Raw genomic sequence first — 288358 nt, 5'->3', positions numbered from 1 at the left:
GTCGACCATCAAGGCGCTCAGCTGGAGTCGTCCTCCTTCTTTGGTTACCCATCCTCTGGCCCAGTGCATCATCTGTGAAGTACTTTTCTCACTCCAGATGAATTATTTCCATTATAAGGGAAAAGTACTTTTTGACTGTGGTTGATAAGGAAGGGAAAAAGCAACAAAAACAGATGAGCACTAAATGAAGATGATCCTGTTGACTATACAAACTATCTTTGAAGATTTCTAAACAATCAGAAACTTCAGTTTGTTTTCAGCATATGCTCCCAGGGGAAGGTCATCTGATTCATATCCGTCAAATGTTGAAGGGATGAGTCACAGTCAAACAAATCACACTTTTCTAACTTGTCTTTACACATACGGGAAGGAATAATCTCTCTTCATTTAAAAAGAATTTTCTTTTTTTTTTTTCTTGGTAGACAACGCTCAATAACTTAGCCCCATGTTATCTGTTTTCCTTGAATTATGAATATTTATTCCCCTCCATATCCATAAATAATACATAATCTACAGTTGCCTCATTTTTTTTTTCCTCTTATGACCTTTATACATATCCTGTACACTACAATAAACTCCCTCACAGTTATGAAAAGCTCTAATTTCCAATTGAAACTTAATTCAACACCTACAAAGAAACCTGTCTTCAAATAACAAGCACTAGATGTTATATTCCTTACCAGCAGGCAGCTAACACTGGACATGAGCAGAAATGCGCTGCTAAAGAAACAATCTGTTTATGCCACAGAGTTAAGATGTGATAAAATGTACATGTTCCTGTTCCTTGTCTCACTAATCCCATTAATGTAGAGCTGTGAATAGTGCCCACTGTGTGCAATACCCCTGACAGGAGGCTGTGCAGATGCAGCACCTACTTTTTTTGCTCCAAAAAAACATTCAAAAGAAGACACGATTGACCTTTGCGTCCTCCAGAGCCTGTTCCAGGATGCATCATCCCCTAGGTGAGTTTTCACTTGGCATTTACATTTACTTTGCTTTGTAAGTTCTAGTGGTCAAATACATTTCAAGACCGGCATTTACTATAGTTATATATTTTGAGGCAGTATTGTGCATTGCAGCATACAAGGGTGATCATTGCTGCTCCTTTGTCAGAAGAGGTGGTTTTCCATTGTACTGTGCCCAGCAAAACAAATAGTACTGCTTAGCCAGATTCCCTCCTGGAGCAGCTTAGTTTGCAGCCACCCTGGGGTAAACGTGTGAGGGTGGACATACCGGGGTGGCTGCTGAGCACTGATGGTTTGAGCCAGGTGAAAAGCTATAACAAAGAAAAAAGCTTCCAGAAAGACGGTATGCTCTGCACTGTGATCTGAATATACAATAAGGGCATCTGCAAGAAGTGTTCAGGAAATGAAATTAACATTTTCTTTTTTTCTTTTCTTTTTTTTTTTTTCATTTTTTTTTTTTTTCCAGGAAACTAAAAACTTTATTTTCTTGCTCTCCTTAATTAGTAGAAGACAACTGTTTTAACAATCAACATCTCTTACCATTTGTAAAATACATGAATGCAATTTTGTCCCCGTGCACCCCAAACAGTGCTCAGGGAACATCTCAGCTACTACACATTAAGAATCTGGACTGTTGTCAGAAACCTAAACTATTCTGAGTTAGACAAATATCCCCATTTTAGAGAAAAAAAGTATCCTGATGCACAACGAATGAATCCAGGACAATTAATCATAGGACATATCTGGGGCCACAGCCAGATCCTCTGACTCACAGTGCTTCTTTTCAGTTGAGTTTAAAAAAAAAAAGGAAAAACTGATTTATTTTTCATAATTACATCACATAATTATTTATAAAAAGTCGTGCAAAAGACCAGTTAAAAAGTTGATGCAAACTTTCTAGAGGAGTTGTTTTTTAGTTTCATCACCACGCATGTTTTTAAAACATGAATATCATGCATTTGTGTAGTAAACAGTTGTGTGTCTCTTTAACGTTTTTGTTTTGGAGTCTGAATGAAATATTTCTATGTTATTTAAAAACCTTTGAAATTTAATCCATTGGAAATACTGCTTTTTTCACATTTCCTTCTCAGTTCTGAGCTTCCACATTTCCAGAAAACTGGATGATTCTGCAAAGGGATTCAAAACTCTTCCCAACTCCTCTGGTTTATGAATGGCCATTTTCCAAGACAAAAAGTGATGCGCTTAAGATAGGAATGTAACTTCTAATGATATTAAAACATAGGAGAAAAGATAGTGCTTAAGTGTGGGTTTGGCCATGGGACATTGGAAATGCGGAAGAATTTTAGACTTTTCAATGCAAATAGGCAAGCTGTATCATTCCAAGGTGAGTATGGAGCCATTTTACTAATTTAGATCCTTCTGTCAATCCATATGAAACAGAGATAGTGCAGTACCCATCTCTGTTCTGGAAATATCATTTTTCTCTAATAATTATTTTTTAAATGTTCTTTGTACATCTTTCATCATTGTGTTCTCCTTTATGTTTCTTCAATCTCTGAACAACAATAATTTTGTCTGTAGGTCTCAGGTTTCATTTTGATTCTTGTCCTGTTATTCTTTTTTTATCTTCAAGCCCAGACTAAAATCGTATATCAGTTCTTCTTAAAAATGAGCTAAACAGAACTTTCTTCTACTCAGCAGCTGCTGCAGCTCTGCAGTACACAAGTCCCAGAGCGCTTGCTGCTGGCTGTTGTGCTATTGGGCATTCAGTAGCCCAAACAGGCAACAAAACATGGTCACAGTGTTGAGGATTTTGAAACCTCACCCAAATGGAGAACTGACTTCCAGCAGCAATCAAACCTAACTGTAGATACTGTGCTTTTGGCAATATAATCATTTTATATTGTATAAAATATCACAAAGCCTTATTTTTGCGTGTGATATGCCTCGTGAATGTAAATTTCTCTGATGTAGTTGTATTTACATTTTAGAAAGACTTAAAGACCACTTCACCCAACGAGTTCACAAAACCCATCCCAGAATTGCTGTACAATTGTACCAGAGTATCATATGAAGACATACAAAGACCTTTGGAGTTGTAATGCCTACAGCCAAATTCCTGGACCAGTGTCTTTTCAGGGAAAAGCATCTTGCCCCAAGTTTTCTCCCCGACTGCACAACGCACTTTTGATAGAGTGAATCAATATCTTGTTATATGAGGAAGACCTCCAGTGTGATTTCTGAAGCACCAAGAATACTGTGTTAAAAATAACGTTTCTTTCTCTCTTTGTTTTTCTCTTCTTGGTTCATTTAGAGGCATATATTGAAACAACACAGAGCAATGCAGATAAGCAGTCCAAATCACATGTCAGATGGCTTTACAACAATGGATGACTTTCCCTAGTGCCACTCTGTCTGCAAGGAATCCTTCTGGAGCACTGCTTAGAGCTGCCACAATATCAAGTTAATTCATGTCGATGGCCACTGCCTATTAGTCACTACTTTGAGAAGGAACAACAGCAAAAGGATACTTGAAAAGAAGCACTGCAGCTGATGATTTGCATGATGAAAAATGCCAACATCTGATCCATTTTGATGTCCTTGAATATCTGATCTTTGGAAAAATTACATGTGAAGTTCAGTATGTTGGGCATTTGCTCCCTGAGTGATGGAGCCCAGAATCTGTTTAAAGATCCCAGCAGCCCACTTCTATTTCATAAAAGACAATCCCTTGAGTGACAAAAACCTCTTAGAGGGGAAAAATAACATGAACAATTCTATTCCAACCATGTTGGAAGGAGACCACCTAAGTTGTTGCTTTAAGCTGTTCCTGTAGAATCTGTTTCCCAGGTAATCTTCATGTTTATTTAAGAGAGAGAGATCATCCTGCTCTTTCACAGAAGCTCTCTCTTAGCATTTTGAGGATGCTCCCGGCTAATGTATGGAGCCTAGAGGGTGGAATTCATAGTTAGAAATCTATAACCTTATCTCCTAGTGGTTGCTCTGAGCATCAAGAAATGTAAGAAAAGAAGGGCCCCCCATCTCCTTCACCGCTGTTGCTGCTCAGCTCCACACAGAAGAGCCTATTTCTGCAGAAAGGCAGGAGCAGAGCTGTGAGTCACAAGTGAGTCAAAAGGACAAAAGCTTAGTGGGCAAAGACTGGCATTCTTATGATATAAAATCAGACTTTTGAGAATTGTCTATTTAAGTTTAACATCCTCCATAATTCTTAAGTGGGATTAAGGTGTCCAAAACAAGATTTCTTCTTCTTTTCATTATTACCTACAGACATTTGTTACAGAGGTTACTATCTGTGTATGAGTTAGGCACAAGGTGAGGAGTTATCCTAAGCAACAGCTTACAATGGAGAGCAGATTGCCTATCCCTGTAATGGACGTACACGTGTAAAAGATTTTTAAATGGCAAATAACTAGCAGAGCCTTGATTATTCATACCAAAACATTAACTGCTCTTGTACTTATTTTTATTTTTATTTTTTTCAGATGAGTTTTCTGTTTGAATTCATTGAAACTTTTTCATTAAGTATATTAGAACCAGAATATTGAATTAATTTCCCTAAAAATTTACAGTGGAATGATTATATATATTATAGTATATATAATATATATATATTTACAGAAGCAAGTGGGTCATCCTTGTGTCTCAGGGGAGTAGATACTTAGGTTGGTAGCATGGGAAAGTTAAGGGAAGGAAAAGAGAAAGACAACTCTAATAATCTTGAATAATAGTAGACAAACCTGCCCCTGTTCCTTTTCTCTTTCTTTCTCGTCCTCTCTCGATTAGTACAACAGCTATAGAAATGTCACTTCAATACATTAAATTCATTTCGATCAGATGAATGGATGTATTTTAGAGCCCAGTTTTTGTGTAAGTGCTTATATGTGTAGTCAGAGATAAAGAAGCCAGCAAGGAGCATCACGCCATTCAGGCGAGATACTTTCAGGTAAGTAAGCTGAACTGGTCATGCATGACATTGAATGCTGCTGAGGTCCTCAGCAAACTCTCTTCCTCCTTTTCTCCCTGCAGACATGCAATAAGTTCTCCATACATTACACATTCACCTTGGTAAAGAAGTCTTCAAGCCACTGTCACCTAAGCAGTGTTGAGAATAGACTCTAGTTAAAATCCTTTGGCTTTCACATTGATAATGAGCTGTAGGCACTTCTCTGTTGCTCTTGTTATTTTTGTAAAGCTGTCTGGGAGCTCCCCTTAGAGAATCTCCCCCAAGAAAAAAATACTGTTCTGCTTCCACCCTCTGCACATCAGTTGTCACATTCAAAGTTGTGTGCCAACGCAGCTCAGCCTTTTGTAGTCAGAAATTCATTTTCAAACAATGCATTCCAACTCCTAGCTAATCTGGTGTGTGTTATCCAAACCTCTAATATATGTAATTTCACAGGGATCAGCGTACACAGAAGCTTAGAGCTGGCACGTCAAACAAAACGTTCTCTGTTAGAAGTAAATATGATTTCATTGTGATTGAATAATCAGTGTTTTGAGTGTTACTGTCTGTAGTTTTGCAGTGTATTTCAAAGCCTAATTTAAAAAGTACACGCTAACACTTCCTGATTATATCTGTAGAGCAGCTGTTGTGTGCGATTTAATGGCAAGTGTGAAAACCTAGTTCTGCTTAAGCCAGCTGCACGAGCCTCTGGAGTTTCTTTGGTTTGGCAGTTTCCCACCATCTCCTTCAGGATACAGCCTTCTTCACAATGGGACTTTCAACACCATCGATTCCAATATCTAGTTATGTTTTAATCTTGCAATGACGTGTCTATAAAAGGATCTCTTGACATTTTTTTCTTGGTTAACTTGGGCCAAGGTCACATGGACATGATGTGGCCTACTGATTCTCATGATTTCAGTAAGATCCAGCTGTCTTTCAGGAAAACCTCCCTCAAAAGATCATGACAGAGATGGCTGGTGAACCGGTCATCTTCTTTTACAGTAGTTGGTAAGTCAAAACAAGACCACAGAAGCCATAGCTTCACTCATTACTGATGTTGGAGCTTAAATTTGCAACTGCCTGCCCTTGGGTCAGATGTTTTGTTTTGGGAGGTGTAGATGTTTTGATACAAGGCTAATGAGGCTGAACTCCTTAATCTCCTGTGAGGCAAAAGTCTCACTCAGATGATAAATCTTTGAGCAAGCTGTTGCCCCACACTCTGATTAATTTACTCTGTAAAGTGTTGCTGTGCGATATGGTCTAAGAATCATTTTCTACCTAATTCTTTCCTGTGCCTGGCACCAACCTTCCCTTTTTCAAAACAGCAAAAGGAGGCTGGAGCTTTACCTTTCTGTGCTAGGGAAGGGCAGATGTGTGCAGCACAAAAAGGGACAAGACTCCTCTAATTATCCACAGTATCAGTTGTTTATCTTCACTGCCTTTCACTCACTACCCTGCAAAAGTGTCATTCTCTCACTAAGCAGTGTGCAGTGCCTACGTTAGTCTTATTTCAGACAGCAGGGCTTCTAGGGTGGTGTGCAGCAGCAGGGTTTGGAGCTGAGTATGGTTATTATAGATGGGCTATGCACTTTGGGCTCGCATGATGAAAATTCATGACAAGGATTTAGGAGATCCTATTACACAAAGCACTTCTGTTCCATTTAAAATATAAATATGTATATGGTTACCATGTGTGATGATGATGATTACTGTCAGAAGTAAGGCTGTCTTCATCAGTAATAAGACAAATTTTGAGGGAGAGAAGAAGTGAAATGACTTATGCAGTGAGAAGGCCAGTCCTAGACTGACTGAAAGAATCTTTCCAGCCTTTTCCTCAGCTGTACGACAATTTAATAAACACCTGTTTAACACTGCAGTTCACCCAGTCGGGCTTCAAGACCTTGGACACCTGTACAACACGCTGATGTTGATAACAGTACCTGGAGATTGATTTCATTAGGACATAAGCCTACAAATCCAAGTTAATAGGTCTTGTACCCTGCACAGAACCCCTGGCTGGGTTGTACCAAGGCTGGCATCCCAGTATCACATGTGCTGCTGCTGCATGGCCCTGCTCTCCCCAGGTAGGTCAAGGCAGTGATGGCAGATAGGCCGTCCCTGTGAGATTCTCTTGCTTATAAAGTGGCCCTCATCTCCATTATCTGTGTTACAGTAGCATCTAGAGGTACTTTTTATTGGGCTTATAAGACCCCGCTATTCTACCTTGTGTGTCCTATTGCTGAGCTATAATACAACACAATCTCTTGGGCATGAAATTTTTTTTAATTAAGCAGTTAGAATACTGCATTATTTGAGGATCATTCAGCTTCTTTTAATCCTTATTTGATTTAGCTTTATTTCGCTAATGTACATTTTGCTGCTTGTTGTTATCTTTCTGTTTGAATCTGCTTAGAAATCCATTTACTCTGGGTAATTGCTCCTTCACAAGGCACTTTTCAGTAATGTTCAGCACAATGATTTCATGTTAAAAGATGATGTTAAAATAAAGTGGCTGTCATGATAAAGACTGTTTCAAAAAAATAAAAGAATCAAAATCTACCATTTGTTCCTGTTTCCAATTATCCTCCATTACAGGTAATGAAATAATGTGAGTAAAAGTTACAAGTGTCATGCTTAAAGGGAACTTGGATGTTCATCAATAGTATCAGAGATGACAAACCTAATCTTGTTTAGTTGCATACACTGCTGCAGTTAGAACTCACATGTCTGATTACAAGACAAAGAGGAAGCATCAGTATTATTACTGAAGTCTGAAAGTCATTTTATTCCTAAATTAACAGCATTGTTGATACAGCTGAATATACTGAGTGTACATTTCCTTTGTCAAAATAATTTCTGTGCAGTAAACAGAATTTGAATGTACTGCCTCAATTTGACACTTTTTGTATCTGAATGACTCTTATGTAGAGTCGTTATATTATAGTGATGGTTCTATCATTTCTCATTCAGGTCCATAAAATGAAGCCTTGCTTTGCAGACTTCCATGCCAGTACAGTGACCAGTAAAAACGATATATGCCTGATGGTTTCCCTTCTCAGTAAATGGCCAGGCAGCTCCTGACTCAGCTGAACTTTAAAATTCAGGCTTGAGAATACCAGCCCACATTACATTACATTTTCATGCCTCCAGAGGCAAGCCAAGGGCCTTGAAACTGGATACATGGAAAAGAGGACACAATCTGTTTTATGTCATTTATGTTTAGGATTTGTCTAACTGGTAGCTTAGATTTGAATAAAGCATCTTAGTCTCCGTTTACAGTATAGTAGAATCATAGAATCACCAAGGTTGGAAAAGACCTCCAAGATCATTCAGTCCATCCATCCAATCCATCTACTACCAATATTTCACTACTAATCATGTCTTCAAGCTCAGCCAAGTGTCTGAGATGAAGACAGGAAGATGTTACTTGATATGTAAATGACTATTAGAGGAATCTGGGTACTTACAGATTGAGACTAGCAGGCTAATCCATTATCTCATTTGTTGAACATCTCTAATTTAAATTTTTCTGTGATTTATTTCTAGCAAGAGCGACCACATGATACATCACAGAAACCTGCAGCAATGGCAACGTGGGTGACCAGGTAGAAGTCAGTGTGTGTTTCTGAAGGTTTCAGCTTAGCGAGTTCAACTCCTGGTAGTCACATCTGCCATACCACACGTATTTGTTGTTTTGAGGAGCCTGTTAGCTTCCACTGCAGGTCAGGAAAGATTCACTGCTTGCCTTTCACGTGGATCCTGAAAATATGCTGGATTGACAGTGAGAGGACAAGGGGGAAATAATGGCATTGTCCCATGGGCAGCAGATTCCAACTCTGTCAGGAAAACTCCTTTCCATGTTGCTGCGCTTGGGATGCACCTCTGTCCCAAGAGGGGTAAATGTGGTCTCCAGAAACGTCGTGAAACAGCAGTGGGCACAAACTTTTGGCCTACACTTTTGACAGTATAATGGTGGCGGTGGGGGGGGTAGGCTGTAACTTTTTCATCATTTTCCTTTGTTTGTATGCTGTGTTATTATTCACGCCTCACCCTGGGAGAAGCAACAGAAAACTTTCCTTAAATGAGAGAGGCTTGTTAATGTAACCATCATCTGATGCTAACGGTCTTGACAGGAACCTGTTTTTTGTAAGTGATCCTAGCTAGGAAATGTGATTGCGAAGGTGTCATGATTCAGACTTCAGCTGAATTTCTTAGGTCGTTATCAGCCTAGTCATAGGGACATTTTACAATACAGAGCAAGGTAGATATTAATGTCTGTGGTCAACGATCTGCTTGTAATAGACAAAGTGTTACACGATAGTTTCATGGAGAGATTGATGCTGCAGTCCCTGAGATGTTGCTGACTCATCTGTGGCATCTAATGGATGCACTTCCCTGAATTAATTCCCGCTTCCAGTTCCATAAATACAGCAACACTAAGAGATTCCTCTTAGGAAACATCCTGTATTCATCTTAGTACAGCTTACTCCCATGGTTAATTACTCTTACTGTTAAGCATTTGCATCTTATTTCTAGCCTAGATGTGTCTAGCGTGAGATTCCAGTTATAGCTTACCATCACATCGATACTTTTTTTCAAAAAGCTATTTTCAATTCAGAGGGCTTGAAATTATCCAGTCTTTTTTCAGTAAGATTTTCAAGATAACGATGCCAGTCTTTTCAATGAAACAGTTTTTCCCCATTCAGAGAAAGTCTCTTTTCACAGCAAGGGAGCTTGGTGAAATAATTAACAGATTTTTGGAATTTAATTTTTAAAACAGTGCTAATGCTTTAGCTTTGATGTTCCAAAGATATGAGGGAGGCCGGGTCTGCAGTGTGTGGTCATATATCTTACTAGACCAACTGCTAACTCACAGGAAAAAGAAAAATGACTTAGAAGAATTTCATGAGATGAGGAAAGGCTTTTGTGATCAACAGCTTACCTATTTATCAGTCAGTTTAATAAGAGATATGACTTCTCATCTCAAGTCTTGTTCCTAATATCCAACCTGATTCTCCCCTGATGCAACTTGAGACCTGAAGGAGGGCTGTAGTGAGGAGTGGGTGGACCTCTTTTCACATGTAACTAGAGATAGGACAAAAATCAACTTAAAATCATTAAAATATTTCCTAACTGTATTGGGGAGTACTCTGTTCTCAACTCTACCAATGTTGGAGTAGGCAGGAAATTGCACCAATTACTCAATTACTCAAAAAGAAAAATGCTTTTGTTTAAAATAAGGCAAAGAGGTGTTGATTCTTTCTCATTCACAACATTTGCTATGTATTTGACATTTGAGCTGCTATAACTGGGAAGAGATGAATCCATCCTGAGGGGAAGGATGTTATTTCTACAGCTAATTGGCTGGCTGATACCTTAATTCATAAAGCTGTGTGCCTGCACTCATTTACCATGGCTAAAGACTGCAGCCATTTATAGCAGGCAATGAGAACGAGAATGGTTATTTTTCCTGCTTTCTTTGAAGTTCATTCTTAAAAACCACTGAGATATAAAATTCCTTTTCAATTCATTCTTTCAAAACTCAAGCACCATTAGAATATATCTAATATCAAACCCTCCCCAAGAAATCTGTCACACAGTGACTGAGAACAGCTTCAATTAAATCTTCTTATTAAGTGAAGAAGTAATTTACACTCAGGTTTCACCAGATGAGGTTGATGTAATTATACTAGGGATGTTCCAACAATTGACAGCTCCCCGTAGCCTTATAATCATCTGCAAATTAGAAGACGAAGAGCTCCGAGTTCCCATTTCTCCCATGCACAATGCATATAGAAAGCTAAATAAGGACGTTTCCAAAAGAAGCCACACCTTTCTCATTTTTTTTCTTCTCTTTAAAAATTTTAATGTAATAGTTGACCCCATTTGTATTTTTTTAAATCATTTTCTATGTTCTCACTGCCACCTGAGTCCCTTTACCAGTATCCCTAGAGTTTGTGGCAGAGACAGAGCACAGACAGCTGCTGAAAGGAGGCAGGGGAGCCAAGCTGGGTCCAGCCCTGGTTCTGAGCATCCTGAACCCTTCCTTCTCCTTCACTGCTCTGGGTTACAAGCAGCAAGACTACACTTCAACCACTCTTCCCCACAGTGAGGTTTCTCCTCCCAGAATTTCTGCACTAAGCATTGATGGATATTGTAACTGAAGTGCATGAATGTTATCGTTCCTCCTTGCCTCGCTCCTGTTTGATTTTATTTTTCTCTGTTTCTTATTACTGATTTTTAACATTTAGTGTTAAGAACTGAACAGAGATTTAGCTAAAAAAATAAAGCAAATCCCAATGTTGAATATTAATATATGTGTATATAAAGATCTTTATGTTACCTGTGTACTTCAATATATAATTCAGAGTGTTTGTTTCTTCTAGTTAAAAGAAAAAAATATTTCAACTAGTTAGAAGATCCTTTAGGGATTTTGTCCTTCCCAACCAATAAAGCTACTTTATGTTCCTAACATGAACAAAGACTTTTCTAAGCTGAGGTCTACATATAAGTCAAATGAAACTTCAAAAAAATGTTTGGCTTATGATCATTGAAAAAGCTCGTGTCTGGGGAAAAAAAAATATATGAGCAATTCATAGTTCAGACATAAAATGAGCAAACTGATGTGCGCTTCAGTGCTTAAAGCAAAGGTGCCAAGACTGTCTCGAAGAATAAATTATGCGGTAGATTTAAGTCTGGTCCATTCAAGAAATTCCCTTTACACAGCATAGCATGCAGAATTTTAACTGTTCTGAGACACATGTATTATTAATGCTCACAGTGACCAGATATTTGTGTGTTAAAATAAAAGATACAACTGGCCAAATACCTTCTTCAGTCAATCTGCTGTCAATGGTGTGCAAATGTTTTTACAATTATACGGTGCTATTTATTCATCTCCTGAATGGCAGTGTCTTCTCTTTGTGAAGGTGGAAGATCGAGGGAAAATGTGATACGGCAACTTGAAGTCTTCAGGTATGAATATTGGAATAGATAAATATTATTTTTATATTTACATTTTGTACCAAAAAGTCATTTACTTATGCATCCAGTATCCAGCAGATTAGCTATGCTGCATAAGAAAAAAAAAAAAAAATCTAGGCTGAAAGAGGTCTTTGAGGTACTGATTTTCTCCTTGATTTCCCTGATGCACCACAGCAGGACTTTTTCTTAGTAATATTTTATTCATTTTTCTCCTCTTCTAATTATCTTTGATATATTTTTTTTCCCCTGTCTTTCCTTCCATGCTACACCACAGAAAGTGCGTTTATGGTGAGCAGGGGGGAATTCCTTCCACATATTTCAGGGAGCATGAAATTCAACCTGGGATTTTGCTGTGAAGGCTAGAGATGAAAAGTGCTAACCAATGAAATATGCTTGAGGGGAAAGCATTTTCTCACTTTCATAATGAAATATTCATATTGTAACACTTTTTTTTCCCCTATGACAGTCACAGGTGAATCCCAGACTGAACTTTCATGATCTCTAGATGTGGAACCTTGGCCATATCCCTTCTGTCAAGCTTATTCATCTCATAGCACTGGTTGCAAAATGTACTGAGCCAGCTGCATCGTTAGTGACTCCTACTCGTACACTTTGTACTTCGTGACTCAGAATGACACGCTAAGATCCTTCTGCCACAGGCCTAATTGACTGGTAGCATCCCCTGGAAGGAATCTGAACCTCAGCTCCCTGCCCCTGTAAGCCTCCATCACACCGAGAACACAGGCTGAGGTTGCACCAGCAGTTTCATATAAGCAGTGCAGAGTGTATGTGCTGCCCATCTACGTGCTGCAGCTCAGCAGAACAGAAGGTAATCCTACCCTATCCTATGACCTGACTTCATTTTATTTTATTTTATTTTATTTTATTTTATTTTATTTTATTTTATTTTATTTTATTTTATTTTATTTTATTTTATTTTATTTTATTTTATTTTATTTTATTTTATTTTATTTTTTCCAAATTGAGAGGTAGTGAAATAAAGCTACAGAACTGGAAAGGGGGCACAATAGCAAAAACAGATGATATTTGGATGTTAGAAAAATGATTTATTGCTCTCATCTGGTATCAGATTTGTTTGCTGGGCCACTGAGGAGCATATAGCTTGTGACACAGTTACATTTCATGCAATTAAGAAATGGTTGGAATTTCAAAGCTATCCCAAAGGGGCAACATGAATATATTCATTAGCAACCATCAAATGAAGAATAAATATATTCATCATCAGAAATAATTTGTTCCTTTCATAAGCTATGTTATGTATATATTTGTTTGTACATGTAGAATTAGGGTGAGCGCATAAAGCGTTCTTCATGTCCTACAGCTATGAGAGAGTCGTCTTCTGAGTAGAAAATCTGTTTGTCCTACATGGATAATTTCAGGGTTTGTGCAGTAAATGGGGAATATATAAAACTAAAGGTTTAATCGGATCCGTGGTTCACTGAACTCCACTCGAGGAATGAAAATGAAACAGTCAGTGCCACGCTTTGAAAGATTCCTTTTACCTGACCTGAGGGAAACAGCTCAACTAATTTTGCGTGTCCTAAAATGTGTGAGCGAAATTCTGCTTTTATTGAAATCAATGACCAACCCCTGTGCTCTCCGTGGGGCTGTAATTTCCCTTCCATGTGTGTGCTGTGACTGATGGCCTCTGCCACACGTAGCTCCAGGAAGTGTCATTTATATAAATTTGCTCAGTGCTCTGCACAGCAAAGGCTTGGTGCTGTTGAAGTGAGCCAACAAGCAGTTAACATAATATAAATAATAAATGATACCTGCTAAACAACTCTGTATAGGAGGTTGTAATTGTGTGGAAAGGAAATTTACACGCAATGAAAGCATGTTATTTAATCGCTTCCCTGTTTCTATAGTTTTAGGCTGATGGCAGATTAAACCGTCAGCTCAAAAACAACTTGACTAATTTTCTCAAGTCCTAAACATAAACAGTTTTGGTTTGGAGGTTACGACTTAAGCATTCCAGTTTATGTTGTGGTTTGTTTCATTTTCTTTTCTCCTTTTGGAAAAGTTTGCTGCTGTCTTGGTTTGGGTTTTCCTCTTGCTCCCGTAGATAGGCTGCTATTCGTCATTCCCAGAGGTGTCAGGTATGAACATATCAAAGCCTCTTTGGCTGGGTTGCCATGTCTTACTCTTACCTTTCAACCCACTGACCTGTGAATGGAAGAGAAACCCAAACGCATTGACTGCATGGGAAATCCTTCTCTTTGGGTGGCCATCACACCAGCACAGCCAGGTGAGAAAGAGGAGGACAAGAAAGAAAGAAAAAACACCTATAACTATTTATTTGTCCAATTTAGATAGGCTGCATTCAAGGGCAGTGTGCTTAATTCTAGATCATTTTAATTTGTTCTTCATCCAAGGTTTAAATATTCAGTGGTAAGTCAAATGAAAGTGAAGAACGACGAGAAAAGAGCCCCACATCGCAAAGCAGAAAATTCCTAATTCAGATTCTCAGTAGCCAGAAGAGAAGGAGGCATTGCAGGCAGTGTGTTTTTGTTGGTCAGTTATAAAGTGAGGTAACATTTGGTTACAGTTCTTTGTTTCATAGAGAAATAAAATGACTTGCAGAAATGGATTCCTGAAATGTTTACTTTTATTATAAAACTAGGATGCTTTTGTGTAAGCTTGCAGAAATAGTCACAGAAACTGAGAAGAAGTAAAAACGCCTGCTACTACTCACTGCTTTTGAGTAGTATAGGAGAAAGTACATAGGGAGCAGACTTTCGTGCTTATTGTTGTGATTAGACTACAGTAACTAGCAACTATCTGCTTGCCACATCAGAAGTATCTTATCGTATATACCAGCTACATGTGAGATAGAAGACGCTCCTGGCACAGTAATTTCAGTTAAAGGGATAAGAACCTCAGACTTTTTTGTACAGACAAGAGGCTGCATATGCCAAATGCCACACTTAATGGCAGTGACTGTAAGGAACACTCTAAAATCCTGTTTTAAATATAAATGCTAAGTGCTCCTGCCTTCAGTCCTAGCATTACCTTGGGGATTTGTATCAAGCACTCTGAAAAGGTGTAAAATGAAGATTTGGTGCTATAAGGAGCATGTATATTCAGACATTTGGTTCCATAGGCCCTGCAGAGTAACTTTTTCTACAGCAGGTGAAGTCCCTACCTCAGTGACACTAGCAAAATGGTTAACATTGCCTTCAAGTTCCCAAAAAGAAATAGGAAGCTAATGTGCATGCAGGCAAAAAGAGTTTCAGTGGATTTCTTCTCTGCAGACAGATCTGACGCTGACATTTGCAAAAGGATGCCAAGGCCTGAGGAGCATGACTTGGAAATTAGATGAGAACATCAGGAGCTGGGGGGTAGAACTTTAGAAACTCAAAGGAAAAAAAGTCACAAGCAGTATATTAATGTCCTTCCCCAAGGCACGATGTTGTTTTATCCAGCATACCTATTTAGCTCTTCCCAGCATCTCATTGTCATTTGTGGCAGCCTTAACCTTATTCTCTAAAATGATCATGCTCAGATCATGTGCTTCCTATTAATGCTACTAAAAATCTGCCTTGTGAATTGAAGTGCATTTAAAGATTTGTCAAAAAGACAATCCAGAAATGTAATATTGTGAATGTGCGGGGAGCTGTTAGCAGCTGCACCACAGCACCCTTCATCTTTCATTCTGGTCAGAGCCATGTTGTACGTTTGCACGTTGCTTCAGACTCTGCCCAGGAATACGGCCATCACTAAGGCAGCAGGTTGCAGATGCTATTTTCCCCCATCTGATACCATTCAGACAATAATGAAAAAGAAATGCCTGATGGCCCAATATATTGAATTGGATTAAACAGTTGAGTGTATCCAAAGAAATGAAAAGTAGCCAAAAAAGCTCTGAACATCTTGGGAAACTCTGGAGTTGAAAAAGCTATAGGTCTTAGGGCAAAACTGTGATATGTCCATTCACAAATTATTGTTACCTTATCCCACTGGCCTGAGGAGAAATTGTAAGAGCCAAGAATGTTGGCACGTGGCTGGTATCGTGGCTGGTGTTGTGTTTCCTCCACCTGCATTTCGGTGAGCACCATCTGTGCTGATGTCAGCCACCCCCAGATGTTTACCTCCCATCCCACACTGTTGGTGAAAGGTTTCTGGGTATCCCAAGCAGCCAGAACCAGCCTAGAGGAAGGAGAGGACCTGGGTGCAGGGGATGACAGAGGCCACCACCAAATTTTGGCTCAGATTTATTAAACCCTGCTCTTTGCCCAGGTTGTGCCAGAGCCGGGGTGCTGCAGCCAGAGGGTTTCTCACAGGAAAAGCCCAGTGCTTTGTTGAGAGAGGGAAGGCAAAGGAGTGGTATGCTGTGTGGAGTGGTATGCTGCTTGCAGTGATTCTGCTCAGATTCAAAATCACGGTGTCTCTATGCCTGGGCTTATGAGATTTTTGGAGCTGAAGAGTGCTCTCCTTCTTAGTTTTCTTCTTTCCATGATCGCTGGAGATTTTTGGATGCTGTTTGCATGTCTTTCATCCCCTCTGCTCCTAAGGGATTATTTAGTCCTAACCGCCTGACATTTACTTGGCTTTGAGTCTTAGAATGAACATGAAGCCAGGCAGGGAAAAATCTTCTGGCATAATTTCATCATAGACGTGGTGATGTTATAGATTATCCTATTTATTTTCTTTTTCGTGTGAGTAATAGAGCGGCAAGAGTTTAGAAAAACAGTCCTGGCAAGAAGTCTCTCTGTATGTTAAATAATATTTAAAAAGCAACTTTAGGAGCAGGATTGAAAACATTGTTCCCTTAACAGCTGCCACATCTCCGAGGTCAGCTGCTGACCAGTAAGATAGGAAGTGGAAATAGCTTTGGGTGTAGAAGGAGCTAGCCAACTGAAGGGTTCTGTCACCATTTTGGGATTAAAACAAAATAATATTTCAAATTCTTTAGTATTAAAATACTTCTTTTCTTCCTCTCAGCCAGCTGGTGCATCACATTTCTCCATTTCATAGCTAATTCATAGTGGTTATAAGAAAATACTACCATGGTACAAGTTCCCTGAGTTGCTACATAAGCAGGAGCCAGGAATTGGTTTCTGAGTGTTAAGTTTTCCACAGACACAACTGGATATGCACTTTGCAGATGTTTGAAATACTGGAGTCCAGGCTCTCTCCTATAGAGAAGATCTGTTTGGTCCAAAATGGCTTAGTGTGAAGTTGCCCAAATTACCTCTGAGTGAATATAAAACCTCATTCATATCCTGGACGCTATGTACAGAAGCTATTAAGTGCTTTGTCCAGAACAGTCCTCATTCCAGTGTTAGTTTATGGATCTATAGTGAGATTTCCCTTGGCTGATGCATACATAGAGTTGATTTCTACCCAAAAATAGGAAGTATTGGAAATTTAAGTATAATTCAGAATTATCATTTCTTTGGGGGGGAAAAAAAGAGAGAAGAGGGAAAAAAAAAAAAAAAAAAAAAAAAAGAGAGAGAGAGAGAGAAAAGTAAGAATAATAAAGAAAACAGACAAACCCCCAAAGATACATTTGTGAGTGTGAACATTTTCTGCTTCTTGGGATGATGCTTTGAGTGATAAACTCGCTATTCCAATCTCTGTATCTTTAGAAGTTGATCTATTTGACTGGGCTGGGAAGAGGCCAGAAGTTGCACAAAGAACTTTCATGCATGTATTTATCTGTTAAAAATGTTGCATTTCCATTTTTACCTGAAAACAGGCATCTCAGATGGGTCTCTCTAGCACATCTGGCTCTGCTTCTTTTGTGCAAATCTAATACCAGCATACAGGCTTCGGTAAATTTCTTTGACACTAATGAAGGGAAGAATGAGGTGAGTAATTACTCTTTGGGAAGCAGACACATTATAAATGTGAAATCCACTGGCTGTCTGATTGTCCCACCTCGAGCAGTTCTCTTTCGCTATCAGCCAGCAGTTTACAGGCTTTGTTCACCTCTGGTAGTGCGAAACAGAGTTTTGTTGCCTGGGAGCACGGTCCTCAGAGCCCAGAGTGAACTAAATCCTCCAATAGGTCAGAAACATTTATGGCTTATTATACAAACAGTGACAAGGATCAAGTAATTTGCACTGTGGGCTTTCACACGCTCTGGGGAAATTGCTGAAATTATTAAAAAATATGGGAAATCCTAGCAAGTAATCCATCACCTTCACAAATATTTTCCTCTTTGCATCTAATTCCATGCAGATGTGTGAGAGTCGAGGCAACCATGCTTGTACTTGAATCTCTGCTGAAAGGTGAGGGTTTTTTATTTTTTTGTTTTGTTTTGTTTTTTTTAATTTTATTTTCTTTTTTAACATTCTGCCACCTATTGGTAGCCGTGGGTGCGTTAGGGGCTGTGCACAGCTCCATGATGTACAACGCAGCCAATACAATTCAGCGTACCTGTCCCTCTTAATTAGCACGACCATTTACTCTTCTTATGCGATTTACTCTGCAGAAGTTCCTATGGATCATATGATGTTAGGGGAAACCGTCATAGCATTAAAATGATTCCACTCACTTGGGGTTGGCCTGATGACAAACCAAACTCTGATTTTGGTTTGTCTTTCACTGTAGCAATGCATCTGAAGTTCTGGGGCCTCTCTAACTCGGTCTGATGTGAACACTTCTAGTAATGCTGTGTGGTAAAAACACTGAGGAAGCCAACAATTTTTCTGACTATCTTGAGGCATTACTTATTCTTGTTTCTGATGTATGTTGAATAGAACAGGGTATTCACTGTGCTTGGATTCACTTTGAGAACTCTTTCATTCTTCAGGTATAATACAGGTCTTGTTGAGCTCTTTATGTTTAAAAGAAGAGGAAGTTTTCCTTCACCTTGAAGAAACTTTAGGTAAGCTTTTATGAAGATGACTGAGAAAACCTCTGTGATTTTGATTTTAATGGAATATACACCATATGTCTACTCATTATTCAGCAGTACATTCAACCAACGCACAATGATCCTTCTCTCATTTTTAATTCCTCATGTAAGTTTAGCATCACTTTAAAGCTTACATTATGGAGAAGGAGGGAGGGATCAAAGACTAGGCCCAGCCTGTTCTCTAGCCTTTCTTATGAGGGGTTAATCTCCCTTTGAAGATTTTTATCGCGGATGTGAAACTTGAATCTCTGAAATAGCAGATGTGGGAAGGGTTTGGACTATCGTGTTGCTGTTGGATGTTGAGTGTCTTTGGAAAACACGAAGGGAAGAATCGGGGTGAGAAGAAACAGGGAGTTGGGACAGGTAAAAACAGGTCACATTTCATAACTTGGACATCAACCAGGAATTCCAGCGTAAACATAAGCTGAAGGTGTCAGAAATAAAAATACAAATAAAGCTAAAGGTGCAAAATAACCAGAAAATTTGGGAGAATGAACAGTAAAAGGAATTACCCATTAACTGACCTTCACAAGTATTTGCATGTGGATGAAAAAATAAATAAATAAATTTCCTGGGTTAAAAACAAAGGCTACAGTGTGACCAGCTGGTTTAAGAAAATAAAGGTGAGATGTAATTAAGGAACCCTGCTGAGGAGCTCATGGATGCACTTTGTGTTCTCTAGGGAAGCTGATGGGAGGTACCATCTTTTTTAGGGCAGTAAAGATGGCACTGTGTAAGACTGGAGTGCTGCGTTAATACATTTGGAAGGAAACAGATCAGCTAAAAGAAAGCAAAACACCAGAAGGTTAGACTATGGAAAAGGTGGAAGACTTGGATTGTGACTCCAGAGGCCTTTAGGTATAAAATTTTTTGAACATTCCCATGAAAGCAGCTAATCCATATTAGATACAGTGGCTATAGCAGATAAATTTAGTGTAGAAACAAACTTATTGTGGTGTTTTTCAGTATCCTCCAGGAGGAAAGATGACTCCTATGAATTACAGATTCATGTTCATTGCTTCTAGGTAAACCTGTAAAAATGATTGTCATAAGTAAATGCCTAAAACCCTTGGCAGTGGATATGAACTGAAAGAGTAAAATGGGCCTTTCTCTGAAGGAAAACTGTACCTCTTTAAATATCTTGATTTTCCTTTTAATTCACAAATGACAGGTAAGTAATTAGACAAGGCATGAAACAGGAGGTAAAGTGCTATCATGTTTCCCCAGGGTAGTGGACTGGAAAAAGAAGTAACTTTAAATCTAAGCATGCCAAAGTGCTAGCTGTGGAATGAGCCTCGAAGAGATTGACAGGGAGATTTGGGGGGGCTCATTGCTGAGTAAGCCTGAGCCAGCACAGGCACAGCTCCCAGCAGAAGGGAAACTCCATGGTGTCTCCAGGTCCTGCACTACCATTCAAACCCAGTTTTGTTCCCTCTCCTGATTGTCATGGTTTTGCAATTTTGTAATTTTGCTATCAGTATTCCACATCATAACATCATGTTAAGCATAGATAATTTTGATGAATCTGCTGCTCACAGAAAGAAGACTACATGTCCCAGGGAGCACCACGGTCAGTCATATGACCAGGACTATATAATCTCACTTCAGTGCTAGACTCGCTCTCTCGGATCCTGCCAGCCATGGGGGAGTGTGTGGAAGCGTTCCAGCCGTTTCGCCTAGAGTTACAGTAGGCCTCTCGGTTTTCGGGACTCACTCTCTCTTATTTTACTTGATTCGTTAGCCTTAATTCCAATTATATTGCATTATATTGTGTTATTCTGTATTCCGATATAGTATTTAGTAAAATAGTGTGCCTCCTTAGATCGCTGCCGCTGTATTTATTTTCTCTTTCCCTGTTTTCTTTTCCTTTTGGGATGGCGGCCCTGCAGGCCGTCTATACCCCTGTCATGGGTGCCGGTAGATTTTAGGGTAACCTATGACATAATTGGTGGAGAATGCGGGCAGATTGCCAAGAAATTTGGGCAAAAAGGGGCAAAAGTGGGCAAAAACTGCAAAAGCTGCTGTTTTTCCTGCTGTTCCTTTAGCTTTTACAGAGCTACGAGTTTTTTTTTCGTTAAGGAGCTATCTAAAGTTTACGTTTCTGCACCTGGGAGCTTGACCTTGAAAGTCCAGGCGGACGGCCAATACCCCAGAATATTTTGTAAACTTTTAGCTCTGCTATCTCGTTATTGAAGAGAGGAAAAAAAATGTGTGCTCTGTTAAAACTGCTTGTAAAACTGCTTTTCAGGGGACTGCATGCTCCTTGTCCCTTCCCTGAATCCATTATGCAGTTTTTGAATGCCCATTTGACCACACTGTTAATTTCCCTGAACATACTGTTGGTTATTTTATTAATCTCACTCAGTATCTGGATTTATAACATTCTGAGGAAGTCTTCCCCAGAACCAGAGAATACTGAGTGGCAGGGAGTGTGGAGAGGCTTTGAGGAGACTTTAAAAAGACAGACATCTTCAGTGTCATGGAGCTTTACTCCTGAACACTTGAAGAATCCTGAGAGCTTGATCACATATTTGAGGCAGGAATGTTGCGGCACAGGCAGATCTCAGGAGGCACAAATGATTTGGGGCCTGGCTTATGCTTATTGGGCCTTATTCAATTTTGAAGCTGAGAGAGAGAGTCTCAGAGCTGAAAAGGCAGAGAGGGAAAAAGTTTTTGAAGCTGAGAGAGAGAGTCTCAGAGCTGAGATGGAGAGTCTCAGAGCTGAGAGAAATGACCTCCTATATCAGCGTGACACCCTCCGGTCCGAACTTGATGCTTTCTGGTCCAGGCAAGACGCACCCCAGTCTGTGAGAGACGCCCTTCAGTCTGAGCGAGATGCCCTTCGGTCCGAGCGTAACACTCTCCAGTCCGAGCGTGACACTCTCCAGTCCGAGTCTGACACCCTCCAGTCTGGACACGACACTCTCCAGTCCGAGCGCAACGCCCTCCAGTCTGAGCACGATGCCCTCCAGTCCGAGTGTAACAACCTCTGGTCAGAGCAAGGCTCCTTCCCGAGCCCAGACAAGGCAGCCTGTAGCGGAGCAGCGCAACCCCAAGCGGACAACACCGGTCTCGGCTCCCCCGGTGGGTCTGTTCCATATCTGGAAGGGGTTGGTGCGCTTCCGGGCTGAGCAGGCACCCGCTGCTATGGCCACGGGGCAGGAGGTCATGCTGCCCCCCATCCAGCCCGCTGGAGGCCCGGCCGTCCGGCATGAGGGGTGGCCTTAGATGTGGCTGAACGGGAGAGATGACCAATGCTTCATCTTTATACTGATTCATGGATGGTGGCAAATGCCTTATGGGGGTGATTGCAGCAGTGGGAACAAGACAACTGGCAACGAAGAGGTAAACCTATTTGGGCTGCTGAACTGTGGAAAGACATTGCTGCCCAAATAAGAAACATTGTTGTAAAGGCGCGCCATGTAGATGCTCACGTGCATAAGAGTAAGGCTACTGAAGAACATCAAAATAACCATGAGGTTGATCGAGCTGCCAAAACTGAGGTGGCTCAAATAGACTTAGACTGGCAGAACAAAGGTGAATTATTCCTAGCTCGGTGGGCCCATGAGACGTCGGATCATCAAGGAAGAGATGCAACATAAAAGTGGTTCAGAGACCGAGGGGTGGACTTAACTATGGATGCTATTGCTCAAGTCATTCATGACTGTGAAACATGCGCTATAATTAAACAAGCCAAAAGGATGAAACCTTTTTGGGGGGAAGGGCGATGGCAAAAGTATAAATATGGGGAGGCATGGCAGGTTGATTATATCACCTTGCCACGATCCCGAAATGGTAAACGGTATGTACTCACCATGGTCGAGGCGACCACTGGGTGGCTTGAAACATACGCAGTACCCCATGCTATCGCCCGAAATACCATATTAGGGCTGGAGAAGCAAGTTCTATGGAGGAATGGTACTCCAGACACTGCCCCAGCAGTTCCACTCCTATCCCTGTCACCTGGGCAAGAAGCAGGAGCTCATGGTGAGGATGGTGTGGATGTGCCAAGTGAGCCACCCCGCAGTGAGGGGGGTCATCCTGCAGCCACGAGGCCTGGGTTCACTGTTCCCCTATGAGGGTTTGGAGCTGAACTCTCCAGGCCAGGATGTGAAGCTGCTGGCACAATCGTGTGCCCCGGTGGCGCGGTGATAGAACTGCCGCTTGCAACACCGGAGGCCTGGGTTCGAATCCCCGCTGTGGCACAAGTGGTAGAAGTGCCGCTCTGCTACACAGAGGGCTCGAATCCCGGGAGTTGGACTCGATGACCTCTAAGGTCCCTTCCAACTCGCACAATACTGTGATACTGTGATCACCTGCTGGGGAGTTTCTTGCTGAGCCTCTCCTTGATGCTTCTGTTCCACTGAAGAGAATGGATGACTTGGAGGATGGCCATACCACCAGCAGTGATGCTGGTCTGCTTCTCCCCTCTGCTTATGCTCTGGGCTCCTGCCCTGACATCCAGTGATGGAGACAGAGGAGGACAGTCCCAAGAAGTCCTCTGTGCAGTGGCCCTGTAGCTTAGGGAAAGGATGAGTGCACCTTGACGTGGGGGACGCCCTGCTAGTGCTGCCTTTCTCCCTTTCTTCCCTCCACCGTTATCATGTTCCTCTTTCCGGCAGTTTTGCCATTTTCTCGAGTTAGTAAATAATAGTGTGTTAAGTTACGGAGTTTTATTTTCAGCTTATGGATTTGCATGAAATAAATATAAGTTGTTAAGAAAATAAGGTTGCTGATTACTCACAACTATATATGTGTGTGTGTGTGTGTAATAAGCATAATGTAATGATGTAGAATAAGGGGTGGAATGTCATGGTTTTGCAATTTTGTAATTTTGCTATCAGTATTCCACATCATAACATCATGTTAAGCATAGATAATTTTGATGAATCTGCTGCTCACAGAAAGAAGACTACATGTCCCAGGGAGCACCACGGTCAGTCATATGACCAGGACTATATAATCTCACTTCAGTGCTAGACTCGCTCTCTCGGATCCTGCCAGCCATGGGGGAGTGTGTGGAAGCGTTCCAGCCGTTTCGCCTAGAGTTACAGTAGGCCTCTCGGTTTTCGGGACTCACTCTCTCTTATTTTACTTGATTCGTTAGCCTTAATTCCAATTATATTGCATTATATTGTGTTATTCTGTATTCCGATATAGTATTTAGTAAAATAGTGTGCCTCCTTAGATCGCTGCCGCTGTATTTATTTTCTCTTTCCCTGTTTTCTTTTCCTTTTGGGATGGCGGCCCTGCAGGCCGTCTATACCCCTGTCATGGGTGCCGGTAGATTTTAGGGTAACCTATGACACTGATGTAGGCTTTAATTCTACATGAGAGTTTCATTTCCATGGAAAGATTTATTGCATAGATGATCAAGCCAGACTTCACACAGAAGCAGCATATTCCAGTGTAAGTGTCCAACGAGGTTTGTTCTCTGGTGTCAATAAGACTCAGACCTCTCTTGCTCAGATGCAGACAGATTTACTGTACTGATCTCTGTTCCAGATCCACAGTTACCTGTTGGTGCCAGGAGTTGGTGTTTCATTTGCTGGGAAGCTTCCAGAGAGCTCTGCATTCCTGTCAGACCCATGGTTCCCTGGCTGGAGAGAGTGGAATGACACACAGAACCTCAACGATGCAAGTAATGGGCACTGAGTGATACCTGGAAGGTAATACTGGTAAAATGTGCACAGGAACTGGCTTCTTAATTAATGAGCTGCGACTACTCTGCAGGAAGACTTGTGTTAGTGTAGTACCGAGTCACATATCAACGTACTCGCAGTTCAGTAAAAGTCAGTTTTCTGAATAGCAACTGATGACAAGAATGAGGTACATACATCATGTGGGGGAAAATAAAAGTATAAAAATATGGTTCTGTTTTACAAATTAGTCATTCCCTTTTTTTGAAAGTGCCATTTTTATTCCTTGTCATCAGACGTGAAAGGGGAATGCTAAGGTAGAAGTGATTGAGGGATGAAGGATAAAAATGATGGACTTCCACTTAGAAATATATTTATCTAGAACTGATACAGCAACAGCTTTGAATACTTCATAATGCATTTGGAAAGGCTGCTTGTGCAGCACAAGGCCATGTTTGTTGGAAGCAGTTCTTGAACTGGAAGAAGAGATGGCGGAAGCTGAGAAATAACTGGTGTTCAGTCTGTTGTAACAGAAGTTCACTTCCTGCTGCTAGTGCTGGTACTGTAAATACTATAGCTGGTGAATCCACTTAAAGCATAGGCTCACACCCACGTGCAGCTATCACAAACACCCACAGCACTTCACATAGAACATCCACAGCATACAGTGTCTCTGCCGACCCATGTGCTGAACAGACCACACAGTAACTCATCCATTTCACATGGAGGGAGAGAGGTACTGGAAACTAAAGTCTGTTGCACACATTTTCCTTTTTAATGCTTTTCTTTTATCCGTTTTCTCTTGTAATTCAAAAGAGTTTGACATAGGAGTAGTTGATAGAGCCTCTGACACAGATTAACAAGGCCAGTACAGTGTTCATTTAGTGATGGTGGAAGAGCTGATCCTAAACTTATGTATTATCATTTGGGCCAGGAGGCTATTAGTAATGCTGAGAAAAACAAACAAACATATTTTTCTTCTCCAATAGGTTTCCTGGGAGCTGATGTGCTTAAGTAGCACACGAGAGTACAGGAGAGCACCAGAGAATACAGGAGCTGGCCACACCTGCCATTTTATCCTGGTGTCAGCAAGTCTCCCTTTTCACTGCTGAGCATGAAAGCCACCCCGGGCCTCAACTTTTTGACTGTCTTTGTACAGATTAGCTGAGATTAGAATCATGGAATCACAGAATGGCTTGGGTTGAATGAAACCTTACAGAACGTCTAGTTCCAACTCTGTGCTGTGAGGCCCACTGGATCGGGCTACCCAGAGCCCCATCCAACCTGGCTTCCAATGCCTCCAGGGATGAGGTATCCACAGCCTCTCTGGGCAGACTGTGCCAGTGCCTCACCACCTCTGAGTAACGAATTTCCTAACTTCTGTCCTAAATCTCCACGTTTAGTTGCTGTACATGACACTTCAACATATATTGCTTAACTACATAGTTAACACATGTAAATAGGTGACAGTCACCTATTTTCCCCCTTCACCAGAAGATGGAGGTGGGCAGTGTGGGCGCAGTAGCCGTTTACAAACGTCTGTACCATATACACTCGTACTGATGATTTGAACTGTGTTCATTCCAGAGAAGTTAACTCATACGAAGAAGCATATGTGGATTACAGCAGAGAAAAGAAAGGTATGGTTACACCAAACATCGTTCACCCCGCACCTTGCTTTTCAGAGATCACTGCAGTCTTTTCAAGTCTCAGCCTAAGACCTGTTCTCATGCTAGTTGTCCATCATAAACTGCTTAAACATGTAAATATTTTTGTCTCTACTTGCAGCAACACCATAGCAGATGACGCATATGGCCCAGCAATGCCCAATTTTATCTAGCTTTTATAGTAGTTTATTGTAGTTACTGGGAATCACCTTTTCCACGGTGAACACGGCAGCAAGCTGATCTGTATATGTGTATGACACATGGTGTAAACTGGGGAGCAAAGCTGGTGGGAAATGCATTGTTTTGCTGTTCTGCTTTTGCTCTAGGAAAAAAACTTGTTTCGTTTATGGCAATTGGGAACAGGAATTCAAAACTTGGCTAAGTATTATTTGGGTGAAGTAAGCAGGTCTGTCAGCCTGATGTTAGCGATGTGCTTTTCTCCATCTTCATGAAAATCTTCTGAAACCCATCCAACCTGCAAATCTTGGAGAAATCTGTTTGCCGGAGCTCAGTGCAGTGTGTGAGCAGAGCCTGTCAGCGTGAGCAGGAGGCCGGGCTGCCCTCCAGGTTTCCCTCTGGCTGCTGGGAATAGGCTGCTTGCCGTGTTCTCCTCCTCCTGGTGCTTCTTCCCTTGTAGGACCAGAATGAAAGAGTTGTGGTTACCTTTTATGTTTCCTGTACTGCACTTCTCACAGCAGTGTCTGGACCCGATGAAAGGTTGAGGGCTGCTATGTAATGATAATAGGAGCAATATTTTTGAGCGAGGCTTCAACAATACAGCAGTTAAAACACTGTCAGGAAGCAATAATGCTACTGTAACTCTATGGCAAATGTGTGGCATCTGTCCTTGTCAGAGCCAGTTTGTCTTAATACAGGCAACATGTGCAATGAGATAGGGTCTGGATTTTGAGCTCACTTCCTTTAATTATCCATAAGAAAAAACTTGAGTTTCTTTCTTGTCACTTACCAAGCAAGTAATTTTTGTAATGCAATTTACTATGCCAGCAGATTTTTTTCACAATTTAAAATGTATTGCCTTCAGTGTATTCTTTGAATGGGATCAATTTTTTTTTTTTCTGATAGGAAAGAGGAACAGATCTCAGAAGTCATCACTTGTAATGAAACGATGAAGGAATGCTTGTATTAAATGTCATTGCGGACATTCAACCTGGTGGTCAATTTAGACACAGGGAATGACACACTCAGTGTGAAAAAATGAGTCCAAAGAGGCATCGGTTGTGGCTTTCTGTCCTAGCACTTCCATTGCTGTTTCCACTGGAACCAGCTGCAACTGGTGCTCAGCTCTGAGCACAGTCACAGATATTCTGAGAGTCTTCTGCAGTTGTGTGTAATCTCCCCGCACTTTAATTATCCCCTGTACAATAGGGATGAGAGTAATACTTGCCTGCTGTCACCTCCGTGTCTTTATCTGCACTTGTTCTCGCTGTAGGATCCCAAGCCTGACTGAGCTCCTAAGCAATTTGGCTATACAAATAGAAATAGCTGTGGCCGTTATTTATTTCGTTATTTACAAAAGATGATAGGGGCACAACCACCTCACAGACATTCTTAATCCTCTTAATATTTGCATGTGCTTGTTTTTAATCCTCAGCCCCACTGAGTTCATGAGTTGGAGTCGGAACGTAAAAGAACGGGAGCTGTGTTCCTATAAAATGAACTGGAGAAATCCAGAAAAAATGGATCTGCTGCTCCCATGTTGCTTCAGGATTTCAAGGCACGTACGACCTCTCTTAAATCAAGGCTGCTGTTCGTCTGTTTGCTTGGCAGCATCCAATAACATGTCAATATGGAGAAATCTAGGGAGGTCTTCCACTGCTCGTATATCTTCTTGCTATCGCTTGAATTTGAGGAATGTCTGAAGGGAGCTGATGGTTGAGTCAGTGGAATCAAATACAGTTTTGTGGTCTGGCCCCTTGGTTATTGAATCGCAGTGGCTGTCAGCGTGGTGAGTTCTCTGTTTGTTTCCGCTGATGGTGGAAGCTTTGGGGTCCTTCCTAAGGGATTTACTTTCAGTCATCTCTGCTGAAAAGAAGTTTTTTAGCTTCTCAGCTCTTTATAGAGTTTTGTCAAAGGGAAGTATTACCTTTTTTGATGTGAAACACAAAACAAGAAACAAAGCTGACCTGGTATCTTGAATGAGCAGGTAACTGTGCAGTAACAAAGTGTGAAGATTCCCATGCCCCAAGGAATTGTTGCTATTATGCTGTTTCTTATATAGGGCTACATCCTGCCTTCTTCGTTAATTGAACACAACTGCTAAAACATCCTTTACAATAAGCACTTCTTCATACGAAACATATTTCCTGGATCTATAAAACAGCTTTTAGAAAGGGAGAACTGTATTTAAGGAAGACATTAATATAGTTCCACAGAATGATGCTTGCTGACATATGGAGCACTTTTTGAATAATTCACTTTGAAATTAACACTATAATGCCATTTACCTTTTAAGTCCTATTTACTGGAGCTGCAAAGAATTGTTCTCTAGAGATGAGGATAATGGCAAACTCCAGTCTTTCAGACCTTCTTTGGTCTAATAAGAATGGTCAGATGATTTCATGCAAACAAGACCAGTAAGTCACCCAGTTTCTGGTTTCAGCAGCAGCAGAGCAGACCCATGGAGGTCCTGCCCTTAGTCCAGTGCCACAGTTTTCTCCCCCCTTGGTGGCAGGGACAGAATGGTACAAGGGACCAATCTGTAAACTGGCTCACAGGAGCCATCTGGGTTCAATTTAATCCTTTGGAAAGCAGGGATTATTTCCACAAACACAGATAAATTCCACGCTGTGATTTGCAGGGCTGCCCGGCAGGCAGCCTGGAGGCTCAGAGACAGCTGTCCTCTAGGGCTGGTGCAGCTCAAAATCTTCTGCCACCGGTACTGCAAAGAGCAACCCAGACCTTCTCAATGAAGCCTGAGGAAGCATAGTCATTGTAAAAGCCTAGGTTTTCTTCCACCTTCCTGCAACAGCTGGAGTATGCAAAGTAATCTGCAGGGGAAAAAAGAAGGTGTTGCTGGAACTTCTGCCCAATAAAAGCAGTTGCAAATTTCTTAGCCAAATGTACAGAGCGATGTGTGCTTGTAATATCATAGCTACAGCTCAGTTCTCCTACAGCTCCTTCATAACTTGTTCTTCAGTTAATTTTAGATGTAAATAATGAGGCACAGGTATTAGGAAAAAGATAGGGTCTTGGTGAAGTGTTTTTCTATTGATTTCAAAGTGACATTTAACATGAGTTTTTCTCATTGACAACAGACATGACAGATGTTGACTTTTGGAGGCAGAGCGCTCAGTTTTATTCACTCAACACCTGCTAAGCACTACCAGCAAAAAATGTTTTTGATATGCTCACTGTTGGTCTTTGATAGGGGTGACTCTGTCAATGAATTCAGCCCAAGCTGAAGCTGATTTTTTTTTTGCTGAGACATTAGTACAGAGCAGAAACGTATACCTTCTTCCTATTGTGGTTCGTGCTGATATTTTTATCTTCTGTTTTGGTTAGCTTCAGTATTGCCAACCTCAAACATTACAAGAAAAAAAAGTGAGTCAGCTTACAAAAATATTGAGATTGCTTTCATTTTATGTACCTGTGGGGTTTATGGTTTATTTTCTTTAGTCAAACATAACATATGAAAGCATGTGCTGTAAAAGTTGCTTAGAAATGTGTTGGCTGAGTAATCTACATGGTCAGAAGAATACAGATTCTGGGCCTTGCTGCTCCCTTCCACCAGCACTGTTGCTGGGGCTGGTGATAACCTGGGTAAGTTGGCACCACTGCCACAGTCAGCCCGAAATAATCTGTGCAGAATACCTCATATTTTCATTGAGCTGAAACATAAACCCACTCATCCAGCCTCACTTGCAGGTATGCTGGGCAAAGTGTACCTGGGCAAAAGTAAGAAACTGTCTGGTTCAGTCTTCAGTAGGAGTCTCTGAATCCTGCAAGAGTCAAGAAATGGATAATAACATCTAGATTTGTCTGAATTCTATATATATCCCAGAGGGACTGAGTTTGATTCCCTCACTTATTTACACTGATGCAAGGAAAGCATTTCAATTCTCCAAATGCTCCCTCATGTGGCTTCTTAGTACTAATACTGAAACATTTATGCCTTCTAGGAGATTACGACTCAATGCCAGGAAGCAGGCTGATACAACATAAGAGGTATTTCATGTAACCTTTGACATTAGAAAATGATGATTATGGATCATGCATGTGGAATATGTTGCTTTGATGTTGTTGAATTAGCTTGAATGAAGGTATTTGTGTTTGTGCCCCCACGCTGGGGAAGGGGAAGATGTTGTAGTGGTCATGTTTGCATCTGGGTTGTCTGGTCAGACGTCATGGGGACAAGTGAGGGATAAACACCTGAAAATAAGGGAAATTCTTTGGACAGAAATCTGAAGAAGTGGAAGCTTGATGTGTACAGCATCCAAGAGAGCAGCACAGTCCCTTAATGTGCAGCTTCACTTTCTGGGAAACAAATACAGAAGATGAAGAGAGAAAAGAAGATAGAAGGAGGCAAACATGCCATTGCTTTGCAGCTGCAGGAGAGAGGAGAACATCCTCCTCCACCACAGTTCAGAAGATGCTCCTCTGAGGTCTGACCTTTCCTGTTTGATTACAACGTGGGAAGCCACTGCTGAAGCTCAATAAGCAGGTGATGATGCAGTTTGTGTAGGAAACAGACTTGTTTCTGTTCATCTTAATGGCCTAGTCATCAGATGACCTGGGTCAGCACAGCTTGTTTCTGCAGTGACAGCTCTGTCGGTGCTTTGAGCAGCACTGAGCGCGCAGCTGGGCTCTGCTTCCCTCAGCCTCCTGTTGGGATCCAGCCACAAACGTGGGCATCGGGGTCTTGGTGGCACTGCTGGCTCCGTGCTGAGCACAGCTCTAATGAGTGGGAAGTGACCGAAGCCTAGCAGCTTGCTGTTGTATGGAAATAGCCTGGATAAGGCTGAATGTGACTCTGGGCAGCCTGCTCTAGTTGTTGGTGACCCTATCCATGGCAGGGGGCTTGAAACTAGATATTTGAGGTCTTTTTCAACCCAGGCTGTTCTATGGTTCTACGATTCTATGATAAGGTGCTTGTTTTTCCACTTACTTTGGAGTGCTGGAGAGACATGACAATGTATCTCCTAAATTTAATCAGAGCATAGGTGGCCCTAGAGGGCTGCTGGTCTCGGCAGTCATTTAAATTAATTTAAGCAGGAGAGCAGAAAGGTGCAGGTGAGGAGGAAATCCTGAGAGAGGTTACATTCAGGAAAGAACTTTTGTTTTCAAAGCCCACACCTGACCCCAGAGCATTTGTATGGTACGCAAACAAAGGCATGTATATGTGCAGGTGTTTTGGTGCATTGCCTAGCAGAGCTGAGCGCGCTTCATCCCTAGAGGTGTTCAAGGCCAGTTGGAGGGGGACCTGGGCAGTCTAATCTGATGGGTAGCAGATGCCATCACTGAAAATTTTATGGAAATATACAGTGTTGACATCTCCTCAGCAAAACTGCTTGGAAGGTGATGCTGTGCCTGTGGACACTCAAGAGAATGTGCTCAATATTCACATTGTTTTCATCCATGTTGCAACCAACAGAGCCTTTGTTTTTGAACATGCTGTTCCAGTGGTTGAAGTTTTGTTCTGCTTGCTGAGGCACAGCATATTTCCTGTAATCTATACACTGGGGAATATTCTTCCCTAGTTTAGAGTTGAACATGGAGGACAATATCCTTCTGAAAGAGCGAAGTATGAAACTGTTATATCTTCATTTGCACATATGTCCCATTCTTTGTGAAAAAGTGCCTGTAATACATTGAAGCTGATAAAAACTATGGAGCCCACTCTGACATATGGCAGATTGCAGACTAAGACTTAGCAGTGCATCTACTCCTAAAACCATGGGGCAAAAGGTTTGAGGTCGCACCTTGCCTCATGTGACACTTCTCAGTTTTGGTGCACCAAATACAAACAGCTCCATAATTGATAACAGGCACTGACCTTTCCCAGAGATAATGTCAGATTGGTTTATTATGGAAACTACTGGTCTTCTTTAGCAGGATTCTTGTCAGTCTGGTAGAAAGTTCAAGCACTTTCCAAGCAAAATGTTAAACACTAAAAATCAGTGAAACTCTTCCACTTGTGTTAATTAGCAATGACATCTAATTGAGACTCAGCTTTAGAGACTTAGTTGGATGTGTAATAGCAATTTATACAAAGTATTTTTGATCCTCCTCCTTTCTTGCCTATTCAGACATCCAACTTCCAATAACACTATGAGGTTGTTACACCAGTTTGAAATCCAGATGTTATATTAAATACAGTATTCAGACCCCCAAACACTGAGACCCTTGTGTAGGGCACTGAGAATGACACAGCAGAGCAGTCTTGCTTTAGGACCACAAGGCCAGTTCGATGCAGAGTTTAGCAAGATGTCTTAGAGCAAGAGGGTGTAAGAAACATGAATGCCAAGAATATTAGTATTCACAGCACCCACCCCTTCAATTACTCATTTTGTTTATGGCCTCCTCCTGCCTTCAGCAGTGGAGATGGGCACTGTTTGCAGGTTCTGGTTCTCAACAGAGCAAACAGGATGCTGCTGTCCCAGCCCTCCCTGACAATATGAAATTTTGCTCTTTTAAAACTAATGGCCACTTCTGGCTGATTCTCACAGTCACTGCATTATGGAGTGGAGCTAAATGGGAGCCAATGGTGAGCAAAATGCAAATGAAATAAGCAAAATCAAAGTTCTTTTGCAAAGCAGCTATAGAAATCCCCTTCATTACTTTTCTTTTTTTTTTCTCTCTCTCTGTTTAATTGGTCTTACAAGCCAGTACAGCATCCTCATAAATTTACCACACTCCATGACCTGAATTCATACAACGTGCATGTAAAGTATCCCAAAGTTATATGAATCACTGTTTTGTGTTTATTTGGATATTATTCATAGAAGGTCCTTAAAGCACTGTGAAAAAAAAAAAAAAAAAAAAAAAAAAAAAAAAAGTATTTAAATTGCAAGAATATTAAAAATAGGCAGCAGGGATTCTAACACTGGGAATTAAGAGGGCTCAGGGACTCCTAATAAAGACAGCAAATACAAAGGAAATTTTAATTACTAAAAAGGCATATGTAATTCTCCATTTCTGTAATCTCGCATCCAGTGATGCCAACATGTGTATATGTGATTTAGACTGCTTAGGCACCAATCCAAAGAAGCAATACCACCAGATCTACTGTTATTCTCTGACCTATTCGTGTGTGGCTCCCACTTGGAGCAGAAAACAATGTGATACAAATAAATTAATTTTAAAAACCTCACAAGCAACTACATTTGATTGAGATTATCTGTTGTCAAAAATCCCACAGCCTGTTCCTTTGAAAAGCTTTCAGTAATGTTTATTCAGTGTAGACCTCATTTCACCTTGCTAGCATTGCAGCGGGGCCTTATGGCAGCCGTAATTTGTGTTTATAGCTATCCAGGTACAGCTGAGACTGTGCAGAAGTATGTTGTTTCAGTGACAACTGAGACCCAAGGGGCTGTGATGGTGAGCTGGGTAGACTTCAGCTGTGACGAACAGTGATTTGTCACACAGAGGTCCACGCTGCCCTTCTTCCCACCCATGCCAGGCTGGTGTCTCAGCTTGCTGTGCAGCAGCTGCCGCCAGCCTCCAGTTTACCTTGGGGCACTGAGCATAGGTTTCCTCAGCACTCCAAATTGCAAGCTGGCCATTCAGCAGCTACTTCTTGAGCAATGGAGACCTCTCTGTGGAGAGGGGCTTGGAGCACAGCTAGAGGCAGCGAGCACAAAAGCCATCATAAGAAAAACCATTCCTTCTTGTGAGCATATTTTAGGGAAAATGTGTAGCATGGACAAACCACAGCACAGATACGTTGCAGAGCTTTAAGTAGCCTGAACACGTGAAAAATGGGTTTTGTTACATAAGGCCATTAAAATGGGGAGAATATGGCCGAAATCCTGCATGTAGTGAAACTTGAAAAGCAGAAACCACAGTGTACTGCCCCGTGATTTTTCTTTCTTTTACCAGATGCAGCGGCCATCTCCAAAGCAGTCACAGGCTGCCCTCGAGCTCACAGCCATTCGCAATCTCTCTGCACAGAGGCCAACCAGCCATTCTGCTCCAAGCAGCAAGCTTAAGCGAGGGCGCACGAACAGAGATTCTTCATACTCAGAAGGTAAATAAAGCAGGGCTTTTGAAAAAGCAGACACAGCGGTGTCCTGGCCAGAGCACCAGTTCCTATAAATCACACCACGCTCCTGGAGCCATGGCGTACCCTGCTGGAAACCTCCCTAAACTTTTGTTTTTCTTTTTTTTCTCTCTCTTTCTTTTTTTTTTTTTCTATTTGTGAAGGAATTTCATGCAGAAACAGGAGCACAGCCCAAGGATCACAGCTCATTCTTCCTTGCTTTTTAGACAAGAACTTTTTAAATGAAGTGAGGTGCTGCAATGGGATCTGCCCTGTACTTGGTATGCATCTCTTTGATGAGGGGTGTGCTGAGCTGGGTATCTTATATTCTGTTGGTTTTCTAGATACTTCATGTTTAATTTCCAAATAAGCAATTAGTATGAATGTGTTCTGAGTTTTGTTCTGCCTCTCACTGTGCCACCAATCACCTGCAAAGGAGAGATCCAAAAGAATATCTGTGCATCTCTTCCAGCTTGGGGAATTTTACAGTCATATGCAAAGCAAAACAGTCAGGAACTGCTGAGTCTAAAGCTGCTCCAGTTCAGATGACTTTTATGTCAGCCCTGGCCCTTATTTTCTCCTTAGGTACGTTTTATGGGCCTGCGGAATAAAAAGCTAACTCTGAGATTAAAGGCCATTTGGTAAATCAGAGACATGTGCTTTTCATCTGGGACACTATGGCACATGCAAATAACGATAAAACCAGTGACACAGACATCACAGGCCCATAAAACCTGCCATTTTGAGTTCAGATTTTTCTCTATTACCGTGAGGTGAATCTGGAGTAATTGGGAGCTACTTGGCACCTGTGAATATTTGATCTTACACTGAACTTAGGGGCAAAAGAACAATACATGTGAGAAACCATGTCCCCAAAATGCGTAAGAGGGAATGATGGTCAAACTGTACTTTAAAGGTAAAATTAAAAAAAATAAATAACTAAATAATAATAATAATAAAACAAATGAGGGTAGGAAACCTAGTTGGTTTAACTGACTTGGGTGGAAAAGCTGAGAGAGCTTGGAAAAACTCCTTATCTTTAATGTTGGAATGACTGCAGATTGGATGCTGGGGAGGAAAGGGAGGAGAGTGGGTAAAAGCAGGGAGAGGTATTTAGAAGGCAACCTATTGCTGTAGAGTGAGCTGGGTTGTTCAGAAGAAACACTCTCTGGTAAAGAGAAGAGCTTCTACATGTGTGTTGCAAGGAGAGGACCGACACTGGAGCTGGCATTAAACACAGAGAGTGGATGGTTCGGTTCAAGAGCAGATTTGAGGGAAAGCAATACTCTGGTAAGGAAAAAAAGAATCCAAACAACTGATAGAAGACTGAGGTCTGCTGCTATGCTGACACTGATTGCTACCTGGAGCTGCAGCTGAAAAGGTAATGTGGTAGATGGAGCAGTGTGTTTCTCACGACCAATTTTCTGAACTGCCTGCAGTTATGTAATTGTAGGAGTTAATGGGAAAATAACCAGTTTGGAAGAGGTGGTTTTCCTTCAGACTCATCTGAAGTTCATTCCTGAAACCTGTTAGTCACAAGAGGAAAAGAACATGGCAGTGAGGGAGTCAGTGATCTGAGGAAGGAGGAATTATGATCAATAAGAAGAAAGGAGGAGAATATTTTCAGGGTGGAAAAGTTAACAGCTTTTAGTAAAAGATGTTTTTCTTTTAAAAGATTACGTTCAATTTCCAATCACAAAATAAATGAATGAATAAATGTTAGTACAAGGCAACATGTGCATGTATGGGTGTGAACAGTGATTATAACAACATGCTCTCAAGGATTCTGAAGGATCCATGGTTCCCACTTGCTCCAGTCATGGATTTGGATCTCTACACTTCCCAGCTCCTGCCTTTAATCAGTGACTCATTTTCCAGACAAAAGACTGTACTATAACTGCACGAGATCAATGGTATATGTGCTTATATTAGCTGAGTGGTGGGATGTGCTCTGCTTGGTTTTGACCTGTAGGTGCCATACCCAGCACCTTCTGTCAGCACATCAGCAACCAGCATCCACCGAGCTCAGCTATCAATTGTTCCCAACAACAGCCACACAGATTAATATTATGTTTCATCATCCTTCTCTTCTAAACTCATTTATGAGGAATGTTCTCATATCCAGCAGTATTCTGGGAAGCACCGTTCCAAGGCTTACCTCCAGTTTATGCTACACTTCATATATCTGTTCTGACTGCGGAAGTAGATTAAAGTGGTCTTTCATGTGCCTGTCAGTCTTCTCTGCCTGGAGATGTTTGTTTTAAAGAAGGACGAATGGAAACATACTAAAACTTGTACATGGATCTGCATATGGATGGCTGGGTGTTTCATCTGAAAACTTGACCTGGAAAAGTTCCTAAGAGATCAAAGTTCTGATGTTTGTTACGAAAAGGAATTACGATTAATAGATATAAATATCTAAATGAATTGGTCCCATCGTACTGAATACAAAACACATGAGACAACCAGGGGAAAAACGCATTATAAAAATAAATTATTCTTTTTTCTTGTTTTTAATATATTATAGTATGTTTCCTTTACTCATTCACAAAGCAGCCAGCAAACAAGCCAGTAACCCAAACAAGAAAACGAATCTGTATTTACTGCACTTGGAATTATATGTGCCTTGTTGTTTTTGCTTTGGTTTTGTTTTTAATTTGGAATCTGTGTTTTTATATATTAACTTCTTGTTGCAAACCAAAATAGACCAGCCACTATATTTCTTCTTGGAGAAAGTGTGACAGGGCCAAATTCTGACACAGGCAGGCGATTTAAGGCATAATAGACTCTGTTACACTCTGTGTTAGACCATGAAACATTCAGAGTAATTCACCAGCATAGTGATTTTAGTGCAAGTGCTTTTATAGAGAGAGGTAACGCACCTTTTAAGTAACACTTGGAATTTTATTAGATAATATCCTTTTAAAAATATGATAAGCGTGTCAACATGACAAGCTTATTTATTTTGCTAAAAGGGTTATTATTACAGTTAGCTACTCTGTTGGCTCATTTGATGCCATCCAGATTCACTTCGCATCCATTGTGGAGTTCAGCTCTGGGAAGGGTAGAATGTTGATCCATTTTCCTGTTCTAACGAAAGCAGAGGATATTTGGTTGCTGGATTTTCTTTTGAAGCAGCGTCTTTTTTGTTGTTGTTCATGTCACATTTTATATCCGTATTTTCTGACATACACGTTTGGCATCTCTTAAGCAGAGTTTTATTAACTTCCATTTAGAAAGCAGCTGAACTTTTAAGCTCTTTTTTCCACTTAATTTAGTGGATCCTTGCTGTGTATTTTACCACAAACACAGCAGTATCATTATGTTCATTACCTTCAGTTATACAAAGATTCCAATCCGAGTTAGGATTTTGATCTTTATTTTAGTATGAGTCGTGACATTTCACTTCTCCAGCAGCAATTTTCCACAAGTCTTGCCCTCTGAAGCTTCAGACCCTCTGCTATCCATACCGAAAGCACCAGGCAGAGCAAGACATCTCTGCTCAGCCAGTGGGCAGTGAGCAGAAAACCAGAAGAGAGAAGCAAAGCTCTTATAGAATCGGATAAGGGTTCTGAGGGCAGAAGGATCTGGGAATGTTGCTTGACCACAAATACCAGATCAGGCCATAAGAACATCATAGAGCAAAAGCTTTTAAATAAAAGCAAATTACATCTTACTTTACCTCTGGCAAGACTTGTGTGTGTTAATAGCAGCCATAGCAGGGCAGCTATCATCCATCAGCACCATGATTAATTAGAAAATCCTTGGAAAAAACATGAGACGAATAGCAAAAACACTGTACCAAGAATGTTTCCCTAGCAAAGAAATGTGCTGCTGAACACCACAATCTGTTTCAGTTTTGACAGAAAGATGTTTCTTGAGATTTTGCATCTGTAGAATGAAAAAAAAAAAAAAAAAAAAAAAAAAAAAAAAAAAAAAAAAAAAAAAAAAAAAAAAAAAAAAAAAAAAGAAAAAGAGTGTTTTACAGCTATTTTTATAGCAGCCTTTTTATGCATTTCCTTTGCAGTTTAATAATACATTTGTAGGGCTCCATACATTCAAACTGTCATGCACAGATTTCTGGCGATGCTCAGGGTGGGTGGGTGTTTGTGGGGAATTCCTGGTTTGATTTTTGGTTTCCTTTAATTCTTAAAAGAGAAGGGAGGCCTGCAAACTTTTCGGAAAGGGTATTTTGAAGCATGTGTTCAACATTTGGCATTCAGGTTGTCTAGCCTTTTTTTATTTTTTTTTTCTTTCCTGGAAGACTCTATGGATCACTGGGGAGCTATTAGGCTTATGACATCAAAGGTGCCATGGAAACAAAACCTGATTAAGAGTGATTTTGGTTAGACCATTTTAAGCTCTTTTTGTTTTTTTATGCTAACACCGTTTAACTCAAATGTTTGAATGAACGTTTGGAAATAAAAAACCCTACAAGGATTGCCTCCTCTTGTTACGGATTCAATTCTATTTGTCACCTGAGTTAATGACTACAAGTTTCATCCCTCCCCAGCTTAGGAGGGACACCTCCAGACATCAGACAACATCAAGCTTCCTCACTATTTCTCAAGTGAAGAAGAACAAGCAAGTAAAAGAGTGCCATTGATATGACCCTAAACCAAGCTTTTTTCTTTTTCTAATCCAACAGAGAGAAAACCCTGCTTGTCTCTGACTCTTTTAAACAGGTGGGCTAAACTAGACAGAGGAAAGGACCCTGTTCATCCCTGGGAACACAATCTGCAAATCTTGATGTTTTGTGGAGCCTCAGACTGAGTTAAAGAGCCTGAACGCTTTCTCCACTTCTCCAGTGGGTGCTCTGCAAATACCTTGTAATGAAATCTTCTTTTGCCTACATATTCCTCCTTATTTCCTAAATATTTTCTACATTCATGATCCAAAAACTATCATCACATCTAAATGATATCTGACTGTGTCTTGGTATTAACAGCTACTCTCCTCTCTTCATGCCATAGTTTCAGCCATTCTCCAGCTTTGCCCAAACCTTTCTGATGGCATCATTATAACTGCATTTTTTTCTCAAGCCAGAGATCTGACTCCTGTGTACCTAACTGATTTTTCTCTGAGATTCAGGTGTTTCACAACTCCTTCTTTCCATTGTGAACATCCCCGATGATCTTTTTTTCTCTCCTTTCCTTAGGAACTTCTACATTACCATGATGCCAACTTTAACTACCCCTCATTTTCTTCCTTTTGAATAAAACATGGAGTTGGTGAAATTCCAGTTTGATAGCCACGTTGAGTTTTTAATTTACCTTAAGTTTACACTAAATACAGAGCATTCATCTCTGTGCTCTGCTACTGTCCTATACCCTCTCAGTAATGCTTTTCCAGTTTGTTTGAAGGAGTGGTTATTTACACTTGTGCATGCATTTCAGAATTGCATATCACAATACGCATGCATTAAAAGAACTCTGCTGCACGTCCCTATTCTGTTAGAACTAAGCGACGTTTTCTAAAGCCAACAAGCAGACTAAGGAGCTAGTCCCAGCTCAGTCTTCATTGTATTGTTGAAAGGTGTGTTTCAGGAGTATTTACACTGGGATGATAAGAGCTACACCTGTACAAACTCATCTATGATCAAAACAGAGTGTCTTAGAACAAGCTGCATTGATTTGCACAATAGAAGGGGTCTATGCTTTCATACAGAAAGCTGCTAAATTAAAAGACATTCATTTAAAGAAAAACAAATTAAAAACAAACAAACAAAAAAAGACCTCTTCTAGAAATCCCTTTTGTTTGCTTTTTTGTTTGTTTGTTTGTTTTTTGTTTTTTGCCTGAAATGTATAAAAAATTTCGGCTTCGTTAGTTTTGTCAACTCATCCATGCCTGTTCCCTAGCTATGTTCTCATCTACCACTGCAACTTCCATAAGAAGCAATGCAGGCAGGTATATTTGGACTCATAGCTCCAAACAATTTCCATCTCTCTTAACCATAAACACTGCATTGGATTTGGGTTTTTTGCTTGCTTGTTTGGTTGTTTCTGATGGAAGGAGCTGGTGACTCCAACCCTGTTAGCAGCTGTGGGGCTGGACTCTGAACAGGGCAGATCTGAGGCTGAGCAGGTGGGGTACCCAGAAGGCAAGAGCAATTACTAGCTATGGCTCATAGGGGGCCAGCTGATCCCTAGCCTACTTGAAAGTATCAGAAGAGTGTGAGCACCATCACCACCTTTACAGGAAACAGGTGTAAGTGCTCACAGGAAATGGCTCAAGTATACCCTGTTGGCAAAGCAGATGAGTGCTGGTGGTGGGGACACTCATACACATAAGAAGATGGAGCAGCTCTTTTCTGCAGGAGAGATGACCCTCCAGTGCTTTTAGCATAGCCACCAGCAGGTATGTTGAGCAGGTCCTATTTCTGTTTGTACCTGGCGCTTTTTTTTCCCCTCAAACATTGGTTTAAGCAATGAGCTAAAGCTGAAGCCTTCCTTTTACTGCTGGAAGCTTTTTGTCTTGACTCAGTATTCTCTTTCCTTAGGATTTTTTTATTCATTTATTTTTTATTTTCTTTTAAAATGATTTAGTCTCCTCTGTCCCTGTTCAGCTGTAGCATGTGTGCTTTCCTTTGTTTAGCACTGTAAACCAGTTCTGGTTTTCCTGAAATCCGGTGCTCATGACATTTTGCTCTCTAACCTTGTTCAAACTCATCTTTCACCCATCTATATTAATCAGCCTAACCAAGGCTCAGAGTCATAGAATCATAGAATCATAGAATTATCCAGGTTGGAAAAGACCTTGAAGATCATCAAGTCCAACCGCAGCCTAACCAGTACCCCATCTCTAAAAAAAAAAAAACAAAACCACTCTGCTAAATCATATCCCTGAGTACCACATCCAAACGGCTCTTAAACACATCCAGGGATGGCGATTCAACCACCTCCCTGGGGAGCCTATTCCAGTACCTAACCACCCTTTCTGTAAAGAAGTTCTTCCTAATATCCAACCTGAACTTGCCCTGGCGCAACTTGAGGCCATTTCCCCTCGTCCTGTCACTTGTCACTAGTGAGAAGAGACCTGCCCCACTCTCACTGTAAGAACCTTTCAGGTACTGGAAGACGGCAATAAGGTCTCCCCTCAGCCTCCTCTTCCTCAGGCTAAACAGCCCCAGCTTCCTTAGCCTCTCCTCATAGGGCTGATTCTCCAAGCCCTTCACGAGCCTCGTTGCCCTTCTCTGGACCTGCTCCAGTACCTCCATATCTTTCTTGTGCTGAGGTGCCCAAAACTGGACACAGTACTCGAGGTGAGGCCTCACCAATGCCGAGTACAGGGGCAGGATGACTTCCTTAGTCCTGCTCAGCACACCATTCTTGATACAAGCCAGGATGCCGTTGGCCTTCTTGGCCACCCGGGCACACTGTCGGCTCATGTTCAGCCGTGCATCAATCAGTACCCCCAGGTCCATTTCCTCCACACAGTCCTCCAGCCACTCCGCCCCAAGCCTATAGCGCTGCCTGGGGTTGTTGTGGCCGAAGTGCAGGACTCGGCATTTGGCCTTGTTAAACCTCATTCCATTGGCTTCAGCCCAGCTCTCCAGCCTGTCCAGATCCCTCTGTAGGGCCTCGCTACCCCCAGGCAGATCCACACTCCCAGCCAATTTAGTGTCATCTGCGAACTTACTGAGAGCGCACTCAATGCCCCCATCGAGGTCATCAATAAAGATGTTGAAGAGGACAGGCCCCAGCACCGACCCCTGGGGAACACCACTTGTGACCGGAGTCCTTTCTTTTCTACTGCTTTGTTTTACTGAGCTTTTGGCTGTTAAGTCACGCTTTGACTAGATGTGAGAAAACAACTCCACTTATTTCTGTGTTTAGCAACTTCTCCTTGAACGCAATGGGAAATACACATTACCCATCTTCCATGTTCCTACCTGTGCATAGGCCTAAAATACACCCTAGTCTGTAGTACATGACTGTAGAAGGGAAAAAAAAGAGGCTGAAAAGGGTGTGCTTCTGAAACACATTGCGGTGTTCTAGTTCTTCTGATCCCTGAGGAAAACTAATATGGGGGAAGGAGCAAGGCATCTGAGACAGTACTGCTAAACCTGTGGCTCAACTCTGTCCACTGGAAAGTTCATAGACATGACATCTGACATGACAACATCTGTTCAGGTGGTTGTTCACTTGTGAAATTCACCTTTTGTGCATGCACAATGGTCTTTGAAATGATGGTGATAGACATGTATGTGCTCTTGCAATGGTCTTCTCAAGTGATGAGAAGTAATGAATCCATGCTGTTGCATGTTCCTAAAATTGTCTCTCTGGGGCTAGGGTATCAGAAAGTGTGAGCAGAAAAGGAAGCAGCACCATTGAAGAACTGTGCTCTGCTCTCAAGAAGTTTGAAGTCAGTGGTGCTATTTGAGGTTTGGGGGCGTAAGGGGCTGTCTTCCTTGATTCCAGTGGTTGAGCTTTCATCAAGTAAAGCTCCATGTGATGTTAGAGATTTGTAGCCAGAGACATTTTTTGTTTAAAATACTTGTGTAACCCACATGTAAAGCTTGTGTGAGGCTTCCTTGGGTAAAGCAGAAGTTGCTTTAAATGGCACTTAAACCCATCTGCTGCGCTGGAAGGGCCTTTCTTTTATAGTGTATAGGATACATAAGTACATCTGTTTCTACTGCCTTTAGCCAATTTTTTTTTTTTTCCCCATCTGAGAAGAAAAAAAGGAAACTTCTGCTCTCTGGTGCCTCAGTCCCCATGTCTTACTGCTCCTGCATGGAACTTCCCAAGCATTGGCATCCAGCAGTGGCTGGTTGCATGTGGTCCCAATGCTCAGAGTGCTTCAGGTTGCTTCTTGTGAAGCCAGGCAGGCTCTACGGAGGGCTTTGCCCATATATGTTGAATGTACACAGAGGCTTGCCTTAATTTTGTCCACAGGCACACAAGTGCTCGGGTGAGCTGCGTGCCAGCAGAGCCCTTCCCACACAAGCCAGTACTGGAGGAGGAGCTCCTGCAGACATACCGTGCAGCTGAGATATTTGGCTTCGTGATTTGTGGTGGGAGAAAGAGCCTCAGCACAGTTGCCTACTCATTCAGAGGCTCTAAAAACTGCCAGTTCTGATGCCCAAAAAGTGTCTGCCCCCACACCCTCTGCTGCTGCTGTGACTCTTTATTTTCTGCTGGGGGTACAAACAGCCCACTCCAGGCAGTAGCATAACAAGAGGGCGGGAAAAACCATCTTGGTGACCATAAAATGTGAAAGTAATTTAGAAAAAAATGGGGTGGGGGTTGTCACTTCTGTAGAGATCTTGACCTGGTTTTCCAGGCCAGGGTCTGAAGTTCTCTTCCAGGCACACATTTTCAGCCCAACATTGGTGCACTCTGAACTAGTAACTCAAGCTTGATTACCATTAATTTAATGAATTGATCTAAACCAGGAACCCCTTAGCTTCAAGCTTCCTGTGCAGTCTAAAGATTTGCATAGGCACAACTCCAGGGTTTTTAATCCCTCTTGGTTTGGATCGTCCACAGAAGGTGTCTGTCTCTCCTTGTTGACTGAAGGGAGCCATAAGCAGTTAAATAAAACAAATTAATCTCCCTGCAGAATGCGGACACTAGTATTTTCTTTATCCAAATTGCTTCTCCAGACTCTGAGGTCTTCAGGATTGTTATTGTCCCTTACCACACATTTGTGGGCATCTGATATGAGCTCCCCAGTAGGGAGCAAGCAAATCTTGTATGTGTTCTGATGGTTTGGTTTTTTATCTCTGGGATGGGTTCTTTTCTGGCAAAGATGGTCAGCCCCTGCGTCATGCCTGTCCCTGTACCCCCAACCAGGGCAGTGCCAGGCACATGCGAGTGTCATCTCCCAGGGCTGAGTTCCATTCTTGACCTCTGGTGATGTATGGTGAGGTCTGAGCTTTTCCTAACCCCCAAAGCCAAAGAAGGCTGGTTTTGCACAAGTCTTCAAGGATCCTCCTCAAGTATGTTCCTCAAAGCCCTGGAGAAAGGGCAGGGCTAAGGATAATTAAAAGGAGTATATGTATTTCATTAGCTTTTCTAGACATCAATCATGAAATTTCTGAATGAGAACTAACATAAAGTGACATTTATGGCACCAGCATCCTACAGAGTAGTGATTCCCTTAAAGAAGGCTTGTGTGTCTGGAAAGCGTTTCCTCCCCTTAAACTTCTTAATAGACAGCATTTGCTTGATGCTTGGGCGTGCACATTAAATCCTTTATGTTGCCAGTCCCTGGGGAGCCTCTAAAGACACCAAATAACTTTGAGTAGTGCCTCCAAACCTTGTGGCGTGCTGGGTCCTGTGTTCCTTTCTGCTAACTGGAGAGATTAGCAGAGCCCTAGTCCTTTATCCCCCTGAAAGAGGGGTGTTTTGTGCAGGCGATCCAAGTCTCTATAAATCCATGGGTTTCAGAGGCTTGAAAGGAAGCTGTGACTCCAAGCTGTCTTCATTCTCTGTGGAAACTTGTTCCCGTGCAGCACACCTCCCTCCACTGCATAATGCTAGGAACTAGTCTAGATGTGAGTCTTCTTTGGCAGAAGTTGTCTTAGCTCCTGGTATAGGGGGTGAAGGAATAAGAGGAGAATCATCTCTAATTAGACAAGCCTTCATTTTTCTGCCCATAAATAGAATTCAGGAGAGATCTGGCATATTCAAGGAGGTGGGGGGAATAGAGGCCTGAATTTCTAGAAGACAGTCGAGCATAATTTTTAACTTGGTATATACCTGTAGATGTCAAAGAAATGCTGAGACATCTCGTGAGCTGCGTCCCAGGTCTGGCCACTGTGAAGGAGCAAATAGTGGGAAGATGTTCTCCCCAGCCCTGAGGTTCTTTCTGGGTTCTGTGCTCCAAAGGGTAGCAGGGGTTGCAGGTGGGAACCTTTCAGCATAACTAGGTTTCTGGCTGATGAGTGCCAGGGGGGTGGAATTCAAAACAGCTGGCAAATCTATGGGGACTGAGCTGTGTAGGCCATTCTACAGGGATGGGGGTGTTTTAAAAAAATAAGTAAATTCATAAATCTCTAAATGTTTCACCCTGACAATTCAAAATGAGTGTCAGACTTATATGTGTGTGTGTGTGTGTGTATATATTTATGTATACACATATTTTTTCCTTTTTCAGTCTTAGCCAGCTGAAGTTTTTATTTCTGCTCTTAAATGAGTACTGGGGATGCTTTTAGAAATGATTGTGTGGAGACAACCTGATCTGCAACCCTTATCTTGGGTAACTCCTTGATAAAAAAGGACTGAATCTCATGCACCACCGTAACCGGTTATGTATTTCTGTTGATTTCTGATCAAGCAAATGTGTGAAATTCAAAACAGGAATGCTGACAGCTACTGTGCTGATTGGGGAATAGTGAAACACACAGGCTCTGAAAATAACAATATCATGTCTTTCTGCACTTGGTGAGGTGGAGGCTGCCAACTGATGGCCTGTAGCTCAGATGCAGCCTGTTCCTGAATGCTTCTGTTCTGTTACGTCATAGAGTAAGGTTTCTTGCCCACCACAGCAGTCCCACAGTAAGCTGGGTGTCCTGCCTGAGCTGGCTGAAGGTAAAGTCCATTTTCTACATGCAGTGTGGTATGTTGTAAGTGAAACAGGGATGCAAAGGGATTGGAGGAGTATAGAGGAGAAATCCGGCGCAGCTCCAGCTTTGGGCCTACTGTGGTCTTGGGGGGATCCAGGAGATCCACCTTACCCAAAGGTAAAGCACACTTTAATGAGGAGAACACATTTTTCTGTATATATTTACCAGGATTTTCTGATTGGCTAAAATGAGGTGAAATCCTTTCTCCTTTTAAGGCATTGCACATATGAAAGCTCGTAAGGAATTTGGAGGGACTGGCTGCATCAGCTTCCAGATGGTGCCACAGGCTGAGCTGCACCACTGGAACTGAAGCTCACTGGTGGGCACTGGTCACAGGGCTGGGGTGTTTGGGTGGAAGTGCTGCTCAACCAAAGCTACTAGTGGACATGCCCAACCACTGCAGTGGCAGCCACCCGTGCCCCCACTACCAGCCATCCTCATGCCCCAAAATGTGAGCAACTGAAGCACGTACTACAGAGCTGTCAGGAGCAAACTTTGTAAACTGCATTGTCATGGAGACAGTATGGATCAGCTGAAGGAGCATATGGTTCTTTACTCCTTCGAGCTATCACTGGAAGGAGTAGACTGAGGAATATATTTAGTGTTTTCTTTTCAGCAGATGACTAAAGATAAGGAAATAAAATTAGTTTGAGAAAATCCTCCTCCTTCTCTATGGGAAGTTGGCTGCTGTTCACTCTGCATTAGAAAAATATTACAGAGATCTCTTGTTTTACAGCTGATCACTGATAGGCATTTTGGAAAGGTCAGATCTGAGAGCTGCTTTTCAGAGATACAAGAAGGAAAACACGAGTGTTTTTTTCCCTTGAAATTATAGGGATTTGCTGCTCTTAAAAGCAGGGTCAGTGTGTGATCTTTAAAGCTAATTCTTCCTTAAGACTTTGGGGATCTCAGCCGTACCCTCTTGCCTAGGATCACATGGCAGTCCTGGAGCATGCTGGCAGCTCTCCTTGTGGGGTTTGTAATACGTTTAGTATATAGTAGGGCTGTGGTGGAAATAAGGAAGCCCTTTGTCTCACAGTGTTGGAAAGAGATGCACTCAGCTAAAAAAAGACAGTGAAATTGTTGATGATATCACTATTTTTCAAGAAAAGCTTTGTTTTAGGAGACGGGAAAGACATTTTTGTTTAAGAAACAAACAAAAGCATCATGTAAAAATAATTGACCAGCTTTATGAACTCATTTGTGAGCAACTGGACCACTGGAGTTCATACAAGTTAGACAACAGATATAAATATCTAATTACACTTCTTCAGCAGCCAGTCCTCAGATGGGAACAGTGTGAGTATAATTCATTCACTAATTAACATTTTGAGTAAATGATGGATTATTCTCTGCCTTTATTTGTGCTCAGAAGGGATGGCCTGACTGCAGCATCCCAAACGGAATTACTTTAGGCAAGATGTTCCCATTGCCAGGCTGAACCGTGTGGGTCAGGTGGAAGAGGGTGATAGGAAATTCCTTCCACCTGGTTGTGGTCTGCTTAGAAGCAGTTATATTCTTTCCCCATCATGTATGAATTAGCATAGTATCTGAGGAATTTCAGGGCTTACCCAGCGATACCTCTCTGGGTAGGAGAAACAAGGCACAAATGGAGAGATACTGGCTAGAGCAGCTCTCTGTGCAGCCCCTGGCTCTTTGGTGACAGAACTGCTTCTTAAGTTTTTTTCCAGCAGAGGGAAAGGAAGGAAAAGGGGGGAGGGGGTGTACAGATAGCTGAAAAGCTGCAAACAGCCCCATCCTGGCAGGGAAACTGTTCCTATTGTTTCTGCTCTCTCATGGGCAGGTATGGGACCTAGGGTCAGGGGAGGGGACATTATGCAGACCTGCTTTCTTGCTCTCTTCCCAGATCTGGGGTGCTGGGCAAGAATTTGTCTGCCTGAGCAGAAGGAGATGGGGAAAGAAACATCACAACCAGAACGACACAAGAATAGCTTTGGCTGTGATTCAGCACATGCAAATTTGACTTTACTGGGACTAGGTGTTTTGATGGACTGTGACCTTCTTACACGTTCTTCCACAAAACTGTATCCATTTTGCACTTGGAAAGTCTTTTTTGATCACAAAACTATCTATTTTGGTGTAAATGGTGCTACAGACTACTCGACCAAAGTGCTAAATAGGATGCAGATAAGACTGCGAAGCTGAGCAACCAAAAGATGGGAGGTGCTTGAATTGACACTGCCAAACACTTGAAGTTTGGCCAAGTTTTCCGTATCTCAAAACCAGTACTTGTAATGCTCCATAGTGGGAGATGTTATATACCAGACAGAAGGCGTGTATTACACAATGGAACTTGATGGTTTTAGCCACGTGTATAATTAGTGATAGCAGCTTGGTAATGGTAACACTGAGAAATACTTTTGCCATCTCTTCTTTACATTAGATTGAATCTTTCCCAAGGAGGAAAATCTAGGAGGCACTAGTCAGTCACTGACTCACTCTCAGCTGCCTCTTTGCTAAACCCTGAATGTATGCCATAGTAAGTTATTTGTCACAGTGACTCAGCATTGTAGGCTCCTTTTTAATTTCTCTCCCTCACCACAGAGCCAAGAAAATCTCCCACCTCCCCATGCCGTATGCTACTGAGATTGCAGTTTGTATCATCGGCCAAAGGATAAAGAATTTAAATTTGTGCTAGGAGCCTTATAAGGGCATTAACACTTGCGTTTGGGTTGGACGTCACTATGGCAAGCAAAGGAGAGGTGCCAATAATAGATCCCCGGTGTTTGTACATCGCACAGTGACTATTTGTGCCATCCGTGGGAAATGGAGTGATATGCCAGACGGTGAAGTGTTTCATTTAGCCCCAGTCATGGGGGCCGGTCCCGCACACAGCCTCGCTCAGTCGCGTGTCCCTGCTCCTGCAGAGCTCAGCCAGCGTCTGCCACGAGGAAGAGGAGGAGGGAGGTGGCGAGACTGGCACTCGCAGGTCGGCCCCATGCCTTGCCCTGCTGTCAGGCAACTCCCTTCAGCCCCAAAAACTCAAATTAAACAGCAGTGGCCCTGAGCCGTGACAGTGTGAGCCTACATTTCTGCGATGGCCATGTTAGGCTGTAGCAGTGTCTTGCCCATGGAGCTGGAGCATGAAGGCAGTGTCCCTGCTGCTAGGGGCACTGGAAAGCAGGAGAGTGTGGCTGTGTCTCTGCCAAGTGTTTCCTCCTGGCATCAATTTGTGTTTGCTCGGTTAATGACCTGCTTTCCTACTGCTCCTTCCCTCAGGTCTTATTGGCCACAGGTGTGACCTGTGGAAGATTTATACCTCAGGCAAGGAAGCCACACAATGCCATGGTGACGAACACACGGGGCTCAACTCAATGCAGCTTGCTCTGTACTTATCCACTGTGAGCAGCACGGGGATGAGAGCAACTAGTGAGAGTTCTCTTTAAGGGCGGGGGGGAGCCTGTAAGCAAAGGTGCATGAATACTCTGAGTGGAGAGCACATTTGACAAATTGTTTTGTATTTTATTCCCAGCCAATACAAACTACTCAAAGCTCAGTCAGAAGATGCTTGAATGAAGTTGGAATCAAATCCATCCATCTCCTTGGTTGTCATGGTAAGAGAATGGCTCTTGATTAAAAATTAATGCAGCTAATGAAGGAAGACCAAAACCATTTCCACTTTGTGCCCTACATGATGGGCGATGATTGAAAGGGGAAAAAAGATTAATCAAATTACAGTAGTATTTGCATGCCTACAAATGGAACCCCAAGTTAATCTGACTTCCTTCCCAGCTGTTTTATGATTAAGTTTTTCAGGTAGGAACACCATGCTTCCTCAACCCTCTGTCTCTCTCCATTCTGTGAGGGATGCTGCCTGATGGGGAGAGCTGTGTGCAGGGCATTTGGGAGCCCCACATACAGGTGTGCTTGCCAGCCCACAGCCAAGTACCTTGTGGTGTGCCAGGCACTAGCTGCTGCTTCCTAGCCAGGGTTTTGCACTAATGAAATGGCTGTGAGCTATGCTCAGTGTTGAGGCTCCATGCTGGCCAGACAGGTAGAAGGATGGCTGTACTCCTCTCCCTGGTGGGTGGCATGGCTTCAGCTGCTGGAATCTTCAGGGCTGCTTTATGTGCTGGTGAGGACAGAGCTAGCTCTTACAGTTGACATGCAATTCATCAAGAAGCTCTCTAGATCACCCCCATGCCAGGGCATAGGGACAAGGCAGCTCAACAGAGCTCTGCATGGACTGCTTCCTCCCTGAATCCTCCCTGCTCTTCCCTTCCTTGTTATTTGAGCATTTATCTAGGAGATGTGAAGGTCAAGTACGTTGGCCTGTAGATGGAGGTGATGTTTGCTTTGTGTCAGCTGGGAACCAGGTGAGCTGCGGGCTGTTGGAGGTGCATCACAGTTGGTGAATTCCCTGCTCCAGGCTCATCTGAAACACCAATTTTGAATTCCAGGGAAAGTGTTCTGAGGCCAGGAGAAGAGTAAATAACATGTCAGCCTTGAAAGCCCTGGCTGCGCATGCCCACCTGAATGTCAATATGCGTGCGTGTATATATAGATGTGTATTTGTCAGCACTGCATTTTTTCCGTTGTATATGCAGCACTCTACTGGTGCCTGTCCGTGATGATGCATATTGCAAGTGTCTGGTTATGCTGTGTGTTGGCTCTGGAGTTAAGAGACGAAGCAAAACATCTGAAGTATGTTACTGAAATAGTGACCAAAGCTGAAAAAAATGTCTGACTCCCAGGTTACTGAAATGTTAGAAATACTCTCGTGTCAGGACTTGGAACATGTTGTTTCCTGAAGCTGCTTATTCACAACCCTCCAGTGTTGAAACACTGGCAGGGGGGTCTCCATCAGCAGAGCCGCTGACTTCTTTGTGTGCTGGCAGAGCTTCCCTCGGGCCCACCGTGTCACCAGCGGTGCCCCTGCAGCATCAAGCACTCCTTCCTTTCTTTGCAATGCTCAGTCATCCTTTTGTCTTCTGTGACCTTTCAGCTGGAACCATATAGAGTGCAGGAACTAGTTGCATAGACAGTCATCTTGTGCATACAGAGGTAACACTACAGGGTTTCTTTCTATGAAAAAAAACGATAAACACCTTAGGGAAAAGATGAGGATAATTTTTACGCTGCTGTTGAAATGTGAAGCATTTTTTTTCGGTAGTGATCTGTGTTCCATAAGTGGCAAAATACTTCTAGCTTCTCTTCTGATTGCTGACTATAGCCACATAGATGTTTTGGAAGACAGTGCTCATCTGTTCTATCAGTGAGTGAACATGGCATCCTTCTGGTGATGCCCGAAGAACTGAGGCTCTGTGGTGCTCATGTGGTGGGTGGAAGTGACCTCCTGCAGAGGTGAAAGCAGAAGGGGGGAGGCACTGCTGGAAATACTTGTCCTGAGCACCATTTGGTAAGAAGTTGGTGAAGACCTAGTGGGCCACTGCTGCCTGGTATCGTGTCCCCTCCTCTGCAGACACAGTGTTTGGGATTTGCCTTGGTGGCATGAAGTGGCTCTTGTCCTGCACAACGCTCAGCTCAACAGATGATCTCTAAATTAGATGTGTACATTTCTCACTATGCTTTGTGATGACAAAACAAATAATGGCTTGTGAACACAACCTAAAGTTTGGCTTTGCTCTCTTAGAAGAACTGCAGGCCATGAAGTCAGGAAGCAAAGCTCTGAGCTCTTTCTTTGTCCCCATTGTTGACTGTGTGAACAAACAGCCCAGAACGGCAGCGTTTCCACTTTGAGAATTTAGAAACTGAGGCATGCAGACAATGAAACTCTTCCACTGTGTGTACAATTGCAGAGCCTTTAATTTCTAGTTGTGCTTTCTGGCTGCACATTCTCAAGGAATGCTCCTGTTGTTATGATGGCTACTCCCAGACAGGGCTCAGTTGCTGTGCATTACAGCATAATACGGACACAAGCAGAGGGTGGGACAAAGGGATGTAGCCAGGGCTGGGAAGCAGAGCAGTGAAGTGCTGTAGGAACCTCAGGATGCTGGCAGGCCAGGGGATGCTCCCTGGAGTACCACTGCTTACAGCGTGCGGGTAGCAGGGGCTGTACTTCTTAATGCCTGTGATGAAAATGGGTATCCAGCCCTGCGAGAGGTGAGATTACCTTTGCTAGAGATGACCTTGTGGATGTCACCCTCGGGCACTGCAAAGCTTTCATGTCAGATTCATTTATCTGTGCATGAAGCAGGCTTGCTTTCTCGTGTGGCAGTTTGTTCAGAGGGCCGTGGGCTGCCTGAACCTTCGCCACTAATGCTGTCACCCTCTAATAAAGGCATTGATTTGTAGCATGGAGCTGGGATACCTGGGACAGCTGTCACTCTGCCCCAAAGTCATAAATCCTCATGGCCTCCCTCATCTGCCAGTCCTCTGTGATTAAAGCGAGAGCTCCTCTGAGCAATGAATCACCGCAGCTCATAGGCATTCACTTGCCACCTTACCACTGCAGCCCACTCTGCGTGTTGTCCAGGCAGGGTTTGCCTGACATAAACAATAGATAAGATGTCAAACATGCAGGATTGCTCTGGAAGGAAACAGCAATGATCTCCGCAGCTCCAGGTTTCTTTTTTCCTTTTAAGCTTGGAAATCAAATGTGGGGGTTCTCCAAAACCAACACAAACGCTTGGGTGGTTGGCACTTTCCTTTGTTTGTGTATATAGAACACGTTTCGGTGCAGCAGGGAGAGAGAGATGCCGTTAATACCTAGTACTAAGCATGCAAATTACTACCAGGTTTTGTGTAAGCAATTTAGAACCCCTTGGTTTTTTCCACAGTGCTCCCTTCTATTTATCAGTTTCTTCCCTGTACCTCCCGGCTCACCTGCATCTTCATTCATCATTCATTTACACAGCCACTCTGAGTATCAGAAACCAATTTCCTCTCTGAACCTGGTCCTGTACCAAAGCAACGCTACCCCGCATGAAAGCGATGTTATGAAGGTATATGCTGTTCTGAGCAGAGGAGTGTGTCGCAGGAGGTGGATTAAGACTAAAAAGAAGACAGAACTCTGTGTTTCATGGAATAAGTCTTGTTTTGAGCTCAGCATCCCTCCACAACAGAAAAATAGATGCTTTCCACTTAGTTCTCCCACGCAGGTTTGCAAACTGTCGTCAAGCCACACGTCAAGGTAACGGACACTGAAGTTTGACTCTTGCTTTTGTTCTCCTCTAGCTCCTGTGTCCCCGAGGTCTGTCTCTGCTCAGACAAGTCAACAGGCCCCAGCCCACCCAACAAGCAGCTGGCGAGCAGCTCCGGGTGCCGCATGTGGCTCTGCTGCTGATTCACTGCCTTGACAAAGATCCAAGGGCCCCACTTCGCACTCCCTTCAGGGCGTGCGTGCGTCTGCATGCAAGCACGCCACAGGCAGACCGTGCTCCAGTCCTATCTGCAGATAGTGAATATAAATCACCTACAGTGTTGCACAACCACTGTGTTATATCCGTGCGAATCGGTCTGTCCGCTCACCTGCACAAGTGCTTGATCCCGTGTCTCTGCCTGATGCATCTTGTGCTGGTGTTAATGACCTCAGCCACCTGGCCCCTCCACAAGGTAAGGAGCTCCTGCAGCTCTTGTTATCTTCTTGGAGGTAGGGTTGGGGGAGCTGATGGATGTTGGGTTTGGAGTTGTCCTGGAATGTCCAGGCTTGCATTGCATGCCCCTGCCTCTTGCTGACACCTGCATCCCCACATAGGCTGTGTATATGTAGAATGTGAAGGTGAGATTTGCTATGGTGGCTCTTATACCACACGCTGCTCTAGGTTTACGGAAAGAAGCATTCTTACTGCTTAGTACTTAACTGCTTTCAGGGGTAACATGCAGTTCAATAGCCAAGAGAGAAGACCTTTGCAAATATAGCTGCAAATTACATGTGAGAAATAACAACAATGTTTTGAAATTGCTGTCAGCTTTAGTGTTCTGGTGTTGCTTTGGTTCTGCTAGGGCTGAGGAAACATACTTCCCAGGAGCTTCATGTCCTGCTCTTGCAGCTTTGCTTACCCCCACAGCACAGCAGGAGCCGTACTCAGAAAGGCATCAGATCCATAGAAGAACATGACAGAGATTTGAAGTACTCCTGGTGTCTTTCATTCCATCTCATGCTAAATAACTGCTCCATCCATGTTCTTGTTGTAGCAATCCTGCCAGCACTTCTCCAGCACATGGATTTCAGATAGCCCTTTGCAACTTACAGAGCTCTGGGAGCTGAGCAAGAGCACATCTGTAGTGTTCAGTCAGAAGGAGCTGAGGGAACTGGGGTTGCTCAGCCTGGAGAAGAGAAGACTCAGGAAGAATATTGCTTTTTACCACTCCCTGAAAGTAGGTTTGTAGTGAGGTGAGGGTCAGTCTCTTCTCCAAGGTGATGGTGATAGGACAAGGGATAATGGCCTTAAGTTGCGCCAGGGAAGGTTCAGGTTCGATATTCTCATAAGGAGTAGTGAGGCATTGGAACAGGCTGCCTTTGGTGTGGAGTCACTGTTGATAGAGGTATTAGGAACGGTGGAGGTGTGACACTGAGGGACATGATTAGTGGGCACGGTCAGGATAGGCTGGAGTTAGGCTTGGGGATCTTAGTGGTCTTCTCCAACCTTAATGGCCCTATGATTCTATCAGCTATTCTGTAACCTCTGATTCTTATCCGTTATATCATTGTATTTCCGTTCTGTTTTGTAGTCAGACTTAACATGAACATAAATGTATGTGTACATAAATGAGTTATTCATGTACATGTCTGGAAAGGTCGGGAAGCAGCAGGCCAGGATGCTGCCCAGCCTTCAGCTTTAGCACACAGTATTCCTGTTTTGTGCAGCCACAACCCTCAGAGCTGGAGCTCCCATGCCATTCCTGCAGGTGCTAACCCAGCCTCTCCTCTGCCCTGCAGCAGGACAGCCCAGCGTTCCTGGCACCAGCAAGAGCACACAGCAGTGACAGAAGCCATGGCCCACCTGCCTCCCCTCCTCTAAGCATGGCCATGTGTCATGGTTTTGCAATTTTGTAATTTTGCTATCAGTATTCCACATCATAACATCATGTTAAGCATAGATAATTTTGACGAATCTGCTGCTCACAGAAAGAAGACTACATGTCCCAGGGAGCACCACGGTCAGTCATATGACCAGGACTATATAATCTCACTTCAGTGCTGGACTCGCACGCTCGGATCCTGCCAGCCATGGGGGAGTGTGTGGAAGCGTTCCAGCCGTTTCGCCTAGAGTTACAGTAGGCCTCTCGGTTTCGGGACTCACTCTCTCTTATTTTACTTGATTTGTTAGCTTTAATTCCAATTATATTGCATTATATTGTGTTATTCTGTATTCCGATATAGTAGTTAGTAAAATAGTGTGCCTCCTTAGATCGTTGCCACTGTATTTATTTTCTCTTTCCTTGTTTTCTTTTCCTTTTGGGATAGCGGCCCTGCAGGCCGTCTATACCCCTGTCATGGGTGCCGGTAGATTTTAGGGTAACCTATGACACCATGTTTCTGTAAGGTAAGTCTGGAAAGGCTCATGTCACCCCTGCCTAAACTGCTCTGGGAGGAGAAGTGGATTTCAAGGGCTGCCATCCAAGCACAAGGCTCTGATTTCAATCTATTCCCAAGAATTTTGCTCTGAGCTGTAGGCAGCACCTGGAGATGACTACTCTCGCCTGCAGTCTCCACACACCCAAGGTGTTCTGGTGGCCCCCATCTCTTCCCAGCTGCTGCCACACCCAATAGCACAGCATTTCCCACTGTCCCCAGTGGGCATCTTGTCACCCACTCCACTCCTTTCTGGAGGTGCCTGGTCAGCAGCAATGAAGCAGCAAGCCAGGCAACAAAATGGTACAAAATGGCACCTGCTGGGACAGGGAGGACTGGTGATAGGGCTCAGCACATCAGGTTCATCTGCTGCACGTGGCTGTCAGCACAGACCCTCTGTGCTGCTGGGCTTGAGAGCAGCAGGTTACCTGCTGGCACTTCAGGGCTGTTTGTGTTGGTGAATACAAGTGGAGAGGAATAAGCACTAGTAGTGACTTTGAATAGTAAAAACCTTCTATAAAGGATGAAGCAGAAAAGGTAGTATTTAGTTAGCTCCATCAAATTATCAATACAGAAAAGTGATAGCTGGAATGGCTTGAGCTGTTGTAGGTGGCTTCCTTCATTGTGTCAGCAGAAGGACCAAGGCAGGGCAGACAGGTCCCACTGTGCAGGATGGCTCAGCCCCACAGAACCACTGATCTAGAGCAGTTCAGGGTTCAGCCTGTGCTATTCAGACTCCATTCAAGGCAACTGTCTTCTGAATCATTTCATCTTACCATTGCTGTTTCTTGCATTGCTCCACTCTTTGAGAATGTTCTTTAGGCCAATACCCAAAATACATTTTTTGAAAGAGGCTGGGTGGTGAAGGAGGTGTCAAAATAGGACCAGGTGACTTTTATGCTGCTGATTACGTCTAAATAATTGAAAAGTGCTGGTATTCTATGACTTTCTTCTATGTACTTGCGATTAATCATTTGTTTTTCAGTCTAAGGTTTTCCTTCTAGTCTTCACTCCCAGATTTTTCCTCCTGAGTTCTGCCATGTACTTTAGATTTACTGAGGATTACTCCTAAGCATGGCATGTCGAAAGATTTGTGAGAAAGCTGAGAATAAGATAAATGTGAGATTATGGGAGACAGCATCTTCACAGCAATTGTATCTTTCAGAGAGCAATCAGACCCACTGAAAGGCAGGGAAACCTCAGGCCAAGTTTCAGTTCAATCTCACGTAAGCAAGCACACCTCAGAGACTGAAATTACTAACAATGATGATAGTAATCTGGAGTGTTCCTAACAAATAATTTGGAGTGACTTTTATTGTTGTTATCTGAATCTTCACACCTCCTTTCCCTGGTAGTATCTGGGTTAATTTCACATTAGAAAACAGGCTGCATCACAAAGGAAAAAAAAAAAAAGAAAAAAAAAAAGAAAGAAAATTGAGTCACCAATAAGAGATGGGAAAACATTGGCATAGATCATCAGCTCTTCAGGCCCACTTGTTGTCCCAAGTGCTGATGGATGAAAAGCTGAGGGTGGGAGCGGGCACAGGGCACAGGAATTGCGCCATGGGTAGGTAAAAGCCTGAGGGAAAGCACCGTGAGCCCAAGAAGACTTAAAGCAGGCTAGAAAATCTGATTTCTGCTCTCTGCCAATGTTCTACTTTATCTTTTGATTTACGTTAACAACGAAAATTGTTTTACCCCCAAATTTATCATTGCTTCTTGTCAGTACTTTGCAGCTAGGCAGCAGGAGTGGGCACATACGCTTGAGATTATGACATAAATGCTTTTGCACGCATGTTTTCCCAGTGTCAAAATAACATACCTAGTGGGTATGGGGAGTCATTATATTTATTTATTCATTTATTTTCTTTAAAGTGTAGGGACTGCCAAATATTGACCTTATTGTTGGTAAACTGCTCAAAGACCGAGTTGCAATAATCAATCATTTATAGCCAGCTTAAATGCTCCCTGCTTCGGTTTTTCCTTTTGTGAGATGGACGTGAAAAAGTCCTTCAAAGCCATAAGGATTAGCTAACTTTTATGAAGGATCTGAAATCTTTGCATTGAATACCATGGTTGGATGTGATGCTCTTACTAATGAGAACTGCATGGCATACAGACTTGCGCATAAATTATTTGCATCATTTTGTGGAATTATGTTTAGCAGTGTGATTGTCAACCAATGATCAGATTGGTAAACTAAAACAGGATGTAATCTAGTCCATACAAGAGAAACAGGTTCATTAAATCAAGTAGATCTGTATTTTTCTCATATCTCTCAATTTAAGTAGTCTCTACTGAAAATCTCAGTTTGCAGTCATGCTTCAAAGTATTTATTCTTAACTATTGATGCTGTGTTTCTCTCCATTTTATCTTTGTTTCTCCAAGAAAGCTAGTACATAGCAGCTTGTGACATTGCTGTTAAGAAAGATCCTTACCATTAAACAGTTATTTAGAACCAAAAGCCCTTGCTCTAAGATACATATGGTAGCACTTAAACAGAAATCACCGCTTTATGTTAGGAAATATTGTTTTCATCATAAGAGGTAAGTGTTCCCAGAAGCATATTAAAATGTTCAGAGATACAAAAGAAAAGTATTGGAATTCAATCTTAGGGTACCAATGTAAAAATATTTAAATATGTTATAAATTGAGCAGATCCAGCACTGTTCACCGAAGAGCCTTTCAGGTTATTAAAATACTTCGTGTTCAGTGAGAGACACTAAAAGCAATCATGCAGTTTGTGTGTTGTTCAATGTTAGGAACACTTCTGGATATACTTCTTCAATAACGTTCCCTAGGTCACTGTAAGGGAAACTGTTGATCACAGCCTGAACTTCTGATTAACCATCTGAGGCAAGAGACGAGTCAACTGCAGGAGTGCAGGTGAAGGTAATTCAGCTGTGCTTCTGGAAGGGGTGTAGCTTGACTCCACCTCTCCTAGATCCCATTTAAGGGCTGACTACCACTAAGGCAGCATCTCTTTCTGGAGATTGCTCCTTTGTGGAATTATTGTGGTGAGCCTCAACATTGGTGAGCATCCATCTTGACTGAACGCCTCAACACTGGTGAATCTTTACTTTGATATCCTCTGGCTGTCCATTTACTCTGTAATAACAGCTATACACTTGTATTATTCCAACTATAGAGTCAGAAATTAAACCTTCAGCTCCTATGAGGAGCAATGAAACTAGAAGAACGCATCATAAAAGAAAGTGGAAGGGAATAGGTATAGATTGTATTTAATTCAGCTCTAGTAGAGGGGATGAAAGGACTTGAATGACTGAAGTGGACCAATTCCCAATGAAATCCACTCACCCAAAGGCTTGGCATGTGCACTGTGTGTAATCCTTGAAGCACATGGAAAAGAGCAAGGTGGTGATCAGCCTTTCTTGCTAGGAAACAGCTGATAGGGTGAGAGGTAATGTCTTTAATTTGCTTCCAGGTGAAGTTCAGGTTGGATATTAGGAAAAACTTCTCAGAAGGAGTGGTGAGGCATTGGAACAGGCTGTCAATGGGGGTGCTGAAGCCACTGTCCATGGAGGTGTTCAAGAAATGTGGAGATGTAACACCATGAAAATGGTTAGTGGGCGTGATGGGGATGGGCTGGAGTTGGACTCGGTGATCTTAGTGTCTTCTCCAGCCTTACTGACTCCATGGTTCCCTAAGGTGAGATGGCGAAGGAAATAATGGTGTTTTTATACCAGTCTGGCTCTTAGTCTTGGAAATGCAGGAGCTGGTTTTATCATCCCCTCTGGAGCAAAAGGGAGGGTGCTGCAAAGTGAGTAAAACCAACCTCAAATGTGTGATGCAAATAGAAAATATAAGAAGTAGAAGTATTTTTACCAGCTGTTTTTTTAGCTCTGCTGGGTTTGGTTCTTTTGCAATAAAATCCTGACTAAGTTTGCACAGAATCTTCCCTTAGGCTTGCCCCTATCTTTGAGCCGTTTGATTCTGGAAAGAGTTCAAACCCCGACTCTGCCACTTCACAACGATTAAGAACAAGAGATATCATTCACCTCAATAAACAATGCATCTAAAGAGATGTACCATGTTGAGTGTGGAACTGCTTTCAGTAACAGCAATGAACAACCCTATCAGAAAGTTAAGCAGGTGTAACCAGCACTGTGTGAGGCACAGATCATCATGCAAATCCCCAAAAGACAACAAATGCACGCAAGGCTTCATGTGTGCCAAGAGCCCGGAGCTCAAACCTGCACTTAACTCTGCAAAATAATATTTCCTCTATGAAAATATATCTCTGCTGTGACTGCCAGGGCTACCAGCAGGATGAGGCCTCTATGGCCTCTATGTTCTCACCCTGATACCTGTTTCTGAAGCTCCCAGCCTTGCCAAAGAGAGATGGTGAGGCCATGGTGTCTGGTAGGTGATTTGCTCCCAGGGGTTTGCGTGCACTTTGCAGTGAATGTCTTGAAAGGACCTTGTGTTAAAGGACCCTTGCAGGAATTCCTATGCAGGGAAAACTTTATTTCTTTAGGTCTTATTTCTTTAACACTATTTCCTGACTGTTGTGAATACCATCTCATGGGAGAATTTGTTTGTCATTTTAGTCACAGAATGATAGGATAAATATATCCCAATCAATTGCAAGTCTAGTTGGTATGGGAACTGTTTTTTGTTTTTTGTTGTGTTTTTGTTTTTTTTTCTTTTTGGTGACTTTTTAAAAAAAAATTTATTAATTATTCATTTATTTGTTGTTAACTCGGTATTGGAGCCTAGATGGAGATTATTGCCTTACTATTTGCCCTTAATCCAGTGGTGGCCTTCTAACAGTCCACCTCTATTTCCTATCATCCTTCAGAGTGCTTTTCTCCACTGCTGTTTCCCTGTTCCCATCATCCTTTGTTGTCATCCTGCTTCTTCCTTTTATTTTTACTCAACGGAGTTAAAGGTAACACAGTTACATTTGAAAAAGTTCATCATATAAATACAGAAACAAAGTCAGAAGTCGGTCTTACATGGAATTCTCCAGCATTCCTCCTTAATTCTCAGTAAATATTGCTTGATACGTGCCTGATTCCTGGTGCTGGCTGCTAACTCCGTGTATAGTTCCTTCAACAGCTGTTTTGTTCTTAACAATAACACATTTCCATCACACTGAATGAGGTTCAAATACACAGCTGTTACAGAGAACTCCCATTCAAGCTGATAGGGTATTTGACTGTAAAGAAGTAGATTAATATAGTTTTAGAGACAATTGTACTTATAAGCAAAAAGTAAACACACACTTCAGTTCCTTTATAAACTAATGTTTAAAAAGAAACTAAGACAAATCCCCCTTGGTTCTGGAAGTGCTGAAATTCCCCCCTAACTCAGGGCTATACCAAACAGCATTTTAAAATGTGGTGAGGTGAGCTGTATCTTGTTTTGTTTTTTTTTTTTCCCTCCCAAGTTCACAGTGTCTGTTTGCTCTTTTTAAAGGAGTGTGAAGAGAGTCGGTTTAAAAGGTTGATCTGTCGGCAAATACTTCCCCTGCGGTAACATGAAGTGAAATGCATTCTTCATTGGAGAAGGAAAGCGTCCCCCAGTATGTCAAAGCACCCAGTAATCAGGTTGCAATAGTAACAGATTACGGCTGTCATGTTTCTTTTTTCTCCAGGTTCTGATTTCTCTCCCTATCTCTGGTTTTATTCTAGTAAGAGATACCCAGTGGCTCATTTTGCTCAGGTCATCCAGGAGAACTTACGTGGGCCAATAGTTTCCATTACATTTATCTCATCTCCTGTCTTTTGCAGCTAACCTAAGTGAGTGCCACACAAGCAGATGAGATATAGCCTGAGATGCATTTGCATCAGTGGTTGTCTGAGAAAAACAAAGCAGGGATGTTTAATTCTAGAAGTTGTCCTGAATCACACCTTCTCCATAAATAACAAAAGTAGCTTTGGGGAAACGACTCCAATTTTGCTGCTGTCTCTGTAGCATGAGAGCAGTGTCCAAGGCATCCAGCACTGGGATGGTGGGAACCTAGTTGTTCCCTGACTTACAGTTTTCCTACAGGTGCGGAGCTTGAGCCAGACTTTGGTCTCTCCCTTGGTTTTACAAATCGTAAAGGTGAGCTTGCCACAATTTGAGATCTTGCTGAGAAGTTTCCAAATCCTTACTGTGATGGGGAGAAGCCATCACCCCATGCCAATGTGCACTTGGAGGGTGCTCGCTGCTCGCTGTGCACCTTAAGGGGCAACCACGAGACACATTCGATGCAGACTGCCTACTCCATAGGATTTCCTGGTATTTTGAGGAGACAGAAAGCAAAATGTAATGTTCTAGTGCTTTAAAGGAGGACTGAGCATTGGTGGGAGGCTTGTTTAGTATCTGAGTGGGATCATGACTACGATGTTCATCTGCATGTTACCAGCGTGAAAATACGCAATTGGGAGCGGTTTGAAGACGAGTGGGCTTGGAAGAAAGGAAAACTATTCCAGGGAGGGAGGTGGAAGGGACTGTTTGCAGCATGTAGATCATGGAGAAGATGGAGATATTAGGGCAGGATAATCTTCAGGAGGAGGAAATCAAGCATAGATCATTAGCACTTTATGGGAGGCAACCCTAAAAGCATTCTGGGAGGATGGTATTTCCCCTCTGGGCAGCAGCAGGCAGTGCCAAACCTGCCTGCTGCAGAGGCAGGAGGTTACCAGCCAACCCAGCACACATCGACCCCGCAGGACCTTTTCTTTCAAGCACGCCATGAGCGTGCTGGCATGTAGAGATGCTGGCAGCCACGTTTCACAGCAGAGATTATGCAATATGGCTCTTGTTTCAGAAGCGTCTCCTTCAAGTTGACAGATACTGTTAGCATCTGATTCTGCTCCGATTGCCAGCGCCAGGGTTTGAGATGCTTTCCTGATGATCTCTGAAGGAGCGGCAAGTGCACGGCGTCTGTAAAAAGCCTTCCAGCCTGTGCTTAGCAGGACAGCCAGCTGCACACTTTGTGTATGTGAAAAAGTCAACAAATAACAGCTCACTGCTTTCGCCTGGTGCTTTAAGCCAGGGAATGAACGTTTGCAGCTCACTTGGGATTTGGTTGTGTTTGGTGGGTTGGTTCAAGGCACCAGGACCTTCCAGCAATGCTCCTACAGTATTCTTCACATTCTTCTGTCTGAGAGAGGGGAAAATGTATGACTGATTCTTGCTTAATTAGGCCTCATCTGCTAAACAGTTTTGTCACTATTTACATATGAGTAGTCCCGCTGAAGTCAAGTCCTACAGCTGTATACTTCATCTGGTAACAATGTAAATCCAAGATAAACATACTTGGAACAAGAGAAGTACATTACCTTATATGTACGAACCACCTGAACATAGCAAGCCCTGTGTAGCACAGCTCTGGCAGAGGCCAACAGCGATGCTGTCTCAGCACCCTGTAAGCAGAACACCTGATTGTCACTCTTAAATGTTGGACTGGACTTGATGTGCCAGGGCTGACTTTTACTGAAGTGTATGGCTTGCCACTTGAATGACTTTGAAATAACTGTGCCCCTCTGTGATAAGGTGAAAAGAAGTTCTTTCCATCTACTCACATCAAGCGATGTCTCATGGCTGGTTGTCTCATGGACTGGAGATCTGTCCTTCCAGAGATAACAGAGTCAGGGATGAAAGGTAAGAGAAGTAAATGGCTGGGAAACCCAGTGGATAGCTAGGTTTAGTCTGCCTCATTCCTCCCTCAGTGCCTCTCCTGCAGGAATCTCTCTGAAGGACCTGGCAGTGATCTTTCCATACTGTTTCTCTGTGACAACTGATGTCCTATCCCTGGTCCCCCAGAACAGTGTGGACTGCTCAGTCACCAGTGAGCATCCCCATGAGATTATGATTGCTTTATCCTACTGCGTCCTCTTCTGCTTGGCAACTCCCATGCATTTGGGCATGCTGTATTACTCTACCCATGAGCTTTTGTTCTTCCATACCCTTTATTTCTGTTATCGTGATTACTACAGCTGTTGTCTATCACACTGAGGTGAAGGGCTTGGTTTGAGATATCCAAAGCAATTTCCCAGGAGCATTTCAGGACAGCATTCTAGCATTGGCAAATCCCATCAGCTGTGTGTCCCATTCCAGCCATAGATTTCTGGGACAACTTTTGTGCAAGGTTTTAGTAAGTTCAATACTATTACCTCATCAGAATAGTGTGACCTGGCCAAATTTTCCTCTGGATGTTCCTAGCAACTGAGAGCTATGTCAAAAAATGAAACTATCTGGAAGTCAATGGGGCAAGAAGCAGGGAGAAGTGCTTTGGATTGATTACTTCTTTGCAAATGATGGAGCTGGGATGGTTTTCTAGATGAAAGTTCCTTGAGTTATGAAAGAAATACCTAGAGGTGATTTTTATAATTGATACGGTATTTATGTAGAGTTGTCTCTTCCCAAATCCTCTGAGAAGAACTCTGCAGAGTCAGAAACTTTCAGGTCTGGGATACTTACTTGTGTGAATGACCTGTAGGACTTTCAGTCCCACAAAGGTATTACTGCAGTGATTCTGCTCTGCTGGGGAACAGGTGGAAGCTGTTGGCTTGGAAGGCTGGGAGAGCAGAACTCACAGCCATCCTGCTTGCTGAAATGCTTGTATGGTGGTTTTAGTAGAATTTCAAAAGTGGTACTAATGTGACTTCATAACTGCTACTAACATGAACTACCACAACTTGAAGCAGTTGAAAGTTCAGCTTCCTGGTGGATGATCAGTGCCTCAGGATGGGTCTCGGGTGACAAGTGACAGGGCAATTTATTGGGTGCAGCCTTACACCAGCCTGGTGAGCTGCTCGTCCTGCCGCATGTCACACAGCAGTGTGTGATGTTGATGAAGGGGGCCTGCAGTCCTTCTCCGGGCAGGTGCACTGGAGCCCACCTGGCTTCCCTTTGGCCACCTTGCCCCCAGGACAGCCAAGGCAGGAACATACCAGCTGTACCAGTCTTAGGGCAGCATCTGCTGGTTATTGCATGGATCAACAGAAGTGGTTGTCATGGAAGAGGCTGCTCGCTTTGGCTCCCAGGCAGAGGTACTCAAGGCTGGGGCTGGGGGGGAGCAGGGGCGTTTGGGGGAGAAACACCCCGTAAATGCACCTGTAGCAGTCGCTCAGGAGGGAATGGCAAAGAGCGAGGAACTCAGGCTCTGGCTTCTGCTGCGCTCCTGGAGGCACTCCATGAAGTTTGGCAAGTCCGGGGCCGGATGGTTGCTGTTCTCTCCCGAGGACTGGTGTGGGCGCGGCGGCGGTCCCCAGGCTGCGGTCCCTGGAGAAGAGACACGGAGAGAAAATGGGGGCAGTGGGTGGCAGGGAAGGAGGCCCTCACTCCGAGGAAGGGGAAAAAAAGGGGGGGGGGGAGGGAGAGGGGGGGGAGGGGGGGCGGGCATAGGATCGGGGGACGTCTGGGGTAGAGAGGTCCGGGGAGCGGGTCGGGAAGGTGCGGCTGGATTCGGCCCGGCTCGCCCAGGCCAGGGTGCCGCGCTCCCCGCGGGTGCGCAACAAGTCCCGGAGCGCTCCCGCGGGAGGACCGCAGGTGAACTTACCTGTGCACCGCTGGCAGGGCCGGACATGGCGCCCTGCGGGCCGGGAGGCGGAAGGAGCGCTGCCGGGGCTGGGTCGGGCCGGGGCTTTCCTCGGGAACTTTCCGTCCCGCTTCCCGGGGGCGGCCGCGGGCGCGTTTTATAGCGAGCGAGCCGGTAACCCCTCTCATTCATTAGGATCACGTAAGAACTCAGAGGGAAACGTGACTCTGAGCTAAGGCGTTTGCGTACATCTATAGGTTTTTAAAACTCCCTGCCAGTCGCTTTCTGTCTTCTGTAGGCACCAAGGTGGCGGAGAGTTGAAGCTCGCGGATATTGCAAAGGGTTATTAGATTCATAAGTCACACCAAGTGGTGGGCGATCCACTGAGCAAAGCAGAAGTTCTCACATGATGACTTCAAACAAGACACATTACCTTCCAGCATCTGTTGGAGAGACCAGGTTTTAAGACACTTCTGTCTCCAGGACAGCAAAGAAACAATGGTGAGTACCTATAAAAAGAAAATAATAATAAGAATTTTAAAAGCGTGTTCTTATAACTGGGAGGAAAAAAAAAAAAAAAAAGAAAAAAAAATAGCTGGAGATGTTGCTTAACGACAGAGTGTGATATCACGGGCTCGGCTTTCGAGTACTTAACGTGCCCGGGTCTCCGACCCAGCGCGATGGCGGTGCGGCCGGCGCAAGTTTCACCCCAGCGCACTGGGCTGGGAGGAAAGCCCGAGGAACTCGGGCCGGAGGAGCGGGCGGGGGGCGCGGGGAGCGGGCAGGGCCGGGCGGAGGGCGCGCAGAGCCGCGCTTTACACGTGACGCCAGCGGGGGCCGCGCAGGAAGCGCGCAGCGGGCGCGCAGCGGCGGCGGCTGCGGCGGGGCAGCACCCTGGACAGAGGCGGCGGCGGGGGCGGCTCCGCGTCCCGCCCCGCTGCGCGCCTCTTGCGCGGCCCGGCGGGGTTAGGGGAGCCGCTGGCAGCCGGCGCCGACCCCCCCCCCCCCGCCCCTCGCTCCCTCCCTCCCCTCCCCTCCCCGCCCGCCGGAGCTGGGCGAAGTTGAATTCCTAGCGGTGCGGGCTGCGATAGGAAAAGGAGGAAAGGGAGGGAAGAGGGGGGTGAAAAAAAAAAAAAAAAAAAGAGTCTTGCAAGCTCCGGGGGTTGGTTTGACGGTGTCAACTTTGGGAAATGCGAGTGTTTATCTCCGCGATCTAGCCACTGCCGGTGGTGTTGGCTGTGAGCAAGGTAAGCAGAGGGGTGACTCCCCCCCTCTGGCTCTGCCTCCCGCTCGGTGCTGTGGGGATGGGTTCCTGCTCTATGCCGAGTTTTGTTCCCTTTGTGGCGGGGCTGTGCGTGGAGCGTAGCAAAGGTAGGAGACGCGTTATGAGATTGCACTGCGAGTTAAGTTGTGCCTGATTTTATCTGGGCATCTCGTATCTCGAGCTGCGTGTGCATGCTTTGGGCAGAGATGCAACCGATCGTTACCGAGATAAGCAGATGCGCCGGGTATTTTTCCTAGCTGAGGATGGAAGTTGATTTTGCGTAGCTGAAGAGCTGCAGCTCAGCTCTGGCTGGCACCGTGCACAGCTGATCTCACGCAGATAAAGAGACGCAGCTGAGCTGCACCTTCATGGAGCCTCCCGGTGCCCAGTGCGGGGGTCACCGATGGCCCCGCGGTGTATGTATGTGTGTGTGTGCAGCCCCCGACGGAGCGGAGCGCCGGGTGCGCTGCGCTGCCGATCCCATGTCCGCACCCGCTTCCCTAGAAATGAAAGGGGGGAGGTGTTTGACGAGCCTGAAACCCAAACGCAGCCCCCCGCCTGGAGATGGCTCAGATAAGCTTTCTGCTCGCCTCCCTCTCTCTAGTGCCCCCCTCCCCTCCCTCTTCCTATCCTTCCTACGTAGAAATGTAGCTAATAATATTTAGTCTCCGGGCTAAAAATAAGCTCTGGAAAGTCAGCAGTTTGGCGGAGCAGCGGCGGTGTAGCAGGTAGAGAAGCTCTGGGGCTCTGCGCGGAGCCTGTGCATAGCTCTCCCCGCCAAACCCTGTTGGGGTGGGGGGGGTTCCCGAGGAGTAAGGGGCTGTGCTGCCTCCGCCGGGGGATCCCGGCCGCCCCCCTCTCCTCCCTGCCCCGAGGGAGAGGCTCCGACTCCCCCTCACCCAGGCACCTCTCCCTGCGGCAGTGCCGGCGGCGCCCCGCTGCGGCGCCGGCCCCGCCGGGGAGGCAGGGAGGGAAAGAAGGAGGGAGGATCCCGGCGCCCCCGCCTCCCCGGGCTCCCGCGGCAGCTCGCACGTAGCGCCGAGCAGGGAACCCCGGCAGCGCGGGGCTGGCACGGCTGGGCGTCCCCCCCGCCGCCCCCGCCGAGCGGTTACCGCGGCGACCGACTCCCGCCGGGGTCCCGGGTGCGGGGGCCGGGGATGCCATCTCCCCGGAGCCAACATGGAGCTGCCGCAGGAGCGCCGTGCGCTGTGCGGGGGGCTCCTGTCCGCCCCGCTCCGGGAGCGGCCCCCTCCCGGCCGGGCAGCCCGAGAAGGGGAGGGAAGCAGCCGGGTGTTTTTCCATTCGCAGTTGGAAAGTTGCGCTGCCGGGACGTTTCTCGGCAGCGCCCAGGCGAGGAGAAACTCGTGGAGAAGGAAAAGGCCGCTCCGGGAGCGGCTGTCGTCGGCAGGATGGAGGGAGCCCGAACGCGGCTCCTTAGAAGCGCCGGGTTGTGAGATTCTTAAGGAAGCATCCTCTGACCTCTCCTCGCTCGGGAAGGAGTCAGGTGGCTCAGAGCTGAGTACGTGTGCTGCGAACTAGAGGCGGTGAGCCCTGTCGGAGCCTAGCCAGTTCCCCAAACACACCGTGCTGCTCTCCCAACTCGAGGATTTTCTGTTTACGTGAATTTCCCACCCCGGGGACAGCCGCGTATGTCTTCATTCACTTTAAATTTACACTCAGTGCTCTGTCTGCAGCCCTTCCAAACTCCCAGTCCTGCTGTTGCCCTTTCTGCCTCCACCACCTTGTTTGTGCAGAACACTGAACTCTCTCTGCGAGATGGATGGGACGGGTGGCCGCTAACAAATGACACTGGGCCATATTTGGTCACATTTGCTCGAGTGACTCATGCCTTCATCTGCAAGTGGCTTTATTGATTTTAGTACCTAGTATTTCTCCAGGAGCTGTCACCCATTTGGTGGTGGTTCATCACTGCTTTCCGTCTCTTATGCTTATGATACTGTAAAATGTCCAATCTCCTCTGAATCTCACTTCATCCTCCAAGGCTTTGACGTGACAGCTTGTTTTTGTCCTCTTTAATGGCTTTCCTTCTATTTTGCCCATTACCACAAGTGGTAACTTCAATGGTTTAGAATCACAGAATCATTAAGGTTGGAAAAGACCTCTAAGATCTCCAAGTCCAACCCCAACCTACCTCTGCCATGCCCACTGACCTTAGTGCCGCATCTACCCTTTTCTTGGACACCTCCAGATGACTCCACCCCCTCCTTGGGCAGCCTGTGCTAATGCCTCACTGCTCCTTCTGAGAAGAAATTCTTCCTAACATCCAACCAAAACCTCCCCTGGTGAAACTTAATTGGTTTGGCATCTCTCGGGTATGAGAGATATCCTAATATCCCTGGTGAAACTTAATTGGTTTGGCATCTCCAGTATAAGATGTTTCTCTACGTGGTATTTGATGTAGGCATGATCTGTCTCGAAATTTATCATTCTCCATTGGGATAACCACTTGATTTTCAACATCCTTCAGTAGTTCTCCTATTTTGAATGACCCGATACTTCTGGTGGCCATCACTGATAGATATGGAGGCTTGTGTAGCATTTTGTTAAGCTGAGGGGCTGGATGTGCACACTTGACTTTGTGCAGCAAGATATTATTTTTTTCATCTCTTTACCATGCCAATAGTCTCAAGGTCCCAAAAATGCCCAAAGAAAATGTCATCTGTCTGCCATTTAGTAACTGGACTTTGCTTCCTAGAAGCAGTGGCACACTATTGCCCAGCCATGAGAGATTCTGGAAAGGTGGATGAATCCCCAAGGAGAAATTTTGCTCAGAGCTGAAAGTCTTATCATGAATGAATCACTGTAGTAAATCTCCACTGAGCACTCCAAGATGTAGCTGCTGGAGGTTTTTTTGTTGTTGTTATTATTATTATTTTTTTTAATCGGATACACAAAGAGAACATCCATAAGGTTTCAGGAGATCTAGTTCATTCCTCCAGCAAAAAATAGTAATGTCAACGTGATGCTGTAAACAGCATCTTGTGAAAGCAACAGTACCTCTGAAAATCAGCAGGTTCCTTTGGACTTGGGAAACAGACAGGTAGCACAGGCTGAAAGGTGTATGGACAGATGTATGGATAGACTTTATGGGTAAGCACTTTCACAGCTCCCTCCCCTCTGAGCTAACATTAGATTGAGAGCACAATGTTTCTTTTGTTGGTGGAAAAACGCTTGGATGGAGACTTGGAAAATGGGGCTAGCAAAACCAGCTTCATCAAAGCGGTTCTTAAAATGGAGACAGCAGCTTTTGGGGCACAAAGAGCTAGGAAGACTGAGGTGAGGAATGCAGGGCTAACTTGTTGCCATTCATGGTTGGCAAGCCCTGGTCACAATAGGGACCACAGAATATGGGCAGATGATAGGTAAGCACATAATACTCATATGGCTAAAACTAAGCATTGGAAACAAATCTGAGCATCCTGTGTTTCCCTTGCATTTGGGTTTCCAAACATTTTTACACCTCCTTTCTGTGTCCCTCCCCCCACACATAGGAATACTGAGTTGTCCTGGCAAGGAAATGTCCCAGGTCATCCCAGGGCTTGTGATGAGCTGCTCTGTGCGCAAATCACTCAGCACTTCCCCGAGTCCTTTCTCCCACACACCAGCAAGGTGTGGCACAGCGCAGGGCACCAACTCCTCTGGGTCACTGAAAATATCTCTGAGACATACTCTTGCAAAATTATAGCCAGGAAAACATAACGACTGACATGGAGTTCATATAACAACTGCCCACCCATTTCATTATTTCACAAATGTGCGATTCGTGCTTGTGAGCTGTCACCGTTAACATTTCCATCTGTCTCAATATTGCTTCTATTCTTAGTTGCTATGTGATAGATGTAGGTGTATGAAAAGGATTTTTCCCCCCTCCCTGTGTCATGAAACAAAATAAATGAAAGCCACATATGTGTATCTGTGCGTTTCATGCAGGCCGTAAGGAATACTGGCACGCTGGAGGCATTACCTTTGATGGAGTGAGCAACGCACAGCTGTGGCCTCTGGGTGCTGCTAGAACATGTACACAATGGGGCAAAGTGTAAATAAGGCAAAATCTAACCACAAAAGAACAGCACTGCTTTGATCTTCTTTTGAATGTGTTGTTTTAGAGATCTGTCTTCCTAATCGCATAAGTATGGGAGTCATTTTACTTATCGCATAATCCTAATTGGGCTTTTCCTGAGGCAACCTCAGGGGGAAGATCCAAGGATCAAGCCATTGGATCTGCAGATATTCCAAACTTGGAGCTTTCCAGGTACTCATTGCTTGGACAAACAGAAAGTTCTTTGCTTTGGGCAGGCAAATCCCATGTTTCTGAATACCTTCACACCAACACTGGATGTGATGGGACACTTCACAAGGCTTACAGGTATCCCACAGTGGCCTCAAGCTTAGGTAGAATCTGGCTTCATTCCATGTGTTCCGCAGTTCCTGGTGCTGCTGGAACTTGATGGCAGAGCACAGTCTTGTGGTCTGTTGGCAGGGTGTAAGAGAAGCTGGGCTGTCATGGGCCAAGCTCTTTCCATCAGTGCCCAAATATATACTTTCTGTTCCCCTATTTTTTAGTGTTCTGGTCTTTCTTTTTTTTCTTCCCAAAATAGCAAACAAAACCCTAAGTTAACAAGCATAAACCATACATGCTGGCCTCCAATTTATTTTGACATTTGGTAAGAATGATTACGCAACATGTTCGTTAAGTCATAACATTTTCACTACTTTGCCATTTCAGATTCTTACTGAGTGTAGCACATGAGAAGGTAATGGATTTATTTATTTTCAAAATGGGAAGTAGGCCACAAACCTCTGACGAAAACACATTATTTCTGTTTGCAATGTATACAGAGCCTTTTAGAGGCGTAGGTCTCACCTGGCTGTAAAAACATAGCGGTTCATTTAGGAAAAGGAGCGAGGAGGGGTGTATGGTCCACCACAATGTTTATATGGTGGTGCAGCTGAGGTGGTCTAGTCAGACAAGATGTTTCCTCTTACTTAAACAGAGCCCCTTCCTCCTGACAGTCCTTTGTGGGGCTTATGAATAATGCATTAAACGGTTAAGGTAATAGATAATTAGATGGGCCAGCTAAAAGCAATGTGAAAGGGGGCTGGTAGCACAAGGATTACAGAAGGTGTGTGGGCATTTTGACATCCAGAAAATGTTATAGATCTGGTCTCAGCTACCTCAGTCTCATGACGATAATTAAGAAATGTGGGTGTAGAAAAGCTATTTGCATGGTTTGGTTGGATTATTGCTGCAGTTCAAAACACAATTGGCAGAGACACCCACATTGGACATAATTGCCCTTTGATGAGGCAGATACTGACTTTTAAAAGTTGATATAGTTAAAATTATGTCTAAAGTTTATGGGGCCGTGAGCTTCTGACTGGATTCCATTATTAAAACAAATGGTAACAGACAATCTGAAGCACTTAAAAGTTGGAGGCATGTTGATGAGGAAGGGACATTGGTAGTGAGAATTCTTTAGGATTAACTCCGCTCTCATCTGCTCAGTGAGAATAGAAGAACACGGGCAGTGTCCAGAGAGTTTGCTTCATATGCATTTCCATACATCCTCTTCAAGGCAGGCAGGAGAGAAGGCCAGCCAGGCTGGTTCCTTGGCTGCTCTGTCAATAACCGAGAGCATAAATTCCAGTTCCTATATGGCTTGTGTGTTGTATGGCAAATCTTTGCAGTTCTTTTGCTACTGTATGTTCATCAACAGTACAGATATGTTACCAAACTCCCCTGAGCAATGAGTAAAGTGAAAAATACCACGGATAAATACACATAGATACACGTATACATGCTCTGGCTTCTTTAAAAGTAGGTGTTTTTTTTAAAAGAAACAAATATGAATGGTAACTATGGGAGGCACTGAATATGTACAGCTATGGAAAAATCAAAATGTTGACTTCAGGCCTCATCCTGCATTAAGGTGTATTTTTTATTGTTATTTTTATTTTTTACTTTTGTATCCCTAAAATAACAGCAATGGAAGAAGCCTGCATAGCAAGCCCAGCGGTCATTCCATATTTATTACAACTTCTATTCAGGCTTTCCCTGAGGAACAGGGAAGTTCTGTATCGTTTTACACCGTGTTCAAAGAGGCCTTCGATATTTTCCCATAAAACTATCATCAAAAACCTGACGATGAGATTTGATGTAATATTCAGGTGCAAAACTGAATTTATAATGAGAGGACAATGGGTTTCAGGGAAGCAGGTGGTTACTAAAAGTAAAAAAGATTACTTTTGACAGCAGATACTTTTGAAACCTGACCAACTCCACTTAGAGAGGGATTCACGAGGAAGGGTCAGGAGGGTGGAGCTGCCGAGGTAGCAAGTTGTCTCTGTCAAATAAATGCTCATTCACATCTGCTGAAAGTTTGTAAAACCATCTGAGAGGATATTTGGCTGAGTTTTGTAAGCAGATATCTGATAAAATAGAATTGGCCAAGAGAAAAAGCTCTAATGGTTTTCAAGCAGGGGCCAAATCCCAGTTTTGGAATTTTCTGGTAGGTGATAATATATCTCAAGCATCCTTTGCTTTTGTACATGCCACTGGCTGCAGCCTGAAGTGTGACAGCGCTTACGCTATCGCTGAGATGTTATTGTATCAAAGGAAAAATGAATAGTACATCTATTGGATGCAGAATGTCATCCACACCAGGAGTGAATCTCACATTATTTCCCATATGAATCTTCTTTGTGCCTCAAGTTTAGTTTACTGACTAAGTTATTGCAAGCCCTTATACCGCCCTCATCATTCATGGTGGTATTTGAACACCTTGCTAAGTGACATGACTAATATCTGCCACAAGTTTCGCCCTCATCCTCTCCCAAAGGAACAAGTGTTTGAAGTCTGGGTTGGTTTTTTTTTTCCTTTCCTCTGCTTTTCTTGCCGTGCATTTGTCCTTCACAAAGGCCTGGTGGTCAGAGCTTCATCAGGGATTCGTCCCATTCTTCTCTCCCCCCAGCGCCACATCACCGCCAGTCACTCTATCCACTGCCTATTCCCCAGGCAGATCTGATTCTTGCACATTTCCCGCCCGCCACCTGTTGTTTTCCTGCTCCCAAATCCTTCACCTAGACTCAGCCATCAGCTGCACAGCCTTGGTCGTAGCCCAGGACATTCACTGCTGCTCTGGGCTCTGTCTTTTTCTTTTTTTGAACTCTTTCAGAGATCCCAACTTTGCTGACTTCAGAGAGGCTTTTGTTCCCCAGTCTATCGCCTTTGGCACCAAATAGTTATTTTTATCATCCCATCAAAGATCTCCCACAGCACTCGCTAAGGAGAATTCTGCCAGCTTACAATTTTTAGGGAGCCCAAAGCAATCAAAACATCTGACAGGAAGGCTGAGCCTTTTTTTTTTTTTTTTTTTTTTTTTTTTTTTTTTTTTTTTAAGGCAAAGTGAGAAAGTTAATTTTATATGGTGAGAATTTCATATTCGTTTATGTGGAGGGATTTTCCAGACGAAGCAGGGCACAACTTCAGACTGCTGTTTCAGGGCAGAGGGAAGCCAGGGAAGACGGACTTTCCCAATTTGCTCTCTGCTGGGCTTGTCCTGTGCCCTGGCATGCTGGCCTGCTCAGGAGCAGTGGGGAGGATGCTAGCTTGGCACCAAATCTGGTTTGGATCTGTTTGTCTCAGTATCTCACGTTTTGGGTTTCTCTCACAGTTTTCAAGCCTGGGAGAAGCAAGGGGTTATACAGAGTGGGGAAGGAGCCCCATGAAGGGGTCTTTGCAGAGGAACGGTGTGCGTGCTGCAGGTGGGCCCACACAGAGGAAGCAGATGAGCAAGGAGCATGGGTGTATCTTGCCTGGTGCTCAGGGGACACAAGATGAAGAGTTATTGATCCTGTGGTGACTTGCTGGTACATCATGCCTGGCTGCATCTGAAACCACAGTGTGGGAAGTCATTGCCTCTGTGAGCTTCTGCTGACTGTGGGATGTTGGTCAAGACCAATGGCTGTAAATATCAGCTGAATTCAGACAGAAGTCTAGGTCAAACTTGTGGGAGCATGTGTTTGTGGGCAGGTTTAGCTTACCCCAGTCCCAGCCTTGCCTGTATCCCTGACAGGGGAGTAACAAAGCATCAACTCACTGCAAGCATGAGGTCCCAACAGAAAAGCAGCAAACGCTACTGCAAAATAAACCATGTTATCAACTGTGCTTCCTGGACACTGGTAACTGCTGCAGATTTCTGGCAGTTAATGGGGCATAAATTAAGAAACTAATCAGAAATGAGCCTCTAAATTATACTGATCCTTATCCATTTGCTTTTATCTCAATACAACTTCCTAAAAGAATATTTTTAACAGATTTTTTTTTTCAACATTTCTAGTAAGAGGCAATAGACAAAATGTCATAATTTACATTTGAAGGAGTTTCTGTCAGTGTGATTCCTTTCTAAAAAGCCTTCTTACCCTAATACAGTCCTGGAGTTTAAGTAACATATTCTGTCGCAGCGACTTTTGCATCAAAACAGTTTTTCTATGTTTCATATCCAAGAAAAAAAAAAATGTTGAATATTTAAATTCCACATCCTTTTTGATCTTAATTCCCATCACAGAAGAGCTCTTTAGGCCTCATCAGTGTGCTCTAGGTACAATATAGGAGTATATTTTTCACACGATAGGATCTAACCCAAATTAGGAAACCAAAGGGGAACATGCTATGCATGCCTGGAAGGGAAGTGGATTCTGCTCCAAGCATGGAGAAGGGTAAAGCATCAAACAGAAACATAACGAAAATACAGAATAATGGTTTGAATTCCTGGCTGCAGGATCCTTGTTGAAAACCTAGTGCTCGGCTCTGTGCTGATTTACATGCTTTGCATTCCTGCTGCCTTCAGTGGTGTTTATATTCAAGTTATTGAAGGCACAATGAGGCCATGGAGTATATCGTCAGGTTGCAATTAGTTATAGCAGATTAATCAGGGTAACTAATGGCAAACAAAGCGCTGTTTGAAGCCACCACTCCTTTGTGAGCATTTACGCGTCAGCTGTGTAAACTACACGAAAAATAAACAGTGTCCAGGAAACAAGCACTAATAATGTTCTTTATGAGTTCATACTCTGGCAGTGTGGGTCTGGATCTCTGCAGAAGGCCCCATGTCCATCCCACTGGAGTTTGGTTCTGGTGGGTGCTGGAGCACACCAGCCCCGTGCTTGGGTTACTGGGGTCCTCCCAGTGGCCATGTCCCCACTGTGCAGCCTCACATTTGAGAAGTTGTGTGGAGTTAGAGGAAAGTTAGTTGCACTTGTGTTGGTTTTCTGCATATGAACTGCAGGATTTTCAGGCCCAAAGGGGCCAGCCCCATGCTCCTGTCCCACCTCAGATCACTGCCCCAGCAACCCGGTGCTACCTTGTTCCATGATGCCCATTCACCTCCCTGGTAGAAGTCAGTGACATTTACGTGCCATGTGGTTCCAGTTATTAAATTAGCAGAAGATTAACAATCCTAAGTATTCAATAAACAGATAAGACAGCAAACAAATGAAATGTGTTAGTTAAGGGAAATTTTGGCTTTAGTGCAATGAATCCAGTGTTTGCATCACGAACCACAAGTCACAGGCCCTGGGGAGGAGGATGTGATGTGGTCTGGGTTTTGTTGCTAAGACTTTTTTGTGGCCACAATGGTAATTTTATATCACAGTTAGCAATAATGTCTACTGTTCCTCAGCTACTTCTCCCCTAAATGCTTCAGTTTGTTAACATGGAAGATGCTTTGACCAGAGGGCGATGGGCACTGCCCTGAGCTGCTGGAGTTCAAGGGGTGTTTTGACACTGCTCTCAGACACTGGGTTTGGGTGTTCCTGTGTGGAGCCAAGGGTTGAACTCAGTGGTTTTCATGTGTCCCTTCCAGCTGAGGATACTGTGTGATTGTGTGATTCTATGACTGTTTTTGGGAGGCCATGCTCTGCCCTTGCTGGCCAGAAGGTGTGCTTACAATGTATGCGTGCAAATGGTGTGTTTGGTCTCTGTGCTGATGGCTGCACAGGGGTGGCAAGGCCCAAGCGCAAGCCGGGTGTGCTCCCACAGCAAGTACAGTCATGAGCGGCTTAGTGCGTCTCTATACAACGTACAACATGCACTTCCTCATCTGCAGGCAGCTAATCTGCACCTACCACAGAGCTTTGCTACGGCAGCAGATTCACACACAGAAACTGGGCTGAAATACCTGACTGGAACACGTGGGACAAGATCCGGGGCGCAGATCCCCTGTGTGATGGGAAACTGGCATACCTTTAGCAGGCATGAGAAGAGACCAATTATTTCAATTGTTGGTTCAGGTTCTTAAATTCTCTTTTGCTGTAGCTGGAGGGTGATGATGCCGAGCTATTAGGTGGTATTTTCCTCAGCAAAAATGTTGTGGTTTCAGCCCCAGTGATTGAAAGGTGCTTTATCCTGCACACGCACAGCCTGCAAATGACATCTAATGAAAGATCCTTGTTTCTGCAGTCCCACTGGTGTGAGTGGGACTAACATCAACAGAGTGGCGTCACAGCCCAGTCGTCGCCTTCCAAACGGGATATGCCTGCAACTTCCAATCGTGTTTATCACTCACTGCAATTCTTTGCATTGCTTGAGTTGGAAAAGTTTATTTCAATGAACTTTCCAGCCCTTTAATATGAAAAAATAGCAAAGATAGGTAGCTAGGAAACATGAATAAACATAATGAAACATAAAATACTTGTAGTGATATAAGAACTGACCTCAGGCAATTAAAATTATTAATAGAAAAAATACTTCGGTGTCAAAACCTGAGCGTATCAACATCATTCACATCTGTGTCGTCGGGATTAGCTTGTATTTCCTGAAAGCCAAGCAAGAGGGAGTCCGCCTTGCAGCTCCTTGACCTTTTTCTCAGGCTCAGATACTGCATTCCTATAGCAGGGAGAGTGAAGGTGCGGTTGTGGGGGGAGGCTGAGTATATCATACACTTGATCATGTATAAATCAAGTGTGGGCCTTGTAAGAAACATACTCTTTTCAAATATCGACTTTTTCTTTATTTATTTATTATCGTTTCTCTTACAATTGCAATGGGGGAATTTAAGAGCCCCACAACCTACTTCATATAATTAGATTATCAGTAAATTTGGACCTCGTACATCAATCACCATAATGCATAGCCTTCACTGAGACAGAAACCATATGTGTGCGCTGCCGCTTTGTTCTTTATGGTATCTACAGTGTCATTAGGGCCTATTGTTTAAATTGAATTCAGCAAAAAGTAATGGTCTTACCCCACTACAAGCAGCCTGATATTGCTATAGGGGTAAAGCTATGTTGCAGTGATGGACAGCTCTTGGTTGTACTTTGTCACTGTTGCCATTTGGAAAAGGGTTAAGTGTAACTGGTGTATGCAAAACATAATTTTGTCTAGTCAGCAGGAGGAAGAAGACACTGGATGTCAATGTGAGCACCATACAGAAGGCATGCCGTGGCACTGACACAATGGATTTGAAGCACTACAGTCACTTGGCTGAAATAACTAGGAACAGACCCTACTTAGTACCGAGCTCCAGCACCCGCAAAGCCCAGCTCTAACAGAGAGAGGGGCAACGGGGGCTGTCTTCATTGGGCGCCCATGGGAAGCAGTGGCACTGTTGCGATCCTTGCATATGGATGTGGAAACGAGGCTCTCTGGGTACCTCTAAGCTTGAAATACGTCATGTAGAAAGAGAATCTCTGACCAGGCAAGTGTCTCCACATAAGGATTTCTGTTTGCTTCACAAACTAGGACTTCACAGGCCCAGTCTTTTGGGTCTCCTTCATGCAACATTCTCCAAGAAGTCAATGTCTGCTGTAAACTAAGGATCCCACATTTGTATGTGCATTAGAACGCAAAGCAGATCATTATTTACACCACTTTTTCATTTTCCCGGCCATCAAGCACTGGCTGGTAATAATCCCCCAAGGGATGATTATCCTGGCAAGATGCAGCAGCTCTCTGACCACACCTCTTCCCTAGGAAGATCTCAGTACTGAGGCAAAAGACAGAGTGCTGGCAAAGCGGGAATTTCAACGCGTGGTTGCCTGCCTGGAACCGATGGTCTTCATGTCCACAGCAGAGCAGAGCTGAATGAGTCTACCACCAAGCAAAGATTTGTCGTGCAGTCCAGAACATGCTCCCTTTCCAAAATTAAAAGCTGGCTTTGATTGCATGCAGGCTTTCTGAACACGAGCTCTCCCCCTCGTTCCTGAGAGCAAGCCAGCAGATGCTTCAGTGTCTCTACAGCACGACATTCGCTGCTGCTCATCTGCATGTCTAGTGTAAGAGAAGAGTCCCTCCTCCAGGAATAACGTGTGTGTAATGTATTACGTTACAGCTAATTAAAGCAGCCCCTGCTGCTGTTCAGCTCGACTGGTGGATCATTCAAATATTTGCAGGCATTGTCCTATGAACGCCGAATATTAAAGCTCTGCCAGCTCAGCCTCCTCACGATGCAAAAAGCTCAGAACACGCCACCTCGAGTGCCATCAGGCACTGCTGTGACACGGCTGTACCTGGAAAGCTGAACTGTGTAGCAGGTAGAAGCCCAGGGTGCAAATGAAATGCAGATAGCACCGTGGTATGTTCCAGCTGCGCTCCCCTTGTTGGAGGCTGCCCACAAAGGTCCACCTTGCAGCGCCAGCAAGCGGTACGAGGCTATGCAGGTACATGTCAAGGGAAAGCAATGGCTGACCCATTCCTAATGGAATTTTGCAGAAGGAGGACTCGAGGTGCGATTTTTAAAGAAGTTCTTAAAGCTGCAAAGGATATTAACCACTGGGATTGTTTCCCTTAATATATATTAAAAGCAGTTTTATAGAGGAGGCCTTCGGCGTGCTCAGGTTTCAAACGCTGGGGCTGTTTTACGACGCCACCGATCCAATAAATGCAGGTGTTTCATCCTGCAGCACGGCCTGCCCGGGGGCGGCAATGAGACGCCCACATTTCTCCCAGCACAAAGGAGTGGGTGCGACCCTCAGACCCGAGGTGTCGATCGCAGCGGGGAGAAGCGCTCGGGGCGTTTGGTGCACGGAAGGGTGAAAGCCCGATCCGTGAGGGAACACGGGACGGGTGACGCTGTCTTTACCGAGATCGGATGGAGCCACTCAATCAGGGACTGCCATTGCTGCGCACTTTCCACTATCAATAATGCACTGTCCTGGGGGCGGCGGGGGTGGGGAGGGGGGGAGGGCGTGGGTGCTGCGGGAGCGCGGCCCTGGTGCGGGGCTGCAGCTGCGGCCCGGGCCGTGCCGTCGGGTGCGGGCGGAGCCGGCCCGGGCCGTGCCCCCGCGCGGGCAGCGAGCCGCCGGTGTAGCGTTACCTGGGCCACTCATCAATAAGCAATGCCCGCTATTATCTTGATTGCATTCTTAATAGGGGAGGTCAGCGCGGGAGTGATATTTAAATGGATCGCTCCGGCCCCGCCAGAGTAAACCAACACCCGGCGGCTGCCCCCCTCCCGCCCCCCACCTCCCGGCCCGGCCCCTCCGTGCCCTGCCCGCCGCTCGGGGGGCGCGGGGGCCGGGCCGGGCGGGGCGGGGCGGGGGCGGCGGCGCGGAGCCTTTAAACGGGGCAGAGCGGGGCGGGCGGCCGCCGCTCCGCTGGCCTAAGCGCCGGGCGGGGGGCGAAGCTCAGCGCCGCTTCGTTCCGTTTCTGCTCGGTTAGGAGGGAGGCGGCCGGGGCGGGCGGCTACCGCTCGGTTGCCCTCCCGCCCCTCATCAAGCTTTGATGAGACACTTGAGCCGTCGCCGCCTGTGTTGCCGGGGCGGCGGAAAGCGACTGGAGGCACCGGGCGCCCGAGAGAGGATGTGACTGCCCGGAGGGGAGCGGCCAGCCTTTGTGTGGACGACGGAGGTACGCGGCGCACAGCCGAGAAAGTTGCGGGGCCGGGCGGGTCGGAGCGGGGGGGGGGGCCGCCGTGTCGGGCACCTGCCGGCCCCGAGCCGCCTCCCCAGCGCTGCCCCGACGGCGGTGGAGCGCGGCGCGTGGCGGAGCGCGGACCCCACGCGGGTGCGGCCGTGGGGCGTTGCGGGGCGCCCCCTGGCGGCGGGCGCGCGGCGGGGTGGCGGATCCTCGGGGGGCGCCGCGGGGCTGGGAGGGAAGGAGGGAGGCACTTGTTGGACGCGAGCGCCGCCGGAATGCCCGGAACGCCGCCCGCCGCCAGCGGCATTCCTGCCCCGGCAGCGCCGCGTCCTCGCCGCCCGCCCGACGGGAGCGCGGGGCGTCCGCCCGGCCCCGCCTCGCGGCCCGAGCGCTGCGGTGTCGCCGTGGGGGCGGCCTCGGAGCCGCGCGGTGCGCTAAGCTGAGCGCTATTCTCCGCGGGAGTGCGCTTGGTTCCGAGGTTACCGCTATCGCGGGATCGATAGCCATTACTTATTTATATTTCTAGTAACACGCTTCTAATGAGTGCGAGGAACCTATCCCGGCAATACATTTTTTTTCTTCAGCATTTGAGTCATCTTTAATTCATAGCGCGGTGTGTCCAGCCTGGGCCCCTCACCTCGACGGGGATGGGCTGCCGAGAGCTCGTCGTGTTGGCCGAGTCCCCCTCCCTCGTTGGCCCCGGTTGCTGTCCCTCTGCCCTGCCCCGTGGCTCTCTGGCGGCACCTGGAAAGAGGCGGCGGCAGCTTCAGCCGCTTGCTGGCTGGGAATTGCTAAGTTCAGAGCCTTTCTGCAGGACTCTACATCAGGCAGCAATTTTCCGCCGTAGTACTACCGCTTAATGTTCAGCTCCATTGAACCTCAGCTGGGGAAGCCCATTTGTAAGCAGCGTGCTGCCTGCTCACTGGCGTGCTGGGCTGCCTGGAGCTGCCTGGCACTCCAGGGTGGTGAAATTAGGGTAAGCAGGTCAGGAGGAGTGCGGACACCGTGTCGGAATAATCCAGATGTAATAAGGGAGATAGGGGAGGAGAAAGGGAAATGGATTTTATCTTCGAGGCTAATCTGGAAAGTTTGATTTCCAGCAGTGTGCTTCTAAAAGCAAAGGCATGGTGCTGTAGTACTACAGAACACTGGAATACAATGACATGTAGCGCACAGATGCAGAGTGTTCCAGAGATAGGTTAAAATGTGGAAGGATGTAGTTGGAAAGAAGGATCCACTCTTTTTCTTTAAAGCTTTGCACACGGTGGCAATGCTGAAATGAAAGCAGCTGCAGTTAAAAGCCTGTGCACTGCCCATAGCACTTCCTGCAACTGTTGCTCCACTGCTGGAGGGAGGAAAGCAGAGCTATTGCATCTCCAGCTCAGTAATAGCTCTGTGCCAGGGAGCAGGCATAAAAGCAGCTCCTGGAGGAGCAGGGTGAGACCATTGCATTGTTTCCGTGCATGAGCCTGCTTCAAGGTTAGCCATTCACTCATGTTGCCTGGGTCTGCCTTCCTGGCTCGTGTGAAAGGCTGAGATGTTGTTCTAAGAACATGGCGTGTGCCCGTGCCAGGAATCTTGTGTTCGGCATTGTGTGGCTCCACTAGAAGGGGATATGTGCTTTTAATAGGTTAATTACAAACTTGTCTTGACCTGCTCTCCAGGCATATGTTGTGAGTGCTTGGTTCCTCCTAAGTAGCTAAATTGCTGCTTAATTAGGAAACTCTCAATCATTTCTTAGATCAGTCCATACAGTGGCATTCCTGCTAGTACTTAGCTGTGAACACCCTTTGAAAAGCACTGATGCGGAGCTATTTCTGTGTGTTGCTGAAATGTGCTAACGCCACAACCCACCGCTTTTGGCTCCAAGCAGGAAGGCGCTGTGCGTAATAACGCCCTTGTTCCCCACCACGCACCATTAGGAGGTGGCACAGCCACAAACTGAGCAGGCTGCCCCGTGGACCAGCTGGGATGGGGCTGCCTACTGTTGATCAGCTCATGTATCCCATTGTTTCCTGTGCTCGTGCGTGCTGATGCTGGCTGTGTGAGTTGTGTGGGGCAGGGATCGCCGTGCCTGCAGCCCTGGTCCCTGGCAGGAGCTTCGCAGTACAAAAACTGACCAACAGATCTTGCTAGGCAGTGCTGGCAACTCTGATACAGTGCTTTAGACTTGTGTGTTATTGCAATAAATGCTCACGCTGCTTGGTTTGGAAGCACTAGCGTATGCAATAATAAGAGAATGAAATGCTTGCACTTGGTAGGTACAAGTGTGTGTTAATAGGGTAGCCGTTGTGTAGTGGTCGACATGTTTATGCTGGCCATGTTGCTTACAGGTAGGGGCTCTGAGCTGTTGCGTGCTGTTTTCATAAGTTGTCCATGGAGAACAGGTCAAATAGTCCCATACATAAAGCATAGGCAGGGTCAGTGTCTTTTCTCCTCTTCGGCTTTCAGGCCCTATATTTCAGTTGACCATAGGTCAGTAGAATTCAGCTGCAACCATCACCAGCTAGTCAGAGCAGTCCGGAGCACTGAAGACACTGCAGATACCATGTAACAGTCAGTTGTCTTACAAAAAGAAAAGCCAACCTCACCTCACCCAGTTTTTACCATTTATAACTTGGGAGCTGGCTGGGATGATACTGATTTGACGTGACTGTAATCCTGCAGTAACCCTGGTACTAATGGTAGCAGAAGGTCCCATTACGGTGTAATTTAGGCTTCACAACTGGATACAGCTGTCTGAAGATGAATGCCGTGGACAACTCGAGAAAGCAAAAGGAAGCTTCATTTAGTGAATTTCCATGCCCCGGTGACAGCTGCCATAAGGCTGTAGCAGTGGTATGCTTTTCTCAGTAAGAATCTCCTATCTTTCAGAGAAGTCAGTTTGAAACCAGTTAATTAGGGCAGTTATTTCTGGCCGTGGCATTTGTATAGAACAGAAGGCATGATTGTTCTTATGTTTGTTTCCTTGAGTCCTTTGATCGACTGGAAGCTCTCGATGCTTTACGCTATAAATTGCCTCAATACTTTGGCACTTCATTTCTTTTCTTGTGCACTTGGTTAGGAAAACGCAGAGATCCTTGTGACTCAGCTTCAGACTACTATAAATTATGAAGAAATGGGGGAGGGGGTCGCATTGCAAATGAGGAAAGGCAGTTCTAGGAGGATGGGAGGAATACTGGTTGCTAAATTTGAGATAAGCATCTCTTGGTATCTTAAAATCTGAGCAGCTACCGCCACCTAGAGATCCGTGGCACAACACGCTGCTGTGACTGGCCCTTCCTCTGTGCCTGGACAGTCGCAATGAGCCAGGCTGCTAATAACCCCTATTTGTATGTTTTGTAGATGTTTGTTTTTTTTTTCTTGGCAACAGCGGATTGCATTTGAGAGAGCAGAGTAAGCATTGTTACTCAGTTTCCCAGGAACTGGTTATAAGGACAGTCAGCATGCCTTTTTTTTTTTTTAGTCTATAAAGTCCTAATCTCATGCCCGATTATTTATGGGCTCTTAAAATAACTGTGGTCTTATGGCAGTCAGAATGCCCAGCAGAGTTAGAAAGCCAACACAAGCAAACATCAGTGGGAGCTGAGAACTTCCAACTCGCGCAACTTAGGAAATAACAAACTCCTTATTGCTTATGCCTGTCTTTCCAGGTGGTACTTCTGGTAATTTCTTAAAGTACTTTAAATCTACTGGGGTAAAGTAGATCAGAATAAGTGTTTTATGCATAGGAACTGAGCTGTCCCTTGGGAAATCGAGGTGCTGTGGTACAGGAGCATTTGCCTTTCAAGTAAGGAAGCAACTGCAGACTGTTCATGTGGCCTCATATGTTACAGTGAGAGAGCTTTTGTACCAGACTGTAATGTGTGTAGAACTACCCCCCATTCACCTGGAGTTTGGCATCCAAACTGCCTCACCTCCATGGGCAGTTGGCTGTAAGTAGGCTTGCAGGCGCTTATATCCATGTAGTATAGCAAGAAGGTTCTGGCAAATGGCTGAGGAACTCAACAGAGTGCTGTTGTATGCTCCTTATTAACTCAGCATGTGAAAGACTCCGAGCATCTTGCTGCAGTTAAGGCTGTAAAAATAAGAACAGGACTGGAGTCCCTCTTACTTTTCTGCTTTTTGCTGAATCCTGTATCTTACAAAAGAGTTGGACTTCTTCTGTCAACTCTAGCACACGTTATACCATATCTAACGCGATCAAAACACCACTTTCTTTAAACATAACAGCTCCTGGAGAAATGCAAGGTATTTTTTTTTTTCCGCTAGATCAAGGAATTAAAGGTTATGATCTCTGAATTCCTTAGTCTGTTATGCCATTTACTTTCTAAGCTTGGTGCAACATTTAATATCCATATGGTTTAGTTTACCTTTCCTTACGCTGGACATGGTTCTTTCAGTGTGTTCAGTATTTGATGGACTGAAACAAAAAGAAGCGGAATCTAAACTTGATTCAGGGTCTGGGTTTGTAAGGAAACCAACCTCTCCTTCATCGCTGCTGCCACCACAGTACAGCATTGTACGGGCACTGCTGGGATGAGTGATGGGACTGAGCTTCGTGGTATTTCTAGATAATTGTGCCTGCTGGCTGCCTGCATTAAGACTCGGATCTTCACTTGGTATTTACATTCCTTTTGAGTTGATAATCCAGTTTGACTGAGCTGTAAATGCCAGGAGAGAAATGCTGTTTGATAGAACTTGTACTGGAAACCAGCGCAAGTCCAAGGGGGAAGCGAAGCTGGTAATGAGGTTAAGCTGGCAAGGGTGACTTAACCAGAACCTGTGCCAGGAAACTGTGGTGGGATAAGTCTGCTGCTGAACATCATGATTGCCTTTCTTTCTTTCTTTTTTTTTTTTTTTAATGGATTGAACCAAAATGAGACGTACACACTACCGAGGTTCTCCATTTCTGCTTTGGAGAGGTATAAGCGGACTGGTTGACATCATTGTCATGATTTTTCATTTGGTGTGTAATGTCCTGCAGACTGGTGAAAAAAGGCTGTTTTTATTGGGAAGGAAAGAAGGCTGTTCAGTGTCTCATTACAACAACAGGGTACTGCTATGATGCATGCAAATTGTTGCCAATGAAATGGCGCGAAGATAAAGATAAGCAGGTGCTTCTTTGCATCTACTCACTGCAATACAAATTTGATGTAATGATTATCATGAAGCCTGAAAATGAGCTTTCCCCTTACGGGCTCATGATTGGCATCTGAATTTAAAAGCTGGCTTCCTTGGAAGACCCGTTTCAAGTCCTGTTCTCTTTTTTACTTGCTATTAATGATTAATTTCTGCTGCCCTCAGTGTGATCCTTCTCTGCAGTTTTAACTGCGAAAGTAGTGGTAATGATGAGCAAGGTTGTTTGAAAAAGATATGTCAGTCAATTTCACATACCTCCTTTAGGAGTTAGGAAGAAAGTACTTATAGGTCATCACCTACAAAGAGGTCCACCTCCAGTCTGACTAGCCTGGGTGGGACATCCTGAGTTCTGTAATCCTCCAGCATGAACGCATGTCAGCTGGTTCTTAATCAGAAATGTCCACCATTGGTGTTCTCTTAGTTTGCGGTGATTGCTGTAGCGTTTAGGAAAGTTTTGGAATCCTGTGTCTGGAAATAACACAAATCATTTCCCCAGCCATTGGCGAATGAAAGGCTTGCTATGCGATGGCAGCTAGAAAACACAAACATCTATTTCTACTCTTAAGTTAAACACTCTGGAGCAACTCTTCAGTTGCTAAGCATCACCTGACCTGTTATTATTTAAGTTGTGCTCACTGGAAAATGACTGAGGGAGAATTGTTGATGTGCTGCATCTAGCCTTGTTCAGGCTTACTTTGAAACACGACCTGGAGGTTTGACCAGGACCATCCTGAGCTTTTTGTATTTTCTACCAAAAAGATGCGTTTGTGGAGGTGCTGCTGCTAGTGGACAGATGCAGATCTTTCTTTTAACACTTTAATTATTTATCATCGTGGTGAGTCTGCTATAATGGTTTCACTCCTTGTACGACATGTCTCTATGTGTTATGCGTAGGATGGCTTTGCTCGTTGCTATTTTATCCAAGTGAAGGCTGACCTTTGGTTCCTGGCAAGCTGCCTGTTTTGCATTCCTAAGGCTGGTCAATACCTACTTCTTCATGGGAATAGCTATTTCCTGCATTTCATAGCAAACTTCTGGGCATTTCAAATCAAACCTCTTGGAGGTTTTTGGTGGCGAATGATATTTTTTTGCATTAACAGAAACAGTTCCACCTTTTCTTGTTGTTTGTTGAGCCCACAAATTAGAAGCGTGAGGCTTAAAGCTGAAGAATGAAAGAAGAAACAAAAAGCCATATGGCAATGGCAGGAGGTCCTGCCACCCCACCTTAGGTTGGTGACAACATGCCCTACATTTAACCTACGGTCAGGAACTAATTAACAACACAGATGGAAGTGAGCTAGCATATGTATTCTAAATAATATCCCCAAGGTTTTAATCGGCTGCCCTGCCTCTTTCAGGGTTAGATATGGAATTTACCATAGAGAGATTTGCAAAGTATGTGAGTGATGCATACGGTTAAGGTAGCTCTGTATGGGCTGAAGGAGGGGTTTGGGGAGCAGGAGCTCCCATGTTCTCTGGTTTGCCAGTGACTTGCTGTGCAACCTGTGGCAAGTTGTTTTAAGTGTTGTCATGTGCTTTAGCCTACCTGGTAGGAAAACAAGGTTTTGAATATGGTTTTTCCACACCTAAGTGTGCTGAGATTCTGTGTTTGCAAAGCACTTTGGAAGCTTTGGCAGTGTGTTTTGTAAGTCATGCTGCATGACCAGAGACTCAGCAGTGTAAGTACCAGGTCTCTCTTCTCTTTCAGCTTCTTTGAGTTGTTCACTCCCCGTGTAGATAGATTGGTCATGTCTGATAAGGCATTTTATTTTGGATAGGTTAGTAAGTTTGAGAATCTTCAGTGCTATGCAGAGGTTTGGGATTGGGAGTACAGCTTGCTGCTTTCTATAGAGTAACCGAGTGGTTTTGTTTCTCTGACTTTTTGCTTCCTCCCCCTACTCCCAGTTATTTGAAGACAGGCTCTCCTTCCCTGCAGGGCAGTAGGATCTGCTTATGTGAAGGGACAGGTATTGAAGTTTTTATAGAGGAATGTCTAATTACTGAAATCCCATCTATGAGCCTACCCTTTGGAGCTTAAGGGCTCTTACAGTGAGGGCTGTACGCTGGCAGCAGGACCGCTTTGTTCTGTTGGGGGTGTGAGTATCTGAAACAAAACACCCTAACAGTGGAGCGGAGGGAAGTTGGATTGTGTTGGCCTGGGTTTTGCATACTTTTGTTTATAGGCATGTCTGGGCTATTTGTGTGCTTATGTTGGTGGGGGAAGGGGGGAGCTCGGCTGCACACCTAGGAAACTTTCTTTCTTCCTCTTTAAAGTGTAATTAATCGTAAATATGCACATATCCTTGGGGAGTCTGGAGCACGAGGAAGCTGTTCTGCTGGAACCTGTTGCATATCGTTCTGATATAGGTATTAGCTATACTTTAGGTGATGGCCCCATCTGATTTTATGACCACGTGAATGCTGGGTCAACTTCACAGCTGGTGCAAATCTATGAATAGAGCGCTATGGATTTATACCAGGCAGTGACTGTGTGTGCCAGAATTAGGTCTGCAGGAATATGTACTACTTGAGTGAGCCTCAGCAGCTCTCATCAAAATAACTTCCCATGGTGCCACCAATCTCATGACTGGTATGAGAAGTCATCAGTCAGGTAAATTTCACTTTAATTTGGGGGGGGGGGGGAGGGGATGGGACAACCTAATGCCCATGTGCCTTGTTCACACAAGTCGCGGTGTAATATTCCTCTGGGCGAGAGATTATACCATTATATAACTATGAGAAGGCAGGCGGTTGGTAAAACCTGCAGCCTTGCAGGAGGAAGTTACTTCTCCTTTTTTTTTTTCCTTGTGTTCCAATAAATGCCTGGATCTGTAACAGTGCAACTACTGAACTTTGTTTTCTGAAGTTCGCATCGTTGTCAGATATACTTCCTCACCCCCTCTAACTAACAACAGACTTTTCCTATACAAAATTCGAAGTGGAAGCAACAGTGCAGTGTCGTATGTATGTAGGTGGGTAAACCCGTGTGCCTCTCTCTTCTTGCCCAGCTGCTGCTGAGCTGTTAAGGCTTGTCCAACTAGGGATGGAGGGGAAAGCTTATTTCAGCGGTCTCAGCTACTTGCTTGCCAGTTAGAGGACTGTGGAAGTAGTGTTGTCTGTGAAACTTGTGTCCCTCTACAGCCAGTTGAAACCGGCCCCCGAATTTTTAAAGTTGGTTACGAACAGAGAATCCAGCAGTGAGAGCAGCAGCCTTGTTTCAACATGAAATCACACAGAGGGTGGGGGGTGAAACAGGCTGAAAAGTACAATGCTTTGAAAGCTGTGATGTGCTGCATTGTCAAAATAAAGTATTAGTGGTGGAGACAGCAGTTCTTGCCAAAGGCTTTTCAGTAGTTATGCTAATACATTAACTTCACAACACAATGCTATCTCCAGAGATAAAACAGTTCTTACAGCGGGACAGGTGCGGGGCTGGCTGCCTAGTTGAGATGGGTTAAGTTGCTGACCCACCCGATGGTGTTTAAATAAAAGAATGGCAGCTAAATAGAAGCTGTCCATTATTCCCTTAACGCATATAGAGGTGGCTTTGTGAACTTGCAGATTTCTTTTCCTGGTCCAGTAACTTTGTTACTTTGTGTAACTTTGGATTCCAGTACTTCTAGAAGGTGTTCTGGTACCTCGCATCGCTTATTCATGTAGGGGAAGTATTTCCACAGAGATGCTGTGCTAACAGCTGAATTGAGCATGTGTTGAGAAAAGTCTGCACATGAGGGCAGGCAGCCAAAAGATGACTGATAACACTACTGGCGAAGCAGGCATATTGTTAATACCTGTCAGGAGTCTGACAACAGGCATTTCCAGTTTCTGGTTCATGCACATCACAGTGCAGATCAGCTTCGCTTCGAGGACTGACTATGGCTAAAAGCAAGGTATTCCCTTACAGCGATGCCACACACATTCAGGGGTTCAGCAAAGGTAAGTGTTTAAAAAAGAAGTGGGTATAGCCCTTGCTGTAGAGGAGGCACTGTCTGCCCCGGCCATGGGAAACTGTCTGATGCTTTAACTGTCTTAACCATTGCTTTTCCTTGGCTAAGCTTCTCTTACGTTCATGTTGAGTGCATAATGTTCCATAGGTCCTAGGACACTTGCTACTTGCAGCAGAGCTGATGGGCGCGTGGGATGCTTTACACGCTGTTCAGTAGTTTATAGGCGCTTGTAAGACACGAGCTTAACTGGTACAGCAGCTTCTGGGTTGTTGGAGGGCTGCTGGACACATGTCACAGTACGAAGGATCCAACTCGTGCTAGTTTGCCTGCAACGTGCTCCATTCTGTTCCTGCTCTCAAATGCCAATTATCCTCAGCTTCAGTGGGAGCTTCATGCATGTACTTGGCAGAATAGCATTGTCCTGTGATGATTCAGCTCAGTGTTGCATACCGAAGAGCCATAGTAAAAATGGAAGGCAAACCACACGTGTTGCACCAAGGTCTGAGACTCTGCCCTAATGTTCTTTCATGCACAGGTTGGGTTAGCATTATATGAAGCTCTAGTGACAATTGGAGTGAATGATTTTTGGAGAACTGTAATTATTTGCTTTCGCGGAGGATCTAGATAGTATCTTGGCAGGGTGTAATAATTTGATTGAATGGTTTTGTGGTTGGCTTCTTGTTTTGTTGTTTTGTGTGGGTTTAGGGTTATTTTTGTTATATGATAACGTCTAGGTGAGCTTAAAGTTCACAAAAGTCATGTAATGTTACTTTTGAATGAACTTAGAAATTGCAGGAATCTTATCACAGCAAATTCTCTAAACCAGCTCGATTTCAGGCTTGAAGAGTGGTGTGGATTCTCAACCTGGAATGTGCTGCTGCCAAGGTTTGAGACTTGGAAGTCTTGTTCCTTCTGTCTGGCGTTTCTGGTATGGCAATAGGAGTATGGATGGCATATTACCCTACCCATGCTACTCTTGGTGAGCGTAAATCTGCTGGAAGCTGGTATTTGGAGAGGACTTTCCATGTGTAGCTTGCTGTGGCAAACACATGGTCCCCTTATGGAGCCGAGTTTGTTTACAGTGATGATTGCAAACCCCTGTGCAGTTGGGGTGCCCCTTGTGTGGGATGCTGTACAAACAGCTGGAAAAGCAGGATGTGTGCCATGGGCTCTACCAGCAACTCCCATTGTAGATGTATAAAAATAGTGCACATCTGTTCTCTTCTATGGGTGTTGTCTCTCTGAAAGCTCTGATACCATCTGTGAGCCTGGCCTGCTATTCCTTTGCCTGTGCATACTGCCAAAACTTACTGTGCCTGTTTCCTGGTATGGGCAGCTTGGGTCCAAGATCTGGCCGACAGAAATCCTGCTGGGAACTCCTTCAGGCCTGCACTTTGCCAAGTAAACTGCAGGCACACTTGTAATGAAGAGCCTGGCCGGTCTGCTCATGTAAGAGCAGCTGAATTCTTTGTGAGAGTTTTGAAGCAAGTGTGCCCTTTGTATTGCTGTTTGAGCACCCAGGAAGGTGTGAGGAATGTTTGTAGGAAACTGATGTGTTACTCCATGAAAGATCAAGGGTGTAATGTTGTTAGGTCATTAGTATCCCCTATTATTATCTTTGGGTTCTTTCCCACCTCTGATCAATGGGACAATTTGTGTTGGGTTGGTTTTGGTTTGTGAGGGGGGGGGGGGAAACAACACATGTTCATGTTCTTTTTTCCTGGCATGAAGAAGCAACTTAAAGAATACAAATTGGGCAAGGGTGTGTATGTATGTATACATGGAAGGGGGGGGGGGGGGTTGCTTTATTTTCAGTAATAAAAATTAATTATACAGATGGCGTGAATAGCTGTGAGGATAACCGTAGTGCGTCAGACAGGCAGTTATGCATGTATTAAAGGTGAATGCTGTTTGTTCTCAGCGCATTAAGTCTTTGTAAAGCATGTGCTGACATGCATCCCATTTTGGTATCTGTTCACACACTTCAGTAATGATGTGTAGAGTAGGAACTTGTGCCTTTGCCATTCAGTAGTATTTAGGAAACTGAACTTCTGCATAAAGGTCTTAGAAAATGGCACGGCAGAAAAATTATCTTGCTGCTAATTTTACCTTCCACTGCATGCTCCTTTTCTGGAGATGAAAGGATTCTGAATCTGCTCACTACTGAAAGTTATTTCTACTTTCATGGCATGTGTCAGGATGCAGAAAAGCAAGTTTATGTTCACAGTTTTCTTCAGGTCTTTCTGCTGGGAACAGAATCTGTTAAACAATTAGATTTCTGCTTAAAATAAGGAAAAATAATGGAATGAAACAATTAGCTGGTGAGTTCTCATTAAATGCTAAATACCAAGTAAACAGTGCAGATAAGTAATTGACTGCATATGTAAACTAGCTGTAGGTAATTGACATGACCTTCATTTAATAAGGCTCCTTCCCATTAGTGGAGACTGCTGCCACAATTATGTGCCTTTATTCTAGCCGTAATTGTATGGACTTTATTGAAGTACAAACTAGGTCATGTCTTCCTGAGATCTGGTCTGTGGTGGGTGACCTGTTTTTGTTGCTTCAGTTTCATCATGCTGCATTAGAGGGGGAAGGATGCTCTGGCAGCCATGGAAATGGATAGCGTTTAGGAAGCTGGTCTCAAGCATCATTTCTGACAGACATCCTGTGTGACCTGAGGAAGCTATCCAAGGCTGAGTCTCAAGGCAACTAGCATTCATCTGCTTAAATTGATGCTTAGCAGGAGTATGCTGGGAAAATGGGGAAGTACAGATTTGTCTGGTGTTCCAACCCCTTTCCAATTCCATGCAGGTGATGTGGTGCCTGCCTTGTGATTGACAGGGTGTAGATAATCTGTCAGTGTTTGGAGTTGGTAAGGCACCTATTGCAACCTGACAGCCAGCGTCTTTAATCCTAGCAATGTAAAATTAAGGATTGATAGTTGGGGAGTAGAGGAGAAAGGACTGGAAGATGCTGTCCGATTTGTTTCCAGTGCTGCACTGCGATATTAGTTCTGCTCGCTAAGTGAGAGCTGAAATCATGCACACCCATGAGTTTGTTTGTGAGAAGCTCAAAGGCTGTTTCTATCCATATAATGAGATTTGTTTTAATCTGCTTACAGTATCTTAAACTACTAGATTCTGAGCAACTTCTATAAGAAGTTACAGCCTTTAGAATTGAGGTGTTTCCTAGAAGTTTAATTATTTTACTCAATATGTTTTCATTGGGAAACATGAGGACCATGTATTTTGCTGTAGTCGTTGTGAAGGTAGAGGAGAATCTTCTCATGTCCTGCTTGCCCACCCTGTTCAGCTTAGTCTGCAACTCTTATACAAAAATGTATCTCTGTTTGCTTGCTAATGGTATTCCACGTGTCTGCACTACTAATCCATACTTTGACATACTTTTCTATTGATAGAAGTGGGAGGGAAATGGGTGCCTTTTAAGAAAGTCACATTTTCTTGTGAATTATCTGTCCTAAAGTTGTTGGCTTTCAGAGACTAGTTGTACTTTTTTGTAGTACCTACCATAGTGACAGTCAGATATCGTCAGATGGGATGCAAATTGATCAAGCTTGACAGCAGTTTCGCTTCTAAATGGAGGGCAAAACCAATTAAGGAAGGATTAATTTCATGTCAGAGATAAAATGCTGCTAGGTCTGGTGACCAGACAGCAATTGGAGGATGCTGAGTCTCCTGGTGGAGCTTCTCTGCACCTCCCTGCTTTTCATCTCTTTTCTTCCTTTTAAGTTTTCCTCTCAAATGAGATTCTGTTGTTTTAGTCACTTTGGATCCTATCAGGTTCATGACTATCATGAATAAACAGCTCAGTGATAATGGGGAAGGATGTGTCCTGTTCCAGGAATCACTGTATCCTTGGCTTAACTTAGCAAATACTCAGCCTCCAACAGGCAAACATAACTGATGGATGCAAGCTCCTGTTTGTTTTGTGCTTGCCTTGATCCCTTCTGTGTTGTGTCCTGCCGCTGTCATGTTGGAGGACCCTCTGGGTCCTCTGTATGTGCTCAGACACAATCTGTCCTCTGGAGTCCAGATATTGGCTGGGACTTTTGGGCACAACTCTAATAAAAATAACAATGACTTGATTAGGAGCCACCTGATCTGTGTTATGTTCAGTGCTCTGGTGGTCAGAGGTTGCAATACGGCTTGTGGGGTTTTTTTTTTTAATTTTCCTTTTATATGAAAGAATTCTGAGAATTTTCAGAAGAGGGAATGTATGATTCTTGTTCCCACCGGCTCTGTCCTTTTATGCTAGCTAAACCGCTCCATCTTCCCCCTGTCAAGCCTCTCCACTTTTGACCAAGGAAGACTGATAGCCTTTTTCATTGTGTGGTAAATCATCTCTAAGTGACTGTTTCTTCCCTTTGAGGAAGAAATCTGATATTGCTCCCTGTAAAATGTGTTTTTAAAATCCCAGGATGAAAAATATGCAAAATATTAATGTTCTGCATGGTTAGAGCAAACACTGTGTTCCTGTGAGTCACAGATGTCAGGTTTGTTTAATCCTAATAAATCTATGCCACAGTAACACTTCCAAACAGGAAAAGAGGTGGAGGCAAGAAAGTGAAGTTGTGCTGGGAAGGAGGTGATTGTTAGCCAGAATTTGGTTTAGTAGGGGAGGGTTTGGGCACAAAAAATATGCTGCTTTTCTTTCATTCCCTCCCCCCCAACACTTCATTAAGTAGACTTTGAGACCCACGTGTCAGGCACTGCCTTTCTAGTACATATTTCATGTTCTTTGTGTGTTCTGTGATGGATTGTCTTTCCATGGTGGAGTCTGAAGAGTGCAAGTTTCCCATAGTGTATTTGCAGGAGATGAAGTAAGTCTTTTTACATAGCACCCTGTTGGCAAGCAGAAATAGCATTTACTCCAGTGAGTGCTGCCAAGTATGAGGTACTTCCGAGTGAACTTCAAAAGCTATGAAACAAGCATTAGCTGCTGCTTCAAAAATGTGAACAATGCCATTGCTTTCTAGCAAGCAGAACTGGTAAGAGTGCAGATGGGAAGGAGGGAAATACAATCACTGGACATAATAGATGTTGTAGTTACACTAGGGATCAGACTAGGTATAGCTCTGTCACAGCAGGATTTGGGGGGCTCTCATGATGGTATCGTAAGTACATACTCTGTTCTTCAGGAGAAAATGATTTATACCCTGAGAAACATATGGAGGCTTAGCAAAACATGTGAGTGGCTGCAGTTGCGCAAGCCCAAACTGCTTGGAGTGCTGGTAGGAATGAGTTTTGCTAATCCCAAAGCTGGTGAGGAGTTTTCTTACTGATGCTGTTAGCTGGTGCTGTCCCTCTGTGCTCAATGAAGAAAGAACCAAGCCAACTGAGAAGCTTCAAGGCATTGCCCGTAACATGATTCAGAACTGGAGAAAGAATGTGAGAGAAACAATGCAAGCTGCTCTTTGTTCACACATGGTGTGACTGACCTTGTTGTGGGTCTTCATGGAGAGCCCTGGGCTAGAATATATGCTTTGCCTGCTTGAGAATAGCTGATGTGGGGCTCTGAGGAAACACAACAGTGGTCCTGGTACTGTCATTTCAGTATAGTGTTTTATCAGTGCTGTAATCCATTATGTCTTTCCCATGGCATTCACATGATGCGAGCAATCTTTCCAGCTCCAGTTTAGTAAGGTTACAAGCGCACAGTCCTGCATCATTTTCTTGTTCTATATTTATGTGTACATACCTTCTACTTTTAGTTGAGGGATTGACCTGGTGAGACCTCAGAGGTGTATGGCCTCTTCCTGTGTTTTGAGGATTGCTTTTAAAATACAAATGCAGTTCATCCTGGTGCTGTTCTGTTTCTTGTGGATTTAACTATTTTTGGTGTAGAGACATCTTAAAATAATAATAATAATCAAATATTTACCTTTCCACTTGAAAGAGGAATTTTACCTTCCACACTTGTGAAGCTGCCTTTTAGTGCTCAAACGCTATGTTGCTAAATAGCTGTTCTGCTCTTGTTATTACTTGAAATATAGGTGTAATCATTCAGTAAATAATGAGTTAGTGTAGTATCTGATCTAATACTTATCACAGCGAGGCATTGGCACATAAGAACTGACTCACCATTATCCATGTTGCCCAAGTTTTGGCTTATGATTTATCTGGATATCTAAATCGAAGGAACACCTTTGTACCAGAGTATGCTTCTCCACTGATAATGAGTTGCAGCTGCACACATGAAGTATATCTTTGCAGGAAAAACTTAATGTCTCATGACGGTTTAGGTGAATTTTGATGACTTTGTTCCTCTTAAGTTAATTTTCTTCTTCTTTTTGTCCTCAACAGTTCCACCAAGTTAGAAGAGTGATGACCATCCTTTTCCTTACTATGGTTATCTCATACTTCAGTTGCATGAAAGCTGCCCCGATGAAAGAAGCTGGTGTAAGAGGACAAGGCAGCTTGGCTTACCCAGGTCTTCGGACCCACGGGACTCTTGAAAGCCTAAATGGGCCCAACGCTGGTTCAAGAGGACTGACGTCGCTGGCGGATACTTTCGAACACGTGATAGAGGAGCTTCTAGATGAGGACCAGGACATCCAGCCCAGTGAGGAAAACAAGGATGCGGACTTGTACACATCCCGAGTCATGCTGAGCAGTCAAGTGCCTTTGGAACCCCCGCTGCTCTTTCTGCTTGAGGAGTACAAAAACTACCTGGATGCTGCAAACATGTCCATGAGAGTCCGGCGTCACTCTGACCCAGCTCGCCGTGGGGAACTGAGCGTCTGTGACAGCACGAGCGAGTGGGTAACAGCGGCGGAGAAAAAGACTGCAGTGGACATGTCTGGCGCGACCGTCACAGTCCTTGAAAAAGTCCCAGTACCTAAAGGCCAACTGAAGCAATACTTCTATGAGACCAAATGCAACCCCAAGGGGTACACAAAGGAAGGCTGCAGGGGCATAGACAAGAGGCACTGGAACTCGCAGTGCCGAACTACCCAGTCTTACGTGAGAGCTCTCACCATGGATAACAAAAAGAGAGTTGGCTGGCGGTTTATAAGAATAGACACTTCCTGTGTATGTACATTAACCATTAAAAGGGGAAGATAGTGGGCTCGCGTTGTATAGATTATATTGAGACAAAGTTATCTATTTGTATATATACATAACAGGGTAAATTATTCGGTAAAAAATAATTTTATGGACTGCATGTATAACTGAAGTTTATACAGTACAGTGATTCCACGATCTATTTATTGAACATATCCATGACCTGAAAGGGAACAAAAGTCAAAGTCATTTGCGCACAAATTAAAAACAAAACAAAAAACAAAAAAAAAAAAAAAAAAAAAAAAAAGGAAAAAAAAAAAAGCAAACAAACAGAAAAAAATCTGCATTACATTCCTCGATAACGTTGTGGTCTGTCGCCGTTGCCAAGAATTGAAAACAGAAAAAAGATCTTAAAAAAAAAAAAATAATAATAATTTAAAAAAAAAAAAAAGAAAATTGCATGCTGCTTCAATTGTGAATCGATGATAAACTGTCCTCTTTCAGAGAAATAAATCGAACCAAAACATTCCGTTTACATTTTAGACAGTAAGTATCTTTATTCCTGTTGGTATTATATCTGTTTACCGCTTTTACCTTCTGATAGCATTGGAATTAAAACAATGTCAAGGTGCTGTTGTCATAGTTTTACTGTTTCTCTTATTTTTGAACTCCCATCCGATTTGGAAGGAAAAAAAAAAAAAAAAGGAAAAAAAAAAAACACATAACCTTATTCTGGATTAAAGACAGATTTGGGTTTTGTTTCTTTTGTATGTTGTGAAGGTGTTTGCAATAGCAATCCGACTACTACTGATAAGAAAAAATAAAGAGGCAACTGAAAAAGAATGGTGATGTTCCACTTCACATTGTTGAACTTCAGGCTTAAGGGCAGCACTTAGTTAACTGTCTGTCAACATGCTTTGCTGGGTTATTTTTGATTAAGTCGTTGTCTTTTGAGACTTGCCTTTCTTTATACCATATTTGTTTGTGTTTGGGGTCCCCTCCCCTTTCCTCTCTCAAAGGAAGTTGACTGTGAGCTTGAGAGTATTTCACTAGGCATACAACTGGAGCTTGTCATGTAGAAAGTACTCTATGGAGTGTTGAGAGTGATGATAACAGTATAATAAGTGTGTGCTTGGATCCAACATTTTAGCCAAGTGCAGCAGTGGTGTCCATAGAACAGGCTCTCAAACCCTCACAGTGAATCAGAGGGAGGTCACAGCACTGGAGAGCTTGGTCAGCTCAGTAGTGAGGAACAGTTTTGGTTTGTCTGAGCTTATCCAGATTGCATTTGGCTCTGAACCTGGTCCTGTGCATCTCCTCACGGAGGAAAGGCTGTGCCTTGCACATTGGTGCACATAGTGTGGCCTTGTGCCTCCAGAGCATGTCCGCTGGCCCCAGAGTGCTGTGATAGCCAGGAGTGGAGGCAGTCAACATTTACGTACGTGTCTACTTCTGCTGTCAGCCTTTGTGAAACAAGAGTTGGCATTAAAAGTAAGCAAAGAACAAGGACTGGATTTGATTGGCTTAACATCTGCTTAGGTTCTGACATGCTTTGTAGGCCCTCTGCTACCGCTCCAGTGATCCAGACAGAAGTAGTTCCAAAAAGGCAGGTTGTAAGCTTCAGAGCCGGGCATAGCACTTTATCTGGATACAGTGGGTGAAGAACCAGAAATAGCTCATTAGTGAACTCACTAAAGATAGATGCTGCAATTGTAAATCCTCTGGACAAACTATCTTGAGCAAAAAGGGAAATGCTTTAAGACGTAACTATTGCAAAGTCTGCATTACTTGGTTTGTCTGCGGAGATTAATTAAAAGCTGGACTGGGCAAAGCTAATTTGAAATATCATCCCCCTTAATCATCTCCCATGAAGAATATATTTAATGCAGAATTGTTATCACTCCTAGTAGAAACCCTGTCTGTTGGCTTCTGTGGGCTGGCATAGACACCTTCAAAGTGGTTTCTTCGTAGGGTAAAAGGGCTTTCTTTTGCTAGGACCGTCAAAGTAGAGTCATCCTCACTGTAAAAAGAACTCTGTATTTTGTATTGGCTGCATGCTTGCTGGGCTGTGAATGAGAGCACTTTGTTACCTACTTGAGCTTTAAACTTGAGGCATTCCCACCTAAAACTCAGCAATTAAGAAAATCCTTATGCAGACTGGATGCTTGTGGGGAGGGAGATAACTAATTTTTCTGTAGCCAGGATGTTTATGCATATTCTAATCCATGGCGTTTAGTAACCTGAATGTTACTTGGGTGCTGTTGTTCTCGGCAGTGGTGGTAGCCTAACTCACAAGCACGTTTTGGTGGCAGTAAGGAGTGACAGATAATCAAAGCTAACAATGGGTACATCTTCAATTCAGTCATTCTCACCTGGAATAGGTCCCAGTGGTGCTTGTTGCAGGGTGGATGGTTTGATGGTAGGCCCAAGTGCTGCTGTTAGCTCCCTAGGTGAGTGATTGAAATGAATAGGGCTTCTCATAGAATAGCTTTGTATTTAAAGTAACTCAAAGATGTAACCCCCGTGTTGATATAAAATGGAGAAAAACCACTTTGTATTATCTTTAGGAGCAGGGACTGCAGCTGTTGGTATGTAAAGCACAAACAGGTGGCTTTTGCTTTTCAGTGGCTTTTCCAACAAAGCTACCTGATGGCGTTTCTCCTCCCATCCCTTCTGCTCGTGTGCTGTTGGCTGCCGAGCTTTCCCCACTGAGTACACCCAAAGGAGCAGCCCTTGTGTGTGGGGAGAACTAAGGAACAGCAGCAAGAATGTAGGGAGGAACCTTGCTCCCTGCAATATGTGTGTCAGCTGATGCCTTTGACATAGGTATAACGTGAAATTGGTAGTTAACGTGCAGTCCTATGGCTCTCGCTTGCTTGACCCAATGCAGATGTGATCACAGGCTCAGTTCAGTTAACAGAGTTGGGGGCGGGGGCTCGGTTTTCTTTCATGTCACTTAATTGAAATCTTGCTGTGGTCTGTTTGTGACAAAGGTATATCATGCATGTCAGCAGGCCTAGTGCTGTGTTAAGTAAAGACTCTTGCAAATGTAAGTTCATGTCTGTGGCCTTGTTCTCTACTATTCACCTTGTGTAACATAAATATTTATTGTATATTTATATAATTTTATGTTTTTTGGAAAAAAGAAAACACTGAAATTGGCATTAAAATTTAAAAGCAACTGCGTCATATTGTAAATATAATTAAGCTATATTTAAGTGTACTGATTAATATAATATATGTTTAACTATAGAGTTTTTTATGTTTTTAAATATATTTTCAATATATATATATATAAAAAAAAAACTTGGGGTTTTTTGGGGGACCATGTGACTCTTTTCTCTAACTGTAAAACAAACTCGAGTTTTACTATAAAGATGTGTGTTCTTTGTTCTAAAACAATTTTTACTTTATTTTAGCAATAAAATCTCCCTTGGAGGGCAGATAGCCACCTGTTTCGTAGCTGGACAGTTAGCATTGGGAGGGGAATGCTGGCAAGAATTTGCTTTCCATAAAACATGAGGATGCTCACAACGGTTATATTTCCATCTCTTTCTAGCCTGTAGGTCCTCGTGAGACTAAAAACCCACAAATGACAAATAGGAATGGTTTTATTCAGCTGCAAAAATAATGGCTATAATGGAAGCATGTTGGGGAGTCACTACTGTGAATAACGAACAGGTATGTGAGGCCCAAGTTCCACAGCTATAGCCCGGTCTCATGCTTGCTTTTTAAGTGGTGTCATGTATATTTATATCCACAGCACTGAGCTTATTTATGACCCCCACACAGTACTAAGAGTGGAATTCCTCAGATTTAACATACTGTTAGCGTTTCTAAAAGAATATGCTCTGCTAGAGCTGCCAAGCCCTTGTATATTTAATTATCCCATAAGCCTAGAAAAATCAATAAATCTTTGTGATGAATTGAAAACTTCAATATTACTTGAAGGAGAAAGGAAAACCAAAACAACTTCTCTTCAGAAATTTCCCAAGAGATTGGTGCCAGTACCATCGCCACAAGAACCTAGGAAGCAGTGCTTCTGCAGATGATCATTTATATTAAACACACATGCGCGTGGGCTCCCTGCCTTATTGTTATTCTAGCATAAGCCAACAGAAGCCGTAATAGATAGGCAAACTGCTGCTGACTGGAATGACGGGGCTGTGCCTGGAATCACCATCCCTGGAGGTGCTCCAGAACCACAGGGATGTGGCGCTGAGGGTCGAGTCAGTGGGCATGGTGGGGTGGACCGTGGTTGGGCTAGGGGGTTTGAGTGGTCTTTTCCAACCTTTGTGATTCTGTGATTCTATGCCATTGATGCGTCATGCTCGTGCCTCACTGCAGGCCTTCCATGGTGCCAGCCTCTGCCCGAGGCAGCAGTGGAGATGGGGGAATACAGTGAGTTGTCTTGTTTTATATATATATATGTGGCACAGGTAACTAAAGAACAGATGGGCACCCCAAAACCTTTATTTGTACCGAGCAGCAGGTGGGAAGGAAAGGGATAATTCCATAGCTGTTATCACTTGGAGCAAAACTCAAGGCACGTAGTCAGGTTTTTAAATTACCCAGCCAGAGAAGAGTGGCAAACAGTGAAAGGTTTTTGAACAGAGTAGCAAGGCAATATTCAAGTGCAGTGAGGAGGCAAGGATGTGTATTTTAGTTCATCCCAGGTGGATCCGATCCACTGCTTCCACAGGGCACCTCCCCTAATTAAGGTGTCATTGAGAAGATACCTTCTGTCAGGGCAATTAAAACAAGAAAGGTAAGGAATGCACTTACTTGAATTAAACAGGAGCAGCACTGAGATCTCACCTGAAGTTGGGGAGGTTCTGATGCGGGTTGAGGAAGATTAAGAGACTTATCTATTTAATTTTAAGCAGTTGCTACCATGTAGGGTAGCTAAAGACTGTAGGATTGATATAAACCAATGGGCTTGAATTGAAACATTTCGGGGTTGATTGGTGGGGCTTTTATTATTATTATTGGTGCTAGGTTGGACTGGATGATCTTAGATGTCTTTTCCAACCTTAGTGATTCTATGATAGTCCAGTCAGGCTCTAAGAGCTGAGGGTGCTTGCTGCACCAAATATTCCTTTAACTGGCATCTACACTGAATATTCTAAATTATAATGATAAGGTTTCCAATTAGATTTTTTTTTATTCCGACCTTTAACTAAAGGCCACTCTGCTGGGAAACTCATTTTTGCTCTTACCCCAGCATGTTCCTTAATAGAAGCCTCACTATATTTGGACTCCGGCCTTGGGAATCTGTTATTTAAAAACAATAAGAAGTCAATATGGCTGGGTTTGTGTAACAAAAATAGTGCTGCCACCTTAGCCTTTCTGATTTAGGAAACAGCCCTGTGAGGCTATGCTGCTTTCAGCTCTGCATTCTGTTTCCAGTGGATACACATATTTCATGTACAAACTGGTATAGCCCTGACAAAACTACCTCCTCCTTTCTTTCCCAGGGCAGTGAGGCAAACACCCAAAAGGGACTATGGGAAGAAAAGCATTTCTTCTAAATGCTTATCACCAGCAGCTTCCCAAGGAGCTGGCAGCCTTACTCTGTGTCAAGGCCCTGGTGGCAGCCAGCTGGTGCAGTGGGGGGCACAGGCAGATGGGCACTGGAAACATGGCCATAAAGCACCAGGTTGTTGCTCAAGGTTAGAGGTGGCAGGACAGCTGTGGTGTACACCTCCACATTAAAGCAGATTCCAGGCATAGCTCTGCATGTCCTTACGGCTTATAACCATTGCCTGCACGGTGAGTCTAGGAAATAATGAAGGTAGAGTAGTGCAAGCAACTGCTATACAAGCTAATCAGCCCTGCCTGCCACTGGAAAAATAATACAGTGCACAGGCTGACAACCTGAAGCCTTGCCTGAACTTTCAAGGCAGGAAGTTGGTACAAGGAGATGCTAAAATAAGCAGTTTCTGGGGCAAGAAACAATATAGGGGTCTGCAAGCCATCACCACATCACAGAGTCACTTTGAGGACCGCAGCCTTCTCAGTTGCGTGCTTCCTAATACAGCCGATATCTGCGGTTTCTAAGAACTGGTGCAACACCCCAAACAAAGGACGTGTTAGGCATTACACATGACTATAACTGCAGAACATTCTGCTGAAGTATAATTTACAATTGGGTGTAAGGCTGCCAGCGTGGCCACCTACGCACCAATGTGTCGGAGCACTTCAGAACAAAGCTGCAAGCCTGGATATCTCTGAATCTTTCCCAGAGTTTATACTCTGCTCTCTTTTAGAGTCATAGAATTATTAAGGTTGGAAAAGGACACTAAGATCATCTAGTCCAACTGTCAGCCCACCACCACCATGCCCACTGAGTGGGTCGTTTGATATCACATTAATTCAATAACTTAAATACAGGTTTTTTTGTCAGCTGCGGAGCCTATCTTTGCCCCTGCAAAGGGCCAGGTACACAGAACTGAGGGGCTTGAGAGCTTGATAAAGCAGTAGGGAATGGACCTAGAAGCTGCTGTTCCACACTGCGTTGGTTTGGGCTTGATTAGGACAGAGAAGTTCTGGCTGTTGGCTGCTGCCAGAGTGCAGGGCAAAAGAAGTGCTCTGGGCTCTTTAGAAAGGTGGCTGACCGCACTGCCACCGGGGCACGTGCTGCTCCACTGCCTAAGTGGCTGCAGCTGAGGCACGGAGCCTGGACTGGCCCAGGGGCTGCTGTCACCCCAGGGCACCAGCGAGGCCCTTCACCAGCTCCTTACAGGGCTTCATGTGGCCCTTGTGCCTCCTGGGTCAGCCTTTGCACTCCCACATGGAGCGAGTTCAGCTTTCTGGTAAATTAAAGCCAGCCCAGCGGTCTGGTTTGGATTTACATGAATGTACTTGAAATGCAGTTCGCCTCATGGATCCTGCAGGGATAAGAAACCCACGGTGCCTCGCTTTTGCCGCAGACTTGATGTGCAGCCTGGGGCGCATTTGAGCTCCCCGGCTCCTCTTTCCCATTCATTTTGTCTGGTTTTTGTTCTGTTTGCTGGTCGCTCCTATGGCGGCTGAGGTGGGTGGCACACAACGCCATAAAACGTTTTGAAGCTCTGCAGATCTCAGCATGTCACCCAATGAGAAGCTCTGTTCCTTCCACAAACGCGTATTAACAAATATTTGTTCCTTGATATTAAAATATCTACGTTATAAATACACTGTGGTATAAATGGAACCATACGTTAAGGAACCGAACAAAAAAATGACAAGCTGGGTGAGTCACCGGCTCAGGCACATGCTGTATTGGTTGTCAATGCAAATGTTGGATTTGTAGGCTGATTTTATTTATCCAAATACACGCACCATGCCCAAACTGGAAATACTCCCACCCACAGGGCATTTAAAAAGGATGCTCAGAATAACTCCCCTCCTGCAAAACTAGAACTCTGTCTAAGAGTGGAGGATCGAGTGCACTCGAGGATTGAAATGAAGGAAAATGTGGGTGCCAGACGTCGGTTTTGGCCTCACAGAACAACACTGCATCATTTCCCCGTGAGGCCCCTCCACCTCGTCTTTCCTCACACAGGGCTGGGCACATGATGTGAATACGATCTTGCACGCTGTTGCGTAGGGGTCCTGTTCAGCCAGGGACCAGCACCTTCTGCCTGTTTTTGCTGCAGATACTGGGGCCAGATGTAGGAAGGCACGCAGGAGACAGTTTAGAGCGGGTCAATGGGAGTCCAGCACAGGCCCTTGCTGGAGGCCCCAGGACGGTCAGACATTGTGGCTGTGAGTTTGACACGGGGATTTAGATAGGAACAGCTCTCACTAGGGCTTGTTTGTGCTTGTGCAGTGCCTGGAATGGAGGCACTGTGGTGAGAAGCAGATGTCTCCCTTCACAGCTGTTACAACATACCCTGGGTGCTGTGTGCAAGCTGCCCGTCCCCACCCTCAACCCCACGCTGGGTGCCATCCCCAGTGCGCTGTTGTGCAATGGTGTTTGCATCATGCCAGTTCTGAAAGTCTGAGCTATCTATAGAAGCTGGAGTGGGGAAAGAAAAAAAGAAAGAAAGGGAAAAAAAAAAAAAAAAAAGAAAAATCTGTCTGCTGATATAAGAGAATTGACATTTCTGGTTCTTTGAGTGCTTGGCAACACGCATCACTCAGAAACCTAGAGGTGGAATTCCGAATGTGCTGATCACCTCCTGGCTGCTTTCTTCTAACCTGGCTGTGGGGCTGCCTTGTAGGTTCACCCAGATGTACCGTACCGAGCACTGTACCACGAGGAACGTGCCTGCATCCCCTCCTGTTTTCCCACAGCCTGACCCACCTTTAGACCCCAGCTGCTCAGCAGCCAGACATCAGGGTAGCAGAGTGACACCAGGAACACCGTTCCCATAAGGCATGAGCGCATGTTGCTTTCATGAGTGCTGTGACCAGATATGGAGAGCCTTGACACATGCACACATGGGATCAATATGGCAATCAATTAAAATCAATGGTGGGGGCATTGTACAGAAGGTATTATTTATGATACATCCAGTCATAAAGTGAAAAAACAAGCCTATGGGGTGTAGGTGGTGCATGCTGTAATTGATGGCTCAATTACTGTATACCTGATGCATGACACTGATCTGTTCCATTTTTCTGGTAAGGTCTGTCTCAGTTTTTCATTGATCACCTGAGAATTAATGTCCTGCACAAGCACCGTGGAACGTGGCAGGGCATTGCTTCAGCACTAACAGCGCTTTCAGGAAAATGGAGAAAAGAAGTGCTTGTTTGTTTTTCCTAATGGATCAGATGGCCTTTTTAAGAGATTATTCCTCTCTGCTTCTCTTATTTAGCTGCGTGGTCATCTGGGATTCACAGCAGTTTCTCATTTTTTTCACTTCCAGCATTTGAGTGGGGTTGCTGGCCCTTCCTAGTCGCTGCCATAAGGCGTTGAGCAAGGAAGGAGGAAACCATCTTGGCAGCTGTTTGCATATTGCCTAGGTTACTGCTGACTGGAAAGGGAAGAGCTCACAGCTGCAGCATCCCAGGTCTTTCCCAGCCGAGTGATGGGCTGTGAAATGCACAAAAGGCAGAGGAAAACATCGATAAATAACAACACTCCTCGCTGTTTGAGCAACTGACCTTCCACACTCCTGAAATGGTTGTTCTCAGGACACCACTGAGGGGTACTTGGGCACTGTATGGTTGGTTGGGTGGAGCATTAAGAGATTTGTTCAAGTCTCACTGTGAAGCAATGGCAGAATCGGCCATGTCTCATTTCTTTTGCAGACTGGCCTATCATCTTTAATTTCAAATGAGAAGATTCTCACATCCCACTTTCCCTGTGTTGCAATGAGGAAATATGGTGCCTGCAAGGAAAGTGCCATAGGCAATCAGCACCATCCATGGTCAGGAGGCAGTGAAAGCGATGTGGGCAGCTCTGCTGAGTAGGCCAAAGCAACTTTAACCTCCTAGTGCTTATCACAGGCATGCAGGATCCTCTCCCACCATGTTCAGCTGGAAGTCCCCACTGCCAATGGGATGAGAGCCACCAGCCTGGCAGAGAGAGATGGAGAACTGGTGTGCCTGATGCCATAGAACTTCTGCACTATGGAAGGCCATATAACTCACACTGTGTGTGGTGCCCTATATACCTGCTCTGCTTCCTGGGATGCTCTTGCTGTCATCTCTCTCCTGATGCTGAATTAGGGAACCCAAAACGTTCATTGGGGTCACAGCTGTAAGGGAAACTGTCAATCATGGCCTGAACCTCTGATTAACCACCTGAGGCAAGAGACAAGTCAGCTGCAGGAGCACAGGTGAAGGTAATTCAGCTGTGCTTCTGGAAGGGTGTAGCTTGACTCCACCTCTCCTAGATGCCATTTAAGGTCTGACCACCACTAAGGTAGCATCTCTTTCTGGTGGTTGTATCTTTGTGGAGTTTTTGTGATGTGCCTCAATGTTGGTGAGCATCCATCTTGACTGAAAGCTTCAGTACTGGTGAATCTTTTTTTAGATACCCTCTGGTGTTTTATTCTGTAATTATGACTATACCTTTGTGTTTTTCCAACTATACAACAGCCCAGGCAGTGTTTCTCTCATAGCTTCTCACTCATGGTTATAGATGCCTGAATCATGCAGATGAATCTCCTCTTTTTCTTTTTGATGCTCAAGTACCTCTCATTTACTTCAGGAACCTCTGGAATTGGCATTTTCTCTGTAGCCATGAGAGCTGGAAACCTTTATTTCCCTAATAAGAGCTGAGACTTTCACATAATGGCACAATTCTGGTAACTAGAGCTTTAAGAAAAAGGTCAGATAATGTGACACTCACAATAAAAGCTCAAGATTTGACAAAGCTGTTTTTAGCACAGTTCCCAGCTGAATGTGGATTTGCCGTTATCTGTTCAGTATAAAGTACACTTACATTTATTCCAGGAATGCTCTAATGTGACCTGCTCCTATTAGCTAAATAAAAGATTAAGTTAATGCTGCCACTTACTTTTAAATTTACTGAAAATATCAGAAGAAAGGCAGGGATTTCTGTAGATGAACCACTATAGGAATATGCAATATTGGCATAAGTACTGCTCGGTGTTATTCACTAAAATTCACTGTAGACTTCACTAATTATAGTCTGAATGCTTCCTTGTCTTTTTGTTTGTTTTTCAGTGTTTTTTTTTTTTTTTTCTGGTAGTTTCACAGAATTTCTCTTGCTTTATCAGTCAGCATGTGTTTCTCTTAATGCACAAGCATTAAGGTCTGGAGGTGAACACGCACCTGAGGGTCAGCAGGAACTTTTGGGAGGCCTTCTATCTCCCAGGGTCTCTCAGCATGTGCTGGGTGCCTTCTCCAGTTGGGATGTCCCACATCCCTGCTGGTCTTTGTCCTGCTGGGCATTCAATGTCAGTCCAGTTCCCTTGTGGGAACTCAGCATGCTCCCATTTTCTCAGCTTGGTTCTGGCTGGACATGGGATGCTTCCATGGCCTGAGTGCCACCAGCACAAGCTTGCAAAGCATGTGATGGCAAAGAAAATGAATGCAAGTTCTGGCAATAGGTTGCCCTTGGCCCAGTTTGGATTAGGAGGCTTTCTCTGCTTTATGATGAATGTTGGGTTTTGGTGTCCATGGCACAGAGCACTGGTGGACATGTGGATTAAAATGGCTCAGGACTAATTTATTTTATTTTTATTTTTTTATTTTTTTATTTTTTTAGCTAAACTGTAACTTTCACCTCAAAAGACTTTACGAGAGCACCGATAACTCTTTATCTAATGGAGAGGATTCTGCTACATGTTCCCTTTGAGAAAAGCAGAGAACATGTCAAAAGCTGTGCAAATCATATGAAATGTCACAAATGGGAGCGTGAAACCATTTGTGACCAAATTTGTGTGTACTGTATTCACAGAGCCTCTTCCGAAAGGATGCTGTGTTCCATTTTCCTTTATTTCACTACCGAATGAGATCTCATTACTTCTTAAACACACATCCTTTCTTTTTACCAGCACTGCTGAAACATAATGTGATTTCACGTATTCTCTCTATTGTTTACCAAAATGTCTTTAAATGACTGAATCCAGCCCTGTATTGGCCTTTCAGCGTGGGCTTCATTAGGCAGGAATATCACAGGATCTGGCTCGAGACTCTGCTCTTTCCTTTTTGATTGCTAATTAAGAAGTTTTGTGCCGTTGATCAAATTTTGATGGTGGAAGGCTATTTTCCTGTATCCTGAGAATGCATGAAGAAGCATTGCTGGTCTGGTGCTCAGGAAAGGAGTGGTTAGTGGCTATGGCTAGCATCTAGAGTAGAGTAGCATCTACTGGAAATTAAATGAAATGACAGCTCAGAAATGAAGCGCAACCCAGCCTTGGAAGTACAGAGGTGTCTGTACATCCTCCTCAGATGTAAGCTTTCTGCAGCCTGCAGAACAGCGTGATGAGCTGAAAATCATGCTGAATCCCCCCTCACAAAGCAAGTCTCTTTGGCATACTCCTCAGTTATCTTTCATCAGGGCGCTCAAATGGTGGGACAAGTCTGTGCCTGGTCTTATAGTCGGGGCACTCTCTTCTCCCAATTTCACCAAGGTCCTCTATGAGCAAGGAGGAGAGGGGTCTGCAGGGAGGTGATGCGCAGCCTGTTTCTCCAGGCATTGCTTCATATTGTTTCATACAGGCAGCCTGAACCATGCAAAGGAGGGAAGGCACTTTCACTAAGTGGGCTGCCATTGATTTTCATATTTTCATAGGTATTAGAGAGGAAAAAGGGCCATTCAATCATCTAGTCAGTATAATCAGGGCTGAACTACTCCCTGCTGGACATTTACTGGTGGTTTGTCAACTCTGGTTCAGGAAATTGAGTTGTAGTGTTCAATATAATGGATTCTAAATTTCCATTTAATATCAGTTCTCTTTGGTTTCTGCTTTTACATTAATGCATTGATGCGCTTTATATTGATTGACTTTTCTCAGTGTAATGAGAACAAAATGCCACTTATCATTTAAGTCATTTAACTCAAACTAGCAAGCTATCAAGGTAGCTCCTCCCAGGAGAAAACCTTAATGGCTGTAGCAAAGCCATGTTGATACAGAAGTGTTGGTAAGATGGATAATTCTACAAATGTTTTAATCTACTTCAAAACAAGGGTAGAGAGTTATACAGCTGAGTACGGCAAGAATGACTCCAACAGTGAGTTAAATCATCATGCACTAATCTTGTCAGTCCTAATTGCCTTCTGCTTCCGACTTATTCCATGTATCCGATGTGCTTAACTGCTTTTTCATAGGTAGGGAAACTCAGATTTCAGTGCCGTGGCAGACATGGCATGAGAACAAACGGCAGAAGTAGGTTTTGGCCCTTGTAAATGGGTTGCTGAAAAGATGCTGTGATTACTGCCATCCTACATTAACAAAAATGCGTATTGTTACTTAACATGAAAAATATTACACCCCTGTAGAACCGGGCTGTTACAACAGCGTTCTGGATTTTAAACCCCCACCAATCTGTTCCGCAAGCGCTGCCAAGCCATTACTGCTGGAAGAAAGCTCTGCACTTAAACATCTGTACAGCACAGATGTGGAGCAGCGTGAAGTGTAATCCAAAACTGCCAGAAGGCAATTAAAGTGTTCCTGTTCTTAGTAACACATCACTGGACTGACTTAGAGCATTAATTCTGTATATTGGGTAGCAGTTTTCCCTGTGTGTTGTGGGAAAGCTGTATTCTTGTGATGCATCCCTTGCACTGGATTTTTAGAAGTTTTGGGTAAAGAACTAAAACAGATGATGGAGTATTTTCACAGAGTGATGCAGCCTTTTTTAATTATGGATCTGTGGGGGAGATATGAGGAGGAAAAAGCATCCAGGGCCTCTCTTCCTCTCTTTTGCTTGCTGTCTGCCATCACTTACTGTGCAACATCTCACCCAGAGCATGCAGGTATCGGAAGAAGCTCAGCTCTTAGGCAATGTTTCTCTGAGGTGTTCTAATCCAGCCTGAAAACAGGAAAGCCTCAAGACCACTTCTGAATGTTAACAGATTTGTTCTCATTCTTTGCCCTCCCCCACCCACAAGCAGAAGTTAATTACAGATAGGCTGTGTGGAGAGAATCTGAAGTGCGCTTGGAGAAAATGTGCTGCTGTCAGTGATACTCTGCAGAAGGTGAAGAATCTGAGAATTTCCCATGGCTTGAGGCTATTTCCCTGGAAAGGTGTCAAAGACTGAACATGAAGAAGATGGGAGCACAGCTAAATCACTCTTCATTTCCAGAACTAATTATTCTAGTTACACATTGGCTGCTCTCCAAGGAAAACAAATCTATCTGTGCTTTCTCCATCCATCTTGCATCATTCCAGAAGTTGCTTTTGAATCTTTCCCCCACAGTCTTATTATTGAACAAAATTGGAAGGGAACATCAGAGCAGTCAGGTGGAAGGGCCTGACTCCAACAATGGCATGAACAAGCTATGAGAAATAAGAACAGAGCAAGGAAACTTTGTATTTCTGCAGCAGCTTCCCTGGCAATGACTTTTTCAAGTCGGGGAGCTTCAGGAGCTGGTTCTGGCTAAGCTTCCCCTGGCCATGGCTTTGATAGCATCCTTGGGCAGGCAGTGCCAGGGTGTTCTGTAGGCTGTGTCTGTCTGTGGTTTGCTCACTTCTGCATCCATCTTGCTTTCCCAGTGTTTCCAATGGGAGATCAATGGCAAATGCTTGTCTGTCCTCAAGGAAGCTGCCATAGTTGTGTCATTGCTTTAAGAAACTGTAGCAACACAGCTTTTACTGTATTGCTGCACTGATGTTCTTAAGAAATAGGCCGCAGATCTGTGCCTTGCACAAGGTGCTGACTGCCAGTGGAACAAAAAGGGAAGGATAAACAGACACCTTTCACATCGAACACCAGCTACCTGTGGGTTTGGAACAGTATGGTGTTGTAGAGGCTTGAAGCAATGCGTCCATGATAGTCAGCAAAGATAACCAGCAGAGTTGTGAGGGATAAAAAGCATAGTATGAGAATTCATTATTAAGAGTGCTGTGTGTGTGAACTGCCACTCTTACATGGGGGAAAAACACCAGGAACTGTGCTGAAAATAAGTTAGCCAGCTGTCCCATTGACTTGTTCCCTGCTTCTGGATTGCTGCTTGGGTTATGGACCTTACCACTTGGCTTGTCTACTCAAACACGCTCTCTTTATTTTTCCCTTAAAAGAGAAATAGTTCAGAGAACACTTTTGTAGGCATGATTCTTAGGGCTAAACACAGATGGTGGATTAATCTTTCCATGTAAATGAGAAATAAGTTAGTGCTTTATTGACCATATTTGGAGTAGATGTCTTAGCAGAGTCTTTACCACTAAACTGATGGGCTCAAGTGACAGTTTCCAGTGAAAACAAGGTATCATAGAATCACAAGGTTGGAAAGGTCGTATATATATATATATATTATCATATATATGATCTTATATATATATATGATCATCTAATCCAACCATCCTCCCGTTACTGTTGCTACCGCAAAGAAGGAGAAAGAGAATGGGTATGAGAAAGAGGGGAAAATGATCCAGACCAAGCAATATCTTGCTGCTTACATTATTCACCTGGAAATAGGTCACTTAGGATCCTAATTTGGAACTGGTTGGGGGCTCTAGATATTCATATGATTTATGTAACTGCTGGTACATTTACTTCTTTCTTTGAATGGAACTGTTTAATTTTGCATGGGTTCATCAATATTCATTGAGCCAGAGGATGCAAGTGACTCTATCCCAGTTATTTTCTCTCTCTCACACACACACAAAAACCCACCTTGAAATTCTCATAGCTGTCTTCACTCAGCACTGAAACTGAAGCAAGTATTTAAAGGGGAAAAGCTACAAAAGGATAAAAAAAAATATCTTTGGGGGGATTTAAAATTAAATTCCAGTTTTTCTGACAGAGCCTTCTGTGCTTTCACTTCTAAGTGCAGCAGGCTCTATGCTGGAGTGACAGGCAGGTTCTGGTTTTACTGCTTTTTCCCTTTCACCCAGAAAATCCTGCACACTTAAGCGCCACACAACCTTTTAATCCCTTTCTTGGCATTTGAGAAATCTTATGTAACCTTGAATAATATGTGGCTATGGAACTTCATATAGCACTACTGGTCTTGTGGGTGATAGCATGGGCTGGGACTTCCCGTGGTTCGGCTCTGCATCAGTTCTAAGGCAAGCACAACGTAAAGCAAGCTTCTGCCTTTATGAGTTTCCTACCAGGAAAACAGGAAAATTCAGCAAATAATTGCTGCTAATTCAGAGAAGGCTGAATTACATAACAAGGGAAACTGAATGAGTTTACATTGATAGTGCTTCAGGATGAACATTGCCTTGTAAAATGGACTTGTGCTCTAAAATTGATGCTGTCCTTTAATAGCATGTGTTAGCTTTAACAGGGTGGTTCTCTCATCTGTGGGGGGAAAGCAGGGGCAATTGGACAAGCCCTACTGCTCGCCCCTTCAAGTTTGGTGTTCTTATTTTAGTTTCCTTGTGCAACAGAGTGCAAAATCCCATTTTATTTCTGGCTGAGATGAAGCAGCAGGGTGTGGAGGAGAGGCAGTGCGTTTGCTGGCTGGACTCCTTCTGAACCACTGCAAATTACTGCGAGCACAACAGTGAAGGTTACTCGCAGCTCTCCCTGTATAGTTAATAGAGGCTATTTTGTTCTTTTGCGTTTTTTGGGTTTTGGATTTTTTTTTTGGGGGGGGGACATTGGGTCCATAGATTTGTTATTATGGTACTCATGGCACCTGAGTAAGAGGGATAAAGCCTGGATCTCATGAAGGCTGTTATATATACAAGTTCACTCCGTGTGTTTGCCAAGATAATCCTAGGGATGTGATGTCTTTGAGCTCCAGATCCATTCAAAGTTCCAGGTCAGTTCATCTCCCGATTTGCTTGCCTTTTCTTTTCTGCTGTGTTTTAAATGAAAGCTTTTTGCTGTAATTTCTTTCCTGACTTTTAAGTGTGTTTACATACAGAGATTTTCTAGACTTTTTGTATAGTTTCTGTCTTGGGAAGCCAAGAACAGACAGCATGGCATGTTTGATAGTTAAGTCCACTCTCTGAAGAATAAAAGAAAAAATTGTATTAATTTCAATATACTTCTATTTTCTGAGGTCAGTGGAAGTTGTCATGGCAGCGTGAGAAGTTCTGAGGTCACAAGAAGTAGAGTTAAAATGCAGATACCAGTCTTTAGGATTGATCTCCTGGATGTTCTGGAGCAGGTAATCCAACCACTTGCTATTGTAGAAGCAATGTCAGAATTCCCTTCAGAAATGAGCTGATCTTCCTTCTAAAGAAATGTTTCTGAGTGGCTTTGTTGTGGATTTTTATTTTTTTTTTTTATTTCATATGCAAAACTTCTTCAGAATCAGATTTTGTTAATAGCAGGGAGCTCATTCCTAATTCCTAATTTTATTGCTGTCTAAATCATACCTAATCATTGTCATAATAAGGTTGCCCTCCATCAACAGCCAGCATGTATTACTCAAAGAAGGTGAATATCTTCTTCCAAGTCCTTGTAAGATGGGCTCTTCCCTTTCTCTAATCATCCAAGCAGTCTTTCTTCCCATCTGTTACAAATCACTGGTTTTAATGTTTGACAGGTCGAGGGACAGTAGAGGTTGGGTTGTTGGGTTTTTTTGTTTGTTTGTTTCCCTAAGGCAAGAGGAATCTTTTCCTTGCTATTATGGAAACTCAAGTCTCAGCTTCTGGCATTAGAATCAGACTTGGCAGCTTGTTAATGTAGAAACTCTTTGCATAGGTGTAACTTGAAAGGTCAATGTCATACAGAAATATTTTCACTGAACTGCAAGGCTATGGGACAAGCTGAAAACAGAGAACAAATAGGACTTAGGGAATGCATCCCCAGTCTGTAAACAGTTACCATTATGGTAAAAGTATTTAAGTTTGAAGGTGCAGAAAAATATGAACATAGTTCAGAAGTGCCTGAGTCACCACATCTTACTATCTTGCATTGTGACTGTCATGGTTTTATGATTTTTGGTTATCGGTCTTCCACATGATAACATCATGTAGTGCACTGGAAGTTAAAAGGTTAATGCTCCAGGTCTGGTTACCTGTCCCAGAAGAGAAGAACTACATTCCCCAGAGGACTGTTAGCTGTTCTGTTATCATTTCTGCTCAGAGGGAAAAGATAAAAGCCTTTGTAAGTCACCTGATGGCCCTTTTCCATCATCTGGCTCATCTCTATTGTGGGTGCTGTCTCATCACAGCATTAGAGTAAGGCCTTCAGCTTTCAGACACTCTCGTTTAATTTGATTTATGAGTTTCAATCCTAATTATATTGTAATATATTGTGTAATAGCGTGTTATCTTTCATCCCAGTATCTTATTTAATAAAATAGTTTTTCTCCTCAGATCATTGCTGCTGTTTTGTTTTTCGGCCCATCTCTCCTTTTTCTCTTTTTCCAAGCCCCGCTTGTCACAGAACCAGGACAAACCAGCCCCTACACGGCTGACACTGACTTAGGTTCCTCTGTCATTTGCTTTTAGTTTTACCTGAAGTTCTACATCTCACGAATTCAAAAGCTGCCATGAAAATTCACTTTCTCATAGGCTGGAAAATAAGCAGCAATTGAATGTTCTCATAAACCCCTTTTATTGGCTTCCTACGCAAATTTAATTTCAGTCTTTTGCTTGAAATGCAAAACAAGAAAGTGCTCTTGAAGAAAGCTGAAACCCCTCATTAATAAAATACACGCACACGAGCAAATACATTCTTCAGATTTCATTCTGTACATCACACTGAAACACAGCTTGACAAATCACTGCAAATTGCATTGCTGCTCTCGCTTTTCAGCCAGAATAATAATAATAGTAATAATGAAATATCAAATCAGTCATCATCTTTATTCCTTGAGCACGGACAGCACTCATTAGCAAATTGCAAAATATTTTCCCATGTGCACGATGCTCTCCCCATACATGTAACTACAGAGCAGATCAGAAGGAAACAACGAAAGATAGAATAAGACACTTCCCCCTTGAAAGTGCAATACTAAATGCAGAACCTGGAATAATTAGCTGGCCTTTATACTCAGAAACAATTTCAATATAAATTATGTTGTAAGTTGGGGCCCAAGCCCGCAAACATTAAAGAATATGAGGTTATTTTATGCGTGTGAGTAATTCCTCTTGAGAACATTTGTGAGATTAGAAACCAGAGCAACATGATAAAAGTGTATGGGAGGAGATTGTATTACATCTGTACAGGCTGTACCAGTTAGTTACTACAAACACAGCCTAGTTAATATTTGTCAAATTCATTTCCTTCTTAAAGATAACAAGTTATATGGATTCTGTTATGTTAAAATATCTACTCATAGCACTATCATTCTGGCACCTTTGGTGGGGAGTAGAAAGACCAGCTAAAGACTCTGTTTTGGGACATGATCAATATGTATCATAGCAGCATTGTCCTTAAGGTTGGAAAAGATCTCCAAGATCACTAAGTCCAACTCCAACCCACCCCCACCATGCCAGCTAACAATGCTCCCAAGTGCCATTTCCATGTTTCTTGAACAGCTCCAGTTATGGTGTCTCCATCTCCACCCAGATCCCTCTCTCTGTCTCCTTGTAGCACAACATTTCCAACCATAAATTCTTCAGGACAGAGAAAATAATCTCTCAAATTCTTCACTGATATGGAGGAAAATATAGTAATGGTATATACCACACTGCAGATGTGAAGAGGTATCTGCTGACTTGCTGTCTGGTCAGGTTAGTCCAGTCCTGCAACCACTGCAATTAACAATACTCCTGGAATCAAAGGAACCAAACACTGCTTACACTGCTACTGCAGCCATGGATAGTGCTGAGCTAGAGGCTTGTAGAAAATAGGGTTGCACAGAGTTCCATCTGCAAGTCATCTGGTCCTATACTGGTCTAAAGGAAGATAATCTTAATGCTTTATTGTTCAAATATTTTAAAGGGGAGTTTAATGTATGTGCTTGAGATGTTGGGGCTTTGAGTTGAAAAGTGATGTGCTGCGCATTACAACAGTTCTCAGAGATCATTACAATTCAGTGACGTTACTGAAAATGCAGTTCTTTTTGTATAAAAGGACTTAGAGAATCTGCTGGGGACCTCAAATGCTATATGCATTTCTGTAAGCATGAGCAGTTTGACAGTAATTTCAGTTTAGCATTAAGTTAGCTGCTTGTTTTGTCACAATCAGGCTTTTGAAGTATGGTACTTACAAAACATTTTTGGTCAAATGCATTGGAGGAAATTCTCCTTACAAAACCAGAAAGTTGTTACCCTTTCCACAGCCAAATCCATCTGCTCTTTAGTTCAAAATATGTATCTTTTGTATGGATTTTCTCTTTTGCACAGGAAGAGAGCAAGAACAACCTTAATGAATGTGAATGCTCTTCAGGATTTTAGTCCAGTTCCCATGTAGGTCGATGGGACACATTTAATGACTTAAGCAGAGGCATACAAGTTTTTACTATGCTGGATGTAACAGAACAACTTCAGGTCTTAGTAGTCAAATCAGTGTTTTGCAGCTCCCACTGAAAGTGCCTCCAAGGTGGCTGATCTAAAGATGCACAGAGAAATCATGCACAGCGAGAGGATGAGCCAGGGAACAATGGAGTCACTGAAAGGTGAAATTACATTCCAGTCGACTCATAGAAGGTCCTGACCTGTACAGATGCCAATTTTGTGCTGTGACCCTTGCTGATCATAGCAGTTCATCTGCTTGGGATAGATGGGAAATAGCAAACTTTGCATTGCCCGATGAAGACATACAATGCAAGAGTTCATACAACTCTTATGAGCTTTGGATCTTGCTTATTTATATTTTTTTTCTGTAAAGAAGAAAATATTTCATGCATTCTGTAGGGAAAAAAAAAAATACAGTAAGTCTGGCCAACATAGAGTCTGTTCTGTTTTACAGGACATGAAATAACAACATATTACCAGCGATTGTCTAACACGTAGTAAAAATATTTTGCTATGATTATTTTGCAAGTAACATTTTATTATTTTTCATGGTAATTGGGATCTGAAAAGTTTTCCTTAGGTCTCTTTATTAAAGTATTTGCAGACATTTTTATTGCGTTTTAGGGGGAAGCTATGAATTACTCCCTTACAGCACAGTCTATACTCAATAAAAGTTGATTCTTGGAATGCACTGTTAACTCCTGCCTGTATGCATGCAGGACACGCAGTGAATTTTCTGCTTTTACCCTTTTTGTACTCAGAATGCCCTGCCAAGTTACAGTGAGAAGAGGAACACTTTGCGGAGGCAGAGTTTCTCCTTGTGCCCATCCACCCACAGTCGAAGGCACACATCACCGACAGCAATGAAAGAAGAAGGAGCCTCAGCGTGTTTATTTTCTTGTATCAAAAGGCTATTCTGACAAATCTATTTTGGGTAGTTTTAGTTCAGTGGTCCTTTTTTAAAGTATACTCAAACCTTTACAGGCTTAAATAACTTTTTATAAAGTAAAATGAGATTTTTCTGTCACCATCTGTTTGCACATCCTTTTTTCTGGTACAATACTTTAAAAGGACATTAAGCCAAGCCCTTGAAGGGCAGGTAAGTGTTGCTAACACAGTCTTAACTCTAGGATTGCACAGAGAAGCACAACTTGACAGCAGTCTTCTCAAAAACATCCCCAGCCCGTTCAAGGTGTTTGTTCAGAAATTCACTGAGTAGCATGATTTCATTCTCTGAATGACTGCAATTGCGTAACAAGGAAAATGTGCTTGTAGGTCAGCACCCTGCTAGCTTAACGATCATACCATTACCACTTGCATAGAAGTGCTAAGTTCTGTCACATGAGAGTCTGAAAGTAACATTTTGTTTTGTATAAAACAATAGAGGGCTCAAAGAGCTGGAAAACCTCTTCTGTTCAGAAAGATTGAGAGAGTTGAGCTTATTCAGCTTGGACAAGAGAAAGGCGCTGATGGAGCTGGCAGAGGTGATAGCCAAGTCACTTGACATCATCCAGCAGAATTCCTGGACAACTGGAAAGGTCCCAGGATTGAAGACTTGCTCATGTGGCTCCCATCTACAAGAATTACAGTAAGGAGGATCCGGGGAACTACAGGCCTGTCAGCCTGACCTTGGTGTCAGGTAAGGTTATGGAGCAGATCACCTGGCATATGTGGAACTACTGAGGGATCAGGTCTAGCCAGTGTGGGTTCATGAAAGGCAGGTCCTACCTGACCAATCTGATCTCTATGATTGAGTGACCCACCTGGTTGATTTGGGAAAGGCAGTCGATGTAGTCTACCTAGACTTCAGCAAAGCCTTCAACACTGTCTCCCACACAGTATTGTCTTGCAGAAGCTGCAGCCTGTGGCTTGGACAGGTACACTCTTTGCTGATTAAAGAACTGACTGGATGGCTGGGCCCAGATTGTGGTGGTGAATGGAGTTAAAGCCAGCTGGTGACAGGTCACAAGTGGTATTCCCCAAGGTTAGTATCGAGGCCTGTCTTGTTCAGTATCATCCTTGATGACCTGGATGAGGGCACTGAGTGAACTCTCAGTAAGTTTGCAGATGACACCAAGCTGGGAGGGAAGGTTGATCTGCCTAGGGATAGGGAGGCTCTACAGAGCAATCCAGACAGTCTGGATAGCTGTGCTGAGGCCAGTCGGATGAAGTTCAACAATCTTGGTGTCTCTAGTAGTCTAGGGCTCAGGGGAGACCACACTGCAACCTTCTGGTACTTGAATGGTGCTTACAAGCAGAAGAGGGGCTGACTTTTTACATGGTCTGAGAATGACAGACAAGAAGGAAAGGATTTAAGCTAGAAGAAGGAAGATTTAGGTTAGATGTTAGGAAGGAATTCATGACTCAGAGGGTGGTGAGGCACTGGCACAGGCTGCCCTTAGAGGTTGTGGGTGTCCCCTTTTTTTCCATAAATGCAGATTAACAGGCAGAACTTTCTCCTGTGTCTGTTGTTTGCTCCTACATTTATCAGGATTGACTGGACGAATTCCGAGATAACTCGTGTAGTCAATGAGTCAAGCTTTATGTGGAAAAAATAATTGGCATGGAGGTTAGGTGGCACTTAGCAAAAAGTTGGACTTTTTCTACTTGTTATTCAATTGATGTGTGAGATGATAATCAAAATGCATGGTCTGCAATAAGTAACAAAGGAAAAATCTGTCATATGAAGACAGAAAAAATTGCTAGTACGTGCGTGACCAAAAAGGTACCAGGTTCTTCAATATGTGTAAAACCCTGAATTTTTTACAGGGACAACAGCAATCAATCCCAGTGTGTGGCAAACCATGAAACTCACCCCGGACTAGCCGATGAATCAAAGTACAGCTGAAATTGCAAATACTAATGCATCTGTCAAAGATTTAAAGTGATTAAATTCAGTGGTATTAAAGCAATAAAGTTGCTTTAACACGGCAGTCCTGAGGCAAAAGGATGTCTTAAAAACATGAAAATTGAATTTGCACTCTCTTCACTGCCCTGAATCATCAACAGAAGTCACGGTTAATTCCACCTCTCTGGTTTCCAGGGCAGACATTGTTCCTTGTGGACGACAGAGATTCTTCAGCAATTTTTGAAGCGTATCCTGCATTCTGATGCAGGGTTCTAGCCATTTTTTTTTTCACTCCGCATTACTCTACTATGTTACATGATTGCTGTTTCCCCCTCAGAGGTAGCTGGACATACATACTTCCTACAGCAATTAGCTAGGTAGATATGCAAGGAAAAGAATCCTTTCAGTTTGGACTTAAGGTGTACCTACTAATGCTAAATGTGCTTTGAGATGATTCTTGACCACGTGTGTGTGAAAATACATATATACATGTTGCAGGTCTGTGATGTGTATTAACTGTGTATGAAAACAATGTGCCACTTAGCACTGTGATAATTTTAAAGATGTTAGAAGGACCACGTAATTTTAGAAAATGTTATAACAGTGTTTCTTTATAGAAATGTATATATAAAAAAATCTTATTGTCCCTCCTTGTGACTAAATCAGTGTTAGCAGGATGAGAAGGAAAACACTACCTACTTGTGAGACCACTGTCAAGTAGTCCAATTAATATGAGAATAACTATATCCACATGTATGGGGTCAATACACTGGAAGGAAGGAAAGCCATCCAGAGGGACAGGCTGGAGAAGTGGGCCCATGAAAACCTAACGAGGTTCAATAAGGGCAAGTGCAGGGTGCTGCACTTGGGTTGGGGCAATCCCAGGTATTTATGCAGACTGGGGGTGGATCTCCTTGAGAGCAGCCCAGCAGAGAAGGACTCGGGGGTGCCACTTGAGTGGCTCTTCCTGCATTTTCCCTAGTGAGTCATAGGGTATGTCTCATCATATTTGCATTCCCTATCCACCCTACGTCTAATTTCTAGAATAGAAGGGCTGGCTGTTAGATACAACCTCATAAAAAAAAATACTGAGATCTTACTAATTTATAAAGAAAGCTCATCTTATTCAGTTGCGGATTAACTTTTCATACACTAAAACCTCTGAACTGAAATAAACAGTATGTTCATTCCAAGTTAGCTTATGCTGGAGATTGATTTCCATTTTCTCTTGGACTGCTAATGCAACTGTTTTCCATTGAAGACTTAAGCTATATCGCTTTGATTATTGATAATCCTTCAACACTAGTGTAACTGCATACATAAAAGACTGTCAGGAAGTGCTTGCTCCCAGAGGTTCAACTGACATATACTGTGGAGTACAGCACCATCTTTCATGTGGCATTAAAGTGCAGCTGCTAACACCTAGGCTAATTCATCAATGAAGACAGAAGTAAAGTAACTCTGGTACAAGATTTGACAAGCTTGAGCAATGCAGACAGTGTGGTGTAAATTAATAATTTCATTATATTTAGCAAAATACACCAATTGAAGTTTAATGGTTAGATTTTCCATGCTCTTCAGCCACCACTGAGCACTCTCTGAGTCATCTGGGAGGAGTACCCTCAACTTCTGCAACCTGTTTTTGTTCTACACACTTAACAGAATGAGGATTTCCCGACTATGATGTCACAAACAGATTATCTTGTTCGTATGGAGTCTATCAACATCCACCTATGCTTTTAATCTGTCTTGAGAAAACCATGCCTTGCTACAGACTCAGCAGTTCTCTCTTTTTTGGGAGGGTGAGGGATCACAAATATACTTCTGACTTAGAAATTGATTCTTTGATTCAATACGTTTTTTCTGTTTTCAAAGTCAACAATGCAGGAAAATACCTCCATCATAGAAATGCCTAACTTTGTACCTTAGACCTCACTGCAAAAATACAGCACCATGTTAACAGTGCTACTTCAGAAAGGAAAAATTAAGTGGGTGCTTCCTTTTTCTGTATCATCTGCAGCCATTTTTTCCTTCTCTCCTCTGTGGTCCTGCACTGGAATTCTATTCCTTCCACTGGAATAACAAGCCTGTCATTTTTGGTTTCTCCTGGAGACAAAGGAAAGGTGCACATGTAACTTGTAGCTTTTTTTCATCAGAAAGAACATCTCTGTTGAATTTATACTGCAGTTTTCTTTCTCTGATATTTTTCAGTTGGTTGACTACCATAGGTGTTAAGAGAAAGAAAACAGCAAAAAGAATAAGAGATTACTTCAACCCAATTCTTTTGCAAGATTATAACGCTGCTAATTTTCCTGCTAAACACAGAACAATGCAGAAAAGACCAAGATTTCCTGCATAAAAGATAATCTGGGAAAGTAAGTTCCATCCTCTGCAGTAGTTCCCTGTCTTCCTTGAACTGAGGAGCCCACAAATGGACACAGTATTCAAGATGTGGCATCGCTGGGGCAGAGCATATTCCTGGAACAATACAGTTTAAGCATGATAGTGTTATAAAGTGGACAGTGGAAGTACTACATAAAATCTGTTTTTCTGTTTTTCTTAGACCCATAATATCATGCTTTAGAATGGAGAGAGGTCTGAATGACAGTCCATTGTCCAGCTCACTAGTTCTAGAGGAAAGTCAAAGCAAGTGCTCCAATTTCTGAACCTCTGGTCTTTATGGAAGTTCAAGTAATACCACGCTAAAGATACGTTCAAACCTGTATTCCTACCAAGGATGTATATGTGAAATACTGCCTAATATTAATACTTTTTTTTTCCATAGTCTCATCTGTCTGAAGTCAGGGCAGGCTATTTACCATTCGGTCACTGGTAACAGAATGGCCGTTCCTGCTCCAGCATGAGATAGAAACATCTGGGTTTTATTCCAGAAACACTCTGTGCTTCCAGCTGCTCCGACACTTTTTCTTGCAGGAAACAAGCCTGTGAGAATTTAATTCTGTTCACCTGCAGAATTCCATTCTTATGACCTTTTCATTGAAATGCACACATGACATCCTTCAAACTGAGAGGAGCTGGCATTAAAATGAATTGCAGAGGGGAGGGAGTACATCACCATCACATTAGCTGACATTTGGAGGCCTGTCGAGAACCCTTCTCTTTCAGAGCTGCGAACACCAGGCACAGACTAAATCAAAGCCAAACGGGCAGAGCTAAGTCCGTAGAATAAATTAATGTATAAATAAATGTGCCGCTCTCCTACTCTCTTCCAGAAAAAGCCTGAGTACGTCACTTATCTCTGATTTAATACAGACACTCCACGTAGTGTTAGCCCCATGCGTAGATAAGCCCGGTGCCAAACAGACGCACAAACCACATGCACCACATTTCCCACGGGCAGAAGTGGATTTATATATAATTCCGTCTCCAGGGGCACTCGTGGCACATGAACAGATATGAGCTCCGTAGGCGGTGCTTCTTGTGTGTTAATAGGGAGTAGGAGTGGTTAAACGTGTCGTAGCGAGGAAACACGGCAAACATTAGCTATGTCAGTCAAGACTGCCTTATTTATCCCACACCGGCTCCGCCGGCTCGCAGGCCGCTCCTCCACACAGGACATGGCAGCCCGCGCCATGGCAACAGCAAGGCCGCGCCTCGCTCCTTCTTCCGGCTGGGTTGCGCCACTTCCGGCAGAGCCGCGGCGAGGACAAGATGGCGTCGTTAGGTGAGCCGGTTCGTCTAGAGCGAGGTGAGTAGGGCTACTGCGGTGTGGTTACGTTTCCCCCATCTCTGCGGATACACGTTCCTCTCCGATTCCGGCTGCTTCAGCTGCTGCCTCGGTCCCAGGGTCGGACTCCAACCCGTGGGCGGCCTCTGCGCGCCCGAGCTAGCGGCGGGCAGGGGGGGGGGGGTGAGCAGCTCCGTGCAGTAGATACTTCATGAACTTTTACTCTGTTTCTTTTCTTTTCGCCCCAGATTCTTTCTGTGTGTTAGCTGGGCCTGCTTCTTGGTCTTTTTTTGTTTTGTTCTTGGTTTGTTTTTTTTCTCTCTCGGGTTTCTGTTGGTTTTCATGGTCGCGCTCGCCTCCGAATTTCCTGTCAGCTCCTTGTTTTATAATCGGCACAGGACTTGTGGTGGAGCCCTTATAAACTTGTTTGAGTTCTGCCGAGTTCTGTTGTGTCCTCACAGTTTCGTTTGTGTCGTTAGTGCGGTGTGGCATGTAGCTCCAACCGCTATGGAGGCGGATGAGGCACAAAGTCTAGTTGTGTGCTTTTTCTATGGTTTCTTTTTTATTTATGGTGCCTTTTATCGAGCACTTTTAAGAAACAGTAGCAAACTGCCTTCAGTGTGCTTGAGAAGGAAAGCGATTATGTGGAGTGCAGGTAATTAGAAGAGCTGAGTGTTTTCTCCTTGCCATCCCCTCTGGGTCCACTCCTCAGAGTGTTTCTTTGTAGATGTGTAACCTGTTTGCATAGCATCGTCACATGCTGCCTACCACAGAACTCAGCTGTTTGTGCCCAGCCCTCCTTCCCACTCAGCAAGCCAATCACTTGTGATGCATGAGAGGAGGTCTGTAAGCAGGGACTTATGTAAGAACCTTGCTTCCCACTGCAGCTTGTCAACCCACCCAGCTTGTTAATTAGGGCAGCTGCTTTGGCAGTTGATTAGCTGCTTTTGCTTGGTCTGCAGAGTTAAACCTCAGGCAGCATCTTCCTCCACCTCATTACCCTGCCACTATGCTCTTGCTATGAAAACAAATCTGTGGGGTTACTTAGGGATCATTGGAACAAAAGAGCTGGTAGTTTTAATGCTTTTCCATTTTTATTTATTTTTTTTTTTAAGGGCGCACAGTGTAATGGGCCAATAAAAGGGAGAGCTTTATTTACAGAACTTAACAACTGCTGGGTAATTGTATGGGGTTGACTGCAGATAACCTTACACTGAATCATTTTCAGCTCAGAAATGAGCATCGCTAATGTTGTTGGCATATAGCCTATAAAAAGAGAGGGTAGTGTAGAAAGTGTGCTGATTTCAAATGGTTACCATATATTTACCATATCAGGGCAATGGAAAATTCTCCCCGTCTGTTCCTTCTTCCAAGCTTCATCACACAAAACCGCCACCCAGAGTTACTGGAGTGCAGGGATGTAACTACGTTGAGCATTTACAAATTACACTTACGGTTTGGTAGTGATGTGTGGTAAATCTATGTGTATCTTAAACTATTTGAACACAAGTAGTAGAAGTGGCTCCTCAGGAGTGTGTGTGAGGACACTGTTTTCCCCTGTGTTTTGTTCACACATCAAACCATGGAGTGGTGCCATTTCTCTATTGCTGTATTTTATTTTTTTCCACCACGTTGTTTTAGTTTAAATGCATTTTCCTTTTGAGACTTCAAATGATGATCCTGCAATCACAAAAAACAAACAAACCCCAAACAAACAACAACCAAAACTTGACCTAAAAACACTGAAAAGATTAAAAGAGAAATATTCAGTTGTGTGATGGTTTATGATGAGGTATTGTTTGTCTGTCTGTCTTTAATTGCTTACCTCTGGATTTATCTCTATTCTTCCTTGAAATCCATTATGGAAACAGTACTTGTTTGTGTCTGGTTCTGATCAGTTGGCTGTACTGTAATGGTAACTCCGAGGAGGACAGCTTGATGACATTCTGAGTATAGCTTGCAAGGAAGCAGGCTGTGTCAGCAGGATAGTCGACCATCTTCCTTTTCTGCACGCAGTTGTAAGAAGTGCTTTGGATTTTTTATCACTAGTTCAGTCCTTTGGTCTGACAGCTGTTTTAAAAATAAATAAATGCATATTCTGTGTTAGTTTCATCTAGCTGGAATCCACTCCATGTCCAACCTATGTATATTCTCAGTACCTTGACAAGCTGATTTTGTGCTTTCTGAAAGACAGCCGAATCCCAAACTAGCCAATTTTGCCTTAGGCTGCACAGTTGAAGAATTCAGCTCTTAGGGGATCTTGGTAGGAGCTGTGCTGAGTTTATTTGAGAAAACATTGAGGTTATGAAACAAGGGAAATTGGTGAGTGGAATTCTTGAGTGCTGGTTACTGCAGCTGCTCTTTTGATTAGTAGAGTTCTGTCCCTTTTCAAATTTCTTAGTGTTCTAATCAAACTGTTAGATAACTTCATACACATTACAGCTTAACATGATTCATAAACCACAGGCTGTGAGAGCTGCTGTCTGGAATCATGCTCTTCGTATGCCCGAAGCAGTCATTTGTCTGCAAATATCTGTGAGTATTTGATAGTTGTATTGGAATTAACATTAGCAGACTTTTCACGTATATATGGAGCGTTGCAGGATTGGAACTGCTGCTGTTCCCAAAGGATGTTAACGACTTCTTCCTTCCATTTGTTGATTGTTCTACTTCAAGCTGTTCAGTGCAAGATTTCAGGAGATTAAAGAGAGCTTGTACCATTGATGCTGAACGTAGTGTTTACTGAGAGTATTTATGGATTTACATAACTAAGATGGAAAAATGAACAATCACACCTCTGCTGTCTTTCATTTCACCAAACGTTTTGTGAGCCAAATACAATGCCAAATGCATATTAGGAAATCAAAAGCATTTTTTCCTTCTGTAATTTGTATACAAATTGCAAGTATGCAGCAAATACAGTAGACGCGGAGTTAGCAATTGGGTTTCAATTGTGATACATATTTGCTTTAGATACCTGATCCTCTTAGAAAATTGAAAATGCTTCCTAAATAGCGAGGATGAACTTGAGCTCTCATCTGAAGCAATGCATGTGACTGCAACTGTAATATTGGGTGCTGTTCCATGAGTGATTTACACCCTGTCTATGATATAAACACAGCTTTAACTGTGCTAGTGGATGACCAGTTCAAGAAGTTACATCACACCATCTTTAATTGACTCTACCAGCTGCTGTTAGTGTCTGTGAGATATCTAACTGACACCTTACAGAAGTGGGCAGCATGAACTGTGGGTTGGTTGTCTTCTGTCAGTGCACCTTAATTTCAGAATGTAACAGGATGGACATTGGTCTTGAAGTTTGTGGCTGTTGCTTGTCTATTTAGTGGCGTTATGGCAGCACAGAAGATGTTCCATGTGAAAAATGATTCCCTGAAGGTTAATTATGGAAAAGGGGAAGTAATGCATTTAGGACGTAATCATGTTCCAGACTTCATCATCTTCTAAAATGATCTATGCCTTATTTATGCAGTAGATAAATCACTGCTTCTGTCTGCCTCTCTGATAATGAAGACCATAATGTCTACCTGCTTTTCTGAGAGACTGTTCTACTTCTGTTCATGGACTTAACATGATTCAGAAGAATGGTCACTCTAGAAATGCAAGCAAGGAGTATTAATCCTTGCTACTCTTGAAGAGCTGCCTGCAGAATGTCACATAGCTTTGATGCCATGTTTGATGCCCATCTTGCTCGGTACTGGTCTGAAATCAATTCTTCAGATGAGATTTTGGTTTCACTGACAGCGTTGGTCATTCAGGAAATGTCAAGAATGGGGAAAAAAGATGTTGAGTTTGGGGATCCTTACTACAGAATGCTCAGCAGAGATCATGGAGGAGTTTGGGTTCTTTTTCCTAGCGCTTTGATACATCAGGCACATTGCAGGTGGAGGAAGTAAGAAAGTATTTTCAAACTGGTATGAGTTTTAATCAAGTTTTTACGATTCCAGCTGCTGTTTGGCATCCAATTAATATAATTACAGACTACTCGTGCCCAAGCCAGCCTTTTTTGTATACATTGGGTGTATTTCTGGTAAACTAGTTTTTGAATGTAAAAGGAGTGTTAGCATGCTTGATGATACTATAGATTGCTTTGACAAAATGAATAGCCATACATTACATAAATTATGGAGTTTAATGCGTACAAAACAGCGCTACTGTGTTAACTTTGTTTAAAAAAACAAAAGCAAACAAAGCCACCAGTAGGAACTTTTCGGGCATTCCTCATAATGAATACTTTTTTTTTTTTTTTTCCTGTAGATATCTGCAGAGCAATTGAATTGCTGGAAAAATTACAGAGAAGTGGAGAAGTGCCACCGCAGAAACTACAGGCTTTGCAAAGGGTCCTTCAGAGTGAATTCTGTAATGCTGTAAGGGAGGTAAGTTAACTGTGTAAACAATTAGCTTGCATTAAAAGTGGTACTTTGAAAAACGTTCAGTGCATTAACACTTCCTTCATAAAACTGAATTTGACTTATGGAGCTTTATAGAAGACGACTTACTTTTTACAAGTTGAGAAGAAAACAGTTTAGGGGTACTATAGGTGTAGCGTATTAAACAATGGCTCAGAAACGAATTGCTTCTTGGAGGTTATATAGCTGCCTTGCTGGCAGGTAGTGTCCTATTATGCTGTTGGCTGGTAAGAATGGGCAAAGTATAAATAGCCTCTTCTTTTAAGCTAGATTGGCATCATAGCTTTGCACACATCATCTTTGTTCCGATGCTCTTTCAGTAGTTTGAGATGATTGAATGCATCCTCCTGTTGGTGGTGGTGATGGTGCTCCCACTGCTGATAACACCTGCAGTAATTTGCAAGATCTTTTTGTGGACGTGGAAGTCCTCTTGATGTTTTCATCTTATGAAGGACTGCGTTTGTTGTGTTAACTACCACTAACCCAATTAGCATTAGTATTCTTATGGCCTTTGTGTTTTCAATAGCCTTTCTTTAGGTATTTTGGTTGCATCAGGTGAAGGGAAATACAGATTTGATTGTTGGGTGAGCTTTGAAGAGCCACCCTTGCATAATTTTTCATGCATCCTTATGGAAAAGTCCAATTGAATTAAATATGAGAAGTTAGTCACCCATATCTGCTGTCAGATGTCGTGGTGAGGTCTGTATGCTTACCAAGTGAGAGGATTTGGGTTGAGACCTAGAATGTGTGTGGTTTATCTGAGCAGTAAAGATACTGAGAGAGTTTTTTCTTCGTAGTATGGTAGGTACTTTACTTGGCACCTTGCAGTGCATCAGGGAATCATTTGTTAAAGGTGTTTGGTATGTTTTTTTTTTTTCATGTATGCAATTTTAATTTGTAACTGGTTGTTATGTTACCTAAGCAGAAAAATAACTCTTCAGCTTAAGTTGTCTTATCTTCAAAGGTGTACGAACATGTATATGAAACTGTGGATATCAGCAGTAGCCCAGAAGTGAGAGCTAATGCAACAGCGAAGGTAAACACCAAACTTGAGTAAAATGCATTAATTTGTTACTTTCGAAGCTGAGGAAAGGTATTTACAATCTGGAAATGTATTATCTAGGTGTTTGGTCAAGTGGATAAGCATATGAGGTTGTTAAAAGGGATAACAAAAGACATTCGTTTTAAGTTGTTTCCATTTATATTCTCTTCCTTGAGTTCTAATTTTTTTATCCCGATGTTGTTTAAGAAATTGATCTGATTTGTCTTAATATTTTAGCGCTTTAAGATAAACATAATTTTTCAGCTTGCTCACTGTGTCAAGCTGAGGAGTCTGTAGTCGTGTAAATAGCAAGATCTTATTTTTTACAGGCCACTGTAGCTGCATTTGCTGCTAGTGAAGGTCATTCGCATCCCAGAGTGGTTGAACTGCCGAAAACTGAAGAAGGTCTTGGATTCAACATCATGGGAGGCAAAGAACAAAATTCTCCCATCTATATCTCCCGAATTATCCCTGGTGGTATAGCTGATAGGCACGGAGGCCTGAAACGTGGAGACCAGCTCCTTTCTGTAAACGGAGTGGTAGGAGTTTTTCACTTTCTATAGCAGTAACTACTTGTCTCCACTTGGGGGCATACGTAGAATATACATGGCCCAAGCTTGAGCTTGTTTTTTGATCCTAGCAAAACTGCTTCTTTTTGTCCTCTCAAGAACATCTTCCTTAGATTTCTGAACCTAATTGTGTGCAGTGAGAGTTCTTGGATTATGTTTTGGTTGCATTTTTCAACTGGGATGGGCGCTATTTATGTCAATGTTTCAGATTCTGAGAAATTGTATAAATCTGGTAGGTCTTGTTCTGAAATAGTATTAAACTACCATTATGGCTTCCTGTTTTATCCAATTTGATGATGCAGGTTTTAACTTAGTTTTCTGCAGCTTCAAAGGTAAGTAGTAAATTATGATGCATTATGGTAGACTGAGCAGGGGCTCTTTGGCGTCATTATCCCAGTAAGAGCACTACTGCTTAATGAAAGCTGTAGCAAGATGGAAAAACAAGGTGGTGTTATCTTCAGTTATCTTTACTTAATTGCTGTAAGCTTCAAAACCAAGATTTATATTTTAAGGAGTGCGTGTCTGAAGTGCTGTTGGAGCTATTTATTTTTAACAGGTGTCCTCTTCTGCCAACTTGCAATACAAAAACAGAATGACTGGGAAGAGGAGGCTATGGGCAGGCTTTGATTTACAAGAGCTGCTTGTCAAATGCATGTTAATCTCAAACTTCTGGATTTATTTATAGAGGCTTCCATCATATGCTTAGCATTAATGTTCCCATAGCTACATCTGCAAACTCAGTTTTATTTTAATACTGAGAGTTTAACTAAATGTTATGCTCCTTAGCCTGAGTGTTTTGGTTTTTTTGACACTTGAAAGGAATCCAGACTTGCTGGTTCTTGGTACTCTGGGAGGTGCCTGCTAGTGAAGAGCTCTGTCATGCTTGGCTCCTGAGTATAATGAGTGAGATGTATGAGTAATCATGTCCTTAGTGGTGCAACTATCCCTGCTCTAGCCTTCCTGGTCTTAGAAGGTGTCAAGGGACAGGTCAGCTGTCCATAAAGCGTCAGCTGTTTAAAGCCTTCCTCACCTACAGACCCTCACAAAGCAGAAGCAACACCCCAAAACACTCTGATCGTTTGACAGTAATCCCAGCTAATAACAGCTGCATCTGTGCATACACGTATGAATAGCTATTGTAAAAATACAGTAAGAGAATAAAATACTGCAAGAAAGCAGGCTTAGAGGAAGAGCCTTTTGGTGTTCACAGATTAATTTCTGTCATCTGGAAACATGATGAACATTCTTGTAATTGCCAATTTAATTCTTAAGAAGTAACTTGCTGCTGCTGGAATGGCAGTGGGTATGTCTTAAAACACATCCACTTGAATAACAAACATGAAAACATTCAAATGTATGTGTTGTCTGAGTCTGACAGAAGAGAAATAACTTGGGTGTTTGTTTTGTTTTGTTTTTTTAACTGTTGTCTTTCTTTCTGTAAGTAACTTTGTAGTAATGGGGAAACCCTCCAATCAGCAGGTACATCACCTGCCTTCTAGCTTCTAATAGCACCAGTAGGAGGTAGGCTTGGGGTAGTTCCATTGTTGTTTGATAAGTTTGGAAGAAATAAGTTATGCTGATAGAATGTGTGCTATCTAGGAATGTATATTTGGATGATGTTGCTGAGAATTGTTGCTTAAATGCTATAATCAGGTGAATGGGTTCTGCTGCAGGTGTCCAGTAGACAGTGTTTTGCTTTGCTGTAGCATAGGATAACATCAAAAAGGCAGCTATCTTGCAGTTGTATGTGAGCTCTTGTCCTTAGTGAAATGCGAGATAATTTGAAGTAGCTTATTAGGCAAATTGAGGACAACTATGAAATACAAAGTGCGTAACTATAGAAGAGAAACCATCTTGGCTTAAAAGACAAAGTGTTCTGAAGTTGTTGATTTGAGAGTTATTTCAAAATTGCTCGTTGTTCTCCCTGTTTCACTTATCCGATGTAAATGTATGTAAAGACTTAACATAAGCATAACCAGAAGTTTTGCACTACTCTTCATAATACTGATTGGTATATTTATCATCACTCTGGAGTGATTTGCCAGAGAATAAATCCCAAGCTTGGGTGGTGTTGTTCTTGTAAAGTTTTGAAACGTGAATGTTTCAGTTGACTATATAGACAAAGAAAAACGAAACAAGTATATTTCCACTGTATGTCTTCATTAATATGATACTTAATGATTTATGCTTTGCAGAGCGTCGAAGGTGAACACCATGAAAAAGCAGTAGAACTACTGAAGGCAGCCCAAGGGAAGGTAAAATTGGTTGTACGATACACACCGAAGGTGCTGGAAGAAATGGAGTCAAGATTTGAAAAAATGAGATCGGCGAAACGCAGGCAGCAAAACTAACGTAGAATGCAATAACTTCAAGGAAATATATGCCCTTTACATTGTGTAGTTTGGTTTGACTCAGTCAGTGCAATGCCCGGGGTACATAAGTTGCTGTCCATTGTCATAGAATTGCAGAATAAGTGAGGTTACAAAGGACTCTTGGGGATGACGTAGCCCAAGTTGCCTGCTTAGAGGGCAGTCAGCTGGAGCAGGTTGTTTAGGGCTGTGACAAGTTGGGTCTTGAGCATCTCCAAGGACGGGAACTCCACAAGATCTCTGGGCAACCTGTTCTAGTGTTTAGATGTCCCTTATGCTAAAAAGATATGTTTTTCTGTTTAAATGGAGCTGCTTATATTATAGTTTACGGCTGTTGCCTCTTGTTCTGTCACTGGGTACTGCTGAGAAGAGTCAGTTTTTCTTCATTTGTTTTAACTTTTCCGTATCAGGCATTTACACAAGAATACCCTTGAGCCTTCTCCAATCTAGACAATCTCGGTTGTCTTAAACCTCTCCTTGTTTGTCAGATGCTCCAATCACTTAAATCAGCTTTCTGGCCATGATCTTGTATGCTTACGTCTCTCTTGCACTGGGGAACCCGAAGGCAGCCACATCAATTATGTCTCCTAAAAGCTGAGTGGAAAAGAAGCATCACTTCCCTTGACTTGCTGCAGACCAGTAGGCCATTGACCTTTTTTGCAGCAGTGATGCGTTAGTGACTTATAATCAATTTGATATCTTTGTCTGCAGGCTGTTTTCCAGCTGATCAGCCAGCAGCCTGTGCTGGTGCGGATTGTTCCTCTCCAGGTGTAAGACTTGCACTTTCTTTTGTTAAACGTTGAGTTTCTTGATTGTTCATTTCTGCAGCCTCCCAAGGTTCATTGGAATGGCATGCAGGGAGTGTACTCTGTCCCATCGCCCCATTGGCGCCGAACCTATTCAACACTATGGACCCTAGTGCTGACCTCTGGAGTACGTCAGTATGGACTCGTTTCCAGCAGGATTTTTTGCCACCAGTTCCAGCCTTTGCAGTTCACCCTTCTTTTAAAACTTTTCTTCTCAATTTCCTTGCATTTTTCACAGTTTAAAAAGAATGTGTCCTTTCAGAATCAGCTAGGGTACCCTGAGAAGAACGTATGCATGTTGCTTTGAATGGATCTTTTTCACGTTAGAAAAAGCATGCAAACAAGTTCAGGTTTTTCAAACGCATTTAACAAGACCTGTTTCTACGACTGACATCACTTCTTTGTTTTCCTGTTCTGCTTTTTCATTTAACATCTTCAGTTTTCTTGCTGAATTATTTTGCAAAGCAGGTTTTTATGTAGCAATGTTTTGGCACTTTTCTTAAGAACGTGGTATATATTAAGTACAAAATGTAATCGTGGTCAACTACATAGCTGATAACAATTACCAGGTTTTATAACGTTTCGGTGAAGACATTATTTTTACACTTCTGCTAAGTCATAATTTGTTACTCTGGAAATTTTCTTACCTCACCTGTAAATAATGTACAATTGGTGTCCTCGTGTGATGACTTTGTAATAACTCACATTGACAAATTTGCAACGACCATTCCTGTAACTTACATTGTTTTGTACTGATTTTCAAGCGGTTAATGGGGGGGAAGGTGTTAACTGCGTTTGCAGTTCTGGGTTCACTATATGTATTTTTATATTCAGAGACAGAAGATATGTTAATGCTTTCAAAAGGATTTCAGGCATTTCCCTGACTTTCTGCTGTTTTAAAAAAGTTTATTTTAACGGTCATAACTCTTTTTGTGGTTTTAGTATGTCTTATTGTTATCATATCTACAGAGTAACTGTACAGGACTCGGAGTAGTTAGTAGCAAAATCACGTATCATTGCATCTGTAAGAGTAAAACTTTCTGAGACTTGCATGTCAAGTAACCCTGGGGTGAACTTGTTTGGGATTTATCACTGAACTGCTGCTGATTTGAAGGGCTCGTGGCTGTAGAAACGGTAGCATCGACGTCACTCTAAAAGCTTATATGGAATAGTGCTGGGATGGTAATAAGAAGCCTCCAGGTTTAAGTGCTTCGTGTCCTTGCTCAAGACTGGTTGATGGTGGCGTGCCATTTAGAAAACCTTTATCTGGACAGAGGTATACTTCTTGGAACCTATCAGGTTTGATGCTGTACTTGCATACTTGATTTTAAAAGCTTCACTTTCTGGTCTATATCTATAATTAACTTGATTGTCTACTGGAGTCTGTTCACTTGTATGGCAGCTATGAGTGCATCCTAATTGATTTTTAGCAGCTTCATTCTTAGAGGCATAAACTGAAAAGTGCAGTTCTGACCATGTGACTGTTCCCGAGTCTGTTCACATGGAGCAGAACGATCCACTGTGAAATAATCAAGTATGTGAAAGAAGGTAAACGGTTAAGGATCTAAAAACGACAGCATGAAGTCTGTGCGTTTTCAGTCTAGTTGATGGAGAAGAAGAAATGTGATCACTACAGGCCAGTGAGAAACGCGTTTTCCTTTCTGCATGTTTCTAAGCATGGTAAGCCTGCAAATAGAAGTTGGGATTTAAAAGATACTGGGAGTTTGAAAATACAGTATAAATATTTAACAGTTAGATGACATTGAGCACTGAATTGCATGGTTTATTATCTGTCATGGGCCTGTATTTTAAGGCCTCATGTCACTGGTAGAACCGTGCTGTTTGAATTGTATATTTTTATGGAACAACTAATGTTTAAAGAACTCAGACCAAAATCTCTAGATAGCGCAGTCGTGGGTGTGTTTTAATTTAATTGTAAGATAGTAGAGACTTCTTTTAGAGCTATATAAGAATATATATATATATAAATATTAAAGGTATGGATGCGAGGTAGAAATGTGGTTTTTTAGGACCTCTACCCCTCGGTGTTACTGAACAAAGCAGTGGTTTCTGTTACTCTAAGGTAACTTACTTTAGTGTAGCTTGGGCTGCTAAATGCAATAGCATTGTCATTCTGAAGTGTAGCATGTGGATACAGTTTGTCATCCACTACAACATGAGGGGAAGGGTCTTGGGCATATAAGTTGTAGCGTTTATTAAAAGGCTTTTTAATTGCAATAACAACAAAATGATAAGCAGAAAACTCATTAACAGTCATGTTTAGTACTATGAAAACCTATAACAGTAAGGAAAGGGTGGATTAAGGTGCACCAACAAGCTTAATTTCTTTTACTACTGAGCAGTGCCTGTACTGTGTTAATATGCAGTCCCTACACACTTGATATCTTTGGGTATGCAAACAGTTTAAGACGAGATATCATTTCTGCAGATAAGTTCTGCATCTGTTGCTGCTGTGAGGAATCTTTGGGTTTTATCAACAGAAAAAATAAAAGTTTCTCATGCATTGTTTTTGTGTATATATATTTTTTTCCCCCTGAGTTTCCATATTTGGTACTCTTTGCAGACAGCTGTAGTTGGGTGTTTATCATCTCAGCGGCGTAGTGTAAACTCTGCGTGGGTGGGCGTGCAAAGTAAAACTTCAAATCCTGGTTTTTAGTTTTTCCTGGTTGCTTCTGAACCTTCCCTTTGTCATAGAGATGAGAATTAAGAGCGCTGTAAAGCACACGTGGTATCTTGGGACCTCCTGTATTTCTGAGACCGTCTTAGTTTCCACTGCGTGAGCTTACATGGTGCATGTTATTCTGAGTCAGATATTATCTTTTAATTGTTTGAAGCAAGTATCTCTGGTAATGAGGTGTTAAATATCTGTAATTCCTTGCTGAAAGACCTTGTGAGGTCTATAAGAAAAATGTGCCTGAAGTTATGAACCAAGATAAAGGCGGGAGAAATGCTTCAGTTTGGAATGCAAAGGGTTTCCATGCTCTGGCTACATAAGTTCTACTTCACTATGGTTCAGATTTTTAGACAAAAACTGTGTAAAAGCACAAGTTGCGTATCTGAAACTGGTTGCGTATTAACACAAAGAAGCAGCCTGACTGCTGTATTCCTCTCACCTTTTTGTCCTCAACTGTATGCTTGCTTGTGTTGGCATTTGCTGTGAACCAAGCAGATTCAATTTGGTATCCCAGCAGACACCAATTATGACTTAGTTTTTTGAGCTGATTTCTGTTGCCTGTCTAGCGTTAAAGGAATTGTGCTGGTGCAAGGAAAGGTGTGACCATGGTGGACAGACCAACTGCTTGAAGCTGCATGGAAGCCAAAGGTGTGGAGCAGACCAGGTTTCTGTGATCCTTTGGCTCATAAAATCTTTACTGGAAGCTACTTCTAGAACCATGTTACTATGTGAGGTGTGTGGGACGTGCTTCAAACAAATCCTGTGTCTGTTTAATTCTGTAGCTTAATGTATTGATAATTTTTTCCTACCAGGAAAGTAATTAATAAAAAGCCTGGAGTAATATTGTTATATTTTAATATTCAGACCTCTGGCTTGTATTCAAATGACACGTCCTATTGAGAAAAATTAGTTAAACAACCATTTTTTCCCTCAGTGCTTCATTTTCTTCAACCTCTCGCATTGTTTCTGGTAGTATCCCACTTTCCTGGCTAGTTAACATGAGTTGATAGCATAGGAGACAAATATTTAAGTTACCAATATTTTAAAAGTCAGTGGGTTTTTGTCCATCCTCTGTCTAAGGATTTAAAGAAGGTAAGTTGCTCCGTGTTTCTGATTTCTCCTTGCTTAGCTAGAGACTAAATCTGCGGAGCGCAGTGGTTGGGTGAGGGTAGGAACCCACCAACAATAAGACATCATCTTCCTGAACGCTGACTTTGGCTTGTGCACTTCCAGAGGTAAGTAACATCACCTGCACGTGGTTCTTATCGCAGCTCCGCTTTCCTGCTGGAGCAGCACAGTGGCATTGTCTGAGCAAAATCTAATCTGGGGGAGACGGGCTGGCTGGCAGCAGCGCAGTCACCACAGCTCAGCTGCTTCCAGTGGCAGCAAGGTAATGCGCAGCAGTTGGTGATTTATTGCGTTAGGTGTATTTCAATAGCATCTGGGAGTGCAGGACGCTATTGTGTTTTGCAGTATGCAGACACAGAGCAAACAGTTTGGCTCCAGAGAGCCTCAATCTGCTGCTAAGACTGATGCCATCTCTGGCTTCTGCTCAGCTCCAGGTACTGGAATGTTGCTGATGGGCCTCAGGCTTCATTTTGGGGGCTGCTCGTTGGAACGGGTGAGACCTCATCTTACAATTGCAACAATTCAGAATCCCCCCGAGTGCAATTTTTGGTGACATCCGTAGCTGAATCAAACGTACCCATTATTTTCCATCCCACAAGGCCGCTCCTGCAGCCATTATGTGCGGGCAGCGGAGTGAGACCGTTGGCACAGGGGAAGCGCTCACCTGTTCTTTTCCACACGGAAAAACAAGCGCTTTCTCTTATTTGCTTTGGTTTAGATGTGATGTAGTTATGCGTGTAGGACCTTTTAATAGATCCCCATCGGGCGTTTAGGGTAAAAACAGGAAGAAACCACGAGTTTGAGGACAGCGTCGTCTTTTTTTTTTTTTCCCCTTCAGAAAACGGGCGAGTGCGGGGAGCTGAGGGCGTTGTGGGGAGGATCTCCGCTCGGCCTTCTCGAACGGCCGGGCTGTCGCACGGCCCCAGAGGGCCGCTCAGCCCGGCGCCGCCCTCACCGCCCCGTCCCCGGCTCCCGCGCAACCGCCTGTGGCGCCCGGCTCCCGCTTCACCTCTCCGCCGGGCCCGGGCCGTGGGAGGCCGAAGCCCCGCCCCTTCCTCGCCCGCCTCCGCCCATTGGCCGCGCCTCCACTTCTTTTTGCATATTCATCGGCCCCGCTGCCCCCTACTCACCAATAGGAGCGGGGGGGCGGCCGCCTCGTTAGCATACGCACCTCGGCGCTGGGCGCAGAGCTGTTGCAGCCGCCGCCGCCGCTCGCAGGGACTGAGGCCGGGAGGGGCGGGGGGCGCTGAGCTGCGCCGCGCTCCGCTCCGTGCCGCGCTCCGCGTCCGCCCCGCGGTCCGCTGGCCATGGCCGCCCCCGCGCCCTACCTGCGGCTCTGAGGAGCGGCGGGGCAGGGCCGCCGGACGGGGCGGCGCCGGGCACGGCGACCGGGGAGGGCTTTTTGTCCACCTCCGCGGTGCTATTCTCTTCTTTTTTTAAATTTTATTTTTTTTTTAATTTTTGTATTTTTTTTCATTGTTTTTCTTTTAAATCGCGTATCTCATTTTATTCTTTTTTATTTTCTCCTTTGCGGCGAGGCCGTGCCGCGCTGCGGTGCGGGGCCCTGCGATGCGGTGCCTCGCGCTGCTCGGCCTCGTCGCCTGGGGCCTGGGCAGCTCGGCCGGGCCCAGCGGCGGGGCCTCCCCCCCGCCCTGCCCGGCCTCCTGCAGCTGCGACGGGGACCGAGGAGTGGACTGCTCCGGGCGGGGGCTGGCCGCCGTGCCGCCGGGACTCAGCGCCTTCACGCACGCACTGTGAGTCGGGGAGCGGAGGGGGGGGGGGGGGGCTGTGTTGGGAGCGGGGCCCGCGGTGCGGTGCGGCCGGCGGGGCAGCCCGGCGCCTCTGGAGCTCTGCGGCGTTCACGGAGCGCGGCGCGGTGTGAGGTTTCCAGTGTTGGAGGTGGGGAACCGGAGCTGCGGCGGCTGGGTTCGCCGGCTCCAGCGCGGTTGGGCTGCCCGGTGAAATGGAACCGGCGTGTCCTCGCTGCCGGATGGGTGCGCGGCCGAAGAACCCGTCGCGGATCAGGCTGCTAAAGACTTACGGCTTGAGCTTCGTATTGCCGTGCAGGTCAGCTCTCGGAGAGCTCGTGCGTGCTTTGCGGTGTGTTGCTTCTGGGTGATTGGAACCCGAGCGGGCACTCTCCAGCTGTGTCGTGCTGTGGTGATCGTAAAGGATGCCGCTGGTCCCTGTTTGTTTGCTTTTTATTGTTATTATTATTATTATTCTTTTCCGCTTATTTGCAGCACAAAAACTGTGCGCCTTCGTGATAGTACTGCGCTTGAGTGAGACTCTTGTAGCAAGGCCACTGGAAGTTCAGGACACGCAAGCAATAGGAAGCTCATTTCCGAACCTGCTCTGGCTGCACCAGGAGAGCTGGGCGAGTGCTTACTGTGCGAAGAAAGAAGTACAATCAAATCACTCCCTCCAGCTGACACGTTTGTGTCATGGCAAAGCGTCTTAGCGATGTGCCGAGAAGAAAGCTTTTTGTGCTCCATGTCAGGCAGCACGGTGATGCTAGGAAATCCCCTTAGTGCTGCTACGGGGCTTGTTGTGATTACAGCCGTGGTAGCTGGGTCTGTAGTACAGAGATGGCTCAGAACAGGGTGGCAAACATTGTTCTGCGGTAATGGAACAAATATATGGCTGTGTTTTGGCAATGGAGAGCTGTTGCTGAGAAGGCAGCACATTAGGGGTACTGTATCAAAGCAGCAGCTCTTTGCTTTTAAATCAGGAGAGATAGAGCTTGAACAGTGAGAGGTGAAGGCTTGCTTCCAATTGCGGGCATCTTAGCGAAGGGATTTTGGAAGATACAGAGGTGTGGCTGCACTGCATATGAGCTGTCTGGAGGGGATGGGCTAGATGGAGGAATGTGAAGGGAGTCGGGAGGACACGACCAGGGCTAATTAGCTGATGCTTCTGCTGTGGGCGGCCATTTGTTCCATATAATTTAGGTAGGTGTTTATGCAACTCTTAATTACCAGCTGCCCTGTTTTCTGTTTATGAAGGTAGCGATTCTGCTTTGTTGCAATGTAACTGTCGCACAGTGAGCTGATATGCCTGGGCAGTCATGCTGAGATGGTTGTTGGTGGTGGTGGTTTGGCTTTTGTAGTCAGTGCAGCACATTGCTGAGCCTTGCTCTGACTCTTCATGTGCTGTGTGCTAGAAAACATTCGTGTTCATGGAAAGAAGTCGCGGTGGGGCACGATCATGGTGCTGCTTTGAGAACTGAAATTCAAGTTTGGGGTTTAATGCTACTAACGTGAGTGTTCTGCGGGAGACAGAAAGCGGGTAGTTCTGGGTAATGGCTTCAAGGACATCTGAAATGGGCCTGGCTGCTACCAGAGGCATGCGGGACAGCCATCTGTCCCACAGTCCTTTTGTGAACTAAACCCGCAATTGCCACTTGCTTTTGTTTTGAACACTTTCGTTTTACTGTCTGGTGTTCCAGTGTTGTCTTCTTCCATTGCCTCCCAAAAGGCTGGATCTCTACCCATTTTTTCCCCCAGAGATGGGTGTTCAGGATGAAGCAGCTCTCTTGTCTGCTGGTCTCCATCATGAATGTACCCTGCAGTCAGGTGTGGGTTACACCAGAGCTTCCTGAGATGAAGATGTCACAGTGAGGAAGGATCATATTCGACCCCATTGTCATGCAGGTTGTTCCAGCAGCAGCAGAGGGGCTGATTGTCTTCTTTTCAGCTCACAGAGGGTGCAGGAGTACCTCCTCTGTCTGGCGTTTGAGTTAATTTCCTGCTGTGTTTATGTATAAATGGCAAAATTATATGGTACTGTTTGGATTCGGCAGAGTGCATGTGTTTCTTTTTTTTTTCTTTGCAGAATGGTACTGAAATGCAGTGGGTAGATGTGAGCTGTCTTCCTCTAACACACCAGGTTACCCGCCTGCCATGCCCTGCATCCCCTGGTGGAGGCTCAAGGGATGCTATGTAGCAGAGCTGTTATGGTGAGAAGAAAGGATGTCCAGACACAGCCCGGGGTCTGGAAAGTGTAGCTTAATTGCTGTCCTCCTGAGATAGAGAGGCCTTATCTAATGAGAGGTTTGAATGTTTTACAGTTACTCCGTTTAGTTTTTCACTTGCCTGTGCAATATACCAGTGATACGCTGGCAAGTGATAAAAAGCTTGTTCTGTCTTCCAGAACCAGGGAACGAAGCTGACCTGTTCCTTATTCCTCGTTTCTAAAGGTCTGCAGACAGCCCTCTGTCTCTCCCCTGGGTATCCTTCTGGCCCTGGTGCTGTAGGCCCCTGGTTTGCTGGGAACCTTTCTGTGAAATTCATTGCTGTTTCAAAGCTTGCTGTGTATTTTTATCCTTTGAATGTTTTCTGTTGGCAGCAAACTCGATGTTTGGCTGCTACCCCTCTTTTCCTTCTTTTTTTTTCCTCCCAGAAAAAGGCCCTGTACCCCACCATAACACATGATTTGTCAGGTCCTTGGCTTTTATTTTGCATGTTGAGGTCACGTATATCAGCAATATGTCATTTCTTGTTGGGTGCTTACTGGCAGGGGCTCATAAATGTGACTTGGGGAACAGATACCAAGATAAGTCTGCGGTGTGGCAAAAAAAAAGTTGGACTTCAGTGCAAGCAGGTTTGTGCTGGTAAATAATTAGCTCTGCAGTTCTCCAGAGGAATTCGCTGGTAACTCTCCGCCTGAGATGGAAAATATGGAAGCTGTAGTAGAAGGGCACAAAACCAAAACAGAACCCAAAGAAACTTCCTTCTGCGAGGATCTGTATTTGTTTTGTGTTCTCTACGTCTAAGCCAGCAATTTTTGTAGGACAAAAGCTCTTATTTACCCGGAGAAAATTACTGGCCTGGATTTCAGAAGGGCTGAGCACCCATCCTCCTTTCAGAGGGAATGGGAGCTCGGTGTCCCAGTGTCTGCTTGTGCTCTTTCCTCCTCTCTGCCGCCCTGGCGCTCATTCCTAAAGCTCATCCTCACTTTGGGAACGGGCATGAGCCCATGTGGTGTTTATGGTCTGGAGAATTTGCAAACAGCTCAGGTTTGCCTGCTGCTTGTTTTGCAAATAGGGGAGGTAGCAAGGTGGCTGCCGACTGGTTTGCCTCAGCGACTGGTTTGTCTCAGCGTTGCTCCATCAGGAGGGTTGGGTTTTTGGCTGCAGCTTGGTGGGTTTGGGGGCCTTAGGAATGACAGAAGATCCAAAGCAGTTGGGGGAGGAACTGGAGAAATATGTGTCATCCTAGAAAGAGGTGAGAGAGGTGGGGGAAGATAGGCAGGATAGGGTAAGACAGGAGAAGAAAACATGGAAAAGAGACAAATGGTCACTTCAGACACTGAGGATGAAGACATTAGGAGACTCAAGTAAACAGAGCTTTCAGCAGTGTTTCCCATGTCAGGGGTCCAGGCTGTCCTCCCTACCTGGTCGGCTCACTGTCTGCTGCGGCACTGGCCCAGGATTTTGCTGTAGGGAAATTCTCATACCTGCCTTTCAAGTACTGCTGCAGTTTTTTGATAAGATATTCTCCAACTGTGGTCTGAACAGAGATTTCTGGTTGTGTGATATTGGGTTTTTTTTTTTTTTTTGCTGTTTCCCATCCCTGTGGATCCCTTTTGGAAATGTCGATGCAGTTGCTAGCGTTCCCTTTGTTACACAGAGGCAGCCAGCAGTGGTAGGTGCAGAACTGGGTGCAGCCATGGACATGGTAGTTTGGTCGGGGTTGGGGATGCCCCATCCCTGGAGGCAACCAAGGCTGGGCTTGTAGGGGCTCTGAGCACCTGCAGGGGCTGTGGGTGTGCACTGTAGGGGAGTCGGACTAGGCGACCTGTAAAGGTCCCTTCCAACTCAAATGATTTTGTGATCAAATTGGGAGCATCTACCATGTGTCAGTGCCTAGAAAGTGTAATTAAAACATGCAGAAATGGCTTGTGATCTACCTGGCAAAAGAGCTGACCTTGTTTTTAAGATTGCTGAGTTACTGCTGCCGTCAGTGCCTTGTGCTGAAGTAGAAAGTTTCTGGTATTTTCTGATCTTACATCACGTGTTTGAAAATATGTAACCAAAATAACAGAATGCATTTCATTTGGGTGTTGAGCGATTTGACTGTTACAGGACTGTCACTCAGATGTGGTCTGCAGAAGCTGTATGAGAGATGCCGCCATCTGGTAAGGGAAGGAGTGTTAATTCTTTTCCTTGAGGAAAAAATGGAAAGAATTTGTGAAGTTGTGAAGAGTACCCTGAAAAATGAGGCCCTTGCAGTGAAATGCTGTGCTCACGGCGTTTTCTTATTCAAATATGATGGCTTTTTTTTAAGCATCATACCTCCTCCTTTTCTCTCCCCAGACCAATCCTGGAGGAGCACTGAGTCTCACACGTGCTATCTTCACTCCAAAAGCTTAGAGAAAATGTGTTTGGGCTTTTAAATGGTGCACAATTAACAGTGAATCACAACTGGACGTGCAGTTTCTGAAGTATGCAGGGGAGGCCTAAACCTGTTTAATTTGGCTTAATGATGCTGCATTTTATAACCTTGTCCTGCGAAATGTGTGGTTTTTTTGACAGGGAAGCTTTTTTTGGGAGTTTTTTGGGAGTTTTCCCATTACCTTCTTGACATGTGCACAGTTACACATGAATAGCCTGACCCAGCACCTCAACGGGGAGAGCGGCATGGTTGTGTTTTCAATAGGCCTGTTATTACAAGGCAAACATATGGGATGTTTCAGTCCTGTCTTTGCAGGCAGCATACAGGGTCTGCTTCTTGGTAGAGCTGCTGCGTCCAGCCTTCAGTTGGCTCCTTCATGTTATAAAAACTTGGAAGGAAGCTAACCTCTTTTTCATGGAATCATAGTGTGGCTTATAGTTGGAAGGGACCTCACGGAGCTCCAATCCATCTGCCATGGGCTGGCTGCCCCCCAGCTCAGTGTGCCCAGGGTTCTATCTGCCTGGCATTGGGCACCTCCAGGACATGGGTACTCATAGCTTCTTGGCAGCAGTTCCAGGGTCTCGGCAACCTCCAAGTGAGGAATTACTGCCCAACGACTAACCTCAACCTCCCCTCTTGCAGTTTAAAGCTGTTCCCCCTTGTCCTGTCGCTATCGGACCATGTCAAATGATTCTTTGATTCTGTGATTGTAACTGGAAAGCTTGGGTTTAAGAAGGGGAAAAAAAGAAGTAAAATGGATTTGCTAATATTGACCAAACTGTTAATATTTTACAGAACTAGTGTGACTTCTGCTAGGTGTAGAAAATCCATGTCTTTTCCAAGGGCAAATCTGCTGGCGCTGTGCTGAGTGTTTAGTGGAGACTAAATTTCTTGAATACCCAGCTTCAAGTAATGACCTATTCAGTACTTACTTACTCTTGCTTGAAATCTCTGTTCCAGAAGTTTCAAGGAGTTTGTTTACGTGTTTGTTTGTTTTTCACCATCTTTCCCACAAAACCCTGGGCCAGAAAAGTGCAGTTAGGAATTTTAAGCAGGGTTTTGAGGGTAATAAACAGCAGTCGTTCATGGCTTCAGCCTCTGCAATTGCATAGCAAAGCCGATGTTTCCTTTTTAGAGTCTCTCCTGAGTATTCGTGCCAGTAAACTAAATCTGAAGTGTGTTTGCCAAGAGAAGATTGTCGTTTAAACAACAGCATGTCAGAAATCCTGCTCAAGAGTAGGACTGCCTGTACTGTTGCTGTCTCTTCATTCACACGAGACAGTTTTTTGTGCCCTAGTAACTAACCGCACGGATGGGAAAAGTACTGTAACACACGTTGGGTTGATGCATATATCTAAATAGTCTGGATTTTTGTCTAACCAAGTTCATCCCACAGTTCCTTCAGGCAAAGCACATCACTGAGACTCGGTTGATTTGGTGCCATCAGCAACGGAAAATGGAAAGATAACAGGAACATCAAAAATATCCCACTTAATGCCATTATTTGCAGCTCTGAGGATTCAGTGTCCTGTCAGTGTTTGAGGGATATCATGAGCAAGTACCAAAGTAATCACCAAGTTAAGGAATTCTGCCTTATCTGGGCAATGTGAAATCATCTTCCTCCATGAGCTTCAGTTGTGACCGTGGAGAGCACAGTTAGGAATGTCTACCCGCTACTCTCCCCGGCATGGAGTTCCCTATTTGCTGAGAGCACAGCTGTACGTTGAGCTTTTTCCTACAGCCTCGGAGTAGTAAATATTGGTCGTGACAAAAAGTGGGTATGTGCTTGCCTACGTGGATCTCTTTGAATGGTAAACGCCCAACATTTTCTTTCCAAACTTTAGGTGCCTTTTTAAGTAAGAGTTGGTGCCTTCTTTCCCCTGTCGGTGTTGTGGTGTTCAGGGTTACGTGTGTTCTCCAGCTTGCTTGCCTTCAACAGGTATGAGCTAAACATGAATTTCCCTATCGCTCGCCGAACTCTGAAGGAGTATGTGCTCTGTATGTGCTTTATGTTGTAAAAGCACTTAGCACCTAGTTTATTTTTAGAGAACGTATGTAGGTCATCCAAGAAGCTTCGGCAAATAATAACTGAGTGTTTGTGTAATTAAAAAGGCAAACAAATGCTCTCGTGGTGCTGCCTTGCCAGCAACAAGGTATTGCTTGTGCCTTAGAAAGGCTCTCTGTGCCGGATACGCAACTCGTGTAGAAGGAGGAGATTCTTTTGCAGCTTCACCATCTTCCCAGGGTTGTGCAAATGACTTTCCTTGGGCTTTTGCACAACAGCCCAGGGCTTCTGAGGAAGGGCTGGACAAGTAGCACATCTCACCTGTTCCCTTGTGTTACAGCCATTTGAACAAGATGGTTTCCTCCACGTAATGGTGGAAGCACAATGAGCGCCTCAACTGTTGAAAATCTCAGGCGTATTTTAAGCATTTTTTAACTGTTGAAAAGATGCTATCTGTGGAGAGATTAATGAGCAATAAGTAAACTATGTTGGATCTGGGCTTGCAGAATGCAGTTTAACTGCTCTAGGTTTCAGCACACTCATTTAATTACTGGGTTACTGCATGTTTTCTCTGGGGGGTGGGAGTGTGTGTGTGTGTGTGTGTGTGTGTGTGTGTGTGTCTAGGGAAAGCCTGTATGTTTATACAAAGAGCATGAATGCAGTTTGGGGAAGCCATGTTTGGGTTGCCTAAACAATTGTGCTGCCTTAATTTCCCTTTGAGAAAACTGCAGATAGGTCTTACTATCATTTGCACTTGATTACTTCAGTGTTAACTTCCCCTATGTGATTTAACATGCACAAGCTTAATTATTCTTTTCTGGCCTAGGGAGAGATTTCCTTCCAATAATTACCTTTACTGCCCTTTACCCTTCTACATGTTAGTCTGTTTGGAGGAACAGCATTGCTTGGAAAGCAATTCCAAACACAGCAGTGCCTGAAGCTGTCCTGGAAACGTAATTTATACCTTTTACGTTTCATGTTAAGCTTCAGTTCACTGAAACAGAGCTGCTAGGTGTACAGAACTACCAAATTTCTCACTTAAATAAAGGCAGTAGGTACTTAACAGAAAAGCATTGGTTTGCACCTCTTTCTTGTGCTGTATGTGGGGTGATTCAGGTGAATAGGAAATATAAATTAGCAAATAACTTCCATTAATTCAGGCATTTCTTTTTACAAGCAACTGCAGTTTAGTCATATACAATTTAAATGTCAAAAGAGCGTGACTCCATGTGAGATGAATGTGATGCAATATTGCCAGACTGATTGCTCCTGTGATAGCAAGAAAATACATATTTAATTCGGTGGAAATTTCTCAGGATTACATCGTTCTGGTTGTTCATCGTTGGGCGGTTCCTTCCTTCAAATCTTTCTACTTTAAGGCAATAGTAGTTAGGAATCCTTTAGGTTGGGGGGAAAGTGCAGAATTAGTTCTAGCAGCTTTGTCTTTTGCAACTTGCATTAATCTGCATGCTATACAAAATATATCACCTGGTATATCAACCGGATGAGGATGCTGCCTTCAGTGCAATGTAACTGTACATAACTATTCCGTGTTAAAAAGTTTAGTTTGTGTTGGACCCCTGGGATATATAAATGCCTGTATTAAGGTAAGATAGTCATTTAACTCTGCTATTAATTACAGAGCAAATGTGTTTATAAAATGGGCTATCTTCATATATGTGGGAAAGATCAAGTGCTTTGAATGTGACAAAGCTATGTATGCATTTGCATTAAACTGCCTTCATTATGTCCTGGTGGTTGTTTACAACCAGACAAAACCAGAGGGATCATATTTATAAAGTTTTCTCACATTTTATTTTAAGGTTCTTTTGTAAAGTTGTGGTTTCTGGTCATTTGCAGGATTACCCGGCCCTCCACTATGAGTTAAATAACAGCATATGCTTTATACTTGTCAGATTTGGTGGTGACTCTAAAATGAGTTGGTGCTGGCATCCACCTTGTATCCATTAGAGTCCTGTCTTCCTAGCAGCACAGCTTCTTCATCAGAACATAATTCACATTGATCAGTTGGGCTTGAGATAAGAACTAGAGCGTTTCCTTGCTCATTTGTTCATATGGTGAAGTGAAAACATATTCACATTTCTTTTGTGTGGAGGTAGCTGAGGAGACAGGATCACATGTCCAGTTTTCTTCATCTGTGAAACGCTTGCTGCCAGGAGGACACACAGCCAGGCAGGCTGGAAATGCAGGTAGATCACTCAGATTGCCTTTTGTGGGTCTCCTGCTTTTCCATCGCATTAGATGTGCATTAGATGTGTTTATATAAAGAATTGATCCCATGTACATGATTAAACTTGACAAGCCTTAATCTCTGTTGCAAAGAGTGTGGGCTAGATAGTTCATGTGGTAGGTCTTTGTTTTTCATGTAAATACTTGTGATGTTGGATTTGCATTAAGTATGCCGTTTTTCTCTTGACAGTCTAGTGATAAAAATCTACTTAGGTTTAAATAGTGTAGTCATGTGAGTGCTGAAGAAACTGAAGAAAGAACTTGACCTTTTCAATAAAGTTACTCATAGTGAGTGCTTCTTTGGCCTCATTTATCTGTAATGGTGAGCAGTATCGAATTTAGTTTTGTCAGAGGGTTACTGTGAAAGGTCTCATTCAAATTTATGAATTTTGAGGAACTAGAAAACACACTAACTGTTCTAACTTCCTTAGGTTCTTGTGTCAGCAGTGGTAAGCATTATTATCTTTGGTTCGTATCAGGGGAGAGTTAAGAAGGCTGGAGCTCTACGGCAGAATTTAGTTAGCACAAGGATTCGGTCTGGGCTGTGCCTCCTAGCTGAGCTGAGCTGGCAGGGTGCTCTGATGTGCAGATGTCGTGCCAGCAGGATACCTTGTGTGCTGATGCAGCTCGTTCTGCTGGGAATGCGGGCACTGAGAAGCGCTCCGCCAGCCTGTGTGCCACTGTGCTGGCAAAGCAGGCTGTGTTGTTTTATGCTTTTAGGCCGTGGTTGTGTAGGTGGTGAGAACTGTCAGTGCTGGGTGCTGGGCTATGGCTAGCAAGAGGCAGGTCTCCCCTTTCGTGTGGCCTGTTCTGGGACTTTTTTGGATGCGGGAGGGAGGAGTTGAGTCTTGTTTTGCTTTTTTTACACTATATTATAACAGTGACATTTGTTACCTCCAGTGTAACTTGGGTTCTGTTGGGAGAGGACAAGGGGAAATGGTTTCAGAATAACAGAGGGGAGATTTAGATTGGACATAAAGAAGATTTTTTTACAGCAGGGGGTTGGTGAGACACGGGCCCAAGTTGCCCAGAGAGGTGGTGGATGCCCCATCCTTGGAGACATGCAGTGTCAGACTGGATGGACCTCTGAGCACCTGATGGAGCTGTAGGTGTCCCTGTTTGTTGCAGGCAAGTTGGGCTAGATGGCCCTCAAATTCAAATCATTGTATGATTCCGTGTGGTTTGGAAGTTTGTTTTGCGGGGTCTTTTGTCAAGTGCTCTTGTTAGGATATTTGTATTGGCACAGTGTGAGTTTGGATTGTATCTAATAACACCAAGCACACTTAGGATGACACTTTATGCTCATTTCTGCAATTTAAATTACTTTCTAGTGCAACAACTTGAGAGCAGATTTCCTGCTTGATCAACATTGAAATTCCAGCGAGATCACTGCTATGAGGAGTCCTAGTGGACAGGCTTCCCCAAAATATACACTTGGAGTTAAATAATACATATATTACCCCCTCCTTTCTTTTTACTCTGTTACCTTGTTGTAGAGCTACATCGTATTTCCGTGTAGCAGGAGGAAGCGAGAACACTGTATAGAACAGGTGGCAGCCGCTGGGCATTAATTTGGCCTCCTCAGTCAAGACTCAGAGGGATTTTGGTTCCTAACGTTGGAAGACAGTTCCTGAAAGGCAAGTTGCTTCTTGGGCTGTGTAAATACAGGCACAAACATCTGGCTTTTGGGTCAGTGTAAAACAAACAGCAGCCAAGAGGAAGCAGAGAGGTTGCCACTGCTGAGCTGCAGCCAAGGCCTTAGAGCACTACGTGCTTTCAGAGGGTCTGCTTGCACCTTCTTGGTACACTGAAGACCTCCACTTATATCGCAGACCAACACACAGCTGGTCGTTGGTGAGGCCCCTTCAGCCAGCAGAGCCTACCTGAGTGTAGAGAAGCGCCGTTTTCAGCCCATACTGGTCCTTGGGACCGTGTCCTTCCGTCCATCCATTCTGTCTATCCAGCTGTGGGGCTGGATGAGCCCGTGCCCTTCTGGCACGTTAATGGCCGATTGCATGTTGTTTTTACCTTAAAATAACAAGGAGCCTACGACAAAGAGGGGACTCTGCAAACTCGAACTTGTCTTTTATTGCCGATAATATTTAAAAGCTGAAATGTAACAGTATTTCGGTGGTGAATACGTGGAAATTGTGTATACTGCTTAATGTGTTTCAGAAATCCCTGTTACTTTTCTTCCTTAAATACAAGAAAACAGGCGTGTAATGCCTCATTGAAAGGAGCCTGTAGGGGTGCTTTGTGAGGGTCTTAATTAAGGGCTTTGAAAGACTAAACAAAAGGAAAAAGAAAATGCTACAGGGTTATTGTTATTCCAGCCCATTGGCTCAGCTAGCTGCCCATCCATTGGTGCCTTCTGTCCATTTGGGAGCTGAATGACACTTTTGTTCGTGGTTAACAGAGGTGAAAGAAGCCAATTATTGGCTGTCTTTTCCACAGGGCAGCTGCAGACGGATTTAACTGCGGGCAAATATGGACTTTTCTGCCACAAGGATGGTTGTGATGACAGTTAGTTTTGTGGAATTGTATGAAAGAAAACAGATTTATTTTTTTTTTTCTTCCCCCTCCAGTGACTTGTGTGGATGTTTATTGGAAACTACTGTGAATGTGCTGGCTTGGAGTGGGACTGCCTCAATGGCTGGGTTCCTTACGCTAACAGTAGACTCAGGGTGTGTGACAGAGTGGCATTTTTTTTTAGTTTCTTTCCTTTTTTTTTTTTTTTTCTTTTCCTTTAAAAAGAAATTAACTGTGGGGTGGTTTATTTTATTAATTGGTTTGCAGTGCGCGTTAACCCTGCCGTGGCCATCAGCTCACACCATGCTAGCTGCTGTGTGCCATAGCTGCAGAGTGACATTGAGCAGGTAGGCCCACAACTGCAGGATGCAGGGACCTCAGAAAGCATCTGTGAGCTGGAAACTTTCAACCTCTTCTCCCACGTGGCTGTCAGTTGGTCCAAAATGTTCTAATGGCCTTTCCTACACCCTTGTTTTTACTTTCCCCTAGAACTTCTTTGTTGAAACCTATGCTTTTAGTTCATGTGAGTGAAAAGGTTTGACTGCTGATAACCTGGGCTTGCTGACTGTGTTGATCCTGGGGATGTTTGCTCCATTTTGGGGCAATTGTGGATAAAGAAGCCTTGTCTTGTTCAGAGTTCATTCACTGAGGTTTGTTACATCAAAATCCCATCTCAGCACGTTGGTTGCTCAGCAGGCCTGCTGGTGATTACAGTAGGGTGGCAGTGGGAGCCCCTTCTCCAGCCACCCAAAGTCTGCATTTAGGCATGGTTTATAATGATAGTGTGTTTGTGTATATATATATATATATATATGTATATATGTATATATATTTGTCATCCTCTTTCTGCTGTCAGGGCAGGGCCCCATCTCTGCCAAGTTCCTGAAAACACAAACCATGTGTGTGAGCAGCGCTCTGAAGTTGTTGGTGCAATGTTGGCAGTGATGGCTGCACACACACATGTACTGGCAGTGAAAGGGGTGACCAGCTGAACCTGTAGCTGATCCCTAAGAGTGTCTTGGCAGGCATTTTGCACAGCTCTCCCTTGGCTTAGTGTCTAAAGGCTCCCTGAGAGGTGAGGCTGGATGTGAACGACCTCTATATTTTCCTGTGTGCAGTGGACTTGGGTCTACATCTCAGATCGAAAAGAGGAATGTAGCTGAAACCAGTGTAACTCAACAGGGTGGAAAGCCTTTTACTCCAATAGGGAGTTACCTGCCTTTTAAAATGCTGTGCGGTAGCTGACGACTAAGAATTACCGAACCCTGCTTCTTGCATCTTAGCAGGACTGGGTAGCACAGATGTCATCAGCCAGCTCGAGATGCCTCCGAAAGTGCCATGTGAAAGCACATCTAGTTCTATAAAGGCAGTTCCAGGTGCTGCCATGAAATCTATTTTGACACTAGAAAGCAGCACTGTGTGCTTTTTGTTTTCCCACAGCATATAGATAATTATAGAGCTGTGCTGCAGAAAAAAAGCTGCTTTTTTTTATTCCTATTTTTTTTCCCCCAGAAATAATTTTTAGTTGCATCCAAGCTATGCATGTTATGCGAGTGAAAAAAAAAAACATTCCCAGTCGTTGGCACCGTTGTGTATAGGTTTGGTCTGGTTGAAATGTTTATATGTTCTGTTCGGACTTAATCCTATCAGTGACTTCGTTCATACGCTAATTTTGTTTTGCCTTTTTTTGCTTTGGTCTGCTAAAAACGCCGGGGCTTATCCAGAGTTCTGAGGCTTTCTAAACATTGGGTGGGACAGACAAGCGGACCAAAATAAACCAGCAGAAAACGAGTAAGATTCCAAATACTTGGAGTTATTGAAGTTGGATTCGCAGCCATTCATCTGCTCTTAACAGAGCAAAAAGACGAAACGGAAGCAGAATACTTTCATACGTGTATGTGTATGTAAGGATAGCACTGTTTTTCTGCTGGTGATTTTAAGTGCTGGGCTCTGTTCAGGACAGCTCAGAAACATTCATGGCTGTCCCCGTCTGCCTCTGGAGAGTTGGTGGTGCCCGGCCTGGGCTGTGGCTGCCAGCTCCTCCAGCAGCGCTGTGCTGGCACTGTTTGTTGTAGGGCTGTTGCTAGGTGGAGTGAGATGTGCTGTCCCAGAGTCCAAAGGGTGAGCCTGGCTCTCCGGGTCCTCGGAGGTGTTGACGCTGCATGGAGTTGCCCTTGGAGCTGTGCATGGAGCTCAGCGTGTGTTGTGTGTGTTTGTGGCTGAGGAGCAGAGAGGTGGGGAGGGAAAAGAAAATAGGATGGGCTTTATTAAGCTGGTTATGTCACATAGTTTGGTGCTGTTAATATTTGAAAGTTCCCTCAGTAGCAGCATAAATAACACTGACCTTGTCACACGTGGAGCGTCTGTGTTGGATTTAGCCTTAAATTAAAATTCTGATATACCCCTAACCTGGGACTGACTTAACTCATTAATGGAAATGTATAGTGTTGTATGTGTTTACCTTGGTGGTTTACTGTGAACCTGAGATGGTAAAGGCAATTGTCCCAGCTGCCAGTACCATCCTGTTTGGGGTGGGCGGCAAGCACAGTGTTAAACTTCATTTGCTTAATGCGTGGCAAATGTCTTTCTGCCAAACTCCTTTAGGGCATTTGGTGTTGATTTTGTTGATGATGTAGCTGCATGGTGTGTCTTCTTTAGTTGTCAAGTTCTCATTGCTTTCTTTAGTACCTTCCCTCCTTTCTGCGCCCTGTGAGGCCTTGCTGTAGGAAGGACAGAAGGCAGAGGGGTTGTTATTTATATCTAGATGATTGGTCTGATTTTTTTAATGATCTGATTACAGCATGCTGCCTACAAGCAGTTGCACACTGGAACATAAGACAGCTTTCTTCATCAGCAAACACACCTGTAACTGCGCCCTGGGGGTGCCATAGGTTGTAGCCTAAAGCATACAACCTGTTGCTGTCCTCTCTTCTCCCCCACGACAAGACTGCACTTGTGAGATTTGTGCATGGAGGCCTATGGAGTGAAAATTCCTTCTGGTCACCTCTGCTGGCTTCTGCAGATCAGCTCCAGTTTTGCCAGCAAATGCCGGTTGTCAGGAGTAGTTTGGATGCAAGTGTGCATCTAAGATGCGCTAAGGTGAGCGCAGTATCCCAGCTGCCTTGGGTGTCAGTAATGGTTTGTACTACGTGGCTTTTAAAAACTTGAAAGCCATAGAGCACTGTGATAGAACCACGTGGGGAGCTTCCATGCCCAGAGCTGGGTTGGCAGTGTGATGTGCAGGATCCCATGCAGACCTGGGATGCGGATGGTCCCAGCTCCTGTTCTGCTCCACCCACGCTTCTTCACAACCTCGTGTGGGGCCACTTGGTCCCGTCCCATGATAGATACCTGTAGGTGTGTGAAGAGTATCTCGGTACCGATGTACCCTTAAGCTGCTTGTCTGCTGTGCCTGATGCAGTCACAGCCCCAATTTTGTGCTCACTCCCCAGATTGGAGAGTAAGCAAATACCAAAACCTGAATGAGATGTCATTTTCACTCTCTGCGCTAAATAATTTCTACATTTGTAAGGGAAATACTCTTACACCAAAAGGCATTTTGTTTAACTCTCCAGCTGAAAATAAGCTCTTCCTTCAGTCCCAAACCCACACCAAACTTGTGGCTCTTAAAAAAATGAGTGGAGGAGTGCAGGAACTTGTGCTGTATTTCAATTTTGGGCTGCGATCCCTTTAGTAATAACACAGTGGAACTTTTTCTTGGTGAATTCCACACCATGTGTCAACAGAGACCATTAATCCTACGTGTGATTGCTTAATGGCTGGCCCACTGTGACTCAAATACCAGTCCAAAATAGGTCTTTGCATACAAGTATTGTTCCCTCCAGTATCTTGATGATGGCTTGACTGACACATGAATAGGGTACATTAGAGCTAGTTACTGTGTCTGAAAGAAAGCTAAGACATCGTGTTGGAGGGAAAAAAACAGATTGATGTGACAGGAGAAGAAGGAAGGACAAATATGGTGGGGAAAGAGGGGAATGTTGCTTCTGTTGCAGGAACAGACCTGTCTGGCATTTTTTTAGCCTTTCTGTGGCTGTCACTGAAAATGTTGTAGGTCCTGCTTCAACAAAATGCCCAAGGCTGACTGGCATCAACAGAATGCATGTGCATTTGTGGTATTTTTCCTGAAGCAGGGCTCCGTGTACCTCATTTCTTAAAGCTGTTGTGTGCCTTAGTCCCGTCTGCAGCCAGGATTTGTTGCTGTTCTGAATGGCGATTCAGAACCTTATGTGCTTCATCCACATGTGAGCATTGCCTAAAAAACTGCTCGAGTGGCTGAATGCCCAGGTGAGCAGCAAACCTTCCAGGCAAGGAGTGTCTCCAGCCAGGTGTTTGTCCAGTGCCAGTTAGAGTGACACATTGAACCATGCTGCTGGCTTCATGCTGCAGTACAAACAAAAGGCGATAAGGTGCTGTGAGTCTATAGGAAGTGGCCATATATTTCCTGGGTGGGAATGCAGTGGTGTTAATACCTTGATCAGGGAAGAGGTTGAATAAGCCTTGAAATATTTGGATGTTTCCTTTCTTACAAGAACGTTTCTTAGAAGTGGAAAAGGAAACATTTGCATAAATCGATGTCTGATAAGCTTCTTGTGAATGCAAAATTAACTTATGTATCCAGAAAATGTTACTGCGCTGTTCAAGTGTTGGAGGTCCGTGGTCATTTCAGGGCCAATAGGACCATACTTAAGATAAATGAAGAAAAAACATTTATCGTAATTCAAAAAATGGTTCCAAACCTTTTGTCTCATTAGAAGGATCAGTGAATGAAATCTGGAAGGAGAAAACTGTGCTGGGACCCGGCAGTAAGGATGGGAGGACGTGGGTAGCTGCCCTGACCCCATTGGTAGTTGGGCTGACACCTGCCTAGTCCTCATCAGAAGCTGGAGAACACAAGTTTTAAGTGCAGTGTTACTTTATACTTAATGCTTGTTAAGTAATAGTATGGGCCGAGGAAGCCAAACCTTGCAGTGAGAAATATGAAATGGTACACTTGCCATCCTTGGAGGTGTTCAAGAACCATGGAGATGTGGCACTGAGGGACATGGTCAGTGGGCATGGTAGGGATGGGCTGATGGTTGGACTTGATGATCTTAGCGATCTTTTCCAACCTTAATGATTACATGATTCTACTCTATAGTGTGTAAAAGGTAATAAGAAATAAATTAGTTGACCTGTCACTTCACCGTTGTTTAAATTCAGACGCTGTTGCAAGGTCACTTTACAAGTGTAGGCTTTTCCGTAAGCATCATCTTTCCTTTGCCTGATGTCTGTTTGCCTTCCATTCATGATTTTTAGCTGCTGGGGCAGGCATGCCTCTATATAATGATCCACGTATTGCAGTTGTATTAATTGAACTCACAGTCTGGGTAGCTAGTGTTCAGTGTGGTGGCTGTGAAGTAATGCTTCTGGAAGGTAATTGTTAGCTTCTTGTTATCAGGAATATACAGGAAAACAACAAGAAGAAAAAAACCAAACCCTACTTTTTTATTATTTTTAATTGAAGGAATTTAATTAAAATTTAACTGCTGACCCTCCAGGCTTTCTGCACTTTCATTACATACTGAATATGATTAAGACATGGGATGTTAATGCAACCTGATTTGCTCTGTCCCCTGAGAGTTTTTATATCCATCCTGAAGGAACTGGCCAAATGGGAAAGCAGCTCTGAGGTGGAGTTCTGCTGTTGGTCTCCACCGAGACTGCCTCCTGGGATGTGATTTGGTTGCATATAAATTGGTTTTCATCCTGTCTGCACATTCCTCCAAGGGATTCAACACTGTGCACTGCAGTTCTGCTTCAACCAGCCTAGGTCACTTGGCTCTGCTTCTGCTCGAGCCTGCTGTTTCTCTGTGGAGCTCCTGACCCATTACCGTGGATGCAGCAAGCACTGATGCTGGCCCAGTGGAAAGAATCCGGTATGGAGTGCGCCCAGCCCTCCTGTGAGACCTTCAGCAGCCAGAATTGGTCCCCTATTTTCATTTTTCAGTTTTGCTGTTATTTGATGGCTATTGGAGATGCACGACCAGCAGTAACAAGGCCTTAAGAGAAGCACCTTTGGGACTCACATTGAGTTGTGCCTTCAGAGCATGTGTCCTTTTCCGAAGTTCTGTTGGCTGGACTTAACCTTGATTCTGTTCCAAGTGGTGACCAATGCCATACAGCTACATATTGGACCGACAGCTCTTTGATTATCTAAAAAGGGGGAGAGAAACTATTGCCCACACTTCAATGTTCCTGGTGATAATAGACAACTCATTGTTGACGAGTATTTTCCTGCACCGTGTTATATTACATTTTCATTTCTGGCTTTAATATTTGAGTTTTAAAACCATATTAACAACTGCAGCTTTTCCTAGTGCTACTGAAGCTGGATCACTGTTAATACCTGGGGAATTTTACGTAAGAGTGAGACCTTTTACCTAATTGTTTTTGTACAAGTAGGTGGGAGGGCTTTATTCAAATATAGATAACTCTACTTAAATCATTTTGTAAGTGTTATAATTAAATAGCTCAGTGGCAGAGGGCCCAGACCTTGGAAAAGACTGAATGGAGCCTACAGTATTACATGCTATTATCTATCAGCAAACAGGTTAAGCTTGCTCAGAGGGAGTATTTTATAGGATTTTAAAGGTGCCTTGTTGAAACATGATCTTCTTTCCTTCAACAAACACTCCTCTCCCTCCTTCCCTTTCTCCTTCTAAGCTTCACAAAAGATAGGTGGAGGGACACAAAGTTAGCTGCTTGTGGAGCGCAGGGGAGCACAGAAGTGTTTCAATTCTTAAGCAGCCCATTGTGACTGGCTTTGGCTGAGATTCTCCTTTTCAGTAGCTGGCTACTGTTGGTAGATGTCCCTCCGTTCAGAGACCCCAGCACCGTTCTCCTATTCTGTGCTCATTAGCGGGTGTTGCTGTGACTGCCGGGTGGGAGAAGTTGGTCTCTGCTGTACCTGGGAGAATGAAACGATATTGCCAGGAGGTTTCTGCAAGGTGCTTGTGGGTTCATCTTTCTTTTTGTTTTCCTTCTCCAGAAATGAGACTGAAACTTGCAGGGTAGGCCGCAGCTGTTGTCCGTGTGCGAGCCTGGTTGATGGCTCAGCCACCCAGCAGTAGTGTTGTCGGAGGGAGAACCAGGCTGTTTACTGCTGTTAATCTCTTCTGCCTGAAATGGTGAAACTAATTGTAATGATAGGGCCATGATTCATGCCATCCCCTCGGTGCAGCTTACTCTTGCGCAACGCATTGCCACCTTGGGCTGCTCATTGTAGCAGTTTCGGTGCCAGCTCCGTGCCTGATCACGCCCTGACCTGCCCCAGCCGAAGGTGGTAAGCGAGCAGGGATTTACGCAGCTCCTTGGTACAGATAAGCCGAGTTAATGGCTAACTGCTGGGAGCTGCAGCTCTACCTGGCCGTGCTGCCGGTGGCGTTGGCCTTGCAATGTGGTGCGCTGGGGAGCTCCAATCCCAGCAACGGTGCAGACCCACCACCTTTGAGAGATGTAGTCTGAGCTGCTGTGTACCATTCAACTTCAGGGCAAGCAAGGTTTGTTAACGGTGATCAAAAGGTTGCTCTGCTATTACAAGCAGGTATTCGTCCCCTAAGAACAAACCCGTGTGCCCCTGCTGCCCGTGTCTGACCGTGTCTGCTGCTGGAACTTACTTCTGTGGCTCCTAATTGAGTAACAAAACCAGCTTTGCAGCAAAGCATTGGAGTAGGTGCACTCTGAACGTTCATCTCGTAGTGCTGAGTTTGGAATCGCAATACATCTTTTCATCTTTGTGTTAGAAATGCAGTTTCACTGAAAATGAGATTTAATCGGGTTTATGGATATGGGCGATGTATCTCAAATCTTCGTTATTAAGGTGCTCTGATTAGTGCTTACATCCAGAGAGTCTGCTGCCTGTATTGGAATGATAGATGCTTACACTTCAGGCTACGGGCAAAGCATTCTTCGCTAATTTTGGATCCCAAAGAAAGTTGAAATTACATAGAATTTGGACACCAGCCATGCAAGATGTCTGTGTGATTTCCATCATCTCTTTTGGTGATTGCTTGGGAAGCTTCTGAAGACTGGACCTTCCCGGCTCTAGAAACTTCAAGGCCGTTGCTTTCAGATGGATGGGATTTTGCACTTCTGTCCTAAAGAGTGCCTTGTGTTGCATGCAGAGTCCTTGACAAGGTGCTGTGTGTCCGTCTGTGAAGTGCTTTCCAGTGACAGCAGCACAAAGGAGCATCTCTCCTTAAACTCATAAAATTTATGCTGAAACAAAGAAGTAGCAAAGTATGAAGTAAGAACTGATGTTGTTTCCTGAATCGTTAGGCAGTTATTAGTTTAATTATCAAGCTGAATTGGTTTTGTGCTACTTCTTATATTGAGTAATGGTTTGCTTTAGGAGGAGATTATCTGTGATGGTTACATAGATGTGAACTGAGGTGATGGCACCAAGTTTGCCACTTACTGCTCATTTGGAAAGCAGAAAGCTGAGCAGGTCTGCATACCTATATCATGTAAGCACTTGCTGCTGGCCTGCCTCTGCTCATGGCCTGTGAGTGAAATCTGCTTGAAACTATTACCTTGAGGACGCCTATAGGTTTTGTAGGAGGAAAAAAAAAAAAAGAAGAGTCTGGTGCAGCTGGGACATGTTTCTGTTCTTGTCAGTTGCTCCAGAAGCTCTTTACTAAGTCCCAATGCACGTATTTATTTTGTTGTTGTTGTTAAATGAAGGCATTGCGGGGTGAAAATTTGCATGGTGGGTGGTCATAATCTTTAGAAAAGTTTTTTTTTCGTATGCTGTGGTTTTAGAGCGGCCTTAACCACGTGTTAAAATTGTATGCATGTGGAAGTTGGTGAATAACAGCACCATATTGATGCTAAGATGCATGGATACCCCTGTAGGTTTCTGGTCTTCTTGTTAGCAGAAAACGTTTTTTACCAACAGCTCATGGGAAAGGTTTTTGCTGAGACTGGAGTCTCAAGTTACTGCACTTTGAATGTTTAGCTTGAGTATTTTGAGCAACAGTTGCTGCAGTTTGATGCTTGAAAGCTTCTGTCTCTTATCAGGCCACCTCTGCCATTTTATTTTCCTAGAGTGTAAAAATCCCTTACTGTTCACTGACCAATCTGTGCTTCTTCTTCCACAGGGATGTCAGCATGAACAACATTACCAGGCTACCAGAGGATGCGTTCAAGAACTTTCCTTACTTGGAAGAGCTGTAAGTGTTTTTGCACGAGTTCACTTTGCTATGACATCCTGTGGCCGTGTAAAAGAGGAACATGGGTGGGGAAACAGCGTTGAGAAAAGCTGTGAACAGAGAAAGCAGTTATGCTTTAAAAATAATAATAATAATAATAATAATAATAATAATCCTCTGCATGTTTGGAAACCGGAACAGTAAATGCTACTTACAAGGGACTTTTTACAGTAATTATTTTAATCACGGCTAGAGTGATGACACATCCTAATTACAGTGTTATCCAAAGATGATACGAGAGGTGTGTAATTACCATTGTTTCCGATGGAGCTACAGTGTAGCTGTTGCATAACTTCCATAAAATATACGTTGTTTCAGTTACTGAGCAGCTTGCTCCCTTTGCTCCTGCAGGCTGCAGAGGCAGCGCTCACAAGTACATCCTGACCTGATTCAGAACCTTAGGTTCTGTGGTACAGGACTTGTTATCACTCTCCAGCTCCCATAACCCACTTCTCAGCTGTCCCTCTCTCTTCTTAGCTTTGAGTTTTACTAAGGTGGTACCTGCACTTCTGAACTTTAACACCCATACTCACATGCCCAGTGTTTTGCTGAACTGAAGCCTTCACGGTGATGCCTTTGCAGTTGAACCACTCCCTAACAGCGTAGCACTAAATGGGATTGGGTTTGAGAGCTGTTTGCAGAGTTGATGAATGAGGGGAAGGCTTTGACTTACTATTTCAGTAAGTAGTGATGAGTGATTTCTGTCTGCCTTAGTTTCCTTGTCTGTAAAGCAGGGTAATGGTTCAACTTTTGCCAGACAATGCCGAGAACCTCCTCTAATAAGCAGCAGGAAAGGCAAAAACACTTCTTTCCTCTTGCATTTTCACAGTGCCAGAGTAAGTAGTATTTAACATATCAAAGAATGTTTAAAATAGAAAACAGGGCTGTCCCCATGTTTGATTTTGCAGAGACTGGGACTGAATTCTGGGTTCAGAGATTTTGTTTTCAAGGAGTGCATCTCAGGAAAATAGCATTTCATTTCTCAAAAGGAGACAGACCCTTACTGGGTAGGGAAGCATTGTTCCAAGTTCTAAAGGAAAGGAAACTGAAGCAAAAAAGCCAGTTGTAGAGGGCAGCAGGTTAAACTGATACCCTAGCAAAATGACAGATAAAGCCTGGAATCTTTTGACTCTAGTTATCTGCTATAACTGATACATCCTTTCCATCTCAGTGGACCAAAAATGTGCCGAAGCTGATAGAGATGGCTGCAGAGAGGCTTGTCTTCCAGAAGTGGGATACAAGTGGAAGGCTTCCCTGTGTGTGTTCCTTGTGCTGCAGCTGCATTGATGGGTCCAATGCAGGTCCATTGATGGGTTCTACCTTTGCTTTGGATTTTGGTCTCTGGTCTGTCCTGACAAGTAGCAGCTACTGTTGTTAATACAGTTAAACATCTCTGCTTCCACTGAGCTTAAGTGGCTCTGGTTTGGTTCAGTGAAGTTGTGAAGTATAGGTGAATGTCTGCTGAATTGCATTTGTGATACTTTCTTTCCTGTTTACCGGTTTCTGTTTTCTTACATCTTACTTTAAGCATAGCTTAAATTTACAGTAAACTCTTCCTATACCTTGTGGAGAAATGTATGTTTACCAGGATCTCAAATGGTATATTTGTATGACTGACATGGTATACGAAAGGCTACTGCATGGCTTGAGTAATCAATTTAAAGAAAGAAAAGAAATTCGAGGCCTGGGGGAAGCTTGCTTGGCTCAGAATTTGTATTGACCAACACTCCCTGTGTGCTTTATAATATGCGCTAATGCATGTCTGTATCTTGTTTTGTTAGTCTATGTTTGTAGTGCTTTTTTCCCCCCAAAATGTTTAAGTTATATTTTACACCAAATGTTGAAACAACAACCAGTGCTGTTTTCTCAACTCCATCCCCAACTTGAGATGACTGTGGGAGCCTTCATTTGTTCCCTAGAAGTAATTAAGCAATAAAACATAACTGGTGGGTGTGCATGTTGTGTAACTTCCATAAACCCAGGGGTGTGTCAGGAGGTAAAGAAAAAAGGCAGAGCCTTCAGCCACCATCTATTGTGCTTCTAATCTAAGTACTTTCTGCTGCATGCACCTCATTGTCCCCCAAAATTCCAACATGTCATTTTGCAAGAAAAAAAGACTGGCATTAAGCTCGGAGCGACATGTGAACACCCAAAAGCTTTAAATTCATTCCTAGCTGACTTCAGAGTTAAAGGAAGTTCTGAAAATGAAAACAACCTTGCAGTAAAAATGATACTTGTCAAAGAATTGGATGTACCCAAATCAATTATAGTTACTAAGTACAGAGGAACAAAAAAAATAGTGTTTTTATCTTATGTTTAACTCCTACAAAGAGTTGGCAGGTGATGGCCTTGCTTTGGAAGGTTTGGGAAAGTAACTGCATGTTACTTCTTTTATCCATAGTCTCTCTTTACCTTGGAAATAGGAACCTCCAGAAAGATTATGAAAGAAAAGCTGTCTGCAGCTCAGAAGCTATCACAGATGTAGGGCAGTAGGAAATTGTCTGAGAGCAGAACCATAAGTTGACACTATCTACCTTCAGTTCTTCAAGTTTTCTTGTTTGAAAACCATGAAGTGAGGCCTGTGAGTTGTTAATGTTTCACAGCAGCAGCTCACTGTTTGCAGCCTGCCTCTGGGACTTGTCCACTGGCAGTGAAATGGGGAAATTTTCTTCCTTTGGTGTAAAGACTTGATAATGGTCATTTACACGCACACGAACTCTGGTTCAGGCACTTCCTAAAGAGAATGTAATAGGCTACAGTGAACTCAGACAAGAGCAGCTTACCTTCTTATCTGAAATAGCCAGCACCAGACAAGATGCACTTTGGTTTCATTCTGTTGATTCAGTTTTCTCTACAGGAGTTCAGAAATCTCTGGTTTTCAGTTTTCCTGGTTGTTTCTAGAACAAACAGTTGTACTTCCCACCGTACAACCACAATTTTCCCTCTCTGCTCACAGATGATTTTCAAACTTTCTTCCTGGATTTTGTTTACACTTGAACAGATCCAAATTTTGACTGCCAGGAACTCATAAAACTGCTTTTTCAGCACACAAACCTGGGCGTGAGTCTCAACGCCAAAGGAAGAGGGACGGAGTTAAAGCAAAGTGGTGTTGAAATCTGTGCTGAAAGCAACTTTGCCATCTAGAACTTTTCTCAAGAATTACATGCCTAAAGCAGATGAGGATCATGCAAACTAATGGGGAAGCAGTGAGTACCACCCCACCGCGAACACCAGTAACTCTATTCATCCTGGGGATGAGCTCCAGACAACTTTCTCTTTGTGCGGTCCCTTAGCCCTGCTGTTTGTCAATCCCTCCAGCCTTGGAAGAGTTAGTTACTATTGCAAAATAGTATCGCAAAATTTAATGGAGTGTAAATGGAACGCAATTAAACGTATTATGTAGGAGGTTAAGTCCTATGTAGTGCGCATATGGAGAAGATTAGATTAAAAAATGCATTAGGAGTTCTTAAATATTAGGGTTGTCGTTTCCTTTGTGCAATTTGGTAGTCTCAAAAGACTTCAGAGGATCGTTTTCCAAGTCCTGAAAGGAATGGTAGCAACTAAAAGTGAGAGGAGTAGAGTACTGGATTTGTAAAAGCTGGCTGCTTGATTTTAAAGATGCCGCATCGCTGAGGCACTGATTTGGGTGCCTTAAACTTATGCATCTGGTGCTGTTTGCAGGCACGATAGGTACCTGGAGACGTCTCCACAAGACTGGCAGATCCAATAGTGTGGAGACTGATGGCCTCCTGCAATGGCACTTGAAGGCCAGGTGGAAGTAGGCTGCCTCGTGTGATGCTGAATGGCTGTGCTCAGGGCACTGGGTGCCCCACAAAGTATTGTATTTGCAGATATGATCTGAGTTTTTGTACCATGATGATACCTGAGTACTGCTAGAAGAAACAGAGGCATTCCAGCTAATCTGCAAGCAGCATCAGCCTCTTGGGTAGTGCGCTTCTTGTGCCCCTGCTCACGAGCTTATGCATGTTGCAGCATAGTGCACTTACCATGCGTCTCTGGGATTCTTGCACTATTTATAAACGTTATAAAAATTCTCCATCTCTGTGTAACTGATACCCATCTGGAAGTAATTTGCGCGTGATTGAGACAGCAATGGTCAGAGTCAGCGAGGAGCGGACCACCAAGGGCTTTGCCACAGCAGTTAAAGACGTGTGTTCTCCAGAAAACGTGAACATAAACGTGATACAGCCCTGAACTTGGTATGGAAACTAAAAATCTTTGAAGAATTTGGCCGCAGTTTTCTAACCACACCTTAAAATATTTATAGAAAGCTGAAAGAGGAAAACATACTTCGATAAATGTAGTGTTTTTAGAAAGCAGAAACTGTTTTGCAGTGTGAATTTTTAAGTAAGACTCTTCAGCCAGGCTGCGCAATGTTCTGTTGCTTTTCTAAACTGTTTTAGTTCCTTCTAGCATATAGAATTATCTGAAGTAGTACAAGGGGTTTTGACTGTGTGATTCCTATTCACTGCACTGGTTAAATATCAGCTGGATTAATTAAACGGCTGTCTCTTAGGGAAGCCAAATTGCAGTGATTTTTTTATTCTTGGCCTGTTTTCTGTTTTGACTTGTGAAACTCGTACCACTCCAACAAAGCAAATGTCTCCCTGACTTAATGACCTTCTTACCTAGTTTTAGTTTCCACTCTCTTAATGTTTTAAAACCTTTCCTTCTTTTTTTGCCCTGCTTTGCTGGGTAGAGCTTAAACAATAAGGCATCTGCCTCCTGAAGCTGTCTTGAAGCAGGGCACTGTCACCCTCTCCATGAGGGCAGGGAAGATGCTCACTGCCCTCTGACTCTTGTAGTTTCAAAGAGTGTATTGCAAGAAAATAATCACTCCTGAAGGCACTGAGAGACCACAGTGCTCAGTGACCTTGCAGATGCATGCTATGCCAAGGTCTGTTTTGTTTCTGCTTTTGTTCATATGGCATGAAAGAATCTGTCCTTTGTGACTCTGTCTTCAGATTATTATTTTATTGAGGTTTTTATTAGTGGCTGAAAGTTGTTCCAGAGAATTAAAGCGACAATATGAAAGTTTTAATCAAAAAAAGGTTTCTCCTTTCTGAACTGCTCATTTGCTTTTTGAGAGGTGAGTAAATATCCAGAGAGAGGAGTGAGTGTGTAACTACATTCAGGAAAAGAGAGTCCAGCTGAGAACGGAATGACTGTTTAATTATACCTGTGCTGATTATAGCACTAAGAGGTCCTTCTTAAACATCTCACTCACCCTATCCCCTGAGCCAGAGTCTCTGATTGTGGCTTTTAATTGACAAAAATATGTTTTGAGAGCGTAAGGATTAATTAAAATGCATACTGGCAGTGGGAAATGAAATGTTTTTGCCATAAGGTTGTAATCAGGAAGTATCTGCAAGGGAAATGTCTAGGGTTATTTTTCCTCTTGACTGCAGCTGAAGATGACCACCTGGCTGAAATGTTGCAGCTGCTTGCTTTTGTAGTATCTATTTCAGTATGTAATTTAGATGATCCTCTTCCTTCTAATTTCTGCCTCAGCACCAAGTTGTGTTTTCCTCAAGGAGAGAGAGGGAGAGTCTGTCTTTTTTATTACATTGGTTTTGTGAATGAGACATGTCTTGGAGAGAGGCCAAGGCCACCAAGGCTGAGTTGCTAGTTTGGGATGCAGTCTTTTCTCACCTGGCTGTGGAGCATTGGGTGGAAGAAGGCTTCGTCTTTTGAAAGAGTGTTTTTTGAGGTGCCTGATGGTGTGGTTCTTCTCTCTTTCGCAAATACAGCTAAGGGGAAGCTGGAGACAGTGGGTTCGTTTTGAGTAGGAAAGTAAGGGTGAAAGGTTTTCCTGATGCCTAGCCAAGTGGTAGCTGAGGCTGTGCTGAAGCATCCTCTCGTGACACTGGCTGGTTTGGCTGGAGTCAACTGACTATGCTAGACACCATCCAGCTCCCACCGAGTGTGTGTGGGACAGGCAGGGAGCTCCCTTCAGCTGCTCGCTTGGCAGGTCAGCCAGCTGGGCCATCCCTTGATGGGATGTCAGAAATGGCTGGCGTGGGGCTGGGAGCTGATGGGCCCTCATCATCCGTCTGCCACCTCTGAATATTTGAACAGCTTTAGGAGACAGTTTCTTCAGCTGCTCCCTCCAGCCTGAATTCTAAGAGGTGAAGTTCTAATGAAGAAAATGTGAGGTGTAGGTTTCACATGTGTTAGCAAGTTGGGAGCCTAGGCTTTGACTTGACCACCTAGCATACATTAGAAACGTTTGCTGCTTTGTGTGTGCTGGAGCTTTAGAAAGTGCATCGGCGTGTCGTAGCTTGCACCATCAAATTCTAGTCAAGACAAACCTTTAGGCAAAGACTCCCAAGTAGAATTAACCGCAGTCAGCGAAGATGCTTTTAAACATCACCTACCTGGTCTGCGCGAGATGCTAAATGATGTTTAAAAACATGTTGGCCAACCAGTGTTTAATTAATGTTTTCTTATCTAGGTGAGCCCTAAATCAGTTTTATTCTGGATCAGTTTCAGTCCTGCTGATATAAATGCAATGTTTCTGTGACTTAGAAAGCTCTCCCTGTATCTAACAGTTGCATTTCTTTCCTTTCTGAGGGAATGAATTGTAGTAAGTTAAGAAAATTCCATTGTTTTAGTGTATACGTCCATGTAATACCTCTGAAATTCGTCATGGTTGTGTGCATGGATACCAAGATGTGTCAGCTTTAAGTACGTTTGAGAGGGACTGAAGCTTTTTCCTTATCTGTCATCTTCTAGTTGGTGTTCAGCAATACTTGCACATGCATGCACGCAGGAGCTGGCTCAGCTCAGCTGCCCAGAGGCTGAACTTTGCAGTATTAGGCTTCAAGACTTGTCCTACACGTCTTCCTTTATTACACTTCCTGAGCACCAGTTTGGGGTGGCCTGAAAGCATAAACTAGGCAAGAAGCTTCTGGAGGCCTAGTGGCACCTCAGAAGCTCTCAGGCTGTGGGCCTCCCTTCCCGCAGAGACCGCAGGGAACACCTGTGCTGTTCAACCCAGCTCCTCCTTTCAGCTTCTGGAACTAACTGAGCATGAGTGACAAGACAGGAGTGCAGGGAGCTCCAGGTTCCGGCCTGGAAAAGTATCGTCTGTAGCTCTGATGTTATGGTATAGTAAGAAGATGTGACTGCATCACTCTTCTACTTTCTTTCTTCCATCCTTTTGAGCAGCTGTTGATTTTGGTATATTTTTGTGGGTGTTCTGAGTTCTTACCTAATTAGCATCAGTGGATTTTATCTTTGTGCTGACAAAGTAACCCGCGCTGATGTGAAGTTCTTCTTCTGCCTCTCCTTAATAGAAGTAAAATTGTAGATGTTTCTGATAAAAAATATTTTGGGTTTCTTCAGCCTTTGGATAACCTGATTGTTAACCTTCACTTAAAGAACCATCAGGAAAATGTCTCCCATTTCTCGAAGGTTTTCATGTCTGCAAAACCTGCGTTTTGTATTTACCTGTTATACATCTGAAGTGGTTAGAAAACTGGCACCAGAATTAGTTGCCACATGTATGTAGATTTAACCCACTTCCATGTTTTGCAGCGTCAGCCCTTGCCTGAAAGTACAGTGAGTGTCAGGGCAACAGACAGACTGTGTGGACAGAGTAAAGCAGCTTCAAGGATCTGCTGGCTCAGCTGATGTTTGAATGGGTGACTTGCTGAAAATTTAGCAGTAGAACTGTGGGCAGGCATTAGGCTTCCATTTAATCAGTTTAGTTTGTCGTTTAAGACTCTGATCAGGAATGCATCTGGAAAATAAACCATTACCTTGGAGTGCAGCATAGTTTACAGAGAGCTGTATGTAAAGCTTTGGGATGAGAAGCACCTACTCAGCCTGATGGAGTTGGTGAAGTTTCAGCACTGTTTCTGTTAGAGACTTGTTTAGGTTCTTGTTGTGCCTTGGCTTACATGATTGCTCTTTTATAAAAAATGGTTGAGATTGTGTAATAATGAAACTACTGCAAGAAAAGGAGGTGGGGGTAAATGTGTTTTCCGTTACCAGAAGCAGAATAAAGTATCCATTTAGTTAAGCTAAATTAGCGTGGAGGAATTGGAGTAATCTGTAGGTTATTGATTTGCTTCACAGCAGTGCAGCAGGCTGCAGCTGACAGAGTCCCAAAGGGGCCATTTGCTTTGCACAGATAACCAAAGTGAAGTTCAGTTCGGCAGTGAGGCTCCCATTTACGAGTGTAAGCACAGCTGCTGAGAATGGGCATTGCACGTTACCGCGTGCTTGTCGGTTGTTAAGGAGTTAAAGGGTGAATATAAGATGGTTGTCTTCGGTTTTCTTTTCTCTTTGTCTTAAAAAATAATCAGACATTTTATCTGTGCTTTGCTCTTAAGGAAACCAAATTCCATTCCAGAGCGGCCACTTATCTGGAGAAGGTTGGAATAGGTTTGTGTGCGAAGCGTGAAGAACCCTGAAGAATCTGGTGGTTGGGGCAAGTATGTAAGGATGGCAGAACATTAAGTAGGTGGAAGAGGGCAAAGAAGTAAAGAACTGGCAAAAGTGCAAGAGGGGAAGCTATGGAATATTTCCCTTTAGGATGAAAAGAGGTAAAAGTTGAAGAATCAAAGGGAGGTGTTGAGGGAGCAGAGAACCAGTGGCAAATGGACTGTGAATGGATGACTACATCTTGAGTAGGAGGCTTAGGTCTCACCAGAAAGCAGCTCTGGTGGAAATAATGCATGGTCTGATTTCTTACAACACATAAGGATTGTATTCTGTGTAAGTATTTGGGTTTTCTGTTGAAGGTAAGATTACACAGTCTTTCCATGGACAAAGTACCCTATGTTTTATTACTGCAGATAAGATGGGCAGGTAGGGTTAGGAGCGTACTACCAGGGTGCAAGGAATGAAGCAAAACAAAAAAACCCCACATGAAAACAAACAAAAAGCCCACAGTAAAACTTCTCTCTCTTCCCACGTGCAAGTGTGAGCCTTTCAGAAGGACGGAAGGAAACCTATTCTTTATCAGTAACCTGAGGTTCACCACCATCTGGGATGAAAGGCAAGCAGAGAGGTTTCCAAGATGTTCATGTTGCATCTTATCAGAATGATAGGTTTTTATTGTTACAGCCAAAAATGCTTCTGTGGGACATCTTTCCTGACCTTGGAGTGACACCAGCAGTTAGCTTGGCCCAGTTAACGTGCAGTGGGGATGCCAGATTCATAATTGCAGAATTCTTAATTTCCCCAAAGAAAGAGAAGTATCTTTGCTGCTTTCAGAAGAATTATAGTGTGAGAAGCCACGCTTACTTTGTACTCTGAGAATGAGATAGGGGATGATTATTCCCCAGCCAGATTGTGTCCTGATTTCTGTAATAGCAACAAGGTGTCCTCTACATCTGAAGACTGTTTACTGTGCCACTTGAAATAATGATCAGAGTGTACTGGTGTCTTAACCAGGGATGACAGGATAGCAGAATAATTTTGTCCTCCATATGTCCTCCTCTGATGTCCAAAATAGATTTTGTCCATCTGAATTTGTCCAAATTTGCAGAAATTCGATCCCATTGAAACGCCTTTTTAAATTTTTTCTCCCCCAGTAAGAATAGAAGAGTGCAGTTCTCAGCATTACACAGTTCTAAAGAGACTGCCTAAAATAAAGCTACCTAATGTGTTTCGTTACAACTGTGATTCCACTGCTGCCCCACAAAACCTCTGAGGTAGCTCAGATGCCCTAATGCGGAATACTCACAGCCCTGGACAGAGGGCTGTCTTTGTAGATTAATCTGCTTTATAGTCCTATGCCTTTTGGAGGTAGAGCTCTAAATGAACATTGATGTCACTCGGCCATCAAGCTGTAGACTGGTGTTCAGCCCCGGTCTCTTAAATTGTTTCGTCTCAAAAGGAAGGAAAGGATGGATTCTCAGCTTAAAGGTAAGGCTGCCTCCAGGTGTCACTTCATAGCAGTTTGGATTTATTTCTGTGGCAAGGAAGCACCCAGGACTGGGCCCAAGCAGCATAGTGAGGCCCCACAATGCCCAATGATGACATCTGTCAGTGCCACATCTCTGTATTTCTAGAATACCTTGTTATTTGCTCTTTTTCTCTCTTGAAAACACAGCTGGCTATGTGAGGAGAAGCCCAGCTCTGCTGCGCACGGCTGCAGCAAAGGCAGGCACGTTGCACAAACCAGCCCATTGTCTTTGCCTGCTGGAAAGCTGCACCTCAAGCTGCTAAGGAGCAGCCACGCTCCCCAAGGCTAGGACACAAATGATAAATGTCTATTTGGCAAACTGATTAGTGAAGCGTTTGCACACTTGGCTAGTTGTATCCTGTTTCCTGGAAGGCTGCCAGGTTTAGGAGAAACGGAAATGTAATGGATTGCAGGGTTTGGGTTTTTTTTTTTGGGGGGGGGGTGGGGGGAGGTTCTCTGTTGGTTGGTTGCAAAAGGCTGAATAAACAGGAGTTGCCTTGAGGAAGGCTAAGTCTTGCTGTTTGAAGTCACGCAAGCCTTGCTCTGGCTCCACCGTATTTAGTTTCCAGCGCACTGTAAATTGTGTTAGTGGCACTGAGTGAGCGACGCTCCGTAGGGCTTGGGGGAGGTTATCCGACTGGCTTTAGTTTAGCTTTTTAAAACAAATCATAATCCTGGGTCTCTCTGGGGAAAGGAAGAAGTTACAGTGTATGCCTGATAAGTCGCACGCCAACTCCTTTCACTGGGAAGCCCGGCTGAGCTGGAGCTGCTGGGCAGAAGTTGATCAGCGCTGCTGCTTATGGAAGTGGGCACTAGGCAGTGGGAACTGACTGTGGTTTAAGAGCCAGAGTAGTTCTGTGCTGAAGCCTCAGCTGGGTTATTCTTGATTTAAGGGTTTCTGTGTCGATGTTTTGAATACCATGTTCTGCAGGTCCCTAAGAAAACGCTGGTGTGGAGAACCAGCTCTTTGGTTTCTTTCTGTGTGATTGATGGGAACCGTAGTCTAAAATCAAACTGTTCTGTAGAGGGTGAGCAGTCCTCCTTTAATAAATAAAATCTTCCACCTTTGACAAATGGATTTGATAAACAGAGCTATCGTGTTTTCTATTAGGCAGCATTTTATTAAGTCATTAATTGTGCTACGAGCGGATCTGTGTTGGAATCATGTGCTTCAGGCGATCTCTGTTAGGTAGTTAGAAGTAGAGAGCATGATGGAAATGTGTTAATGTTGCTTTGTGCTGGCAAGCTTGACACTTCAGATGTTACGAGTTTGTTCTTTTCCTTTTAGAAATATTATGTTCCCCTTAGTGTAGCTGGCTCACTTCAGCTCCCTGTAACAACACTGGTGTATTTTGATATCCCATAAAGCACAAATACTGATTTTTAATTATTAACACTGCGTCGTACGTAGTATTTCCACCAGATGATTTCATTTTACGACCTCTTCCAGCGCTGATTTTGCTTAGCTTGGATGTGAAACCAAGTCCGAAAGCAGATCCTTTGGCTGAAATGATGGCATCTATTGGCAGCCATCATCAACAGGTGTTCTGCATTATTGTCTTCTACCCCTAAAAAAGAAAAGAACCTCGTGTCGCAGCACTGAGAGCTCAGCAAAGGTTGAACCACACTGTGTCTGCTGCTCAGGGCATGGGTGAAATGTTGGAGAGCAAGGAGCGGGGGCTGGGTGGAGCTGTTGGAAAGCAGCCGTTGGGGCTGATGTTTCTGCTTTCCTCCTTTGTCTTCTGCAGTGCCTCCTGGATTTATGACTTCCAATATCGCAGTTGTTTTCGCAGTTTACTTGGTGCTGATCAGCAGTCTGAGTTTGAAAGTGGCCCCATTTTGAGACAACACAAATACGGCTGAGGGTTCTGTTTCCTTCCTCTCTTTTTCCCTTCCCTCAGCACTGATTTCTTTCCCAAAAAATATGTCCAAAAATCTAGCAAAAAAAGGTGAAAAGTGATGAAGATGATGTCTTGGTAACATAGGCAGGCTTTCTGTTGCTTCTCAACACCATTAAACATTCCACCTCCACGTGGTGCATGCCCTTGTGTTTCAGACTTTATTACAAACCTTTCCCTGCCTCTCTTCAGCATCGAGCTGGTCTTCCTTCACTGAATGGCTTCAGAGAAACTGCTGCATAGATTAAAAACACATGGATGTCAGAGCATGCATTGCACCAAAGCAGTGCCGAAAGCCTGAGGGTCACGTTGATAGTGGGAAGTACGTTTTTCAAACCTAGTGCCATAAGAAGATTCTTCATCTTTCTGTAGTTATGCTGTGTTGTTTCTTGGGTTTATTTTATTTTTTTTCCTAGCATGTTTGCAAAAGTTTATCCCTGAGGTTTGAGTGAATTCTGGTTGTGAAAGATACATAAAGACCGAACTACCTGACCAAACATACGGCATACTTGGGTTCAAAGTACCTACTTGTTTGCATTGCTGATTTCTCATGTTATAAGATTGTAGAAGTGCTGCATTTAATGATTGAAATTATTATTACAATTTTTTTCCAGGCGGCTGGCTGGCAATGACCTTTCTTTTATCCATCCGAAGGCCTTGTCTGGGTTGAAAGAACTCAAAGTTCTGTAAGTAATTGGGTTTTAGAGCTTCGTATGCCTTCTTACTGCACAGTCAGCCTATTTACTGACGGGTTGGATAGAGATTTCTTTTCTTTGCTAAAACAATATTGTGGCCCCCCCCAGAAATATGCATATTGCTCTTACTTTTTCTCTAACAGCCTGAACTGTAATTACTGCATTGAATGGGAGCACTTGCTTTTCTTTATGAAGTATAGGTTGTAGCGTTAGAGTCTTAAGAATGAAGAGCTCGCTCTTATTCTCAGCCCCTCGTTCTATTCCATCAGGTGCTCAGACTGTCTGGTACTTGAACAATACTGGTTGACTTTTGCATTGTCCACTAAGTGTGATAGAAATCATTTGGATAGTTTGATGTTGCTTTAAGTGAAAATGACTTTAATATTAGAAAGGAAAGTTCTTACTGAAAATAAAAAGCTTGAATTGAGTGCCCCGTTTCTCATATCTGTTTTTCCTTCTAAGCTTAGAACTTTTGCTTCAACTGCTTCTCCATTGCTAAGGATAAAAGGTTTTCTGCTGTAGCATTTAAGCTGCTGGAAATATTTCCAATTGCTGGGAGGGTAATAGATAGTTAATTAAATAAATATTTGAATAACCTAATGAAGAGGGACTCTGAAGTTGTGAAGAGGAAGGGTAAACACAGCATAAGTGAGGAAACTACTGATCTGCCCTGGTGTTTTGGGAACAAAATGCCCAGTGTCAAGGCCTTCAAACGTCTTTCCATTGGGACACTCAGCTCTGGAGGAGCCTGAAATTCTAGCAGTTCTTGAAAAATTAGTTATTAATTAGCAGTTAACTTACATGTCCAACAGCAGTTACCCTAATATGCATCCAGACCTAATCGTACTTAATAACGTGTGAGATCTCAGTTATTTGCATTCGCTTTACATAAAGCACTCGTAATGGTACGTTGTCCCACAAGAGAGTTGGTAAAAATACAGCATAACTGAACTCTGTGTGGCTCTGGTTTCTTTCTGTATCTTTTTGCTGCTGTGCTCAGAGGCGCATGGCTGTGAAAGTACTTTGTAAGTTGGATTCTTAATGCTTTGTGCTGTGGTGCAGTTTCAAGAAAAATTAGAGGTTTGTGTATTTTGTAGCACATATAGGATGATTTCACAAGAAAATGAATGTGATGATGCCACGTTCTCTTGCATGGGTTAGAAATGGACTGTGGGGTATTCTATATAAGTGTTTTTGTCAAAGTACTATACTGACACACTGGGCATTTTTACAGAACCCTACAGAACAACCAGCTGAAGACTGTACCTAACGAAGCCATCAGGGGGTTGAGCGGTTTGCAGTCCTTGTAAGTTTTCTCACTTTGCTTTTATTGTCCAAACCACGTACAAGTTTGCTTTGTTTTTTAAAGTTCTGTAGTTTGAGCAGTAATGGACCCAGAGTTTCTGATCTTGTGGTTTCAACTGGGGCAAAGGTTTTCTAATGAAGCTGACAAGGAATTGTACTCACTGTCCTTGGGGGTGACTTTAAACTCTTTCAAAACCCAAACCCAGGCACGGGGTTGCCGTATGAATGTAGAGGTGGGAAAGTATTTATCATTCTTATACATGTCCTTAGGTGTTTGAAGCCATTATAAAACATTGTGCAAAAATGAATCATTCCTGAGTCTTTTGTATCTGGAGGAGGAAAAAGGGTTTCTGGGAAGGAGTTGCTGCTTGAGACATGTATGGTATTGGGTTTACTGGAGGGTGTTGAAATCGCATAGACAGTTAGGAGCACTCAGCCATTATTGCTAGTTGCTCATAAGGTATTTCATATGTGCTTACACTATCTCCTGGCTTACTGTATTTCATGGAGCAACTTAATAAGACCTTAATAGTTAGTCACAGCTCTCTAGGTGGTAGCTGCTTGTTTCCATGATGAAGGAGCAGAAGGATTTCAAATTTTTTCTTCCTTTCTGCTAACATACAGAGGGAAGGCAAGTTATCTGTTCCCTCTGTGCCAAAACTCAAGTTTCTAACTAAGATCCTGTCTCTTTGCATTGCAACAGGTTATGGAATAATTGTGCAACTCTTGCAAAGGTGCTTTTTGGAGACAGCAGTAGTTTGATGCGATCAGATTTGGGGATTCAAATGCAGGAATGTGGGCTTCCACTTGCAGTAATTCTGCAGATTTCCTTGATGTTCATCTTGTTTTACTGCGTGTTGGTCTGAGGGCTGCAGTCTGCTTTGGGCAGAGGTTGCAATAAAGCCCCTCCAGATTAATTAAGATGACAAGTGTAAAGGTTAAGCCAGCATCTTGTTCTTTCTCTGTCTTTGATAGATTTGGATACGATTAGAAGCAGGGTGTCTAAAAAAGTTAAGAGTTGTTGGGGGGAAAAAAAAAAGCCATTGAATGATCACTCAGTGTTGCGTAGTATCACCAGTAAAATTGTCTGATACAATGTCATTGTGTTAGTGAAACATAGCGGTGGCAATGGGGAAGGGTGGTTCAGGTTGGATGTTAGGAAATACTACTTCTTCAAGTCGGGGACTGGCTGTGCCCATAGTGGAGTCGGCATCCCTGGAGATGTTCAAGAAACATTCAGATGCTGTACTGAGGAACATGGCTTAGTTGGGAATATTGATGGGAAGCGGATGGCTGGACTGGATGATCTTAGAGGTCTTTTGCAACCTTGATGATTCTGTAAAGTTTGCTGTTCTGGGAGCTCATTATTCACAGACAAATGATAAACTGTAGAAAGAGCGGTAGAGTGAAAAAGGAGGAAATTGCATCAATAAGTAGCAAGCTACTTGATTATTCTTTTTCTGAGAAAGAACAGATTGAATTTTCAGAATTACTGTGAGAGATACAGTGGGCAAACCCAGCCTGGAAGTCATCAAAAATCAGTGTCAGAAGATAAGAGATTTTTCTTCTGTTGCGGATCCTGCTTTGGGTCGGCTCCCACTCTGTCCCTAAGAGGATAGCTGTCTGCACTACTGGATCACCACTCTTTGTTACAATTGGTAGCCGTTTGAGGATAATTTTTCTTCTAGAGATGAGTGTCATGAGAAACCTAAAGCATTTGTATTATTACCGTCATTTTCTTACTTCTCTTGTAAAAATTACAGCGTAGCTCTTTAGTTCCCCCCTACTAATGCAGAGAGCAGCATCTGGCAAGGGAATGTTGGTCTGTCCTCTGAATTGGAGTAATCGTGGAAAAATAAATGCCAGCATGCTGCTTTATTGGTTTAAGGGGGAAAAAAAAAGACAAAGAAAAACACAGTCTTCTTGAAAGAATGTGTCAAAATGGATTTAAGAATCCTGAGCTGCACTGACTTCATAAAACAAATAACTCACTGCAGAGTATATGCTCCTTCTATCTTGTTAATGCATAATCCCAATCCAAAACTTGCAAGTTCCAACATCGTCGAACTGACTCTCTTTTGGCAGTTGCCCAGTTTGCTCTAAAGTAGGCTTTAGGGGGATTTTTTCTTGGTGAAGACACAAATTACTCGTTTGTAAAGCTTTATAGCATATTGATGATAGCTTGGTTTGCAGCTCCTGTAGCACTGCCTCATTTCTTTCTTGATGTGCACAAGTCCTAGCTGCGTAGGAAGGCAGCCGCCTCGCTCTATGTGTGAATGAGCCCAGTAAACATACCTGGGTTGGGAAAAAAGAAGATGGTTACAGGAGCTTCGTGATTTCTGGTGTTTGTGTTATAGCTGGAGAGTAGCCAGTGTGGTTCAGAATACTAAATGACAGCTCTTTATTTTCTGTGTATATTGGATATCTTCCCAGCTCTGGCCTCCTGAGGAGAGCTAGAATGGAGTTATTCTTTGTGAAAGTGGGGTTTACTAAAAGGAGGAGTTCTGGTGAGCGGAAACGCACTTTGTATTGCCTCAGAGTAGTTTATCGGGCAGGATTTGTGATGAAGTGGCATGCTGCGTTCTTTCAGTCTGGAGATGGAGTTCCTGAGGTGTATGGCAATACAAAGCTACATGGAGAGCCAGAGGTGGCAAAGCGGTGTGCTCCTGAGGTGAGGTGTGCAAGTCCTGAAAGGAGCAGGAGGTGAAGGCAGAGGGATGGACCCTTGTTTCAGTGCCGTGGCATAAGGTGCTCTTCAATTCTGATAGCTCTGTTTTTTTTGTAATGCTGCTTATTCTGGGATTTATTTCCAGAGGTTTGTACAACAGCTCGTTAAGATACAGCTCTTCTGTGATCGCTCTCGCTCACTTCACCCCGGTGAGTTTTTCAGTCATAGCACAGAATATTCTGAGCGTGATGGATACTGGAACTATTGCATTACAAACTAAACAAAAGTTTCAGGTCATTTAATGGAATCATAGAATTCCATTCCAAACAGTTGGAAGAATTGGAAGAGACGCCTGGAGGGCCATGTGGTCCAACTACCCTGCAGTGACCAGGGATATCACAGCTGGATCAGGTTGCCCAGGGCCTCATCCAGCCTTGAAAGTCTCCAGGGACAGGGGAATGCCGCTCCTTGGAAGGATTCCTTATTTGTGTGTATACCTGTATATACAACAAGCAACAATGAAAACACAAATCCCTTCTGGAAACATTGCACTAGTAGGGTAATTGAAACACGTGGCTTCACGTGGTAGTTCACATGGATGACAGCAGTTTTAGTAACCTGGAACACAAGTGCAGCGATGGGTGTTAGAGCGGCCTTTGAGAGGACCGTACCAACACTTATCTTAAAGCAAAAATGCGTGGTGCTGTCCATTCATTTCTTAAAAACAAAACAAAATGGAATGGCTTCTCTTGATAATTTATGATGTTTCTGGATTACCAGATTTTGAAGGACAGGGGTATCTGTAAGGTTCATCTTTGCTGAGAGACTGTAGGTGATACTAGGCGATAACTAGGAGTCAGGAGGCACTGTCCTGTCTCAGATGTAGCATTCTCCTTCATATCATTTTTCAGTTAATCAACTTCTAGTGGACCTTATCTGGAGATTTTCCATGTTTCTGCTTTGCTGTTACTAAGGTGATTGAAAGGGCCTACGAGCAAGCTGGTTTTAAGCTGAAGAGTGCAACTCTCAGCACCCATCAGCACTATCAGAACGGGGAAGGGGGAAACTTGCGTGTGTTTTACATTGGTTTTGCAGGGAGAAAACAAATTTTGCTGAACGTGATTGCTTTTATTTTCCTTCACACAGCACTGTGAGTGAAGATCAGCTGAATCCTCTGTGTTATTTGCAGCAAACTTTGTGTTCTCCCTGATTAGTTCCACCTTAAGCATTCCAGTGGGAGAAATGTATGTGCTGGCAAATCAGCACTAGCAATGGCAATAGCTTTGGCATGGATCATTTGTTTCTGAGAGCTGCTGTAAATTTGTCTTGGAAGGAAGCAATTCTTCATACTGCTGTTTGTAATAGGTAAGGTGCAGAGAGCAGCTGCTTTGTGCAGTGAGCAAATGAGCTAAGTGTGGTAAAGTGCCCCTGTTAACATGGTAGGCTTATTGCCTTACATTGTAGCAGAATTTCCTATGGATCATGCTTATCAGTACTCAACTTCAAAACCTAAAAATCTACTTCAGAGTTATTTGAGTGATCTCTTTGTGGTGGTTGAAGGAGCACTTTAAAGAGCAAAGTTCTTTAATAATTGCCATTGAGCAGAAGTGGTGCTGCATGACAGTCAGGAGTGATTTTCCTTTTATTAACATCGATGTTAGGCTTTTGCCAGTAGTACAAGGCAGTTACAATTTCTGAGTGGCTGAAACGTGGGTGCTGCACATGTGGGTGCAAATGAGAGCTGGCATGGCCGACAGCACCTGCTTGGGAACGATTGTGCTCCGCACACACTGCCGTGTCCCTGTCAGGCCTGGTTTGAATTGTAGAATCACAGAACAATTTGGGTTGGAAGGGACCTTTAAGACCATCTCATTCCAACCCCTGCCATAGGCAGGGATACCTCCCTCTAGACCAGGTTGCTTGCAGCACCATTCAGCCTGGCCTTTCCTGCCCACATATACACACAAATGTGTGTTGGTTAGACTTTGGAACTTACCTTCATTCCAATCAAGGTAAGATGTTAGCTTTACAGTTTCCTTAAAGCAAGGTAAATAGTTGGTAGATCTTTAATTTGCTCTGTTCTTTATCTGCTTAAACAATGCACTGAGCGTTCACCGGAGAGCTTCTGAATGTAACAGCTTCTGTCATGTTCCTGCTCTTTCTTCTTGCGTAGTTAGAGTTTATGCGAGGAGAGGACCCAGCAGGTAATAAAAGTAAAGATGACAGCTCAGCAAGTAAACTCTGAATTTATAGACTAAAATGGGAAGGTCTCTCGCAAGCCAGTGCCTAGAGGGAAGCTGGAATTGGAGTCGCTTCTGAAAGATGAAGGAATTTAAGTATATGCTGCAAGCTCTAGTTTAAAGAACATAGTCTTATCTTTAACGCTTTAATGGAAGAGGACAGACTTTGCTAAAGTTCAGTCCGAACAGCAAAGAATATTTCGTGTACTTTGTTAACTATTAGCGCTAGTGATGCCTTTCTTGTGTCAGCTGAGAGGAACGTGGTGGTGCTGAGTTATGCTGCTTTGCAGTTGTAAGATGTTCCAGTTGTGCTTTTCCCTTGTTCCATGAAGTACACCGTTCCGCACCTTTCGCGTTAAATGGAAGCACTGCAGCTGTGATTTTCACAGTGAACGTCGTGTAGATAAGCTTCACCTGGAAGAAAACAAATCAATAATAATTATGGCGTGTCCAATTTGCACTAAGAGGCGTGAAGGAATGCAAAAAATATGAATGAGACAAAAATGGCTGAATTAGTTAGAGGTACGTCTTGAGGTCTGATAACTGGTAACTGGTATCAAGCAGCAATAAATTACTGTTGTGTGTAATCCTGGTAGTGCCCAGTACAGTTCTTTTGATGTTATTGTGTCTGTAAATCACAGGTTTTCACTTCAAATCTGCGCTCTGTCTCTCTGCAAACCTCTGTTGTGATGTCTGCTGGCCTTGGGGAAGGTGGGGACAGCACAGCCATATACAGAGCCAGAGCCTGGGCTGTGCCAATGAGGACTCAGTGATGCAAGCAATTGCAGGATGCTTAGCTTTGGCTTTAGGATTTGGTATCCCTAATTGCTTTCACCTCTGTTCAGACATTGTGCTTGTTTAGCTGCCAAGAAGTCATGGAGAGCAAGAAGAATGCCCTTTTCAGGTTTCTTTTTTGTCTGTTGGTTTACTTCAATTTGTTTTTCTTCTTTTTCTTCTCCCCCCCCCCCCCACCCCCCCCCCAAATCTGCATGAGTAAGTGGAATTTAGGAAGGAGCACAATGAAAGTGCAACCATAGGCATAGGCAAGTAGTCGCAAGGACTGAGAGCACTGCCTGCCTCTCAAGGTACGTTGCTTCTCTTGGAATGAAGAAGAGTTGAAGACTCAGATATGTTTATTCCACTGGAAAATCATTCTTTTGATCTTCATGGAGGTGTGTGAATTTAGGAGGGAGAAGAAAGACAGGTAATTTCTAGTTGTTGTTGTTGTTTTGTTTTATTTTTTTACTGCAGCGGAGCCCCAGGCCTTTTTTCCTCTACCCTTTCCCCCTCCTTTTTTTTTTTTATTATTATCACCAGACATTTAATTTCTCTGAAATATTCCAGCCTTGATGCAGGCTAAAAGCATTCAAACACAATAGTGTACACACCTGTCAGACCATGGGGCAACTGATAAAGGGATGCCAGTATATGAACCGTAGGAATGAGCTCTTTGAAGTGTAGCTTTAGAGTTAATGGCACCTCACTCATCTTAGGAAAGAGCCTTTTGGCTGCAATTTTGTAAATTCCTACTTATATTGGCGTATTTGCTGCTTGATTTCATCCACTTCTCGACTTTTTGTTATATGGAAATTCTGGTGTTGACGTTTCCCCGTAATTACTGGAAATATTCAATATATGCCATATGCATTGCAAAGCAAGACCCTCTTCCACAGCCTAGGGGACTTTAGGTGGAGATTTCTTGAAATGCTGTGATTGTGCTTTTCTTATTCCTCTGAATTTGCCATATATTTTAAATTTCAGGGGGGAGAATAATTAGGCTAATGCTGACCACTGTGGTAAACCCAGCATTTTAACGTTGTAATTGTTCAAGGTTGATTTTGGTTCAGAAAGATGTTCCCTTACAGGTATGTACAGGGCTGAAATGAGATGTCTCAGGTGGCTGCAGGTGTCTCCCCTCTGCTGACCCCCCTCCCCCCCCAGCTTCCCAGTACAGCCTACTGGGACAGACTGGCTCCCGTCCTCTGCTCCTGGGTGCGATGCAGGAGGTGGAGCCCAGAAGCCTCCTTGCTGACATGGGGACAAATGTGGAGCAGTCACCTGCTCTGTGCTGCGAGCCCTGGCAGGGACTGGGCAGATGGCTGCAGGCAGAGGCTTCTTAAACTGATCCAGCTAGATTTTCAAGAGCATGTCTGATCATGGCTTGAGGAGTGCACCGAGTGCTTAATATAACTCAACCTGTGCTGTGCTGATCTGTATCACAGTGAGCATCGATGTTAATGGAGTGGATGTGAGTCTGTCTCCCCAGACAGCAGTGTACACACCATGACTGGTATGCAGTCACTTCAAACCAGTTATACAAGGTGTTTTCTTCCGTGCTGGCTGTGAATCCTCCATCTTTCAGAGTGGTGCTGATCCAGAGAGTGCAGCATCTAGGGCAGAGGACAGGCAAACACAGCGTGTTGCTCTCAGCCCTACAGACTCAGCTCTGCTACCACTTTCTCTTTTTTGTCACCTTGTGGGCTGTCCCTCACCTTCCGTGCCCTCCCTTGATAAAGAACAGCCCTTCAGTAATGCTTTTTGCTTCTTCTTGTGCCATCCCTCGCAGCTGCCCATTTATCAGGCTTCTGCCTGCATATATACGGGCTGAAGCCTTCATTCTGGTTGTTTTTCTGTTTGTGTTCCTGGCACATCTGACTATGCAGCGCAGTGCTGGCAAACCTGAACCTCCTGACAGCTGTGATTGCCAGTGATGCTCCCCAAGTCCTGGTGCTGCTGCTGTAGAAAGATGAAAAAAAAACCATATTCATAGAACCATAAAGGTTATATCTATAAGCCAGGCATTGCATCTGTCCATTCCTTTGGATGGGGGCTCTAAGCAGGACACCACAAGTAAAACAAGCACCTCATGTCACTGGGATATCACGTCTGGGCCTTAGCTAAGGATACACATTTCACCTCCATGGTTTCCAGGTGTGGAATTATTTTTTCTTTGGATGTTTGAAATATAGAGAAGCTGTGAAACCCAGTAGCAGAGGTGAGCCGGTATTGTAGCAGAATTGTCTTGTATGGTTTGCAGTTCTTTGGATAAAAAAGACTGGAAAGTCATTGCTACTGCTAATATTTGAGATCAGAGTGAATTTGGGGAAAAATCCAATGGCAAATCCAATACTACGCAACACTGACCAGTGCTAGGGTTCTGTTTTCCATTTCTTGTAGAGCGTGATAGAAAGGTCTCATATTTAACCGACAGCATACAGTGTTTTATATGGCAATGTGATTTTTTTTAACTCTGACTTTGTTCAGACTCTGCTTTTAGTAATCCTATTTTCTAAGGTAGTTGCTTAAGGTGTACAGAAGTACCCAGACCAATACATAGCAGTATATGATGCTATTGACACGATAGCTATAGGGATAGTTGGTTCAAACTGCCTCTGTAGTTTCTGATACAATATCGAGTTGCCATTTTAAATGCTTGTTCTTATGGGAGCAGGAGGGCTGGTGGGAAGGTTTCTCTTGTGTCCAGTTCACTTGGTTAAGCCAACTGTAAAAATTGGTTAAAAAGTTTTAAATGGAGAAGAAATAGTTACGGGGCTTTCAGTTACAGGCTTTTCATGTGTCTCGGAAGAGTACTCATGTGTCACTTCAGTAAGCACTCAAACTTGTTGGTATTAAATAATTTCACTATAATAATGTTCAAGGTAACAAAAACGTTTACAAGTAATAACTACTCTTTTATTTACTTGTACTTCATGGCTTGACTGTGCCAATTCTCTCTGTTTTCATCTAGGCGTTTGGATGCGAACCACATCACAGCTGTTCCCAAAGACAGCTTTGAGGGGCTGGTGCAGTTGCGTCACCTATGGTTGGATGACAACAGTTTGACAGAAGTTCCCATCCATCCCCTGAGCAACCTCCCCTCCCTGCAGGCGTTGACGCTGGCCCTGAACAAAATAACACACATTCCTGACTACGCGTTCACAAACCTTTCAAGTCTTGTTGTTCTGTGAGTATTTGTGACTTTGCAGGATGGATCACTCAGATTCTCCCCACTTAGAGTTAGATGAGCATTTCAAACAAGTGGCTGTCAGAAAACAGTTCCAAAGATATTAAAAGAAAATACTACCTGCCGCAGACTGTATTTCACTCTAGTCTTAGATGTTTCTAGAGATGAATATTAAAATTATTTTTATTTAGACATTTAAATCATATTTTATCACACTTCTGGATAGCGAGTAAAGGTCTAAAGGTCTAAAGGAGGTTGTCTTGCCAGTAGGCAGCCCGTTCTGTTCCCATACAGGAGTGAAATATGTCTTGAAGTGAAAGACATTCTGCATAATCCATCCCATGTAATGTTTTTTTTAACCCATTAAACAGATTTCACAGAATTATCTGCTGATTCATTAACTTATATGAAGTTATTCACTTGTATGAAGTCATTCACTTGTTTTCATTTTTGCTTTCTTCTTTGTTAGACATCTTCACAACAACAAAATAAAGACAATAGGAAAGCACTGTTTTGATGGTTTGGACAACCTTGAAACCTTGTAAGTATGCTTCTTAAAGTAGTTCTTTGTTCAGTGTGATTCACAGTCTACTCAAGGTTACTTTACTGTTGCAATGAAGATTTTGCAAATAAGGCATGTGTGCAGCACAACACATAACTCCCACACTTGTGTTCAACTCAGGTTTCGGAAGTGAAGGCTAATATCAGTGCAGTGCTCCACCAAAAGTAATTAGCTCTGTTGAGAAGCAGGTAAATATTAGCCTGGGTGAAAAGTCACACTGGATGGCGTGGCTCTTAATGTTCTTAGTACTGATCTAGCTGGTGTAACTTTGCACAGCACTCCACTGACTCAGGCGTATATATCAGAAGTGTTTGAGAGGCCCTGTATGTGATAAGGGACAAATATTTGTTTCTCGCATTTGCTGTGGGATTAAACTTATTTAAAATACACTGTCAGATCCATTGTGAGTCAAGAGGAAGTTCCTCAGCGGGCTGTCTTTCTTCTGCTCCTTTCTTACTGGTGCATGGGCACCGCTGGAAACTGTCTTGCAAATGTCCTGGCAGATCCTGAATGAATCACTGGCGTGCACTGTTCCAGTGTGATGGCATTCGCTTCTGCTTCTCTTTAATACTTAGAATTGATTTTGTTGCAAGAGATCTGCTATTGCCCAACGGCTTACTTAGTTATTATGTTCTGAGTTCTAATGAACACAGTTCATTATTTTTGCAAGTTAATCTGAAGGAAAACCTGTGAAAAGTACTGTGCTTTGCTGCGAACAACTTGACTTAGCGTGAATAATCCTTCTGGACCATCTCAAGTAACTTACTGAGTTAAGTAGCTGGTTTGAAGGCATGTAATAGGTGAGAAGACTGAAACTAAGTCATAAATGAAGTTATTCTGCAATGTGGTTAAAGATGCTTGGAGAACTTTTTACTTGCATGGAGTTGTCTTAAATAAAAATGATTTAAACAGTTCATAACCATGATTAAATATTTTAACTTTCCTGCTTTGTTTCCTCCAGGGATTTAAATTATAATAACATGGTGGAATTCCCCGAAGCCATAAAAGCACTCCCAAATCTAAAAGAGTTGTGAGTATTGCCCGTTACTCCTTTTCACCCGTTTTCTCTCTTCTTCCCATAAATAAAAAGGGAAAAGAAACTCCCAGATTTAAGAACGCTCATCTGATTATACAGCAACCTCGATCAGATGAAGTTATGCTAAGCGATGCTATAATTAAAGGCAAATATAATCAACAACTACAGAAGGGAGCCTGCTGAAAATGATTTTGGAGTTATACAACCAAGGAATTTATTCAGGAGTACCATTAGCATAGATGTTAATCAAGAGCCGGTTTTGGCCTCCAGTAGCAGAATTATGTATTCACTGATCGTGTGTCTTCCTTGTCCCCTCCTTCAACAGAGAAGCAAACAAGAGAAAGCATAAGATCACGTTTTGGACAGAATAACTTCTTTCTAGTGAAACGCTTTCGGTTCAGCTGAGAGCCATAGACAAAGATTCTGCCTTCAGACGTATTGCCACAGTTTTACATAGCCGTATTTAAGTACAATCTGAATTCTGCAGGGCTGGGAATTGCATAGGTGTAGTGTATCTACCCAGAAGAAAATGACTGGAGGTTGAATCTGCTGGCAATATGTTTCTAAACGTGGGTTTTCTTTCCTACTATCTTTAGGGCATTTCACAGTAACTATATTTCCATAATTCCCGATGGTGCATTTGCAGGAAACCCCCTTCTAAGAACGATGTAAGTAATTTTCATGCATCTATTCGTAGTCTGTAGCAGACAATGACTGTAAGAGCAGTGATTGAAACATGCTTTTCATTTCCCAGACATTTGTATGATAATCCTTTGTCTTTTGTGGGGAACTCAGCGTTTCAGAATCTGTCAGATCTGCATTCCCTGTAAGTATCATCTCAACTTGACTAGTCCAATACACAGACATGAAATGCTATGGCTAAAGAATGAAATTAGCAGAATATCCTGGCTGCTTCTAGCTCTTCCTGTACAACTCTCTTAGTAGTTAACGGGTAACAAACGTTGTTGTTGTTGTTAGGAACGTGCAGTTTCATAAGAAGCTCTGGTAAATATGTTTTACAACTTCTTTTTTTTTTTTAATCTTCATTACCTTGCGTAAGACATAACCTCAGGCCAAATGCTCAGGTTCTTACTTCAATAAACTCCAGTATGGTTTTGAACAGAGGTGTACATTGTGAGAATGTTTTGCAGGTTAGCGCACGCATGCTTTCAAATGATGTCAGGTCTGGGGGTGACAAGTAACAAAACAGAGTATGATGCCAACCTTTGAAACTACAAACTGCCTTAGAGTTTATGCCCTTCTCGTAGGTGTTTTCATGTAATGCTTTCCAATTCAATGAGTTCCAGTCTTTTCTAAGAGGAAAAATTTAGTTAGCAGATTATTAGTATAAGAAGCACTTAGAAGAATAGCTCAATGTATAAAATTGAGCAGTAATAGTGTTAGAATGCCTCCTTAGTGAAAATATCTACCTGAAAGCAGGACTTCTTGTCATAATTCATTTGCATGGTAGTTGACAGCTAATTTTTGTGGCGACTTTTTTAGGGTCATTCGGGGTGCCAGCATGGTACAGTGGTTTCCTAATTTGACAGGAACCATAAACCTGGAGAGTTTGTAAGTATCTTCTGCAGGGGAAAAAAACACACTCCTTTCTTAATTGTTGTTATTTTGCCTGATTTGAAATGATTGGGATGCGATTTAGGGGGATCTAAAGAGCAACTTAGGTACATGTCCTATTCTTGTCAATAAATGCCTGAATGCCTTAATCCAACACCTGATAGCTAAAAACACCATCCTACCTCTGCTCCTAGATAGGCTTATGTTACACTATCGACAATGTAGATACTGATATATGGTGCTTTGATATATTTTTTTTCCATAGAACTCTAACGGGGACCAAGATAAACAGCATTCCTGTTAACTTATGCCAAGAGCAGAAGATGCTACGAACTTTGTAAGTGCACGCATTTTGCTCCTATTTCCATTTGGATGAAAATGTTTTGATGTAGAGAATGTAGCGCTAATTTAAAGGAAGAGTATAGTTCTGGTAGTCTTATAAAGGCAAGACTAAAAAATTACTAAGAATATGTTTAAAATAAATGCAAAAGATCAAACCAGAAAATGAAACCATTTGGGAGCAGGCAAAGCCGTGTTTATAAAGGATACACAAGAACATTTGGAGCAAAACCAATTCCTGAAAAACAGACAAGAAAAATACCTTTTGTTTTATAGAAGATGAATTGAGATAGGTACCACATTGTCATCCTCTATCTTTTGCATAGGTATTTAAATGTTGCTTGCAAGTTTCTATTCTCCTTTTCTTGCTGCAGAGGTAGCAGCACCCTACATCAAAATTTGCACTAAATTTCTGCATTGCATACCCTCTGGCCACTCAAATCTAAGCATGATTTTATATGACAGCTCTCAGAATTCAGGAGCTTGCATGGTATGATTTTCTGCTATGTGTGTATGCAGTGATGAGATGTTCCAGGTAGAACAGAGTTAAACTAAGCATCCTCTTTCCATTTCCTGTTTTGAAGGGACTTGTCTTATAACAATATAAAGGACCTCCCAAGTTTTACAGGCTGCCACTCCTTGGAAGAAATGTGAGTAGAAATACACAGTGGTTATCTTTATTACCTCTTTAGTACACTGTGTCCCGATCTCCAGAAATGTTTTTGCTTCGCTTTGGATGATAAGTATGCTTCTAAGACTAAAGCCATGTGGTTGTGTCAGTTCGAGCAGCTCAGGTTTAATTGTTCCTGTAGCGCAAAAAAGAATGAAGGACACATGAACCTTGAATTTTGTAGAAGTATTGCTACATGCACAAATGTAATGAGCGCTTAGGTGCTTTCCTCCCTGCCTTGTGTTTCTTCCATACTTCAGTTACCTTCAACCAACAGCCTGTGCTTAGGTAAAATACTTCCTGTAAGGTGCATTTTCTTTCTCAAAACTTGGCTTTGTTCTCTCTTATTTCATTGGTATAAAGCTGCTTAAGCTTTATTTGTAGACCCTATGCATTTTGTTCATCTACCAGTGTTCCTGCTTCTCCTTAAACCTCCCTTGCTCTCGACTTTCTTAACACTTAATGAGATTGGGAATGATAGGCTTCTCACAGGTCTTTCCTACTATACTCTGACATCCTTGGGCTCACTGTACCTGGTTTTTGCTGTAAAACATCTGGCAAAGCATCTTCAGAGCTCATGGTGTGTGCGGAAAGCCAGTTACTCTCCAACAAAGGCACCACTGATGTAACCATTGTTAGAACATGTTGTTGCTGTATACACAAGGGAGACTAATGGAGTTTGTCAGAAAGGGACATCGAGGACAAATGAACTGGAAGTATAATTTGCCCATTGGTTCTTGAAGCAATTCTCAGCATTTTCCTTCCATAAATCTCTATATTGAGAATTGAAAGTGCACCCAGGGTTAAAGTGTCCTAAAGATTCCTTGAAGAGTTGAGTAGATTTGTGTTAAATCCTCAGTGGCTCTTGATAGTTTGTCAAGTGCTACTTTTCTTTGGGAAGTAATTCCATTCATACCCAGTACTCTCCTTTAAGTTATAAGATCTGTGAGATGAAGTAAAGGTGCCACAAATGAGCGTCCTATTTATGCTATTGTGGCTAACATGAAATGTACTTTGTATAGGGGAAACTTAAAAAACACCTTGCCTTTGGGAAGGCTACTTTTTCTTCTTAGCAGCCAACAAGCTGTCCCTTGGTTTGAAGTTAGCCTGTTTGCCAATTAAGTTTTGTTTCTTCACAGTTCCTTACAGCATAATCAAATCCATGAAATCACAGATGATACCTTTCAAGGACTGTCCTCCCTTCGCATACTGTAAGTGTGCATGGACACATACTGAATAAAACAAAATAATCTCTTTGACTCCAGTGTAAACTGATGTTGGGTTTGGTGTTGCGAATCTTGTACTGTACTGGCAGCTGCCAACTTTACACTCCATTTTGCTTTTGAAGACATCCACATGTATATGTATCTAAAGAGAATTCTTTTGGTAGTCTGCTGTTCTGCATTATATGCTATTTATTGGAGCATTCTGTTTTCCTTGAGAGGAGCAGACCAGTCATCAAAATTATTCCACGTGTCTAGCTGTATGAAGATTACATAGAAACAGTGAAGTTATCAGGGGAAACAAAAATGAGAAGTTGACAGGGGTTTTGAAAGGAGTATCTTAATAGAAATCATAGCCATCCAGCAGGAGCTGTATCTGGATTTTGAAATCCAACAAGGCCCTTCTCTTTGTTCTTTTCCCCCACCCTTTCTGCCTTGCCCTGCTGCAGGTGTGCTTGTCACCAAAGTCATCTTCCTGGCAACTTCAGCCTGGGAATGGGTGACGCCAGAGCCTGCCTCTGCCTTGGGAGTGCCTACTGAGCTGCAGGGCTGAGGAAAGAAGGAGAAAAGGGAGTTCTAGTGGGATGCAGTTACTATCTTGGGAATGGGGTCAAGCTGGTGCTGGCTGCCTGTCCTAGAGGTTCAGCTGCTGCTGCACCTGTCCGGCTGGGGGAGAGAAGGGAAATGGGAGGGTTGTTTGGCTTTTCTACCAGAGGTATAATGGATGTGCCATTATGTATGATGGATGTACTTTTTCTCTGAACAGTGCTTGTTGCAAAGGTTAGATGAAACTGCTAAAATAATCATACTTGGCTTTCATTGCAGTGACCTCAGTAGAAATCAAATCCGTAAGATCCACAAGGAAGCTTTCACCACCATTGGAGCTATTGTTAATCTGTAAGTAGGCAGTAACCTCCTCTCTCTGTCATTAAGTTGCTGAGATAGTAAATGCTTTTAGCTTAAAACTGGCATGTGTCCATCATAACATTTCATCTCCATGGATCATGAATCTATGCAGGGCATACTCATACAGAACAAGGCATACTCTAAAGTGCCTGCAACACTGAGAGTCATTTTCCAGACCACAGCTTTGATGTGAGACCCTAAAGACTTCAATCTTACATTGTTGTAACACTGTCTTTATATTCACATTGCAGAGACCTGAGTTTCAATGAACTCACCTCAGTTCCAACAGAAGGATTAAGTGGATTGAACCAACTTAAGCTTGCAGGAAATTCTGAGCTGAAAGAAGCTTTGGCAGCGAAGAACTTTGCAAAGCTTCGGTATGTTGGTTAATAGCACTACAATACCTCACTTGCTTCCTCACTTACTTAGTAGCAAGCAATTTGACAATAAACGAAGCCAACTTAGATAATATGACAAATGATCAGGCCCTTCAACAAGTCCTGTAGTGCCTCAGTGTTGACATCCCAACTGTTCTGAGAGAAATGCCACTTGCAGACTATTTTCCTGGAACCTGCTATATTTTTCTTCGCCACTTTTCAGGCAGATATAATCATCTGACTTTACAGCAGTGGTTTGGATAGATTCCATTTGTTACTGAGCTGAGCACATCTGTCTTTCAGTGTGTGGAAAATGGGAACAGACTTGCAGGTGCCTGATTCTATAATCACCACACTTGATGCATACGCTGTTTATTCTTGGAGGTGAATGATAAGAGTAACAGTAATCATTCAAAGGGAAACCTGTTAGTAATTTCAATAGGGGGGGTGGGTGGATCATGAGGCGGTGAGCTGATTTCCATTTTGAAAGATCTTTCTACACATTGATATTTCCCTCCTCAAGAAGCAGTTAAAAATTGTTTCCTCTACTGCCCAATGGAAAAAAGTGGTGATGAAGGTGCTGCTAATTTGTGTAAGGCTAGCGGAGGTTTCCGTGTCACCCTTAGAATTAAGCCTCAGCAATCCCTTGGAAATGGCAGATTAGCTTTTTGTTTGTGTGCTCCTCTGTTTTTGATTAATTTGCTCTTCTAATTTGTATGGCAACACCACAAACAGCGGTCAGAGTTTGTTTTTTATGAGGAGGAAAAGAATTGAAGAGAGAAAAACACCGTAGAATTGTGTTAGTACTCCTTGTTGCTGGTGAGACTTGCATGCATCACCGGTCCTTTATCTTGTGGAAGAAAATCCTCAGGAATGGTTGCAGCTGATCCAGCTGTAATTTCTGTTCTTAATGACTGTGACAAAAAACGTATTTTTAGCACTAAGCGTGCCCTTAATATTTTTAATAGGTGATAAACCTTAAAGTAGCGTCAAGTAACAGTCTTCATTGTTTGGCCTGTATTTCAGGTCTCTATCTGTACCATATGCTTACCAGTGCTGTGCATTTTGGGGCTGTGATTCTTACTTAAACTCGAATGCTGAAGATTCTAGTCACCAAGATCAAGATGCCCAGGGGGATCGTGAAAAGGGTAAGTGCACTTATCCTAATGAGGAACACGCCAGACCAAGTAAAAGTGTGTGTTGTCTTTGAATAAGCAAACATGGAAAAGCTGGCTCAGAAAGTGCTGAGCAATTGCTTGCGGATAGATAGGTGCCGCATTCTTCCTTCTTTTACTTGTGAAGTGGGTTTGTGAAGCGTGATGTGCCCATTTGTTTGGTTTTGGGTTTTTTTTTTTTTCTTTTGCTTACAACCATATTAAACTTCCAGGATTGTTTCTGTCATTTTGTGCCAGAGCAGAAATGTTCTCATGATTTCAGTATTTCAGCCCTCATGTTCTGAAAGCTTGTCCTTGCACTGTCTAGTTCGAGGCCAGTAGGTCTTGTCCCTGGTGATGAAAGATGTTGTTTCTTTATTACAAAGCACTGTGAGCAGCTACAACAGGCAGCAGTAACTTAAACTGCTGCAGCAATTTCTGCACTGAGTATTCAACTTTATGGGACTAACCAGAACTGCTCCACTTGTTATAGGCTTGAAAGCTGGAGAAGCGTTAGGTCTTTGATCTTTCAAAGCTGTGTTTCTGTCCTAGGCAGCTTCATTAGATTTCATTTTTTTTTCTTTCTTCAACTGATCTGTTTTTCATTTTACTTGGATACAGCTGATGCAGATGGTCTAAGAAACGAGGAAAATGTGGAACTGGGTCAGACTATTATTCACTGTACACCAGCAACAGGTAAATCTAATGAAGTGCTTTTGCTACATACTGAACTTCATGCATGGTGTTATGCACACAGCTGTCTGCAGAAATGTGCTTCGTTCCTCATTCAATCCATATAGAGAAGGTTAAGTTTGCAGCACTTAGGAAACTTAATTTGATGCTAATGTTGTTTTGGATGTGCAGTCACAGAGATCTGGCTCAGCTTTAGACATGGCACTGTATGGGAGAACTACGTTACCAAAAAACTGAAGTTAGTTTTCATAGCAGAACATACCAGACTGTGCTGTTACGTTTGGAGCTTGCTGTGTTTAATGCACTGCCCCCTAATTCTGTGTTACTCTTGCCAGTGAAGTATCTGTAAAGCAGATGGTATGAATGCTCATCTGTTTCAGCAAGAAGTCAGCCTGTGCTTTTAAAAGCTTGAACTCTTGTCATTGGGGTTTAAACTATGCCTGGCTGTGTTCTCCTGTCCCTTCTATGGCTGCATTAACTGACAGCAGAGGGCTGTTGCAAGTAGCTGGAGTAGCATCTTAAACTGCTGTGGATATTGGTACAATGAATACCCTTATTGGCATACCAGAACTCCAGTTTGGGCTTGAATGGCTCAGGAGTGCTGAAAGTCTTTGATCTTGTAGACAAATGTTTCCAGGCAGTTTCATTGCTGCCCTTCTGCTTATCTTCCTTCTGCTATGCGTTTCCACACACGGTTCCGCTCAGCTCCTAAAGTGCTGTCTGTGGTGCCTCCTACTTCCTCACCCTTGTCATGGGCTGCTGAGAGAAGCTTTTACACATCTTGAGTCCTCCTGTTTGCATGGATAGGAGTACATAGATCAGGGGAGAAATGAAGCTTCCAGTGAAGCTGATTTTGGACCAAAAGAAGTTTTCCAAGTTTTATTCTTTTTTTTTCCTAGACTGGGATTTTACATCCACTTAGAAAACTTGCATTCTAGCTCTTCATCCTTTGAGATAGCTCTAGCTTTAGTGTACAGAATACTACAAAGATTTCTAAATTACAGTAAAAAAGAACAATAATAATGTGGTCAGAAAGTCAAATACACTACTAATGCACTGTATGCTTTATGAGAACTGATTTGACCAGTTGCTGCTTGTGTACTTTGAGCTCCTGTTTACAGAATGAGAGTTCAGATGATATGTTACACAGGTTAAATCTTTAAAGCCTTTGGCTCTCTTTTTGCCCATAGCTGAGATGCTGTAGCTCCACAAGGAGCAAAGAGCTTGTTTTACAAGTTCACAATTTGCCTTGTTTTTCGCCAGTCCCTCCCATGCTAACAACTTATTTTCCCTGCTGTGCTGTTGTCTGGTCATAAGTAGGACACTCCACCCACCACCTAAATTCTGAGTCATTGCTCATCCCGTAGATCCACTTTCCACTTTGCCTAATGGCAGAAATGGATCGCTGAACTCAAGCAGCGAAAGTCATTCTCCCTGGGACGAATTTTCCCGGTGGGTCTGGAACGTTCTTGTTCCTTGCACCAATTAGAGAACAGACTTCAAATTGATTTTGGAAGCACAACTCGCATTTTAAAATGTCTTAAGCAGGAAGTTGTTTTTATTTTTAAGTATACTCAATTTAGATTCCTTGAGGAATACCTGCAGAAAGAAGGGGAGGAAAGGGAGAGGGATTTACTGCTTGTTCTGCTGGTCTGATAATCCAATTAGCAGTATTATTTCTTACCCAGAAACTAAGCTTGCTCATTCAAACAAACAAGAAGATTCTTTCTCATCTTGTCACCTCAGTTATTTCTGCAGGTTGCTTGAGGCCTTGGGAGATGTTTGTGCTGACACTGAAGCTTTCTCTGCCTTCTCTGCCGCCAGCATTAGGACTGGGTTTTGTTTGCCTTTCACTCTCCTGAAAGGAGGGTGGGAGCTGAGATCTGGGGCTCTGGATGCACAGCTCAGGAGCTGTTCTACAAGCCCTGTTTGCAGTGAGGATTGGTGGCTTGTTGCATTGCCTTCAGCTCACAGAGAGCCTGACTGCACAGAGGGATCCCTTGGTATTGTGTTTAGGACAATTAGCAGAGCCTGAAGGGGATAAAGGAGAGGTTAAATTCTTCTAATTGTTACATAAAATCAGTGGGATTTCCCTATGGAATAAATAGCAATTAGAAGGATTAGAAGGGTAAGCAGAAAAGGTGACCTTTTTTGCTGGTCTTTCCTCATACTATTTTGTTTGTTAGACATTATTATTTAAACTTTTCTTCTTTTACCACTTAGTTCTTCACCTCAGTGGCAAAAGAAGAAGAAAATCCCATTCTTCATATGTGGCTTTCCAAGCTCACAAAGCCTTCCTGGAAGACAGAGCTGGGGAGAGGACTCATGGTGTCCCCATTAAAGCTGATAAATTGAATTTGTCAGTTCTTTTACACATATTTCCTCATGACCAGAAGCAACTCCAGAAGGCACGTTTGTAAAGCGTGTTTTCAGAGAGCATCCTAATTTAAAAAAAAAAAAAAAGAAGAAATCCTTACCCCTTATAGGTTGGTTTTGAACTTTTGATTTCGTAGAGTTGTCAACTTTTTTTATAAAGTACAAAAGCTCGGAAAAAAAACCAAACACACAAACCATAATGAAATATGTAGGTGACACTAATAAAAGCTATTTTGAGGAGCTAAACAGTAATTAATTGTGTTTACCAAGTTTGTTTATTTAAAGTATTCCCAAGTGACCATTCATCGCAGTAATTACTATTTCAGGCATAATTAATTAGTAAATAGCTTCAGCAGAACAGCTTACTTTCAGCTGACCTATTTAGCAGTTCAACTGGGTACTCTATTCATCGTAATTAATGAATGAGTAGTGCTCTTGTAAAACACTTGAAGATCTTGCTTATTAAGGCACAGGATTTTTTTTTCCCCCCCTAAATTGGTTGTCCTTTCGCTTTTTTTCTTCTTGTAGGTGCTTTTAAGCCTTGTGAATATTTACTGGGAAGCTGGATGATTCGACTTACTGTCTGGTTCATTTTTTTGGTCGCTTTGTTCTTCAACCTGCTTGTCATGTTAACAGTATTTGCATCTTGTGCTCCATTGCCATCTTCCAAACTGTTCATAGGTTTGATTTCAGTCTCTAACTTATTTATGGGAGTCTATACTGGCATTTTAACTTTCTTGGATGCCGTCTCTTGGGGAAGATTTGCTGAATTTGGCATATGGTGGGAGACGGGAAGCGGCTGCAGAGTCACTGGCTTTCTTGCAGTATTTTCATCAGAAAGTGCCATTTTTTTCCTGATGTTGGCGGCTGTTGAACGGAGCTTCTCTGCAAAGGAAATCATCAAAAAGGGCAAAAGCAATCGCCAAAAGCAATTTCAAATCGCAGCGGTTCTTGCTTTCCTGTGTGCTGTGGTAGCAGGATGCTTACCACTGTTCCATAAAGCGGAGTATTCGGCATCACCCCTTTGCTTGCCCTTCCCCACTGGAGAGACGCCTTCCCTGGGCTTCACAGTAACTTTGGTGCTTCTGAACTCATTGGCATTTTTGCTGATGGCTATTATCTACACTAAACTTTATTGCAACTTGGAGAAAGAGGACCTCTCAGAAAACTCGCAGTCCAGCATGATTAAGCATGTCGCTTGGTTAATCTTCACAAACTGCATCTTTTTCTGCCCTGTTGCGTTTTTCTCGTTCGCACCGTTGATCACCGCGATTTCTATCAGCCCTGAGATCATGAAGTCTGTCACCTTGATATTTTTTCCATTACCCGCATGCCTGAACCCGGTCCTGTACGTCTTCTTCAACCCAAAGTTCAAGGAGGACTGGAAGTTGCTCAGGCGCCGGGTGACCAGGAAGAACAGAGCGGTAGCCATCTCCATCAGCGCTCAAGGGGGATGTGCAACGCAGGACTTTTACTATGACTGTGGCATGTACACACACCTGCAGGGTAACGTTGCCGTGTGCGAGTGCTGCGAATCTCTCCTCCTGTCCAAGCCCGTGCCATGCAAACACTTGATCAAATCCCACAGCTGCCCCACGCTGGCGGTGGTGCCTTGCCAAAGGCCGGATGGCTACTGGTCGGACTGCGGCACCCAGTCGGCCCACTCCGACTACGCAGACGAAGACGACTCCTTCGTGTCGGACAGCTCAGACCAAGTGCAGGCCTGTGGCCGAGCCTGCTTCTACCAAAGCCGAGGCTTCCCTCTGGTTCGCTACGCCTACAACATACCAAGAATTAAAGACTGAGAGGCTTGGCTGCCGGCTCTCCTAACCAGGAGGTACCACGCTTCACAGACTGTTGCCTCTTTCAGCCTTTCTGAGCAGGAAGCACTTTTGTAATCGTCGTTTAGTGTCATTTCTAAAAGAAGGGAAGTGGGCAGTCATTTCTTGAGCCATACATTTTAAAAAGGATGAAAGAAATCAATAAATTGCCCTGACTGTAAATAATTGGTCAACCAAATTTGTTACCTGTAAACCAAATTTTTTTACTCTGTCCAAGCAATAGCGGTTCCTTTTATACCGTTTTTACATGCTGAGGGTTTGTTTCCATGTTGTACTCCAGTTGTGTTTTACTTCTGCTGGTGGTGAGGTAAGTTCTGATGATATTTTTTTCCTGCCAAAGCACAATATAAAGGACAGCCGTTAATGTTAAAGAAATTATTTTTAAATGTGACTTTTCTATCATTAAGCAACAACTCTCTCGCTAGCTTTGTACAGTGTATTCAGCATCGAATCTCAGGATGAATTTTACTGCAGGGCCAAAAAAGGGATATGTTCTCCCACGCGTAACTGTGAGAGCAATATGGGAATGCCATTTTTGTTTTGTATTTCAAGCCAATGTTCAGAAGTTTTCTTTTTAAAAAAAGATTGTTGTAATAACAACACTTGTAAGCCACAATATCTGCAGCCGATGCAATAAGAATCTTAACAGCTGTCAGGAATAATAGGGCTAAGGATGTTTTTCAGCGACGATGTGTTGCTTCAGGTGAACCACAGCCATCTCCAGTATTATGCAATAGGGTCACGCTGTTGGTAGGAACTTGGGTGCATCGGGCGCTGTGTTGGAAGTGCTGCCTACATACGCAGCTTGTAGGTGGGTAGAAAAAGACCGGCTAATTCTCTGCAGCCTGTTGAATGCTGGTGCTTACCAATGATGTCTGTGAGCAGTTTTAGATTTTAGCAAACGGGGAGGAAACAGAAAGGGGAATTTTCACAACATTTTTGCCAGTTTTGGGTTTTTTTTTAGTGAGTGTGAAGTACACTTTGCAAAGTTGCTGATTTTCACCTAAGTCGGTGCGTGATTTTTAAAGCATTTATGTCCTGAGATCCAAGTGATTTAAGTGATCCCAATGTATCTACATTTAGTTTGAGATCTCTATGTCTGATCGATCTGAAATTACGAATGCACATTTAAGTAATGATGTTGTTTGAACAATATGATAAATCAAGAGCGAATTCACTGCCACCCCAGTCACTCTGGAAACATTCTTAAGATTTAAAGCTAGATTGCAGTTTTGAGAATTAACCTGTATATACTGTTCATACAATGAATTTTTATCTTCGTATTGTAAATTATTTGATAGAACACATGATGGGAAATGTGGCTTCACTTCATTTTGTTAATTAAAGCTACCTCCTAAACAATAGTGGCTGCCAGTAGCAGAATGTTTAAAATGTGGTTTATATACTTTTTGCATTGTAAATAGACATGATTGTATATTGTCACTGTAATAAAAACAGAATCCTTGTATATCAAAATCATGTAGTTTGTACAAAATACGGGAGGATTATTTACTGTATGCTGTTAATTTTGTAAGCCAAAATATTCACGTGTAAAAACAGAGGAAAACCAATCCAGAGCTGTTAGTTCTTATATTTATACTCATGAATATTACATCAGCAGTTAGCATGGAATGTTACACTGAAAGCAAATAAAGGGTACGTGAACATCGATGGTTATTTATCTGTTTTTCCAAAGCTGAGGCTGAAAATGCTGCACAGGCGTGAAACTGTAGACAACAACCAGCAGAATTAACGTGAATTCAGTGGATTCACTGATTCTGATCAATGCAGCCTCTTGGCCTGCAAAAGGTTATAACTTCCAGAGAAGTACTTACCCTTTTGCAAAGCTTTTAATATGGCTTGGAAGACAGTACAGATGCTGACTTTGTGGTGTTTCCATTGTTTGAAACCGTGATTTTGGAAGAGGTGGTTTGTTACATGCTACCTCTGTTGGTCGGCTCCTCACAGGTGACAATAATGCTTTGGAAAATGGAAACAAATTTCAGATGCCATTTTATAATCAGTAGGAAGTAAATCCAGCTATCGGGCTCCAAAAAGCCAACTGAATTTTGCACAATGCTCTTGAGTATGGGTATGTGTTGTCTTCTGTTTTACAGCGAGTCTTCACTGAAATGCTTTTAAAATGGGTAAGTGTTCTTCATTTGGAGTTCCAGTGTTTCATTACACAGCATTAATGTTTTTGGAGTAGTTGTGCTAGCGGTTGTCTTTCAATGCAGTCAGTTCGGTGTCTTGCAACACGCTCAGGTTTTAACAGCTGGTAGAGGTGAAGGAATGCACCTTCATGGCTACTAAAAAGAAGCAGTTCTGCAAAACTTACCTGTCTTGGTAAGCACCTGTGGACAATCACTTGAGGAAAATGCAAAGAAATCCAGCCACTACATTTTAATCCCTCCTTTGTCACACATCTTTGCTGGGTGTTCAAAGCAACCCTAAGCAACCATTGTACTGAGCTCCAGCACCAGGTGTAGCTGGCAAAGAGAATTTGCTGTTGACTTGAAACAAATGAAAGCTTCTGAGCAAGGAGAGGATTCACTTTTTCTTCCTCCTCATGATGTTCAGAGTAAGAAGCTTTCTGCAGTGGTGCAGATTGAACAACTAAAGATGCCAGAAGTTGTTGCAGAGATATTCCGCGCCTTCTCCCCATCAAGTGGTTTATGGACGGCTGTCAACTCACTCTAAGAAGGTATTCTGGTGAGATCCCTGTATCTGAAATTACATAAATAATGTATCCATTTGACAACTGTTGGGTTTAGATCCCTTCTGCCCTTTTCCCATCACAGTAGGAATCTCGGAGTTTAATCACAAACTTACTCAGAAAATCTCAGAGTTGTGCTCAGGATACTTTTAACTTTGATTATAGTTTTTAAGCCTTTGGTTTTAATTTACAGGGTAATGTTTTTAATTAAAAGCACAATGTACCATTTATTTCATACGTGTTCTCAATTTAATAACTTTTAATTGCATAGATGCTTTTGATCTTTTATTGCTAGTATAATAAGTTTATTTGTAGCTAGGGATTTTTAATATTGCCCTTCATATACTGTACAGTAGAATCTGAGATATTCGCTCTCAAGCTAGCAATTGAATATGATTCAGACAGTAAGGACACAAATGAAAGGTGCAACAGGATTGCATCGTAAGTTACTGTGTTTCATTTACTGCTTCTTGTGCTTGGAGGATGAACAGGTGCATTCCATATTGTTGGATTTGTGGCACTGCGCTAGGTGAAAGATACATTGTTTAGGTTTTATTTGAGAATACCAGTTAATGGTGATCGTGGCTGTGTTTACTATAAGGAGAATGTTCAAATTTGAGGATAACAACATGAGTTTTATCATTGGTTTCCAGTAATGAATGCAGAGCTCACTAGTTCAGTGTCTTCTGCAAATGTCAGTCCCAGAGTAAGTGAATAAATCTGCTAAGAACTGAAGTTTTAAATGAAGACTGAGGTAAAAAATTAGCTCAACAAGAGAAGGCTGTTCAACAGTAGTAGTGCTGTGATCTCCAACCAGTACAAAAATGGATGCATTTTGACTATGTAGAAGGTGAAATACAGCCAGTTGAGTGGAGCAGGAATTATGCCGTTGAATTGTAAAGCTGGGATTTTTCTTGCATGTTCCCTTAAAGAGAAAGGCTCATTCTCAAGGCCGTGGTCCTTGAAAAGAGATGTCTCTGTATTTGCAATGAACAGAAAGCCTGAACTGGGACCAGTAGTAGGAATGGCGTACTGCAAGGATGAGAATGGGCCAGAAAATGAAGACAAACTAAAGCAATCCCAGACAACTTTAACTGAGTAGAACTACGGATGCAGGCATAAACATAGTGGTGCACAGAGGCAGAGAGCGCTCGGTCAGCCCTGACTGTGAGTATGGAGCTAAGTTAAGTATCTCTGTGCTGCACCGCTTCTCCGCACATCATACAGCGCAAAGACTCAGACTTCTCAAACTGGACTACATTTGTTCCCATTATTTTGTGTTTTTTTTCAGTTGGCTAGTAAAATGTAGACATGCATTCTCCCTGGGTGTCGGCTTGGTTGGTGTCAGCTAACTAAAGGTATGTGTAGCCTATGCCTTAGTTTGTGCCTCAATTTGGTTTACTTATTTCTTAGTACGTTTCAGCCTGCTCCAGCTCCGTCCCCAGCGAGGCGCTCATCCCCCTCCCCTCTGCCCTTGTGAGGCCCCATCTTTAGAGCTGCCTCCAGAGCGCGCATGCGCGGGGCGGTGCCGCTTGCTGGTCTCCATGGCGACGGCGCGGTGCCCGCCGGGAGCTCCGCTGTGCGCTGCATGGCTGTCGGGTGCTGCTAACAGCTGGACTGCTGCGGAGCTGCTTTCCGCCGCCATGAGGAGGGCTGCGCGGCCGCCGTCCCTCGGCAGCTCGGAGGGAGAAGAGCCGCTCAGCCCTTCCAGCTGCTCCTTCCCTTCTTCCCAGCGCGGCTTCCGCGGGGGCGAGGAGGAGGAGGAGGGGCCCGGTTCGCTCTCGAATACGGTCTCCCAGTGGGGACTGAGCAGGTCTGTGGGGTGGGGGAAGGAGAGTTCATCTCGCTGGGGCTTCCCTGCATAACTACCAAGATTGCAGGTATAATAATAAAAAGCATTACACAGCCACTCCCCCTCCCCGCTGTTCCTCAGAGAGTGGTGGTGGTGTTCTCTTGGAGCTATGTAAAATCCAGAGGCAGACGTTTAGCATGGGAAAATCAGTATTTGTGGAAGAGAAAAAGCTGAAAATGAGGCCTGGTGTAACGGTGGTATGTGCTTTCATAATTTCAGTAAAGATCGGTAGTACATCAGATGGTGTGACTTCAATGACAGTGGATTCTGCTCATCAGGCTTCGATACTAAGGCCAAACTAAATCAATTTAAGATACGTGTATTTTAACACAAATATACACTTGAGAGTGCTGTACTTTATCGAGTGTGTTATTTTAATTACTCCAATGAAGGCTGTGATTGTGCTGGCATTCTAGCAGGAGGTCCTATGGAATGCAGGTTCACAGGTAGGATCACTGTATTACTCGTGAGTAAAGCTATGAGTGAGTTATGCAAAGCGTCCGACTAAAAGTCCCACCTTGTGTAGTATCACTAAGTGTTGTGCACAAGCCGTATTTTTTAAGGCATATTTCCTGTGTGTTTTAAAGAGGAAAATTTTAACTTAGAATGAATGGATTCTGAGTGCTGAAGCTGTTCAGTATCCTCCAGTTCCATAGGACTTGAAAGACTGAAAATAATCTTGATTATACGTTACTTTTGTTAAAAGGCTGCTTGCCACTTTGAGCCTCTCAGCGACAGAAACACTTCCATGTTTCTGATGTTGGGTTTGGTTAGTTCATAAAAGGCAGTGTTTGAACCTGTTCCACAGTCTGGAAAAATCACAAGCTAGAAGTGGGTGAGTAGAACACAAGGGGGATAGCGAGGAACACAAAATCAATGCTGTTTACCATCCTGGAGGTTACTGTGCAAGTAGAAGAATAATGTAATTTTTGCTGCAGTAGAGAGAAATGCAATTTTTCGTGACAACAGCACTGGGTAGACTTTCAGTCCAAGTTCTGATAGATAATATTCTTTTACGTCTCTCATTTTTAACTCAGGAAGGATGATGACTCTGAAATAACAGAAGCAAACGAGCCGCCTCCTTTGAAAGACAATCTTTCACCCTGGGAAGAATGGTTTGTTGGAAAAGAGAAGGAACTACGAGCCCGCTTACAAGCTAGAGCTGCAGAGGTGAATGTATCTTAGCTTGATGTACAATCTAGTAACAAATAGCCAGCACCACATACCAGGATTTTAGTTTCTATTGGTATTAGAAAAACTAGCTGTTTTGTCTATTACTTTCAGTTTCTTTATACCTCTCTAGTGTTAGTTTCGACAGTTCCAATGTGGTTCATGCCCTGAGCTTTCTCTTTTGCTAAATGTCGCACGTAATTGAAATGGTGCTCTCTGATATTTTGCTTATCCTACCAACAGCTAATTGTTCAAGTTTAAAAGAGCATAATGTATTGATGTAATTGGTACCTTGATTCTCATCATGGTTACATACGCCTGTGCGTAGGTAGTAAAACATGGCAGGGTGTGTGCTGGGCGTAAGCCCTGCAAACTGCTTGGTTATACATAAGACATAGTGTTGTTACCCACTCAGTGGGTAATTGCACAACTGCCTGGTGTCATTTCCCAGACTGTGCTTCTCTATCCCAGGATTTCTTCCTTCAGTCTTTTGTCCCCCTTGCAAACCAGCAGTTCTTGAACACTGAGACCGGGGCAGAAGTAAGTGAGAGTGCCCTATCTTTTCTTGATTATTGTATTTGTTGTTGCAGTTGATGGAATGATACTTTTGTTTAAAGTCAAATTGGAAGAATTGGGTAGTGGTTAAAATAATCGCATCAAAGGTAGATAATTTCTCACTTAAGTTACTGATTTACCGTTTGACCTTGAACAATGACCTAACTTCTGCAATTCGTTTAATCTTTAATGTGTGTATAACATATATATACACATATACATGTATATTTTATGTGGGTTGCCTCATGCTTTTTCTGTTATTCCCAACACTGGAAGGTCTTAAAACAATGTTTTAGAGGTCAGTGTAATGCCAAAATAGTTTGCTAAACTTGAGCAATATTTTCTGATCTCTTCCATGTTCTCAACACGTTTCACATCTTTCCATTTAGATTCTAGTTTGTTAACTGTCCCCTTGTTTGGATTTGTAAGCACGAAAAAAGAGCCCAAGTAATTTCTGCTGTCGTACAGCAGATATAGTTTGTGTATGGACTTCTTATATGGTCTTGAGGATGAACTGAAGCAGTTGATACTAATGTATCACATAAGGTTGCTCTCTTAAATATGTATTAGAAGTAGTTAGAGGACAGGTAGAAATCAATGGTAAATGTTTTCGTCTGGAGGAACAAATACTGTCAACTGTTTTGTAAGATACCAGAAAAGGGCAAAGTGTGTGACTGTGATATAAAAGCGTGTTACTCTGTTTACATATTAAAATTATTCCAAACCAGTATCTTAAGAAATAAGTTTGAAGTCCTAAAGCTTTTGCTGATGACAACACTGAGTCTGCCTTGAATGTAGGAAACGTGGATACACGTTTGGAGTGAATAATAGGTACAGTCTTTAAGATACTTGCGGGACTGTCACCTTTTATCTAACCCAAAATCCCTGCAATACAGATGTCTCAGAACACAAAAGAGATGTTAGTTGTTTAAACTTTGCCTCTGCAGTAGCAGTGTTTTCAAATTCAGTCTGGATTGTAAGTGTTCTCTATGAGCTTTCTGCAAGCTCCTAGTTTTTCACGGTGTCTTACTAAAGTCAAATACATTGTCATAGAAGAAGAGGTTCTGGCTGCACTTTAGGGACCATAAGTTTGATGGAAGTAATTCCATCTGGAGTTTGAAGGTACAAATTCTTATTGACGAATAATACTTTGCTCTGACATTACTCTTAGAGATACCAGGCGTCTTAAATTATCTTAATCATGATTTTTCTTTATTGATTCATTTCCTCCAAGATTCATAAGTAACTGTGCATTTACTGTGTGTCTTACAAAGATGAAATACGTCAGAATTTCTTCTATTATATTTAAAATATGAATCTTATTCTGAAATTCGCTGAAATCCTTTAAAATTTTGGTTTCAGTAAGCATGGATTTAAGCCCCATTGTGGCTGTGGTTTTGATATGAAATGTCACAGGTGAGTAATACATCACTCAGCTTTGATGCCTTCCTGAACACAGACTAGTAAATCATCTAAACTTTAAGTGTTGCAGAAAAGTAGTAGTGGTAATTGAGATCCCATTGACCGAGGACATTTAAATGTGCCAAGGAGGGATTTGTGTTGAAGTATTTCTGGAGCCCGACTAAAATATCTGTTTTCAATTCATACTGTAAAAATTATACATTTCCATTGGCGATATTTCATAATGTTTCTTTGTTAACTGTCATTCATTTTGTCCAAAATCTTCATAAAGAGAAGTGTTCCAAATGTAATGCTTTATATACACACACACACACACGTTTATTTGATTATGACATATTAAAGAGGTGTGCTTTTTTTTGTTTAAATTAGGAGATGAATATACAGCTTGAGAAAGTGAAGCAAAAGGAAGAATTTGAGAGAAGGGAGAGGACAGCTGAGAAGAAACTCAGAGAATGGATGCAGAAAAAAAGAGAAGAGGTAAATTATACTTCAGCTGCAAGTATTCTGCCACATGCTGTGCTTAAGTAAACCTGTGTACAGTTTACTTAGACTGTTTGGACAGCCATGTTTTCAGCTTGCTGAAAGGAAGATTGTTTCAATTGCAAAGTACAAAAATGTGCTCACACAGTTAACCAATCTTCCAAGACTGATTTCTGTTGTTTTTGGTTTTTTTTGTCCCATGAGGTATAAAGAGATACATTTTCTGAATAGTCAGATAACTGGTAATTGTCCTACATCTTGTGCACTAACCTTCTGCTAATTACAGCCGGGGATCTGATCTCTGGCATACCCTCGTCTTTCTGTCTTCCTAGCTTCAATGCCTGAGCATGCTCATTATAGTCTACTTAACTGCAATACCTTGTACACCAAATAGAGCCAGAGACAGAATTTAGCTAAGTACCACTGCAAGCAGGAAAATCGTATGGTGGAGTTGAGAGAGTAATTAAGGTGTAAGGCCAGATTCAGAAAATTCTCAGTAGCCCACAGCTTGCAAGTGGGAATTTCTTCATTTAAGAAGTCATTTCAAAATGGGATCAGGAATCTTTTTCAGTTCTCTGGAGAGGATGCCAAAATTCCATGTCAGAAGCAGCCAGGATCCTGATCTCAGCAGGACACTGTACAGCTCTCAGTCATACAAACAGTGTATGTGCTGAGTCATTACAACAGGAAAGTTGGGGAGATTCAGTTTTATTGAGCAGCTGGTCATTCATGGGCATACTTTTTCACTGTCTTATGGTCTGTAGCAATTCCAGTTTCTTACTGTCCCGTACTGTTGGTTCTCAGTAAAATCAGATGAGAAATTTCACAATAGCACTGCTTTGGCTAGGTATCAAGGCCTAATACGCTTATCTTCATTTCATCTTCCAATTTAGTCTAGGATCCCTAGTAAAACTTGTGTTTGAACCCGGCTTCCTGATTTCTCTTAGCTTCATTGCTGACTGGATGATTAGCATAACCTTGAAGCACAGCAGTCCTGATTTAAACATTTATTATGATGTGTAAGGGGACCTTCCTTACTGAAGTACACAGTAAAATGTATAAGACTGATTATTCAGCACAATGATATTTTCCCCGTCTAAACCAGAAATTAACAGCTTCCTGCAACTATTCATTAACATGAACAAGTGTGAGTTGCATGTTAAAATTGTTCACAGTTCAAAAAAGAAAAGTTGGGTGTCTGTCTATCTCAGTCAGCTTCTGTACATCTCTACCTGTTTGTGTCCTCCTTGTAACTTTATCTTTGTGGGTTTACTGATTAACTTCTTCCTTTCTGTTGGCAGTGGGACAAGGAAGTCTTTTTGATGGTAGTATCAGCTCAGAGAACAGCGGGGGAAAAAAGTATTTATGTGTGGGCTTTTACATGTTATGTTTTGGAAGCTTATGGTCATTCTTAGGCCATGTCCCAAGCACTTACCAACAGTAATCTGTTTTTCATTTAAATCAGATGATTCATTGGCTTGTCTTTTCTGTAAACCACGCTCAAGTCAAGAACAATACTGACCTTGAAGGATTTTAACATTTCTGCTGCATTCTCCTCCGCAGTACAAGTTCTCACAAGATTGCCAGTGAATAACACACACTGAATGATGAGTATGTCAATTCAGTGCCTAAATCTGTGTTTGTGAAAGATTTCAGGTGAAGTTTAAGGTTGGATTCATGAATACTTGTCATGATTTCTCTCAGTAAACGTGTGTACATGTGCAGAAGGTCTCTTTATTTCTTCCTGTTAGTGTGCAAAGGTGCTCCTTGATGGCAAAACTCAGTTTTCTTCACTCAAAATATTAAGCACTCACCCTGTTTATATCCTGTTGGTGATTCTCACCTCTTTGTAGAGAGTACAGAAATGGTTTACAGGAGGTGACGCATTCAGGTATGTTACCTTTGCAATCTCTGCAAATCTGAATCCTTCCCTTTGCTGAATACTGTACTGATGAAGGAAGTGAGGGATGTTTGAGTGTACGTGGAAGTTTTTCCTTCATCTTGAGCACAAAGTCTTTAAGCAGCTCCAAGGTACTGATGGAAAAATCTTCATAATGTGACTGTGAGGCATATCCATGCCAGAATATTTGTGCACTTCTGAAAGAATTCTTTTTCTATGAATCAAGCCAGTAGCATTTGCTTACAGGGCAGTGTCAGCAATAATGCTCTGTTACATACAGGCCACGAGGCTCAAGTTAGGAAGAAATACTTGAGGATAGTGTTTATTTCATGTCTATTTAAAACCATGTGATATGAAGTTTTGGCATGCTTCCGGTCGTTTTGCATCTGAAAATCAGGATGTCACCATTTAACAAACTTGGACGTAAATAAGTTTTTGTGATTTCAAAGGTTGAGAGTCAACTAGCACGTTTTGAAATATGAACGATCAGAGAATGTTCTGGGCTGTGAAATACATATGGAAATATAAAGAAATTTTGCAGCTCAGAAAGAGAAACTTAATAAAATCAGCTGTCAGGTGCTATTGTGGTTCTATTAATGCCTTCAAAATGTACAGATCATTAAGATACTAGACCTCTGCTGGACAAAAGTAACTTTACTTTCTCTGTCTCCGAATGTTGAGTCATTTGTGGGCAGACAGTAAATTGTCTGTTGGTTTGCTCTGTTTTAGATGTAATAGAGCTCTGTGTTACAAGTCACAGGAATATTGGTCAACATATTTTAACTCTAAAGGTATCTCCAGACACGGATTTAGATTCCAGAAGAAAAATCGAAACCCACACTCAGATCTTTTTCTTTTTTACTGTTAGGCTTACAGATAAAAATGACGTGTGTATGATTCTAAATGCTGCAAAAGCAAAGTTGTCCAATGTCATGTTTTCATTATTAAAGAAGCCTTATTTAGAGATGGATTTGACTGGTACACAGAGCTGGACTTGGAGCAAAACCATCAGAATGTGTCTTAATGCTTCTGATGTGCTAAAATGATTGCCTGATTGCTAACTGCTGTAGTTAGACTCCAGTTCAGTGACGAACTCTTTGTAGACAACTTATGGCAGAACTGTGAAGCTTAAAAAGAAAGGAATCCTTGATCCCTCCATCGTCATAGGTCTAAATTTCGAGTTGACATTGAAAACTAAGCAGTGTCTGATTTCTTCAGATTATAATGAGTGGTTCTGAAAGCTTATTTTCTTCATGTCTGTTCATTCTGATGCTTTTTGTTGTTGTTGTCAGATTTTTTTACTACCATTTTTGTTCTAGATTTTGTTAAGCAAGGTAAATATTTTAATATATTTAATATATATTGATTGATTGATTTCCGGATTGAAGCAGTGCAGCTGTACAGAAGGCTGATAAATCTTAATGCCATAGATAGCTTTTCATGTCTTCAAAACATTTGGGAATTCCATCTCTGCTTTCTTCCAAGGATTTTTCTCTCTTATCTAGATTCTAATGGATGAAAGTGTGCTTAGAAAACTGACTGATATAAAATGAGCAGCAGGTATTTCATAGGTGAGGCTGTATATGCTCAGAGCTGATCACTTGTTCATTCTTTTGTACTGCTTGCTTTGAAGACCATCGCTATTCAGAGTTTGTCCGGAATGGTCCAGTTGCAATTTCCTTCACAGTGTGAGCAGATACTGGTTCTGCTGCCTCATTACTTTCTGTATTCTACTCAGTGGAAGTTTCTGGAGATGCTTGTAAAAAGCTCTTCTGTTTTTGAAGCTGCTTCCTGAAGCCAAGTTTGGTGTTTGTTTTTTTCTGTTTTATTCCCTCATCTGCCTTTAAGTTTAAAAATTAAAACACATGTAGCCGCCTTCCAGGTAGACTTTACTCTCAGAACCTTACCTCTCAAGGATGAGGAGCAGTACAGAGGACTCATTGGTTTATAAAACCTTTGTCCTTCCAGACTCCTTTTCTTCTTTACACCATCTTCCAGGTATTTCTGTAAAGAACTGAGGATGGTTTTGGTTATGGACTTTGATACACTCTCACATTAAATGTTCTTCATGTAAACAGAGTCCCAGCCTCTACTATTATAATTTCTAAGCAGAATCTGGGTTTAAGATTTCAAGAGTGCTGTGTTTACAAGTCCGTATCTGAAGAACCCCAGTTACATATGGCCAACTCCCTATTGTTTTGCCCTCTTTGTTGAATAGGAATCTTGTTGTTGACAGTAGCAAGTTCCTTCTTTACATAACTGTTGATCCACAGATGTGAAGTTTCTGTGGTTCCTATCAACAACTGCAGGATTGAATGCTTAAATGAGCTACACTTAAGTAGTGGTATAGTGATTAATTGCTATCAAATCAGAGTACCAGATGCTTTGAGAAATGCATTGTGGATGCATGAACTGTGAAATGTCTGTAAAATAATGCGATCATTTAATTCTTTAGAGTATTATATTATAAATTTCTTAAAAAAACCTCTTACAAATTCATGCAGAATAAAGTATTTGTATTAAAGGTAAGGACTGATGACAGCAGTTTTTGATTAAATGCTTAAATTGACACTGATGCAGTTCTCTTCACTGCCCACGATCTATTTAATGTATTTTCCAGTTCTGTGAAATCCACCTTTATTAAATGCTGAACTACTTCATTTTTAGAATATTGGTAGAATATAAACTTGGAAATATCAAGATAATCCAATTTGTGTATATACTTAGGTATATGTATAGGAACTTCCATTGTATATTGTTGTTGGCTGGCCCTGGTAGGCAGCCAAGCACCATGCAGCTGTTCTCTCACTTTCCTCTGTCCATGCAACAGCAAGATGGGAAAGAGAGCTGGAAGACTGATAGCAAGAAAGCTCAGGAGTTGAAGTAAAGATAGTTTAATAGGTGAAGCAAAAGCTTTATGTGCAAGCAAAGCAAAATAAGGAATTAATTTACTACTTTCCACTTGCAGGCAGACATCTAGCCATTTCCAGGAAAGCAGGGCTTCATCGTTCCTAATGGTTACTTTGGAAAACAAATGCAGTAATTCCAAATGCATCCCTCCCTCTCCTCCTTCTTTCTCCTAGCTTTCATTGCTGAGCATGGTGTCATATAATATGGAATATTAGTTTGGTCAGTTTGGGTCAACTAATCTGGCCGCATCTCCTCCCAGCTTCATGAGAACCCCCTGCCTACTCGCAGGTTGGACAGCATGAGAGACAGAAGGCCTTGAGACTGTTCAGCCTTATAGAAAACACTGATGTGTTACCAACATTGTTTTGGTCACAAATCTGAAATTATAAACATACGAACTACTATGAAGAAAATCTACTCAGTCTCAGCCGACACCTGTACGTGTATGTAAGACACATTTGTAGGAGTAACTGGAATCTCAAAAGCAGAATGTCTGCATTGTAAACAGCTGGAATTCTCTAACTCATATGGTTAATATCCTTGTCTCTAACTTGCATATAATACATTGTTGTATTTATGTGATTTCCAGCAAAGCTGGAAGAGTAAATAGTAAAATTACATACTTTGCACTGAAAAAAATATATATGTATTAATTTAACTAACATCTCAAATGTGTCATTTAGTAGAGAATAAGCCATTGCTTTGCTATGAAATAATGAATGGCACTATTCCTGGAGACAACTTCTGTTTCTTGGTATGCTGTACGATTCCTTACAGAAGAGAGACCTACATCACAACCTTTTTTCCAAAGACTTTGCTGAATGCATGTTACCTCTCCCTGTTGTTAATGCAGCATACAAACTGTTCAGCAGTTTGAGCATGACTTTCAAGCTAAAAAGTCATGGTCATGCTGTCTTGCTTCCAGTTAATGAGTATTTAATTGTATTTATGAGGGAGTGGTATTTTTAAGCATTTAAACCTGGAATGTGGAATATAATACAAAATTGTCTGGTTTTTTATGGGTTTTTTTTTGTTTGTTTGTTTGTTTTTAATACAACATTTGATGTCTCTTCACATGGAATTTATCTTTGAGGTTGTGCAAGACCAATCTGAATAATTTTAGTTTGTACCTGGATCTTATTTGTCTATGTCTTACCTTTAGATTTCTGTGGTAGAATGAGCCGATTTCTCACATGTAGTGTTAAAATTAATTGTGGGTAGTCTTGCAGAGCTTGAATTCAGAGTATCAGATGATGAAAATAGGAGTTAATTGTGTTTTGTGGCAGCTTTCATGGAGTCTGCATTCTTCTGAAGACCTTGAGAGTATTCATGGACCAAATATACTAAGACTGTTTGCTTGTCACTTATATCAAATACCCATGTGATAATTCTTTAAAGAAACATAGTTCAGGAGAATGATGCTGTAACTGTCTTACAGCTCTCCAACTTCTAGACTGAAATGGAGTCCACACTGGCTTTGTGTACATTGTTGTAAACCTGCCCATTGGTAGTGTTCTATCATGGGCTTCTTTTCTCTCCTCTTGTGTTCTTTTTGCTTGCCACTTCTAGAGAGGTTACAGAAGTATTTATGTGAGCCAGGGTTGGTGACTGAGCTGTGTCACTAAATAAAAAAGGATTAAATAAAAAAGATGATAACAATTGGCTGAATTACCTATACTTCTGAAGTTGTTAAATGTGACTGGTATTCCAGATTGCTGTGAAGATATATAAGGAGATACGCGTGTATGTTTTGATGTTGACAGTGTGGTCTTCTCCTGTATTCTGCCAATCATTCTGTATTAAAAGAAGCTAGAATACAGAAACTAAGATGTAAGATGTGTGAAATACCAATCATCGGGCATGTCTGAAAAGAAAAACACTGTCATATTCTGTAGAGTACTGAACAGGAAAACAATTGCTGTGAGAAGTCTCTTAAAACATTAAAACAGCATAAATTCCTGGAAATCTTCTTATGTACAGAATCATGACATGGTTTGGGTTGGAAGGGACCTTTAAAGATTGCCCCCCCCACCATGAGACCGTGTATAGAAAATGCAGAATATAAAGCAGCTCTGCAGTTGATCCCTTTTAAAGCTTCTCAATTAATTATTAATATGAAAACAGAGGAATTAATTTTCTTCCAGTTGGATATGTTGTCCCTGTTTCAGTGGTGATTGGGCTCATTTTCAGCCTTAGAAATTCTTCTTGACAGAAGGCAGAAATGCTTACTGTGATGCCTCATCAAATTTAAAATTTCTCTGACAAGTCTCAACATATACATAGGTCTGATTTTTCTTGAAAGGTTAATAGTTCTGTTGATGAGACGCTGGTTTGATACTGACTCAGTAAGGCACACACTACCCACTGAGTCACCCATACTGCTCTGTGTCACAGCTGAGTTTGTTCTGGGTGGGGGATTTCCAAGTACTGACCCAGCCCAGTCTTTATTAGGTTCGGAGACCTGATAGGATCGCAGTCCATAGCAGTGAACCTTCAGGCCAGAATTGTATCCTTTTTGCTTGATAATGCGTTTGGGTGGAGTGGCAGGAGAACAGGCTCTTCCTGCAGTAAGTAATGGGGTGTTTTACAATCAATATCTTAATTTATGTAACATGTGCAATCATATTTTAAAGTATGTGTAAACTTACAAGTGCTTTAGTGAATGGGTATGTCTGTTTGGAACGCATGATCAAAGAGAAACTTTAAAAACCAATCTGACAACGCCACACATAAACAAATTATATAATTTCCCTTCCACTTAGATATGTGTGAAGGAAGGATTGAAGAACATCATGTGCACGTTCCTACCCTTTTTGGTGGACTTGTACAAGAAAAAGTAATGGGAATAGCTGGGAAGGCTGGAGTGATGGGAGCTTGACATAAACCAGGTTATTAAAGCAGCTGGGAATATGATGTAAACCACCCTACTGAATGAGTTGTTTCCTTTTTCTCTCTAGCACAAAACATTTCTGAGTTATTTGCAGAATAATTTTTGGGCAGCTGCAGCCTGCAATTCTGTAGTGACTCTCCCAGTCCTTGCAATTCCTCATTGGAAGTAAAACTTTAGCAATGGCTTTGACTTTCATGGTAGTATGCATGGCATTTTGTTGTTTACATATGGCCTTATTTAACTTTGGGGCAACACATATAGTTGCTAATGCAGTCACCTATGCAATCCTTCTCTCCAAATTGAAAATATATGGATTTTGTGGGTGGGCTGTTGAGTAAATGAGGAACTGGTTGCATAGATCATACCCAGAGAGTAGTGGTCAATAGCTCAACATCTGGATGGAGATCATTGACAAATGATGTCCCTTAGGGGTCAGAACTGGGACTCTTTAGCATCTTTGTCAACAGACATCAGCAGTGGTATCAAGTGCACCCTCAGCAAAGCTGTGGACACCAAGCTGTGTGTTGTGGTCTACACGCTTGAGGAATGGGATGCCATCCAGAGAGACCTAGACAGTCTGAGACGGTGGGTCTAGTTGTGCCTCATGAGGGTTCAGCAAAGCCAAAGCACCTGGGTCATGGCAACCCCCACTATCAATACAAACTGAGGCACGAAAGCATAGAGCACAGCCCTGCCAAAAAGGAGTTGGGGGTGCTGGTGGATGGGAAGCTGCACATGAGCCAGCAGTGTGCCCTCGAAGCCCAGAAACCCAACTGTATCTTAGGCTGCATCAAAAGCTGGGCTAGAGAGCCAGTCCTGCCCATCCACTCTGCCCTGGTATCATGGAGTTATCTCTATATATTTGTCTGTGAAAGGGGGCACAGGCTCGAAGAGAGAGAAAAAGAAAGAGGAGAAAAAACGTGTTAACCATTTATGTCCAGCATGGCCCTGTGACTAATGAGGTAGGGCACTCCTGGGCTGGCGCCTTGGGAGGGAAAAGGGATGGGGAAGGGAGTTAGTAGATGGGGCTGAAAAAAAAAGCAGAGCAATGACAGCGATTTACAGTAAGGAGGCATTGGAACAGGTTGCTCGGAGAGGTGAAGGATGCCCCATCATTGTGGACGTGCAGGGTCAGTCTGGAGGGGGCTCTGAGCGCCTGATGGAGCTATAGGTTCTGTTTTTCATTGCAGGGAAGTTGGACTGGGTGACCTTTAAAGGTCTCTTCCTACTCAAACGATTGTATGATTCTGGCAAAACTCATTTAAAGTAATGTGATTTAGAATTAATTATTATTAGCTTCCCTACCCCCCTTTTAATTCCAGCCTTTAGAAATGTTTTTGGGCTGTTTTCTGCTTAACTATTGTCCACCACTAAATAATACCCTTAGATATGAAAGGGTCCCATTGTTTTGGCTTCTCCTGTATTTGTTATTTATTTTCCTGCTTCTTACATGAGAGTCTCCCACAATGTCAGTGGTGAATGTTGATGGCAGGTCAGTAGATGTTAAACTTTCCCACCAATATTGTTACGTGTTGTTGCTTTGTGAGGGATGGCAGCAGAGGGACAGTCTGACAGAATGGCTTCTGACATGGAAAGGCATTTGGAGCAGAGGTGTGTCATTGAATTCCTCCATGCAGAAAAAATTGCATCCATCGGCATTCACTGACACAGAAACTTGTACCTTGGAGATTATGGCAGATACAATTAATAAAGCATATAAAAAAATCCATAGCATAGCTGCAGATGTTAAAATCATATTATCAGTAATAGTATTGCCAAACACAGATAGGAGCATAGTAATGTAAGTAATTTTGTAAGCTATCTCCTTCAGATAAGAACATGGCAATTTAGCATTGTGACATATTGCAACGAAAGGAATGCCAGGAGTAAGCTAAGGTTAAGCTTAAAATGACTTCTTTATCAAGACAATTTCATGTAGTGTGTGTGGGTAAGGATTCGAACTTGAAATTGTTGTTATCCAGCTCTCTTACAGTAGAAAAAGCAAATGTTTTTCATAGAAAATCCATTACTTTCAGGTTATTGGCCCCATTTTTATTCCTCATGCAATAAGTGGCAGCAACAAGTTAGTGTTGCGGAGGGCCAGTACAGGCTTATGTTTTTCTTCTGTGTGAGGCCACTTTATTGGATTGCTGATGGGTGTTATCACGAAGGACGAGCAAATACTCTGTTTAGATCAAATCAGGATAACTGTGCTCTTCCCCAGCTCCACTGTTATGTTTTCTGCTACTTTATGTGTAGTTGGATTTTCCAGAAGTGTGGTAAATGTGAAAGAAAAGTGGAGGGAGGAGGGAAGAGCTTGCTTTCTGGTTTGCTGTCTTTATAAGAAGTACCACAGGAAGAATATTCCTGTTCGTACTGTAAATATATTTTTCTTCTTTTCACTGAAGAAGATACCCAGTTTATTTTACTTTACAGTTGTGGTTCTGGGCATTTGATATCCATGCTGCCAAATGCAGTAATTCCGGGATGGTGTAATTTCCTGCTAAACTGCAAATCTCCTGTGTTCAAGTGCTGTAATACAAATTTGTTGCAGTATCTGGAATAGTATAGATTCTTCTAATTAGTAGCAGGGAGCTTAAAAGAAAAAGATTTCTTAAAGAAAACCATTTTTATTCAGCAGTTCTTTTCTGTAAAATGGAAAATTTTTGATTGCAAGTCTTTTGTTTCTCCTCCAAGTCATGTGCGTAGCTTGTCTAGGAAAGATCTGTGTGTATATGCAGGTTCTCCAGAGCTAAGTAAGCTAAGTTGTGGTAATACTGAACCAGTAGAATTCCAGGCATTTCAAAGGTTACAGGATGGGATGGTGAGGGTACTGTTAGTCTTCATGCAAGTATGCTTCCTTCTCTAGATCGTGCTAGATACCTTGGTGTATCACATCTTACAGAGGTGATGTGCATGTCAGTGTCTCAAAAGGGACAGAGTGACTTCCACTTAGAACTGCAGTTTGCACTAGGTTAGCTGAAAGGTAGACTTCTTAATCTAAAACACGCTCATCAAGAATTGCAACATGGATTTCTTTTCCAGAAATACTGGGAAATATTGGAAATCTTTTTAAAAAGATGTCTAAATAAATTATCATCGGAGTAAGCATAGTAGTATAGAGAGTCTGAAAGTAAATTTTTATCAAGTTTTACAACAAGCGTGTGTTTCTAAGGCTTTTTTGGTCTGCTGCTGGTGATGAGTCGGTTTTGTTGCAGAGATTGCAGTGTGATTTTTTCAGGGTTATGATAATTTTGTTTGTAATTATGTAATAAAAGTATTCGTCGAAACAATTACTCGTTGAAATATATTGCATTGTTATAATTCTGCTTATTTGATCTATTTTGTCTAGGAGAGGAAAGAAAGAGAACAAAAATTGAGCAAAGAAATGGCAGATAAAGCCACAAGGGAACTAGAAAAAATGCAGTTACAAGAAAAGGCTGAAGTGAAGTATAATGAATGGTTAAAGAAGAAGAGAGCTGAAGAGTCGGAAAAGAAGAAGAAAGAGAAGGTATTGATCAGTTAATTATATATTTGAATGGCTTTATCTAACATATTAAGCATATTGCTTGATTAAATCAATTGGGATTTATCAGATGGAGTGATGTATGTTAAGAATAGTTTCAGAAGTTATGCTGTTGATGCATTGAAGATATCGAGATACGGCCAGCAAACAAAGGTGCACATTAAAGGCATATTTGTTAGTAGTTTTATTGCAAAGCCAAGCAAACCCTCTGCAGTTGTGACGTGATAAGAGAAACAAATATGAACCACAAACTGTATCTTTGTTTCTTGGCCCCAGCAGAAAATAGACATCCATCTAGTAATTTTTCTAGTCACTTTTCTCTCAGCACCACTACTGTCTTGGTCGTTAAACTTATTTTAAATTAGAAGTATTTTCCTTTCTATTTCTTTATACCAGTTTGATGCCGGGAGTCCTAATTTTGAAGTTAATTCAGATTGAATAATTAACTAGCTATTTATTTTTATGGCGTGTTCTAGAAGACCTCTTTTACATTGTAAGCTTCCTAAAACACAGACAATGGAGGTCCTAGGGCAAATTATATATAGATATTATATATTGGTAATGCTTGTGCCTTAAGCCGTGTGGGCAACTACGACTGTTACACTTAAAGTTGATTGATTGTAATTGAATTTAATTAATGGTACAGTTTTGTTTTTCAATTGAATTTGTAATTTGTATTACACTACTGTTAAGTGCTAGAGGGATTTTGGTTAGAAGAATTTGTCTGTGTTCCTGCTGTAATTATAGCTGTCATTCTTAACGTGCAAAAAAGATTCATAAGTATTTCTTACATGTATATACTAATTCTTTTGGATTATCTTAAAAATACTTTAAGTTGTTTCAGACCAATTAAGAAGCCTTAATTTTGTAAACTTCTGAATTTTTCATATGACCGGAACACAATTATTCTATACTGGTTGTGATCGTGTCCTTTTTATACCAATTCTGTGTCACTGCTGGACCTCTAAAATGCAGTACAAGGAACTTGAAACCAAAGTAAATGGGAGTCTTAAGGCAGATTTAAACCAACCTTTAGTCCTCTTTTTGTTAATATAAGTTTGTATAAGTCACGTTCACAGTATCAATTAAACTTGATTTAAATCCAGTTGCAGCGCCTGTATAACCATACTGTTTTTACTCTCAATACTGACCATCCCTGCAGCTTGCTGCAGTCTTGTGGGCAATGTATCCTAGGCTGATGTAGGACTGTATGAATATGGAAGAATAAGCGGAGTGAATGGCTGTCTCAGATGCAATAGTCTCTTCAGGCTAACCGCAGCCCAGTAGGCTCTGTTCACATGCCCTTAACATTCAGTGTGTGTTCCACATGTAGCCTTCCAAAAGAGTTCTGTGAACTTTTTCCTCACATCAGGAAAAAAATTATTTTTTTCAGACTTAGAGGGAAAAAAAAATGTGACTTTTCTCTTGCTGAGAAAATGTATTCTTACTTGAAAACATTTTTGTATTAACATGAGCAATCTGGGAATCCACAAAAATGCTGTTTGCTTTTCTTTGTATATAACAGTGCTTTGTCAGTAGGTGTTTTAGACTATTTTATTTTCAGGAAGAAGAAAAAGAAAGGCAAGCAGAGCTGCAAGAGAAGAAAGAGAGGGCAGAGAAGATCTTTAATGAATGGCTACGTAATGCTAGAAATAAACCACGCCCTGTATTAAATGCTTATGGCTTTCCACATGGGAAGTCTACAGGTTTGTACGCTTTACTACACATATGCAGTGATTTAGGATGTGGTTCCTTCCTTCTAATCTTTTAATGTAAAATGAAGCCTGTTTAAGATTTTCATCCAGTATCTCATTTTGACACATGAGAATCAATATCCCATATGGTGTAAGTTGGAAAAGCTTTTATGGTTGGACATTTGTATGTTTTTTATGGATTCTTTGATTCTATGATTTATGTCATGTAGGAGGAAAAGAATGTTACTTGTGAATAATGTGGGCATACCAAACTATAATTGATTCTGATCTCATTATGTTCCTTATCAGGCCAATTACTGGTTCCTGTGAAGCATATCAGCTGTGTTGATATTGTTGTAAAGTTAGTGTTTGTGTCACAGAAAATATGTGACCTCTTATTGCACCAGAATCCATGCTAACAGGGGCAGTTTTTGAGATGCAGAGATAATAAAAGTCTGGCAGAAGTTCTGTTAGAAAAAGGCTACGTGGGAATTAACTTCTATTCTGAGGGATAGTTTCCATTTAGCTTTGCAGTTGCTACACACCTCCTCACATCTGTTGTCATACATTTTTTTTCACTTTAAGGGGAAATGTAAAAGAGAATGCTGACAGTGGTGTGGAGTTTTGAGAGTGTTATTGTTTTCCCTTTGTAATTCCACATGATATGAAAGCTGATGAACAGTAAGAAGTGTTTTGTATTGCATATCAGTACTTAATTAGATATCCTTTAAAAAAATATATCCATACTTACATTTTTTTTTTTCATAGAATCAAATCATTATTATTATTTGTATTTGTGATAGAAAACATTCTAGGACCTAAATCCTAGATTTTGAATGCTTAAGAATGCTTCATCTATGTAGCAGATGAGCAGCCAGTTCCTCTTTTGCTTACATCTGTTTATAGATGGCGATACACTTTGCTTTCATGTTTTGCATTGGTAGCTCATTGCTTCCTGACAGCTGCAATCACTTAAGTGTTGTGCTTTCTTTTATTATTTATTTATTTATTTGTTTGTTTTAAAGTATTTCTATACTCAGTAGTGTTCATGCAATAGAATGTGTGATAGACTTTGTTTTGCCCAACCTCATGAGTATGCACTAGAATTTCACTGCAGACAAGTGACTGACAGAACAACACGTTCCTTCTGCAGTGTTTTAGGCTTTTTCTTATTCTGGTCTAAGGCCCCTGGGTTAATAATTGCAGACAATTAAGTTGTGGAAAACTAATATATTTTTCTCCTTGGTAAAACGAAGAGTCATAGTTAAGCAAAAGATGGAAAAAATATGTGTATCTTGTGTATGTGGTGACAGGAAGTAATATTTATAAATGCTTTGAAGTAATGTAATATAGCCAGTTCACATAAATACGCATCATTTAAGAATACAAGAGACTGAAGCATTTTGAATGTTGCATAGAATTCAACCTGCTTTTTTTTTTTTTTTTTAATACAGATAGGGAATACACACTAGTCATTGGTAATAGAGATTTAGAGGATTTTATCACTTTGAATCACTTGAATTGTCATGTGCATTTACTATATTCCTCCAAAGATGTTGTTCTGTTTTGGTCTAGGTGATTATTAGAAGTGCATGCGTTATAAAGCCTGTAGAATACACATTCCTTTTCAGTTATATATGTTTTCTAAATGTTTTAGGGCGTCCTGATGGAAATTCATATCCAGCTCCAGGATACTGCAACCCCATTCCTTGGAAACCAGTACACATTCCTCCTCCAAGGGAAGAAAGTGCTCTTACCATAAAGAACAGTAAGAGATCTATATCTTGTCGATCACATAAGACTTTACCTGTGGTAATATATAAACCCAAGAACAACCGTTGTATACAATCCTTGCATAGCAAGTAGTTACGGTACAGAAAGCAAAGTCATTCTTAGGAGCTTGAGGGACCTGGAACATAAGTATGAAGTTATATGTGCAAACTCATCTCCTTTTTTTTGTGTGTGACCAGAATCTGTATTTATTGGTAACTCACTGATCATGTTGTTATTCAGGAGCTTTTGTATACTGAATTTCAGTGTTGTTGTCATTGTTTTGCTTTTTTTTAAAGTGACATTTAGCCAATTTTAATGGGACTATACTTCAATATCAATAAACTGTACAGGATTGTTTGTTGATTTCGTCTTTTTTTTTTGTCATTGAAAGACTTTGTGCATTTAATTATTATTTGGGGCAACAGTATTACTGGGTTATTTAAACAATGCTAACTAAAACAAATTTTAGAACGATTCTTGGCTTTATGTGCAAGAAACTCAAGGTTGTGCAGCTACACAACTGTGATGACATTGGGACTATGGAAATATATTCTGATAGCTTACGTTGCTGGAGCACTGCAGTGGATGTGATACAGGCCCTTTAGGACAGAAAGGAGGGGCCAGCAAGGAGGTGAGAGCTTCAGCAACAACTCCTCAAGCTTTACCTGAGGACTGATGATTAGCTGTATGGGATTTTATGAGTTAGGATTAAAGGGAGACCAGGGTGAGTGCATTCTGCAGTGGATATCTACTACAGGCTTAAACAACCATGAAATCTGCTGGAAGGGCAAAATAGAAGAGAATAAGCAACTAAGGGAGTTTCTGGATGGTATTGATGACTTCCTGACCCAGTTGACAAGGGGAAGCTCTGTTTGAGGAGTCTAGGTTGAAAGAAATCTCCCAAGATCATCTGATCAAGCCCCCTCTTGAAAGAGAGCCTTAAAATGCATTACCTTATGTCCTGTCAATCTGAATATTGTAAATTGTCAATGAGTAAGACTCCACCACTTCTCTTTTCCTGATGTTTAGTTGTTCTCTTGATGATTCTTTTTCTTACATGCAGGTGCAGTTTCTTCTGGAGCAACTTGTGCCCATTCTCTCTGTTACCATGTGGTGAAGAGATTATCTCGTGGCTATCTTTTAGATACTGGAATATGAATTAAATCTCCACTGAACCTTTTCCTTGCTAGACTGAATGAGCACTGTTTCTTCAAATATTCTTCATATGCCACTTTCCAATCTTTAACTGTGATATATGAAACAATTGGGAAGTAAAAAAGTGCAGGAATTACATAGACTTAATAATCAAACAAAAAGAGTGTGAAATCTGATGAAGTTACAGTTTTTGTTGTCATTAAGTTGTTTTGATTCTCATTTTTTTTGGGGGAGGGGGGGGGGGGGAAGGGGGGGGGGGAAAGACCTAACCTGCTATACTTAATAACATTCTTATCCTTTTATAACATATAACTGCTTTTTTTTGTTTGTTTGTTTTATTTAGTCTTGTCCAGTTTTACTTGACTTCTAAGCACTCCATAACTGGACAGTTGTCATTACAATACATATATAAATACATATATAAATACAAATTAGTCCTTTCATGCTGTATTTATTGACAAAGTTATTTTCCTATTTATTCTAGTCTGTAAGTGAAACAAAGACTCCCCATCTGTCAAGAAAGGAAGCAAGATCTGGGCAGGTTACTTCCATTACTACAGTGTTCTCTTAGGCTTGTTTTTAGATTATTGCCATGTTCTTAATTATGTAAAGCTGCAGGTTGCCGTTCACTGCAGGTTGCTCATTTTGAAAGCAAAAAAATTAAGCTCTTTCTCTAAATTAGGAGTATAGGGGCTTCACAGAAATCTGTGTAATATTATCAGGGTGGAGAACTCTGGCTTTCTCTATAAGGAATCTAAGAAATGGGTTATGAAACCAGTGGATGAGTGTATTAGTTGTCGTTTTTTTGTGCCAACCTTCCCATGTGGAGATCTGCGAGTAAGAAGCTGGACAATATTGTAAGCTACCTGATGCTTATCATTCTTCATACAAAGGGATAGCATTTTACTGTAATGTAAATAATGACTTTTAGATTAACCGAGAAAGATTTCTTAGGACACTAATGTAGAGAAGCACTGCACTGTCATGCTGATCTTTTACAAAAGTCTTTCTGAAATAGCAGATGGCCACCAGTAAGGTGAAATAATGCTGTAACAAGTGATAGCATCTATTTGATGTAAAGTGTCCCATCAAATGAATGTAGACATTGGTAGTATTTGTATTAACAGATATTGAAAGCATCTCTGACTATTCTGCTGTAACACATAGTTGATAAGATTTCTCTTGGCTTGTATAGTAATGAATAGCTACTTAAAAGAGCTTTCTCCCTTTAATTAAATAGAGTGAACCTTCCGGACTTCATGTCTGCACCAGGTAGAAGGGCTAAAGGAATCTTAAATGTATATTTGGTTCAGGAATAGGGATATATCAGTAATAATTGAAGCCTGGTAGTTTTCTTTCAGAAGATTCAGCCAAAATAATTAAGCTGAATGCCTACTGGAATTCTAGTTGAGAGATTTTGAAAAATACTAATATATATCTAAAGCTGTTATTCCTTTCTCATCCTTAGGTGGTATTATTTTTCATCACCAATTTTTCTCTGGAAAGGCTTATCCTGCCTTCTGAATCAAACAGCGTGTTTTATTTGGAGAGGGGATCTGTAAGTAGACTTGCAACGACCAGAATATCAACTTCAAAATGAGACCCTTGCCGTATCTCATCTGTAGCACTGTAAATACTGTTCTGTCCTAATTAGATTGCAAATGAGGCTAAGGCAAGATAGCTCACAAATGTACATATAGGCTTTGACTCAGGCAACGTAACGTTTTTGCTGAGCAAAGAAGAAAAGTATTGTTTGGATTTTTTCCAACAGTATATCAACCACAAAATCAAATGTCCTGGCGTTGTACCCTAATTGAAGACTATATCCTACAAAACGCTGTAGGTTCATGCTCTTGTGTCAGGTAATTAGTTTATCCCATTCTTTCTCAGGTGTTGGAATGATAAGATCTTAACACTTTGAAGCTTTAAACAGCATCCTGTATTCTCTTAAATTCTCTCCCGTATTTCTCAACTTGTGATATTTCACAGTAAACATTGCAGAATCTATAATTGCTCATTAGAAACAACCCCAGGTCTTTTGTGTTGGTGTCCATGCCACTAAAATAATAGGAGTCTGAAGCTCACCTTGTTTTCATCCACTTGTTTTTGTGGAAGTTTTGTTTCTAAGACTCCATTAGTCACTTTCAAATCTATGCGTCCTAGGAGGCACAGTCATTTCTCATCTCAGTCTATCAGTAACAATTAGAATACCTTACTGTGAAGGATTGTATCTCCTGCAAGACCTTGCTGTTTCTTGAAAATGGCCGCATAGGTGCTCCATAAAACAGCATGACTTCCTAGTAATTGACAGTGGATACTAAGAGGTGTTCCTGGGCTGAAAGCCTACAAGCAGTAAAGTGGATCAAATGAAGTCAGAGAAGAAAATATGACTAATAAGAGATCATTGTTATTGTGGAAAGCATTGTGTTCTTAGAAAGTAGTCCCATTAACGTAACATAATACAGCTACGCTGTTGGAATTCTTGTTACTAATTCTGGTGGGTAGCCCGAGTTTCATCTTAACCAGATAATGCATCAAATTCTAATAACAACTTTGCAAGTGTAATGCTTAATCGTAAAATTAATTTCTTATACTTTGCTGTTTTGGAATCCAGTTGCAAGAGCAGTCAGTGCTCCTGTTATCATTTTTACTGGGAGATTGTTGTGAGTAGATATGGAAGATTCCATGCTTCATTGTTGTGGTCAGAAGGTGACTGTTCCAGACTGCTGTCCCCTGGGCAACATGATGAACTTGGTTTAAACTCAGTAATGAAAAGGAAATCTGAGCACTCTAATCTAGTAAAGCTTATAAACACTTGATTAACTCGAAAGGTGCTCAGGAGATCATTGATAAAGCAGGGCTAAAGCTGCCATGCATTTTGTTTCATAATGTAAAGTTTTTATGCAAGCAACTCATTTTACAATGACTTGTACCATTTTCTGTAGCTAGTTATGGGCTTTAAATATTGCAAAATTAGAAGAGTTTTTTGTGGTGTCTGAACTTAATTTGCTTGGTCTAACTTAAAGCATCTAGCAGAAAGTACAAATATTTAATTCAGAGACATTTTCTTTATAGCTGGAGCGACTTGTATATTTGTACTGTTGCTGGGGCAGAATGTTCCCTATACACTGTTGTACCTTATCAGTGACACTCAACCCTCGTAAAAGAAGACAGGAAAGAGAATTTATAAGTGGCAACCTTTCTGTAGGTCTGGACCTGTCATTTTCAGGATTTGATTGGGCTTGTAAGCAAGGCACTTGGTGTTGGACTGGACTGCAAGACTTGAGCTTTACCTGTGGACTATGAATGTGAGTTGGTAGGAGGACGTTTTTACTGGGCAGAGTTGACTTTATTTTCATATCTGTAAACCTGTATCTTTTGTTTTGTAAGCGCTGCACATGTATCATTGTGCAGGCATGAAATCCATATGTTGTTTTACTTAAGAAGATGGTCAGGATGAAGGCAAGCCCCTTTAGTTTTCCCTTCACTTGATATACGTGCATCCAGTTAGATAAATTACTGAAAGCTGTGTAACAAAGTACCTTAAAAGAAAACAAGATGGCTGTGTTATGCTACTGTTCAAAGATACCTTCAAAGATGCCAATAGAAATCTGCACTTTAGGCTTCAGTAGGAAAATTGTGGTTGAGTTATGGAGGACAGGTCCCGAGAAGTTCATGTACTGTTGCCTTTTATTTCCACTGTTCACAAACTATTTTGCTCCCCATAGGGATGTCTGGCCCGGATGAGCATAGCTCGCAGCATATTGATTTAGACAACGACAAAAGTAGGACATGTGATGTTCACAAAAACCTTCCTTTACTGGATATAACTTCCAGGAAACAAAAATGCAACTGAGGCTACAGCTGTGTCACCCCACCCGTGGCATGTCAGGGGTGTATCAGAATGATCCCAAGCCAAGTGTGGATGGCAGCAGCTTAAATAACTACTGTCAATTGAATCTAGGCAGTTTGATGTGTATTAAGCTGCTGCACGGATCTGCTAGTGTTTAGCTGGCGCTTGCCTATGATGTTTCAGGCTATCCTAGTTGGCATTAACTATATGAAAATTCCTATTTTTCTTGTATGAATCTCAACCTCACCTTGTTTTTCAGAATTTAGTACTATTTCTTCTCCTCCTCAGGCTGGAAAACTACAGAGTTTTAATGGTTTAATGGTACTAAAATAGCTTCTGTAGGGAAAGAGAACAATACAGTCCCAACAAATTCAGCAAGGGAAGTATTCTCATATTATTTTATTCTGCTAGTAAAACAAAAGATATGGGAATCACAGTCCATTCTTAAACACTGACTGTGGATCTATTTTTGCTTTACTCTTGTGGTTAAGATGATAGACTTTGATAATTGGTAAGATTATATGTAATCTCCTATATGCTGTGGATGTGCTGGTCAAGTTTCATGAGATTCCAACACAAACCTTTTGGGAATAAAATAAATAAATAAATAAAACCCACCTTCCCACTTTTTCTTGTTATTTCAGGTGCTCTGGGTGTGCTGCTTGTACATAAAATTGTTAGGGTTTTTCTAAGACTGCTTCAAAGGTATAAGATTTCAGGATTAAAACGTTTAAGTAGAATTATGCTTCACCATTATGGCTTTGAATACTATTGAAGGGTAGAATCACACCTCCAAATTTAACCATAAACCTGTGATCTTTTTGAAGTATATCTTGTGTAATAGTTCGAATGTTCGACACAACCAGTTAAAATATGTATCTATTTTATCTAGTTATCTAGTTATACATTTGCGTGGCGTTTTGTCATTAATTTATTGTCCTTACTGATCAATTTACAGCATTTGATCTCCTTCAGATATTGAAACTTTTTGTTTTAAACAAAAATAACTTATAAATAATTTGCAAGGAATAACAAGTCTAAAGCTGCTGGCTTGGAAGATATGTGAGTCTCAATCTCTGATCCATGAACTTTGACTTAGATATGCTTACTGAAATACTTCCAACAGAAAGTATTAACCACCTCCATGTAATATAGTCTCATTTGGACACTGGGTCACTCACCTGAATGTGTAAGGGGGAAATTAATGAAAATCCACTGGTAATCTTGGTAATTACTGCCTATTAGAAATAGCATTCTGGTTTTGTCAGGAGTTTAGGGAAAAATCTGTCTTTTAATCACATAAATTGTATTTATAGCAAACAATGCAAACTATTTTATGTCAAAATTTTGGTGATGAGTGAACAATATTTTCCACTTTTGATCCTGATATGAACAGTTTTAGTGTGAGTGCAGTTTGAATGATAGCTTGGGGGGAGACATTTGGGTTAGGAAAAACGTAGCTCCTTTATTGATGCTAGAAACCTAATCATTCTCACCACCCTGTTCCTTAGCCTGTGCTACAGTGAAGATTTTGCTGCACACAGATGGTTGGCAGAGTAGGATGGCATAGATGTCCAGTCCTGTCTGTGCACTGCAAATTTAATTTCCCTATGTGCTGAACAGAGAGGCTAGTTGGGAGGAGCTATTACTTAGCATTTTTCACTTAAATTATAATACCAGAGTATTGCAATAGTGTGCTACTTTTTCTTTTTAATTTTGCACGTATTCAGTGTTGAATTATGCCTAGGTTCTATATCATGAGAGCCTGTAATCTAGATCTTCTAGACAAAATCACCATCAAACAAAAGACAGGCCTCACAAGTTAATGATAAAATCTACAAAGTGTATCCAGGGCTTGGTTTGTTTTCCTCTTCCTTATAACACTGTAAAATACTTCTGTTCTTTTTCATCTTGGGACTTTTTAAAGGCTAGAAACATATACGAAACTATTTTTATTTGCATAAGGATTTCAAGTGCAATTCTTTGGAGTCTTATGTATCGTGTATTTTGTATATGTATGAAAAACATCTGGCTGAGTTTTAGTGTCACTTCAACTTCTTAAAGAGGAAGTAAAATGAATAATCATATGCTTTTTAATCACGAACTCAAAACGTAATTCTTGTCTAGCTCTGTATATTTTGTGGAGTTCCAAAGTGAGAGCTCTTTAATTAACGCTGAGACAGCATAGTGGGTAAGAACACTGTCAAGATTAAATCAAAGACTTTTATTTAAACCTCCTAAGTTATGTACATGTAGCTCTGCCTCGGACTCTTTGTTAGATCTAAGATCAATTGTGGGTTGTGGGTTTTTTTTGGTAATGGCTAGCATATACAGCACTACTTTAATTGCACTGATGATCTGCTGCTACAAGAGACACTGTCTCTAGCAGATACAATTAAATGTTATCTAGAAGCCTGATCACTATGTGTTTCCCACCACCTTTAGTTGTTTCGATTCCATCTTCTCTGCCACTGCATTGTTTCTGATTATGAGTTTAAAAGTCACGCTCTGGTAAGCAGCTAAATGTACTTTGGCGGTATGATTTTTTTTTGAAAGCTAAAAAATAAAAGCTTACTGTAGGGTATAACCAAATTCAAAGAATATCTGGAGCTTAAAAGCCCAAAAATGCTCGCCCAAGAATCACATTAAAATGCTTGGCAATAGAGGAAATTATAACCAATGGTAAATCTGATACTGTGCTCTTAATTATTATCTACATGTATGGAACACTTATTGCTTATACTCTTTTTCCTCTCTCTTATCAATTAGAAAACATGATAATTTTTCTGCACGTAAGTCCAATCCAAATCTCTTCTATAGTTTTTTTTAGAGGAAAATACCAAAAATAAGCAGCCATTCAACCCGTCACATATGAAACCTTGACTCACTGCAGCCCGAGGCATAATTTGGAGTGCAGCTTTTTGGAAGGACAAGTTTTTCCCGTTGCTGGAGAAGGCAGTGAGTCTATGTCTTTTATTTTAAACAAAACATAATTTGCAACATGAAGAATTGGTTGCGTTGCAGTGTGCTTTCAAGAGAGATTTTATGTGCTGTTGTTTTCCCCAGCTGAGCAACTTTTGGTGTGCCTGGAGGAAGGTGAATTTTGAAGAGCTGCTGATCACTTTAAATTCGGTGTACTTTTCCACAGATATATTTCAAATAATTTGAGACGGAGGAAATCATCTAGTCCAATTGTGACTTTACGTCTTACATCGAAGAAGTAAAAATGACACAATTTTGTTTGTTTATATGAAAGCTACCCTGATAATAATATCTCTTGTTTTATGATGTTTGTAGAAGATGAACCTTCCCACCAATGTTCCATTACGTGTTGTTGCCATGTGACAGATGACAGCAGAGGGGCACTGCGTCTGACATGAAAGTGTATGGAGCAAAGGTGTGTCACTGAATTCCTCCATGCAGTAAACATTGCATCTGATGTTCACTGGAGCTTGCTGAATGTTTCTGGAGACAAAACAGTGAATGTGAGCACAGTGCTGTGGTGCATTTCAGCAGTGTTGACAGTGATGTGACGTTCTGGTTGGTGGTGCACAACCATCACACCATGAAAAGAAACACATCTCTATCAGCTCATCCATAGATTATCACCAGTGTATATGTACTTTTCTAACGGAAAGGTTACTTTCTGGATCTGACAACAGTTCTGTTTAACCTAAGCAAGCTCATATTCGTGGCAGGTTTGCAGTATTTGTCTATTATTAACCCAGATGAAAATATTACTGCTCCCATGAACTTTTGTTTTTCATAATATGGAGACATTCAGCTTGATTTAAATACATAATAATTTTAAAAAGTTATCAATCTAATAATTCCAAGAAAATATCAGTTAATGAGTGCAGTAGGCAAGTGGCAAGGGGTTTGACTCTAAAACCATTTTCAGTATTTTTCTGTTTAGATGAAAGTGTTGATGGAAGTGAGTGGGACTTTTCTGTCATCTAGTTGAATCCTAATGAATCTCTGGGTTCTTTTCCATTGTTGGAAGCTCCTTCTCTTTAATTGCTTTGAAAAACAAATATTTCGTCTTGAGGATGCAGCATGTTGCATGCTTTGCAGGCATTCTTTGGTGTAGCTGCCTACTTAACCCCGTAGTCATTTTCTTTCTCTCACTTCTCCTGCTCCAAGTAAATCTTGGTATCACTTATAGAAAGGCAAACGAATACAGAGTCTCAACTTCTAGACTAGCATAAAGGGGGCTATGGCAAATAATGCACGGTCAGTTATGGGATACAAACTAGTTTATCATGGTCTTAATAACATCCAGTCACGGGTTTCCTTTTCATTTATTCAGGAAGATGATTTGCTTCTTACAGACATTACATTTGAAGTTTTGTGTTGATGTATGTGCTTTCAAAACGTTTTTCTAAGCGTCTTTGGACTAAGTACAAAATTCATCAATACTGCTTCGGCTCCCTTTCATTATATACATAAATTGCAGTCTGAGTGTTTTGATTTAACACCAACAGGCAAAGTGTTGTTAGTTATGTTGTCAGATGCTTGATTTTCACAAAATGCTAGGAATACTTCTTGTCTAATTGGTGCATTCTGTTACTCTGGTTTGTTTTATTGTGAATTTTTAGTTCACGGGAAACTGATGTAGTCAGAATCATTAGGAAGAGTCGCTGTTAGTTGTTGCTCTCCAGCACTTATGAAAATATCAGATTAATAGATGAGAAGTTACAAAATCGTCCTGCTTTCTTGACTGGAGAACGAGATTTATCAGCCAGGGAATTAAGATTATTTTTAGACAGCCTACAGAAGATCTAAGATAATGTTCTGGAATCAGAAACCAAAGCATTTGAAATCCTGTGTAGATAACAAGTTCTGGAGCAGGACCTCTTTGTTTGCTTGTGCTGCTTTGGAGTAAGCTGTAATTTCAAATTCAGTGTTAAGAATTAAGTAAAGTTTGTGTGCTGCTACGTTTTGTACCTCACTAAGATTCAAAAGGGAACAAATGATACAGCGTGAGAGAGCTCAGTAATTTTTGAAGCTTAGAATGTTAGTATCAGTTCAGTTTCCTTTTCCTGTTTGTACAAGTGTTTGAGAATAGCGTGGTAGTTTGAAGGGGTGGGAGTGGAGGCAGATGTCATAAGGATGTTTTTGTAAAGATCAGGATCATCCTTCATATCATAGGACTGGAAAGATGTCAGGGTTGGAGGATTTCTGTTTTGAGCGTATGAAGTAATTGGACTTTTAATCATTATTAACTTCGGAAGAAAGACATTGCAGCCTGCAACTGCTGTTTTCCCTGCAAAGTTGTGTCTGCATCTTGTGTTGCTATCCTGAAATCGTTATGAGTGCTGTCAGCAGAAGATCAAGTATAAAGACACAGTGGAGCAGTATGTTGATACTCAATGTCCTTGTCAGCCTTCTGTAAGTCAAAGCCCTGTCTAGCTCTGGGTATTCGTCTCTTGAGACTGTAACCAGCTGAGAAGAAAGAAATGAGTGCTCATGTCTCTTGATACCAAAACCCCCAAACTGTGCTCACATCCACTGTTTTGTCTTCAGAAACATTCAACAAGCATCACTGTATGTCAGTGGGTGCAATTTTTCTGCATGGAGGATTCACACCTTTGCTTCGTATGTACTTCCATGTCAAATACCATTTTGACAGACTGCCCCTCTGCTGCCATCTGTCATATGACAACAAAATGTAATGGAGTGTTGGTGGGACGGTTCAGCTTCTACTGCCATACAACCAACATCCACTTCTGATGTCTGGAGCCACTGGTATAAAATAGGAGGCATTACTTTTGGAGCAGCCCTCATATTTTTACCTTGTCTCTAACAGTTCTGTTGGAAAGGTCTCAGTGCTTATGTTCAGTGATTCTGGTCAGATTGAAGTTTTCTTTCTGTCTAGCAGTATTTCTAGCAGGACTTCACCTGTGGGCTAGAGGAAGTAGTACAGTTACATACAGTCCTATGCCAAAATCAACTGTTGGTAACAGTTCATGCATTGGCTGCACTACCCTATCTGTTTGTGTATGATGAATGATTCCATTTTTATTGTTGAGTTCTTATTTTCTTTCTCTCTATGTTCTGGCTGTCACATCTCACTTTCTTGACTGTTAAAACTCTTTTATTTCTGTTAACCTGTCAGTTAGAATATAGCAAATTGCTTGGCATAGGGCTGTTTTACCTGTTTACACACCTGTCCCTTCCAGGATCTTTGGTAGCTCCTGCTATGAGAGGGCTATAGGCATGGATACACAGATATGCATGTACACAAGACCAAGAAGAGTATATAAAACTGTATTTTTCTTGTTATTCATACTATAAGGATCACACACAGTTTCTATGGATCTAATCCAAGTGTAATTGATAGACGTATCACTTGATTAAGGGCTGGGCACACATCTGAACAGGTTGGCCAACCAAACAGCCCCATATCTAGAGCAGAAAATCTGCTGGACTACCTGCCTTTTCTGAAGTGGAAACATGGTAGAAGACAGAGGTAATGTCTACAGCCATTGAAACTGCCTCTTGAACTGTTCTTTGAAAATACAAGCTAGTAAAGTTCAACTGTGACCTTGTTTAAGCTTATTCCAAAAGTGAAGTCATTTCTGGCATCTAAAGCAAGTCCTTGAAGCTTTAATATCATGGCTCTATAAACTGTGTTCTTGCGCGTTACAAATAAACTATTAGTAAGCACCATTTAAGACATGAATTTGGGCTGTTTTGCTTCTACCCATATGTACAGTTCAGAAGGTCAGGCATTACCGCAGTATCTCTCCTGTTATTTTAGAGCTCTCATGTTATGGTTGGCCCTGCTCACTTGGCGTTTGGTTTCGGTTAGTTTTTCCATGGGTTTGGCTTTTTAGAATAGAAAAGTATCAAGAAAAATCCAGCAAGTTGCAAAGTTCACAAAGACTGAGCACTTTTAGATGTTAGCAGTTGAAAGGAGATAAGCATCTCAGTTTAACTGCGACCGTTTAACCTAAATATAGCGAGCCTAAGTTATAGGTGACGGAGACAGCAAAATTTGTTGTGGGTTGTGGAGTAGGGAGAGGCAAGAGGAAAATGGAGGCGGTTAGTATTGTAGTAGCTGTGGGTTGCTTTCCTACTTGTGCCATTTTTTGTTAAGCTGCTCTAAATTTAGAGGTAAACATGCGAAAGAGGAGAAACGGTGCTCTTCATGGCAGTATAGTTCAGTAATTAGTTCAGTAAATAATACAAAGAGTGGAAGAGGGATTTCCTTCGGGTTAAAATGCTGACCCTTTGATCCCCAGCTGTGGCTCATCATTTAAACTGGTGTTTTTCTTGTTGCTGTGGTTTTCACTGTAAGATGTTGTTTTTAACCTCTGTGTGAAGACCTGTGCAGCAAATGTAGGCAGCCTTTGTTTAAAGAATGCCTGGGGGTAAAGTGAAAATTCCAAGGACTATATTTCAAAATGTATGTGGCTGTTTAAATGATCAAATTCTAGTATTAAAAGGAGTGTGTGTATCCTATGTTGCCTCGGGGTTTATAGACTTGCCATCTAATTGATGTGGTAAGATTTTCCAAACTGGGAACAGCTTAATGCTTGAAAAAATGTTAACCCCTTTCCTAAGACTGCTTTTGAATATTGAATGAAATACATTAATGCCAGCATGAAAGAGGTGCATTTTCTGTAGCTGTGCAGTGGTAGAGACTAGCTGCTTATGGATAAACACTAGGAGGCATGGGAGGCCTGAAGGAATGCGTATTTATGTTATAAAGAAGTTTTAGATACATGTCAATCCGGAGAGCGCACAACTGTATAAGAAACCTGTGGGTGTGGAATCCTGAAATGTAGAGTTTAGTTAATCTTTTTGGACTTTGCAAACAGTCCGCTGTCAACAGAAATTTGATGCTGGAGCCCTAACAGGACTGTGCCCAGAGGTCAGTGAGAGACCAGGAAGCCTTAATAGAAAGCACAGATGAAGTTGGTAGGAAAAGTCTACATCTCCCATTATTTTCCACACCTGAGAGAGTATTAATGGCTTATGCTGACACTGTGTGCATTAGCTAATTTTGACAGGTTTTGGTGTAGTCCCATTTCTTTAAATATGTGTGTCAGTATCAGGACATGGAGCTTGGGTTTGTTTCAAATTTCAGGTCTTTTATGGCTCTTATTCTAAGCCAACTTCAAACTTGTTTCAAGACTGCACCATTGTGATAATATAGATTCATCATACTCAAAGGAATTTGTGTGTATAAAGACTGAGATTTACAGCACTAGTAGTGCAGCATCTTTTTGAAGACGTCTTATGTCTTCCATCCTTTTTTCTAGACACTTGTATGACACAGAAGCTATTGAGTTAAACATAAACTTCTGTTCCAGAGAAAGGCACAGCAAGGATAAAGTAACGTTTGCTAAAACATTCCTGGCTTCTCTCGTTGTAATATCACATTGAAATTAAAGATTTTTATTCTCATTTTCTACTGAAGTAAAAACAATTTTGATGTGTTTCTTATCAGTCTTAAGGAACACGTGTATTAGACTAGGTCTGTGTGAGAAAGACAAATGGTTAAGGCTACTGCCTACTTTTGCTTGCTGTTGAAAGATCACAAATATCATTAATAGAAGATATGGTCTGTAACACCTGTGTGAAGTGGAGAGGTTCACTGTAGTTTGGTTGAAAGATCCTGTTAAAATCGACACTTCTGCTTTTCCAGTTACCCATGCATCTTATATGCCTGCTCATTCCCTTGCTACCTAACATTTACTCTTTAACTTGTATCATTGGAGAGACTGTATACCCTGAATGTTTCTAAGTTGTGTAGATCCTTACTTGTCTACTTCATGTTGATTGTCAAACCGATACAAGCCACATACGCTTAAGTGCCAGCTTACAGCATACAATCATAGTATGAAAGTGTAAAATATTTGAAGTATAGTGTCTAATCACTGTGTGTGCAGATCCTTGTTATGTGGAATATTTTGCTTGATTTTAAACCATTTCTGAGTGAAGGTGAACTTCTAATGTGCACAAGTTTCTCTTCATCTTTTGCTGACGTTCTTTAATGTTGTAAAGTGTGCTGTTGAGCAATTTGAAGTACAGTTTGAATGAAGAATGTTGTCCCAAGACAGTTTTTATTCTATGTGTGCAAGAAGTGTGACAAGAAACCTAGATCATCTTTTGGTTCTAGCTAACTGGACTTGGCTCCAGACTATCAGAGGAAATTACTCATTGAAAATCACAGTCATCTTGGATAGTCCAGCAGACAACTGCTGTGCCAGCAGAGAGGTACTGCCATAAAATCAAATGTAGCGCTGCATAATGAACTGTAGCTGCTTTATTTGAATAATGCTGGCTGACTCTACAGTAATGTGAAAATTAAAACTGGGAACATAAGTATTTCCTTGCAAAGGAAAGTAAGAACCAAGCCTCCAGAAAGAAACAAGAATGCCTTTTAAAATTATTTTTTATTTCTACGTAGTGTTGCCTAGTTCAACAAGGGCTCAGTTGACTAACTTGACTGAGGCCCCATTAAAATGGATTTTACTCTGGGTCACCTAGAGTTTAAGAAGTTCAGGAAGAGAGCAGAAGAAATATTTTTGTGTGCTTTCAGCAGGCCTCTGCAGGGCCTCAGCAGTAAGGGAGCTATTGTGTGCGAAGGGCTTGATCCATTGGATAAAACCCGTTAACCTGGGAGGGGAAAGGGGAGCGTTGTAGCTAATGGCAGGAAATCTACTATTTATTATCAGTCAAAACTAAAAAGTATGTGTAAATCTCCAGAGAGAACAAGGATGTAAACGTAGATCGCATTCATTAAGAAGTATCTATGCCCAGCTTCTTTCCTGCTTAACGATATGAAGTACTAAGACCCTCTCTCATGTTTTCTCCCATGTTTTTTGCTAATTTGCATGACTTCCAAGTAATTTTTCTTCTTTCCTTGTGGTTCCTTTTTACTTCAATTAATCCCCACCAAAAATCGTACACAAAAAAGGAGAAAAGAAATGCCACAGCCTTCAATTTGGGGAAAAATATCTATATATACATCTAATTTCCTTAAACTAAAGAGCACTCTTATTTACTTAGTGTATATTTGAAGCTGATGAAGCTGTACTTCAATGACTATCGATCTCTGGAATGAAATATGAGAAAAGAAAAAGCTACTTGAGTTCATGGAAGTTATGGAGATTTAGACTTCGTTCTTGGCCAAGAACTGGCTAGGGTCAGAATCTGACCCTTCTTCAGTGTGACTGCGGTCCAAGTTTTTACTTAAGCCTCGGTGAGTTGGTGAGCATCAGGACTGCAGCAATGAGCGGTACACAGGACCAGCTCTCACCGTGGGACTGGACTGGTCTTGGAAAATCTGGGCTGTGAACAACTGGTAGATGTTCTGAGCTCTGATCTCCTTCAGGATGGCAGTGGTAGATATTGCTGTGGAGACAGTATGTTTGATGTACTTGAGTACTGAGGATTTTAAAGATGGATTTTGCCACAGATATTGAAACTCTTTTGATTCGGGTTTTGTTGTGTTTAAGACTGTAGTTATTTTAAGATTTAGTATGAAGTGCTCTACAGACATTGTCATCCTTTGATGAGTTCCAGTAGTGAGAATTTTAACCTTACACAGGAGAGAAAAAATTATGGCTAAATATAATTGGCCAGATGATGAATTAGGACTAAACTTCTGAAGTCTTGGGATTTGTTTAGGCCTGCTATGGTATTGGGTAGGAAACAGCACCACAGAGTAAGGCACCTGCCGTGCCAGGCCTTAACAGAACGTTCTGTACTAGAAATAGTCATGGGAATGGAGTCGTTGTTCCATTCTTTTATCACTTCATGTATCACTGAGTACTGCCACTCAGAAATCTTCCAATGAAATAAGTCCATTTGCTGAACTGGAATTGTTGCCAGGAAAGATTCGACAAGCTAGCTGCGTTTTGTGATATTCCTAATCTGATCTCTCTCTCTCTTCATTTTTTCTTTCTTTTCCAAATTCAGCATTGAAATGCAGCTTTCAGTCAGATAAAGGAAATCAAAATCTGAAGGAAATATTCCAAGCGGGTGGAAAGCAAAACTTCTCTCACGCCTATCTATTCTTCTGCATGTGATTAGTCTGTGGGCATTTCCCCTCCAAATTTTCAGCTTCTTTTGTAGTGAGGAAAAACATTTGAATTCTTAAATGCTGACAGGTTAGAGAAACTGTTTCCCTCGCTGCTTCCCTTGTAACTGTGGAGTCCTTGTCTGAGGGCTGATAGCGCGCACTGGGAAGGCAGCCAGGACAGACACAATTCACTGGGGCTCCAGCTGGTAGCAAAGGAGCTGCTCTGAGATGCTTTTGTTTTGCTATCATCAATGTCCCATTGTTTGCCAGGATAATTGCCCAGTTAATCCTAACTGGTAGGATAATCATATAAAGCTCATGTCCAGTGTAAACAGGAGACAGTATTCTTTTTTTTCAATCTTTGCCAGGCATTATATTCCCTAAGTTTCTAGCAACCTCACCGGATTGGCCATCCATTGTTTACTGCCAGGCAACATAGGGTGACAAATTAACATCAGGGACACAGGATCAAATCCTAATCTCCCTGACTATTCAGGTGAAGTTTGTGGTTTTAGGGCCTAATTTTACTAGATCTAAGGATTAGGCCTAATTAGATTGTGTTCTGTATCTGTAGCCACCTAACTGGCACTGCTAACTTTGAAACAAATACTTTCAGAAGTTCATGCGTTAACAAGCCTTTTTCTCAGCCCTAATAATAATTCTAGTACCTTTTTATACCCACACTAAAGAGGGCAATTCCTGAGTAGTAACACAGTTTGCTATATAACTATCTAATTATTACTATGGCAAATCCTTTGAAAGGTTACATGTTTTGCTTGGCTTAACAACATTTTTATGCCCATCAGCTAATTACAGTTATGAGAACCAATTCAAATAAGTGTTTATTAGTACTGAAAAAATGTGTTTACCTCCATTTTTAGCCCTTGAGATTTAGGATCAGGTTTTTCTTTGTGTCCTTACATTCTTCCTAGCCTTACTTACTTCCAGGTAATCATGTTGGAAATACTTGTGGAAATTAGGTTCTGTATGGTAATCTTTCACTACTGAGCCCATTAACCTCAGATAGCAGATCCCTGCATGCTCTGATTAAGATACTTTTAATGGGCACAAGGTCATTGATGCTCTCTTTACTTCAGTTCTCTCACTATAGTTTTTGTGGTGGGTGGAGTTAAGACAATGGTGGAAGTGCCAGAAACATTCCCGTACCATAGCCCAGGGGAACTATTTTAATGTGCCTGCTTTTCCCACTTAAGTTAATGAGAAAGGCATGTTACAGAAGGCATGAAGGAAAGGCATTTAAAAAGGATATGTGAAACTTCCAACATGACTAGGTATTTTAAGAAAGACTTCTGGAGAAACGTATCTGTCTGTCTCCAAACACCCTCTGCTTTCACTTCCAGATAACATCTTGTCCTCAAAGAGAGCACAACTATTTTGATGTTTATTAGATTCAATTTTTGTTAACTACCTTATTCTCTGTTTCATCTGGATTTCTAGCTGGAAGGTCTATGTCATGCACGGTACAGTTTCATTTATTTGTTCCCATAAACCTGCCTGCTACCTTTTAACCATCAAAGTTTTGATTCCTTGAGTCAGTTTACAAAATTCCAACGGTGTGTTCGGGAAAAATCAGTGAATCCACTTTGTCTCATGCATCTTTTTGAGGATTTGGCCTTATGTTATGTGAGAGCTTTTGAAATGTGTGCCATTTTGGTGCCATAGGCCACCAAAATACATCAACAATGCCTTTTGTCATTTGGCTCTATTTTAAATCATGGTCAAGAAGACGACAGCGTAGACAGCTGTTTGATATCTTCCTTCAGTTAGAAAGTCTTTGTTTTGTTTTTGTTTGCTTTTGGGCTGGTAGATCTCCCCAGATCTAGCTGGTCTTTCAAAGTGTCTTAAGGCATATAGTTTGTTCCTAGTTCTAGTTTTCTCCTAGAACTGATGCTGACATTTAAAGCAGCTCTTCCACAATAGAAGAGTTTGGCAAGTTCTCATCAAATCAGCTGCATAACCCTGCTGAAACTGTGCCTGTAAGGCTGATTTGTAATGGAGTGGCTTGGTTCTCTTTATGTGTTTTTGCCCAGGGAGGTGGTGGAGTCACCTACCCTGGAGGTGTTCAAGGAACGCTTGGATATTGTGTTGAAGGACGTGGTTTACTGAGAACAATTGGTGATGAGTGGATGGTTGGACTGGATGATCTTGTAGGTCTTTTCCAACCTTGGTGATTTCTGTGATTCTGTTTGGCTTCTCTGAATTCTGTTCTTCCCCACACCATAGAAGCTGCATTTCCAGGGAGAGACAAGAATATGGAAACTCAAGGGTCCCAGCTGAAGCAGTAAAGGCTAGCATACATCTTACCCAAATCTGTGAACAACTGAAATATGTGGAACTCTTTTACATTTGTGTTCTATTACCGGAAATTCTGAACAGAATTTGCAGTAAATTAAGGCTACCAATTTTACAATATCTACTGCTATCAGTTTTCTTGGTATTCCCTCTCTGCCTTGTCTTTTCTGTTACTGTGCTTGTTTTGAGAAGTGGCAAGAGTGCTCTGTGCAAGCTCAACATCAGTTCAAAGATATTAGCACTGACAATGCTGCATCTGCAAACTTTCCCCAAAGCGAATGCAATTCTCATGACATTCTGGGAGAGAACAAACAACTTCTGGTTAGTCAAGTCCTAGGCCCTTATCTAGGGCTCCTTGAGGAAAGCAAGGTATCAGCAGTGGGCAGTGAACCAGCAGTTGTGCTGAACAATGTGCCGAGCAATGTCCACCTATTTCTCTGCTACATTGGGTCTACATGGAAATTCCATCCATCTCCTAGTACTGTTCACACTTCCACAGCACAGATACAGCAGAAAAACAAGCTTTGCCATTTTTTTTCCCATGGATGGCTTTCAAACTTGGCTCAGAATTATACCTCCTAGAACATGTGATGAGGAGCCTCATAAATAGAGCTAGGTAGTATTTGATTGTGATTGCCAGTAGAATAACTACTCTGTCCTGATCTGCAGGTGTAGTAGGAATTTTTGTCTGCTGACTGCTGATGGAAATGTTTTCAAGATGCAACTGTGCAATGCTTGTTTTCCATGCTGATTTTCTTGGGTTCAAGCCTTCAGCTAGAAGTCAGACAACAAATGTATGACAGGAAGGAAGGACCTGTTAGGACAGCTCTGTGATTGCATGCAGAAGAGAGGTTCAAATTCTGGCTATGCTGCAGGTTTCCGATGTGACCTTGCAAAAACATCCCACTGCATCAGTTGCCATAGCAAAACAAAGATATAATTTCCTTTCTTCCTCTGCCTGTCTCACATGCAAACTTTTGAGGACAAGCATTCTGACTTAGAGTGTTACAGAACTGGGATGATGAGCTGCTTCTGTGTTACCAACAATAAATAGAAGTGAAACAGGCAGTTTTGTTCTGCAGCAATGACAGCCCTGGACTGCTGTCAAGGGAATACTGATCAGAAGCACATGTAGTGTTTGAAAAGCATTTTATCGCTCATTACCAATTCCCTAGTTTTTCCAGCCTTCCAGTTATCCTCATGTAAAGAAAGAGGCAGTGTCAAAAGCTGATGAATGAAGCTGTAGCTTCTTTCATTCACTTCTTGAATGGGGCACAAAAAGAAACAGCAGCTGCTCTGCATGTTATGGCACTTTATACCTAAGTTCCCCTTGTGAACGTTGTCCCTCCAGAGTGGAAATGGACGAAGCTGGGCCAGCGTGCACTGTGCTAGCAGACGTGGTAGGAGGCTCCCCCTGACCTGCTTCTCCCTAGAGGGCACACAGCATCAGCCACATGCAAGGGGTGATTTGTAAGACTGGGATGAGAAGTGGGATCAGCTCCCTGTGATATTGCCTCAGCGCTACTTTGGGTTTCAGCTGGGTGTGCGTTTCCCATGAGGTTGGTGTCAGAGTCTGTAATGTTTTCAACTGCTGCAGGAAGGCAGCCTTAAAAATATCATCATGTATTTATCCGGAAAGAGCTTAAAGAACAGGGTGTTATAAGCAAGCCTTCTCAGCCATTGGACTCAGATGGTGGAAAATGACCCACTAGTCCACATAAGCAGCTCTGGACTAGACTGGAATGGAAATACCTTGCACTCCAAGGAAACTATATAGGAATAATTTAGCTTGAGAAAGATGTTTATGGTGTCTGCCCTGGGAGCTGGGCAAAGACACAACTGCTGTGCTGTTTACTTCTGTGAGAGATTGCCAGGGTCTCAAAAGCTTCTGTGGTGTATAATGCAAATCTTGGAGAGATTGACTGTGGTTAGAGAGCAGAAAGGGAGCAGTTACATCGGAGTGGTGATGCCTTAGGAAATACGTTGCACCGTAAACAAGCCCTAGGTTAGCTGGGCTGGTATGGGACTGGTGTCTCCTAATGGCATGGTGGGGTGCTAGCAGAATAGTAATTCACAGGGAGGAGTGCTGTCTACAAAATTACAATGTCTCCATTTTAAGCTCCTGGTATGTTTCTGGAGGTTTTTGTCAGCCAAACATTGGCACAATATTGTTTACCCTCGCTGAAAAGACCACAGCTTGTAGTGATTGTAGGCCATTAGGACACTAGCAAAAGGGAATGTTTTCAGGCACATTTGGGGACTTTAAGAAATATATTGACTAAGGAGGCAACACTTTGATGAGGTTCCAAGAGGAGCATATAAAAGGCCTTTTTGATTAAAATTCGTTTCAGTTCTGCAGTAAGATGTGTGTGTTTGAAGGATGCTTACTGATGTTCTGGGCTGCATTAAAAGAGGAGTGGCCAGCAAGGAGAGGGAGCTGATTGTCCGCCTCTACTTAGCTCTTGTGAGGCCCCATCTGCAGTACTGAGTCCAGGCCTGGGGCCCCCAGCACAGGAAGGACGTGGAGCTCTTGGAGCAGGTCCAAAGGAGGCCACTAAGATGATCACAGGGCTGGAGCACCTCTCCTATGAGGAAAGGTTGAGGGAACTGGGCTTGTTTAGCTTAGAGAAGGCTTCATGGAGACCTCATTGTGGTCTTCCAGTACTTGAAGAAAGCGTTTAAACAGGAGGGTGAAGGACTGTTTACAAGGGTGGATAGTGATAGAACAAGGGGGGGTTGGTTTTAAACTGAGACAGGAGAGGTTTAGGTTAGGTATTAGGAGGAGGTTTTTCACTCAGAGGGTGGTGATGCACTGGAACAGGTTGCCCAGGGAGGCTGTGGGTGCCCCATCCCTGCAGGCATTGAAGGCCAGGCTGGATGTGGCTCTGGGCAGCCTGGTCTGGTGGTTGGTAACCCTGCACATAGCAGGGGGTTGAAACCGGATGATCCTTGTGGTCCTTTTCAACCCAGGCCATTCTATGATTCTATGTCTGCATCAGAGAGCATTGCTTCCTTCTTGGCCTGCCTGTTTCCCTTAGTGAGTAAAAGACCTCTTGCCCCCTCACCTGCCTGTGAATTTGTCACATCAGTGACATGCACTCACAACTGTAGTCCATTTTCAATCTTTGTCCTCTTCCTTTTTTCTTTTTCTCTCTGTTTCTTGTCCTTTCCTGCTTCAAACCCTGTATTCATCATCACTTTGTTTTTTATTCTCTCTTCTCGAGTGCAAGGGGATTCTTTCCACTCTGGCCATTTAGAATCTAGCTGTAAATGGGTATGTCCACACGAAGGAGCAGCGGTCTGGAGTGTTGGGTGTGATGTCACTGTTCATGTTAATTGGTGTTGCTTTAGAGGTTGTTGAAGTTCAGTTCAGTGCCTGAACATTTGTGACTTATTTATAGTTTTCAGTTGGTAAGGTTCACAGGGCCCTGTAAAGTCATTTTGTTAAAGCATTTTGCTGAACCACGTGGGCTCCATGCCAAACAAACTTGCCATGGTCAGATTCTTTAGATCATAGAGCTGTGGTTGTCGGAAGTGCCAAAAAAACAAGTGCTCAAGGCCAGATTTCTGGAAGTTTGTTTAGTCATCTAACCATCTCTGAAGTGGGAGTTTGTCCTCAGTTCTTGTTGCAGTGCAGTTGAGTTTAGATAGCGAGAGGAATTCAGTTTGTCACCTATCCAGGGGAAGATGCTTTTCAGCTCTGAATGCGTTTTGCTATAAGGTAAAATGTATAGCTTTTTCTTATAAGGAAAGTTATCAGTCAACACGAGGACCAGTGGTAATTTTATTAGCTTCAGAACCCCATCCAGTCTTATTTGGAAGAATCTGCTTTATTTTCTATCTGCACATCTGTGTAGCAGCTGCAGCTGCACAGTTCCCAGGGGCTCGGTCTAATTTGTAGAATTACAGGGGTTGTGCCTGGCTATAGAGAAGGTCTATTAGTGTTGCTGATGTTGAAAATTTAAGCCTGATGCATTCCACATGTTTGTTTTGTTTGATTAGACTTTTTCTGGGCCCATGACTGACCCTTTGGAAAGAAATCATTTTAACCCACGGCGACTACTGCGTTGTTTGATTCCTGATTAACGGTTTCAGGGGGCCTCTGTTTCATACCATCTCCTCTGAGATTCTAACAACAGTGAACGCAGCTGGAATTTTCTCTTTCTCACCTTCCTGTTTCTCTGAAGTCTTTACAGAAATCAATTTCTTCATTCCTAGAAAGTAGCCACTCTCACAGGAGGAGCAGCTGATGGAAGAGGTGCGTACAAAGCACACAAAGATCAGTGTTTCATCCAAATTAAACCGCTAAGATCATTTTGCATAGCGGAGTGAAGTTGACCTGATTTGAATGTGGTCGAAACACTCAGCACGAGGCTTCAGTGTTTACAGGATTCCAACAACAGCCCGTACCCCATTGTGAAGAGAGACATGAGGCTGCATTATTAGACAACAGCAGATCAGCAGTTCTGGGTCTGTCGTGCAGGCAACACCATGAAGATGAACTCCCCTCTATTTTCATCCAGCTGAAACCTACCATATGTTTATGTTCTGCAAGTGAGAAGCGTTGGAAAAAATAACACTTCAATTTCTGAACCTTTGGACAGTGTTGTCTGGAGCTGACCAGGGCTTCTTGCCAGACTGGAACCTCACAGAGGAAAGTGCCACCTACTGTGTAACCACATCCTGCCGTACATCTTCTCTGCCTTCTTGTCTGCGCGCTTCTCATCAGCTCAAACTAAAGTTGACAGCTTTGACACCTTCAGTGCTTGAAGGAACACTAAAGACGAATTACAAAGTGGGAACCACTTTGCCCTTCGGCATGAGCTGGGGGATCTCCTCATGGAAAAGAAGCTGGAGGTGAAAGTGAGAGGGGCTTAAATATTATGTAGCTGAAATTTTGGATTTGCTGCTGGAAAGAAATTGTAGCACTTTCTTTTTGTTGGGTTGGTGCTATGAATTCTGACTTGTCACACTAAGTTAATTATTTCCATTCAGATTTGCTTATGATTAGTCTGTATCCATCGCAGTTGTTATGATACATTCACAGTGCCTTATTTCACTTCTGCTGCAGGGCTGGGTTCACAGGAAGAAGCCAGATTATGGTTACACAGTAATGCAGCTTGCATCACAGAAGTCCTATGGTACTGGAAAGTGTAGTCATGCAGACATTTGGCAGAGCACAGAAATGGGTTTGAGGCAGACTTCAGGAGGTACTGTGAGAGCTCAGTGGAAAGTAGTTCAAAGAAAAGATTTTAACACGTACAGAGCGGTAATATCTCTGCAGGAAGAATTTCAGTGTTTTATTTGTTCTTCCTTTCTTTACTCGAAAAGCTTAAAGAATATCTCTTACTTATCCCAGAGATCAGTCTTGTAGCTGCCCATCTGCAGCTATAGGTTTTTGAACAAAAAATTGTAAGGAGGAGGCGATCTCGAGAGACTGGGGTTTTTTGTCTTTACGTTACACAGCTGAGATGGATTATGCAAGATCCAAATACATCATAACCACCCTTACCATCTAGATTCTTTGAAACAGTTGAACAAACTCTTGTAATCTTCAGTGCAGCCAAGAATTCACCCTCACTTGAGGTCCTTAAGCCCTTTCTGTCCTTTGTATATGCTGTCTTGCATTCTCTCTCACCCTAAATTCCCCAGTCTATGCTTATGGGCTTTCTACATCCATCACAAAAATGCAGCCATTCCTGTTCAGCAGCTCTGCAGCAGTGTTACATAAACAAATTAAGAGAAACATGGGAATGGAGTATCGAATATCATAGGTGACTTTAGAACTCTCTTTTTTCTTCTTCTTCTTCTTTTTTTTTTTTTTTAACATATTTTGACATTTAAAATTACAACATACAGTCTTTGCATGTGCTCTTTCTTCAAACCTGGGTTTTATTTTGGACTAACAGAGAGCTGTAAGATTTGTTCAAGTGCTTGCAAATACATGTAGGGAGGTGCAGTTTGAAGCTTATCACAACAGTAACAAGCACAATGGTTTCAAGTGTCTTTCACCTATAGTTAAAAGTATTTTTGTCATTGATTTAAGTAACAAAAATATGGAGGCCAGTGAAATAAAGATGACTAATCACGTTTTCCTGTTCTGTGTTTACCTTTCATTCATTATCTCATTATCTATTCTTTAACTACAGTCTTATTATTTAATATTCCTTTAGCTAAACATGTGCAAAAGGAGTATATTTTTGCATGCTGCATAACTACCTGTTTGCTCGGACACCTTAAATAGTTTTGCCTTTCAGGGAGGCTGCCATGATATTGTGAAAGGTCTTCTCATTTGCTGCACCATTTTGGTTACCTCTTCAGCCATGTTCTCTGCTCCAGCTTTCACATCTGTATTTCTTACTGTCTAACATCTGAATTCAAGGTAACTCCATAGCTATGTGGAGAACTTCAAACTGAAAGGAAAAGATTAATGGTCACTTAATAACCTGTGGAGAAGACACTAATTTGGTTGTCTTCATTGTTTACCAGTAGTTGATATATGTGCAACAGAAAAAATGAAACAATGGGAATGAACTCAACTAAATCAGGAGATGTTTGGAAATTCAGATGCGTTTTTGGTTTAGTGAAAGCCTGAAAAAGTAACAGATCTATGGGAAACACAGAAAAGTAGGACTGAGAGTGAGACTCCATTACTCAGCTTTACTAAAATACACTGGCAGAAGATGAAGACCTATTTTTGTGGTCTGATAAAGTATCCCTCTTAGTTCGTGTCTGTAAGCACAGGTTCTTGAAGGAAGTGAAGTTAAGTCAATATGCTTCAGCTAAAATATGTTCCCCTGTACCTATAAAAATGATGACCATCCATATTTTTTATTAACAGAGTGTCTGTGTGGGTCAAACTGAGGTCTCTGAAAAGCTGTGCTGTAACAAAGTCTTGTTGCCATTCAGTGGAATGAATCAAAATGTATACATTGTTATGCAATGTAAATTACTATCAATTATGGTATTGCTAGTAAAATTGCTTGGCTTTTACCTTCCCCTGTTTGTTTGTTTGTTTTTTGAATTATTATTCTATATTTATTTTTTGAGCACTTAGTTGTAGGACAATCCGTGAAGTTTCACTGTGTGAAAAACTGCCCAAGCAATTCTAACACGCTCCACCAGATCACTACATCAGCATGCCAGGGAATGAATGGATAACGTTTACATTTAAGGTAAACACCGATGACATTAGAAAATATTACTTTAAAAATTAGTCATGTTGTTTAAGCTTCGTGTCCTCTTGAACTGAAAGTAGTTGAAGAAATGAGGTTGTTATTACTAAATGGTAGAATATAGCATTCCGGGATGGAAACTGACATGCATGTCGTTTGTTTTAATACTGGGTGAAGAGATTGCTTCTTTTAGTGACTGCTAAGTTCAGACGTGGAGTTAAGTTCTCATATAGGTGGGCTCTGGAAAAATGCTCGTAGTTTGAAAGAAATACAGGCAGAAGAAATACATTTTGTTTAGCAGCACAGGAGAGTCACATTCGTAAATGCAAAGGTGAGTCTGAGTGAATAGCGTGGCTAAAACACAGTTAATATTTTTCAAGTATCTGTGCACACATACATTCTATGGCAAGTTACTATTTTAGGCTTCTTCATAATTATATCTTTTCACAGTGGATGATGATTTCTATTGCAAACTATCAGAAAACTGATGATAACATTTCTTTCTCAGAATGATGTCTCTCTTCAAGGATTTGGTTCTGGTCAGTTTTATGCTCCTTTGCAGTTGTACTCACAAAGTTGTTAGGCAAATGTTGCCCTCCACTGGGAAAGGGATAGATGATTTTAGCAGAAGATCCTCCAGTTCTCCGCTGTGTGTGGCCTAAAACCTTTCCTGCCATATGAAGAACTTTGGGAAGCAGCGGGCTCACAAAACCCCTCAGAGCGCATCTTCAAGTTGTCCCTGAGAGATTTTATCTTCACCAGGTATGTAAGGGACCCTGGGTCTGTTCCCAAAAATAACAACCTCTCAATCAGTGCGCACAATGTGTTTGCAAATTGCTATGAAACCATCACACATTTGCTGGGGTAAGTATGCAAATGTCTGTGGCGAATCTCCATAATTGCTGGAACTTTCCCTCTCCTGTAATGCACAGCAATTCTTGAAAGATTCCCAGATTTTCCTATGTTGCTGTTTTAATTTTGAATGGGAAAAGTGGAAAGTGTTTATGAACAGTACCAGATGTAGACACCTTCTATGTAAAGTTACTCCCTGCTCTTCTAATAGCACACAGAGATGAATTCATGCCATACATTGGCATCATTGTATGCTCTGCAGTCACAAACACGTTGTGAAATTGATTCCAAACCAAATGTTGGTATTTAATATGCAAGAAAATACCATATTTAGCTGCCTACTTACAGGCTGCATTTTAAAAGTAATGATTGCCATGCTATATCTGCCATGTTCACTTCCAAGAATCAAGATGAGTTCCAAATTTTCTTAAGCCTGTTTTGGAAAGGGGCACTTCTTGGCTTTTAAGGAATTTGCAAAGCAAGATGGGTTTAATGAACGTCTGTTTTGAGTGGTTTCCAGGTATGCTATGAAGGTTACATACAACTGTCATTGTCACTTTACCATATAGTTTATAAACTACTCTACTCATAACTTCCTTAAATTGTTGCTACCTTTATATGTCTACTGCATTTACTTATACAAACATGCGCACTGTGTGAGCAATTCTATGGTGGGTATATTGTTGGGTAAGTCAAGACTGCGTGTTTGTATTTGCAACTGATGAGTCTAAAGCACTTTTTAGTTTGTAGACACATTAGAAATCTTGACTTTCAGTAGCTGCCTCATTTTCTCTTTTCTAGGGAGGATGTTTCTATCTTATCTGTCACGTTGGCTTATGAGGGTTCCAGTGATTTAAATGATCTTGAAAAATCTGTTTCAAGATAAATCCAGTACGGTTCAGTTCATGTTGAAATTTAAGTAACAGGCAAGCTAATGAAAGAAAGGTAATGACACAGGACTAATGAACTAATGATACCTTTTTTAATTTTTTTTTCTCAACAAAGAAGTTCCTGAAACAGAGATGACAAGAGATTGAGTAGTGGCATCCTTTCTGGACTCACTCACCAACTCCAGAAGGCTGTCTGAATACCTGTTCTTTTCTTGATGTGGAGATGTGAGGAAGATGCACTCCACCTCAGCTTTCTGAGATGTAAGTATGCATGAATAGAAGCACTGATGTTTTTTTCTATGCTAGTTTCTGCTTTGCTGGTATCAGTGGTGTGGTACTGTGGGCTCAGGGCTTGCTGCATTTGAAACTGGGAGAAGTGATTCCCAAGAATAAACTGATTTCCTTAGGACAAGATCTGTGTCCTCAGGTACATGGCTTTCGTTTTGCTTAGCAGGGGTATCTCCCACACAAGCAAGCTCAGTGAGCCATGATATAATATGATATCACAACAACCCTGTTATATTGTCAAAACCAGCAACTGACAGTGGAAATTATATTGCCACTGGTGAAAGGAATTAGGCACATAAAACCCCATCGTTCAGTTTTGGGGGGCATAATCAGACAAGGGGAATGGAACAGATTCCTTTTAGTACCTGGCCATTGTAATGCATCTACCTTCTGTTGTGCAGCTTCTGTTTGCATAAACTGTGCAACAGGGCCTATTTGCTCTAATCAGCATAGGACTTTGTGAGTGTATAGGTCTACACTAAATCAAAGCATTTGGCTTTCTTCTACTAGGCAGATAACATCTCAGACAAGGAGGGCAGCTGTCTGAAGCAACAAGAGGCTGGTTAGATGGAGGATCACTTGGACTGGGGGAGATGGAGTGCAGGAGTGCAGGCACTTCAGAGCTCTGGACAGGTTTCATCAATCAGGAGTCTGCACATCACCATGCAAAATGGAGACTAGGACTCTTGAAGTTTTTCGGTCATGTATTAGAAAGGACAATATGGTAAGCCCTAACTGTGACAGATATTGAATATTTTCCCTGAGCACCAGATTAATTCAGCATTTGTGCAAATACAGCTTCCTAGGCATCCCAAATGCTGATATCTATTTGTAAAGTACTGGCAAAAGGTTTTCAAAGTACTTTATTATTCACGGATACCAGCTCCTGCAGTAATGAGCTGTTTCCATCTACAATTGCTATCTGCAGTTGAGCTGAAGACTAAGTGAGGTTTTTCATGTCTGTAAAGGATTTTACCTCTACTTCTTTATTGTAACATAATTCTGTACAACAAATAGTATGTGCACTGTCTATATGAGGAAATGAAAGCAATTACTATTTTAATAAACATTCAGCAGAATGTGATTACTTCAGCCCACCTGCAGGAGGTATTTAATCTGTGGTGCAAGCAGTTACAAAGGTACTTTAATCACTCACAGGAAAAGGCAAACAAACAAAAACATGGCAGGAAATGCCTATTTCTGATTAAGCTCATAGAATTGAGATTAGCCAAAGCAAGCTGTGTGACATAACAGGAATGGAAAGGCCTGATGTTAGCCCCTGGAAAGCTAGTGGAATTTGTAAGCTGATTTGGATTCAATGTGTTATTTGTTAATAACCCATTCCAGGATTCTCAGAGGTATGAAAAGTAATCTCCTAATTACAGATGTGATTAGATGCTGTACTCCCTCTCTTACTAACCCTGACTTCAGTGAAGTCAGGATTTCATCCTTTTGACAGTACCTAATCTCCCACAAGTTTAGCTGTTTTACTCAAACCAGGTCTTCTCTGCCTTCCTGTTTCCTTTCAGTAGTATTCCAACTTTGAAACTTTTTAGGTGAGACTCTAAAATAACAGCTGGTGCAGCAGCCTCTACAATAAGGAACTGTATGGTATCCTAGAAATTGAGAACATTGCTGCATACCTGTTCTGCAGCATTTCTTGGGTTAAAGAAGGAACACGCTGCCATCTGACAGGGTAACATCCACATTTCTTCAGAGCTTGTATTTGCATCTCACTGCATAGGTTTACAGTTGTAGCCAGCATACTGCCAATGATGACATTTATATTTGGGAATATGTGATTTAACTTCCCTTCTGTCATAAAACAGTATTTCTAGGGCGGTCTGAGCCACATTCATAGCCAACAAAAACCTTACTTTACTCTTCCTCTGTGATTTTGTTTCTTCTTTAAATCATATGTTGTGATTTCCATATCCTTTCACTGCAGTGCTGCTGAAGTTTAGAAGTATTTATGCACTATTCTGTTCTTACAAAAGGCCAGCAATGACTTTTGATCCAGCATTTGTCAATCTTTATGCGTGCTGTTGTCTAAACATGCCCCAAAATATACCCTGAAGTTATATATTTTAAATTAAAAGAACTGTACAATACATGCCCATTTTGTACGTAATGGGAGCCAGATACAATTCGCCCTTTCTTACTCAAAACTATATAGTTGCAGTATGATTTTAAGGCATAAAGCAAAGATAATACTTCACATTCTGAGTGGTAATTTCTTCCTCAAAGTCTATGCTTACTTTCATTTATTAGTACTCTCCCTGGAAGCATTGCTGTCTTGCTTATGAAGCAATTTAGAGCACATCCTCAAACTTCCAGACCTAACTATCATTGCTGCCTTATTTTCCTTAGAGTTAATGTCTGCTTTTAATTCATGCTACCTTCACTTTCAGTAGCCCTTGGAGACAATCAATTCAACTAGAAATCTTCCTTGTGTATTTATACGCAGGGAGAGATGTCTCCATCTGTATGAGTAGATGAAAGAGCATTTGAGAGTGTGCTGCTCAGGAATGATGCCAGGAAGAAAGTCAAGTCAGGAGGTCTGACAACAGGGTCAAAAGGCTTGGGGAGGCAGACTATTTTTCCTGAGTTTTCTCTCTCATGACTTCCCAAAGCCACCGTGCCAGCACATACTGCTCTAAACCAAGTATACTGCTCTAAACCTAAGCCAAGTGCCAAGCCAGTGGTCTGCAAGTGTCAAAATCTTTCACTGTATGTCCTGTAGCACAGAGGTAGATTCATGGTAGATCCCTGCTTGTCATCATCAGGATCTGTGAGCCACAGAGCAACATGTAACATCTATATAATTTAAGCTGACACAGGAGTACGCATGGGCTTGGAAAAAGTGTAAAATACATGCGTCGTAGTAGCTGACAAATATCCCTTACAGAACAAACTTGACTCTTTGCAAGACTCTTTATGCATTCAGGTATTTATTCTTCCTTGGTACACCCCAAACACTCCTGACTTCCAAGAAGGAATTTCAGCTGTTTCCCTTCAGTTGCTATATGTCTAGAAGATGAATGAAGACTCTGCAATACACAGCCATGTTGTCTAAAGTGCAGAGCAGGGCAACAGGCCAGTCTTGACACTTGCTGACTCTTCCTGCAACTGTGCACTATGTCTGACTAAGATGGCTTTCTGTTTAGTGCCTGCTGCTGTCAAGTTTTATGTTCAGCAGTCCTTCTGTAAGCAATGTTTCTACAGTAAAAACGCTTGTCCAAAGCAATTGACTCAAAAAAAGAACATTTCATGCTTCATGTTGGATCTCTTCCTTGGCCTCTTTTTTCAGCCCTGACTGTTAAGGAGAAAAAACTTTACAAGAGAAAGCAACTGGGTTTAGCTAGCAGACAGTAATGGGTTAAAACTTAGTAGCGTGTATTTGTTGGGAAAGAAATATAGGGAGGAGGATTGTGGTACCTGATTTGTTTATTTTCCTAGCTGAGGTTTTTTTCCTCTGAAGACGCCAGCTTGCCGGAGCAGTAGTCCATATACAGAAGGTTCATTTACAGTGGCAGGCAAGCAGCTGTGCTCTCAGCTCTATTTAGTTTATATTGTGATTGATGACTTGAGTGGGAGATGTGAAGAGTGAATTAACAGCTTTAGTAAAAACACAGTGTTTGTCTTCCCATTGACTTTCCACTTTGTGTCACTTTGCTGCTCTTGCCTGTCTTGTCTTTGGAGGACTCCTTTCCTTCCTATTCTCCTCTTTCTTAATTTATACTTGTTCTTCCCCACACACACTAGTTCTCTGAAAAAGTTATTATGTTCACCCCTGTGGGTGAACAATTCATGCTTGGAAGGAGGGAAGCCTCCAAACATCTACCTGTAGAAGGTTGTTCTGGAAAAGAATTACAGTAGTGCACATTCAAAGGATATTCAGGTGGTGAGGATAGGATGCTGCAATCTGAGAGATTTTTGTTCTTTCGTTGGCATTTTGTGTTGTCTTATGGCTGTAAAAGAACCAGCGCCACTCTCCCACAGAAAAGAAGTCCGAGTGATTTTGGTTTATTTCTTTTTCTTTCCTTCTAGTGCCCAAGTGTACACTGTCCTACACTACTCTGAGCTTATAAAAGTGAATTATGTCATCTCTCATGTGTGATTTATAGAAGTTGCGAGCTTTTGTCTTTTTATTGTTTAAACATACTGAATGCCACAGAAATGGAACTAAATGGGACCTCAACAGACTGTTTAATTTCTACCTCAATACACAGCCAGACAACTCACACTTGAGATCTCACAGATGTGGTTCTGCTTATTCTTAGACATCTACGATGATCAACTGTCTCCAGACAACCTATTCTTAATTTCTACTCTCCTAAACTTGAGAATATTTGATTTTAAAAATTCTTGAGTATTCTGTCATGAAATTTAATCCCCATTAATTTCACACATCTTGAGAGTATGTTTCCTGTCCTTTCTGCAGTATCGTTTTGTTTAGTATTCTGCCTGGCTTACATATTCCTTTCTTCAGGCTAAGAAGTCCTTGCTATGCGCAGGCTTTCAGCCAGTTTCAGTACCTCCTCTTCTTTCTTGAAATGCAGCACCCTAAAATTAGATATTATGCTCCATATACGTAGGCTGAAAATGCTACTTCCAGGCTGACTGTATATCCCATTGCAATGTACGCTTTATTCAGAGGATGACTGCTGACTCAGACTAACAGCACTACAGCATCGCTTTATGCAAACCTTCCATCCAGCTATTAGCTGTCAGATACTTTAATGGCTGACTATTCCTGTGTACTTGTCATGATGGAACAGCATCCCCTTCTTTACAGACCAGTTATATTACTTGTGTAGAAATCAAGTTTGCTCTCCAGTGTATTGATTCTCCCCTTATCTTCATGTCATTTATCAGTTAATAGCCTCACTCTCAATTCTGCTGACTATTAGCTGCCCACTGCTGGTCATTCATATGGTTGTAGTAAAAATCCCATGGCACCTCTGGGAGAATCCTAGCTTCCGTTTACATTAAACATAGATAAATATTTGATAAGCGTTCTCTTCTCTAACTGGTTTTGTACCTGACCTTTTGCATTTTAATCTAGGAAGCCATCAGTGTGATTATAAGAAAAGACCAAAAGCTTTACTAATGTAAATGTTTGTGTTATCTGTGCCTCTGCATACTCATAAGACCTGATACAATATAATAGAGAAAACCTAGAATAGTGTTACATTACTTTCTCCTTAACTTGGGTTTACACTAACTGCCACTTATGGACTTATTTTCAGTGTTTACACATAGATTAGTTAATTATTATATGCCAGTATTTTTTTGATGAATGAAACATGCTGTCAGGCCTGAAAATTCTCAGCTGCTCTATTTCTACTCCTTTTTACGTATAATCACCATTTTCTCCCTTCTGCATTCTTCTGGCACGCTGTTAGTCCTCCATAGATTTCATCAGATAAGCAATTGCTAGAGGCTCTGGGCTTTCACCAGTCTTCCTCAGGTTTTTCTTTGTGCTAGCCTGACTTGAACATATTTAACCTACCTAAGTACTCTCTAACTTTTCCTTTCCTTGCTCTTGTCTCAGTACTAACGAAAATTTGTTATTTACCTTCTGAATTTTAACGTACAAAAAGCTTTAATGACTTTTGTTTTAGTGCTGTTTTGTCAATAGATTCTTAGTGGCTTAATGGACAAGCTGGGTCAGGCTGGGTATTAGGAAACACTTCCGTACTGTGAGGGTGGTCAGACACTGGAACAGGCTTCCTTGCAAGATGGTTGGTGGCCTGTACTTGTTCAAGAGGCATTTGGATAATGCCCTCAATAACATGCTGTAACTTTTGGTTAGCCCTGAAGTGGTCTTGTGGTTGGACTTACAGATTTTTGCAACAGATCTATTCCATTCTATACTTAATATGACATCAGAAGCTGCTTTATAGGGACCCTTCTGCAGACTTAGGGTAGGAAAAATATTATTATTTACTTTTTCTTAACATGAAATATCTCAATAGTCATTAAAAAATAAAAAGGTGTATTTGTAACATTTCCTATATAACATGGGAGTATAGAAAAATCTATGTAGACCAGCATAATAACTGGGAAATCAGTGTATAAGTGGCACACTATCTGCATTTTGTTCTTTATCCAGACCCCTTTATTAGCTGATGGTGGATCACTGTGTCAAACTGCATTACTTGGTAAATCTGCATGATAGACCAATTTGGAAGATTCAGCTCCCCAGTCAGATTTACACTGAAGTAGAGATGGGCTCTGATTGTTTTTATTTCACTGGGTAGACATGCAGATGCAGTACAGAATCCTAAAAAGGCCAGAACTGAAGTGAATCACATCCCTTGCTGCCAGGCATAAGGGCGTATCTGAGACTTCAGCAAATGAAACAGTGGTTAAATTTATTATTGCCTAGTGGGATTTTGATGTCAGTTTAGTAATGAAGCACTGAACTGAATAGAAATAACCAGTAATACCTGTGAGGGGAAAAATAACACAGCCACTGAATTTTCCTGTTAGTAATGTGACTACTCTTCTGTTTTATTGCAACATTTTTGTTCCGGTCAGGGGGTTTGCCTCCACATGCATGTGAAATAAAGCTGCCAAGGGAGCGAACACAACTTTAGGACTTCAACAGAGATAACAGTATAAAAACCTAAACTGTTGTTGTAATACACATATTAAGAATGAAGTGATTTTCTTTTCATTTTAATCATAAATCTCACATGAATCAACAGCGAATTTGATTTGGGGTTACGGTGCTGTCATTTTCAGATGGATTCTGGTAATACAAAAAGGTATTTGATGGTGAAGTTGTGGACCTTGCTACATTTAGTTTTTAAGAAGCAGTATAGGAAGCTTTATGTATTTCTACTCCTCTTTCCAGCATAAAAGAGGACATGAAGACAAAAAGACTTGACCTGCAAAGCAGTAGTGATCTTTCTCCCCACTATTGGTTGTAGCTGTGTGAATTGACTTTGCAAACTCGACACTGAAAAATGAGCAATTGTTCCTAACAGATGCTCTGCCTCAGCCGGGAAACTGGAGAAACTATTTCTGCTGAAAATGAAGTTTGAGTTTGTGTAATATATAAGTTGCATAAAACTTGTGTGTTTTGAAATTTAATGATTATAAAACTAATTAGTAATTACTGTTTGTCTTTCAAGAAGAAAGAAAAGGGCTAGGTGCTGTACAAACACATGACATCTGCACAGATACTATCACAGAACCACAGGCTTAATGGATTTTGAAAGATCAGGGTTTATCATGCTGCCCCAAGTCAAGATAAACTATCTTTGTGTTATTCCTGAGAGATGTTTGCATAGGATGTTCTGAATCGTCTCCAAAGGTGGACACTTCACAGGGCAATCTATTCTGGTGATTTACCACCCTTCATGTTAGAGATTCTTTCTCCATTGTGTTTAATCATAAATTTCTGTTATTGCAATTTAAACTTTTTATTTCTTTCCCTAACCACCAATAATATTTGTAAGATTATTTGCTCTGTCTTGCCTTGAATGCTGTTATTTTACTCCTTCCTTCCTCAGCCAGCTGCTTCTTTTTTGGCTACGCGACAGTAATAAATTCAGGCTTTTTGTATAGGATGGCTGTTCTGGGTCTCTAGTTTCCCCTCTCATATCTTACTTAAAGGCCTTTCTGGTACTTCATTTTCCCTAAAATGTACCTGTATAGGTGAAATAATACAAGTACACAGTTGTTATTACAAAGTAAATAGCCAAAGAATATCTAAGAAAAAGACTCACCAGTGCCGAGGCTCTCAGGCAAGATGGAAGCACACCACAAAAACTCCAGAAAGAGATGCTACCTTAGCGGTGGTCAGCCCTTAAATGGGATCTAGGAGAGGTGGAGTCAAGTGCAACCCCTTCTGGAAGCACAGCTGAATTACCTTCACCTGCACTCCTGCAGTTGATTTGTCTCTTGCCTCACATGGTTAACCAGAGGTTCAGGTTGTGGTCAACAGTTTCCCTTACAGCCAACAAGACAAATGTTTACCAGCCATCTATCAGACTCTTCTGTGTGTCCATTCTACACATGGCATTATTTGTAACTACATACCAAAACCAAAAGTTGCTAATATTTCATTGTGCAGGCATTGTATGAACTAGCAGCTTTTGCAGGCAGACAGGCTGCTAGCCTGTCAGATAGCAGCATCTTTTATTTTGCATTCTCCAGAGATTAACAGCACTTCTACTCTTTTTTCTTTATGAGAAAAACAGGCAAGCGTGGTACAGCCAGACAGTGGTATTCATTACGATTCCCTCCAGTTTTATATTGACAAAAAGAGAAGGGGAGGGGGAATGCTATGAAATCACTAAACTGCTTCTTCTGTAAGAAAGGCAGTTAGTTATAGGTTTCAAATGCATTTTCCCCAGTGATGTGTCTGTGGGAGTTGTTGGTGTTAAGCACTCCAGAATAACTAGTTATTTGGCAAAGTTCTCTAAAGGGAACAAATCGTAGATGACGTGATGGCTTGGGTTACAAGGGACTTCAAAGATCATGTGTAAAAGGCTACAAGTTAAGAAGGGGATGGACTCTTTAGCAGGGCCTGTCCTGATGGGTCAGGGGGAAACGGTTTTGGATTGAATTTGGAAAAAGTTTTTTCCGATAAGGGTGGCAAGACACTGGAATGGGTCACCTGGAGATGTGGAGGATGCCCCGTCATTGGAGACATTCGAGGTCAGGCTGGACAGGACTCTGAGCACTGTAATCTAGCTGTAGGTGCCCCTGTCACAACGGCCAGTTCCTTCAGAACCTTGGATGTGTGTTGTCTGGCCCCATACACTTGTACATCTTTAGTCTCATGAGGTGGTCTGTGACTTGCTCTGCTTTTAGAGAGAGAGGCATTTTGCTCCCCTGACCCCCACCTAGAGGTTCAGGGATGTGAGAGGAGTGAGAAGCCTGACTGGCAGTGAAGACTGAGGCAAAGCACTTGTTGCGTATCTCAACCTTCTCCAAGTCAGTTATAACCAGTTCTCCTTTTCCATTTATCAGAGGGGTGCACTCTCCCTTGCTTGTCTCTTCTGACCGGTGTACTTGTAGAACCCCTTCTTGTTCCTTTTCAGATCCCTTGCTAAATTCAGTTCCATCTGTGCCTCAGCTTTCCTGATCCCATATCTGCACATCTAGATGGCATTCCTGTATTACTCTCAGGCCACACGTCTCTGCTTCCGCCGCCTCTGCATTTTCTTCTTTTCCCTCAGTTTGACCAGCAGGTCCTTGCTCAGACATACTCGTTTCCTGCCTCTTCTGCTTGATTTCTTATGCAAAGTCCCTTAAGAGAGCGGAATGGTTACCTAAACATGAATTATTGAGTGATTCTGAAAAGTGGTGTTTCAAGCAGAAGCTGGTAACAAGAAAGAACATTGACAGGACAACAGATGAGGTGGGCATAAAGCAGCATTACAGTCTGCTGGGTAGGACACATCAGAATGTGACGTTTTACTGTCTTTGGTGCTGTTTTTAGCTTGACTCTAATGCTAGCGATTAGAAACATGCTGTTTGTTGTTAAAAAGAACCAAGTACTGTGTTCTGCTTTGGTTTTCAACATGTACCCACCATCGTGGTCACCAACTTCTTTAAATAACTGTGTGGTTTTTTTTTCCATCACGATACTTTTTAAAAAATATTTTTCTGACATTGTCTGCAAAGTTACAACTGATTCAAGTTATACCACCTTCTGTTGAGTTGCTCTGTCTCATCCCAGACTACGTGAGTGTCAAGTTCCCAGTGTTTTATTCGGTTTCTGATCAGGAAAGGAGTTTCCCCTGCAAGTAAACCAATATTTTAAATGCTATAAGGGTTGCATATTGCCTTTGGGGGTAGCTGTGCTTTTTTGGTTCAGCTGCAGGCAAAGGCTTGTGAATGGGAACTGTTGAGTGATGGCCCGAACCACTGATTGAGCACCTGGGGAAAGGACCCAGCCCTGAGAGCACAGGTGAAGGCAATTCAACTGTGTGACTAGAAGGAGTGTAGCCTGGCTGCACCTCTCTTAGAACTCCCATTGAAGGATTGACTGCCTTTGGGGAAGGGTCTCTTTATGGAGCTTCCTTCTTGGTGAAGCTTTTTCCTGTAAACTGAGATTCTTCTGATATGGGTGAGCCAACTTCATTCCTTCCCTTATAGCACCTTTCTTTTGTGATAATCCTTTGTCGTTTCATCTCTGGTGAAACAATGTTTCCCATCATATTGATCTAATTGCTATAGGCCTGCTTTAGGATTTGAGCGCAGGTGAAAATGGCTAAGCAGGCACTTCTCAGTTTGTTTGTTTTTTTTTCTGGGCTGGGGTGAGCCTTAACCCAGGATCACTTGGGTACATGTTTCTTTTTTTGGAAGGTTAGAAAATCTTTGGCATATCATATAAATGTAGGTAAATGAGTAACCTGGAATTAGAAAGTTTGAGTATTGCTTCATTCTTCCTATGAAAATGTAGGTATGTTGGTGCTGTGTTAGTCCTAACTACCCATCAAAGTTATTGCTAGAGACTGTACTCTATGGTTAACTCAAACACAGAACTGGAAAATGCTGCTCAGAAGCATTTAGCTCGTTGTTGAGATACTGCTAAACTGATACAGAAGGATGAGTACTCTTAAGCTTTGTATTCTCAGGCAGAAGCCTGGTAGAAATGTCACCTATGTTTTAGTGAAGCACTTCTATTACTGTGGCTGGTCTTGCTGGAGGTCAGTCAGCGCTGTGTGTTTTGGTCATTCTCATCTGTTAATAAATTGCTTCTGTGCCTTTTGTCTTGAGTGCTTTCACAAACCTCTTCTCCAAGGAAGGAGCAAAGGGATATCCTTTTAAGCAACTTGTGTGCTACTTAATGACATTTACGTCTTGTCTCTGTGTTTTGTAGTTCACATGCAGTATGTTAATTGATTACCCCAATGTGCTGGTGTGATTTGCCCTTAGTGTCACCAGGAAAAATCCCCTTGACTTGAGAGATCTCAGAATGTGGCTCAACGGATAATAGAAGAACTTCCAGAAATAATTTCTCAGCAGTTCCTGAATCTCAGTATTGCTGTAAAACTTGGGCAAAAAGGAAGCAGAACTGCTAACCACAGCATGCCTTTCTAATTAACTATTTTTCAGATCCTCTTTAATTCCTTCCCAGTTGAGCGCTAGGCAATAATCTCAGCACTAGAAAATAATTGCTTTCTCAATTAAAGGTCATATTTAGGAAGAAAAAGTACCCTGCAATTTTGTGCTTACTCTGCTGGAGGGTGCAAATAAGTGAGTTTAGATTACTTTATACTCAATAATGCTGTTGTAGTCTTTGATAACTCAAGTTTTACTGTTAAAATAACTGTGGAGCTAACAAGAGGCATGTCTTTGTGTCAGTGTATCTGCTTGTCAGTGAAGAGGAAATTAAGCTTTTTGTCAGGCTTCCTTCCAGTGCCTCGTCTGTGGCACTAGCAATCTGTGTATGCAGAGCACATAAACCGTCTGCATTCACTTCACTGCAGTGTCTGCAGACTCCATGTACCCTGCGCTGTTGGAGCATCTCTTTTTCTCCTCACTCTGAGTATTGATGTAGATCAGAAGCCAGGCTCAGTAATGAAGTCCAGATTACTAGCTGTGTTGTGGGTGATGCCCTGCCCTGGGGACTTGGAAGGAGGGGCTGGATAAGGCCCCAGGTGATCTGATCTAGCTGCAGTGTTCCTTTTCACTGCAGGGGAAACTGGATGATATTGTGATTCTATCTACAGGGCTGTATATGTTGCCATTCATAGAGACTGGACTGGGTTGGTGCATAGCATTACTGAACTACAGATTTGCCATGGAAATATCCCCTTTACAGTGTTATTTCAACTCAAAGATAGTTACCTGCGTGTTGAGACTGAGAACCTTTCCTGAGTTTTTCCATGTTCTTTTATTTCTGAGCCAAAGCAAGACATTTCAAATGCTGCCTCACTTGTCCGGTTCCTAAGCTGCACAAAAAACATGCACCTGACTTTAAGACTATTGAAATAAACAGCAGTAAGGAAAAAAAAGAAGTTCCGCAGTTCTTTTGATGCAAGCTAATCATTGCTGCGTTCTCTATAGAAATGCCGATGAGCTTCTGACTTGTATAATCTTTTTTCCTTGCATTAACTGAGCATTGATCTCATGAGTACCTTTTAGTCTTTGTGAGTAAAGGGTTAAGAGAAAATTGCTTGGACAGAAGTTGGTGTTAAGGAGCTTCCTGGTTTCAGCTCTGAGCTGCTGCTGTAAGATCTCACAGTTAGAAGTGTGGAAACTAGCTAAATCTGCTAAAAAATTCTGCTCTCTTTGCCGGAAGTCCAGTGAGACCACCTAATCTTGAGAGCCTGCCATCACCCTGTGATTATATCTTATGTACTTGGCTGTTCCTTTTAGCTTTGGATTCAGTCCGAATGCCAGTTCTCATAAGGGCTAAATTTAATTCTGGGTTTGAACGTACATGCACTAGGAGAGAAACTCCACCCATCCATAACACTTTCATATCTGCGTGATGTGAGAAGAACAGGGCCATAGTGTTCAAAGGATGATAATAAAGCCCCATAGAACTAATCTGTTGTTACTGCCGTGTTATGGTAGAGGTAGTTTTCCAGTCTAGCAAATATTTCTGACAGCAGCAGAGAAAGCTGAATTGAAGACAGGCTAGAAAATCACATTTGGTGGGGGCTTTGAGAAATGTCATTTCAAGCGAGTAGGAAGGGGTACAAAGGAGAGCAGTAAGAAAAAAGATACTAGTGAAAGAAAAGAGAAGCTTGCTTCCATTGTGAATGTAGCTGGTAATTAAGTAACCTAAGTGGTGCTGGTGAGAAGACCATTTGCACCTCCTGGTGGTGAATAATATCTGATCCTGACAAGTTTCCAGATGTGCCTGCAACAAGGCAGCAGTAAATTCCTGAAATCTGCTGTAGGGGAAAGAGAAATAGGTATACAAACAATGCAACACACTGGGAACTTAGAGGTTTTCACATCTCTTCTGAATCAAAAAACAGATACACAGGAAATATTGTTCTTAAAAGCTAAATTTCCAGTGAAACCGTCTCAGTACTCAAACTTTCAATGCAAATATTGCACAGGAGTGACAAAACCAGGAAGAAGACTGTGTAAATGTGCAGTGCAATGGGAAGTGTGTTTTCTCTGATGTTTCACCCATGGTAGGGCAATATACCTGCAATATAAAACAGCTGGGAAGTGCTGGTTGCTTTAGAAAGCAGTATTGACTGGTAGCCTTACCATTAAGAATTCAGGCATGTTGTTCAGCTGTCTGATTAGCTGTAGGCTTCCTGTGCATTTCTGGCTCCTGAGACTGCCTGTCATTTTCAAGGTGCCATTGTAATAAATATTGAGATAAGAAGTACCTATTCAGCTCAAATATCTCTAAAGGAGTATCTATGCGTATTTGTCTTGCTATGAGTGGTGTGAATGCTTACACAGAAGGACGTTACTAATTGTGAAGTGCGCAATCAAGTACAGATGAAGTACAGGACTTTCCAATTCTTCAGACAAAGTAATTAATGTAGTAGCTTGACAACTGAAAGCCACCTAATGACAATTCTACTGAAAATATATATTTTTAAAAAAAGTATATTTTTGTGGGTCTCAGGAGTTACAAGAGGCTGGTAACTGTAAGTTGGAAAATGTGCAGTGTTCAGTCCTAATTGCATACACTTAAGGCAAAGTAGAAGGGAGGAGGGATTAGTTTTCCAATTGGTCTGTTACTGCAATTAGTAGTGCCCTTACAAGGTAGGTAGGAATCTCTTCTGTAGGACTCGAGCCTCTGTTAGAGAAAGCAGGATGAATGATTGCATGAATTTCTCTCATGCTTTACAGCTTGGGTGCATAGTTGGCCTAGTCTACGCTGACGTGTCTGCTTGTCACAGGGCACAACTCTTGGGACATGGCAGTTGTCCTTGTGAACGCAGGTGCTGATCTAAGCTCTGTCTCATGCACACTGTTTTTTTTATAGGTATATCCTTCATGCAGAGACAAGGTCTACTACAAAAAACAAAACAGGGTGAGGTAAGAATGGCAAAATCTTGCATCTTATCTAATCCTGCATGGAGTGAGTGTGTTGCTGAGTACTCCAGCAGTGCTGCACTCAGGGGCCTGGGAGGGTCTGTGAGTACACAGGATAAGCCCGCTTAACTTTTGAGGGGTTGATGGACAACTGAATTGAAATTCTAACTTAATGTGATGCCAGTTGGACTTCACTGAACATTGTGGTAAGCAAGCAAATATGTGTGGTGGTTTAGATCAGACTGGAGCATGCGTTTTTCTTAAAGCCTGATAGCAGCTCTTGGTGCATGCAATTTAGGAACAGATTCTATAGTTGGAGACTCAGATGCTCAGAGTATTCTCATAGAGAGGGAACATATATGGTTTAGAAGAAAATGTTCATAAGCCTCCACTGTGTCTGAAGTCTATCAAGACAAACAGCAACTAGGATGGTGAGATCGTTTGCTATAGGGACTTCCAGGAACAGTATGGTTGGCAATATAAATTCCTACTTGTCTGTGTAGTTACTGAATCTTTCTCAAGGTACCGAGTGTTGCTGCCCTCACAGGGATGTCTGATGGTTAGTGTGGGGCCTGGTGCTGGAGGAGCTGAGACATCTCTAGCAAGCAGCATTCCAGGCCTTTGTGCCCAATTCCCCTGGATGCCGGCTGCCCTGACTGCTAACAGCAATGGCACCATCCCTCAGGTCACGTGTGTTCCAAATGTGTGTAGTGACAGGCAGAGCTGTTTAGTGTCTAGCAAGTAGAGCGTAGATGTAATTGTATACACTGGGAAATACATGTGGAAACTTAAATGTCATGTACCGGTAACTGAAACTCTGGAGTATGTAATAGCCCAATTGTAGTTAGAACAAATTAGTCAGCTTTAATTTGGCCAAGGTACTGATAGCAACATGTAGCCCATGCATCCCATGCTCACAGCCTTGAGAAAGGCTGCTGTCTGCACCATGCTATGAATGGAGCACTCTAAATAAAGGATTTGTCTACCCTGTACCATATACTACAGTTAATGGTAATGTGAATGGTAGTCTTAAACACAGAATATGCTGAAAGCATATCTCTATGCAGGTTATCTAGCAGGGGAATTTCATTGCAAGGCAGCTAAAAGTCAGTTTCTGTGCTCACAGCTGATGATCAGATTTGTCACTTAATAACAATAGCCACGTTTAACATCATGCTAAATAGTTGACATGATCCTCTCTGAAATTTTGTGGGCCAAGTATGATTATAATGAACAATGGAGGCTTGCTGATGTTTTATAGTCTATTTAGAATTGTTGTGCTCTAGTGTTTTTGTTTTTTAAACAAATTGCAGGGGCCAAAGGGAAACACAAGTTCACTTCTATAATTGCCAGCTGTTCACAGTACACCATCCTGAAAGATGAGCAAGCCCCATAGGAGCTAAATCTACTTCCTCTGTTTTAAATAATCAGTTGATTGGAATTTGCTTCTCAGGATCTGAATTAAGAGATCTGTAAAAGAAAACTCTCTCAGTGAGATGGACAGCTGGGTATAAGAGGAACATATAGGAGGGAGAGAACTCTGCAAGTTGAGAAGTTCTCTCCTAGGAGTCGAGTGAGTCAAGAACAAGTCTTATGTGTTAGAACGTTGTGATCTTCATCTACACAAAGAAAGATGCAGGTTAAACAGTAGGAAAAAGCTTTCTAACAGGATAATAAGATGCTGGCATTTCTGTTTGGAGGTCTTCTAAAAAAATGTTAGACAAACACCTGTCATGAATGATACAGGTATAGATAATCCTGCCTGGGGCAGGGGTACAGACCGGATGACTTGATGAGGTATTTTCTTTGCCTGTTTTTTGTGACTCTGTAGTGAGGCTGCTCTTGCTTATGCATGTTTGGATCAGTTCCATTTGTCCAGCCTGAGATTCACATTCCAGGGGGGGACTTGGGGGAAGGTTTTTACCTTTGAGAAATCCTGGTGGGATGTGGGTGCCTGCCTTCTGTTGGCTGTTTGTGAGAATCCCAGCCTGTGAAAGTGTTTTTCACCCATACGAGATCATTTTCTATATGTTGACATTTAAATCCTCTGATGAAACCTGTGTTTCCCTGAAATGGTTCTGCCTGTTCCAACAAGCCCTTCTGTGTTAAATTGTTATTTTTTGGGATGAATCACACTGAGAACATTCAACGTATCAAGCTTGGTATAAAAACAGGCAGTTGGACTGTGAGCTAATCAACAGCAGCTTTTGTATTTCTTCTTCAAATACAAAACGGATCATTTCCACTTCTCAGAATAACCCAAACATCTCAGAACAATAAACTGACCCAACAAGCATTACAGCTCTGTGGGAAATAAGGGGTTTGGCAAACACTGTTCTAGTGTGGGAATGGAACAAAACATATTTTAAATGAATAAAGTAAACAGCATTGACTCTTCCTCATAAGCTGTGCACAGTGCCTGTCTTTTCTGCTTCCTCTGCGCTTTCTGTTGCATACACCTTTAGTATTGGCTAGTGCCACTGTTTTTTGTTTTCTCATTGGTACTCGTCATCTGCCCTGCCTTTTTTCTGTTTTTTAAAATAAGAGCAAGGAGCAGATTAGGTTGTGTATAGGAAGTCAAGCGGTTTCATTTGTGTGTGAGCCAAAGAACTCCACAAGTGAAAGGTGGCTGCCCTCTGGTATAAAACAGCTGAGGGATGAGGGACGTTATCCAACAAGCCAGAACTCACTGTGCTACTTCTTAATCTAAGGTGCTTAAATTCACATTACTGAGAAGTATAGTTTGTAGTCAGGGAGCAGGGAAGGAGTAGACTTGCTCCTCTACTCTTCTGAAACCACATTGCACTTCAGAGAGGGCTTGCCTACAGCAGGAAAGGAAACGGGTATGAGGAGGAATCTGCTGCCTTGTGAGGGAAGGATTTCAAGGGAGGGGAAGGGGTGGATACCTGCTTGCAACTCAGACGTTGAAGTTCTCTCCAGGGAACGTACAACTGAAGCCCTTTGGACCACAGAGGGCCTGCAGTTTTGGTTTCACGCAGCCTAAAGGACTGTGAGAACCATTAGCAACATTTTAAAAGAAAAAATTGAGTTGTCACATACAGACCATTTGCTTTACAGTGTAGAAGGCTGTTCCAAGCTTGTGATGATCTGGGTCTCAAGGGTTGCCAGGCTGAGAATCCTAAGCCACCTAGGATTATCTCAGACACATTTCTTTCTTCTGCATTTCCTGCTTCCTAGCTTAGTGCCCTACACATGCTTTCCCCCCCAATACCCCTTACTTGTTTCATGAGCTGGCTGCCAGGAATTTAATTGCAGCTCGCTCTCTGGATTGACCAGATAGGTGAATTTTGGGATGTACCTTTGCCTGGATCAAGCTGTAAGCAATTCCAGAACAGCATCCAACTTTGTGAAGCATGGTGTGACTGTCAGAATATAGCTACTTTCTCATATTTGTTGGGTGTCTTCCAGCCCTACTGTATTTCCTATTTCACCTCCTTTATTAGCATGACTAAGCACCTCTTGAGTGTTACTCTGACAGGGTTGGTTCGTTTGAGTTGATAATTTCTGGGAGTTGTACAGCTGGACCTCTGTTTTTAAGTTCCACTTACCCCATAATGTATTTATTTTGCCTTGAAATGGCTCAAGGAAATGCAGGCAAACTCAAATCTGCGTGTGGTTTTACTTCGAAGGCTTAATGAGAGATGTTGACCTGTGTGTTTCTAGCCTGTTTCTACAACAAAAGTTGTTTTGAATTCTGTACAGAACTTCCCTCGCATATTCAAAGATGAAAATACTGAGCAGTTACTTTTTTAGCTAGAAAACAATGCAGCTGAGCAGTTGCAGAACGTTGCATTGACAAACTTTCCTCTTGCTCATCACATTCTCTTTTTATGAAGGAACAACCTTGGTCCCAAACATTAGCCCCATATTTCCTTCTGGCCTTTCAAGGCATGTTACAAACCATCCTTTAATGATTTGATGCAGCCTTTAGGATTTTTGCTAACAATGAATCTCCACAAATTGATGTGTTGGGTTTTATGGACAGTATCTGGGTTTAAGAGCAAGGCAGGCTACAAGGAGAAGTGAAAACCCAAGAGTATAGGCAGGTGACTGTGGGAAGTAGGACTGTGCTGTCTCAGCATTTGCTGGGTGCTTCAGGCACATCTAGCTTTGATCCTGGGTTCCTGTGGTTGTCTGTTTTTACTCGTGATGTCAATAGGAATACAGGAGATGTTAAATGGGATGAGTGTTTACTGTATTGCAGCTTTGGTCTATACCCATTGCTGGAGAGCACACAGACAGTGTGGCTGTGGGCAGCTGGAGTCACTGCTCTGAGTCAGGTCACTCAGTGGACTTGAGTTAGCATCACAGTAGAAGACACTTCAGCTGAAAAGAAAACAAGTCAAGCACAGGAGTCTGGTGTCTCATCTCTTCTGTGTGCTAGGACCTCCTGCCTCTAACTAAACCTGTCTGCTCCACGCAGCTGCAGTTCCTAATCACATTTCCCTGGGGCACCTAGTGCTAATGCCCTGGTGCACAGCCTCCTCCTGGCTTCAGCCAGCTGTCAGCACTGCTACCGGGGAGCTCGGAGCCTTCTGTCATCAGTAAGTCCACTTTCCTTACTGGCACTGAGGGTGGGAGTTTTAAGTAATTGCTCAGTGTGCTTCTTAATTGATCAGGTTTGTGGCTTACTACGTAAATTTGCTGATGTGTTTTGGTTTTCAGCCTGCAGATGATTCTTGGAGAGCTTGCTTGTTGCTGTTAGAGTTGCTGGGGAAACATCCTGTTTATTTAAAGTCAGCATTAGGTACTTGATGGCTTCAGTAGCAAATCAAGAAAACTCCGTATGAGGTGTGAGGAGGTTATCTGCCTAACCTGGGAGCACACAGTGGAAGCAGAAAGCAGTGAATGCTTACGTTACCTTTATTATAAAAACAAACACCCTTTTTCTTTCTCTGAGTTGTTGCAGATTGTGGGCATGCACTGATCCAAATGTTGTAGGTGATGCCATTCTGTGATTGCTGAGGGTATACCTAGCAAGGCTGGTGGAAAGGAAGATTTGGGACAGGTGCTACAGAGTGGCTGATATTCAGCTGAGCCAAAGAACTGCACGTGTAACGCGCGTATCAAATTTTTTCCACCTTTGAAGTGAAGTTTTGGGTGTAACAAAATGGGGTAAATCTGGCTAATGTGATAATCTGTGTTGATGATCTCCCTTTTGCTTTGCTTTTTTTTGTTTTTTAAACTGAGATGTATAGCACCCTGGAACGTAACCTCCAAATAGTAGAACAGAACTTAGTGGGAAAAACAAGTTTCCAGGTGATCTCTTGTGCAAATCAGAACTTTGAATCTTAGTACAAATGGTATCAGAATGAGTGCAGTTAATAAGCATGTCAGAAGATACTTCTGAATTATGTTTTCATTACACAGCCACTCCAGAGATCTGCTGAGGTGTGAGCCCTGAGATGGTTTGCAATGTATTTATCAGACTCTCCTTTCCTTCCTTAACCTCTGACCTTCAAAAGCACTAATTGCAAGTCCTGCTGAGACACAGCAACCTTGCTTGATAACAGAAGAAAGCACCAGGGGATGTTAAAAACCACACTCTGTTGTCACCACCTCGTTTTCCAAAGGTGTGTGATGATGGCCAAGGGGCAGGTGCTGAAAACACCACAAGGAATTGTTCTAAGGAGATGCTACGCGTGAGAATAAGGGGGATGTGAGAAGATCAGTTTTGCTTGGTATACACTAACACTGTGTTCTTGGGATGGAAATTGAAAATCATTTTCTAGCTAACTATCTATAAGAGGAAATATAACGCTGTTTTCTGACCTGTGCTTTAGGTAGAAAGTGTTTTGGGTTTTTATGTTGGCTTTTTTTTTGGGGGGGGGGGGGGGGGGTGTAGAGGGGAGTCAAATTCAGGCTTTATTTTGTGTCAGCGAATACATTGTTACAATAAACAACAATGCTACTATGTTAAGCTAGAAAACAAATACGTCACAAATATCTTTTTTTAATTTTCTTTCTTTTATTTTGTTTTCCCTCTTTGCTTTCCACCTTCGTGTTTGAGGATATGGTCAGCTTCCATTTCTGCACATCAGTTCTGCCCCGCTGCGCTGGGACAGTGGACTTCAAGAAACTGGCTTGGAATCACGAGTGCCTGTCTGCAACTGGATGCAGTTGAAATCCAGCATTCACTTGTATGAGAGAAGCTGTTTTGTGATTTTATGAGCTTGTATAAGCTTTCCATCTTCCAGTAGGCTGCTTGCCCTGTGTCAGGAATGAATAGCATGCGGTCTTCACTCTGCTTTCAGCCTCCTCCATGCACAGGAGTACGAGTCCAAATGTCTTGTACCTTATCTGATGTATTTGCCCCTCACTTGTCACCATGTCAGTTGTCAGCGCTGCTGGTCTGGCTCATGTTTGGTGAACTCTTAACCTTTAGCTTATTTGACCTATCAGCAAATGGGAGGCTTTTATAGAGTTTTCAATATTTGGGAACTGAAGCAGAAGAAATGTTTACCTTCTGCATGCAATGTGTAGAAATTACGTTCATTGTTTTTCTTAAGCAAAAGGTTTTCTAATACTGTATGAAACTGAGTACAAGTGTATATGTAAGCTCTAGCTCCTCTACAGGCAACCCAAAGGAACTTAGAATGAGGACTTCATGGGGTTAAGTTGGTTGAACTGTGTTTTCTTGAGGTAAGTGCTGAGTTTACATCTGGGTATGAATTGAGTTCCCTTGATTCAGAGGTAAACGTGTATTATTGCCTTTTGGGCACAGCAGGCCAAATGTGCAGCTCTGAGGTACCGCGTTCTCCTCCAGGTCAGAATGAACTCTGTTTACCAACCACTGCTTTGTCACTTATTAACCAGTACATCTAGATGAAGGTTTTCACCTTTTTGTTCCAGGTTGCTCAGCCAAATTGTTGTGTTTGGCCTGGTTCCTTCATGTAAGCGGATTGTGTTCCATCCAGCAGGCCAGCTTCTAGGGCTGTTTTTACAAAGAAATGCTTTAAGGTTATTTCTAATTTTTTTAATGCTTACGGTATTCAGGTTAGTTTTGTTATTGTTGGGATTGACTATTGTCTTTCAGGGCTATGAAACATACTTTAAATGTTTATATGCAGTACTACATACAGTAATGTGCATTTAGTGGACAGGGAGTGGAAATAAACCTGCTGTTCTCCTGCTACGGATACAGAAAATGCAAGAATTTCAGGTTAAAATGTACCGGGCATCTGATAGAGAAACTTCTTTCTCCATATGTACCCACTGTATGCATATATGAACCTAAATAAGTATTATTAACAGGTAGTCTGTCACTTAATCATTGCCCTTCTAATCAGTGCCAGCAAGCATGTTCATTATTCACATATCCAGGCCTCCGTGTTACCATGCCGAACCATTGTGAGCTATTGATAAACCAGCAAAATCTCTGAAGATTTCTCATTTCTTAGCGATGCTGGTAGGTGAATCCTTCCTTTCTGGGTACCACGTACCCAAATGTGCTTAATGTTTTTCTGTTCCTTGGAATTCTGCTTTATTATGACTGTACTTGGTCATTATATTATGTATATTCTGGTTTAGCTGACCAGAAGCCATCATAAGCTTTAATAATACGTAGTTGAACCCAGTTACGTTTGATTTATTTGCGTCTGTTTAATTTTTCAGGAGATAAGATATATAGGTATAACAATAACGTGTATGTGTAGTGTGTCTATATATGGATATGTAGATAACTCTATATACATACACATAGTTTAACTTGATGGAAGAGCTCTCATAACAAGTAATTAACACGTGAAAGCTACAATATATAATTACTACCGCCCAGGTGAGCTGTAATATATGTTGCTGAAATTTACTGGAAAAGTCATTCTGTGCTGCAGTAACCTCCCAGGTACAGTTTTGTGCTGTGGTGACAAGCAGGTATCATGTATGTAATGAATGCCTGCACAGAACTTGTCTGTGCCTGTACTGCTGGCTCCTCTCTCCCCCTGATGAAGTTGCCTAAAGATGGGAGGGATTGCAGATGGTTAACATATGTACAATTCACAGTCAGTCTGTGCATTTATCACAGGTGGGGAATGGGATGCACAAATGGGGTGAAGCTGAAGCTTAAGCTCAGCTCTCTTTGTGCAAGATTTTGTGTGTTGAGCCCAGTGTTTTGCAAGCTGCAACCCTTACTCCTTACAGAGACCGGAGCTGAGCTAATGCCACATTTATGTCATGCGTTGCTGAGCCTTCTCACCTGCACCCTGAACCTGAAATAACACAAACTGTTTACAGAGGCTCTCCTCTACGTTTTAATGTGTCATTATGCAGTGAGGAGAAAAGGGCTGTGCTTAAATACAGTTTTGTAAATTTTTCAGCAGTTGAAAGAATGACTGATTATAGCTTGTGAGCCCATTTAAGCACACACACACACATATATATATATATAACCTAGGGTATTTTATAATATATTTCTATATTATATATATATATATAATAAACTCCCCCAGGAGGGTGAATGTTGATGCAAAGGGTTGTCCCTTGATACCAACACAATTTGCCAGTGATCTGACTGCATCTCTTATGTTGCACGAGCCTTCACCTGAAGAGCCTTCACTGAAAGCCTTTCCAAATCTCGGCATGCAGGAGTGCAGCCAAACTGCTGCACAGCTGCCAGTGAGTGCCGGCCGATGGGAGCGGCCTTGAGATGCTGACGGCCTGTTGTGCGTGCGATGCCTTGTTTTAGTGTTTCTTATTCATCTTAATGTTCCTGGGTTGGTGTCACAGGGTGCTGTTAAAGCAGCGCAAACCGCCCCGCAGCGCCTCTGCTGCCGGCCTGCTGCTCTGAGGAAGTTGTGCAAGGGAAACGAACGCCCTCCAGTGGTGTAAAAGTGGGGGAACAGATCGGTTCCGTTTGTTTGCAGCAACTGTGGCAGAAGCGGTGTGTACGCAGCTCACGGCATAGATGTGAGTATGTATTTAGAAGGGATTATAAACAGGAGGAGAATCAGCTTTTTACAGGGGCAGGCAGTGATAGGATGAGGCGGAATGGCGTTAAGCTCACGGAGGGAAGGTTTGAATGGGACATCAAGGGGAAGCTCTTTACAGAGAAAGCAGTGCGGTGCTGGAACAGCTGCCCAGAAAAGCTGTGGGTGCTCTGTCCTGCATTTTGGAAGGGCTCCGGGCAACCTGGTCTAGTGCCAGATCTGGAGGTTAGCAGCCCTACCTGTGGCAGGGGGTTGGACCTCGATGATCCTTAGGGAACCTTCCCACTGTGTGCCTACTGTTTTTTTGTTTTGTTTTTGTTTTTTTGCTTAAATGTAAATAGGCATTATATCTCCACAGCATCATGCTCCTGCATGCCATGTTTAGGTATGTGGATGTGACTGTCCAACCCCATTGTCTGTTAGTGTTTTCTTGCATGTCAAGCCACCTGGTGTTTCATCTGCTCCCAGCACAGGGCAATAGCCTGAAAGTGAAGAAGGACTGAATCCCACCTGTTGGATTTCCAACCTGAGTAGCCCCAGAGCTTAAACATCATATTATTATCAGTGTCTTTAAAAACAAAACTAAGCACTGCGTTATTTTTCTACCACACGGAGCACCGCTCTTAGAAACATTCTGGCAGTACTCACATGATACAGAGAAGTCTTTTCAGAAAGCAGACACTAAGCTACGTGTACAGTGTGGCTACCAGTACAGGTTGAAGAAGTAATTTGTACTTTAAATGACCCTGGATGTTGACTGTGGAAATACTGCTTTTCCAGGAAGAGTTCCTGGGCTGATCATAGTTTGATGATGGCCCAGGAAAGAGCGAGATCAGAAACTGGTGCAAGCACTGGAGCCAGACACATGGGTCTGTTGTCTGCTTTGCTTCATGAGCTTAGTACAAATTTTGTAGCATTTCTTACACTGCCTTGGCAGCATCTGTGTAACATCCACATAGGAGTTTAGTATTTAAACATGCCATAGTTCAAGGGGATTGCACTCAATAAATCTGTAAAAAGGAGACTAACAGTGTTTGTACTGTTTATAGCACTGTGTGCTGATGTCTTGTTTGCTTCCTCATCTTGGCAGGTCACTAATTTTACACTTCAAATACTTCACTCTGTCCAACGAGGAAATAAAAAGAAAGAAAAAAAAAAAAATGATGTAAAACAATTTTCTTATTTTCTTCAAGGCTAGTGTTATGAATGCATGTAACACGTGCACACAAATATTATGTGAATGGACATTATATTGTTAGCTATTCAATAGCAGAAGTGGTTCTCAGTTAAAGGAAAATGTTTTTCAGCTTTCTTCAGATAGGTTCCCAAAGACAATCCGTGCCTCGATCCAAATGATGTTTGCCTGTCCTTGAAGGCTGTCACATTAGAGGCTGTGAGCAAAACTGATCTTGCTGGGATGCTCTGACAGAGCTGATGTCACGTTTATAGGTTGCAGCTGAGTGTTCTCAGTTTTCAGGCATGAGTTGGAACAGCATGTTTGTTCTGCTCATCTCAAACGCTGCAGATGTCCAAGAAGTAATTCCTGTTGAGTCTTTTTTATTGAAAACGTATGTCCTCAAACTTCATCAGGCGATACTGCTGCGTGTATGGTCAGGGTGCTGGACTGAGGGGAAGATGTGAGCCTGTGTTGGCACAGTTCTGCTGGGAGGCAAAGTGCATGTGCTGAGAGCTTCTGGTTAGCAGGAGAAGTGGCACTGGGCACCTCTGTGTATTTGCCCAAGTGAATATGCTCAAACTGAAGATGTGAGGCCTCAGAGGAGAACCTGCTGGACTTTTTGCCCTATTTGGTCCCAATAACCCTTGTATAGTTGGAATAATACAAGAGTATAGTTGTAACTACAGAGTAAATGTATAGCCAGAGGGTATCTAAGAAAAGACTCACCAGTGCTGAGGCTTTCAGTTGAGATGGATGCTCACCAGTGTTGAGGCTCACCACAAAAACTCCACAAAGGATCAATCTCCTGACAGAGATGCTATCTTAGTTGTGGTCAGCCCTTAAATGGAATCTAGGAGAGGTGATGAGCTCCACCCCGTCCAGGAGCACAGCTGAATTACCTTCACCTGTGCTTCCGCATCTGACTCTTCTCTTGCCTCAGATGGTTAATAGGGGGTTCAGGCTGTGATCAGCAGTTTCCCATACAAACCCTGCTCTTGCCTTTGGTGGAGGTGTGACAGAAAGAGTTCAGGCTGTGATGTCTCTGTGGTGGCTCTGTTTTCCTGGGCAGTATGGGCACTGCAGCTGCAGTGCTTCCTTCCAGCCTGAGAAGAAGAAACAAAGGATGACGGGATGAGTCTCCTTGTTTGGCTTTGTTTAACTGGCAGCCTTATGTAGTTGCTACCATCAGAGAAGGACCTTTTGGCCTTTATGTGGTGATTTTTTTACTTCTAGAAGGGCAGATAGCCATTGCTTGAACAGCACATGGAGTTGCTGCAGCTACACTTGTGTTCCCTGCAAGGGTGGTGAGCGAAATCAGGGAAGTCTAATGGAGTCCTGGTGAGCCCTATCTGTGTATCTTGCTGGCTTCGAGACCATGCTGGTAAACCCTGTTGCCAAAGGTTGTGTTGACCCAGAAAGGAACTGGGATATATTCTATCTGCTCCACGCTCAGATCACCAATGCTTTTGAATTAATAGGGCAGCTGCTACAAAGCTGAGTTGTGAGCCCAGGATCTTTCATTCTAAGTTGAATGCCTATTCTTAACACATTGATGGCCATCTCTTCCACAGTTACATGTTTTATGATTCTTTCCTTGCCCTTTCCTGCAGTATTACAGCCTTTGTACAAGGGGTCAACTTCCACATACAAGAGCATGCAGGTGGTGAGGGAGGCCTTGCTTTTTCAGGTCTCTCTCGTTCTTAGTTCTTTACTTATTTTTATTTCCTTACTTATTCTGAAACGTTCCCTGTGACAGAAATTAATCCACAAGCTTGTGAACCTTCTGTGTTTATCACCCGTTTCTGAGAGTACTTTCTCCCCTCCAGGAGGAGCTGTGAGGAATGAGTTTATGAGCAGGGATGGTCGTGAATGGCAACAGAATGTTTGAGGTCATCCTTTCTCCTCTCCTAAACAAGAGCCTAAAAATAGTGCCAAAACTTCTTGCTGAGCAACTTGGAATACAGAGCCCTTTGGCCGTGTAAAAGATGACTGGAGCTCTGCCTTTGTTCAAAATCCTTTCAGATTTATAGGCTGTATGGAGTCAATGGAAATACTGGGAAGGAAAGGCATGCTTTCAGGGGTTGCTGATTCTTCACGTTACTCTGGAAAAATAAACCCATCGGTAAAAGGAGAATATGAATGCATTTACTTGGATGAGACATTTGGTCTGATAGGGAGTGTCAGTTACAGAGTCAGACTTGCCCTACATGCTGTTTCATCTCCAGATCATCTGGCTGAAGATCAGATCCGTTCGCCAACCTGCAAACCTGGCTGAGCCTCCTGAGAAGATTTTTTTTAAGAAGATGCTGGGGAAGCTTGTGACTTTGTTTGCTTAATGTGCACTGAGGTGATTTATCAGGCAGGGTCTGTATATTGGAAACCCTGCATCTGCCACTGTTTGCATGCACTGGGTCACCAGCATCTTCTTTTGGGTGCCCTCCATGGGAGTATTGCATGACTGAGGGCAGAAGGACATTGAGATGGGTGCCTGGAGCAGGAAGTGAATGGTGTAGTGAGCTCCAGGCATAGCAGGTCCAGGAAACCAAGGACTGCAAAAATCGAGGTTCAGGGCATGGTGCCACCACCCACAGACCCAACCCCTCCGTACTTCATGCTCAAAGTTTATCTCAATGTGAAGTTCATGTTTCCACCCATACTCACACTGAGATGTGTCAAATGGGAAATATAGAAAAAATGGCTGTTTAGATCTCGGCACCCAACCCGAACAGTGCATAATATCAATGGGAGTCTTTGCTCCAGTCTTGGCTCCAGTGGCTTTGAGATTGGCCCAATGCAGAGGATGTTCAAGGAGCACTGGTTCTTTTTTTTCCCCACTTACATGGTTCTTGTTCATGGCCTGTGCAGTAGATGCTGCAGGTTTCTCCTAAGCTGGGTTTCCCTGGGGACAAGGGATGTTGGTGCTGACTTGCATAAAAAACTTGTAATGAAATGGATCTGTGTCCTTTCCTAACTTGGACCTCTGCTGTTAGTTTCCATTCTCTTCTGTGGCCACAGCACGCAACAGTAACAATATGAGAAGGAATAGAAGATGTCAGGGCAGATCACTGATTTGGGAATGCTAGGACAAAGTGAAAAAGTTCCAGGAAACTTTTCAGTTCCTTGCCACGGCACTGTGACAAATCATCTTCAAGTGCTTTTTCCAGCAGATGTGGCTGTAAGATGCACAAGGCATTGTGGAGCAGGGCTCCTAAGCCACTGCGCTCAGGGTTGTGCTGTGGATAGCAGACATCCGGCTGGGCTGTCATCAAGAAGGCAGTATGTTTTGCCTGTTGTATTGGTTATCTTTATTCATCTGATGACATGAAACTCCCCTGAACCTCATCCTCCCCTTGGCTGTTGTGCTTTGCAGCTGGGTGCTCCCTGTCCTGTACACGACAGCAGGGATGCTGAATAGACTGAGGCCCAGATGGATGGGTGCTGGGCAGTCTGATCTAGTAATTGGTCTACTGGCTGGCAGCCCTGCTTTTGGCAGAGGCGCTGAAACTTGGTGACCCCTTCCAACCCAAGACACTTTATGATCCTGCAGACCACTTCTGCTCTTGAGTTTGGTGTAACAGAACTGGACCTGAGTAAAGCTGCAAGTTGCCTGTCAGATGCTGAGTCAGCAGCAGCCTCTCATTCCAAGGTGAGAAGTGGAAATAGCATTTCTCTTCCTGACTTTACTCGAAAGTCTATCAGCCCTGTAGATGCTGATTTTCTCTATGCACAGCATCAGGTGTGATCCTGGCGTTGCCTCTGACCTCTACACAGAGATTTTTCTGTTCCTGGTGCATGCTCTGAGAGCTCTGATGTACAAGTTCCTTGTAGCTGTGACAGTCACTTGCACAACAAATATACAGACTTGTTGAATGAATTGTGTTGAAGTGTGGTTCTGTTCAGGAAGGTCCCTGTAGAGAAATAACTCCAAAGCAGAGGTTGGCATTTACTTTATTTTAGTAATGAATTTGGTTATGCGATAAAGGACACTTGTTTTGAAAATAGCGGTAAACTCTTTCTTGACATTCCTTCAAGCTTTCTGGGGATGCAGGTGTATTAGTGAAGGCAAATTAATGAGGTTTCATAAGCAGCCAGCCCCGAAAGCTGACAACCTTGATTTGCTTTTTAAAAGCGGTGTGAGAGATGGCTTTCAACTCAAAGAGCTAGTCATTCGCTTGTAAATTACCAGACCAGAGACAGACCTTATGGTGTACCGAGTGACAGCTTACTTAGCAGCTAGTGGAAGTCAATAATAGATTCAGATATTAACAACATTAGTTTCTCAATTTTTTTCTCTTCAGAGGCTATGCAGTCGAGGTATGCTTGTTCTGATCAGCAGGGAACTTGGTCCCTGTAGAGGACCCTCTTTCGGAGGTGCCTAAGCCTTGACATGACCACGTCCCAGTCTGTGTAGGCACCTTCAAGGTGACGTATCACTTCAGAGCCCGACTGATAGCTCTTGCAGCCATGCAGCACATGCCACTTATCAAACGTTACTATGTCTCCTGCAATGAGATTGCACAGAGTTTGACATCTGGTATGCTACAGTCCTTCAAACAGATAACATTGAGGCAGATCTATATCGACAGCTAGGGGGAGCGATCGTTTCAAATAAGATGGCAGGTCCCTCTCCAGCTCTGCTGCTTTTCTTGTATGTAGACTTGCCACAGCTCAGAGGCACGATTAAGTGAAGTGTTAAGGGATCTACGCTCCAGAGAAAAGCGCATCCTGAATGGAAGAAGGACTACTGCAGATCCATGGGAAGGACAGAAGGGATCAAAGGCACAAGGGCAATTTTCACTCAGTCAGTCTGGAAGTACTTACACAACGTGTGTGCTGTATTGCTATCCCTGTTAAAAGGCAGGAAGGTAGGAACATACTCTTTTTTTCCTTCTCCCCCTTCCTTATAACTCTGTTTTGGAGCATTAATTGGTGGGACTTTGAAGTACTTTGCTTTACCATTTATTATATGATCTTATATGTTATGGTATGTTCAGAATAGGTAATTATTAGTTTCCTCACAGATATTTTAAAGCAAGTAGCATCACAGTGTGCAAGGCAGTCAGATACGTTTTTGAGGTTACTTTTGTGACACCTTGTGAGAGACTGTTCATATCTTTATTTTATGGTAGGAGAGCAAAGGCTCTGAGATTAAGGCCAAGCACGCTAAAAATATGTGTGGGCTGACTTTTAAAGAACATTTGTTCAGCACGTTATATGTTGAGAACATGTAATGTTCTGAGACACTCAGGCATTATGTCTGTGCAAAGAAGATAGCTGAATTCCCTGCTGCGCCGATCAGCCTCCCTTAGCATTGTGCATCTGTGACTTTTGAGTTGTTCTGCAGCTCTTGTAGCAGTTATGAAGGGGCCCCACTGACACCATGGGGTGCTGCACATCGAATGAAGCAGAGGGATGAGGATGTGGTCTCATATCATGTGATGAGTTGGGCTGGCCCAGCAGCTGCGCAGGTGACATGGTGCTGCTGATATGACAAGTTTCCTACGTGACATGAGTGTCAACATCGTAAGAAAAAAGATCACATTGCCCATCACAAACTGAGTTTTGTTTGTTTGTTTTTTATAGTGAAGCAATGGCAGCAGCAGCTATGAAATGAATGTGAAGATACAGCAGTGAAATAAAACAGGTGACAGAAGGGCTGAAATTTCCTCTCTGTACCAGGGCAGAACTAACAGTGCTAGAATGCTGTGATGCATCAGGAAAACAGTGAAAAATCACTGCAAAGAGAAACCGCTTACTGACCTGGCTTCAGCTTGTAAGTAAACTTGTGTTCTGTGCTGTTTAATAAATCATTGAATTCCTTTAGAGCTGCATAAAATGGCTGCACTTCTTCATCCGGAATGTCAAACACTGTGTCTCTTGTTGCGTTATTGAAATTGATGCGAACTGCTTGACCTCTGTGATCCACGCTGCAAAACAGATGAGGGAAGGGACAGAAACCTTATGACGTGGCTAATGAATGACTGAACTCCTGGTGAATTTCAGTGTCTTTCTACAACTAAATTCATTTCTGTGTCAAAGGACAAGTTTGCTTCCTTCATTCAAGATCATTATTGGATAGGAACTTGATTATCAATCCTAACTAGGGAAAGGGGTCATCAGAAAAAAATACAGGCAGTTTACACAGAAATCAGTATTCCGTACACGTTAATCAAGTTTTAAAATTCAGAATTATTAAGGAAAGTTGAATTTGGTCTTTTTATAGTGTGTAGTTCTTAATCTAAATGCTTCAAATTAGGACCTCTCTTCGGCACGGTACAGATGTGCAGACACACAGCACAGACTGCAGTTTAGTAACAGGCCCAGCTGCTGTGGCCCCGTGCCTAGAAGTTACCCAAATGCCCACGAGTCCTTGCTAGTGCAGGGGAGACGAAATAAGGAAAACTATGCTGTATTGTGACAAAGGAAAGAACAGCAACGTGCTGGCCAAAAAACCCACAGTGAAGATGTAATCCCAGACGCAGTGATGCCATCATTTCCCCACGAGGTGGCAGGAGCAGACCTACCAACACAAGTTCCACACGTGCATCCTCAGTTTTAGCGTGAGGATGGAGGTCACTTACTCTATGATCCTCTGTTTACCCTGCACAGCAAACTGAAAATAGATATTGTCCAAATGACACTGCTGGAGCTCTGAAACTAACCATTAGTGTAATAATCGTTAGGATGTTCTCTTACAAATATCTAACATATAACTGTCTGCCAGGTCTTGGGAACAATCAGGTACAAGTGACCTTCTGCCTCGATCTGTGATCGTCTTATCAGGGTGATGGCTAAGCACTTCAGTTTGTCATTTATTTTCTGCTCTTCATTTAGCTGTAAGAACAAAGAAAATGTAACACTGATGTGACTTTAGACTCCAGACGTTAGAAAAGCATCAGCAAATTGTTCTCACCAAGCATGCGGTCTTTGTTGCCAGAAGCTATGAGTTGTGTCCAGACAGACTCTTTAGACTGTATTGATTCCAATGTAAAAGCTCGCTGCCAAACGTAAGAAGCCTGATTATATTGCCTTTGTTACTAGTTGTGTCTTGCAAGCCAGACAGTTCACAGAAAAGGGACAAAGAAGGATCTAAACGGATTCTAACATTTTTCTAAATCGCTGTTTGTTATGCTTAAGAAAATATATCCTATCTTTAGCCAACTGTCTTTATCATTCCTCGAAGATTCACCTGAGGATGTACTTGTGATGCACAAAAGATAATAGCGCTGTGGTTCTGAGATGCCTGATCTTGCCAATGATTTAAGAAGTCTTAGGGGGAGCACGAATTGCGCCACTTTGTATTTACTGAAAACCTCTTTAAAGGTGAGTAACCCAGCAACTCTATTTCAGGGCATAAATTGGCTTGAGCAACTGGACCAGGTGAACTTCTTGAGGTTCAACCAAGTCAAGTGCAAGGTTTTAACCATGGTCATGCCAGTTCTTGCTATCAATACATGCCAGGGGACAAAAGTATTGAGCACAGCCCTGTGGAAAAAGATTTGGGGGGGACTGCTGCACAGCAAGCTGAATGTGAGCCAGCAATATGCTCTTACACCCCAGAAAGTGAACTGTGTCCTGGGCTGCATCAAAAGAAGCGTTAAATTTTGACAGCCTTAATTCTCACTGTGGTTTATTGGTGTTTTGGTTATTTATTTATTTATTTATTTATTTAGTTGACTCTGTACTTCTTTAGACTAATACTGTGGATCATGAAAGATGACTGGTTGAATGTAAGGAGCATAGGATTTTGGAAATTTCAAAGCTGCTACAGTATTCTGAACTCCAAAAACACAACCTGAATATTTTGACATCAGATTGCGAGAAAGGCTCTAGGTAATTTCTGGTTCCCCTTATTTCTTCCATCTGCTGCCTATAAAAATGAATTTGGTTGAAGTTTGGGTTATAATATTATTTTTAGTTGCATATTATCTCATCCTAGTCTAAAGACGATTCCAGTCTCTCAAAATATTGCCCTGCCTATTGTGATTCAGCCTTTAAAACTGACTGTTGATTATGCACAAGTATGAGGAAGAATCTGTAAAGGGAATATTCAGTGCTTTCCTATTTAAAAATTGAATCATAGCTCTGATGTTTTGAGCATAGGGAAGACGAGCAGCTTATAGAATGAGTGTCCAACAGTTTGTTGAAGAAATGCTTGATTTATCTGTTGAATTTTCAATTACATGTTTTTTAAATTAGAGAAATGTAAAAAGTGTCAAGCAGATGTATTGCATATTGGCTGTCAGGTTTAGCAAATGTCTATTTTTTCTAACCTGTTCCATAGTTCCTGTGACTTTATAGTAGAAACTGAGATAGATGTCATATAGAGTAATCTAAAGAGTGCCAGATGAAAGAATAGTTTCATTTGTCTCATTTACAGTTGTCAGTACTGCAAGAGTTCTACCCCTTTATAAAATTCTTTAATCCTGAGAAGTGTTAGGCTGATAGCAATAAAAGCTCATGTCTTCTCTGCATAAGTAGCAGTCTGGCATACAAATAGACTTAGCTCTTCCATGGTGATAATCAAACTAATTTCAATCATATGTATAGTCCTTGTTTTCTGTCTGAACCTATTATTATTTTTATTCATTTCAGAAGGGCCACGTTCCTCATCTCCTACTGTCTGAATTATCATGATAGGCAGAGTAGAGCCTAGTAGATGAGTAGGCCTGATCCCAACAGTCCTAGGCTATCCTTTTTTTCATTGCCATACTAATTATTTAATTGCAACACCTATGTTGTTTGTTGGGTTGTTTTTGTTTGTTTGTTTGCTTGTTGTCCTTTTTGTTTTTTGTTCGTTTTAATTACTGTTAATTGAGATATGAGCACTATCATATGACTAGCTATTATAGGTGAAAACATATTGCCTGGTTGCAAGCTTATTGAAAAGGCTGATACACAGAGTGGAAAATTTGACAGTTACCTTCCTATCAGCTTTAGAGCATCTGTATCTGTCAGACCCTCCATTCAAGGAGGAGATGTCTATGTACTCTGTCCCTTTCTTGCCTTTGATCAGAAATTTATCTTGACTCCTGATGGCAGGGCAATTTTACTTGTAAGTTTGGTTGAAATCAGTGCATCTAAGAAAGGGTCAACTTGATTGACTTCTTGAGGTTTAGTGGATTACATGTTTTATTTCTTTATTAAAATTATTTATGAAACCATTAATTTTTCGTATTGAAGTATTCAAATGTGTAGAATGCAGTGTAACTGTGGCAAGCTCTAGAGACAGTGCCCATACCATGTTTTTATACTTGTGCTGTAGAAGACTCGTAATTTATCCATTAATATAATTAATAATTCTGAAAGAAGAATTAAAACGGCAGGAAGATGAACTTTTCAAATCCCACTCATCCTTCCGGTATCAGAGTACCTCTTAGTTGTGCATCAGTTCATACTGTCATCTGTTGTTTCTTTTCTTTCCTCCCAAGGGACAAGTGTGCTCTCACAAGTGGGATTTAGTTGTTTTAGTTGCAGTTGTAGTTTTAGAAGTACATGCTTGAGATACCAACATCAAGATGTGTCTTGCATTTTGAATAGAGATTCACTATGTTTCTGATCACATCCACCTAGTGATTGCTTGAGGATGTTAAAAATTACTGGAGAATATTGTTTCTTGTTGTTTTACAGAAGTGAGTGGGCTACCAGTGAAAGTACAGTTTCCCATCCACATGCTGGTGGAAGCCACACTAAAAGAGCTCAACTTTCCGACAAATTATACCTCAGTTCATAGCACCTTTCAGACAAGACGTAACTTCTGTCTTGTAGGTGATATCAGGTTATATCTGCAGAAATAAAAGAATGAAACTGACTGTACTGGGTATCATCTGACACTGGGTCCAGAGTTTGTACCTGTTCCTTATGATTCTTCATAGCAATACAAGGAAGATATTTAGGTCTCAGAATCACTTAGAAACACATCCAGAATTTGAGTCATCCTCTGATAAAGACTCCTCTTCACGGATACACCGACACATGACAGTGAACTCGCTACTTAACAAGCTGTACTGGTTGGCCAGATTTGTACGATTTCTTTAAAAGGGCTTCAGCTGGAGATGACTGCTTAATCGGAGAATGGCCCTGGGCTTCAGCTCCTAGCATTGCTGTCATTTTGTGGTCAAGAATGTCTCCTCAGCAAGCGACTTTTTCCTTTGTCTGTCTGCTGTGTACTACGTTGCAAAATGTGCAGCAGAAAGAAATAATGTTGTACAAATTTGGAAGCAGAGTTTGTTCTATAGTAGATAATCCAGTGTGTTGTGGTTTGTACAGAGATGGATCCAAGTAACTGATAATATGCGGTTGTTTGAGTTCCTGAAGAAACAGAACTGGAGGTGTTCCGGCATAAGGCGTGGAAGAGACACTGCATGTAGAAAACGCAGTACTTAGGTACAGAAAAATGTAAGTAAATGAAAGCTGCTTACCTAAGTGACTTTTTGTCATCGCTGAAGGTGGAAGGATTGAAAGAACTATACTGAGTGAAAATCTATGTTAACACCTCAGGGATAAAGACCCTAAACAACACCACGAAACCAAGGAAGATGGAAACTGCTGAGATAACCAATTTCAACATCAATTTTGAAATACTTAGTTTGAAATGCTAGCACTGAATGTAGAGGTGTTATAAATAACGAAACTTACATAAGAATAGTGCTCTGATACACGTATACACACACACAAATATATACAATCTATATTTTTATATACATTTCTGAAAAAAAAAAAATCGATTTGTTCAACTTTTCCCTCCTATAGTGCCACACACATACATGGGGTAAATGTGAAGATTGTTTTTTGATTTTTTGTTGTATCTCTTTGAAAGTCTGAATAATGATTTAGTTATTCAAATGCATTAGAGAAATCATACCGGAAGAGGTTTTATCCTTCAGTGGAGTTAATGATACAGCACAGAAGTAGTTCAATTATAAATAATAAGTAGCATATTTTTTTGCAAGCTGCCATCATGTCAGCCACAGGCGGTGACACTGATATCAGGCAATGCTTGGTCAACATTAACTTAGGACAGTATCTACAGAACTTTAAAGAACGTGGCTATAACGCTGTGAATGAATGAATTGAATGAATATTGAATGAGTGGGGGGAAAAAAAACATGAATATAGAATGAGTATTGAATGAATATTGAAAGAGTGGGGGGAAAAGAAGCCATGAATATTGAAAGAGTACTAGATGAATATTTAATGAGTGGGTGGGGAAAGTCATGAATATTGAATGAGTGAGGAAAAGAAGCCATGAATATTGGATGAGTACTGGATGAATATTTAATGAGTGGGTGGGAAAAGTCATGAACATTGAATGAGTACTGAATGGGTATTTAATGAGTGGGTGGGAAAAGTCATGAATATTGAATGAGTGAGGAAAAAAAGCCATGAATCTTGAATGAGAATTGAATGAATATTTAATGAGTGGGTGGTAAAAGTCATGAACATTGAATGAGTATTTTATACTGAATGAGTGGGGGGAGTCATGAATATTTGATGAGTTTTGAATGAATATTGAATAAGTGGAAGAAAGAAGATATGAATGTTGAATAAATAATGAATGAAGCCCAACTGACCAAAGAAGGATTAAGCTTTGGTGCAAGTTAAAAGCACAAATGAGAATTTTAGGGAAACCAGAATTACATGCATTATAGTCTCTGTGATCATCTGTGCCTCCACTTATTTCCAAAGAAATGAGTCCCTATAGCTTTAGAAATAACCACATTAAAACTAATTGTATCAGGTATTTGTTAGACTGTATCTATATACTCTTAAGCATCTGTATGCTCTTAGATATAAATGAAGTCTGCTATGTAAATGTAGCATTTCTGTATCTAAGATATAGAGGGGAAAGAATGAAAATGTGCAAATGTTACAAAAATTATACTGGAAAAAGAAAAAAAGCCATTGAATGTATTTCAAACCAAAATTACAATTAACTTGACATTAGGCCCAATATTAAATGAAATCCTGACTCATAGTGGGAAAATGGCCACAGGATAGTAAATCCAAGAAAACGGTGAACCATCCTAGAAAGATCTATTTCTATTAGGGAAACAACAGTTAATATTGTGTAACACGGGTGTTCTTGTTACATTTCAGTACCTGCTAAGGGTGCATCTTCAGGAAATCACTGTCATTTGAGAATAAAAGCTTATAAGAAAGCAAGTCACACTGTTTAAAAATATCTAGGAAATGTTACACAACTGCATGTATTAATGCGCTTTTATCTGAAGCCAAAGGATAACAGTTTTAATATCTCATATAGCCTTTCCTGTATTGGAGGCAATAGGGGGTCATTGGCTCTCACCCCAAAGATCCCCGAAATAGCAGGCCATCTTGGTAGAGCAGAGTGATGCAGTAATAGTTGTAACTAACACTGTCTACCTGGTATCTTTCCTTAGCAGAACTCCCGGAGAACTGGTATTCCGTGACTGCTTTGAAACAACTGAAGCTGCGCATTCCAGCCGGTCGGTCGGACCTGAAGGACGATCCCTTAGAAGATGCAGAAGACGCCCGGTTTACCGACAGCTGCAGTTTTGTGAGACGAGGAGGCTGTAAGGCAGGATATACAGTAACTACTACTGACCAGGTAATCGGAGCACAACCATCAGCTGTGGGGGCTTCCCCTCAAAAGGCTGAAGTAACTGCCTTAACAAGAGCCTTAATTATATGGACAGATGCTAAATATGTATTTGGGGTACCACACGCTCATAGTACCATCTGGAAAGAGCAAGGATTTCTCACACGTAAGGAAAACATCACGATGTAAATCTACCGATGGCTATTACATGTAGGAAAGGACATCAGAAAGTAACAGAGTACAGGAAACAGAAAATAAGACGATAGATCAGGTGGCAGAACAGACAGTTGAAGAAGGCTTCAATTTCAGACGGTTTACTTAAAATCTCTGAACCCAAGTCAAAACCTGTAAAATATTCTAAAGAGGACAGGAGTCCAATTAATGATTTAGAAGGGAAGAGAGCAAGGTGACAGACGGGCGCACGCCCAGATGGACACATTGTTATGCCCTGTAGTATTGTATGGAAATTGTCTGTAAGGGAAGATAAGAGAATATATTGGTCAAACAGACACTACAAAGTACGATCCCAGTACCAGCAACAGGGCACGAGTGGGTCTCGTGGGAAAGGGCAACGATGGCAAATCGTTTTCACACAACTCCCGAGAAATTGGGGGGTATCGCTGTATGAAAATTTCTGTAACCTTAGAAACAATTGAGAATGCTGACCACTAAAACAGCTTCTCTGAGTCTGCATCACCTTGCTACTCTCGGTGTGTTTTACTTGTGTGGTAGTAAGATGCTTTTTGTGTCAGTGCCAGGATACCAGAAGGGAATACAAGGTGTGGGAGAGGCATGAGCAAAGACGAAAGGCAGAGAGAGGGGCTTATTTCAGGATGTGTCAAGAAAGAATAAAATGATTAAAGAAAAGGGGGAACTGAAGAGTGTAAAAGGATCCTGTAGTTTATGTTAAGGGGGGCAAAAAGAGGGGGAATTGCAGATGCTAAGTTTGAGAAAACAAGGGGAAGAAGGCCATCTGGCAGAAAGGCGATTAGAGATTCACAGGGCAAGATGACACCGACGTGTGGGGGCGCTCCACCTGCGAAGCCGGAAGATAACACCGGAAGAAAACAGGAGCTTTCACGACAGGAGAGCAATCTTCATTCCAAAACGATGATGGAGAGAAGGGGGGGAAGAGAAGGGGCCTGTGGGTTTGCAGGGAATATAATGAATATGTAACAAAACTCGGGGGAAAACTATTTATTATGTATTAGTTTGGCCTATATCCATAACACACTTTTTCCTTACAGTGAGCAAGTTTGGAGCACTAACCGCTTACACTAGGGCTGCGTACACTTCTCTGTATTAAACATACCTTCTTTATATCCTAACGGGCTTCGGAGTTGGATTCCACGTGTCATGAGCATGAGGAAAATCAAAGGAAATAATTAGCAAGTAAAGACCACATATTTGGTGATCCGCAATAAAATTGTATTCCTTCATTTTTCTTTTTTTTTCTTTTTTTTTTTTTTTTGATGCTGTTGTTAGAGTAAGACCCTGAAAATCGTGTTTTCACTGGAGAAGTAACTCTCTGCTGTAGGCTGACAAAACAAAATTCAGCCAATTTCATAAAACACCAAACTTTGTGTTTGTAATTAGCCTTCATTTTGAAAAATCATATGTAGTCCAGTTCACCTGTTTACCACTTGGCCTTACTGTTATATGTCTGTTTACAGTCCATCTAAATTTCCCTTTAAGAATAAATAAATAAAGATGACAGAATAAAAATGTGTAGAGTGAAGCACTTTGTAACGTATCTATGCAGAACTGGGGAAGCCTCCAGCCATTTCCAGCACAATAGGTCACTCTTTTTTCACATTCACGTCGTATTTATGCATTGGTTTTTTTTTGTTATTGTTGTTTTTTATTTTTTTCTCATGTGGTTAAATGCTGGTGACAAAGCTCACAAAGGACTGGATTGTGTGAAATGCGATATTTTTCTAGGGACTAAGGAAGCTGTTCTTCAGAAACATCCACAACCTGTGTTTTCAGAAGAGAAAAAAGGCAAAATTTCTCCTGCACCACAAGAGAGCATTTGTTTGACAGTTCTTTTAAACTGTGCAGTACTACATAAGCAGTAAAACAGATGACTGTCACCAAAAAGCAATAAATAAATAAATAAAATAAAAAGCATAAAACAAGCAAAAAAAGAAAAGCATAAAACCAAAGCAACTGACCTTTGCGTTGCCTCTATGAACACCGAATTTTGCTAAAAAGAGGAAAAAAGATGAAGAGAAGAATGGTGTTTGAAGATGCAGAAGAGAATAGACTGTATGAATGATAATAGCTGTGTGTTTTAAGTGCCGGGTGGTTGAGATGAAGGTGTGCGTTTGTCAGCATTATCGCTGCTGGGTTTTGATCGTTCCAGCAGTTTTAAGAAGCTGTTTCAGAAGGGATGCACAAATGTCACAGTCATTTGAGTGATCTAATAGAGGTTGTCGAGCCACAGCTCAGAGGAAAAAAAATTGGTTTCACTCATATGCTTGAAAATAACCTTTATTCCTTGAATTCCTGTGTACTCTGTATAGTACATAGAGTACTCTGAAGAAACTGCAAGAATTGCCTTTTTAAGTTTTATTTTTATGGATGTAAATCAGAAAGTCTGTGTGCCGATGCCTTCCTTTCTTTGAAAATGAGCTCGTTTCCCTCTGCTTTTAATCTGTTGGAGTGAATTTCTTCTTTAAGAATTTCAGAAGGTTTTCCACGAATCTGAAACTGAGCATGAAGTTAATACAGACTCCTCCTATTGAAAAGTATAATGGTGCTCCACTCGTGAGGGTGGGAGTTAAATTAGTGAACAGGAGAAAAAGAGGGTGGGACACAGAGAGGTGAACTGAGTAAACAGATACGAAATGTTATAAAGGGTGAAAAAGGAAAAGATGAGGCCTAGGACAGAAAAAAAGTGCCAAATGAAATGGGCAACAGACCACAATACACTATAAATTAGTAATTATGTAATTTCCTGGTGTCACACATTCTGGTTGGGCTTTCAGTATTTTGAATGTTAAGTTTATAGACAAACAACTTAATTTGCACAAAGAGGTACAAAAGGTGCCACAAGCATCTTCTATAACTGAAAAAAGGGCTTTGAATTCATGCAGTTAGCAAAAGCCGTGGCCTAAAAAGGCATCAGAGCCCTTTCTAAGTGTTACGATAGGTGTTCCACAGTGAGAATTTCTGTTTGCATTGTTCTGTGAAACACAAAAGTAATATAATGGAAAGAGACATTAGGCACAATCCTTTCTGTAACGGTTTCACAAGGCACAGCTTGAAAGCATATTATTTTTACACTGAAAATATGTTTTTATTATATATCATATATATTGTTTTCAATATATTACAAAGTTAATTTTCTCTATCGGATGGTTGCAAATGATGACTGGCATCTTTTGCTACATATGGAATCAAAGTAATATTAATAAAAGTAATAATAAGGGCTAAACTGTCCCGGTGTTCCCGCGTGCAGGTAATAAGCTGAGTATCCTCACAACATAACAGGAGGGCTTTAGTAACGGGAAGTCAGATGTTTTGTACATAGCGCGTGAACTGATTTTGTGCCTGTGATATCGGTCACAAATGGGATCTTGATGGTGATTCTCAATGGTCCCTTTTATGTGGTTTTGAGCAAAATCGTAAGATGTGTTGCTGGCCTTCGCTAGCATACCAGATAATTAATATATTGAAAGTCTGTTTTCTTGTTTCTTCCTGTGTATATATATTACAAAATGACTACAAGTTGTGTTGTAAGGAAATTTTAACATTGGAGTTTTGACTCTTCACTTAATTTTTTTTTTCTTTTTTTTTTTTGAAAGAAATGTACCTTATTCCATCTCATTTCCTTAGGGATAGTACCTTAATGTATTGCCAGCTGAATTTTACAGAGCAGCAGCCATGGATCAAGATAAGGACTTCACAGAGCAGCAGTTGCAGAGCAGGATAAACAGCACGAGAACCAAGGACACCTCTAGGAAAAAGATGAACGGCTCGCGGGTTCGAAGGGGGGTTTTAGGGTTGTTATTGCGGTAGCTTTCCTCCAATTAGCACGTGTGATTTTCGGACGCCCTCGTCTGTCTGCTATCAAAGTACGGCTTTTCGGGCAATAAATGGACGCAGCTCTATGTACCCACATTGGTGTGTGGCTGTTTGTCCGAGGTTAAATGTGTCAAGGAGGGGATTCTGACTGTTCCCCATCGCCCTCCGTCCCACCCTCGGTGCCGAAAACGGGCCCTGCCGGGATTCGATGCGCGGCGCCGACCCCCCTCCACGCTGGCGAGAAGGGAAGTCGCGCCCCCCCGCTCGCCCCCGCCCTTCGCTCCGGCCCCGACGTCAGCCGCCCCCTGCGCTGCCGCTCCGGCCCCGACGCTGCCGGTGCCGCTGCCGCCTCCCACCCCGCCCACGTCGTTCGCCCCGACGCCGCCTCGCTCCGCCGCGTCTACATCGCCTGTCGCTGCGCCTCTGCAGCCTGCACGGAACTTCGCTAAAGACAAGGATGGACCGGCCGCTCGAGCTTTCCTCCAAGAACGGGGGGTTCGACATACTACGGGCATTGCTCAGTCTTCCACTGGACAAGCTCTCATTGAGCGCATTTATCAATCATTGAAATCCATTCTTATCATTAAACAAAAAAGGGGGAATATGAGAGACACAGCACAAGAAAAATTAGGCAAGGCTTTGCTTGTGCTGAATGTTTTGGATCGTGATCATACAGACACAGCTCGTGTGGTTTGTCATTTTGGGGCCTCCCCAGCGCTCAAGAAACAGCCTGTGGTTCATGTTTGGAATATGGCCACAGGACTTAGCGGTAGAGGACGGTCCCAGACAACTTGGGGTCATGGATATGCTTGTATTTCCACAGGGACTGGCCCTACGTGGGTTCCAGTATGATATATTGAGCCTCATCTCAAGGCAGAAAATAGCATCCAGCCTTTATAGTAACTGGAACTGTGTGCCCCTTTCTTAGTGTATTTAGTGGTATTGCTTTGTAACTTGCTGTGTTATAGATAATATTAGTAATACTTTGACATGGTGTGTGATTTTCTGTGTTACCAATGCAGTCTTGAGAATTAGAATGTTAGGCATTCTCCAGGTTGTTGTGTGCTTCTATTGTAGTAATTGATCAATTGTGTGTTAAACAGGATTTGATGTAATCAATGCTAAAATCTATGGGAATAGCTCTTTTAGTGTATTAGTACTGCTCGGTTATGATGTTATTAGCTTATAAATTAGCCTTTCGTAATTTGCAAAGACAGAACCTGGAAAGGAATCCCAGGCAAAGGGATGACCCTGGATCACAGAACGGATACTTCTGTTTTACCCCACTATCAGAAGTTGTAAAACATGACCATGCATCACTCGAGACAAAGGCGCACGCTAATAGAGCGAAATTTGATAGCTCTGGGTGAGAGCACAGGAAACTTGTCTTTAATATCACTCAAAATAAAAAGGAACAGATTTTTACTTCTGCTATAAGTTAGAGTTATGGGATAAGTGGGTTGTTGTGGTTTTTTTGTTTTTTTTTTTGTTTTTTTTTTTTGTTTTTTTTTTTAAACAATGTTGAGATATGTTCTCAGATGTTCACATGTGACATAAATGTTTTCTGTTTTAAAATATTTCTGTTTTCAAGGCAATTTGATTTACTTTTGTCCACACAGGACTTCTCTGGGCATCCCGTGCCAGTTCCTCACCACCCGACTGAAAAATTTGTGTCTCCTAACATCTAAGCTACATCTTTTCTCTTGTTGTTTAAAGCTATTCCACTTCATCTTGTCACTATGAGGCTGTAGAGGAAATGTCAAATCACATCTGGAAGCTGTGATTGAACACCTGGTGGGAAGGCAGGGCTAACCCAGGGGAGCTCAGGTGCACGCAATACAGATGATTGACTGGAAGGGGTGGAGCCAGGATCCACCCCCCTCCCAGATCTCATTTAAGGTCTGGCAGCGGTGGTGAGAGTTTGTGGCCCAGTAGAGGTTTTGTGAAGGTAAGCAGCTTCTTTTCTTGGTTTCTGCATCTCTGGCTGCTCCTGTGTTTGGGCTCGCTCTGATCTGCTGCAGCCCAGGACTTTGTTGTGCTGCTCTTATTGCTGTGCTTTGTATCATGTTGTGGCATTACAAACACAGACCATATAAAAGGCTTGTCCCTCTCCTTTTTATAATCTCCCTGCAAGTGCAAGGAGTCTGCAATAAGGCCTTTTTTTCTCTAAAATAAATAAACCCAGTTCCCTCAGCTTTTCCTGATAAAAGAGGTGCTGCAGCCCTTTGCTCATTCTCATGGCCTTTCTCCAGACCTACTGTGGCAGCTCCGCTTTATTTCTTACCATTATTTATTACCATTGGCCTTCTGGGTTCTAAGTAAGCACACGCTGTTGGCTCACATTAAAGTTCTATTTCTCCAGAACCCTCGCATGCTTCCCTGCAGGGCTGATCTCAGTGTGTCTTTTTTCCTGGTCTGTGGTTGTACCTAGGAAGGCCCTGACCAAGCGTGATGCTTGGCTGTGTTGAACCTCACTAGGTTCACAAGGGCTCACTTTTGAGGTGTGTCTAAATACCTTTGGAGGGTATCCCTCTCTTCTATTGTATGAACCGCAGCGCTCTGCTCGGTGTCATTGGGAATGTGTGTAGGGGGTGCTCAGTCCTGCCATTCGTATCATTTGATATGATGTTGAAGAGCACAGATTCCAAGACAGGCCACTGGGGAAAACAGTGCATCACTGTCACCTCCCCCCCCCCCCCCACCTGGACATACAGTTGTCTGCTCAGTGTCTGCTGAGCAGTTTCCCCTTCAAAACCCACTTTCTGAGCTTGGATTTTGGGGGGACCCTGCTGGGGCCAGGAGAACTCTCACGCTCTTAGAAAGGCATCCTTAAGGAGTTCCTTTTATGTTCTTTTATAACTCAGCAGTTGAGAATATGTATATAGATGTTTTTTTGTTTTTTTCTTGTGATCTTCTTGTCTGTTTCTGCAGGTGGGCCTTCTTAACAGTGTCAATCTTGGGTAGGATTAATTAAGATAAGGCTCCTCCTAGCCCAGAATGCATTGTGGCATTAATGGGTTTGGCTGCATACATGGGTATTTTCCTGCATTTCTATTTTTATTTTTTAAAGGAATTAGGAAAGTAGTCTGAGTTTCAGTACTGCCATTGCAAATTAATAGCTGAAAATCAGATGGGTTGGAAACCAGTTAGTCCCTGAGGCTACAGCAATTAATTTTATTTAAAGATGTAGATGATTGTCTTGACTGAGAACAGAGTAAATTCTTCCCTGTTTTTTCTCAGCAAAAGCTCAGATGTGGTCTCCTATCTTACTGTAAGTAATTGAGAAGAGGGTTTATTGAGTCAGACCACAACTCCGGGCATGAGCTCTTCTGTTTGATGATCTTACTTTGTGGGGCTACAGTTAAGAACAGAGCTAGAAAAGCAGCGTGACAGCAACAGTCTCCACGGCTGCCTTCCCCAGCGGTACCAAGTGACAAAATAGGTTTTCTTCCTAAGACTTTGACCCATTCTTATGTGCTTTTGCTAGGCTAGCCGAGTGTGTGGGATCACATTTCTGGGGAAACTTATTGAGAAGTGTATAAGAAAATGTTAATCACAGCCTGAACCTCTGATTAACCACCTGAGGCAAGTGTTAGGTCAGTTGAGGGAGCACAGGTGGAGACGATTCAGCTCCACTGCACCTCTCCTAGAATCA

The 288358-nt window shown here is 42.4% G+C and overlaps 4 protein-coding genes and 1 long non-coding RNA gene across 10 annotated transcripts; all 5 read left to right on the top strand.

Moving 5' to 3' along the window:
- Positions 1 to 65045: 65045 nt before the first annotated feature.
- On the top strand, positions 65046 to 99479 carry BDNF (brain derived neurotrophic factor). 4 transcript variants are annotated; one of them, XM_072338678.1, is made up of 2 exons: positions 65046 to 65355; positions 95413 to 99479. In XM_072338678.1, exons 1-2 carry the CDS (start codon positions 65353 to 65355, stop codon positions 96172 to 96174), a joined length of 765 nt encoding a protein of 254 aa, XP_072194779.1. In that variant the 5' UTR covers positions 65046 to 65352; the 3' UTR covers positions 96175 to 99479. The 4 variants fall into 4 exon arrangements, with proteins under 4 accessions (XP_072194779.1, XP_072194781.1, XP_072194782.1 ...); XM_072338680.1 differs by lacking the exon at positions 65046 to 65355 and adding an exon at positions 65895 to 66101; XM_072338681.1 differs by lacking the exon at positions 65046 to 65355 and adding an exon at positions 66086 to 66225.
- A 22969-nt stretch (positions 99480 to 122448) lies between these two features.
- Positions 122449 to 135348, top strand: LIN7C (lin-7 homolog C, crumbs cell polarity complex component). Its single transcript, XM_072338547.1, has 5 exons — positions 122449 to 122606; positions 126861 to 126979; positions 127977 to 128048; positions 128384 to 128593; positions 130819 to 135348. The coding sequence occupies exons 1-5, from the start codon at positions 122570 to 122572 to the stop codon at positions 130972 to 130974; spliced, it is 594 nt and encodes a 197-aa protein (XP_072194648.1). The 5' UTR covers positions 122449 to 122569; the 3' UTR covers positions 130975 to 135348.
- A 1696-nt stretch (positions 135349 to 137044) lies between these two features.
- LGR4 (leucine rich repeat containing G protein-coupled receptor 4) lies at positions 137045 to 195204 on the top strand. Its single transcript, XM_072338865.1, has 18 exons — positions 137045 to 137375; positions 157962 to 158033; positions 170525 to 170596; positions 171840 to 171911; positions 180567 to 180782; positions 181252 to 181323; positions 182306 to 182374; positions 182977 to 183048; positions 183135 to 183206; positions 183884 to 183952; positions 184221 to 184292; positions 184879 to 184944; positions 186104 to 186175; positions 187013 to 187084; positions 187345 to 187470; positions 188497 to 188618; positions 189246 to 189320; positions 192222 to 195204. The coding sequence occupies exons 1-18, from the start codon at positions 137191 to 137193 to the stop codon at positions 193496 to 193498; spliced, it is 2853 nt and encodes a 950-aa protein (XP_072194966.1). The 5' UTR covers positions 137045 to 137190; the 3' UTR covers positions 193499 to 195204.
- A 2593-nt stretch (positions 195205 to 197797) lies between these two features.
- Positions 197798 to 217698, top strand: CCDC34 (coiled-coil domain containing 34). 3 transcript variants are annotated; one of them, XM_072337819.1, is made up of 8 exons: positions 197798 to 198063; positions 199140 to 199272; positions 199744 to 199812; positions 201619 to 201726; positions 212782 to 212940; positions 214520 to 214661; positions 216307 to 216417; positions 217486 to 217698. In XM_072337819.1, exons 1-8 carry the CDS (start codon positions 197894 to 197896, stop codon positions 217578 to 217580), a joined length of 987 nt encoding a protein of 328 aa, XP_072193920.1. In that variant the 5' UTR covers positions 197798 to 197893; the 3' UTR covers positions 217581 to 217698. The 3 variants fall into 3 exon arrangements, with proteins under 3 accessions (XP_072193920.1, XP_072193919.1, XP_072193921.1); XM_072337818.1 differs by lacking the exon at positions 217486 to 217698 and having other exon boundaries at positions 216307 to 216785; XM_072337820.1 differs by lacking the exons at positions 199744 to 199812; positions 217486 to 217698 and having other exon boundaries at positions 216307 to 216785.
- A 36290-nt stretch (positions 217699 to 253988) lies between these two features.
- Positions 253989 to 264831, top strand: LOC140253463 (uncharacterized). The gene is made up of 3 exons (XR_011903857.1): positions 253989 to 254079; positions 257923 to 257975; positions 264004 to 264831. It is a non-coding gene; the product is annotated as an uncharacterized lncRNA (long non-coding RNA).
- The last annotated feature ends 23527 nt before the right edge of the window (positions 264832 to 288358 follow it).

This window comes from Excalfactoria chinensis, chromosome 5 (assembly GCF_039878825.1).
Source record: "Excalfactoria chinensis isolate bCotChi1 chromosome 5, bCotChi1.hap2, whole genome shotgun sequence".
Taxonomy (NCBI): Eukaryota; Metazoa; Chordata; class Aves; order Galliformes; family Phasianidae; genus Excalfactoria; species Excalfactoria chinensis.
The sequence above is the reverse complement of the archived record's forward strand: the minus strand, read 5'-3'. Positions and strand labels throughout refer to the sequence as shown.

Excerpts from the sequence above, each read along its gene's own strand:
- LIN7C (XM_072338547.1), top strand. The coding sequence starts at position 122,570 with ATGGCGTCGTTAGGTGAGCCGGTTCGTCTAGAGCGAG. Across the intron at positions 126,980-127,976 it reads TCTGTAATGCTGTAAGGGAG|GTGTACGAACATGTATATGA; the intron begins GTAAGTTAACTG and ends TTATCTTCAAAG. Across the intron at positions 128,049-128,383 it reads GAGCTAATGCAACAGCGAAG|GCCACTGTAGCTGCATTTGC; the intron begins GTAAACACCAAA and ends TATTTTTTACAG.
- LGR4 (XM_072338865.1), top strand. The coding sequence starts at position 137,191 with ATGCGGTGCCTCGCGCTGCTCGGCCTCGTCGCCTGGGGCCTGGGCAGC. Across the intron at positions 181,324-182,305 it reads TTGGACAACCTTGAAACCTT|GGATTTAAATTATAATAACA; the intron begins GTAAGTATGCTT and ends TGTTTCCTCCAG. Across the intron at positions 187,085-187,344 it reads ATTGGAGCTATTGTTAATCT|AGACCTGAGTTTCAATGAAC; the intron begins GTAAGTAGGCAG and ends TTCACATTGCAG.
- CCDC34 (XM_072337818.1), top strand. The coding sequence starts at position 197,894 with ATGAGGAGGGCTGCGCGGCCGCCGTCCCTCGGCAGCTCGGAGGGAGAA. Across the intron at positions 198,064-199,139 it reads TCCCAGTGGGGACTGAGCAG|GAAGGATGATGACTCTGAAA; the intron begins GTCTGTGGGGTG and ends TTTTTAACTCAG. Across the intron at positions 214,662-216,306 it reads TCCACATGGGAAGTCTACAG|GGCGTCCTGATGGAAATTCA; the intron begins GTTTGTACGCTT and ends TAAATGTTTTAG.